General features: G+C 44.5%; 6 protein-coding genes across 18 annotated transcripts; 1 reads left to right on the top strand and 5 right to left on the bottom strand.

Annotated features, from left to right (window-relative positions):
• Window positions 1–34,058: 34,058 nt before the first annotated feature.
• On the bottom strand, window positions 34,059–57,116 carry TEF (TEF transcription factor, PAR bZIP family member). Of its 4 annotated transcripts, none has more exons than XM_069967216.1 (5): window positions 56,944–57,114; window positions 39,532–39,840; window positions 39,068–39,294; window positions 38,380–38,591; window positions 34,059–36,434 (listed from the first exon to the last, which is right to left on the bottom strand). In XM_069967216.1, exons 1-5 carry the CDS (start codon window positions 57,032–57,034, stop codon window positions 36,413–36,415), a joined length of 861 nt encoding a protein of 286 aa, XP_069823317.1. In that variant the 5' UTR covers window positions 57,035–57,114; the 3' UTR covers window positions 34,059–36,412. The 4 variants fall into 4 exon arrangements, with proteins under 4 accessions (XP_069823317.1, XP_069823314.1, XP_069823318.1 ...); XM_069967213.1 differs by lacking the exon at window positions 56,944–57,114 and adding an exon at window positions 43,045–43,251; XM_069967217.1 differs by lacking the exon at window positions 34,059–36,434 and having other exon boundaries at window positions 38,376–38,591; window positions 56,944–57,116.
• Window positions 57,117–76,993: 19,877 nt separating this feature from the next.
• ZC3H7B (zinc finger CCCH-type containing 7B) lies at window positions 76,994–123,333 on the bottom strand. Of its 5 annotated transcripts, none has more exons than XM_069967212.1 (23): window positions 123,189–123,333; window positions 114,683–114,743; window positions 114,425–114,464; window positions 113,134–113,331; window positions 112,664–112,822; window positions 111,827–111,907; window positions 111,049–111,108; window positions 108,833–108,872; window positions 107,701–107,873; window positions 107,392–107,620; window positions 106,282–106,331; window positions 104,299–104,446; window positions 97,499–97,660; window positions 96,970–97,169; window positions 95,316–95,416; window positions 93,059–93,240; window positions 90,281–90,348; window positions 87,066–87,184; window positions 86,481–86,586; window positions 82,924–83,032; window positions 81,617–81,759; window positions 78,915–79,078; window positions 76,994–77,617 (listed from the first exon to the last, which is right to left on the bottom strand). In XM_069967212.1, the coding sequence occupies exons 2-23, from the start codon at window positions 114,733–114,735 to the stop codon at window positions 77,383–77,385; spliced, it is 2,820 nt and encodes a 939-aa protein (XP_069823313.1). In that variant the 5' UTR covers window positions 114,736–114,743; window positions 123,189–123,333; the 3' UTR covers window positions 76,994–77,382. The 5 variants fall into 5 exon arrangements, with proteins under 5 accessions (XP_069823313.1, XP_069823312.1, XP_069823311.1 ...); XM_069967211.1 differs by lacking the exon at window positions 123,189–123,333 and adding an exon at window positions 120,620–120,769; XM_069967210.1 differs by lacking the exon at window positions 123,189–123,333 and adding an exon at window positions 120,273–120,607.
• A 14,629-nt stretch (window positions 123,334–137,962) lies between these two features.
• RANGAP1 (Ran GTPase activating protein 1) lies at window positions 137,963–156,800 on the top strand. Its single transcript, XM_069967207.1, has 16 exons — window positions 137,963–138,114; window positions 141,458–141,578; window positions 142,633–142,760; window positions 143,834–143,893; window positions 144,021–144,200; window positions 144,928–145,062; window positions 145,135–145,293; window positions 145,420–145,533; window positions 146,032–146,131; window positions 148,074–148,158; window positions 151,530–151,704; window positions 152,307–152,423; window positions 152,534–152,636; window positions 153,322–153,410; window positions 154,964–155,085; window positions 155,209–156,800. Exons 2-16 carry the CDS (start codon window positions 141,467–141,469, stop codon window positions 155,276–155,278), a joined length of 1,749 nt encoding a protein of 582 aa, XP_069823308.1. The 5' UTR covers window positions 137,963–138,114; window positions 141,458–141,466; the 3' UTR covers window positions 155,279–156,800.
• A 1,298-nt stretch (window positions 156,801–158,098) lies between these two features.
• Window positions 158,099–169,576, bottom strand: LOC138789993 (chondroadherin-like). Its single transcript, XM_069968887.1, has 4 exons — window positions 169,439–169,576; window positions 165,092–165,531; window positions 163,425–164,026; window positions 158,099–159,082 (listed from the first exon to the last, which is right to left on the bottom strand). The coding sequence occupies exons 2-4, from the start codon at window positions 165,519–165,521 to the stop codon at window positions 158,264–158,266; spliced, it is 1,851 nt and encodes a 616-aa protein (XP_069824988.1). The 5' UTR covers window positions 165,522–165,531; window positions 169,439–169,576; the 3' UTR covers window positions 158,099–158,263.
• A 3,728-nt stretch (window positions 169,577–173,304) lies between these two features.
• SGSM3 (small G protein signaling modulator 3) lies at window positions 173,305–218,068 on the bottom strand. Of its 6 annotated transcripts, XM_069967203.1 has the most exons (24): window positions 210,240–210,457; window positions 206,501–206,616; window positions 206,056–206,265; window positions 202,917–203,087; window positions 200,797–200,882; window positions 200,428–200,494; window positions 200,122–200,330; window positions 198,840–198,947; window positions 198,141–198,284; window positions 197,864–198,059; window positions 196,882–197,027; window positions 195,391–195,618; window positions 193,366–193,420; window positions 191,653–191,780; window positions 189,858–190,013; window positions 189,720–189,774; window positions 187,847–187,896; window positions 179,567–179,719; window positions 179,164–179,234; window positions 178,771–178,819; window positions 177,823–177,908; window positions 177,561–177,683; window positions 175,456–175,516; window positions 173,305–174,580 (listed from the first exon to the last, which is right to left on the bottom strand). In XM_069967203.1, exons 4-24 carry the CDS (start codon window positions 202,921–202,923, stop codon window positions 174,497–174,499), a joined length of 2,262 nt encoding a protein of 753 aa, XP_069823304.1. In that variant the 5' UTR covers window positions 202,924–203,087; window positions 206,056–206,265; window positions 206,501–206,616; window positions 210,240–210,457; the 3' UTR covers window positions 173,305–174,496. The 6 variants fall into 6 exon arrangements, with proteins under 6 accessions (XP_069823304.1, XP_069823306.1, XP_069823305.1 ...); XM_069967205.1 differs by lacking the exons at window positions 206,501–206,616; window positions 210,240–210,457 and adding an exon at window positions 217,922–218,068; XM_069967204.1 differs by lacking the exon at window positions 206,501–206,616.
• Window positions 218,069–222,666: 4,598 nt separating this feature from the next.
• Window positions 222,667–261,628, bottom strand: ADSL (adenylosuccinate lyase). The gene is made up of 13 exons (XM_069968886.1): window positions 261,352–261,628; window positions 257,602–257,805; window positions 250,182–250,226; window positions 249,650–249,729; window positions 240,844–241,015; window positions 238,663–238,709; window positions 238,267–238,357; window positions 234,975–235,044; window positions 230,612–230,759; window positions 228,969–229,059; window positions 227,259–227,348; window positions 225,157–225,333; window positions 222,667–222,803 (listed from the first exon to the last, which is right to left on the bottom strand). Exons 1-13 carry the CDS (start codon window positions 261,568–261,570, stop codon window positions 222,717–222,719), a joined length of 1,521 nt encoding a protein of 506 aa, XP_069824987.1. The 5' UTR covers window positions 261,571–261,628; the 3' UTR covers window positions 222,667–222,716.
• Between the last annotated feature and the right edge of the window lie 1,076 nt (window positions 261,629–262,704).

Below are 262,704 nucleotides of genomic sequence, written 5' to 3'. Positions count from 1 at the left end.
CGAGTCCTGTGCGGGCGCACACTAAGGCATCAGAACTCAGCGGCGCTAAAGATCAGTACGATGATCTTATCTGACACCGTCCATTCCATGACCTGGCAAGGTCATGGAACAGCCGGTGTTATACATTGTGTGAACATAGCCTAAGAGTGGTGGTAATGGTTAAAACCTGTAGTATATGAGTAGTTAACACTGGCTAACAATTACCACCTCACTTCTATGGAGGATGCACAGCATAACCGATACGCATCAGCCACAACAGGCACTTGTGTTAGATTACTGTATGCTATAACTGAAACTAATAAGTCATGGAAACTGTCATCTAACAAACCTTCTTAAATGGGCTTTAGGCCATTAAATTACAATAATCTTGATTGTCTTCTTCTGCCTTGTTACTCAATGGCTCCCCTTTGGTTCCATTACTCCTCTTTGCATGTCGTCCTGCATACAGATTATACAGCAATTGACAAAACTTGCAAATGACAATTCTGAGGACACAAGATCTTATAATGCTATAAATGTTCCTGCATGCATTGTTTGCCTTGCAAGCTTCTCCTTTCATAAAAAAAAAAAAGATTATTCGGGCAGAATTAATGCAGGACACACACTCGATATATGTCAGTAACAGCTTCCCTCTCATATCAGCTAGAAGCATTGAGCGCTCCTCATTAATCAGGCCTACCTGCATATCAAGTGCCGAGAAATAAGATAATTCATTCATTATGCCGCTTATTGGCGTATGATGTTATATTCTGTACGTAACATAAGTAGGCTGAAGTACAGGAGAAAATATCTGATATCCGACCTATGTGGTATTGATCACTGCAACATTAATATGCATCTACGTAAAAGGACGCAGTCACAAATACGTATTTACTGCGTAAGGGTATTGATATACTTGAAGTGAAATCTACCTTTTATCATCGTGTCCTATGATTACATTCTTTAATACATATTCATAGTAGATTCAAATGATATAGATCTTGTTACAGTCACCCCTAGGAAAGGTGTATTAAATTACTGCAGAAATGTATACATTACACTGCAGAAAGAATTCTATCATTTAAAGGGGTAGGGGTTCTGGGATTTATTTTGAAAAACCATACTTTGGGCATAAACGGCACAGGAAACAGCATAAAAGAGAAGATAAACCTTAAAGTGAAACTGTCACCCCCTTTCTGTATGACGACTTCTCTACACATCTGTAAAGCCTAAACTCTATATATATTACTTGGTTGGTGCATTGGTGGATTGTACCACCTGGGCGGGGCTTCTTGGCAGCTGTGCCACTTCACCCTGCTCACAATGCTGCTGTAGTCCCCGCCCCCTCCTTAACATCATCGGTGTCTAGGGACCACCCCCTCGACAGCCATTGGAATGGGCCAGCCTAGAGGTGTAAGCCCCACCCCCTCTAGGCCTCTAGGCCACCTACAGAGCAGGGCCTAGACGCCTATGACATCAAGGAGGGGTGGGGCCTACGGTACAGATGTGGGCGGGACAAAGTTGCACAGTGGTCGTGAATCCCCACCCAGGTGGGACAATCCACCAACAATAAAAAGCATTTTTCACTGGACCAAGCACCAAAAAAATCTATTATAAAGTAAGGTATAAAAAGTGCAGAATTTATGATTTACAGATGTAGAGAAGTCCACTGAAAGAGGTGTCCCTGGCTGGATGTATCTGTACTATTTTTGTGGGAGAAATCCCACCAAATTAAAAAATAAATGGAGAAAGGCAGGGGAGTGCGGAAATTTGTAAACAATGTAAATTTACCTATCCTCGTGCCCCATAGCACCGCTCCCGCAGCCGCAGGTGTCCTTCAGCTTTTTCAGCTGCAATGTCAAGTACCTGGCTGAGTGATTGCCCGCTCAGCCAATCAGTGACTGGGGTGGGCTCACCTGGGCTGTGACGCTGCGGCTGGAAAAGCCAAGTACGTGACATCCGGTGGCCGTCAGTGTGGCGCTATGGAGGCACGAGGACGGGTGAGTTTACATTGTTTATTATTTTCCGCACTCCCTTGCCTTTTTTTTTATTTGGTGGGACTAAGCGAAGAAACACATTGTTTTATACGGAAAAAAAATTACACACAATTAGTATTGTCACATCTGTAACCCCATGGACTATGAAATGACAGTGCCATACTATTTAACCAGTATGGTGAACATCATAAGATAAATAACAATGCTAGAATCGCTTGTGTTGTGTCGAATAAAAGGTGATCAACGTGTTGCAGGTGCCTCAGAATGAAACAAATGTCAACTACAGGTCCTGGCCCACAAAACCCTCACACAGCCGTTAAAATTAAAATTACAAAAATTTTTAGAATTGCAAAAAAATGTGTGATTGTTTTCTACCACCCCTTAAAAAAAATTCTGTATATTACACGAACCCTAAGATGGTGTCAATTTACCATTAACCCCTTAACGACATCGGGCGTACCCATACGCCCCCGCAGGGTGGGCTTTAACGCAAACGGGCGTATAGGTACGCCCGATGTTTCCCCGATCGCTGTGTGTTCACACACAGCGGTCGGGGAAGATGGCCTGCTATAAATCATAGCAGGCCATCTTAGCTTCACAGCACAGGGGGTGGTTAACACCCCCCGTGCTTACGATCGCCGCTATAGGCTGATCAATTCAGATCAGCCAATAGCGGCGATCGGAACCTTTCCGGGTCATCGGTGACCCGATGACCCGGAAAAAAATGGCGGTCGGTGCTGTCCGAGGACGGCTCACAGAGTTTGTAGAACAAGGGGTCCAGTGAGGATATGGACCCCTTGATGACGGGCACATTTGTGCCATGAAAGTGAAAAAATGAAATTTTTTACTTTTCCGTCACATTGTTCCACATTTGTGCCCGTCACCAGTAGGGTCCATATGCTCACTGCCCCCCTTGTTAGATTCCTTGAGGGGTGTAGTTTCCAGAATGGGGTCACTTGTGGGGGGTTTCCAGTGTCTTGGCAGCACGAGGGCTCTGTAAATGCGACATGGCGCTTGAAATCCTTTTCAGTGAAATTCAGCTTCCAAAAGCCAATTGGCGCTCCTTCCCTTTGGAGGCTCGTCCTGCGCCCGCTTGGCACTTTATCGCCACATGTGGGGTATTTCCGTACTCGGGAGAAACTGCGCTACACATTTTGTGTCTTTTTTTGCCTCTTATCCCTTTAAGAAAATGAAAAATTGAAGGCTAGAACAACGTTTTAGTGTAAAAAAATAAATTTTTCTTTTTTCACGCCATATTGTTCGGAAAATCTGTGAAGCACCTATGGGATCCAGATGCTCACCGCACCCCTTGTTACATTCCTTGAGGGGTGTAGTTTTCTAAATGGTGTCCCTTTAGGGGTGTTTTTTAGGTTTTGGCACCCCAGAGCCTCTGCCAACCTGAAGTGGTACAGTCAAAAATGACCAAATATAACGGAGGCGTTAAAAATCACTAGGCGCTCCCTTATATCTGAGGCTTGTGGTTGCGTCAAATAGCGCAATAGGGTCACATATGGGGTATTTCTATAAACTGCAGAAACGGGACAATAATTATTGGGGTGCATTTCTCTGGTAATAGGTTTATAATTATGAAAAATATTGGATTACAATAAAATCTCTGCACAGAAAATTAAAATTTTCAAATTCCTTACACACTTAGCTTTTATTTCTGTGACTCCCCTAAAGGGTTAAAACACTTTCTGGATATGCTTTTGCAGAGTTTGGGGGGTGCAGTTTCTGAAATGGGGTGCTTTGTGGGGCTTTCTAACATACAGGCCCCTCAAATACACTTTAAACCTGAACAGGTCCCTAAAAATATCTGATTTTGAAATTTTACTGAAAATTTGGAAATTTGCTGCTAATGTTTTAAGCTCCCTATTGTCTAAAAAAAATTAAAGATCGTTTAATAAATGCCGCCAACATAAAGTAGACATGTTGCTAATGCTATTTAATATATAATTTATGTGGTATAACCACTTTCTGTATACGCAAAAAAGTTTCAAAGTTGGAAAAATGCATTTTTTCAAATTTTTTCACATTATTTGGGTTTTTTTTCATAAAGATTTGTTATGAGTATCGACTCCAATTTACCAGAAATGTAAAGTACAATATGTCACGAGAAAACAATCTCAGAATCAGCCGGATAGGTAAAAGCATCCCGAAGTTATTAATGACTAAAGTGACACAGGTCATATTCATAAAATTTGTCTCTGTCATTAAGGCCATTTCAGGCTCTGTCCTTAAGGGGTTAAGATGCAATAATAAATAAACACATGAAAATAAATAAGATCACTGTGTCCTCAAGGGTGAAAATAGCTTCTTCCTTAAAGGGGTGAGGGTTACCTCTTATACATTTGTAGGTTTTTCTTTGAGACCTCGTCAATTTGTCCACCAATTTATGGTCGTCTTTGCCCGACTGGTGGCTGGTAGGCCACGATATTGTGAGTCCTTCAGGGAATTCTATAATTTGAGGTATTGATTTAGGATATGGCTGGTTTCTTGAGGGTCGCTTGGTTGACCAAAGCCAATGAAGTATTTTTAGCTAATGATCTCACCTCTGTAGACAAGACCTAGGAGAACAGAGAGCATATTGAAACACAATATATTCACCCAATTTGGAGGGAAACTGATCCTTTTTCTCCTTGTTACATCCCTCCAAAGAATCTTCACTTCCTTTTCTATCAACAGAGGGCATCTCACCAACCTGCATCCACCGACATGTAGGATCACAAGGTAATCAGAGATAATATTTGCTCCATCAACCAATATGCAGGATGTTCCCACCATCAATAATCTTTAGTTGAAACTTATATAAAGCAGACATTTTATTACCAAGGCCCTTACCTCTAGGTTTCAATGGTTTATATAAGTAAAGGCCTTTATCTCTTAACCATCAAGTTGAAGTCTTTAAACATATCAATAGGAATTAGATGGCCCAAGGTTGTTTGTAGACGAGCAGAGATCTCGGAGATTGATATTTATTTACAGATTTTTTTACAAGGCTCAACGTCTGCAATCAGGCACACATCAGCGGCCAAGCGACTTGGGTCCCGTACCTTTAAGAGCGACTTGGGTCCCGCCCCTTTAAGAGCAACTTTGGTCCCATCCCTTTAAGAGCGACATGGGTCCCGTCCCTTTAAGAGCGACTTGGGTACCATCCCTTTAAGAGCAACATGGGTCCCGTCCGTTTAAGAGCGACTTGGGTCCCTTTAAGAGCGACTTGGGTACCGTCCCTTCAAGAGCGGCTCTGCTACTTATGGTAAAAATCATTGCTCGGTTACCATGACAATCTTACTCATGTCAGTGAGCCAAAATCGTTAAGGACCTTCCATCTTCTACATCTTCTGTTGGCCAATAGTGGACATGTGACTGTGTGGATGTTGTGAGGCATTGACTGACAAGACCTTAGAATTCCTATTGGCTGCTATATTTCAGCTATTTGCATCCATTTGCTGTGATTGGCTGTTAGTGTTTAGAGTGTGGCTATTATTTTCAATGGGCCATTATTTTCTATGGGAAATTAGGGGTCTTTAAATGTAAATTTCTTAAAAACGACAAATACGATCAGAACCAAAAATAGATAGCACACCACACACCGCCGAGGGCTTTGAAATGCAGTTTGAATGGAGTCTGTGCGCAAAGCGGTTCAGGCTGTATTAATCGCAGAAAAATGGCTGGAAGAAGAAATGGAAGAAGAATACGGATTCAAATATAGTGCTTTTTCAAGCGCTATAATAATTCACACTTGAATGGCTGCAATTTACCTCCCGTTTCTCTCCCAGTACCTTATAGATTGTAAGCCCTCGCGGGCAGGGTCCTCTTCCTCTATGTACCAGTCTGCCATTTGCCTTCATGTAATGTGTTTTGATCTTGTAATGTTCCTGTTTGTTACCCCTATCGCTTGTATAGTGCTCTGGAATTAAGGGCGTTTTATAAATAAATAATAATAATAGAATTGACCCGCTGAGCACATTGCTCTTCTGTTCATCAGCTTGTTGACAGCCTTCCTCTTAGTACATCCTTTCTATATTATGTTTTTCTGCGATATAGTCAGGATACAAAGTTTTCTTTTACTTTGAATACTGTTCTCAAGGACACAAACTGACATTATAAGATCAGCCATATTATATTTACCACATAGCTGACAACTATAGAGTCATGTTCAAGGACACTTGGTTTGTCATGGTAAATAGTGCTTGGCGCATTTTAGATATAGATCCTCCACTTCCTGTATGCATCTTGCAATAAACTTGAAGTGTGACTATACATATAATAATGTCTGATATATTTCAAGTAATTTCATGTAAAGAATTTCTTATTCAAACAATAAAAGTAACTTGTTTACTTGTTGGATGTACTTGTTTGTAGGTGTATGTGTTTTTAACATTTTATAACCTTAATGGTGGCTTTAAAGGGGTATTCTAGAGACAAAATATATATTTATTACAATTAACTGGTGCTAAAAAGCTGTACAATTTCAGAAATTACCTCTATTTAAAAATCAAAGGCTTTCAATACTTATCAGCTGCTGGATGTCCTGCTGGAAGTGGTGTGTTCTTTTCAATCTAAAACAGTGATCTTTGGTGCCACCTCTGTCTGTGTCAAGAACTTCCACAGGAGGAGAACAAAGTGGTTTACTTTATGGGCTTGCTCCTTCTCTAAACAGTTCCTGACATGGACAGAGGTGGCAGCAGAGAGCACTGCGTCAGATAGAAAAAAATACACAACTTTCTGTAGGACATACAGCAGCTGTTAAGTACTGTACTGATACGAATATGTATAACTTTCTGGCAGGAGTTCATTGAAAATATTTTTTCTGCATAATATGGGGCATGTATGTAGAGGGTTGGATTGTTGTGTGGTTGAGGTTTGACAGAGTTTGTGGTGCATTAAACAGCTCTTGGTCTGTGTCTGCATCTGATGATCATTACTGAATGAAGAAGAATCAGACTGTATGACTGTTGTGGCCAATGAGCACCTCTAGTCACCATTACTCCACACTGTTCAGAAGCATATGGTGTGCACGGAGTGGAGCACCTGCATTCCACGAGTTAGTAGGGCCAGTGCCGACCTTGCTGATGTTGTCAACACTAAGGGTACTATTTATGGGCCAATAAAGGCCCGATAATAAATGTAAGCGATTACTGGGCCTATTACACGGCCCGATAATTGCTTAACAAGGGCTGCAGGGACATCGTTACCAATGTCCTAGCAGCCATTGTTTAAACTTTATACATTACCTAGCCATGCTCCAGGGCTCCTCTTGTTCTGTGCTTCTCCCTGGGTCCGCGCGCTCCAGCTTCAGATCGGCAGCCGCTCAGCCAATCATTGTCCGGGACTGCTGTGGCCAGTGATTGGCTGAGCGGCCTGTCAGCTGAGTTAGGCCGCTCTGAAGCTGCAGCGCATGGACCCGGGGAGAAGCACAGAACAAGAGGAGCCCTGCAGCCTGGATAGCTAATGTATTCTTCTTTGCTAATCATCAGTGCCGGCCGCGCACCGCTATTGCACGTAGCAATGTGCAGTCGGCGCCCGACAATTATAGGTCAGAAACTATATCAACGATCAGCCGATGAGAACGATCATCCGCTGATCATTTTCTTTATTACACGGAACGATAATCGTCCGGATAGGGCCGCTTCGGCCGATTATCATTCTGTGTAATAGTACCCTAAGGAAGGAGGTAGTTGGTGTTTTTTTTTACCCTGATCCTCAGTGCTATTTCCCTGCAATCCTCTGTTTTATTAATATGGTTATTGGGCAGTTCAATGCACTAGGGCAGTACTACAGTCCTCAGTGTACCAATCCGACTGCCATTCCTTATTATTTATCTGGCGCTCTGCAGTGATGAGTGTCTACAGTGAAATAACTACAGAGCGCTGCCTCAATATTCGTGAAGAAACAAATGGGCAAATCAGGGCACTAAAGACTAACCCCGCCCCCAGAGCACCGAACCGCCTAATTAACATAGCGATAAATCAGAGGATTGCACAAATAGGATGAAGCAAAAAAAACTACTTCTACCTCAGTGTCCCCTGCTCTACAGGAACATAACAGCAGGTTAGTCTCCCTTTAAAGAGAACCATCAGCATCTAAATTTAACTGTCCCTATTATAAAAGTTTACCTTTCCCTAAGTCTATTCATGAAGATACAGACTGCCTTTGCAGTCTGTATCTCAGTGGCGGAACTACCGCCATAGCAGCAGTAGCCGTTGCTATGGGGCCCGCCTCATCAAGGTATAGGGGTGTTATCCAGTCAGAGCTCCAGGCACCATTATAGAGGACTGACGGGGGGGTGTGGGGGGCCCCATTGGAAAATTTGCTATGGGGCCCAGCTATTTCTAGTTACGCCCCTGCTGTATCTTATACCTTCTTATGTCATCTTGATAACGTCAGCAGCTGGAACGCACTGCTAAAACGCAAATGACATCACCAAGATGGTGGCGCCCAGATTTACTGCCCCGGTACAGAGGATTAGGTAAAGTATAAGATATAGACTGCAAAGGCAGTCGGTATCTTCATGAATAGAAGGGAGAAGTACAGGGACAGTTAGAAATACACAGCAAACTTGCGCTATATATTGTGTATTGTGTATTGACATAGTGGCAGACAAAGGCTCATGGGAGCCCTTCCCACTGTCTGCATGCCGGGAGTTTCCTGTCTCTTTTGAAAGGAGGCGGCACGAGGCAAGAAAGAAAATGTAAATAAATAATAAACGTAGCAGTGAAATTAATTAACTGTATTTAGAAATATTAATAAAAAATACATTTTAATTGAATGGAAGAATAAAAAAAAAAATCAGCCATGATTTGTTCCCTTTAAGATTCATTTTCATAAGTTGATCGTTTCAAATTCCCACCATATTCTGCAGCTCGGAAACTCTATGCTCTGCCTCCATTAACCTGTGATGGAGGGTCAGGCAGCTCTTATTCCACCAATTTGGGATGAAATTACTCAGGGATATATTACATTTATTAAGTGCAGTTAGTTTTTCAGCCAGAGCAACCTCAGATGACTGGATAGAAGTCTGGCTTACAAGACCATAGATCCCCTACACACCTATACCCCATTATTGCCGAGTCTGAGTCATATCATGTGCAAAAGCTAATCTAGTTTCTGTGGTTTTCTTCTTCTTATCAATCCCCGTGGACAGCTCATCAGTAAATTTCGCTCGGAATACCCCTTTAATGGATTTAAGAAGGTGTTTGACTAGGTTATTACTGGCATGTATCTTCTCCTGCCATGTATGCTTGAGTTTCTGTTTTTCCTTTGACATTTTTTTCAATAAAAGCAGATTAGATATAAAAGCAAAAAGCAAAACATTTAATAACGGATAGAATATTTGTGGCTGAAAGGATGGCAGACTGACTCCTCGGTTTTGAGGGATTTTGCATTATTTAGATTTATTTCTTCAATTATAAATCAGAAGAGAAGAGATTGTGAATGGAATAAAGATGAATGTCTCCTAGGACTAGGATGAGTATACCTTTGTCTTGTAATGATGGATCATTAAATTAGGAAGTAAACTATTGTTTGTAATAAGTCACCACTGAAATCGATGTGATAATCACTGGGTTGAGCGGCTTTAAAGGAGAAGTCCGGCAGGAAAGTAAAAAATTATGGGAAGGGAGGTGACGGTGAAATAAAAAAAGAGCCTATTTCGTGGAGCGCAGCAGACCGCCGCTATCACTATCCCGCTATCGGGATTTTAGAACAGCTGAAGGGCAATGATAATTGCCTTTCAACATGAGTTATTACACAAAACGATTATCGTCTGGAACGGTCAATAATCGGCCACATACGTCTGATAATCGTTTTGTGTAATAGAATCCTAAGTATCAGAAGTCACGGCTCAATTCGTCTGTCATTGTGAGCGTGCAGATGGTGCCTGCTATCAGTCTCTTTTTTTCAACCAGTGCAAGACTAAAAAGCCGCCTTCAGGAGACTGAACCCAGATAAAGGTAAGTATAGCTTTGTTTTAAAGCATTAAAAAAAAAATTATTGCAAACTTGCTTTCTATCACCTTCCGCCCTGCTGAATAAGATTTTGAAGATTTTGATAACAGTGACATGAATGTGTGAACATACCATTAATACTGGGAAAGTGTGAAGATCATCCAGATTACATAGTTACATAGTTAATACATAGTTAATACGGTTGAAAAAAAGACACATGTCCATCAAGTTCAACCAAGGAGGGGATGGATACAGGGAAGAGGGAGGGGTGATAGGTTCTATACATATGCATTTATATTATTTTGGTCTAAGAACTTGTCTAGCCCTGTTTTGAAGCCCTCTACTGTTTTTGCTGTGACCAGATCCTGTGGTAGACTGTTCCACAGATTCACAGTTCTCATGGTAAAGAAGGCTTGTCGCCTCCGGAGATTGAACCTTTTTTTCTCCAGGCGGAGGCAGTGCCCTCTTGTCCTTTGAGGGGGTTTTACCTGGAACATCTTTTCCCCATATTTCTTGTAGGGGCCATTTATATATTTAAATAAGTTAATCATATCTCCCCTTAAACGTCTCTTCTCCAGACTCAACAAATTTAATTCTTTTAATCTCTCCTCATAACTAAGATGCTCCATTCCCCTTATTAGTTTAGTTGCCCGTCTTTGTACCCTCTCCAGCTCTAGAACATCCTTTTTATGAATCGGGTTCCAAAACTGGACGGCATACTCCAGATGAGGCCGCACCAAAGCTTTATAAAGCGGTAATATTATATCCCTGTCCCGAGAGTCCATGCCTGTTTTTAATGCATGACAATATCCTGCTGGCCTTAGAAGCAGCTGCCTGACATTGTGTGCTGTTCTGTAGTCTATTATCTACAAGTACACCCAGATCCTTCTCCATCAGCAACTCTCCCAGAGTAACTCCCCCCAGGACATATGATGCATGCGGGTTATTAGTACCCAGGTGCATAACTTTACATTTATCCACATTCAACCTCATTTGCCAAGTGGACGCCCAAACACTCAGTGTGTCTAAGTCATCCTGTAACATCTGCACATCCTCCATAGACTGTACTGTACTACAAAGCTTGGTGTCATCTGCAAAGATAGAAACATTGCTGGTAATTCCATTCTCAATATCATTAATAAACAAGTTAAACAGAAGAGGGCCCAGTACTGACCCTTGGGGTACACCATTACACCAGGCATTATAAAGCGATTACCATAAAATTAACCAAATTGGATTGTGAGGTTGCTTACAAAGCAAATAAACTAAATTATGATGTATACCCTTGCGAGCAGGGCCCTCATTTCTCATGTTTGACTTGATGGTTACATGTGTAACTCTGCAATGTCTGATTTTGTCAATGTACGTATTCCCAGAATTGTGCTGCAAGCTGCGAAATATGTCTGTGCTATATAAATAGAATTATTATTATTATTGTTATATTTTAACACATTTAGATAAAAATAAATATCTTAAATCCACCAGAAACTAACAAAGGAAAAAAAGAGAATAAAATATTGTATCGCTTTGAAGAACAAATAACAGGTAAAAGGGAAGAAAATCAAATGCAAACAATAACAAAGTCATAAAAATAATAATAAATTGTCATAAAAATCTAAATTCACCTCTGAACAAAGAAAATCAAATCAGTTTATTTTCTAAAGACTTCTCAATGCAAAAAAAGAAAAAAACAAAGGAAACTGGATTTGAGTTTGTTCTTGGCCCTAAAGGCTTGTATAAGAAGGTACAAGCTTCACAGGCATTTTCCACTAATGAAGTTAAGAGAATCACAAGCACAATTGATAACCCACCTCTTGACAACTATATCCATAAGGAAGAAAAGGCTAAATCCAGCTTTTATCCATTGCACCGCAGAGGCCATCACCTGGAGACATTTTCTTCTAGACTTTCAGTCAATAAACTTACAACATAAGGGTAAAATACATTTGTCTGTCCCTGGAAGAAAGACGATGGATAATCTAAAGAGCAGCCCCATAATGGTTATCGGATCAGCAGATAAAAGAGCAGGCATTGTGATATAGGATTGCGGCGCCTACCACTGAGAAGCTGAAAAAATCCCATCTGATCGAAACCCAACCAGATTATCAACAAAGAATTCAAAATTATGGACTTTATCTATAAAGAGGAAATAAGCTACTTTAAGATTTACTAAGAAAATTGGCAAAGAACAAACAAAATTTCAGTCCTTTTAACATCAATTTCACTTTTATTCTTTTTTAAATTACTATTATTACTATATAAACCTCTTTTATATTTGGAAAGTTTCAGTAAAAGAGTAATGTAGGTCACGGAGTCATCAAACAATAATGACTGGGGAATTAGGGCTACACCCAAAGTCACTTCGAACAATATTTTTCTGGACTTGGAAGTCATCCAAGAAAATAGCAGGTGAATCACAAATGAACATTACAAGGGACATGGCCCAACTCTTTATATGAAGTTGGACAGTGCTCATTGCGGTTAATGGACTTTCCATATAGCTTCACAGAATATAAAAAAAAAACTCTGAATTACATAACACAATCTAAAATACTCAAGAGAAGGTTTATATAAAAGGCTACCCCTGCTGATGTGACTCAATCTGCTTTAGAAAAAAGGACACCCACAGGAAGATTGTGTAAAGGAAAAACAACAAACTAAAGGTCCTATTACACAAAACGTTATGGCCGATAATCGTCTTGTGTAATGAAGGGCAACATGAACGATGTCGGCTGATCGCTGCTGTCGTTTGTCTTTCAACATGTTGAAAGACAATCGACTAATATAGCAGCGATCTGCTGCTGTCGCTCTGTGGAATAGGAGCGGCGGCAGCAGACCGCTGCTATCCGCTATGGGCAGCCTGGATGAATTAGCGATCACCGGGGCAGCCCCCCACACCTCTCCGCAGCCCCCCCTGTACTCACCCACTGACAGTGCTCGTTTGCTCCTCTCCGTCACTCCGTGTAATAGGGGCTTAACACAAGGGAGGATAAAATATCAAGTCTCCATAGATATAAAACTGGATTCTTGAAGGATTATTGTAAAACTTGACTATAAAACATGATAAAACTGTTATCCCCAAATACAACGACTCGGCGAGGTACTTTTACCCCTTCAGAACCAAATACATATATTTTTTTCCCTCCTCTAGGAGAACTGTTTCTCTTTTCCATCTACAGAGCAGAGGGTTTGCTTTTTACGGTACCAACTGTACTTTATAATGACATCCTTTTTACCATTAAAGGGGTATTCCGCTAAAAAATAACTTTTCAAATATACCTGCCTATGGTGAGAAAATAACAAAGCCTATTCTTACCTTTCCGCACTCCTTCAGTGTCCTCTTATGGCATGTTTGGGTAACAGGCAAGACGACTCGCCTAAGAGTGACAGCCTGATCAGCCAATTAGTGGCCCAGATGGGACAGGGCTGCAGCCAGTGATTGCCCCAGCAGGCTGTCATCCTGAGACGAGTCAGTTTCAGAATAGGAGGCGGGATCGTCTCGGTTGGGCCCAGAACATGCTGTAGGAGAACACTGGCGGAGCGTGGAAAGGTAAGAATAGGCTGTTATTAGAAAAGTTTGGTTTGAGAAAAGGTTGTTATTTAAAAAGTTACGTTTGAGCAGAATACCCCTTTACGTATACTGAAAAACAAAATGAGATTTGTCAAGTGAAATTGAAAAAAATATTTTATGTAGCGAGTGGTACTGGTTAAATAACTATTATTAGTGGGACAGCTGGTATCCGTCATTAGAAGTAAGTATGTATGCCCTTCCTAGCCCAATAAATAATGTAGGGTATTCGGGAAGGGGTATTTAAAGCAAACATACCATTTGGCACATTCCCTTTAAGTGTTGCATATGAATAGAATGGCGCCAGCGTGGGGAAGCCAGTGCCGTGGTCCTTCTTTTGAGAATCAATGGAACCAACCACGTCATAGAGGGGTGGGGGTTTCCTCCAACTGGGGGCGGGCTGGCCTGCCTTCAGTGCATACGAATATCCCGCGAATATTCGATAAATATTCGATAAGCGTTCAAATCCCCCAGCTTCCAGTTTTACCCTCCAAATGGTCAAATAGATGTTTTTCACTAATCAAATACTTGTTGCCATAGACTTTAATGGGATCGAATATTTGATCGAATATTCGAATATTCACGGGATATTCGTACGAATATCGAATATTCGAATATCTCACTATTCGCTCATCACTAATAGCAAACCCTTCACCCTGATAGTTTAATTGACAAAACTGAATCAGTATAAATCAACTGGGTTAATATTAAAGATATATAATAATAATAATAATTTTTTAAGTTTATCATGTAATCCCCCATGCAGAGCCCAGGCACATGTACCTACATAAATCCAGGCCCATCAGAGCGTCCATGCCCTCTTACTGAAAGCTGGCATTGATTTTAGCTACAAATCAGCATGAAGTTCCATCATGTGAACAAAGCCTTAGATTTAAAAAATAAATAAATAAATATATATATATATATATATATATATATATATATATATGTTCACAGAATTTTCAGCACATAACCCAGATAACAGGATTTTCTTCGGAGCGGTTTCAGGCATGGAATCATAAGAGAAGTCTGGCAGTGAAGGCGCCAGTCTTCATTCATATATAACAAAAGAAAGATACTCATTATGGAAAACATAACAGGAACATTTTATCGACACACAATCCAGACGACCTGTTAGTATCTGCTCAATTGTTGGTAAGAGACAAACACGAGATATTTCCAGAGCAGGGAGCAATTATTATACATAATGTTCTGCTAGACTAAACCTTAATTGGAAGCGGTGAGATCTGTTTGACAGCACAGGGTGAACTATTAGTATACAGGTAGCAGCATTCGTTCTATTACAATTATTATAAGACAAAGAACATGATTTAAGGGGCTTGTGGCCATTAAAAATTAACTGCTTAAAGGGGATGTATGCATTACACAGATGTTTTTTTTTATTAACAGGGTTTTGTTAACACATTGGTGGGCTCTTAATAAGTGCTCTTCCACCATGCTATGTTACACTATTTCAAGTTCAGATAATATATACATTAGAATGGAGTGCTAATACATGCTAAAATTGATGCCTTTCAAAGCACACTGCAACGCTAACAGGAATCCCACAGCTCCCTGTGTATTTCTAGTGCAAAAGCACATAACTAACGGCATCCCACAGCTCCCCATATACCTCCAGTGCACCCCATATTACTAACAAGAATCCCACAACCCCTAATGTTCCAGTGCACTCCATATCATTGACAAGTATCTCAAAGCTTAGCTTCTCACATATCTCCAGTGCACAAATACATATTAACAAGCATCCTACAGGTCTCTATATGCCTCCAGTGCAGCCTAACACTACTTACAAAAATCCTACAGTTCCCCCTGTGCCTCCTGTGCCTCCTCCTACCCACCCACACACCACTTACAAGCACTCCCCAGCTCCCCATGTACCTCCAGTGCACCCCACTGGGCCCCCCTCTCTCAGACTGCCCCCTCTTTTACAGTCTACTTTCCTAAGCTTTCCTCTTTTTCAGGCTGCCACTATGCCCCCTTCTTTTTCACACACAGCTCACTCTCCAATGCTCTCTTTCTCACAGACTGCCAACCTTTTTATTACATGCTATCTTTTTCTCACACACAGATCGCCCCCATGTCCCCCCATTCTCAAACACTGACTGTCCCCATGGTACTCATTTTTCTGAATACATACTGCCCTATATACCTCTCTTTCTTACATAGATGGCTTCCCATCTCTCCTTCTTTCTGTTACACAGACTACTCCACTTTCCGTTTTTCTTAGACAGAATGCTCCCTATGCCCCCCTCTTTTTATAAATAGACTGCTCCCTATGCCCCCTTTGTCTCACATATAAACTGCTCCCTATGCCCCCCTTTTTCTCACATACATACTGCTCCATATGGCCCCTTTTTCTCACACACAGACTGATCCCTATTACCCTTTTTCACATAGACTGCTCCCTATGCCCCCCTTTTTCTCACATAGACTGCTCCCTATGCCCCTCTTTTTCTCACATACAGACTGCTCCTTATACAACCTTTTTCTCACACATAGACTGTTCCCTATGTCTCCCTTTTTCTCACACACAGACTGCTCCCATTTTCTCCTTTCTATTTGTGAAATAAAACTCAACATTTCAATCTTTTAGAAGAATCCCATAAGACCTAGGCTTAAAACAAGTGAATTATCCTGTAAGATGCCTGTGTGGGAAGAGACGGTGTATAACTAAGAAGTGGATAGCCATGTCCTGAATGTTGTATTTGATTATACAGTTGTATTGCTCATCTGTTACTGCAGTCACAGTCATTACCTCTATAACTTACCAGTCATGATATTGTTATATTTAGTATAATTCTGCTGGTAATGACGATAAAGGTTTAGCTGAATTACGTACAGAAATGAATATATTAAACTGGTCCCTGTCTTTCCATTTAACCTCCTATTTAATAACCATTCGGCAGTGCCCGGTAGTGTCACAAGGGGTTTCCATTGTAAGAAGTGGCAATTTCTTGACTTGACCCCTTCCCCCTAGGAGATTGCTCGGCAGCTGAACATCTCATTTAATATAGCCCTGAGTGTAATGGACTAATTGATGAGAAGGCTGCTTTTCTTGGAAGCAATCTATGTATCTGTATTACTTCTTTGCTTAAGAGGGTTATCTCACTAACCTTTTCCAGCGTGACACAACAAAGACTGACAGTGCAATGTATGAGAGGCATGGTCAATAATAAATTGTTTCATTTCCTGACTTTTCCATAAGTGACAAGTGGACCGGCAGCGGCTCTGTCCCACAAGACCACCAGTTAGCATCTCTTCCCAGTAACCCTCTTTGCTCCTTTTCTGTCCCCAGTAGAAGCCACATCTTGGCACTTTTAAAGGAGAAGTCTGCCGAAATCAAAAAACTTTAGTGGTAGCAGGGGGTAGGGAAAACATAATAAACAAAGTATGCTTACCGGACCCAATGCCGTGCCTTGCCCCATGCGCACTGGATGATGGTGTTGCAGCAGCTGGTGGGCTCTGGTGTTTTGGGGGCAACTTGTCACGGTGGCCCGGACTGGTAGTACCCACTTCTGGACACAGGAAGTAGTTACTTGGAAGTAGTTACTTGCTGGGGGAGATGTAGCTTCAGTTTTACCCAGATTCACGTGGGGAAAGGAAACACAGTGCAAACGCTCCTGCTGTAGCAAAGCCAGGGCCTGGCTCTTGCCAGGACCCCTGGCAAGCCTGGCAAGTTGAGTCTAAGACACGTGTATACAGATGCAGCTAAAGACAACCAGTTCCTTATGTATTTCTACTTTATCTACTATGCAGTACTAGACACTACAAAGGGAGAAGAGTCTGGGAACTTCCTAGTCCACACTGTGGACCTGTCTAAAAAGTGCAGGGCAGTATCCTGAGAAACAAGAGAAACTAGCCTGGATAGGAAAAAGCTACCAAGGAAGGTCTATGTATCCTATCTCGCAGTGCAGGTAAAAGACAAAGAAAGAAAACCATGACTGGGGTTTGTATCACCCTATTAGGACGGGACACCCGACACTGTAGGGCACAAGGTGGCCAGACCAAAGTCTATACACAGGTACAAGTAACTTCTCACTCTACAGTATTCTCTCAAATTCCGGAAGAGTACAGTGCTACATTGGTTTAGGACTCCCTTGACAAACTCCTTCACTTAACTCTCAATTCTCCAAGCACTGCTACAGCTACCTCTCTTCTACTCTACTTCTCTAAGCACCTCCTCAAGTACAAACAAGTTCAAGCACTAAAGTTCATGCAAAGATTTATCTATTCTGCCAAAGTGTATTGTATTTCTAAGAGACTGCACAGTAAAGCTGTTATATTTTTACATCACTGGGACCCAGTTATACTTTGCTACGCACCAGTACCCTTACACACCAGCCGCACTCCTTGGGTTATTTTGCCCCTTTCTGTGGGTGGCAGTACCGATAGGCCGGGTGGGTTAATTGCCACTTAGGACTACCGTGACAAGAGCCCAAGGGACCCATCACAACCTGGCAGATCACAGACCAACATCACACCTGTGTGCTGGACTAGCACTGGCATCACGACTTTACCATCTCTGGCTGAGCTGTACAACAATAACAACAACATCCATCAATAAGCACAACACCTAGTACCACATTACCACACTAGCACAAAAATACTTGACAATACTTGACTAAGAACTTCAAGATAGACTTGTGTAGAAGAAGTAGACTTGTGTATAAGGGTAATATAGGGCCTGATAGGAGCCCTTGTCTAATTAAAAACAGTACTCTGCCAGGATGTGTGTATAAATATAGTTCTCATACTCTTGTTCAGATATAGCATTAATATCGGACCGCCTTCTGCCTAAACAGTATTGGAGACCACTCTGTGAGGTATTATAAGTCCTAAGCCTTTGCCCTAGGTTGAGCTCCCACTGAAAATTATCCCAGAGTGGACGAGCGTGTGTCAGTAAAGTACGTCAGCTTAATGCATCTTTGCTTTACTGGGGATCAGTCCCTCTTGTTTTCCTTTGGGGGCGACTGTCCTGACTGAAGAAATCCTCAGCGTAGACTAGGGTTGCCCTATTATCCAGTTACCCCACCTCTAGTGTTCAGTACTGCATACTAGCTGTCTGTCTCAGCAAACAGAAAGAAATCTGGTCCCTGTCAAGGGCTCTGGCCTAAGCCAGGCCGGCTTAGTCACTGCAGCAGGGACTCTGGTCTCTGGCCTGTCTCCCATACGCAGTAGAAAGCAACTAAGAACTAAACTAAACTGACTCCTGACCAGAAACCTATATAGGGTGGTGTGACAGGAAGTGAGAGTGAGAGGGAAAAAGGGTATAGAATGTAGGTACAGTTAAGTTAACAAATAGAACTACGTTACTACATAGACTGCAGCTGTGCACAAGGGGAGTGAGACACCTAGTGACTGCAGAGGAAATTGCAGCTAAAATCACTTGATGTGGCACCTGAGTTACTTTACCTAGTTGGTATAAGACTTTAGGGAACCACCGGTGTTGGGACACTACACTCACGTAGCACCATGGGTGGATGACTTGCAGCAGTGACCGACATGTGTCTTGTAGTGGTTATGGCTGTTCACAACCACATCAGGTGAGCCAAAACCTGGATGTGTGCTACACATATTTTTAAAGTGCTGTAAATATTCTTTCTTTACGACCATTAAATGGGAGTTATTCACCTTTCACCAGCAGATGTCAGACTGCATTACAAACAGTAATTCACTTGCACAAGACCAGCGTCAGTATTGTTAAAAAAAAAACCTGCTAGCTGTCCTGTGCCCCTGCTAGCTGTCCTGTCTTCCTGTGCCAATCCTGCCTATCCTAGAAAGCCACTTTTTTGTATGTGTCAATATGTGTGTTTGTGTACAACTGCATGTGCATGTGAAAGTTAATTAATGTTCATTGTTGCGAATTCTATTAACAGAATCTTTTTGTTCTTGTTTCCAAATGAATCATGAATATTCTTCAGTTATTTTAATGTGTGCAGAGCAGTAGCAAATCCCCAAAGAAAACCTCTCCTGCTGTGTACAGTTCCTGACATGGACAGAGGTGGCAGCAGAGAGCACTGTGTCAGACTGGATACAATACACCCCTTTCTGTAGGACATACAGCAGCTGATAAGTACAGGAAGACTTAAGATTTTTAAATAGAAGTAAATTACAAATCTATATAACTTTCTGTTACCAGTTTTTTTTTCTCACTGGAGTACCCCTTTATGTGCTCTATAGACAGTTTCCTAACAAACATGTATACTTCATTGGTTTCAGTATAAAGCCACACTATGCACAGAGTAATGTACTGCTAAAATGTACGAAATGTATGAGTGCTGCCTACATGTTTAACTCATGTATATGCCAAGATGAAACTATATTTTATTGCCATCAAACCATTATGCACTCCTTCCTCTCAAGCTGAGAGGATTACTAAACAGAGAGCTATATTAGTCATACACGGAAAAATATTCAGTGACTCACAGTCCTCGAAATACATAAACAATGATCAATTCCTTTCAGGGAATAAGGAAAGTTAGAATAGAAATATATGTATATATCCATAGGATTCTGCAAAAGAACTTCCCGTTGTGTATTATCCAATGCTGTTTCATTGTCCTCCTAACAAGGACTTCGTCTGTCAAACAGATAGACTCCCAAGGGTGAGCTATGTAGTATAGGACTATAGGACTCACAATAGTGTCACTCTGCTTGTAAAATCATATATACATATCAACAATGTGCATGGTTACTTCTAGACAATGCCATTATTCAAATGGGATTTATTAAGTGGAAAAGTGAAATAACCTTGAAGATGCTGGAAAGCTGGCTATCTAGAAGCACATTTTATAGAGAATTTGATCAGATGAAATTTGCAGGGTGTGCATTACCTTTAAAGTAAAAACCTCCAGTGAAAATATTTATTTTTCAAACATCTGGTGACAGAAAGTTATACCGATTTGTAGTATAGTTCCATTAAAAAATGTGAAGTGTTCCAGCTGTTGTATGTCCTGCAGGAAGTGGTGTATTCTTCCCAGCTTGACACAGTGCTCTTTGCTGCCACCTCTGTCCATGTCAGGAACTGTCCAGAGCAGTAGTAAATCCCAATAAAAAATCTTTTCTTCTATATACAATTCCTGTCATGGACAGAGGTGGCAGCAGAGAGCACTGTGTCAGGTTGGTAAGAAAACTCCACTTCCTGCAGGACATGTATAAGCTGATAAGTACTGGAAGACTGGAGATTTTTAAACAGAAGTAATTTTCAAATATGTATAACTTTATGACACCGGTTGATTTGGAAAAGAAAAAAATTCTCCGGAATACCTCTTTAAAAGGAACCAGTCACAATGAAAATGCAGTCCTATCTGCATCATCAGGTAAAGCTGAGAGCTGAGCAGACTCATATATATGTTTGTTTAAAAAGTATATCTTGCATTTTGATAATTTACATCACTGCTCTGTTTAAACTTAGGAGTCCAGTGGGAGGTGCTAATCAGTGACTTAAAGTGTCCTATATGTTCCTGTATACAGGGATGCATGGCTGTCAATCAGCAGTAGGAACACTCAGGTGATGTCCAAGCATAGAAAGAAGTCCAGTGGGCTGTCTAGTCCATGATTGGCAGCTATCCCTTTAAAGTTTACCTGTCATGATGACCCGCTACTGGATCGGCTGAAATTTCCTTCAAACCGTTGTGACCAATTGAAGTCATTTATTGCAGCTTGTTTGTAGCCATGGAGACCTGAACGTCCGAATTAACAGTTGAAATCTCTGCTGATCCAGTACCGGGCTGTCATAAAAGCTATATTCACAAAGAGAAATTCTGCCAATCACTGAGAAGGACCGCCTGTCAGACTCCTAAGCATAGAAAAAAAGAATGAAAGTAATAGTGAACATATTGCCACAAAACTATGTATCAATCTGCTCCACTCCTTGTACTTTATACCATGATACCTGCAGATCTAACACCATGTGTAATGTGACAGGTTCCCTTTAATTATATTATTAGAGTAATAAGGGGAAATTTATCAAACATGGTGTAAAGTGAAACTGGCTCAGTTGCCCCTAGCAACCAATCAGATTCCACCTTTCATTTTCCAAACAGTCTGTGAGGAATGAAAGGTAGAATCTGATTGGTTGCTAGGGGCAACTGAGCCAGCTTCACTTTACACCATGTTTGATAAATCTCCTCCTATTACTCTAATAATATAATTAAAGGGAACCTGTCACATTAGTGGTCCCCAACCTGTGGCTCCCCAGCTTCTGCAAAACTACAACTCCCATCATGCCCTGACAGCATATTCTTGACATTTATACACACTGCAGTATATAATTTTCTGCCATTTTCTGCAAGCAGCGTAAATGACGCAGTGTTTCCATTCTAGATACAGGCTGTAGATTGAGTAGCGGCAGATCTCTGAGCGCTGCCCTTACATCTGTAGGAGGTGTGATTGTAATACCAAACAGCCTAAAAGACCTATATAATCCATATGGAGCATGTCGTTTCAGGTTGTTACATTTTGTTTCTGTGTTTTTTTGGAAAAAATATAGTTTTCTATATGGGGGAAAAAGATAGGGGAGGTCTATATTATGTCTTTCCTGCACATTTGAGACCTTTTATATGTAAAACCCCCAATTAAGTCTCTAATGTTAGAGAGGTTTATGTATTTCTGACCTTCTAGTACATCGCTGTACCAACCCCCCCCCCCTAGTTTTGATCGGAGCTTGAGAGGTATGGAGGGGGGTTTGCCCACCCTGCCCACGCACCTGATACACTATAAGGTGACAATATGACAGAGAAAGGTAACAGGAAACCAAGTGACAAGAAAATTATACCACATCAATGCAAATGCAGTAATGCACAGCTCTTTCCTCCTGAAAGTGGGTCACCTCTGATTCTCTTCAGTATTGCCCAGAAAGTTCCTTACCCTCCTTGACACTCTTGTATCTATATTTTCTCCGTTAAAGGGGTTGTCCAGCGAAAAGCTTTTCCTTTCAAATCAACTGGTGTCAGAAAGTTATATAGATTTGTAATTTACTTCTATTAAAAATTCTCAAGTCTTCCCATACTTATTAGTTACTGTATGTCCTGCAGGAAATGTTTTATTTTCAGTCTAAGACAGTGCTCTCTGCTGACATCTCTGGCCAAGACAGGAACTGTGTCTCGGTTTTCTAGGAATCCCCATTGCATTGTATTGTATTGCCAGCACATTGAAGTGAATGAGGATTACGTGGTACTTAGTCCAGTCTGGCGTGTGTATCCTGAGTAGGACCAGTTCTGCTGAGCTAGACAGAGTTACCCCAGGCCCTGGCCTGTGAGTATGGGTATCTTCTTCTTAGTAAAGTCTCCACAGTCCCCCGACAGAGTTCTTTACTTCCCAGAGAGGTCCCCTAGTCCTCTGTATATTCAAGTCAATTCCAACTAACTAAAAGACCGTTCTATTCAAGTCATTTAAAGGGGTTGGACACTTTATAGTAAAATAGGACAGACAACCCAAAATGAAGTCCTGCCTAAATAAATCTACTGTGCAACCAAACCTATACACACAACCAAAGAAATTGCACAAATAATCTAGAAGTATAACAAATCCTTTATTTCTATATACATCATATACATAATATTAAAAACTCTAAATTTCCATGGGGAATGACACAGATAACACTAAGGCCAGAGGGGGAGAAAGATCTCAGTGCGGTAAACCGCATTTTATAGTGAAATAGTTCAGTGTACAGAATAAGTAAGTGTATTCACTGTATATACTGACAGCAGCTTCCTGTGTACCTCATAGAGCAAATATCAGACTCCCCTCCTCCAGGTTGGGCTGCCCTGCTCTGTTTTGTGCCTGTCCATAAAATGGCTGCCCTGCTCTGTGTTGTTCCTGTCCATAAAATGGCTGACATGGAGGAGCATGTGACTATACCCTGCCCCCCCAGTGTCCACCACTGAGCCTGTATATGTCTTTGGAGGACACAGGGGGTGGGGCATGGTCACATGCTCCTCCATGTCAGCCATTTTATGGACAGGAACAACACAGAGCAGGGCAGCCCAGTCTGGAGGAGGGGAGTCAGACTTTAGCTCTATGAGGTATACAGGGAGCTGCTGTCAGTATATATAGAGAATACACTTACTCAGGGGCGTAGCTAGGATTCACAGGGCCCCATAGCAAAAAATTTTAAGGGGCCCCCCTCCCCTACGCACAACACAAACACTGCACATTTTTTGTGTTGCAGCATGTAAGTAAACACTGGGTCACTTACACACTGCAGTACATAAAGGGTTAAGCAGAAGGACAAACGCTGTTACCTTCTCTCCCGGGCCCCATAGCAACTGCCTACCCTGCCTCTATGGTAGGTACGACACTGCACTTACTAATACTGTACACTGAGCAATTTTACTATAAAGTAGCCAACCCCTTTAACTAAAGTTACTACTGTATTCAGGTTTGTGCAAAGACTGTACTGTCACTTTAAGAAAGTATGTCAAATAAAGTTATCCTCTACTCTGTCTTTGCTAAATCGCACCACACCACAAGGGACTATAACTATAATAGGTGTGTGTCTGGGACCCAGGAAGGGCATGACTAGTGCCACAACCAGCCCTAACTTACAATATCTGGGTCATCACATTAAAGGGGTTATCCAGCGCTACAAAAACATGGTCACGTTTTCCCCTCTCTTGTCTCCAGATTGGGTGGGGTTTAGAACTCAGTTCCATTGAAGTAAGTGGTGCTTAATTGCAAACCACACCTGAACTGGAGACAAGAGAGGGGGGGAAGTGGCCATGTTTTTGTAGCACTGGATAAGCCCTTTAACCTTACACAGGCAGTGTTGTTTCAATAAACCTGACATAGATCAATAAGATATGTGAAAAGAAAAAAATCTTTATAATATACCTTACCAGACAAAACTTTCCTTTACCTGTTATCAAACATCTTTCCCTCTCCCTTGTAGCAGCTTAGTAATGACTTGTGTTTACTGGTTAAGAAGCAGCTTAGGGATTAGATTGCTATGAAGTTTATGAAGCAGAGAGATGGGAGTGGGGGTGCCTGGGAACACACACACACACTGCAAAGAGAAAAGGTTTGCCACAAATGCCAAAGATTAATAATGGCCAGATATGATCTCTAGATGGTGACACCACACACCTCCTTCCAGCCCTCTAGGAAATGCACATCCTAAATTTATAAAACAAACAATAACTACCAATGCACAAAACTAACAATACATTTACAGGGCTCGATCATTAGTGCCGACACTGGATCATTAGTGCATCCCTTTAAATTCATCATCGTTTTACGCACACAACACCCCTCTTCCCAAGGGCTGATAACAATAACTTAAAAGCTTCCCTTGTTTCCAGAAGGTTCCAACAGGTTTATGGTGTTAGTAACACTTTCTCAGCAGATATGCCGGGATACCCAATAGAAAAATAGGTTTTTAGTAACCCTTTAACATAATTGTGACCTTAGAATTAATAATTTATGAAACGGCAATGCCTGGATAATATAGCTTCAGTAGCCCATAGGACACACTATGTATTCACACGCTTAGATTAATATGTGTCAAAATACTTTTAACACCTATTCCAACTATTGCGCTTTAACCCTCAGGATTAATCAGAGTAAGTTTCCGAATGAAAGACTCTCTAGCAATCAGCTTATCTACAAAGTGTCACTGGAAATTCTGGATCAGGGCTGTATTTAAAGTGACTGCAGTGCAGCAATGCTGTAGCTATGTATGAGGAGCACAAGCCTTCTCATGCTTTGGCGCCATCTACTGGTTTCTAGGAAGCGCTACAGCACCCTTTCTGTTCAGAACAAGAAGCTGCTGCTGCTTTTAATAATATGTTGAGCTGTCAAGACGTCAGTGATATAGAGAACCAATGATACCATTTACATGTCTATAAATAATATCTGTAGAATCTGTACGTTATAACATCACAATGTGCCAGTTATACAGATCTGGAGCTGGACCTGAATATAAACGTGTATATTTCTCACATATCACTTCCGCATTGCTTCCACCCCCAAGCTAACACTTCTATATCAGGATTGGCTTCATGTAAGTGAAAAGATTCTTTACAATGCATAAAATGAAGCGTGTCCTTCAGTATATGGTGTGTACAATAATTCTAAAAGTTAAATTTAAAGGGGTAGTATAGGAATAGAAAAGGTTTGCTTTTGTTTATAAAAAAAACACCACCACCCTGGTCGATAGGTTGTAATATCAAGCAAAGCACATGTACAGAGGTGGCGCTGTTGCCCTGTTCACACTGCATCTTGCAGGGTCTGTTGAAGCTATATGTCTGTAATGATTCCCCAATGTATAAGGGATAGCACTAAGTAGCTATTGGCATTAAGGGGTTATCCAGGATTAGAAAAACCTTCTCCCTGAAACAGCACCACTTTTGTCCTCAGTTTCTGTGTGGTATTGCAACTGAGTCCCATTGAAGCAAATAGAATTACATTGTAATACCTCACACAACCTGTCGTATTGTCCGTATCTGTGTTTTTACTTTTTTTTTTTAATGTGTTTATTAGGGCTGTAAAGAGTGTCAAGGAGGCGGGCCCTATTGTTTGCTGGGTCTTGGCACTGCTATGCCTCACTGTGCCGGCCTTAAAAACTACTCGAGGATGTATCCCAGAGCAACCAGGTAGAAACAAACTACAATTAGAGAAGTGTGAACTGCATTATCCATTATTAGAAAAACAAAGACGTTTTTTTTCTCCAGAAACAGCACCCTCCTGTCTTCAGGTTGTGTGTGCTATTGCATTGTTCTCTATTGATGTAAATGGCGCTGACTTGTAATACCACATATAACCTGAGGACAGGTGTGGAGCTATTTTAAGGATAAAGCTCCTTCGTTTTTCTAGTGCTAGATAACCCCTTAAAGCACCTGTTATTTTTGTATATTACTTGTATTTGACAACCTTTAATTACTTTATCAGTGGAGACAATAGGATTGTGGGAATATCTCTTTAAAAACGTGTGGTTCATGCTGCCTGAATATCCCCTGTGGCTTTTTCCCACCATATATCTCTCCCTGTGTGGGTATAGGCAGAAGCCACCAGGGACCACCCCAATGCCTCACAGGTCAGGCAGATGAAAGCGATGACAGATTCCCTTTAAGGCTGGGGGGGGGGAATACACAGCTTATATTTTATTTAGGTTTTTTTTTGTTTGTTTGTTTTTCTTTTACAAAGAAGAAAAACACTGAGATAAAGAATGGATGGCGGTTATACAATGCCGACGCGTTTCATCATTACATTTGCATTGTAAACTATGGTTTTAATATATTACCGGTTCCAGGTGCCGTATAGTGAATGAGATTGGAATTGGATTCAGCTCTCGTCACACTTGGATTAACCTCAGTTACCTGGCAGGTACTACATTCATTTATCATTTCCATAGAGACTTCAGAAAGCTGTTGAAACATCTGCCGGTGGCCATCGCCATCTCCCGAGCTTATTGAGATTGTTAAATGCAACTGGAGTGGTGCTTCTGTCTGCTGCAGCTAGAGCCGGAGGATGAATGACCCAATGACAGATACAATTGTATCTGACACTAATAAAGAGAACATTGTATGCTATGGGCGACTGCACCCCCTCCCGCAGCCTAATAGACTGGTAGATGTCACACACAGCAAGCCAGCCGTGATGAGTGGTTTTATCTTCTCAACTACAATCCTCCACTACAGCTAATATGTTAGGATGGGAATATATACATTCTCTTAGAGGGTACGTTCACTTGTCATTCTGACTTTCTTCAAGTTCTGTCACCACTAGAGATGAGCAAAGAAAATTCCCACCATTTTTTTAAGGAAAAAAATAAAATGGCGGTCTGGAGCATTACTGGGCGGGAGAAGGTAGTTAACCATGATCCCTAGCACCCGTCCAATCAGCTGCAGGCCCCTCTGGGATGTCGTCACCTCCTCCTCTCCCTCTATATAAGAAGGTTCTGTAATGGCGGTGGCCAGTCGGCTGTGTGTGGAGGAGAGAGCAGGATGGCAGCATTCAGTTAGAGCAGAGCAGGGAGAGACTAACAGAGAGATATAGGGACAGAGAGGAGATGAATGGTGAAAACTGCATGATTGGGTGACTGGCTGATTGACATTGTTTTTAAATTGTGATTTTCTGATTTTTGAAACTTTCACAACAACATGCTTTAACAGATTCATCCTTCTGTAATAGTCCCAGTATTGTAGCCACGATCGTTTTGGCTGTTTTAATAAAATTCGTTAAGATTTGATTCGCAAATATTAAAGGGGAACTCCAGGTAAAAAAATGAAACTTCTGCAGAAGCATATAGCATTACTTACCTATCTATCCCAGTTTTGAAACTAGAAAAAATCCATTTGTTTTGGGGGGTTTAATCTGTATTGTGTTTCTGTACTTCCTGGTTGAGCAGTTCCCAGAATGCAGTACTGGTTCCAGAATGCATTGCTTTCCCTCAGCTGTTCATCACAGTCTGCAGTCCTTGCTGCAGCGCTTCAGAGATGGTGAATCACTCAGGGGATTGGGGGATCCAGCCAAGCCTCCTGTGACATAACGCCCTGCCCCTTGTCTGCATCATCAGCCTGTGCTCAGCAAACACACACGATGTGAGACAGAGGCATGGAAGATTGTCTCCTAAGGTGGGAGAGCAGAAGGAGCAGGAGACAATGTGAATTGGCACAGAGGCCATTTTTCTTCACTTCCTGGATTTCTATCAGCTACCAGTGTGGCAGAACTGCACAGATATGATAATACATTATATAGACACATCTATATAGCTTTTAATAGAAAATTTTTTCCCCTTTAATGAATTTGACCAAAAATTTGTGAAGTTCTGAAAACGAACTTCCGGCTGCTTCATTCATCTCTAGTCACCACTCTTGGTAGGTCTGTCTTTTCTTATATCTCAGTGATATGCTGTGGATGACTGATTAACCAGGGTGGGTGTTACCAGCCGGAGGAAGGGGGAATGTCCCTGCACTGCCTGGAACTATCCAATCAGAGCTGACAGCACAAGGCAGTGTAGGGATACACCCCAATTGGTAACACCCCCCTTGGTTATTTAGTCATAGATTTCTAGTGAGAATAACAGACGAACGGCGCATTACAGAGCTATAAGAAAAGCAGTTGCAACATTACCTACTCAGCTGAGCGATTGCTTTCTCAGCCAATCAGTGATCAGGGCGGGGCACCTCTCCCCAGTCAGTGACTGGCTGAGCAGGCAATTGCTTACACGGGCCGTGACATTGCAGCCAGAAGCACCAGGTATGTGACGTACCAGAATTCCAGCGGAAAATGACAGCCAGTGGTCATCAGCAGAACCCGGGAGCAGTGCTATGGTGGCACAAGGACTGGTAAGTATAAAAATATCCTGCACCCCCTTGTCTGGCATTTTTACTTTATATCACATCTACTGTTAATTTAGATTTGGATAGTTATAACGACAGCGACACTGGAGGGTCCCTTTTACATGGAGGAATGATCGGATGTCCGTGCAGCCCTTGATGGACTAAAATTGAGATGTGTATGGGCTCAGTAAAAAAGTGCCATCTTGCCGAGAGCCGGCTTACAGTGTAATGTGGCCCTAAGGCTGAGAGTGTTTTTTTTGTTTATTTTTCAATAAAAACGCAGCTCCATGGCTGGGCCATTACTAGACATTGAGGGTGGTATTACGATTTTTCAGCGATTAACGATAAACGATCTCAAACAACTGCTATGACAAACGATCCTAAACTGTTTACCCTATTACACAGGGCGATGAGCGTTCTTGTGCTCGTCCTTTCCTGGTTCACCAAACAATGTTTAAACGATTTGTGAACGATCAACGATGAAAATAGGTCCAGAGTCTATCAAACGTTCAATGATTTCTCGTTGGTCGTTTAATCGTTGCCTGCTATTACACAAAACGATTATCGTTTAAATCCAAACAATCTAATGATTTTTCAAAGGATAATCGTCCTGTGTAATACGGCCCTGAGATAACAGCCCATACTGTGAGATTACATGGCTCAATGCCGCCTTGACTCAGTATGTGATAACTGTGATAAAATTGACCACAATAGGAAAAATTCTACAAAACCAAAAGCGTAAAAAAAAAGAACCTAAACAATAACAGACCTGAAAGCAGTATGAGCGATAATAGCGCTGTGCACAGCATGACTATATCTCACCGCTATACTGTACGCCTACTATCGGAAAATGCTCCAGTCTATTTAAAACCATACAATGTGCCAGCGTCTCCTGCCTCATAGTGAGCTCCATGTATCCACTGCTACAGTATCCCATCTATGTAGATGGAATAGGGATTGGACGGTGGCCAGGAAAGAAAATCAGATGACATACATGAAATACATTCAAGGGATTTCATATTCTCTCTGCCACATCCGAGATCTGGATGTCACAACAGCGCCTGGTCTGATGGATCTGCAGGTAACATGGAGCCATAGTCAGACTATTATTAGAGACATTTCATGTTAGACATCAAGCCGTGTTGGCCATTATTTCCATCCTTCTGGAATAAGGTTATACCATATATATTGGTATTACATCCTTTTGTCCCTTTATATTATACAGTGCTTGGATCTGATGAAAGAAGCCCATGACCGGGGCACAGGGGGCACATAATCCTCTAATCCTCCTATGATCTCAGTAATGTTACACTATATGTCTGAGTAATAAGGAGAAAGAATACAAAAAGTAATATAAAAGACCTAATATAGAAAGGCACCAAGGGTAGAGAGGGCAGCTTGTACACAGTCCAACTATCGGCATTCACCTACAGAGCTTTTACAAGATTTAAAGGGGTTATCCAGCGCTACAAAAACATGGCCACTTTCTTCCAGAGACAGCGCCGCCCTTGTCTGCAGTTTGGGTGTGAGTCATTGGGGTTACTAGCTTCTGCACTGGGCTCCTTCGCTAACCGCTTATGACGGCACTTAGAGGGCCCGGGCCCTGGATGTTTTAGGACCCTAGCAACACCCCTGGCTGCTGTATGTCCTGCAGGTAGTATTCTTTCCAGTCTGACACAAAGTTCTCTGCTGCCATCTCTGTCCGTGACAGAAACTGATCAGAGCCTCAAATCATAGAAAACTTCTACTGCTCTGGACAGTTCCTGACATGGACAGAGGTGGCAGCAGAGAGCACTGTGTCAGACTGGAAAGAATACACCACATCCTGCAGGACATACAGCAGCTGCTAAGTATTGCAAGGCTGGAGATTTTATTAGAAGTAAATTACAAATCTATATAACTTTCCGACACCAGTTGATTTGAAAGAAAAAGATTTTCGCTGGACAACCCCTTTAAGTATCCCTGGGTTTGCAGAGGGTTGCGTTCTGATACAAACTATTGTATGTGAGCAGAGACTGTGTAAGATTCAATGTATTAACATTGTGATTGTTATTTGTCCTGTTTTTTACCGGATGATGTTTTAATGTTCGGATATTGAAATTAAATAATGAAAAAAATTAAATAAAAAATGTGACTAAGAGGTCAAGACGGTGACTCGGTCTCCATGTTCTTTAATTCTCCGACTGATCGATCATCTGTGGGATGTGCTGGAAAAACCAGTCTGATCCATGGAGGCTGCACCTCCAGCGTCACTGCGATAAATGTCACACGCGCAGACAGGATTCATAACAGAAGGAGCAGAAGATGAATAGGACTGAGAATAGGGCAGAGAAAATCAATACCCAACACTGCTTAAAGGATTACACCCAACTAAAAGGCTGAATCAATGAATGCCCTTAAGCTAAAGCTTTGGCTGTCCAGGCCTGATGGGAATTGTAGTTTTGCAACAGCTGGAGGGCCACAATTTTGACATTCCTTGTCTAGACGTCAGTAAAAGCTATTTATCAAATATGGTGTAAAGTGAAACTGGCCCAGTTGCCCCTAGCAACCAATCAGATTCCACCTTTCATTTTCCAAAGAGTCTGTGAGGGATAAAAGGTGGAATCTGATTGGTTGCTAGGGGCAACTGAGCCAGTTTCACTTTACACCATGTTTGATAAATCTCCCCCTAGAGGCTTAAAGGAGAACTATCAACTGGTTAGAAGAATCTAACTTGCTGATAGCCCTTAACTTCATCCTCGGTGCCTTAACTCTTAACTTCATCCTTGGCGCCATTCCCGTCCACTTAGTCATTAACCCTTTAAAGGGTATATAGATTTAGTAATTACCACTGGGTCATCTTTATCTAATGCTCACGGACCTATATATTTTTCCCTGTGATTTGGACTTTTTTTCCCCTTTAAGGGGGTAACATTTATTATGTATGTATTGAATATGAATATAAGTGTGAGGATGCCAATGAACAGCAGAATGAAGACTCAGGGTCCTTCATTACTCTTCCACAAAACACCCCCAGCATTAAATTAGAAGAGGTCTAAAGAGTCAGGATAGAACCACCGTCCTCCTCCAAGCAAGGAGCCTCTGAGTGATGGGATTAAAATATTTTTATATATTATTATGTTAATATATTATAAAAGTGAATATAACTTGTAACCTATATAAAATTCAAGTTTTTTTTTTCTAGATTTCGGAGTCCAGTGGGTGGTCACTGAGTGATTCATTTAATTCCTTTTAAAAGGCATGCATACCTCTGTAAGTAATCTCTGAGTGGGACCGCCCACTAGACTCCTAAACCTAAAATTAATAAAATTCAATTTATAGTAAATGTTTTTCAACAAATCATATCCACCTATCAGTCTGCTCAGCTCCTCTTGTTCTATAACCTGCTGCCCAGAGATCAGACACACGTTCAAGGATCTCCCATGGGAAGTAAAACTTTTTAATCGTTATGTAATAAAGGCTCCCTTTTACCATATATTCTACCAACCTATCTGGAATACCCCTTTAAGGCTAAATGGCTATTCCTGTATATGCGACCAGGAGCTACCACATTGACGTGCCTGTTGTGTGACTCACTCATATTCATCACTCATCCAAAATGGAGTCATGTTGTGCCCCACAGGCACAAAAAAAAAAAATATATCATCCTGGGCCAAGGTCACGGCCACTGGTAGATTTCAATGTGTTCTCTTAGGCCACGTGAGTTGTCTGCATCAAAACACTACAAAGGCTTGATGATACAGAGAATAAATAAGGTTATACACACTACACAATAGTACAGAGTGCTGGGAGGACAAGAAGGACTCAACCACATAAGCTTCTTAAACACTAGATTATAAAACACATACAGCCAGCAGGTGGCAGTGTTGACTGCAGTGAAAGTTTCCGCCTGTGATACTTCACCCTGCAGTAGCTGGACTACGGCTGAGGGATGTGGGTGATTTGGGAGGCGAAGTCCTCGTCTTTTGTTTTAGACTACATTCACAGGCGCAAAAAAAAAATAATTTAAAAAATAATTTTTTTTCCCACTGAATTGCATTGAATTCCATGGGAAGACACTTGACAGTTCACACATAGCTCCCCGTTACAGATGTAATTATATTAGGCTGGGTTCACACTATGTTTTTCCTAGCCGTTTAACGTATCCGTTTTTATTTGGTTACTTTTAACGGAGAGAAAAACTTAGTCAACCCTATTTTTGGGTACGTTAAGTAGTGAAAAATGTAGTGTGAACCCAGCCTTACAAGTATAAATGAGTGCATGGTACCTGTTTAAGGCTATGTTCCCGCAACTTCATTTGAGATAAAATGATGGCAGTTTCATGACCATTAACAGCCATCATTATGAAACAACGGCCAACAACCACTACATAGAAGATCTTGATCCGTGCTGCAAATCTGGGTCCACACTAGGACTTGTGCTTTTTTTTTTTTTTGCAGCACGGATTACGGACCCATAAATATAGTGATAGTTTGAATAGCCCAACTTAAATCAACAGGCCCTAAATTTGTACGTAATTGAATGTGTGAATGCAGCCGAAATGTGTGAAAATCCCAAGTGGTGTCCTGCTTGGCATTAAAGGAGAAGTCCAATGAAATGAAAAACTACAGTTCAGGCAGTGGGGGGACATAATAAATGATGTATACGTAACAGTCCCCGTGCCCCTGTAGCATGCATCCCCAGCTGGAACTCATGTATCAAAGATGTGATGCATTGGTCACTCGCTCAGCCAGTCAGTCAGTCACTGAGCGGGCAATGCATCAGCTGGGTTGTGACGCTACAGGAGAGGGAGCTGGAGAATGTAGACAGGGTCTGGGAAAGTTAATATGGCGCTGTGGGGAAACAGGATGGGTAAGTATAAATTCTTTATTATGTCCCATCCACACCCCCTTGCATGGTAATTTTTGAAAAAAAAAAACAAAAAAGTATGTAATATAAATAATAAATATAAAGTATGGATCGCCTCATTGCACTCTGACAACCAGTCAATGTAATCTGGTGGTGCCATTCACACCATCACAAATGAACATGGCACCCTCTTCTGCCTGGGATAGGTGGCCCATATTTTGGGAATGGTATTGTAATGTTATCACTGAAAAGATTTCTGATGGAAAGAAGGCCGGCTGGAAACATTATGGAACTGTACTGTATAGGAAAGGCCAATGTCATTGTGAGCGTCATAGGAAACAGCAGCGAAAGATGACAAAGATACAGCCGCAACTTACCTGACCGGTTTAATAAATCAAACACAAAGGAAGCCATATATGAAAACAGATTTACAAAGTTTATATACACATAGGTAGATGCCCAGGTAAGCATTTGTCCTCCATTAATAAATGTGGATATGCAGGACCAAGTCATTCTGTACATTATATCTCATACAGTACATTTTTTTCTTTTGTATAGAAGATATCTGAATATAAACCACATACATTTCAGCAATGCAGTAACAAAGCATTTACATAGGTTGTCATAAAAGGGATTGTCAGGTTGTTCTTACATAATTGGATAGTGAAGCAACAGAGTACATGAAGCGCTCATTCCTAACCTGTGGCAAAACTACAACTCCCATCATGCTCTGATGGACTGGCAGAGAGCCATAGGTCGGAATACACTGTATTAGAATTAGCACTTTGCAACAGCTGAAAAGCCTGATGTATGGGAACAGTGTTCTTATACTATATAGGACGTCATGTATCATGGTTATTAGCAATCTGGTTACAGTTTTCAGTTTCCTAGAGCATTTTAAAGGGGTTATCCAGGATCAGAAGAAAAAAAACAGCACCACCCTTGTCCTCTGCTTCAATGGAACTTTGCTGTAATACCACATCCAAACTGAGGACAGGAGAGGTGCCGTTTATGGAAGTAGCCATGTTTTTCTAAGCCTGGATAAATGCTGATCAGTTGCTTTGGACAAGTTTTAGTCCCACCTAGAACTCACTCCACACGCTTGGGCCATACTTTCTAGTCAAATGGCTGTGATGCACATACTGTTCTGTTTGACGTATCCAGCACACTGTTTGTTATGCATGCAGCGTCCCTGCGCCCATCCATGATCAGGGGCTATGGTTAAAGATGTTACATTACATGAGCTCTGCTATGTTACACCTACCTCATAAAGATCCCTTTAACACGGTGCATGGTCAAACAACAGGCAAACTAAACTAGTTCACTAGACTTTGCCTCTTACAAGGTTATAGGAAAATAATAATTTCCATTATACAGTACTAGAAAATGCCTTCACTTTGCTTTTATCATGTTATAGGCTCTCCGTTATTAAAGCCTATGGCTGCAGCTGGCATCAGGCCGCATTCAGATGGCCGTACTGCTACGTGCATTTTAGCATCCGTGGGTTTTATGACCCAAACTATCAGCACCATATAAAGGCCAGTAATGGAACCATACAATGGCTGTCTGAATATGCCCCCTACCCTGTACTGCTATTTCTTCATCCACACTGTTCTTTCTCCTCCAGTGGAAAAGGATTCATTATTAGTGGTGATCATGAATAAAACCTAGTGGTGTCACCCATGGCAGACAGATATCTGATCACCATCACCCCTATCAGTTACTAGGCCGTGTTCACACACACACACTGCAGTACTATAATAATAGTGCACTGTGTGAACACAGCCTTACGTATAGCACTCAACAAGTAGGTAGGAACATTATAGAAAAAAATAAAACCTGTTACCAATAAAAGCAAATCCATGTCAGTAAGGCGGCTTTAGCCCCCTATCAATCTCTAATATACAAATTTCCTCCTTACTACTGTACGGTAAAGGGGTTATCCTAGGTTATAAGACATTTCCTGTCCACAGGACAGGGGATAGCCGGCTGATCACTGGGATGGAGACCCCAAGTCATGAATGAATGTCATCTCCCCATGATCAAGTTATCTCCTATCCTATGTATAAAGGATAACTTGCAAACTTGGGGTAACTCCTTTAAAGCCGGCCATACACAGATATACGAGTGCTAATCTATAGTATAAAATTATAGAAGATAGTTCACAATGGCTGACAGTAGACTACTGCCTCCCAAAACAGTGATCTGCCATGTTGGAATTTTTCAGCCACCCTAGTCTGCAGTTATATGTGTACAACCGATTGCAGCTGATCATTCGCCACTTTGCTTGATCTAGATCAGCCAGTCACATAGCTGTGTGACCGCTCATACAATCAGCCCAACAGATCGGCCTCATTTTGGCCAATAATAATCTTAGGTGTATGGACAGCTTTAATGCATTACAAGTAGCATTGCATCTACTAAAACAAACCTGTCCAGCATAAAAATTAAAAAAAAAAAAACACAATAAAAATGGTGCAGTCCGCCGCTCAGAAATCTGTCAGTTCAACCCATCTTTTTTTCAACTGTATAAAAAAAAATAAAAACTTTCCCAGAAAGATCCAAAAATGAATATTTTTAACCCTTTGAAAAAAAAAGTAATCTTTTCATCAGGAGAACGCCTTTAGAGTCCTTAGAAGCAGTTTTAGGCTTGTAGAAATATTCACGTGCTCCAGTGTAAAAATCCACCGGGATCCAGTCTGGGAATCAATTTAAAAATAAAAAAGTTGTTTTTGAGGAAAAAAAAAATATATTGTATTGAAAGAAGAATCACTCTGAATCACTGAAGTCACTTTAAATAAAAAGGAGAAGAGCGTGAGAAACAGAGAAGTCACCGACAACATCAAGCAGTCAATAATCCTATAAGGGGATGAGAGGGGGAGGTCTGTGCAATGAACACTCATAGGAAAACATTGAAAAGTAGTCAGATTTATTTGCCCACAATGAAAACATAGAAAAATATAATAGAAATCCATTTTTTTTTTTTAAATTTTCTATTTACAGTTTAGTGAGGGTATAATGGAGGAGGTCTAGTGTTAATGGTCACACAAATCCCCACAACATAGCGTGGTTAGTCAAGGTTTACTTAGAAATGTTATATTGTGGAGCACTACCCTATACTGTACACAGCTCATAGGTTCTGTATACTGTACACAGCGCATAGGTTCTGTATACTGTACACAGCGCATAGGTTCTGTATACTGTACACAGCGCATAGGTTCTGTATACTGAACACAGCTCATAGGTTCTGTATACTGTACACAGCGCATAGGTTCTGTATACTGTACACAGCGCATAGGTTCTGTATACTGTACACAGCGCATAGGTTCTGTATACTGTACACAGCTCATAGGTTCTGTATACTGTACACAGCGCATAGGTTCTGTATACTGTACACAGCGCATAGGTTCTGTATACTGTACACAGCGCATAGGTTCTGTATACTGTACACAGCTCATAGGTTCTGTATACTGTACACAGCTCATAGGTTCTGTATACTGTACACGGCTCATTGGTAGATTTTAGAATTTGCTCCAAATATCTAGCAAAATAAAATGTAAAGGGGAAAAAAAAATCTATACATGCAGTCTCACACTTACTACAGTAACAGTTATATATAGATCATTCACACCAAACATACAGTAGGATCCAGTCTTCCAATGTGCTGAGCAGGTCTGTGCCCAGTTAAAAGGGGTAGTCACATCTTGTTCATCGCTTAGATGCCTTCAGGAGACACAGGGAGTGAATAGAGCAAGGTCACAGTAGGAACTCTATTTATTGAAGGTGATGGTTTCCCCCAGCGATCAGCTTATTATCACCTATACTATGGATAGGGGATAACAAGTCTCCTGAGTCTCCTTTCAGCTTTTGTGTTGTGCGTGGTTTAGCTGTCCAATGAAGAATCACTTATTTACAGTATATGGGAAAAAAAAAAAAAAAAAAAAAAAAATTTTAAAAATACCCGAGTAGCACTTAAAACGATTCTGGATATTTACTGTGCCCTACAGTATCAAACTTAAATGTATGTGCCTAAGGCCTCCTTTACATATCTCTGGCATATTTGCCATCCGGTATGCGGGAGCCAGATAAAAAAAAAATGCATTTTTTTTTTCACCCTGCAAATCCCTGCCAGACAGTCCAAAGGTCCAGCTTGTGGCATATGACATACACATTCATTCCCACCAGAGACGGGGCCTGGTATACGTAAACCCAGCAGTGTCATTTACCATGAAATTCAAGGATTTAGCTCTCCTGACTCTCTAACACCTAAAGATACCAGTGTGGAAAATATTATATATAATATATATATATATATATATATCACACACACACACATATAAACAGGAGGAGTTCTGCTCACTTTGGCCAACATCTGCAAACAAGTCTGATGTGATTTATTTTAGGTGCCAAAAGTTCATAAGGAACTATAAAAAAAAAATTCTTGCATTATGCAAAATATGGATACAGAACATCTAATGACGAGTTCCATACCTGAAATAGTTAACAGTCCCTAAGTCTCCCATCCACCATCACTACCAGGAAGATTGCTCTATATAATGTTTAGCATGTATTTAGTCACAAAAATAAAAATCTTCATCTTCTACAATGCTCTAGAAGCATCAGTCTCTGGGTGTTACCTGACACTCACTAGTTACATAGCGGTTAGTAGATGGGGAATGAGCGACCAGCTGGTCATATTACTATGTAGTGGTAACGTCTATGAGGAGGATGCTTACAACTGTCCATATTGGCTTTCATATTTGGATATTTTGTTCTTGCATTTGCCCAGTTCCTTCCGCAGCTCGGCCACTTCTGTGCGCAGGGCGGTGTTCTCTTTTTCTAGGAAAGCTGCTCGGACGGTGATCTGGTTCTCTTTGAGGCGTCGGGCATCTCGAGAGCGCTTAGCTGCCACGTTATTCTTCCGCCGTCTGTTCCAGTATTTTTCATCCTGTTGTGGAAAAATGATGAATGTTTATGTGGAGATGAAGCTGGAGAGTTATAGCTATACAATATGGCTGGAAGATTATGGAGGGACACGTTTTATACAACGTCCATACTGAGCTGTGGGAACAGACTACATGCTGCTAATATCTACTGAGGCTACTGGCTCATTTTTACCCCGAAAACTTTTTTTTTTAAAGCGGGCTATATAACCAACCAAATTCTTAAAGGAGAAAATGCAAGCGGCGGCGGGGCTGCAGACAGCGGGGGGGTTAAAGCACATATTCGCAGCGGGATGTTAATCCCGTTGCGAATATGTGCTATCATAAGGGTGAATGGTACCGGATCCGCAGCGGTTCTCGCTTCGAATCCGCAGAAGTAAGATCCGCTATGGATCCGGTAGGTGTGAAGGCCCCCTAAATCTATTATGTAATGTAATCACGACTAAACATTATATACATCCGTACAAGGAGTCTCACAAACCTTCAGATCCTCCGGGACGTAGATTTTCTTGGCTTTCTTAATCATAGGCTGCGGCTTTAACTCTTCATCTGCAAATTTGTGTTTCCTTGGATTGAAAAGTTCCCCGCCTGGCACGCTGGAGAGCACCAGATCTGTAGGGTCCGGATTGAAGTTCACTTCCACTTCTACTTTCTCTGGATCAATGGGACTTGGAGGCTCAGACTCTTCCTTTAAAGTTATAGAAGGTTCTACAGAGCAACAACATGAGGCAGATACGTCAGTACAGCATACACCGTATTCCCTTACTTATAGCTTACTGACAATATATCCCAAGGGTCTCTGGGAAATTCAATTGTTTTTTTTCCTGTTCAAATCAGTAACAAAGCTTTGAGCCCAGGGCTGAAGTCTAAGCTACCACCAGATAATCCCATGTACCTTACAGATCAATACAATCTATGTCATAGGAGATACTATAGGAGCCGCACCTTCAGTCTTCTGTAACAGCACAGATGGCGATACTGGAGATGCAGAGGAAGTAGAAGCAGTCTCCTCATCCTCATCCTCCAGCTCGGACACCGGCATTAGTGGATTCTGAATGGCCTGAGCGAGCTGTGCCGGGCTGGATGGGATCCCATTCTCCAGCAGAAACTCATCCAGGTCCATGTACTCCAGATGGAAAGATTCTCCGTCATATGGAATGGTCTTATCCCAGATAGGGGGCATGAGCGCAGCCGACACAGCCAGCAGGTTCCCATCGAGGCTGTCATCTTTGTCCAATTTTGTCTTGTCTTTTTCTGTAAAAAAATAAAAATAAAAAAAATTATTATTTATTCTTGCTGTTTATATAGCGGCAACAACATATTCATCGCTGTACAGAACCGATATCCCTGTCCCAGACAGGTTGTTGTTATATACACACATAGTGGACAGCGCCATACATGGTGTAGTGGCCGTTCTGGGTTACTGCAACTCAGCTCTTATTGACATGAATGGGAGAACTGGATTAAAAAAAAAAAAAAAAAAAAAAAAAACATTGGAAAAAAGTTTTTGAAATGCATCAAGACTAGGGAGACTGGCTGACTGTCGAATGTGCATGGGGGATCCCAATAGATTAAGTCAAGATAGATAAAGGTTGGGTTGTTCTTAGAAAGATAAGCTGCTGCCAGAGGAGTCTGACCACTAACCTCCCTAAACACATGCACGCTCAGCAGAGATCAGGAGAGACAGCTGCCAGCTATGGCCTGTGTATGGGCACCATATGGCATGTGCATGGCATCCAGCACCAGTGCTATCAGAACTCTCCACAGACCCCACAGCAAGTGGCCACGTGGATCTATCATCCCGCAGAGCGCCGCGGCCTCTGTCATGTACAATGTGATCAATCACCGCTCTATGGTGTCAGGCCTGCTGGAAACTTAAAGCGTAACTGTCATGTTTTTTTTTTATTGCAGAAATTAGTAGTATAAGCGATTTTAAGAAACTCTGTAATAGGTTTCATCAGCCAAAAAAGCCTCCTTCTGTACTCAAGAAGCAATCTCCCAGCCTCCCCCCCTGACTTCTTATCTGTGCATTATCAGGCAAACACGTCTTCATTACAGAGAAGTCAGTGAAGACGGGTTCTGCTCTCTCCATTGTAAGCCTATGAAGGGGGGAGGGGCCGAGGGAGATGAGGGAGCAGAAGAGGTGACATGAAGGTCAGCTGTTTGTAGACTCTCTGGGCCCCTAAAACGCTAAATTCAGGTGTCAGAAAGGTCAGTGCTTATCTATGAACTTACTGAGAAGATTGCAGGGTGTTGTGCTGTGCAGGACTGCTCCGTGCTCAGTCACTCCTAACAGCCCCTCCCCTCTCCATAGCCACATAATGGAGACAGAAATCCTGCTTCATTTGATGTGAGGGGGGAGGCTGGGAGATTGCTTTTACAGTACAGAAGGAAACTCTTTTAGTACATAAAACCTATTACAGAGTTTCCTAAAATCGCTTGTACTGTTGATATTTAATGTTTTCAGAAAAATGACCCTGAAATGACAGTTACGCTTTAAAAGGCCCACAAGTGTGAACAGGAAAGTGATCATTCACGGCCTATAGCCTGAGGTCACCAAACCAGTGACGGGGATGACTAGCACAGGATGAGGCCAGTTATAAGCCAGGATTACTGCAGTCATATCCCAGGTTAATAGTTACCTAGGACTCTCACACCACCGGGCCCGGCTCACCATTGTGTATAGATCACTAGTAGGTGACAGATCAGAGCTACATCACTATGGACTGTGTGTGAGCCAAAAAAGACAGGAGAATAAGCCGCTGCCAGCCTGTGGATTTTCCTACCTATTGACTTTAATGGCTCTGATGCAAATCCTCTCTAGTTAATGGGTAAGAATTCACTCCATGTACACCCACCCAGCAGAGCTGAATAGAGCATCCATGTATATGGGCCCCACACTAACATTACTGTCAGTGTATGGATACCTCACAGTATAGACAATAGAGGTGCAAGCTGAAGCCTAAAGGGAACATACCCTAAAGATGTGCTGCAGTGGTGTATATACCACATGGTATATCACACATACAGGAGATACAGATATATGTAGGGGGAGGTGCACTGTATACACACCTCCACATATGGGGCTGCAGTGGTGTATACATCTTACATACAGTATATATAGGGAGGTCCCCTGTATACATGCCTATACATATGGGGCTGCAGTGCTGTATACATCATATATACAGGAGGTACAGTATATATAGGGAGGAGCACTTTATACACACCTCCTCATATGGGGCTGCAGTGGTATATACGTATATACAGGAGGTACAGTATATATAGGGAGGTCCCCTGTATACACACCTCCACATTAGGGGCTGCAGTGGTATATACACATATACAGTACATACCAGTATATATAGGGAGGTCCCCTGTATACACAGCTCCACATATGGGGCTGCAGTGGTATATATCATATATAAAATATATACCAGTATATATAAAAGGAGGTTCCCTGTATACATGCCTATACATAAGGGGCTGAGATTATATATATATATATATATATATATATATATATATATATATATATATATATATATATATATATATATAGAGGTCCCCTGTATGCACACCTCTATATGGGGCTGCAGTGGTATATACATATATACAGGAGGTACAGTATATATAGGGCGGTTCCCTGTATACACCTCCATATAAGAGGCTGCAGTGGTATATATAAAGTATATACCAGTATATATAGGGAGGTTCCCTGTATACACCCCTCCACATAAGGGGCTGCAGTAGTATATATAATATATAAAGTATATACCAGTATATATAGGGAGGTTCCCTGTATACACCCCTCCACATAAGGGGCTGCAGTAGTATATATAATATATAAAGTATATACCAGTATATATAGGGAGGTTCCCTGTATACACCCCTCCACATAAGGGGCTGCAGTAGTATATATAATATATAAAGTATATACCAGTATATATAGGGAGGTTCCCTGTATACACCCCTCCACATAAGGGGCTGCAGTAGTATAAATATATAAAGTATATACCAGTATATATAGGGAGGTTCCCTGTATACACCCCTCCACATAAGAAGCTGCACAGTGAAACCACAGCAACAAGTCACGTGACATCTATAACACCGCCATTCACACAGTCCAGCCTGCGGTTCTCCGGGGGTTGTAGGACTATAACTCCCAGCATAGTCGGGGTTGTAGTTCTGCAGCCGCAGGACAGCCTCAGGGGGGGGGGGGGGATGTTGCATTATTTTGGTTTGTTTTATTTCCTCCTCCAGCTGCAGGAAGAAACGCATGACTAACGCATCTAACTAACGCATGTGCACGGCGGCGGGGGGACCGCAGCCTCTGCAGCGCTTCTTACAGGACAGGCCGAGAACGAGCGCTCGCGACCGGTGCTTATCCTGTAATCCCATCGCCTGGCGATCAGCTGGGGACACGGCTTATGGCTGCCGTGGCCGGGCACTGCACCTCACCGACGTCTCCGCCATCCAGAAAGTTCTTCGGAGGGTTCTCGATCAGCTTCTTCAGCACTAGCGGGAAGGAGTCACCGAGCAGCGTGACCGGGGGCACCGGGGAGGTGGAGGCCTCGCCTGACGGCTCTGGTGAAGACATCGCGGGCGGGTTACGAGCCAAGAACTACCGCAGAAAGTGCTGGACAGAAGCCGTCCCCACGTTTACTTCATTATTCATGACTCCCGCACGCTGATTGGTCAACGCGTGTGCCGTAGGCAAATTACCTGTGTCCCCTATAGGTGTCCTCCAATGGCCGCAGCGCCTGGACGCTGACGTAAACTATGGGCGTGGCTTGCGAGTTCTCCCTCATCGTATCCTCGACCAATCATCGTACGCAGCGCAGTGACGCAATAAGAGCACGATCCTTATACGTGCGGCTCATTGGCTCTGCGCCCGCGCTCAATCTGCATAATGTATACCCTGCTCGCCGATTGGCTCAGCTTCGCTCCTTTTACACAATCGGTCACGAGATGTCACAGGCAGAGTCACGTTTTTAGCAGAAATGGCTCTCACGTTCCAAGCCCCGCCCCAACCCTTTCCCCTCCTGCCAATCAAATGTCCGAGTCGTCGGGTTTCAAAGGGGGCGTATATACATTCCTTGCTTCTGATTGGCTGACGCGGCTGGATACGTCCTTTCCCCTTGTTTATCACCAGGAGCTGTCACAGGGCCTCAGCACGTGCGCCTCACTGGGAGGTCATGTGACCAGCAGGCCCATGTGGGGGGGGGGTTGCTGCAATTACTATTGGCATTCCTTATAGGCAGCTGAAGCCCATAGAGAATTATGCTATAAAAGCAGTGTGACCCACAACCTCCAGCTGTTGCAGAACTACAACTCCTCCCCCCATACTGTACAATGATCCACCTGCCCCCATGCTATAAAGCAGGGATGGGGAATCTTAGGCCCTCCAGCTGTTGCAAAACTACAATTCCCATCATGCCTGGAGAGCCAAAGCTTCTCTTCTATGTTTCTATGGGTTATTTTTGGAAGAAAGCAGCCATGTTTTTTTATAATCCTGTTAAGATCCTCATACACATTAGAAAAAAAAGTAAAGGAAGGTTGGACAGTGCTCCGTAGTAGAAATAGTGGTGAACAAGGAAAGGAACAAGATCCCAGTTACATAGTCCATAAGTAAATCTCGGCACTCACCAAAGTCATGCTTCCATTTTTATTCAGAGATAGGCAGGACGCAACTGGCTTTTTCTAGTTAAAAAAGGCAGTTGCCAAAACACGTCCTGCCTATCTCTATCTATATTGTCTATAAAGGATATGAAAAGCTGAATAAAAATTGAAGCATGACTTTGGTGAGTGCCGAGATTTACATATGGACTACTAGGAAACAAAACAAGACAGGGAAAGATGACCCGATTTATCTGCAATACACCTAACAAACAACGCATTTTGGCATCAGACTGACGCCTTCCTCAGATTCTAACTGTCCCCTTTAGGGTATGTGCACTCTTCGGAAAAGCGATGTAAAATCCGTTGCGGAATCTGCCGATCGCGGACTGCGTCGGGCGCGCGTCTCTGCCCATGTCATAGACTCCATTCTATGCACAGGGGGAATCCGTCGTCCGAACAACGAAATCCGCCCATGCATAGAGTGGAGTCTATGACAAGGGCGGAGCGGCGGATTCCGCAACCGATTTTACATTGCTTTTTTCCGAAGTGTGCACATACCCTAACAAATGGTCAAAGACGGAAGAAGGGGCACAAATCCCATCAGTATCACACTAAGAAAAGTAATAAAACCAGGTAGACAGTACTTATAAATGGTGTATGGGACAGTCCAGCACCGGCAAGTCAATGGGATATGATGTGACATACACTATATCCACTATTATACAGCTTCACCCACTGTCTGAATTATATATGTATATAAGGTTCATTACAAGACGTGCCAAGGTACACTCATCTGCCAGGCTGTTATTGCTCTGCTGGCAGCCGGGTCTACAGGCCTGGCACTGTTACATAGAAGACATGACAGCCGAACCATAAAGATTCTCAGAATTTTATTTCCCTCCATGGCTGACAGCAGAAGGGCTTGATGTTTGTCAGCCATCAATACACAAGTGATCAATCACACATCTCATACCCACAGGAAGACGCTCCATGTAGTGAGACTGGGGGTGCAGGGAGCGTGAGGCAAAGCGCAGAACTGGAGTTTGAGTAAATGTAGGTCGTATTGTAATCAGTCGTTATCTCCATATCTAGGAGTCTATTCTGTGATGCAATTCATGGTAATAATTACTTCAAGTCAATCAGGTCATCGGCATCAGCAGAGGATTGCGGCAGGCGGGGCTATATCCACCTCTGTGTACACATTGGGAGTTGGTCATATCACAGATTAGGTTCAGGCCATTAGGCCATTATGCTCACACAAAGTTTTTGGGCTGTTTTTCAACCTTCTTAAAACTCTTTTTATTTTGTTTTTAAAGTGTACCTCTTATCATAAAAAAACTTTGGACATGTCAGAATTTTTGATCAGTCCAGGTCTGAGTGTTCAGGCCCGTACCGATCGTGAGAACGAGCAGGAGAGGACATGCTGCAGCATGGTCCGCTCCTCACTTTGTGTCATTGAAAAGAGTCGGGGTCCATAGACTTACATTAAGGGCCCGACTCATCACGTGACCCGGGAAAGCTGTCTTTTCCAAGCTCTTTCTCGCAATCCGTACGGTCTGAACTCTTAAAGGGTTTGTTCAGCAAAAATCTTTTTCTTTCAAATCAACTAGTGTCAGAAAGTTATATAGATTTGTAATTTACTTCTATTAAAAAATCTCAAGTCTTCCCATACTTATCAGCTGCTGTATGTAATGCAGGAAATGTTTTATTTTCAGTCTGACACAGTGCTCTCTGCTGACATCTCTGGCCAAGATAGGAACTGTCCTGTGCAGGAGAGGTTTTCTATGGGGATTAAGAGAAAACAGAGACACAGTTCCTGTCTCGGCCAGAGATGTCAGCAGAGAGCACTGTGTCAGACTGAAAATAAACCAACATTTCCTACAGCAGCTAATAAGTATGGCATAAGTATGACAAACGACTAGGATAGCAACAACCTGCTGTTGGCGCTCCGTGTAATAGGAGCGGCAGCAGCACACTGCCACTATAACACCCCCCGGCACTTACCCACGTGTTATAGTGCCGGCAGCGGGTGAGGTACAATAGTCAGCACTCGCTTGCTCCTGCTGTTCGGCCCGTGTAATAGGGCTCTTAGACCCAAACTGATCAAAACTTTTTGACATGTTTCTATGACATATCAAAAGTTTTTTTATGACTTTCTTTGCCCACGGCAAAAGCTTGCAAAGCAGCTTTTTTGGGGCACAGTAATGTCCTGAAATATGTGCCTAGACGAGATGATCTGGGCGGGGTTCTCACACAGCTGCTTGAGTTTTCATTTTTCATTGTCTTTTTTTTTTCACCCAAAGCCACATGGGGGATGGGAAATATCAAAGAATAATTTATACTTCTCCTTCCTGCAGAATCCACTTCTGCTTTGGCTTATAAAACTGCACAAATAGCCGCATCACAAACCCACCCAGTCATATGATTTACCAAAACCAAAACTTTTTTCTCTTGGGTACCTCACGTGTCTGTATGCTGATTCATAACACAAATGCAGAAAATTCATAACAGTAGCATAAGCCAAAATTGTTCCCCCCAGTCTGTGGTCTGAGGACATCAATCTCCTTCTTTGACATTGTCCCATGACTGGAGGGAATGAAGTCGGCTTTTGTACAGACCTTTTCCCAGGCCAACATTCCAAGCAAAGAGTAGATGTGTAGGAGGATGTGTGATCAGTCCATGTGATCCTATTCAATGAAAGATTATTGTTGTTGTCTGGCTTGATTTATTATTCATGGAAAATCCTATTAGAAAGTGGCTTCTTATGTTATGCATCACAATTTTAAGGCTTTCGTAATTTTAAGGAAATCTAAGAAAAGAACTCAGAAGATCTAGGTCACACCTACACTACATCCATCCTTCCGTCACCGAAATGAATATGGGTCCTATTCTAAATGGGGGGTAGTACTCTAAAAGAGAATCTCATAGATCATAGATCACGATAAAACCTATTGGTGAGGGCCTGTAAGTAGGGATGAGCTAATTTAAAGTACTAGCGAAGTGCTTAGCTAGGCTCAGCAGTCGGCTTGTCAGCCAGCTGCCTTTTAAAGGGGTTATCCAGCGCTACAAAATCATGGCCACTTTCCCCCTACTGTTGTCTCCAGTTTGGGTGTGGTGTTGAAACTCAGTTCCATTGAAGTAAATGGATCTTAATTGCAAACTACACCTTAACTGGAGACAACAGTAGGGGGAAAAGTGGCCATGTTTTTGTAGCGCTGGATAACCCCTTTAAAGGGAATGTGTCACAAAGTTAAAAAAAAACATGAAAGTCTTAAAATTGAATGTGTTATTTTTTTGCTAATTTATATGTGCATTTTTTTTATTTTTTACATATAAGGAAATATGAAAAATTAAATATCTAATTTTCCATATTTCCCAGTGATGGCCACCAGGGGGAGCTCCAGGAGGAAAACTGCTGGTAAAAGTAACCTGATATACGGCTGTGCTGAAAAAAGAGTCAGTCTCTGCTCATTTGCTGTGACATCATCACCTCCCTCCTCTTTTCACAGGAGAACAAAGAGGGGGAAGGTGATATGTGTACTGCTGGGCAGCACCATTTTGTTGTTGTCTGCACAGAAGTACAAGTGTGTCCCTAGCTTTTCATAATACGCCTCAGCTGCTGCAGAACCTCATAATACACCTCTGCTCAACCTGCTGCAGAACCAAATACAGTTCGCCTGCCCACACTCACCTCCCGCACTTCTCACTGCTCATAATACAGGAGAGTACAGGGTATTGCTCTCTGGTGTCAGCAGTGTCACACATTACACAGGTAGGGAAGATATATATGTATATATACACAGTGGTGCCTTGGATTACGAGCATAATTCGTTCCGGGACGGCACTTGTAATCCAAATCCACTATTAAACCAAAGCAAATTTTCCCATAAGAAATCATAGAAATTCAGACAATTCAGACACCCCAAAAATAGTGATTTATTATTCTGAATAACATGTAAAACAGATGAAACAAACATTCAGAAACAGCAGCTGGATATGTGATATTATAAGTTACTGTACAGTAATGGAGAGGATGGAAAACACAAGGACTGACAGAGACTGCAGGGAGCATGAAGGAATGAGCAGGACAGATATGGGTACAGTATAGCAGCACTCTCTGTCCGGGGAGAGAGGGGTTACAGCTATGGAGAGATTACCCCCACAGTCCTGTCCCCTGATGTAGGCCCCAGCCTGAAGTGGATCTGCTATGATTTGGAAGATGAGGGAGACTTCCTGGGTCAGAGTACAGGGCTGTAGACCCCGCTATGCAGACCCTGCCCCTCCCCCATTCCCCCTCCCACCCAGCACAGGGAGCTCTTACACCAAAGCAATGCTCTTACACCAAGTCACTATTAGTCCACTACTAACTAATCTACTGCTAATTACTCTACTCTTAATCCAAGTTACTCTTATACCAAAGTATCACTATATATATATATATATATATATATATATATATATACATACATACATACATACATACATACATACATACACACATACACACATACACACATACACACATACACACACACAAGAGTATAGGCTATTGCTCTCTGGTGTCAGCAGTGTCACACATTACACAGGTAGTAGATATATATATATATATATATATATATATATATATATATATATATATATATATATATACACACACACATACAGGAGAGTACAGGCTATTGCTCTCTGGTGTCAGCCGTGTCACACATTACACAGGTCGGAGAGGTATACCGTATTTTCCGGCGTATAAGGGCATATAAAACGACCCCTGACTTTTAAGCAGATTGTCAGGGGTTCGCCTTATATGACGGAAAATGTTAACCCCTGCCTGACCGCAGCCCTGCAGGGGTTAACTGCAGCTAAATTGAAAAACAAAACATTTAACTCACCTAGGGCCCGTTCCCGGCACAGGCAGTGTGACGTACACTACCTGCACCGGAGACTGAGATAGTCGAACCTCTCCCCGGCAGCCGAGCGTCATCGAGACGCTCAGCCGCCGGGAGAGCTTTGGAAGAATGAGAGGCTTCGGGAACTTCCGGTGCCTCTCTAATTCTCCCGAAGCTCTTCCGGCAGCTGAGCGTCTCCGAGCCTCTAGTGTACGTCACACTGCCTGCGCCGGGAACAGTACCGGAGGCAAAGAACGGGCCCTAAGAGAGTCAATTTATTTATTTTTTTTTTTTTATAGTGGTCGCCCCATACAGTGGGGATGGGGCAATTTTTGAGCCCCACACCGTATGGGGCGACCATACGCCGGAAAATACTGTGTGTGTGTGTGTGTGTGTGTGTATATATGTACAGGCTATTATATACAGCCAGGACAGGGGGGGTTATATACAGCCAGGACAGGGGGTGTTATATACAACCAGGACAGGGGGTGGTAGTATATACAGCCAGGACAGGGGGGGGGTAGTATATACAGCCAGGACGGGGGGGGGGGGGGGGGTAGTATATACAGCCAGGACAGGGGGGGGGGTAGTATATACAGCCAGGACAGGGGGGAGGTAGTATATTCAGCCAGGACAGGGGGGAGGTAGTATATACAGCCAGGACAGGGGGGGGGGTATATACAGCCAGGACAGGGGGGGGGGGGGGTATATACAGCCAGGACAGGGGGGGGGGGTATATACAGCCAGGACAGGGGGTTATATACAACCAGGACAGGGGGGTATATACAACCAGGACAGGGGGGGGGTATATACAACCAGGACAGGGGGGGGGTATATACAACCAGGACAGGGGGGGGGGTATATACAACCAGGACAGGGGGGGGGGTATATACAGCCAGGACAAGGGGGGGTATATACAGCCAGGACAGGGGGGGGGGGGTACATACAGCCAGGACAGGGGGGGGGGGGGTACATACAGCCAGGACAGGGGGGGGGGGGGTACATACAGCCAGGACAGGGGGGGGGGGGGTACATACAGCCAGGACAGGGGGGGGGGGGGTATATACAGCCAGGACAGGGGGGGGGAGGGGTACATACAGCCAGGACAGGGGGGGGGGGGTATATACAGCCAGGACAGGGGGGGGGGTATATACAGCCAGGACAGGGGGGGTATATACAGCCAGGACAGGGGGTTATATACAGCCAGGACAGGGGGGGTATATACAGCCAGGACAGGGGGTTATATACAGTCAGGACAGGGGGTTATATACAACCAGGACCTGTGTGTGTGTTTATTTCACCTTCTGACCTGACAGACAACACTGCAGCTCTGGTCACAGATCTCAGGCAGGAGCTTTTGCTTACCAGGCTGCACAGAGCTCCATAGTAACACTCCCGTCCCTGCCGGTCTCTCCCATCCCCCAAGCTGATCCATGTGAGAAGAGGAGGCCGGCTCCAGAGAGGAAGGAGACTCTCTGCCCGGCTACTGACACACAGGTTAGGTTAGGCAGAGCAGCAGCAGGGACCCGGGGCAGGGGGCACCTATGATAAGAGGCTCCAGCACTCCTTACACTGTGAGGGGGAGCCCGTCCATCACTCTCCCCTTCTGCCTGCTCCCGCTGTCTGGCTGCACATAACGATCACCGGCACTGATGTCCCCCTCCCCTGCACTTCAGGACGGCCGGCCGCACACACAGGACTTTCTGTAAGTAGTGGACTTCTGTAACATGGCGCCCCCTCCCTCCCACAGCTGTGTACTGCGCATGTCAGTACACAGCTTCTGAAACACAATGTAAGTGAACGGGACGGACTCCGTCCGTTCACTTCAATGTTATGTGTGTGCCGTACAGCATCTGTGTAAGTGTCGTGAAATGACGTCATACACAGATGCTGTTCAATATGGCAGCCCCCTGTGCAAGCATCACAGTGTTTTAAAACACTGATGACAGATGTAAATAAAAAAACAAAAATAACTAAACCACTTATCTTTTATAATTACATTTTGTTAATAAATAAAAAAAAAAGTGACACTGTCCCTTTAACTCAGCCACTTTATGCCACTCCTCTCCAGGTGACTGTAAAAAGCTAAATCTAGTCCTGGGAAACTGTGAGAAGTTTCTCAGGACTGGATTCAGCTTTTCTCAGCAGCCGGATAGGAGAAGCATACAGCATCATGGAGTTTAAAGGAAGCTGGCTGACCGCTGAGCCTAGCAAAGCACTTCGCTAGTACTTTAATTTGTTTGTGAGATTGCCCTGCCTGAATAGATATGCAGATGACTATTCACCTTCTGTGCTGGATGCACGAGTATGGCATCTGTCTCCTTGGGATGCTACGTGTCTCATTACCTAATGTGAACAGTTCAGTTTAGCTTTCAGGTCTTATAATAAGTCATGGATCTGAGGGATGCAGCAGCAGTCACCATTCTACTAATGTAGGGCAAATAATTCTATGACGTAACAAGCACATTGCACAGTCTGTTAGTAATACTATTACTTTAGGCATTGTTCCTAGGTGCACTGATGTCACCAAAGCACTGATGATGTCACAATGATGTTCTTATGTATCAATAACACCACAGTACAGTGATGGCTAACCTTGACACTCCAGCTATTGCAAAACTACAATTCCCATCATGTCTGAACAACCAAAGATATGGCTTTGGCTGCCCAGGTATGATGGGAGTTGTAGTTTTGCAACAGCTGGAGTGTCAAGGTTAGCCATCACTGCCGTAGTAGAATAGGTAAACACTTCTAGCACAAGTCATAGAGACCTGTCTATAGTTTTTATCAGTCAGTGTCAAGCTGCTGAAAATATACAAATATAGAAAACTGTTGGCAGAAAAAGACCACTGGGTCCATCTAGTCTGCCTTTTTAGTATTTCCCTACTTATTACCTTTAGGATAGATATATGTAGATTGTAGATTTACCTACCACATCTACTGGAAGTTTGTTCCAAGCAAATACTACTCTTTCAGTAAAGTAATATTTTCTTACGTTGCTTCTGATCTTTCCCCCAGATAACCTCTCACTGTGTCCTCTTGTTCTTGTTCAGTTTTTTTCAAAAAACACTCCCCTCCTGATGTAAAGGCCTCAATCATGTCCGCCCTTTTCCCTTCTTTCCTCCAGACTATACAGATTCATATCCTTAAGTCTTTCCTGATATGGTTTATGCCTCACACCTTCTGCCATTTTTGTAGCCCTTTCTATTTATCATTATATTTCTGTATGTGAGGTCTCCAGAACTGGACACAGTATTCCAGATGTGATGTCACCAGAGCTCTATACAGCGGGATCACAATCTCCCTCTTCCTACTGCTTATACCTCTAGCTATACAGCCCAATCCTTCTCTTCTGAAGTCTTTGCTAACACAGAACTGCCGACATGATAATCCAATAGAGGATTCCTTCTCCCCAATTGCATTATTCTACATTTGGAAACATTGAACTGCAAAAAAGCTGAGAGAAGAGCTTAGCTAAGCGCTTCTCTCCCAGTCTTTTTCCTTGCTGTAGGAAACAGACTCAATCCTTCTCCTGCAGAAAGACGGGGGTAGAGCTACGAGAGTCTGAGTACCTAGGCCTGACATTACGAAATGATGGATAACAATCAAAAAAGACTAATACAATGGGTGATTGTAAGTGTAACCATAACCATCAAGCTTATTCTGGTTGTAACCAACAAGCTTGTAATTTACTGCCGTAAAAAAAAAAAAGAAAATAAAGTCATGTGGTCAACCATTAACCTGGTAACAATCACTTGTGTGTGCTACTGCCATGTAAAGCCAATAACATGCTGCAGGGGTGATCGGTGGAGGGGCCTATCCTGAGCTTCAACCCAGGGACCAGGACCAACAGGTTAACATCAGACCGGCATCAGGCAGGGGAGTTCTGGTTTGTAGAGGTTTTTTGCAGATATTTATATTTTAGCTCCAAATAGTTTTTTGCATTGTTAGAATTTTTACCATTGTTTAGACTCAGTACAAAGTTAGCAGTTCTCCATTTGTTCATCCGAGAAGAGAACAGAGCTGCTAAGAGTCCTGTTCAGATTTGTTCAGACACAGCCATGATTATTGCCACATCACTTGGCGCTGCGTTACCTGTCATTACCCGGCACACCTCGCCCTCTGCCTTTTACAATTTCATACCTGGCAGAGCTGCCAGTGTTCCTTAAAGTAGGTCAATCATATGGAAGTGGATCAGCCACAAGCTGAAACAATGGTCACGATGTGCCGGTGACCTGGATAAGCCGCTGGTTACACCCACTCCCTGTGTTTATCAACAGCATCAGAGAACCGGCTGGAACATTGAATATTGTTAGTACTTGGCACATGGAGAGGATTATAAGATGGCACCTATTAGTTACTGCAAACAGTGTCTGCCAGTGCCAGGTTCTCCTCATACAACCCTTTTTATGGTTTCAGGGCTCTAACTGATACCGGTTTATTGCTTTGTGCTGTTGAAACCCGACTAGTGTTCACCTTTCCCATAGAATCTGTGTATGCCAATACAGCAATGTCCACATCCAGGTCTACAAGGTGCCTACTGGCATCTTTATCATAAAATAGTCACGTTACTTTTCATTACATAAATACACCTATACCGATACACACTCAACTACAAATTGCCAGTTTTACTGCAAAAAAGCAGTAAAGCTGCAGGTAAGTTTCTGGCTGCTGCAAATAATGCCAGCAACATTGCATGGGACATGGTTTCCACCTCCTTCCTAATGTATATGGGGAAACCTTAAAGGGGTTATCCAGCATTAGAAAAACATGGCTGCTTTCTTCCAGAGACAACACAACTCTTGTTTCCAGGTCAGGTGTGGTTTGCAGTTAAGCTCCATTTACTTCAATGGCACTGAGTTGCAGAACCTGCACCCAAACTGGAGACAAGAGCCGTGTTGTCTCTGGAAGAAAGCAGCCATGTTTTTCTAACGCTGGATAACCCTTTAAATGGTTCAGGAGTGGGATGGTTTGAAAAGAGTAGAATGTCGACACATTTTTGTATCCATATTATCGCCCCAAGTCCCGACCACATTTATAAGGACCTAAACTGACAGCTGTCACTTGTCACACTGGTCTTAAAGTGCGTTCACACATGTAGATCAGCTGCAGGAAATCTGCAGTTTCTCCATGTGTACATACTCCACATGTGAACATGTTCTTAGGGTCCTTTTACGTAACCCAATATGCAGCTGAGCATGGCCGCAAACGATTGCCGATAGGTGAGACGGCATGACTAGTGATGAGCGAAACTCGAGCATGCTCAAGTCCGTCTGAACCCGAACGTTCGGCATTTGACTAGCTGGGGCTGCTGAACTTGGATAAAGCCCTAAGGCTATGTGGAAATCATGGATATAGTCATTGGCTGTATCCATGTTTTCCAGACAACCTTAGAGCTTTATCCAAGATCAGCAGCCACAGCTAATCAAATGCCGAACGTTTGGGTTCGGATGGACTCGAACCTGAACCCGGTACGACTAGGCACGACTAATCGAGCGGTCAGGCTGCACAAATGATCGCTGTCTCATGTCCTGTTTATAGATAGAGATGAGCGAACCAGGTTCAGGTTCGAGTCCATCCGAACCCGAACGTTCGGTATTTGATTAGCGGGGGCTGCTGATCTTGGATAAAGGTCTAAGGTTGTCTGGAAAACATGGATACAGCCAATAACTATATCCATGATTTCCACATAGCCTTAGGGCTTTATCCAACTTCAGCAGCCACCACTAATTAAATGCTGAAAGTTCGGGTTCGGATCGACTCGAGCATGCTCCAGGTTCGCTCATCTCTATTTATAGACAGAGATAAGTGGCCGATAGCGATGATTTTACCAGCTGCACAAAAAATCAAACCTGATCTCTGGCCTTTTTACACAGGCCAATTAATGGGTGATTGAGCGTTCCTATGAACACTTGTTAGTGATAAAAGGGCCTATAAAATGATTTGATCTTTTAAGAGGCCAGTAAAATTGTTATTGAAAAGAATGCAATTAATATGGCCGCAGGAACAATCCAGCGATTGTTTGTGCAGCCCGGGTATTCGATTAGTCGTGCTGTACAAAAGGCACTGCAAGCAAGTACCGATCTTGTTGATCGTCGCATATTTGTGGCCGTTCACATCCACATCTCAGGCCATGTATAATGGCCCTTAAAGGGGTTATCCAGCGCTACAAAAACATGGCCACTTTCCCCCTACTGTTGTCTCCAGTTTGGGTGGGGTTTTGAAACTCAGTTCCATTGAAGTAAATGGAGCTTAATTGCAAACCACACCTGAACTGGAGACAACAGTAGGGGGAAAAGTGGCCATGTTTTTGTAGCGCTGGATAACCCCTTTAAGGTACATTTACACATACAGGATCTGCAGCAGATTTAATGCTGTCATTTAGTTTGGTCTGCTACAGATCCTGTAGGTGTGAATGGACCCTTAAATTGAATACGTCACTCACCATATGCTGCCCTATATAAAGGGATTGTCTAGTATGAGAAATAGAAGTTATTGGATGTTGTAGCTGGCATATATAATGGTGTGTTTACACAGAGATTTATCTGACAGCTTTTTGAAGCCAAAGCCAGGAATGGATTTAAAAGAGGATAGATCCCAGTCTTTCCTTTGTGACCTGTTCTCTGTTTATAGCCTGTTCCTGGCTTTGGCTTCAAAGATCTGTCAGATAAATCTCTCTGTGTAAACTCACCATAAGGGTCCAGGGTATAAGGGAGGGTTCACATATGTCAGGTGATCCGGCATAGATTCTCTCCAGTGTGGCAGCGCCTGATCAAAGTTCCATGCAGCAACAGATTCTACGACACATCCAGTTTCATTCATCAAACCATTTATGGTCATTTTCTGCAGTATAACGCTTGCAAATTTTGAGTAAAAATTGAAAATATTTTGCCAATGTTTGCATACAGAGAGGAGGAAAGAGTGGAAGGACCAGGAAGCAGAAGACATGAACACCCCCTTTAAATATCTCCTGGCTGCACCGTGCTCCTCTACAACCCCTCTATTCAGTGTGTGACTGGATTTGGTCACCTCACCTGGTGAAAAAGAAAGCCACCCACCTCCTGAATATTGCTTTGCATCTCAAAGAGTTATAAGGACTTACTCAAAGATGCCCGGCAAGTAACAAGTCACCAGGGGTGCAGGCGGAAACCTAGGACTGCCTAACAATAAAACTCTGCGCATTTTCTGTATAAACCAAGTCTGACCAAAAAAATCTATTCGTACATGAGAAAGAGAAGTTTCGGGGTAGAAGTTTCAGCCGATTCATGGGAAGAGAAATCGGGGACAATCTAATGGAGAACTAGTAGTGATAATATCCCCAGTCAGGGGGTGAGACGACCACAGATGACTGACAATAAATACAAAATATCCAGAACCACTTGTTGGACCTCGGAGATAGCGATTGTATGTTGTACTATCTATGGCGGTCATATAGACTTTGTAAGGGTGCGTTCACACCTACAAGATCCGCAACAGATTTGATGGTGCAGATTTGATGCTGTGTTCAGTTATTTAAATGAAATCCGCTGCAGATGTGTGAACGCACCCTAAAGAAGTTACAGTGCACACGCTCCATTCAGGCAAAGAGACTACTCGTGGTCTGACCACTCAGACCTCACAGGTGTCACACCTGCTCCCCTTCAACTGTTGCAAAACTACAATTCCCATCATGCCCCGGCAGCCAAAGCTTTATTAAATTACCAGATCTAACACCGTTAATACATAACATAGCAGTACGTTTCTCTACGATATCCTTTATCCTTTGCAAACGTCTTGACATCACACTCAAAAACATCTAAACATACAGATAAAAGTATAAAAGTAAAAAATTAAAAAGTTAGCTATGCATTACCTGTGCCCTGATGGGGGAGCGGGTAGTCCATGAGGGACTTTAACATTTCTGGAATGTCCAACAATCCTTGGATGATCTCACTTTTGGACATAATTGCTGGTTAGTAGCAGAAGCGGCTCAGGAACACAGTGTGTCAGTGCTTGGGAGTAACAAGATAGAAATCTGAAGGGAGGAGGAGGAGAGAGCCCTTGGCTATGACAGTCAATGCCTTGCCAATAGCTGTGAATGGGCGGGTGAAGTGCCAGGCAGTGACTGAGGAGCCAATCAGGAGACAGACGAGGGGGGATCTGTTACCTAACAGGAGGGAGGAAGTTGTGTGTTCACAAGGGAGTTGGTTGTGTAAGCGCAGATGCACATGGATCCTAGTAGTCAGTGTTTTCTTAATGCTGTGGAAGGGATAGCACAGACAGCATGGGAAACATCAAAAAGTACAAAGTATCATCAAAACTAGTAACAATAATAATATCAAAACTTGTAATAATACTAATTCTACTAAAGAAGGAAAAAAGTTGCAACATTTTCACCAAAGCGTAGTCTCCTCTATAGGTGACAGCTATTCTGGGTCTGTCCTGACTAGGAGCACAGCTGTCTACAGATGGGCGCCTCTTCCTTTAGCATGACACTTTGGTTTGGCTAGGATAACATTTCTTTTAGTATAACTTTTTCTTTTTTGGAGAACTAATGTGAAGGTTTTTTCCTCCTATGAGGCATTGCACAAAAATAAGTCCATGCACTACTTCCCTGTAAAATACGAATCAGTACCCTAACCTGAATCTTTTAAAGGGGTTATCCAGGATTGGGGGGGGGGGGACAAAAAAACATGGCTGCTTTATTCAAAAAATAAAAACTGTGACATACCTGTTCTCAGGTTGTGTGTATTATTGCAGCTCAGTTCCAATATAGTGAAAGGAGCTGTAACACCACACAGGACCTGAGCACAGGCGTGTCGCTGTTTTTAGGAGAAAGCAACTATGTTTTCTTAAAATCGTGGACAATGCCTTTAAAGGGGGTTCTTATCTGGGCAACTTATGCCCTATCCATAGGATAGGGGATAACAAGCTGGTCGCTGGGGGTGCATCTGCCTGGACCCCCACCGATCCCAAGAATTGCCCCATAGTGAATAGAGTGCTCACGGCACTTGTCTCCAGTTTGGGTGGGGATTTGTAACACAGTTTCATTTAGGTCGAGCTTCATTGCAAACCACACCTGAACTGCAGACAAGACTGGTGCTGTCTCTGGAAGAAAGTGGCCATGTTTTTGTAACACTGGATAACCAGAGGACTTCTGTAATCCTTGGCCTATCTGTTTTTTTTTCCCAAATACTTGTATTCCCCATTAACTAACAATTCTGGAACGTCTTTTCCTATAGTTCTGTGTTGTGCTGTTCCTCTGTTATCCCTCCTGGAAAAAAAAACACTGTTGCTTTTTTTTTTTATTATTTCTGGCCTTTTTATCACCTTTTGTGGTCCAGCAGCTAGGTCATGTGATGACAGAAGGGGAAAAAAAGATTAGCGCACAAAAATGCCTCAGCCACAAAAAAATCATTCATGCATGAAGTAAAAAACACTCCGCCGCATTGGTATTTTTATTTATTTTATTTTTTTGGCCTGAAAAACGTCAGACAAATAGTGTGTGCACCCTGAGGCCCAGTTTAAAAGTGATTCTATAGCGCTGGGCCTCACACCAGATATGGTTGCTATGGTGCAGGAAGCCACGCCTCCTAATGCACCGTTATGGGGAGCGGGAACAACAGCGCCAAATTCAAAATGACCATTGTGCAGCACTGTATAAGACTTTTGCAGGTATATTTTACACTTTATCCCACACTGCGAACACCACATTAGTGCTATAGTTATAGACGGGGGAGGGGGGAGCTTTGTGAACAGCCCAGGCCTACAGTACACTTAATCCGCCACTGTGTGTGTTGTGGCTATATATCCAGGCATGTCCTAAAATGGCGGATATATAGGTCATGCCAAAGGATTGACCTACATCCCAGTTTTCCTTAGGGTGAAAACAAGATTATGCAGGTTAGTCTTATGTTACTCCGTGTTGTTCCCGGAATTCATTACATGTAATTCTTTGAATAAGCCTCATAATATACTGTACGCGCTGCGGCATAATGCAGACGTCTGAGTCATACAGCATCTGCTCCGTCGGGATGATGTAACATTAGCAGGACCCATAAGCTTTCAGGCATCTCTGTATTATGACATTGTGTGCCCGGGGAGAAAGCTTATCCGTGGCGCTGACGGCGGGGTCTGGCAGCGGCTTATTCTTCTTGTCCCATGGAAATAATGATGCGTCCATTGAGTGTGTATGTGAATTCTGGAGCCAGAGCACGTAGCTCACATATATGGCTGACCTATTTCTTCATAGGTGTGCTGTGGTCTGTTTTAAAGGGGTACTCCAGCCACTTCTGTCCAGAGCAGAGGAGGTTTTCTATGAAGATTTGTTAATGCTCTGGACAGTTCCTGGCATGGACTGAGGAGGCAGCACTGTGTCAGACTGGAAAGAATGCACCATTTCCTGCAGGGCATGCAGCAGCTGATACATACTGAAAGACTGGAGATTTTTTTAATAGAAGTAAATTACAAATCTCTGTCACTTTCTGGCACCAGTTGATTTGAATGAGTAAAGGGAGTAACCCTTTAAGTTGTATAAATTAAACTGACTGCAGTCACTAGTTGGCTACCTTCATATAACTAAACTCAATGGGCCCACTATCGGTAGACCGCCATATATGTCAGATTCCATTTTCGTCCGGTTGTCAATGTACAATGAAAATGTGATGTGAACTGATTCCAGGCCTTTAATTTTCTCACACATATAGCGTCTTCTCCAGCAGATTGTCAGGAGATTACACAGTCAGTAGTGACAAGGAACCTTTGCTCCCTTTACAGTAGACACATGTAGGCTACACGTGAGGGCGGCACCTAACCTGTCCTTCACTGCAGATCATATAGCTCATTGTATATGCCTCCGAGCTGTTTCCAGAACCTTCCATGCCTTAATGAATACATGCAGAAGGGCCAGTCAGTATATTTACTTAGTTACCTTTCCATTCATTTGAAGGTTGCCCATAACGTGACAGCTCTGTGCCATGTAAATATGCACAGATACATTTATATAAATAGATAGACTTATTGACCATTGAATATTCAGTGCATGGTGCAGACTCTGCTTTATCTGATGCCCAAAATCCACACAAAGATCTGTATATTTTACATGCAGATCTGATTTCAGCTGTAGATTTTACTTGTATTGGAATAAATAAAATGTGATAGGACATACTGTGGACTTACAGCCCATTCAGCAAATTCTGCATCCAAACCTCACTTAGGCTGCCTTCACACCTACCGGAGGGGGTTAACGCACAAACTCACGGCGGGATGTTAATCCCACTGCGAGTATTTGCTCTATAGGGATGAATGGGGCTGGATCCGCAGTGGATCTCGCTGCAAATCCGCTGCGGATCCGGTAGGTGTGAAGGCATCCATAAAAGGGAGTATTCACATGTTCCGTAATTACGATCTGTCCACGGACCACAATTTGAAACTTTAGGCATCATGGTTCAATATGATACTGGGAGGTCTCAAACTGTTTAAAAGGGGTACTCCGAGGCCTTGGGCACACACACAGTCTAGGCCACGCCAATTTTACACAGGGCGTTTGGGGGGTTTACACATAGAGATTTATCTGACAAATCTTTGAAGCCAAAGTCAGGAACAGACTATAAACAGGGAACAGGTCATAGAGGAAAGATTGCAATCTATTCTTTTCAAATCCATTCCTGGCTTTGGCTTTAAAAATCTGTCAGATAAATCTCTCTGTGTAAACGCACCATTACATGGACCAATCGGCTGAATTGGTCCTAGGGCCCTTTTACACAAAAAGATTATCTGACAGATTATCTGCCAAAGATTTGAAGCCAAAGCCAGGACTGGATTTGAAAAGAGGAGAAATCTCAGGCTTTCATGTATGACCTGATCTCTGTTTATAGTCTGTTCCTGGTTTTTGCTTCAAATCTTTGGCAGATAATCTGTCAGATAATCTTTCCGTGTAAAAGGGCCCCTAGGATCACTCATTATCATTAGCGATTATCAGTCCATGTAAAAGGGCCTTAAGGTTTCTTTTATAAAGGCTGCAGATTACAACCTATCCCTTTGATCTGCACTAAATTACAGAGCCTTTTGGTGGTTAATGGTGTCTTTACACAGAAATTTATCTGACAGATTTTTAAAGTCAAAGCCAGTAATGGATTCGAAAAGAGGAGAAATCTCAGTTTTTCCTTTATGACCTGTTCCCTGTTTATAGTCTGGCTTTGGCTTCAAAAATCTGTCAGATAAATCTGTCTGTGTAAACGCAGCCTAAATAAATCAAGTTAACATGATTTCATTGGCCGCATAAAAGATTCAATCAGTAGGCGAATGATAATTTTTTCGTTGCCCCTTTTCAACAGGCTTATAGGAACGTCCATTCACCGGCTAATCTGCCAATACAAAATAGCCTTTTTATATGGATAGTGTGGTGCTGGAGTTGTAGGATGGCTAATGCTGGTTTTAGACATTGCAGTTTTTGTGCCAAACCCAGAAGTGGATTCAAACGGGATGGAAAATATAAAGGGAGGACTCGTACTACAGTGGCCTTTAAAAAAAAAAAAAACGCACTGTGTGAGACCAGCATAAAAGTCTGAAATCTTTTCCATGTTCTGGGTAACACTGTTACAATAAGCCTTATCTGCAAGGATGGGGGCAGTGTCGGTCTGGGGCCAACCAGAGGAAATGGTCCTGGGGGCCCACCTATGAAGAACCAGTGAGAAACAACATGTCAGTCAGTGTTTGTGCAGGTTCTACAGCTGGGGGCCCCCCAGAGTATTCTCCGGTCCTCTGGTGGTCCAGTCCGGCACTGGATGGGGGTGCAGCAATCTAAAGTAAGGTGCCCATAAGCTAAGGGTGACCAAACCTGCCGCAGGTTCAGCCTACAGAATAAGGTGTATAGGGGCAACATTACATTGCCACAGATCGCGCCACATCCTGATGCTGATGTTCATTACTTTGGCTGATATTATAATTATCTACAATTCTAAATGCAATGGTAATAATCTGTGTACTGTATGTATGTGTGTACACCCTCTGATTACTCATCCCTATCCCTTACCCATAAAATAAAGTATTTATAATACTTTTTTTTGTAGTTCTGTCTACAGTAGCGACCACTATATCTCAGGTAGGGTCACCCTGTTAAAGCTGATGAAAGATGGGGGAGGGAGGTTTTATGTTGGCCGAATACTGTTTGTTATTCATCTCTTCCCGACACAGACAAAACATCTTCCAAACTTTTTATTTGCAGAACAATTTAACAAAAGGACACAGTCTTCTTCAACCCGAAAATCCAGTTTTACGCATAACATGTTCATCCAGTAATATTAAGCGCCTAAAGGAAGAGCTGGGAATGGAAATAACTGAGAGGTCTTATTAGGATACACTGTATGATGTGCAGGAGAAATTGGGTACTGGGTGTGATTTCTTAGTCCTGTTATTGGGAACTGGTTATCGGCCATCTCTACTGCTCATTCGATCTTATGATCAGATAACTGTATAGTACATACATGTATGGACCTGACTAGAGATGAGCGAACCTTGAGCATGCTCGAGTCGATCCGAAACCGAACTTTCGGCATTTGGTTAGCGGTGGCTGCTGAAGTTGGATAAAGCCCTAAGGCTATGTGGAAAACATGGATATAGTCATTGGCTGTATCCATGTTTTCCAGACAACCTTAGGGCTTTATCCAAGGTCAGCAGCCACCGCTAATCAAATACCGAACGTTCAGGTTCGGATGGACGCGACCTGACTAGACCTGACCTTCCAAATTACCAACAGATCCTCCCATGGGCTCAGTCTTTGTATGAAATTCAGCCGTAGCGTTAGAGATCCCAATATTAAACTTTTTTTTAACCATATTTTTTGGGGTGTGTTTGTCGGCTGGCCCCTTCCCTGCTTGGTGCAGTCTTTACTACACAGCGTTCTATAACCAGCCATATACTAGGCTGTGAAGTGCAGGAGAAGATAATACCGGCCCACCTAGCACACTGACCCTTCGGGCAGAATATTCCTTACACACTTTTGGGACATTTCCATCTTTTCACTAAACCCAATCCTCCAACTCCCATTTTTATACTATCCACCTTCTAACTAGCATGGATAGACTCTTCTTCCTCAGTATAACTAAGACAAACCAGCCCCAGCTTAGACACTTTATGTAATCCTTCAAGGTTCTCTAGGTCTCCTTTATGTCTCCCAGATCTATGATAGTCTACCCCCGAAAGGAAATGTTTCACCACTTCCCCACATCTCCCATGTCATGGACATACTAAAAGGGGCAGACTAGATGGACCAAGTGGTGTTTTTCTGTCGCCAATCTTTTATGTTTCTAATCCCTGTGGGCCATTGTGTACATTTTATTATATAGACCACATTAGGGGATGTACATGAAAAAGCATTGGTGATGATGTAGTCTGGCTGTGTATTGGGAATTGTGTTTGTTTGTAGCATGTGGGGACACATGCTGCATTTTCTTTTGTTTCAGGAGGAGGTGATAGTCTTTGTTGTTGGTCAGGGCACTCTTTACGAGAAGGTTTCCTAAATTTGGGGACTGTTTCTATGAAAGAAAAGGTTGGGGTGGGTTCAGAATCCGGGCGGATAACACGCCGCATATTGACATTCTTTAGGCAAATGTCGGAATCCGCTTGACCATAGAGTGGAGTCTATGGCATGGGCGGAGATAAGCGCCAGTGGGGAGTGAGCGACGGAATCCACGGCAGGTTATCTGCTCTGATTCCGTAGTCTGAACACACCCTCGCTCTTTTTTTAGAATGTTCATCTGCTATACCATTCCTCACACACTTTTGAGACATTTCCACGTCACCATCTTTTTCACAAAACCCAATCCTCCATCCGTTTCATATTATCCACCTTCTAACTAGCATAGATAGACGCTCCTTCCTCAGTATGCCCAATATAAACCAACCCCAGCCAAGACTTTATTTAATCTTTCAAGGTTCTCTAAGTCTCCTATATGTCTCCCAGACCTATGATGGTCTACTCCCGAAAGGGAATGTTTTACCACTTTACCCAAATCTCCTATGTCACGGCACAGCATCGATGAGAGATGGACCAAGTAGTCTTTTTCTGACGACAATCTTCTATGTTCATACTATTGCTTTGCTCCATGGACTTTAAAAAGATGAAGGTAAAGGTCTTCCCTATTTTACTACTCAGGTGAGAATTTCCTTTAGCCTGGAAACACCATCAAAGACGTCTGTAGCTATAAATATGAGCTGTTCATAGTCTGAAGAGGAATTATAAATTATTCCCTAAGTGACACTGATTTTTGGATTCCCTCCATTAAATATATCCCACGATTTTAAACCATGTTTTTCTGCAATAGAGGATCATACCTTCACATTTGGTGGAAATGGCCCAACATGGAGACCCTCTGGGAAGCTTCCGATACTTTTTGCAGTAAATGACCTCCCTCCACATATCTTTAACACCCATGTGTCTGCCGTTCTCTTACCTATACTTTTTTTCTTGAAGATATATTATTGTAGGTGCAAGAACCACGCCGCAACACACTACATAGACTGGGACCCTTTCCAGATATAGCCTAGGCTGTGCACTAACATAGGAATTTGGTCAGTCAATAGCTTTAGCCTAACAAGGGATAGATAGATAGATAGATAGATAGATAGATAGATAGATAGATAGATAGATAGATAGATAGATAGATAGATAGATAGATAGATAGATAGATATTCTATACAGACACAAAAGATTTCCAGTAACACAAGCCTTAGATTATCATTGCAAAGGTTAGAGGTCTCTCAATTTAGGAATTAATAAATCCAGGCTCATGGACCCCCAACTGATGGCACCTTCTGCTATGCATGGCCTTTGGCCCATATGCCATATACATCAGGCAAGACAGAACCTTAAAGGGGTTATCCAGCGCTACAAAAACATGGCCACTTTCCCCCTACTGTTGTCTCCAGTTTGGGTGGGGTTTTGAAACTCAGTTCCATTGAAGTAAATGGAGCTTAATTGCAAACCGCACTTGAACTGGAGCCAACAGTAGGGGGAAAAGTGGCCGTGTTTTTGTAGCGCTGGATAACCCCTTTAAAGATTACAGATATATCTAGACTGTCTTAACACTGTCTTAATAATAGTTGCTAGATGGCAACAAACTTTTCTTACTTTACACGTACAGTAATAAAAGAGGGAGTTGCATGAGAAGAATGAGAAGTAATGTATACTATGGTGCTTCAAACGATCCTGCTGAGAAAATGCTAAGTTTGTACCAATGTTTTCATGTATCTTACTTTCATGCAAAGAACCTAGAGAATGCTCATCTGCTGGAGGCCTAAACTTTTCATTAATGGTTACCTTACCTGGGGGATGCAATGGGATGGCCAGAGGCGTGCTGACTATGCAGCATTGTTACACCGCTATTACTTTACTCTTTAATTAAACTGCCAATAGTAGCTTATCTATGTCGCCCCTGGATACAACTCTGGACTTATCTTCCATGATCATTAATATACAGAACAACATGTCTTGTACCTAAAGACCTACAGTAGGACAACTTGCTATACTAATCATGGAGAACCTTGAGTGGGGCGCCTATTTGATCACGTTTAGATGTTCATTTAGTGTGTACGATGGGAAAGCTACAAACATGTGCTAAACCTCACTGTAGGGTTACATAACCCAATGGCTTTCCTGTATACTGTCAAGGGGGGGGGGGGGGGGGGGTAGATTAGACTGCACTATTCCAAGACCCTATGGGTGACACAAGGAGAATTTCAGCCTTATAGAAACAAATAGAACATATTCTACCTGACAAGATCAGGTAGAATAAGGCCCCTATTACACAGGGCGATCAGTGGGAGCAGGTGCTCCAACAATAGGCCGCCATCATGGCTAACACTACAAATGACTAGTGGAAATTCTCTATTGCATTCACCCTTCAGATTAGTGGAATTTTTTCACAATAATGCCCTTCAATGACCTTAACATCAGAGACTATCACAGGTTTACTACATATTGTCAAATATTTCAGAAATTCTCCAAAAATAGAGAGTTCTGTGCAAATGTGTCCCCTGCTAAAACATTACCCAGCTAGTCCATTGTTGTGGCCTTCAGTAGGCAGGATACTCAGTTCTCTAGGAACATCCTGTTCTGCAGGACACAGCCCCCTCCTCTTTGATCCAGGCTTTTCAAGGTATTCTAATCTTTCTTCTGATCTCTTAAGCTATAAACCATTAGTACTGTGTGGGTCAACTGGTGGCAGATTTAGAAGAAAAAGTGTGATCTTCCATCAACATGGAAAAGCGTTGAATGAAAAAAGCAAGCCACAATCGGCCATGTCCTCTTTTCTACTTGCATTGGGTTAATGATGGGTAAAGCTGTGGCCCTCCAGCCGTTGCAAAACTACAATTACATCATGTCTGGACAGCCAAAGCTTGGCTTGAGCTATTCAGAAATGATAGGAACTGTAGTTTTTACAACAGCTGGAGACCAAGAGGTTCCCCGTCCTTGCATTAGGTAATGGAGCTTGAAACAGTAGGCAGATTTACTGATTTTATAGAAGGCCGGGTTTACACTTAGTATTGTAGTTAGTATATATAGACAAAACCACAAGAGGAACTGACGCAGAGAAAAACTATAATGGAAAGAGCTGCACTTTTTTTTGCGTTTTAAACTCCAATTCTGTACTAGATTTAAAAAAAAAAAAAATTTTTTTATATATATATATATATATATATATATATATATTGATCAAAATAATGTGTGAACCCAGCCTTAGGGCTGTATTACACAGCCTGACCCCTGACAGAAAGCAAGTGCAGATCTAATATATCATGCTCCTGGGGGGACATTTATGAAGTCCAGCGTTTTTTACGCTTACAAATGTCCCCGCAGCTCCGGGGATTTATGTAGAGGCGCATTGCCTCTACATAAATCCTGATCGCACAGAGCCCGTCCGTGCGGAAAATTTTGAAACCTACACCAGCTCAGAGTTGGTGTAGGTTTCAGCATCATTTTTCTACCGGAAAAATGATAAATGCGGCGCACACAGAGGCCGCGCCCCCTCTCCGCCCTACTGGCGAAGGTGGCGCAGATGCGAAAACTTCGCAAAAATACCATTTGCGAATATTTTTACGCCACTTTGCCCCATCTGTGTCTAAAAAAGGCATTTACGCTTTTTCATACATGTCCCCCCTGGTGTTCTCCTCACTTCTGCCCGTAGCCACTGCTGGACCTTCAGAGCCGGTCTCTGAAGTGACAGGCCGCACAGCCAATCACTGCCCACGGCATCATCTCGTCTTGACCACTGATTGGCTAAGCGGCCTGTCATTTCAGAGATCGGCTCTGAAGTTCCAGCGGTGGCTGCGTGGACGTCGCCAAAGTCAGAACACTAGGCAGCGTGGACAGGTATGAATAACATTTATTATTTTTTTATCGGAGTTATCAGCCATTGGCCGTGCATCGCTACTATGTGTAGCAATGCACGCCTGGCGGACAATGGATTTTGGGCTGGAATAAATCATATCCAGCAGCTGATGATAGTTTCATAAGTTAAAGTGTAACTGTCATGTTTTTTTTTATTGCAGAAATCAGTAGTATAAGCGATTTTAAGAAACTCTGTAATAGGTTTCATCAGCCAAAAAAGCCTCCTTCTGTACTCAAGAAGCAATCTCCCAGCCTCCCCCCCGACTTCTTATCTGTGCATTATCAGGCAAACACGTCTTCATTACAGAGAAGCCAGTGAAGACGGGCTCTGCTCTCTCCATTGTAATGGTGCGTTTACACAGACAGATTTATCTGACAGATCTTTGAAGCCCAAACCAGGAACAGACTATGAAGCCCAAACCAGGAACAGACTATAAACAGGGATCAGATCATAAAGGAAAGACTGGGATCTATCTTCTTTTCAAATCCATTCCTGGCTTTGGCTTCCAAAATCTGTCAGATAAATCTGTCTGTGTAAACGCAGCATAAGCCTATGAAGGGGGGAGGGGCTGAGGGAGATGAGGGAGCAGGAAGAGGTGACATGAAGGTCAGCTCTTTGTAGACTGTCTGGGCCCCTAAAACGCTAAATTCAGGTGTCAGAAAGGTCAGTGCTTATCTATGAACTTACTGAGAGAAGATTGCAGGGTGTTGTGTTTTGCAGGACTGCTCCGTGCTCAGTCACTCCTAACAGCCCCTCTCCTCTCCATAGACACATAATGGAGACAGAAATCCTGCTTCTCTGCAGTGAGGGGGGGAGGCTGGGAGATTGCTTTTTCAGTACAGAAGGAAACTCTTTTGGTTTATAAAACCTATTACAGAGTTTCTTAAAATCGCTTGTACTATTGATATTTAATGTTTTCAGAAAAATGAGCCTGAAATGACAGTTAAGCTTTAATTGTTGTCTTTGTTACACAGAGCGATAATCTGCCGAATAGGCCTGATTTGGCAGAGTATCGCTCACCGTGTATTAGGGCCCTTACAGTGCAAACCATAGGCAGGGAGAGTCCTAGGACCTAAACAGCTCTGCTCATTGAGGGAAAAGGGGCTTTTCAGGGGGCACAATACCTATATGTGTATCAGAAGTATAGGACCACTATTACTGTGTGGACGACACTAATCGAGCACTATTGATGTGATACGGGTGCTAGGCACTTTGTGGGGCATTATTACTGTACAAAAGACAGTATGGGGCCACTAACTGTGAGAAGAGTACCATAACTGTGTGCAGAAACAAAGGGGGACACTGCGATTGTGTGGGGTATGGCTCTCTCTTTAGGGGGCAACTTAAGCTTTGAAGGCACCACAGACGGCAGGAAGCATAGTAAGAGTAGGTAGAAAAAGCAGGATAGTATTGTTAACGGTCTGCAGGATGGGCAATAGGTAGGGAAGGTGCTGAAAAGTTCAGAAGCCATCAATATATGATCAGTAAAGTCTTTACTGTCTTTTTTTATTGGTACAGAACATGGTAAAGTGGAGGGCTCCAATCAGAGAAGACATAATCTGTAGTCACTGTAAGTAACTGCACTGTATTCACTTAGAAGTTATAATAAATGTCTCTCTGGAGTTGAAAACATGTTACCTGAGTTCAGGGCCCACTAAACCCACTGCCACTCCATTCATTCTTTATGGAGCCAGCGGAGAGAGATAAATGCGGCCTTTGGTCTCTTCGTTGGCTCCATAGGGAATAAATGGAGTGGCAGCCCACAGATCCTTTTAGCCAGGACTTTGAAGACCCCATATTCAAGGTTGCAGGGGGCCTTAGCGGTTGGAGCTTATCCTGTTGTTAGTGCATAACTTGTCCCGATGGGAATACCCCTTTAAATTCAAACTGGTTTAAAACATGTCATGTGCACCTAGCCTTATAAAACAGCAAAGCGCCAGGTCGGACAAAATATTTTTTTTTATTGACGTACGCAGATAAAAAGACATTGTTTGGGATAAGATTTCCATTGTCCATCCAGTAAAGAGACAGAACTTTTTTCTATCATCAGCAAAATGGTCAATACTGTGCTGTTTAATGTCTCTGCATGACAAGTGATAGAAATACATTGTGTAAAGAAGATTTCAATATAAATCACACAGAACATGCAGAATCCTCAATACAAAACATAAAAGGTAAATCATACCCAAGTGCAACGTAAAGGTAGTCAGCAGGTAAAGGAGACATAGATTGGCACCAAGGCACTGATATCATGTATATGGTCCGAACCCTGGTACCTTCTCTCCCAGGCTTCATACCAAGCCTAACAGGATTGAAATGTCACAGGATGAGCGATATATAGGTAACTGCACTCCACAAACAGACGGCCATATTCGTGGTCTACGTGAAATCCCTATGAGCATCTAGTATTCTCTACCAGTGATAAAGAGGACATTTTTGCAACAACCATAATTCCATAGACAATCCATCATAGTACATGACTTTGGAGGGTGCTAAATTTCTAGATACAATATAGAATAAGGTGGGTTATATTATATAGTTTTCTGGTGTCAGCTATTTGAGGCCGAGAGGAGGCCTGCGGCCCGTCAGCTCATGCACAGATATAAAGCATGACGTGAATAGTATTAATGCTGAATACACACCGTTTGTTTTGTATCAATGATTCTTTAAATGGTTTTTACCATTCATCGCTATTAAAAGCATAATCCTGCATAATAAAATGTGCAACTATTAAAGTTGTCCGGGAAACATGACCTACTTTGTTTCCCAAGACAACCCCACTCCTGTCCAATGGTTGTGTCTGGTGTTGCAGAACAGACTTGACTGGGAATAAGCCGCAATACCAGATACATCCTGTAGACAATCCCTTTTAGCCAAATCGTAGCCTAAAATCCTAATACTTCATTGTTTTTAATAGGAAGTCTATTGAAATGAGCATGCCCATGAGAGGATGAGCATACGTAAAGTTCTATATAATGTATTCCACCTCTAAACAAACACCACTGTCTATACAGTTAATCTCCGGGACCCATGTTAGTGATAGTAGCGCGTTCAGTGCTCTTGCGAACAAGCTTTATTTATAAAATACATACAACCCCTTAGCAGAATGCATTTGCATAGTAAACACACTAATACTACTAATTGCATAAGAGGCAAATGTTTTATACAAACACTGATACTGGCTTCATGGGTTCTGCATTAGACATTACATCTCAAGCACACATGATGAGACTTTAGCCATAAAACGATATAAATCATGTCGAATACATCATATGACTCTCTCCTTATATGTAAATGGGAGCACCCTATACCATCATCAGGGTCTATATGTGAGCCCTTATATACACACACATCACTAACCACACCGAGGTCAGTACACTTCACCAAAAGCAGCAATACTATTCCCTATTACCCAGAAACGACTCAAGCAAGCTGCGATCAATGGAATGGCCATGCAAACAACGACTGTACTATGTAAATACTGTATATAGGACAGGAACGGTGTTTTCTGCACTCTGTGTCCTGGAAAATTCACAGGATACTAGTGAAAGCCGACTTCTTCATACCCACTTGCACCAAATGCCTAAAAGCGAGCACTAAGAGAACAATACAGTCTAATGTGAAAATAGAGAAGATCCTATAATAAAGTCTGTAAAATGTAAGCTCCCCCCTAGAGAAGAGGCGTCTACGGAGATGCAAGGATATTTATAGCCAGAGATATTGCCAGTCACATATGTGGTGAACATCAGAAAAGCAACGACCCACTATGGCGATACCATTTGTGAGTAACAACGTCCACCATGTGAATAGGCGCATATTATAGGAGGGTTACCCCACCACTGGTAAAGGCATTCATAACATGCCAGGATTATTTATACCATGGTATATACCACTTGTATCTAATCCCACCCAAACACATTGCAGTGCTTTACACAGAATAAGCTTGGGGTGGCTCACACTACTATATACGTCTCATAGGTATATACGCAGCTGTAGGCCTAGATCAGTGCATGCATCTTATTATTCATTCCCATAGAAAAAGTTTGCATTGTTTTTCATCTTATATTGAAAACATATTCCAATATGCTTTTTAAGTGAAGCTGAGGCAAAGTTATTTAGGCCTATAGGGGGAGATTTATCAAACATGGTGTAAAGTGAAACTGGCTCAGTTGCCCCTAGCAACCAATCAGATTCCACCTTTCATTTTCCAAAGTGTCTTGTCTTAAAGGGGTAGTCCACCCAAAAAAAATTTCTTTCAAATCAACTGGTGCCATAAAGTGCCAGAGATTTGTAATTCACTTCTATTAAAAAATCTTAAGTCTTCCAGTACTTATTAGCTGCTGTATGTCCAGCAGGAAGTGGTGTTTTCTTTCCTGTCTGACCCAGTGCTCTCTGTTGCCTCCTCTGTCCATGTCAGGAACTGTCCAAAGCAGGAGCAAATCCCCATAGAAAACCCCTCCTGCTCTCCAGACTGGAAATAATACAACTTCCTGTTGGGCATACAGCAGCTGATAAGTACTGGAAGGCTTGAGATTTTTTAATAGAAGTAAATTACAAATCTCTGTCACTTCATGGCAGCAGTTGATTTGAAAGAAAATTTTTTTGGGTGGACTACCCCTTTAAGTCTTGTCTTAAGGTTTATACTCAGCTACTGATCTGTGGCCTATAAACAGAATGTAGTGTACATATGCACACACAATGTCACAGCTCCATATCAACATCATAATATACAATCTGCATAATGTCCGCAATACTAGACCCACCGTATTGTATGGGCGTGAACTCCGAGCTCATATACTATTATGGCCTCCTGCACTGTATATAATCTGTGACTGCAGGAGGCTGGCGGAGAGCACTCTGTGGGCCATTCCTGCACAATATGACAATACAGTCTGGCTACTAAACTAACATGGCAATATGGTGAATTAACAGGACATCACACCATGCAGGAATCTCTGTTTTTGACTGCTGAGCCCCTATGTATAACATATAAAACATATAACCCCCAGATGACTGATTCCTCTCTTCTATCCTCCTTATTCTAACGGTAATACACTACGGAGCGCAGCTCTGCTTTATGCTGAGTCATAATGAGGCTGGCAAACACTGGAAGCAATCACAGTAATAATAAGCATTTCATATAAGCAGCTTTAATAAGCAATCAGCGTTGGAGCCCTCAGATCTATAGTACTGTCTGCCATAAACAGCAGAGCTTCATGAAATTACCATCTTTAAAGGGGTTATCCAGCGCTACAAAAACATGGCCACTTTTCCCCCTACTGTTGCCTCCAGTTCAGGTGCAGTTTGCAATTAAGCTCCATTTACTTCAATGTAACGGAGTTTCAAAACCCCACCCAAACTGGAGACAACAGTAGGGGAAAAAGTGGCCATGTTTTTGTAGCACTGGATAACCCCTTTAACCCAGGAACCATCAGACAGACCTTTTTTCACTTTGGCACTTTATAACTTACTGTACCATATACATACACTTTCATTTATCTCCCTCACCAACAACAGAAGAAAATCCACTCATTCTGAATTGTGGACCCCCACTTGGCAGCAATTTTAAGATACTCATAGGGCCAGTCCACACTGAGTAAATTCGTCCGAATTCCACCTGCCTCAGTGTCCGCCTATGGGAGGGCTCGCGGCCCTCCGGTCAAATAATCGACATGGCGCGCAAGCCTTCCCATAGACAGACTGTTTGGCACTGAGGCAGGTGGAATTCTGCCAAATTTACTCAGTGTGAACTGGCCTATACATTGTATTTCCTCTCCATTTCCCCCCCATCCACATGCAAGCTCAGCGCACCATGCATGGGGGAAAAGACCACTGCCAGACTCCACTGGCAGCAGCTTATATCTCCTGTGTGAACAAAGGATCAGGGCATGCCGGACCCAATATACCCAATTCTTTCCTTTTTTCCTCCTACCTCTAGAGAGGCAGGACACCATCTTACACAACAGACAAAAAAAAAAAAAAAAAAATCACACAATAGGAGAAAGAGGATCTATCAGCAAGTAAGGGCATGGTAATCAGCTGGTGGATCCTGCCAGGGGACATTACATTATTGCAATGAGAGTTCTATTGACATGCCAGTTAGACTTTTCAGTGCTTCGGCCGCCCCTTCTCCTAGCGATGTCCCCTAATGGATAATGAGCCGTCACAGCAGGGGGCCAGGTCAGTATGCAATAGGTGGCATTGCTAGATCAGCGGGCAGATGTTTCCAAAAGGTACATTAGCATGTCAATAAAAAGCTAATTACATAAAAATGGAGCACCATAGTAAAAAGGTACCATTTACCCCTTTGTAATGCCCTTTATTAGGATCAACAGGTTAGGAAGGCTACCGGGGCTGTAAAATAAAATAAAGAATACTCACCTTACCCAATCCAGCACAGATGCAGTTGCTCCAGTCTTCCCTGTTCCATCTGTTTACCTACCTGTTGATGTGCTGTACCTGCGTTTGCTGATGTTCTGAACCCATTGCAGTCAGTCACTTGCCATGTTTTCAGAACATACACAGCAGAACTAGGAAAGCGCATCACTAAGGGAGGCACCTAGGCAGACTGTAGGCTTGGCTATGGAAGAGGCGAGTATGCTTTATTTTGTTATTGTACAGCATTAGCAGCCTGTAGTTTGCTTTTTAATTAAATCAGAATACCCTTTTTAAGGGTTTAATCATACTATTAAGTCATATTGTGTTTTGTGTTTTAGAAAATCTGAGCAAAACACCGTAACAATCACAATATCACCACAACGTGCAAGCAAACCCTAACTCATGATGCAACTTAATGAAATCCATCAAAGTACAACTAAAACTTATACACAAAACTGTGCTTAAATAAGAGAGGGAAAACTAAGAATAAATCAGTATTTACGGACATGCAATTCAGATCTATACTTCAGATAGACTAAATGACCAACTCACCAGTCATTAAAGCCAACTAAAAGCTGGCCTGTGCACAAGATAGTGTGAATTTTACTATATTATTTATATGCACCTCTCTAGTAACAATGTTAATGGTGACCACAGGTATGCAGATAACACAATCTGCATAACTACAAAATTGCTCTGACTACTTGGAGACATGGCTTTTGGCCACTGTGTAGGACAGCAAGCCAATCTCCAGAAAATGAGGAGAGAAGGATGCAGCCACTGCTGCCTCTGCTAAGTGTTTCACAGTTAGAAGCAGCAGCATGGATTACGTTATACAACAGATCTGCGGCAAATCCAGTAAAACACTCACTAGAAGCAGCAGCAGCATGTATGACATTATACAACAGATCTGCTGTGAATCCTCTCAAACACTCACTAGAAGCAGCAGCAGCATGGATGACATTATACAACAGATCTCGTGTAAATTCAGCAAAACACTCACTAGAAGCAGCAGCAGCATGGATGACATTATACAACAGATCTGCTGCGAATCCTCTAAAACACTCACTAGAAGCAGCAGCAGCAACATGGATGACGTTATACAACAGATCTTCTGTAAATCCAGTAAAATACTCACTAGAAGCAGCAGCATGGATAACATTATACTGCAGTACTGAGCAGTGTTTTGGCGGATAGAGCACTATCCTGTCAAAGTTGGCAGTTAGCGATATAGCCGCATTTGCCTCTCTCTCTGCAGTGACTCCCTCCTCCTCTCCATAGATTTCTATTAGCACAAATGTAACCTGATCTCTCAGTGAAGCTAAAAACCCTCTCTGCTGTGAAAATGTTATTAGGACATTGGTGAATGCTGGAGGCAGTGAGGAGGAAGGTCTGTAATAAGATATTACACAGTCTCTTATATTTACTTTTACAACTGATCTATGGACCATGGTTTACAACAGAAAGTAACCTTTATATGTTGACCCTTAAGCACCACTTTTTTAAGCTGGTCCAAAAATGTGTGTGTGTCTCCTATCTAATTAATTTCTGGTCGCCCACAGCAATCGCTGGTGGGGGGGGGGTTGGGGATGGAGCGTAAGACCATACCGCATACTGTTTATACACTTAACTAAACAATAATACAGGCAATGAGAATTTTATCATTTTGTGAATCTGTCAGCTACAATTCATGTTTTAAACTGCTGACACTATTAGATAGCTGTTCCCAAGCCCCTGAACTGCTGTAGCTGGAAGGCATCTTCACACCTCCCCTGACCCTGCAGGGGCTCAGCTTCCAGCTGACTGTCAAGCAAACAAGAGGAGGTATGGGAGGGGGAGTGAAGGAAAAGCCTCTTGGAACTCCTTTCTAACATTATAGAAGCACAGACAAATATATATGAAAGGTACCATGTGTCTCCTTGCCCTAACAGCTACTAACAGTGTCTGGTTTGCAAGATCCCATGCATGCTCAATTACTTCTCCCGCTCAGCGGCCCTGTAAAGTTTGTGTGCACATATCTGCACTAAGTCAGGGTGAATGTTTTGTCACCCTTTACATGCCAGGCAGTAAGCTGGTCCTGCCAAACTTGGTGTCATTTGGCAGACATTCAATTCATTTGTATAGTCACCTTAGGATTTGTATTCACCCCTTTCTCACCAATGTTCATTTTGTTGATCTTTTTAGCGCTCACTTTTTAATGAAAAAAGCTACTTCCTTATAACCTTGTAAAATGGTATTTCTGCGTTTACCCCAGATTCTTTCATTTGAAGATGGTCAGAGGTGAGGGGTCCTTTTAATTTGGCCGTAATGGACAGTAAAGTCCGTTGATCAGCACTTGTCTGCAGCACACTTCAGGCCATGTCAAAAGACTTTACAGAATCATTAGCAAAACTGCACACTGCATTCATTTAGCCTACGGACCTTCATATTTTTTTCTTTTAGACTAAAAGAATCAAGATTTCTAATCGGTCTACATATAAGATATGAGATCAGGTAGGTACCTCTTCCAAAAACCAATGCATTCCCCCATGTAAAAAAGATCATCGCCAGGGGATGGGCCACACACTGAAGACTTATGTCCAAGGGCCACCTTCACTTTTACAGAATTTAAGTAGGCTATCTAGCCTTACAAAGATTGCTGGCCTATTCAAAGCATAGGCCATCAATATCAGCATGATGGTGTTTGGAGGTGCCAGGGTGCCTATGGAGCACTGCAGCTTCTTCAGTTCTTCCTTGTGTTCATACCAGCTATTACTTTAGAGGCAGGAGTACTCTCCTAACCACTTGAATGGGAGAGTACTGCAGTACCTTGCACCACAGCTACTAATAGTATAAGGATTGCAAGGAGCAGAGGAAAACATTGCAGAGGCAGCAGCACTCGCACGTGCACCAAAGCCACTTCAATGAGCGGGAGTGCGGAGAGTTGTCTAATACTGGTGGCTCAGTATCTATCCAGCCCTGAGATAACCTAATGGAAAAAAAAAACGTATTGGAGAAGTGACACCACCACCTGATCCATAAGAGGACGAAGAAACAGGCTAGAGAAAAAAAAATAGTGGAGCCTTCCAATGCAAGCAGAGGCCTACAGTATATCCAATCTGGACTTATAACTAAATTAGACGCTTTGATACCTATTTAATCACAGAAACATTAGAATCGGATTAAGGCATTTCATTTTGGCAGTCATACAGTTAACATTTGGTACTGGAACCTTCTTTCCGCTGTTAACAATACATAATTGTTAAAGGAATTGTAAAGGAAGCTAAAAATTATTTTCATTCATTCACGGGGCTGAAATCTGAGCTATCTGGAGATGCGACACCCAAGACAATGCTGACAGTTTCAGGACTATTAATACATAGAGAGGTTCCCATCCTGGAGACTCTCTGAGCGTAATAATTATGTTGGGCACACTAATACTTGTATAACGTGGGATGAAGTGATGACCTAACGATACGGACATATGGTTCGATGGTAGCAATCCAGCTTTAAAAATCGAATCCACATCCCATGTCTTGTATGGGTGATGTGAATACTTCTCAGATTCACTGTGATTCCGCTGTCTCTGTCTCTTTCTCTTCAGTTCCTTCTGCCAGATCTTGCATAATGAACGAGTATTTGCCAAAGTCAGAGTCGCTGGGCTCCAGTAACATGTCTTTACGGGCTTTGGAAACTTTGTACTGCAAGACTTTTCTGCGTTCGTGCCACTCTGCCAATTCTTCTCTTCCGTGGGCAAAGGGGCAGTTGTTCTCGTGTGGGCAACTCTTTGTGTCCTCATACCTATGGTGGGATAAGACACAACACTTATTTATCAAGACCATCCAAAACTTCAGGCTTCTAAGTCTAATAAAACGCTGACATTGCAGGTTCGATACACAAATGTTTTAGTGGTGTCCTCCTTGTCATCTCAGTAAAAGGTGACACCAGTATATAAATAAGATAGAATCAGGCCATTCACTATAGGTTATGGCCACAGCTCACCTCTCTGCTACCTGCCTTTGTACAGGTCACAGAGCATGCCTAGAAAACTCTCCCATAGAGTCCCTTCCAATATATTGTTCCTCAAGGCTGCTGTAATGGTCCGTTTACATAAAGCGATAATTCGCCAAATCGATCGTTTAACAATTTTTAAGCAACGATCAGCGTTTAGACGAAAAATCGGTAAAACAAATTGTTATTGCGATCGTTTAAGCCCATCTTTCACATAGGGTGAATCTTGTTTACACGTTTAGTGTTTACACAAAGCGATCTGCGAGTTTTTAGCAAGCGACGATTTGAGAACATGTTGAAACAATTTCTCGATGGTCACTTGATCATTTGCTGTGTTTACACGGAACGATTGTCGCTCAAATGCGATCGCTATTGTGAAAATTTTAACGATAATCGTTCCATGTAAACGCAGCATAAGGCTCGTCTCTAAATGCGTTTATCGAAGAAAAGCAGTGGCTCAGGCTACATGCCTGCTCCCATAATAATGTACACAGATGAAGGAAGAAAATTAGAAAAAAAGATGTTTAATGATCTGGCTCTAACAGCAAAAATAATCTAGGAGACGGATTCACTGTAGCATAATCTGTCTGAAAGGTTATGTTGGACAGGGGTCAGCATGGGCGCTCTGACTGACCTTTGGCCCCATACACAGCCAGCTTCTGTGCACAGAGTGTTCTGACACCTTCCTATAAAAGCAAACTATAACAGGGTTATTCAGGCACCTTTGCCAATTAAATGGGAATTGCTGCCACGACTGTAATGTTCAGATGTGTGTTGTACCTGCAGAGGACTAATAGTAGCTAAGGTACAGTAACGTTGTTCCAATTCACGTGTACAAGACAATGCACCACCACTACAAACCAACACCAAGTATCTTGCACCCCCACAACAAACAGTATGGTATTGGCAGATATGAGCACACGTAAGAGGCTGCAGCGCTCACACAAGCACTGTAACTTCTTCAATCATCCTCTCAGGAGCACCTTTGGTTGGTTCTAGGAACGCTGCACAAGTCCTATGTACTGACTGTACACGTCCTTTATGCACACCAATCATTGTCCCATGTAAACACAGTGAACACACTCACCTTTCACAGAGCTTGAACTCCCCGGCTGGAAAGCGATATTTCCAGGGACTATCTTCACTTTCCAGGGTGAACACACGATCCTTATGTTTCTCAGACTGGATGTGTTTCTGCCATTGCCGCTCGCTGTTGCTGTTCTTGCCACAGAGATAGCAGTGGAAACCAGCCTTGTAGGAGAGAGCATGCACATGAAGAGATCCCACTCCAATAAAGCTATACATCTTACATGACATTATAAATTAATAAGTGTTTACTTAAATGGCCACTGTCATCATAAAAATCTTTGATAGGTCATAGAGACATAACACATGTTTTTATTGGTTGAGGTCTGACTGGTTCAGCGTAAGCCGAGAGAAGTGTTGGTATAAATAAATGCTAAAAGGTGCTATACTCATCCCCCAGTCACCCACAGCAGCTGCACTGATAGTCCTCGCCCTCTCTGCTGATCTCTACTCCTTTTGTTCCTGTGACTTCCTGACCTGCCTGCTCAGCCAATCCCCAAGAGGGGCGGGACATCAGGGTGGACACTGATTGGTGTCACAGGAATCTGGAAGAAGCAGAGACCAGCAGAGAACAAGGCATGTTGATGGATCCATCTGTATTGGAGGATTCAGTAGAAATCCTGGACAATGCAGCACAGCATGCAGTGCAGTGACTGTCCTCGAGCCTGGTGAGTATTTCTAGCAGCACAAGCTCTGGGCTGCAAAACTGCAAAGTACAAGAGGAGTACTGCAAAGAAGCTGCAGAAATTATTCAACGTTTTGTCTGTATAAAAAGAGTATAATGGTGTTCCGAGGTAAACTTTAACTTTATTTACATACACATGCGATAGTTGTCTGAAGGCCATCTCGCCATACACATTACTGCTCAGTGATTGTAAGTTAAAAAAAGAAGAAAAAATCCTTGAGCATGTAAGGCTGTATTCACACACTGCAACATCTTCCCTACTGGTTAAAGTCTCTCTTCTGGATTCCATTTATTCCCTTGCCCTCTGTCTTCCCCTTATTCTTCCTTCCTTAAAGCGACTCTGTACCCACAATCTGTCCCCCCCAAACCACTTGTACCTTCGGATAGCTGCTTTTAAATCCAAGATCTGTCCTGGGGTCCGTTCGGCAGGGGATGCAGTTATTGTCATAAAAATAACTTTTAATCCAGCAGCGCTGTGTCTAACGGCCTGGGCTTGCATTTGTATATGCATTAGGCTTGCACACCCTCTCTGTCCTTTCTTTCCACCCTCCTCAACATTTACTGCTGTTTGAGCTTTGCACAGGTGTATTAACGATCCAGCCCATGTTCATTATACAAACAGGTGGGGGATAGGAAGCAATCTGCCTGGAGCATTCCTAATGATGAGGAGGGTGGGGAGGAGGGACGGAGAGGGTGTGCCAGCCTAATGCATATACAAAGGCCCCGCGCATTAGACACAGCGCTGCCGGATTAAAAGTTATTTTTATTACAATAACTGCATCCCCTGCTGAATGGACCCCAGGACAGATCTTGGATTAAAAGCAGCTATCTGAAGGTACAAGGGGTTTGGAGGGGTCAGATTGTGGGTACAGAGTCGCTTTAACTTCCCTGTGTCTAGTCTGAATGTTTTTCCATTGTCTCTATGTCTCATGTTTGGTATGTCTATGTTATCTGTTTAGTTTTCATTTTTATACGGGCATCCTGGTTGACAAAGCATGGTGCAGATGACAAGAATGTGTTTTCTGCTATGCTTGTATGCCTATTGTGTCATTAGCTTGACTGCTACTGTGTAAGGACTTTCCTCGTATCTCGGCTATAAAATCAGGCCCTTGGTTATGTCTTCATGAAAATTTTCAAAAAAATAGGAGTTAAAATAAAAGGTATTTACAGTGCTTTGGATAAATTCATATGCTACTGGGGCAATGAAAAATAGGGGGGTGGGGAGGACTACTTAGCTAGCCCTAGTCCCCCCACAGCTCCTCTTTGACTCTGTCTTGTCCCTGATCTTTTGCTTTCTTCCTGTCCAAGAAAAATATTCAGAGCAGGACGTGCCCACAGTGGTGTCCCATCTTGGTCAGTGATTGGCTGAGCAGGAAGGTCTTGCTTTGAGTACTCATCACAAAAGCAGGAAAAAGACAAGAGATCAGGGGTCCAGACTGAGCCGAAGAGGAGCTGCTACGGGACCACGACCGGTTAAGAACAGTTGTTTTCTTAAATATTTTTTCATTGTTTCAGCAAAATACTATATAATTTTTTAAAGGGCCAACATACCCCTTGTATAGTCTTTATTGCACAAACTTTTAATTACTTCATCTAATGTGCTTGGCTATCTTATGTAGTTTATGACTACTTAAAAAAAAACTTCTACTTAACATGGTTATCCAGAATTACAAAAAGCACATCTACTTTCTTGCAAAAACAGCACCACCCCTGTCCTCAGGTTGTTTGTAGTATTACAATTCAGATTCAGTCAATTTAATAGAACTGAGCTGGAAAACCCACCCCCAAACTAAGGACAGGAGAGGTGCTGTTTCTGTTCTGTTTCTTTTCTAAGCCTGGACAACCCCTTTAATGTGGTTAACTGTATTATACCTTATGCTAAAGTGAGATAACATATATAATTCCTTGTTCAGCTATCCCTCTTATATGCTCTCTCTGCAGCAAAAAAAGAAAAAGTGAAACAATATTTATTGTGATATTCTCTATAGGGAATAAGCCAGGAGGAAATATCAAATTACCATAAGATCTGCATAATCTGTTGGCATGACAATCTGCTTCTCGGCTTCTTTCTGTAGTCCAGCTGCTGTTGCTGCCTTTCCAGGTTTGTCTGCCAGGGCGTTGTTCTTATTACACAAATCAAACACCAGCTGTAGATCTAAAACTACAGAGGAAAAAACACAAAGTCATATGAGTTGTTAAACTGTGTATATAAGGCTAAAGGAAACTTTTTTTTTTTTTTTAATTTTTAGCGCTTGCAATCGATGAGCTTTAGAGGTCTCCCTTACACTTTATACTTTTGTCACTCGCGGATCCAGTATAAGGGTCTCTCCTATCCGATCACTGACAGATGATGTCAGTGGAGATAGGGGATGAGCATGATGGTAGAGATAAGGCTGGGTTCACGCTACATATTTGCAATCAGTTTTTTGCAAAAAAAAAAAAAAAAGAAAAGAAAATCTGATGACAAAAACGAATGCAACTGTGTGTATCCGTTCTGATCCGATTTTCCATTGACTTCCATTTTTTAAAAAAACAGATCAAAACGGATGGTTTTTTTTTAGCGTACACAAAAATCAAACCTCATCTTTGTGTCAGGTAAAAAGGTTTTTTTTTTATAATGGAAGTCAATGGAAACACGGATCAAAACAGATGCACACGCATGCATCCGTTTCTTCTATCAGTTTTTTGCAAAAAAAAAGATTAAAAAAAACGTAGTGTGAACCCAGCCTAAGCTGCAGTCACACTACGTATATTTCAGTCAGTATTGCAACCAAAACCAGGAGTGGATTAAAAACACAGAAAGGATCTGTTCATACAATGGTGAAATTGAGTGGATGGCCGCCATATAACAGTAAATAACTTCCATTATTTCAATATAACAGCCGTTGTTCTAAAATAACAGCAAATATTTGCCATTAAATGGCGGCCATCCACTCAATTTCAACATTGTGTGAACAGATCCTTTCTGGGTTTTTAATCCACTCCTGGTTTTGGTTGCAATATGAGGACCACAATACTGACTGAAATATACTGACTGAAATATACATATACTGACTGAAATATATGTAGTGTGAACCCAGCCTAAAGGGGTATTCCGGGAAAAATTCACTTTTCCCGAATACCCCGTGCTGAACATTCACGTGTATGGGGAGGACTGGCGCCGTGTGGAAGAGATATCTGACAGCTAATTGATCATTCGATCGTCAGTTACTGAAGGTGTATGGCCACCTTTACACACACTCAAACACACTAAATGGAACGTAAAAGTGAAGTGTGAACAGTGCCCAATCTATATGGTAATAATCAGATATGATCACTCACTAACCTTTGTTCTCCTTCATAAACGTCCAAATGTCTTTTTCCTCAGTGTTGTGGGCAAAAGTGCAGTTTCCAATATACTGACATTTCTTGCCATTTTGCACATGGACGCAAATCTGTGTTAGAAACGAGAGGCCTTTTACTTTCTAGAAGCGAACATCTGCCATGTATTTTATAAGCAGTATACACTTTCCCAAAGGGAGGCCAAAACCACCCCCCCATGGGGGCACCAATAGCCACAAGATGATGCCACGATTAATCGGCCACAGCGTGACTATTGGTGACCACACAGCGGTGTGGCTTTGACCGCATGCTGTGACTGCAACGTGGGGATGCAGCTTTAGGAAAATTGGCCACAGAGGGCAACAAGTATTTCTATTCCCAAAATGTATCCCCTATCCTGATAAAAAGTGGTTCAGTGGGGGTCAAACTACTTTATAAGTTTGGAAGGTTGGAATATCCCTTTAAAAGGAGTAAAAAATAACTTTTTTTCCCATATACTGCATGATTTTACATATAGTGCAGAGTGGTCTGTATCATTATAAATTAAATACACTGGACTGTCTGTCAGTTCAGTCTTCATTTTTTCTCACACCCTAAATTCTAATCTATGAACAGATCAAGTCACTTTTACAATATAGAAAAAGGTACGTTCACATGTACCGTATCCACTGCAGATTTCACACAGCCGATTCTGCTAGAAATCCACAAGGGATTTGCTCCCCACTGACTTTAATGCAACATCAATGCAATGGGTAGTAAAAGCTGCAGAAACTATGCAGGCTTTGCACTCCACGGGTCGGGTGCAGAGTGTCCAGCCCATGGAGTGTAAGGGCCCTACTACACGGGACGATTATTGTGTAAAAAATCGTTATATTGTTCGAACTTAAACAATAATCGTTCTGTGCAATTGCAGGCAATAGTCGAAAAATCGTTCGTATGTCATTGATTGTTGATTTAGATCTGAACCTTAAATCATTCTTTGCTGTAATTCTAAATTCGTTTGCTCACGTTCCGCGTTTTTTCACTAATCGTTCAGTGTAATTGCACATTGTTTATGGTTTTGCTTGGATCAGAAGGAATAAACAATCATAGTAGCGATCGCAATAACGATCATAGTAACGATCGTAACTAACGACCATCGTTCTGTGGAATATGGTAAACGATTTCAGGCTAACGATAAACAATCTCGTTTGCGATCGTTTATCGTTAAAAAGCGCTCCATGTAATAGGACCCTAAGGAGTTAAGGGTGAACAAAACACAACAAAAACTGAGCTCAGGGTGATCAGCAAAAAAAAAAAAAATCCAATGTAGTACTTATTCAAGAGTTTCCATTGATACATTGCCTCCCAAAAAATTTGAAAATGCAAAGCACAGGGCTTAGTGGAGCCTCAGTTGAGAGTCTCAAAACATGTGAGTAGCCAGATATCCCTCCAGGGAAGAAAACCCTGTTGCCAAGGGCGTGACTCCAGATGGGGAGATCACCAAGCCACCCTGATACGTAGCCCCTTAAGTCCCACTCGGTTGTGAGTATTGGAACATAAATAGGGAAATACCAGGACGGCCCTTTTTGCGTCAAAGTCTAACTCAGTTGCGAGTATTGCAACATGAGAAGGCAAATACCAGCCAGACATCGATCCACAGACCTCTGTTTCGGACCCCACAGGCCCCTGGTTTTTGCATATTCAAATTTTTTAGGGGGCAATGTATCAATGGAGACTCTTAAATGAGAACTCCATTTGACTTTTTTTGCTGATCTCCCTGAGCTCAGTGGTTGATGCGTTTTGTTGGTCAATTTTTCATTGCTCCTGTTAGCCAGAATCCTGCTCCACACTGATGAGGGGCAAATACCCCGAAACAGCTGTGTAGGGATGGATTCCTAGCTGGTATTTCCCTTGTCATGTCACAATACTCGCCACAAAGTTAGACTTTGATACAAAAGGGGCCACCCTGGTATTTCCCTATTTATGTTCCAATACTCACAGCTGAGTGGGTTTTAAGGGGCTACTTATCAGGGTGGTTTGGTAATCTTCTCACTGGGAGGCACCCCTTGGCAACAGGTTTTGCTTCCCTGGAGGGATATCTGGCTATTCCCAGGTTTTGAAACTCACAACTGAGGCTCCACAGACCCTGTTTTTTGTAGGTTAAGGGTGAAGCAAGCAGCGTCCCTACTTACCTCCTTGGGTTAGCAGTAAGCTGCAGTGCATGAACTGGTTATGATGGAAACAACTGCATCTTTTTCTTTGTTTTGGACAGACTCCAATAATAAATACAAAGCACTAATAAAGGAGGAATCATACTGAATAGGCATCCACCGTCTATACAAATAATGATGAGATTATAATCTGCTATTTGGAGAAAGCCCTAATGCAGTCCTGTAATCCTGAGTGCACAAATCTCTGCCTCCATAATAATTCTCATCTCTGATACATTTAAAACCTAGGAGGAGCGGACTGACCACAGGTTTTTTATCATAGCTTGAATACACTGAAAACGTTAGTGTATATGGCACACTTTAAAAGTTTGGGGTCTTTGTGCTGACACACCTCCCACCAACACCACAGATTTCTAGATATAGTCAGGATGAAGCCCATCTCCTGCAATGACTTGGATCGAGCATGTTCACAGTAACGCTCTAAGGAATGATTTTCCAAGATAATGCAGACAAAGAAATGGAGTTATTACAAGCCTAGAACCCTGTCTGAACGAGTTTAATATGATTCCACCTACTATTACCAACATAACATCTTAAGTGACTCAGGCAAGACATAGGTCAGATCATATTAGGTAACAGCAAGTATAAAGAGTGAAGGCAACACCTCCATTATGAATATATCTGGGTCAGGTTATTGCTTCCTGACATAACACATACTTTTATATTTAGCTGCACCCTGCTCAACTGGATGCCAGCCGAGTCAGTGAAAACCTATGGCCTGTCTGATAAGCAAATAATACAGCACACTGGGCAAAGACGACTCTACCTGTAACACCCATTTCCATATGTCCTATTACAGAACTGTAAGTAAACAGAGAGGGGTCCTCCATTTAAAGTGGTAACTAGAGTTGAGCGAACCTGGAGCATGCTCGAGTCGATCCGAACCCGAACTTTCGGCATTTGATTAGCGGTGGCTGCTGAAGTTGGATAAAGCCCTAAGGCTATGTGGAAATCATGGATATTGTCATTGGCTGTATCCATGTTTTCCAGACAACCTTAGAGCTTTATCCAAGTTCTGCAGCCCCAGCTAATCAAATACCAAACGTTCGGGTTTGGATCGACTCGAACCCGGTTCGCTCATCTCTAGTGGTAACATCACCTGTTAAAATACACAGCAGTAGCCACTGGCCCTTTTGCATGACTGGGGGCAACAAGCGTTCCTAGGAATGCCCATTAGCCTGATGTTTGGCCCATGTAAAGAAGCCAGTGACTAGCTGACGAGTGTTCAAAGCATAAAAACAGCAATTTTTTCCCCCCAATATTTACAGACATAAGAATCTGACAGGTGGGGGTGGTCCGTTTTCTCTGACAGAAATGCAGAAATGAGTTCAATGCTTTACCAAATTACCTCATACTGCTGAGGAAATGAGCGAATGGATGGAAGGGGTCTGATGGGAACCCATTTTTTTTTGGCCTTTGACATCACCAACAATACTCGCTTGTCTTTTGTCCAGCTGTGAAAATGAGAGAAAAAGGCGGTCGGTTAGTTTCCTAGTTGAAAAAAAAAAAAATTAAAGGGTACATCTCAAGTTAAACACTCACTCATTCAAGGTTCATTCAAAGTTCCCTGTGGTTGTAGAGACAACATACAACGCCTATTGAATTCTCTGCATGGAACTTATTAGGTGTCGTGCAGTTGGCTCAGCAATCCACCTGGCTTTACGCACCAAATTTAAAAGCATGGGCAGCAGTTTAATTGTATGGGTCCGTTTAAAGGGGTTGTCCGGATTGTGTTTTTAGGCTCTTAATGTCTTACGATCACTTAAAAAAACATGACATAAAAACATGTATATGGTAAAAAATATATATGGTAATGATGGCACTATAAATGCTATGGCTGTACCACAAAACAGGAGCATCTTATAGATGTATGGTGTCAGTGATGTGATTGGATGACTACGGGATGCATTATCAGTGACTATCCAGGCAGTACCTATGTCTTGCTTTGGCAGCGCAGTACTTTCCATCCCGATCTGCCTCAATCTCCCGCCCATTGCGCAAGCACTGCCCACAGACAAACTTCATCTTCATATCCAGTGGTTTGGGAGAAGGCTGTGAAAAAAGAAGCTAATTACAGAGCAGGAACACAGAGGGATGTGATCAGTGGGGTTCCCTACAGTCAGCGTCCCGCTGCAATCAGCTCGGATTTGGTTTTCTGGTGGAGCGGCCAGAAAACACTGGTTACCACCCCGATGACTAACAGTTCAGGCAGCGTGAAAGCAATAAAAGTCTGTTGGAACCTGTATAGCAGTGCACAAACTAGGCGGCTATATGGCCTCAGTGCTCAATGGAATTGTAAGTATCAATTCTAGAGATGACAGTAGCACATCAGTGAGGGGGTTAATGCAGCGCCAGAGGGAAGCAGCACTGACACAGACGGGCACAGGAGGAGAGCCCGGAAGGCATTCGATCACCGACAGAGTTTGTCAGGTAGCAGTGGGTTAAAATGAGAGTGCTTTCTACCAATACAGTGCCAGGATGGGGGCATGGGAGGCTTGCTCCTTTATCAGGTTAGGCTAGGTTCACACTGCGTTTTTTTCATCCGCTTTTTGCAAAAAACGGCTGAAAAAAACTGATGCATTTGTGTGCATCTGTTTTGATCCGTTTTTCCATTGACTTCCATTGTAAAAAAAAAATGGATCAGTTTTTTTTAATGGACACAAAAAGTAGTGTCAGCTAAGTTTTTGTGTCCGTTAAAAAAACGGATCCGTTTTGATCTTTTTTTTTTTTTTTTTTACAACGGAAGACAATGGAAAAACGGATCAAAACGGATGCACACAAATGCATCAGTTTTTTTCAGCCATTTTGCAAAAAACGGATTGCAAAAACGCACTGTGAACCTAGCCTTACTTGTTTTTTTTATTATTAGCTTGTCTTGGAAAGCGCTCTTAGACCAAGTTACTTGTAGGTTTCACTGTACTATATATATATATATATATATATATATATATATATATATATATATATATATATATTATATATATATTTTTTTAGCACTACTGGGGTACTTTTTTTCATTCTGTTGTTTTAAGCATTTAGGTCAAGGGCATATCTGCAACCAAGCTGAAAAGAAGGGTAAATGGTGCTAGGTTAACAAGAAAGTATAGTTTTATTACCAGTGTGGGAAATATTGGCTGCAACTAGTGTACAGAGCCGAGATTCTCAGATTCTCACATCTATATCATGGGGGAAATGTCTGAACACAAAGAATCTGATTTATTAAAATGGACTCCTCTTTGTTCTGGGAGCTATTTGTCTGTAGTCTATGCCAGGTGAGCCAATCTGGGTGTGAAGGAAATGCTGTAACAGCCCGGAGGGCAGAAGTCTGAGAGTCAGGCATGTAACTTCACACCTCACATTGTGTAATAGGCATCTTGGTTAATAAGTATAACGCTTGATCCAAAAGGTGCGGTGTGCATGTCACATAGGGCTACAATAAATCAAGTTGATCGGCAGGGTGCCAACATCTGACAGCCCCTTCAATTAGATGTTTGGGGTCTTCACTACACAGAATGAGGTCCATAGCAGCCGGCTCCTCATTCCGTGTTGCAGCAGTGCCAGGGTACTCCAGCCTCAGCTCCTATTCACTTCAATGGCTGCAATACTTCAGAGCTACCACTACAGACAGTATGGAGCCAACTGCTTCAGGGCCCATTTTCTGTGTAGTGCAGACAATAACTCTGCATAGGCTATCAATAGTTTTTTTTGTGCTTCAAAACCCATATAAATACTTAATATAGCAGTTAATGGTATATATAAATGAGCTCACAGTGAGATTGTGAAGCAAGAAGAATACACACTGACCTTCTGCCGATACCCCACCCATGCTGGCCTCCAAATGTTGCCAAACACTTCCTGCTCTCCTCTTACACAAAGGAAATCCCTGCTCAGCCAATCAGTGGCTGTAGTGGTGACCTGGGATAGCCGGTAATTGGCTGAGAGGACATTTTCAATGTGTTGGAGAGGAGAACAGGAAGGGCGTGGCAGCAAAGCCCAGGGCCAGTGGGGTATCGGCAGCAGGTGAGTATGTGCTTATTGTTTATTATTCCAACCCAAGCCCTTTAATACATAAAATAAGCTACTGTTCAGAATTTAGCTTTAACCTATAAGGAAAGAAATTACATGTATGTGATTCCTGCCTAATGTTTTCTGTGTAACGTGATCACAGCATAACACACTACATAAGCTACGGAGCCTAGCACAGCTATAGTAACTGCTGTATATCTGAAGTGGAGGTTTATAGCCTTGAAAGAAACAGCTCCAATCTCTTACTTGGCCCCTAACCTGTGGTTAAGGGAGAAGTAAGTTTTAATCAAAAAACCCCTTTAATACAGGGATTCATTTGGATTCCTGGATTCATATGGTTGTTACTGTGACACCTATAGCCTATCTAAACATTGTAGAGACCGAGGCCTTCCCTTGGCATTAGGATCCGCTAGTGGCACTGACCTATTTCAGCAGTATAATGTGTTTTGCCATACTTCACAGATGGTTTAAGGCACATGACAAAGAGTCCAAGGTGTTGACTTGGCTCTCGTATTCCTTTGCTATCTATCCGATCTTTGGGATGGGCTGGAAAAACAATTGCAATACAGTTGCTGATAATATCTGGAGTGGACTTTTGTGGCTATCTGTTAGGCACAATGCGGGCATCATTTGGAGGAGCTTTTACTTCTGTAAAGTTCATACACACAGAGTTAGCCTTAAAAGAAAAGAGACACTGAATGTTCTGTTTAGCAGCTGTACATGTAATAATGTTCTGCCTTATAGTTGATAGAAAGATCACTCTGAGTTCATCGATCTGTATTAAAGTAGATATCCAATGACCGTGTGCTTACTGGTGGCTTATACTATCGATTGTCAGGATTTCGGGGGATCTAACCTGCACTACTCGACTCTCTCCAGTGACTCCACAGAGAATTAATAAAGCCACGTGTCACGTGCCAATCCGTGGCTGTATTTAAAACAAAGTAATGGGGGGCCAAGATTGCCGAGAAATGGGAGTACAGACGTCGGACCCCCTGCAATCTCTTACTTGTCAGCTATTCTGTGGATAGGGGACAAGTTCATTTTAATCAGAGAAACCCTTTAAAACAGAATAATAGAACTGTGCAAGACTTGTGCTAGATTTCAGTTATTTGAACCTACCTTGGATTTTGGTTCTGAAATTTTCCACATGCGCTCAGATTCCAGAACAATTTCTTCCTGGGTTACACCTGAAGAGGAGAAAAACAAAAATTCTTGTATGAAAGAAGTTTGTATGAAACTACAAAATAATATTCATGCTCCACAAAATACAGTTGAACCTCGGTTCTCAACCAATATTTCCAAGCTAACTTTTCCACAGTTCTCAACCATTTGTTTGGAACCCAGTCCTACAGTCTTGTGTAAAGCCGTGCTGCAACATGCCACGGATCATACACAGTGAACACTGACAGTAAAGGTGCTGTTGGCGTCACTGTGTGGCTGCAGTGCTTAGTGTAGCCACCTGCATAAGCTTTCTTCACTCCAAGCCCCTACTATAAAGTCTATACAGGCTGACTCCACCTGCTGGTGCCAAGTGCCATGAGGTGTGAGGGTCTCTGGACACTACTTTGTTTTAAAATGTTTGGTAAGGTACTGTACATTTTATGGTGAAACAAATGTGCAGTTATTGCTAGAACACCATTACATTTCTCCTCGTAGGAAAAAAACTGCTCGGTACTCAGCCAGCCATCCAGAATGGGTTGTGGTTGAGTACAGAGGTATCATTGTAATCCAAAACACAAGAGTGGAAAATCTGAGACAGTGTCAATAAATGGTTGGATGAAACTCAGGGGATGATAACATGTGAAATGCTCATTTTACCACTCCTTTAGTGGAGAGGTGAATTTGTTTTTTTTAAATGCCCTATTTAGGTGAATGCCGCATCCCAAATATCGTACCTAAAGATTCTGGGAAAATTTGAAAGCAAAGATTCTTGGCTTTAAAATGATGCAGAATTTTTAAAAGCAATCCCTTGCATGTTAGCCACAGGCAATTATTGAAAGCCATGACATGATACATACTAAATATTTTGAACATTTAGTTTTAGTTAGTTAGGGCTCTAACAGTTTTCCTAATACATCTAGCTGAATGTGCATTACTTGTCCCTTCCTGCTGGCCACGCCCCCCTGGAGATCCGTACTCTATGTACGGGTTCTCAGCCAGCAAGGACATGACAGGCAGCTCACACTGTAATCCCACATGTAGTGTAGGGCATGGCTGTTATCTGCTATCACTGCCGTACAGTACATATAACAGTGTGCACATGGATTATACATGTTATCCCCATAAGTCTCTGGTGGTCTCTGCTATGTTAGGGAGGCAGCAGGTGCACTGTCCCCACAGACCCCCAGCTTCCCACTCCCCAGCTGGAGCCGGCAGCACTGTATCCCCACTGAGCAAGTAGTGGAGGCTGAGGGGTTTGCTGTGCAGGACAGGCTGAGGCTCTGGGGCAGGCTGTCAGCAGAGATGGGTGATGGCCCCAATATTACTGATTGATGTACAGCCCAGAGTACACCACCCGCGGGCTGAGAAGGGGGCGGGGCTTGCCATGCGGGGGCGGGGCTTATCGGGACATTAATTTATTTGTGTGGGGCAAATTAATGTCCCGATAAGCCCCGCCCCCAGGTGTCAAGCCCCGCCCCTGCTCTGGCCACGGGTGGTGTACTCTGTGCTGTACATCAATCAGTAATATTGGGGCCATCACCCATCTCTGCTGACAGCCTGCCCCAAAGCCTCAGCCTGTCCTGCACAGCAAACCCCTCAGCCTCCACTACTTCCTGCTCAGTGGGGATGCAGTGCTGCCGGCTCCACACTGAGGTAGGAGTGGGAAGCTGGGGGTCTGTGGGTACAGTGCACCTGCTGCCTCCCTAACATAGCAGATACCACCAGAGACTTATGGGGATAACATGTATAATCCATGTGCACACTGTTATCTATCACTGCCGTACAGTACATATACCAGCCCTGCCCTACACTACATATACCAGCCCTGCCCTACACTACATATACCAGCCCTGCCCTACACTACATATACCAGCCCTGCCCTACACTACATATACCAGCCCTGCCCTACACTACATATACCAGCCCTGCCCTACACTACATATACCAGCCCTGCCCTACACTACATATACCAGCCCTGCCCTACACTACATATAACAGTGGGTTAGGGGGATGAATTACATGGGTGGGTACTCTGGCAGAATGCAAATGGTCTGTACATCATGTGTAGTATTAACTCTTTCTGTCAGTTAGAGGTCACCCAGCTTTCCCAGATCACCCATCTTCCATCACCTGATACTCCACCAGCAACCTGCTGATTCATAGTACAGCTAGCTGTGGTGTGAGGAAGATGAGGGATAGGCCACGCCCACTTTGTTTCAGCCAGAAGAAAAATTCATTTTTTTTTTTAGCCGAACAACTGGGGATATCTCAGCAACCGCACAAGATATACACACAAGTTAGGGCTGTTTTTAAAGGGTATCACGTGAGCTTTTTATTTGAGGAATTTCATTTTTTGGTCACTTAAATTATACTTGCGCTTTCAGTGGAAATAATAGAGCTAACAAACCAATCATATTATTCCTTATGGCCTTCTGCATTAGAAAGTGTTTCTCTCAGTGAAACCAAGCATGATTACCATAGGGTCCCTCCAATGACAGGTGTCCTGCATAACTAGCTCATATGAAGCAGTGGTCTATCATGTGCACTGCCACTCCCTTCAATCTCTATGGGAATGACGGCAACACAAGAGGACTGCACCCTGCTACCTCTGGCTATCAGCCACAGATTACAGTCCCAGAAGTAGGACATCTATCGTCCGCTTATGTAAAAAAAAAAATTAAAAATTTAAAAAAAACGGACAGATTAAAAGTGGTGCTCCCTTATCTCTGTATGTACCCGATTGTCTTTGCAGCATCCAAACACACAGCTCGACATGACTGTGTGCAAAATTACAGGCATCTTCCTGATGACAACCATAACGGACCTCATGTCGGCACACATCCATCTGGAAGCGAGAATGATTTGGCCGAATTTTGCTATATCTGACTGTGCTGGAGTTAAGCACATGGACAAGACACCTGTAAGGGAGAAAAAGGTGAAAAAAGTTATCATAGTATTATAATTATAATTTGTGTATGGAGCAGTGGTTCTCATTGAGATGCTGGGAGAACCCACCAGGGGTGCTTAGCATTGCCGCAGGAATCCTGCTGCGTCCTCAGCTTTGACCTCTTCTAGGCAGGAGGCAGTGTTATGCCTGTGGCCATTAGAGTCTTTCTCTGCAATATGCACGCGCTACTGCCTTCTAGTGGCTGAAGAAAAAAAGCTGCCTATGACCTAAATGTGGGAACATAAAACCAAGGTAATACCCAGAGGTGGCACACTATCTTCAGGGGGCAAACCAACTCCTGGAGGATGCTACCTACAGGACACATCAGCATATTGGGGGAAACTACTCACTAGGGGTGCCAGCTTTCTGCGGCAAACTACATACGGGGGCACCTGACTAAGGGGACCTGGAGCAATCTACCTGTTCTGCAACCAACCTAATATTCTCACCAACTCCTGAGTGCTGAAATGGACATACAGACTCCGCACCCTCACCAGTCCATGACATGGTCATGTATACATACTTTTAGTATTAGGGTCAAAAGTTAGATCTACATATGTCCGACATGTTCTCTAACATATATAATAGATTATAGTAACGACCAATGTCTCCACTCCAAGAAACAACACAGGAAATGGGCGCAGGACTTCAGAACCACAAAATATTTAATAAAATTCTAAACACTACACTACGCATTTCAAGGCCAGACCGGCCTCTTCCTCAGGTGTACATTATTGTGACTGGTTATCGAATACCAAAACTTTGTGGCATCTATTTAACACACCATGGAACAGAATTGGTAATTGGTTCTCCAATAACCTCAAATCTCTGGCTCGACAGATTGGATTTTTGTCAGATCCTTTGTTTCTCCCAATGGTTGAAACAATCACGATAATAGGAAAGTAGGAAAACGGTGATTGGCTGCTTTGTATTATGATGATGGACACGATGCTGCTTCGGCATGTTGTAGCCTTGTAATTTTATCTGTAGCTGTCACTTTGAAGTGTTCATTTGTTCTAAATTCTTAAGTTTCTAACTAAGTTTATTTTTCTATTTTCTCTATCTTTTAGGATTGTACTATCTAAAAAAAAAAAAAAAGTTTTACGGAACTGTTGTACCCGTTGCAGACTAGCCCTCAGATTTTGAAGCAAGGTAGATGCACCCTTATATTTCCTTATCTCTGCTTAGTTTATCCACCGAACATGGAGGGATTTATTTCCCAAATAGTGGGGAATACAATACAGCCTGCCTCTGGCGCCATGTCTATGTCATCATCAGTAGATTTTATATAAAATAGGGCATTGTCCACCTGCGGCTTTATTCAGACTGCTGATAGCCAGAAGGGCCTTACCGCAGAAATTGGTGACCACCACAGATCATCTTACTTACAGGCAGAAATATTACAATTGACGATAGCCTTGCAAGGCACCACATGGTATATGAAAGCAGATATAGGCATGAGACCCCATCGAGAGATTGGTGAATAAACACAATACTCACTGAGTCATAGCATACATTACAACCTAAGAATAAAAATCATGTCCTTGGTAATCTGCAATGACCAAAACACACTACTGTAAATCCACAGCACTAATCTCGGTGGCTCACAAAGATCGATCAATCATAGGGCCCTTTAAATTCATCACTATGGGCAGCACATCCCTTGTTTGCTTGGGGTGATTTGATTGGCCACACAAGAAATGTGTACAGCTGACTAATAAGCGTATACTTATTCATCCGCTGATCGCTTATTCACCTGATAATCAGTGAATTAACTCCCTCCACACTGAGAACACCTGTGTAAGGGGGGGGGGGCTGGGAGCCGAACACTGTCTGATCCCAAACCACGTTCCATTACTTTGGCTGGAATCAACAGATTTTCCTGCCATGAGTTTACAAACCCATATCAGGTAGCCAGGATACAGATAATTTTCTTGTATTTCTGATATGGATAAGTGATGGATTCTTCACATACTAAAAGCAGCTTTTTCTGTCACTGAATACACCGGGTAGTAATTCTTTAAGCCAAATGGATGTAAAACTTACTTGTGGTCAGAGAAGCTGTGCTGGTTATTGGGATTAGTGCAGACATCTAGGTTCTCCGGATTTCTTTTGCTGATAATCTGGGGTTTGCTGTCGAAACAAGCCTGAGAAAGCAGAGAGCGATAAGACATTAATAAACCATATATGTTTTAATACCCTAAAAGCCTGTAGGAAGTCTCTTCATGATAACTCTCATCATCCCTTAAAATAAATTCTTCTGTGTTAAAAAGAAAAGATCCATCAGAAGAATTTCTTTACTGAGAGCACGTTGTCCAAGTCGAAGTAGTAGACCTGAAGCACCAACGAGATCTCAGGAGGGTATGGTTTTGGTAAAGATACTCTTTAAAGGGGGTTTTGTCAACAGATAATTTACTTCCATTAAAAAATCTCAAGTCTTCCAGTACTTATCAGCGACTGTATGTCCTGCAGGAAGTGGTGTATTCTTTCCAGTCTGACACAGTGCTCTCTGCTGCCACCTCTGTCCCTGACAGGGACTGTCCAGAGCAGAAGCAAATCCCCATAGAAAACCTGTACAGCTCTCCAGACTGAAAAGATTACCACTTCCTGCAGGACATACAGAAGCTGACAAGGACTGGAAGACTGGAGATTTTTTTAATAGATGTAAATTACAAATCTCTGGCAGTTTCTGGCACCAGTTGATTTGAAAGAAAAAGAAACTTTGGTGAACAGCCCCTTCAACGCGTACTTGTCACCAAGAGAGAAAGATGGTAGAACATGAAGGAAGAGACGTGCTGCCCTCACACCTCCCACACAGTTCCCACTCTGTTTCTATGCAAACAAGAATGCTCCATAGACTCCGTCAGTGTGTGGCACAAAGCCGGGAGAGAAGGTACTAAGTACACACTTCTCTCAGCTTCTGATCAGTTGCAGTCTGAACACTCAGACCACAAGTGATAAATTTTTGATGTCTCTAGGACATATCAAATGATTTTTTTTTTTTGTGACAGTGCCCACTTTGGGTACATGCACACTAAGGAATGGCGACGGAAAACCCGACGCGTATTCCACAGCTCGCGGACTGTGGCGGGCGGGCGCGTCTTTGCCCGTGCACGGGTTTTCCGTCGCCATTACGTAGTGCGCACCTGCCCTTAAAGTAAAACTCCCCGGTCTTCTAGGCTCCCCATCTCAATTTATTTAGAATTAAAAAAAGAAATTAAGAAAACAATCCTAAAAACCTATAGATGTTCATTGAGATATACTGCAAGTAAGAGATTGCAGGGGGTCCGAGCTCCGTATTTCCCAGCAGTCTCCAGATTGCCCCCAGGTTCCTCTGTTTTGAATACTGCCACGTGAGAGACGAGTACAGCACTCTCCTCTCTCCAGCGGCTCCATAGAGAATGAATATAGCTGTGTGTCACATGCTGTACCCACGGATCTATTTAAAACAAAGGATCCGGGGGGGGGGGCAATCTGAGGGATCACTGGGGGGTCGGATTGTGGATAGGGGACTCTATCCTGAGCCAGTAAAAACTTTTGACAAGGGTTTTTTTTTTGTTTTTGTTTTTAAACGACAGGGACACTTAAACAGTACTGTGCTGTCATATAACAAAACTACAATGCTTCAAAGCTGCAAAAATATATTTATGATTAGCAATACAAACATACAAGACTTGCAGACATTGGTTTAATACTCCACCTGGCATAAAAACGTAAAGATCCCCTTCTGTTCATGCAATAACCGGGAAACACTTCCAGGCTTTACTAATCCTGGCAGCTGGAAAAGCTGATCTCGGTGCAGGGCTCCCTTTCTTTCCTCATTCCACACATCAATCTCCTCCTGATAATACGCAAATGTGCAGTTATCGCCATACTTACAGTCCTGTCGACTCTGGATGTCTGTAGCAAAAGAAGAAGCGACTTGTGTTAATGTATATAAGGTTTATATCTGACATACGACAGTGTGCATTTCTGTCTATATACTACTTGTACGTAAAAGGCCATTACTGTACTAGGAGGAAAGACTTCTAATCAGAAAAGTGCTCAGAATTTAATACATTATAGCAAATAATAATTCAGCATTGTATAACATTTTAGGGGATTTGTCCGATTGTCAGATAGGAATAGCCCTTTAAATCTGCATGACATATTAACCTATTTTCTGAGACTATAACGACCCTCTAGATGCCGTGCTGCAAGTAGTCGAAAAGGAAAAACTCTTTTCTAACCTTTGCACAACATGTAAGGACCGGTAAAATTGACTTTCATTGGCCGTTGCCGAATCTTTAACCACGCTTTGTTTTCAGAGTTCTTCATTCGTGCTAGTAAGATGTCTTTTTTACACTTGTGCTCTAGTTTTTCTTTGTGGGTGAAGTCAAGAGCCTTGGGCCCTGCAAAAGAAAAAGAAGAAGAAAAGATCTTTATTTGTATATAATGTAGATGTACTAGTATTTTGTACAGCAATGTTCCCCAACCCGTGGATCTCTGACTGATGAAAAACTTAATTAACCCAATCATACCCCTGAAAGCCCATTTAGGATGAACATAAAGTTTTGGAACCTGAAAACTGTACTGTGCTGCTATAAAGTGAAAATCTTCGGGAAGACAAGGATCGCCGCCCCCCCCCCACACACACGCGATCGCAGAGGGGCGGATCCCCGTGTCCTTACCCGGCCGGGGTCTGCGCCGCAATGGCAATCGAGTGCCGATCTCATTGATCTATGCAGTACAACTATACTGCATAGATCTCAATGAGAGATCAGTGTGCATATACTAGAAGTCTCCAAGGGGGAATAACCCAAACCCCAGGGGGGCTTCTAGTATAAGTGTAAAAAAAAAAAAAAAAGTGTTATTAATAAAAATCCCCCCCCCCAATAAAAGTTTGAATCACCCCCTTTTTTCCTATGTTATAAATAAAAATAAACATGTCAAAAGTGCAAAATTGCGCATTTTTAGTTGCATCAAATCCAGAAAAATTGTAATAAAAAGCGATGAAAAAGTCGCATATGCGCAATCAAGGTGCCGATAGAAAGTACACAACATGGCGCAAAAAAATGACACCTCACACAGCCCCATTCTGATTCACAGCTGTCTGTCTATAAACAGTATATAGGCAACTGTTAGGGATGTGCAAATTTACAGTAGGAATGAAGTGAAGCGCTTTGTTCCTATCTGTAATCTGCTTATCAGTCTTCAGGGGTCTGAAGTGTGCTCCACTCCATGCCTCTCCTCCCCAGGCACTGGGAAAAGATGGATCCAGTCCTGGGAAACTGGGAGAACTGGATTCATCATTTCCCAGCACCTAAGGAGAAGTGGCATGGAGCGGACTTCAAAGCTCCACAACATGATGAACAGATTACAGATAGGAATGAAGTGCCTCACTTTGTTCCGACTGTAAATTCGCTCATCCCTAATTTAATGTCTTTTCTGTGCACGTATCTTTGCTGGCTTACAGCATGGACTGTACAATAGGAGGAGTTTTTACTCACCGTAAACTCTCTTTCTCGTAGTCTTCATTGGGGGACAGACACCATGGGTATAGGCTGCTGCCACAAGGAGGCTGACACTAAGAAAAAACAAAGCAAGTCGGCCCCTCCCAGCAGGCTATACCCGCCCACTGGCACTGAGCTAATTCAGTAGTGAAAAAGCAGTAGGAGGAGCCGAAAAGAAAAAGGAAAAAACAAAAAACAGTCCACACTCAAAGTCTGAAAACAAAGGCCAATCGGCAACAACAACACAGAAAAAGCACAGGATGGGTGCTGTGTCCCCCAATGAAGACTACGAGAAAGAGTTTACGGTGAGTAAAAACTCCTCCTTTCTCGGGAGTCTTATTGGGGGACACAGACACCATGGGACGTCCAAAAGCAGTCCCTTGGGTGGGAAAGAGAAATGAAAAGAACTTAAGGAGAAGGAGCCACCGCTGCCTGCAAGACCTTGCGGCCCAAACTCGCATCAGCCGATGCAAAGGTGTCCACGCGGTAAAACCTCGAGAAGGTATGCAGAGATGACCACGTGGCGGCCTTACAAATCTGAAGGGCCGAAGCCCCATGCCCGATAGCCCAGGAAGCCGCCACCGAACGGGTAGAGTGAGCCGAGACTCCGAACGGAGGCGCCCTACCCTTACCGCGGTAAGCCTGAGAGATGACAGAACGAATCCAGCGGGCAAGAGTCGCCTTGGAAGCCGCCGATCCCTTGCGAGGACCCTCTGGGATGATGAAGAGGGAGTCAGAGTTCCGAAACGACCTCGTCCGTGCAAGGTAGACGCGCAGGGCGCGAACTACGTCCAGGTGGTGAAGAGCCCGCTCCCTCGGATGAGAGGGGGCAGGACAGAAAGAGGGGAGGACAATATCCTCATTGAGGTGAAAAGGCGACACGACCTTGGGCTGGAAGGAGGCCACAGGCCGAAGCACCACCTTGTCCTGATGAAAGACCAGAAAGGGGGGACGGCAAGAAAGAGCGGCCAGCTCAGATACCCGTCAAATAGACGTGACTGCTACCAAGAAGACCACTTTGAAGGACAGAATAGTCCCGAAGGGGTTCAAACGGAGAAGACTGCAAAGCATCCAAAACCAGGTTCAGATCCCAGGAGGGAACCGAGATGCGCCACCCCCTGGAGGAAAGTCTTGACCTGAGGAACCGAAGCCAAAGGTCTCTGGAAAAAAACAGAAAGCGCGGAAACTTGACCCTTAAGGGAACTAAGGGATAAACCGGACTCCAGCCCTGCCTGGAGGAAAGCGAGGAGCCGAGCCAACAAAAAGGAAAGCGGGGGCGCAGAGCAGGCTTCACAATGTCGAAGGTAGGACTTCCAGCAGCGATAGTAAATCCTGGCGGATGACTGCTTTCGCGCTCTGATCATCGTCCTAACGACCGCGTCCGAGAAACCACGGGATTTCAGAATCCAGGCTTCAACAGCCACGCCATCAAACGAAGCGAGGCGAAATGCGGGTGGCAGATCGGGCCTTGACTGAGAAGATCCGGACGGTCGGGAAGACGCCAGGGGGCGTCGGCGCCAAGGTTCACGAGATCCGCGTACCAGATCGGGGGCCAGTCCGGGGCCACCAGGATGATTGGAACCCCTTCCACCTTGATTTTTCTCACGACCCGCGGAAGGAGCGGGAGGGGAGGGAAAATGTAGGGCAGGCTGAACTGCCGCCAGGGGATCACCAAGGCGTCCGACGCCAGAGCCTGAGGGTCCCGCGTCCGACAGACAAATTTCGGCAGACGTCGGTTGATCCGAGATGCCATTAGATCCACGTCGGGCGTCCCCCATCTGAGACAGAAACTGGGCGCTGACTGCAAAGAGCCCGTACCCCGGACCGAAGGGACAGCAGTTTGTCCTCCGGGAGGAAGACCCGAGCCTGGAGCGAGTCCAACCTCATCCCCAGGAAAACGATGGACTGAGAGGGGATCAAGGAGGACTTGGGGTGGTTGAGGAGCCACCCGAAACGAGAAAGCGTGTCCAGCGTTATACTTAGGCTCTCTGAATTCTGGTCCTTGGACGGGGCTTTGACAAGAATGTCGTCCAAGTAAGGCGTTACAGAAATCCCTCGAGTCCGTAAGAGAGCCCTTACGGCCGCCATGGTCTTTGTAAAGACTCGAGGGGCCGTGGCCAGGCCGAACGGGAGAGCCACGAATTGAAAGTGGTCCGACCCGATTGCAAAGCGAAGAAAACGCTGGTGGGGGGAAAAACGGGAATGTGGAGATACGCGTCCTGGATGTCCACTGAGGAGAGGAACTCGCCCGGGTCCAGGGACGCGATGACGGAACGTAAAGATTCCATCCGAAAACGAGAAAGCCGAACGTGACTGTTTAGGCGCTTGAGATCCAATATTGGATGCACCGAGCCATCCTTCTTTGTCACAACAAATAGGTTTGAATAGAAACCGCGGAACCGTTGGAGGGGAGGAACGGGAACAATGACTCCCTTGGCGAGGAGACAATGAAGGGCCTGGAAGAAACTGGCCGCTAGGGAGGACCGAGGCGGACGAGAAGGAAAGAAACGGTTGCGAGGAATGGAAGAAAACTCTTATCTTGCAGCCACGAGACACCACGTCCCGCACCAAAGCGTCCTGGACATGGGAGAGCCAGACCTCCCACAAAAGCAGGAGACGGCCGCCCACCTGCGGTGAGTCGTACGGGTGGAAACCTTCAGGAGGAGGCGGGTTTGGGAACACCTGACTTGAAGGGGCCCCCGGAGGAGTTTGTCCGGGCTTGCCAGGAAGAACGGTTTCTGGAGAAACCAGGCCTCTTGTTCTGAGTGACCGCCGCTTTCCCGGAGCGAGCCGGCGGGAGTGACCGAAAGGAGCGAAAGGAACCAGGCTTGCGGCGGGAATCCTGACGTTTCGGACGCTGCTGGGGAAGATTGGTACCCCCCGTGGCATCAGAAATAATTTCATCCAAGCGTTTCCCAAAAAGACGGGAACCCGCAAAGGGGAGGCTGGTAAGTGACCTCTTCGAGGCCGGGTCAGCACGCCACTCGCGCAGCCATAAAGATCGGCGTATGGCCACGATATTAGCTGATGCAAAGGCCGAGCTGGCTGCGGTGTCTAAGGAAGCTGAACAGATATACTGGCCCGCATCTTGTATCTGCTGAGCGAGGTCAGCCAGGTCGTCGGGAGGCGCCCCGGAAAGAAGACCGTCCCTCAGTTGTTTAGCCCACACTGAGACCGCCTTGGAGACCCATGTGGAGGCGAGAGTGGGCAAGAGGGAGGAGCCGGAGGCTTCGAATGCCGATTTTGCCAAGGCTTCCACCCGTCTGTTGGTGGAATCCTTGAAGGAAGCCACGTTGTCCAGAGGGAGCGTAGTGGCCTTGGTCAAACGGGATACTGGAGGATCCACAGAAGGTGGGGAGGACCAGAGAGACACAAGGTCCTGTGGAAAGGGATACAATGTTTCCAAGCGTTTGGGCTTGGTAAACCTCTTATCCGGGGTCTTCCAGTTCTTGGTGAATAGAGTGTCAAATTCCTTGTGACTGGGAAAGGTGCTACGGACACGGTGAGCACTTTTGCTGAAAAAGACCTCCCCAGAGGGGGGTGGGTCCTGCGAATCCTTCAGCTGGAATGTATCACGGACGGCGGCCACAAGGCTATCGACCGTGGCCGACATGTGAGAAGAATCCTCTGAGTCAGAGATGGAAGCTAACTCAGAATCCGACTGATCTCTAGGAGAACGAGACCGCCTAGCTGGGGAGATGTGGGCAGGAGCCAAACTCGACCTAGGAGAGTCTGAAGACGAACGAGAAGAGGACGTCCGAGGACGTTTACGGGAACGACTCTGGCCGGAGCGACTGTTGGAAGGAAGGGGGCGAGCCTGAGCTGCCACAGAAGAAGTGGATAGGCGGTCGAGGGCAGCCGCGACCGACTGGGACAGTTCAGCCATCTGGGAGACAGAACGACAGAGGGAGCGTGCCCAAGCTGGAGCTGGCTCATCCGACTTCTAAGAAGGAGGGGGATCCTGTGCAAGAGACTGAGAAGAATTGGACTGCATGGAACAAGCAGCGCAGAGTGGCTGAGAATGGCCAGAAGAAGATTTAGTGTTACAAGACGAGCAGAAATAGTAAGTAACAGAGGAAGGTGGAGGCTGCTGACGGCTTGAGGAGTCAGACCTTGAGTCAGACATAATGCAATATAAAGGAAAAAACACAAAAGTATGTCCTCTTAGAGGCAGACAGCATAAAAGGATAAGGTGTCGTGCAGTAAGATTTCAGCAGTGTACCAGGTAGGCTGGGGAGGCTGACAGCCTGCAGAAGAAGAAAACATACACTCAGTGAGGTAGAGAAGAAGGTAGCAAGGAACAGTGAATTAAGGGTCCCACAGGGGGCTTACCCGGGAGAACCAGATCCTTTCCTGTGGCAAACGGAGAATGATGCTGCAGGAGCAGACACTCGGCAGGGAGACCGGGCAGATCGCTGCTGAGCAGGGCACTGCAATGGCGTCCAGACCAGGCCACAGACCGCAATGGTGTCCGGAAAACCCTCGCGTGGGAATGCACCGGAGCGGCGTCCTCTGCGCAGTGACGTCACCGCGCGGGAGATTTAAACAGGAGCCTGAGCGGAAGTCCGGAGAGTAGCGCCGCGCTGCCGGGTGTGAAGCGGTATCCTCCGACACCAGGCCCGGTGCGGTGGAGCAGCCGGAGGAACCAGGCCCTGCGCGCTGAAGCAGCCAGAGGTGTTGGGGCGCGCGCCGGGGCCGAGGGAGAGTGGCCGCGCGCGCGAATGGAGGAGCAGGCTGCAGAGGAAAAACTGTGAAGCGGCAGTCCGGAGGTTACGGCGCCCGGGCCAGAGGGGGGCGCGTAGTGGCCTTGGGCTAGTCGGGAACCCCAGGGAAGTACCCCGACAGGGACAGAAAACTAGGAAGAGGCCGGGTAGAGGGGAAGTGGATGGTAAATATATACTCACCGTCCGACGTCTTCTTTCTAATCTTCTGCCGGCACTGTGCCACGCTGATGCGCTCAACTCTGGGAGGCTGAGTGGGCAGGGGCTGTCGGAACAAAGTCCGCAATAAGGAGACAGACAGCAGGGCTGGTCTGTGTCCTGGGCGCTGGGTCCGGCCATAGGTGACCTAGGGTAGACAGCCCCTCTATATTTAGGGTCTGTTCCCTGGTCACATGAAAAGTGGGATCAGGGCGAGTCTATATTACTCACCGTGCCCAACCTGTAAGGGAGAAAAAAAGGGTTAACACAGAGAAAAAAGCAGAAATGATCTGGAGCAACCAGACCTGCATCTGCCTCCTACTGACACTAAGCTAAACTGAATTAGCTCAGTGCCAGTGGGCAGGTATAGCCTGCTGGGAGGGGCCGACTTGCTTTGTTTTTTCTTAGTGTCAGCCTCCTAGTGGCAGCAGCCTATACCCATGGTGTCTGTGTCCCCCAATAAGACGCCCGAGAAATATGCTTTCCTGTCCTCCAGGTGGCAGAGGGCTGCTGGTTCTTTTCCTCCATGAGGAAAGCTACTTTGCAAACAACAATGATCTGGATGCAAAGAATAAAGCAAACAGCATCTTCAGTTCTGCAATCTAAATGACATCTCACCTGTCCTCACGTAGCATTGTTGGCAGCCTTGTTTGAAATCATAGGTTTGTGCGAGGGGATTTGGCAAGAGGGGTGGCAATGCTGCGATGTGGGTCAGGACAGGATCCGTCTTGTGTGTAAACAAGTGGTTTACAGTGTTCACTGTAGGCTGTAAGGGAAATATAGAGAGCATTAGACATTTAAGATCACACAGCAACACGCACTGTATTTGCATTTCCTGTTTAAGGCCCCGTTCCCACTGAGCAAAGCTAGCGGAATTCCGCGACGGAATTGTCCGCCGCGGAATGCCGTTAGCCTCCCGCTCATAATGGGACTCTATGGGAGGCGCGCGCTCCTGCCCTGTCCGCGCTGAAGAATGAACATGTTCATTCTTCAGCGCGGACAGAGCAGCAGCGCGCGCCTCCCATAGAGTCCCATTATGAGCGGGAGGCTAACGGCATTCCGCGGCGGACAATTCCGTCGCGGAATTCCGCTAGCTTTGCTCAGTGGGAACGGGGCCTAAAGGGAAATCGGGCTGATATGGTTCCCAGGAGCCCTGTATAAAGCTCCTGTAGCCGGTATGTGCCGCGGCTGCAGCAGGAGCTTTATACCGGAGAAACAAAAGAGTTTTATTCTCTGGGCAGCGTCGAGGAAGTAGTCCTCTGAGCGGCTCCCCGCCTGTATCTAGTCACCGCACTCTGCCTGTCAGCGCGCTCGGAGGGGATGATTAACAGGCAGAGAGGTCCATTACTGGCCTTTCTGCCTGTCAATCATCCTGCGGAGCACGCTTTTTTTTTTCCCGGTATAAAGCTCCTGCTGCAGCCACGACCAGTACGTGACTGCAGGAGCTTTATACAGCGCTCCTGGGAACCATATCAGCCCAATTGAGCTGATTGGTTCCCTTTAAACTTTTATTTTACTTCCTAAAGTTCTCCATAAATTTTTATTGGGGCTTGGCTATAAGTTTCTGTCTGTCTTGACAGGCTTCCATCAGCATCCATTTTTTTCCCGATAGAAGAGACAAATGCATATTTGGGCGGCATTCACACGTCCGGTGTTCGCTCCATGCCGCACGGACGTACTGGAGTGTTTTATCTGCACGGCATGATGTATCGTTTGAATTTTCACGCTGCTGTAATGACAGAGCCAGACAATCATTCAAACTGTTCCCCTACTCCATGCTTCATGAAGCGAACACTCCTTACTTTTCTGTAATGATCAGTTTTTGTACAATGCAAGTCTATTGCAACAGGATTGACATCTGTTAATCTCTTGAAGTGATACTGTCACCCCCTTATGCTATGTGTGGTCCTCCGCACCATCCACAAGCTTAGGTGCTGCACATTCTATTTATTCCAGCACAAACAATTCTGTCTTTCTGCTCTAAAATTGCTTCATTTCATCGGTGCCCAGTGTCACCTAGGCAGAGCTTCACACCACTTGGGCCCTCTCTCCCCCTGCATTTGTCAGTGCTGTAGTATCCACCCCCACCCCCCTTCCCCCAGTGGGGACCTAGGGCAGGGACAGGGGGCACAAATGCTGCAAAGCCCCGCCTAGTTGACACTGTCTAGTGATGAAATGAAGCATGAAAGTCAGAAAGAAGACACAGACAAGTGTTATACAGGTATATATCACATGTGCAACATCTAAGCTTGTGGATGGTGCGGAGAATCGCTCATGGGGGGTGATAGTATCACTTTAAGACTTTGTGCACACAACATCTTTTTATGCAAAATAATGCGTGTAGGTGTGTACAAAGCCTAAAAAAAATTCAGGCAGGTTTTGACATGTTATAGGGAAATTTAAAAGTTCTGCTCCTATCAACAATGGAAAATGTGTTGCAGACATTCACAGGGTAACTTTTCTTTTCAGCTGCTTTGCTCAAGGGTCTCTACTTTTTCATCTACATTCTACAAGCATTGTATCATATGCTTTTAATGTCCAATGAAAGGGATTTTACTGTATTTTATTAAGTGGTTACTACCCCCTGTGGTTACTACCCACCTTTTGCTTCTGGTTTGCTTTCACTAATACAGGCTCCACATGCTTCGTATCTACAAATGGAAGCAGAAATATTGCATAAAAACCATGTAAAAAATGTAAGCGTAGATAGTGAGTATAGCCATTTTCCTAATGCATGAATGCAGCCTTGATAAAATAGGTATATTCTAGAGACCTAGTCTTTAAAAAAAAAAATATAAATATATATATATATATATATATATATACACACACATACCACTGTGTGAGTATACATATATATAGCACCCAAATAAAAATGTCAGATTGCTGCAAAACATTATCTGTTCTGTCAATGAGTGTATATAGGACGACAAAGCAAATGGTAAGGCCCCATTCACACGTCCGTGTCAGTTTTTACTGTCAGGAAATCCTGATCAGGAGGCCTTAAATGTCATCAGGAAATTATCAGGATTTCCTGACAGTAATCCGTTTTTACCTTCAGGAAACAATCAGGCGCGGCGGGGCAGGCCGCGGCGGGGTGGGGTTCTGCGGGGGTGCCACGAGGGGATGCGGGGGTGCCGCGAGTGGCCGCGGGGGGGGGATGGGGGGGCGGATGGGGCGATTTGGTGCGGGGGTGCCGCGAGCGGCCGCGTGGGGGGGCGGGAAGGGGGGGGTGCCGCGAGTGGCCGCCGGGGGTACCTGCGGATGAAGAGGCAGCGAAGAGGCAGCAGGAGGCCGGGGCAGATGCGGAAGGTGAGTGTAACTCCGGACGCTTTCCTGATATGCATCAGGAAAGCGTCCGGGGCCCGGGCGCTCCCATAGACTCCTATGGGGGCGTCCGGGCCGGATTTCCGGACGAAAATAGGACCGGTTCTAAAAAATCTGGTCCTATTTTCCGGAACGGACAGCCTTCCGGAAAATTCCGGAAGGGTGTCCGTGTCCAATGAAAGTCTATGCGTCCGGAAATCCGTCCGGATTTCCTGATAGGAAATCCGGGTGGTTTTTCCGGACGTGTGAAGGGGGCCTAAGAGATCAGTAAACGGCTTGTAGAAAACACCATATACAAAAACACTAGGCTTCTGCATCTGACTGATGCTAAGGCTGCTGTACTACCAGAATGTAGCCTCTTCAATCACTACTATGAAGCCTTACCACTAACAAAGGTGTCCAGACTGTCCAGTGTCTCAAAGCTGTCCAGGGAATCCAAACAAGGAGCGAACGCAGGCTTTAAAGGTACTACTGGAGGCTTTCGAGGATCCATCAAACCAAAAGAAGCTGGAGGTAGAGGGGACGGTGCAGGTAGGCCTGTTGTACCCAAGCCAGAAAGCAGTGGGTTTCCAGTGGGAAATACTGGTATTAGCTGGGGGACCTGTTTGGAAGCCTGAAACAAGGCAAATCATTACATTGCTAATAAAATAAGATTATAGGAATCTAGAAAACACCAACATGTTCATTTCATACCATCTCCAACTCCAGGAAAGAGTCCAGCTCATCCCCAATTAATTCACAGTCATTAAAGTCATTCACATTGTTGGCTGCAGGAGCCACTGAAGGAGGACATGCGGCAGATACCAGGCCATCGTTCTGATAGCTGATGCCCAGACTAGACGGGAATACTTTAGCATTAGGTATATCTGGAAGAGGGAAAAGGAAACACAATTAAAATGGTGAACATGAATAAAAATTGTGGGTAGTACAGGAAAAACTATTAAACTGTGGGGTTCCCGACCACTTTCCCTCACAGGCGGTAGTACAATACATACCCGCCTTCTAGTCGAATCAGTGATCTTCTCATAGAGTCTGCCTCAGGCAGGTTCTACAGGAATATCACTGATAATACTGCTCAACGTTATGCAATGGCAAAGCATTGATCAGTATAAGCAATCTAATGATTGCATGGAATTGTCCAAACTACTAAAATACACTGCTTTATTGTAACCTGGACTTCCGTGCATCAATGACCTTAACAGTTGGCTTCCTTTGAACTCCATACTGCTGCAGGTGCCAGGAAAAACTGTATCCAGTCCTGGGAAACTGGCAAAAGTTCCCAGGACTGGATCGAGCCTTTCCAGGCACCCAGGGAGGAGTGGCATGGAGTCCAAAGGCAGACAGCTGACGAGCGTACCACCGAGCCTAGCGAAGCTCTTCTCTAGTACTGTAAATTCGCTCATCCCTACTTTTGATATGTGACAGGGACATTATTGCCTTTAGTGTAATAGGATGTCTCATCTTCAGATAATCCTATTAGTATAAAAAAAAATGCATAAGAACTGGACTGCAGCCCACAACAAGCAGCTAATTTTTCCAGGGAATGAGCAAATTAACAGTAAGACTTGCCCAATCCAAATCCAATGAAGCGGCTGCCGTGTCCAATCCTTCTGAGAAGTCATAAGAGACCTCACAACACTTGAAATGCAGCATGACTAAACAACTCAATGGCCGATTCATTGGATTTGGATCTGGTGAATTTGCCCATCAATGCTGCTAACATTAGCCCCTATTTAGATTACTCTTAGGTAAGAATTTGTTTTTAAGAAGGTTGCTCTCATTGCCATTGGGAAGGTGTGACAAAGAACAAGGACTCAAAACTCACCTGTATAAATGTCATCCACCGATCCCGTACCATTGGAAGCCTAATGTATAACATAAGCAAAATCAACAAACATAAAATTGTACAATGTCAAGCTTTTATTTTTAGACTTCCTGCTACAGATTTTTACAGCCAGAAGATCAGCACATAATAAAAAGCATTTTATGGACCAGTGATTGCCGTAAAACCCCTCAAAACCTCCATGAACTAATAAAACCAGGGTCTGACTTTCCTATCAGATCACATTCCATATGAATGGGCCAATGTGGAAGTACATTGCACTGCTGCTACTAATAGTATAGGGGGCGCAGGGATAAGCGATGGTAAACATAGATGAGGTTGCGGCACTCAGGTGAGTATCACTGATCTTTCTAATAGCTGACTAGTGGGGGTGTCAAACCTGTTAATCTAATATTCATGGTCTTTTCTAAGGGGGGGGCCATAATTTCATAAGGCTTTAAAGGGGCAGTCTGTCTGATTTCACCAGCTATGGCATCCCCTTTTCTTAAAGGGGTACTCCAGTGAAAACCTTTTTCTTTCAAATAAACAGGTTTCAGAAAGTTATATAGATTTGTAATTTACTTCTATTTAAAAATCTTGTCTTCCCATACTTATCAGCTGCTGTATATTCTGACGGAAGTGGCGTCTTCTTTCCAGTCTGACACAGTACTCTCTGCTGCCACCTCTGTCCATGTCAGGAACTGTCCATATCGGGAGAGGGGGATTTGCTGCTACTCTGGACAGTTCCTGTCTCGGACAGAGATGGCAGCAGAGAGCACTGTGTCAGACTGAAAAGAATACACCACTTCCTGCAGGACCAACAGCAGCTGATAAGTACTGGAAGACTTGAGATTTCTAGATAGATGTAAATTACAAATCAATGTAACTTTCTGAAACCAGTTGATTTGAAAGAAAAAGATTTTCGCTGTAGTACTTCTTTAATTGCAGCTATCACAGACACAGCCAGCCCACAATACACATCACTGACACAGGTACTATTCAGAATGTATGCGAAAGTGTTAGAGGTGACAGGACTGAAAGACAAGACTCTGGAATTGTTGCAGTGTCCTAAGAAGTAACTTTTACATCCTCATAAAACCCTTAGGAAGTTGTGTTTAAAGGGATTGGCCACTTTATAGTAAAATTGTTCAGTCTACAGTATTAGTAACTGTGCTCACTGTATATACTGACAGCAGCTCCCTGTGTACCTCATAGAGCAAATATCAGACTCCCCTCCTCCAGGCTGGACTGCCCTGCTCTGTTTTGTTTATGTCCATAAGCTGACCAACATGGAGGAGCATGTGACCATGCCCCACCCCTGTGTCTTTCATAGACATATACAGGCTCAGTGGTGGACACTTGGGGGCGGGGGCCACGGTCACATGCTCCTCCATGTCGGCCATTTTATGGACAGAAACAAGACAGAGCAGGACAGCACAGCCTGGAGGAGGTGAGTCTGATATTAGCTCTATCAGATACACTGGAGCTGCTGTCAGCGTATACTGTATACTAAACTATTTTACTACAAAGTGGCCAACCCCTTTAAGCATTAGATCTTTCCATTTTCTTTTAGTAATAAGGCATTATTGCACTGAACAAAAGACGGGTGAAGCCTTCTGCTTCACACCACTCACTTCCTGTGTATCCATGTCTTGGAAGGCTTACTTGCGAGACATGGATTTACAATAAGGGTGGGTTCACACTGAGGAATTCTCGCGGATAAATTCCACGGAATTCCGTCGCCTCTCTGCCCGTGCCATAGACACCATTCTATGCACCTGCGGATTCCGCATTCCACCGAAAGTATTGACACGTCAATTCTTTCGGCAGAATGCGGAATCAGCCGGCCCATAGAATGGTGTCTATGGAGACGGCGGAAAGGCGCGCGGCCGTGCGCGCGTACAGCCGACGGAATTCCGCGGAATTTATCCGTGAGAATTCCTCAGTTCGAACCCACCCTAAGTGAGTGTTGTGGAGCAGAAATCTTCAGCTTCCCGCTGATGTATATTGCGATCAGTGTGCAGGTAAACCCAGCGTGCAGCTACTGAACATTATGAGCAGGTGTGGTTTCATCTGCACACTATGAAAGGGATATAGGCCCACCTCCTCCACATCTTGGTAGGCTTACTTCCAAGACACAGATTCCCAGGAAGGGAGCGTCATGGGGCTGAAGGCTTTCGCCATCTTCAGCCCCCCAGACAACCCCTTTAAGGAATTACCTTGCAGCCTCCAGATGCAGAAACTCCATTTGTCATCAAGCCAAACTTCTCAAGTTCCTGCTGCAAACATCATAAAAAAGTAAAAAAAAACATCACAAATACAGTAGAGAAAAAAGTAGATATTTAAAACTCATCAATATTACTCACTATTAAAAAAATAGGCACATTTCACATCTTTTTACTGAGTGCCATTTTGGGCTATCAAGTCCTTATAGCTGATGGTGCAGGAAGCTAAGTGTTGAACACGTACTAGTAAATGAGCGAAGTACTAGCAAAGCACTTCGCTAGGCTCAGACGCCGGCTTGTTGGCCTGCTGTCTTTGCACTTTGTTCCGCTTCACTCCAGCTGCCTGGAAAAGTTGGATCCAGTCCTGGAAACTTCTCCCCGTTTCCCAGTACTGTATACATCTTTTCCAGGCAGCCGGAGCGGCACGGTGTTAAAAAAAAATAAAAAAAACAGGCTGACAAGCTAATGGTCGACCCTAGCTAAGAGCTTCGGTAGTACTGTAAATTTGCTGATCCCTATTCACAATAATTAAATTTGTCAGGCAAAGAACCGCTCACTCCCTGCATCTTCCCAATGCCCAATGTAAAACTGAGCACAAGAACAGGATTACAAAAACACTTTAAAAGCAAAGCATTCAGATGATAAATGTAATTGCTATAAATGTATAAACCACACGTTTACATAAGAAAAAAAAAATCACCTATACACCACACATGTATTCAGAGATGCAACAAACATTGCCCTCTAAATATAGGACAGCTCCACAATGTACCTGTGGTCTTTTATACGCTCTCCGCTGCTTCAGGCCCAGTTTTTGTACAAGTTCCTGGGCGAGCTCTGTTACACTCTCATCCTAAGGATCAAAGCAAAGCATCATGTCAGCTCCGTAAGAGACAAAAACTACAGCCAATATCCTGTGTTCAGCCTACCTGTACTAGTGCCAATATCCTGTGTTCAGCCTACCTGTACTAGTGCCAATATCCTGTGTTCAGCCTACCTGTACTAGTGCCAATATCCTGTGCTATGCCTACCTGTACTAATGCCAATATCATGTGTTCAGCCTACCTGTACTAGTGCCAATATCCTGTGTTCAGCCTACCTGTACTAATGCCAATATCCTGTGTTCAGCCTACCTGTACTAGTGCCAATATCCTGTGTTCAGCCTACCTGTACTAGTGCCAATATCCTGTGTTCAACCTACCTGTACTAGTGCCAATATCCTGTGTTCAGCCTACCTGTACTAATGCCAATATCCTGTGTTCAGCCTACCTGTACTAATGCCAATATCATGTGTTCAGCCTACCTGTACTAGAGCCAATATCCTGTGTTCAGCCTACCTGTACTAGTGCCAATATCCTGTGTTCAGCCTACCTGTACTAGTGCCAATATCCTGTGCTCAGCCTACCTGTACTAATGCCAATATCCTGTGCTCAGCCTACCTGTACTAATGCCAATATCATGTGTTCAGCCTACCTGTACTAATGCCAACATCCAGTGTTCAGCCTACCTGTACTAGTGCCAACATCCAGTGTTTAGCCTACCTGTACTAGTGCCAACATCCAGTGTTTAGCCTACCTGTATTAGTGCCAATATCCAGTGTTCAGCCTACCTGTACTAGCGTCAATATCCTGTGGCTGATACAACCATAGGCTTCTTGGTGCTTCCCAAGCTTGTCCAACGCTTTGGCTTTACGGTACAAAGCTCTTGTGTTTTCCTTGTCTATACTCAAAGCTTTCTCACTGTCTTCCAGTGACTTTTCAAAGAGACCCTGAAAAGAGATGTCACAAAGCAATGATTTACATCAAGACAGGTGCTAATCTATAGGGGGTGCAGAGGGCATTGTTGCATCTGGGCCTAGGAGCCTGGAGGAGCTCCAAAAAGTCTCTCTTTGCTATAGGATGAGACCAATACTGTAAACAAAGCATTATAAATGAGGGGTCCTCTTACAAATTTTGCATTACGTTATGTCTCTGCATAGGGAATTGCCTAGGATTTACAATAAGGTCAGATTTACTGGGACTGCCTGTGCAACCCCAGAAATCTCCCCCCATTAAATTCCCCTATTAATCTTGCACTTACCATTGAAAAATAGCAACAGGATCGGTTCACAAGTAGCCTGCACAGCAGCTCTTGAGACAGGACAAGTTCTTCAGAAGCTGCATAGTCAGCCACAGTCAGTCCTTCAGTATACTGCCCCAGAGACAGCTTTACTTCCCCTTCACGGTACAGGTCATTGCCCTCTGTAAACAGGTCCTCAACCAACTTTTGTAGGAAACGCTGAGGACAGATCACATGTTGAGTTTTCCTGTTAGTTTTTACATTTACAAATAAGCAAATCTAGATCACCACTGTCAATCTCAAGTGTCTTTATGAAACATTTCTAGGAAGACTATTTAATATGTGAGCACAGGTAACATTATGTTATACTAAAATAAACATAACCTCTGACAGAAATTATCTGGAACCCTATATATCATCATCAATATCAGAGTGGTGGGGCATCCAATCTGTGGCAATCCCACCAATCAGCTGTCAAAAAACATTGCTTTATGACTTTCTGGGCAAAAACATTGCAGCCACATGTAAGCTGGGAGACCCACAGAGAAAAGCATGAACTGCCATACCTTCTTGGTATTTTTCTAACATTTCTTTACCCTACGTGAGGTTTTTTGGTTTAGCTTTTCAAAACTACGGCTATGGGTTGTTGTTTTTTTAGATTTTGGGGCTTTTGCAACCACAGACCTTTTATAAGTGGGAGAAAAACAGCAGGAAAAAAAAAAAACACAAAAAAGGCCACATTAAAAAAGAAACCTATATGAATACACAATGGGGGAAGCTATAATGACCGATGTACCTGTACACTAATCTTAAAACCCATGCACCCAACTGCTACGGTTGAATCTGTGACTGCTACGGAGCAGGTGTAGATTTTTGCCGTGATTTAAGTCTGGTAGCAGGTGTCTATCATTGTAAAGTAGGCACCAGAGGAGGCCATGCCTCCTCTCCACCTTGCCACAACCCCGTGCCCACCCATCAGTTTTGTGCAAACTGAGTGGTTTGCACCTTTTTCATGAAGTATTACTAGACGCACATCGAAAAATGGCATCAAGGAGAATGGGCAGTTTTTTTAGCAGCTTTTTCTAGCCAAAAAGCAAGATCTGTGTCTGTGCTGGCATTGATGGTTTATGATTAAATTCTTTCTTTACAAACTGGCAGCAACAAAATGGCAATGTTTCGGCCCTGGTCGACTTGTTCCAGAGGTGCATGACTGTCCAACAACTGTAATCAATGGATCACCACAAAGCCTCTTGAGGTGGAAAAAAAAAAAAAAAAGTTATGTTTTTCATATTGCAGAAAGCAATGTATTCACCTTGTAATCATCTTCACTTCCATGAAATGGTATTGTCGATCTGTGAAAAAGAGAAGACAGAGTTATAAGTGAATCTGAGGCGTAGCCATGATCAGGTAATGCTAGGACGGAGAACCTTTGGCCCTCCAGCTGTGGCGAAACTACATTTTCCGCCATGTCTGAACTGCTGTCCAGGCATGGTGGAAATCGTAGTTTCGCCACAGCTAAAGGGCCAAAGGTTCCCCATCCCTGAGGTAAAACATCAAACATGGCACTTACTGAATAAACTGCAAGCCCTTCTCAATATCTTCTTTCCGTATTTGTCTCTCCATAGAAAATCCTGTGGGCACAAGTCCAGATTAGTGAAAATAGTCAAAGCTTAAACTACATGTTTACTATGTGCAAGGGAACAAAGGGGTTAAGCGCGAGCTACATAGTATATAGTGCAGCTAAGTAAACCTGGCACAGACCCTGGAATGTGTGGTGGAAAGAATATTCCTGCTGCCGCTACAGTGGAATCTCAAGGTCTCAGGAACTATGTAATATTATATCATAATTCACAGATAACACTCAACCAGACAACATGGCTGCCGAGTACGGCTCTGTGTAAAGCACCTTCTAACCGAGACTTCATGTTTCAACCATGAAGTCACAGATTTATTTTTGACTTTTTTTTTATAGCTCCTTATGTTCACTAAATATGTCTTCTTCATAGTTACCTCAGAAAATGAAGATGACTTGCAGCCATGTGATATAGAAATTTCTATATCCTTCTGCGACATCACAACTAATGACACTAAATGTGGTCCCATTGCAACATGGCCGGTTACCATCACAAGCCATGTGACAGGCATCCAACCGTGTGCGACCACACTCTATATCCATTAGTATAAAAGTGACCAGTATAACACTGAAAATTGGGCGGCCATAGTTCGCTGTCCAGTCTTTGCCTTATTCATGAGCAGAACATGTTAAAGGAGAAGTTCGGCCTCAGCTAACTTCTCACAGGTGGCAAAGTAGAGAGTAACAACGAAGCACTGGTTACCTCTACCCGTGCCCACAATGCGCCATCTGACCAGCCCTGGGACCCCCACCAGAAGGTATTTCTCCCCACCCAGAGTTGTGATGACATAAGGACTCGGAGGAAAACGCCTGTACCCGCTGATGAACAGCCTGCTCAGCCAATCAGTGACTGGAGTGGTGTCCCGCCCCAGTGACTGACTGACTAAGCAGCCAGTCCATCAGCTGGGTCGTGAAGTCTGCAGCACCGGAGATCATGGAGCCTGGAGGGGGTCCTGGAGCGGTGATTCGGCACGGGGAAATTAGTTAGTACTCTTTGTTATTTTCCCTCATGCCCCTGCCTTTAAAAAAAAAAAAAAAAGACCAGGAGGCCGGACTACTCCTTTAATGTACTGTATTACTGCACTGTGCCCGCTGGTTGTGGAACATGGGGCAGCTACTGCACTACATCAGGTAGCACCCAGCTTAGCTAAACAATGTACACATATACATGTTCCTGGGCATAGCCATGGCAACCATAATGTAAACCGGAACCGAAATGACTGGAAACCAATGCTGTACAATAGAAATATACTATGGGGGAGATTTATCAAACATGGTGTAAAGTGAAACTGGCTCAGTTGCCCCTAGCAACCAGATTCCACCTTTCATTTTCCAAAGCGTCTGTGAGGAATGAAAGGTGGAATCTGATTGGTTGCTAGGGGCAACTGAGCCAGTTTCACTTTACACCATGTTTGATAAATCTCCCCCATAGAGAGTGTGTTCTTTGTTGCCCAAAGCAACCAATCACAGCTTAGCTTTCATTTTACCAGGGCCCATGAATATTTGCAAGCTTAGCTGTGATTGGTTGCACTGGACAACAAAGAACATTCCTACTGCAAGACTGCTTGATGAATCTCCCCCAAGGATTATTTGTTATTAAAGTTTTATCTTTGTCAATTCATTATCAAGCTTTATTGACAAACCCCAGAAAGGGAATTTTTTTATATTAAGCAGTCTTTTTTTTGTTGCTGATAGCAACCAATCACAGCTCAGCATTCAAACATTCATAAGCCCTGGTAAAATGTAAGCTGGGCTGTGATTGGTTGCTATGGGCAACAAAGGACATTCCTACTGTAAGACTGCTTGATAAATCTCCCCCAAAAGCCTCTTAAGGAGTGCTGTCCCTAGCAACCAATCAAATCCAAGCAACTGCTTCACATGAGATGCTGTCTAAAAAAAGGCCTGCCTCAGTTGCCCATAGCAACCAGTCACTATTTAAGCTGTGCTTGGTTGCTATAATACAAAAACTGATTGTTTTAAGCAGCTTTCTAAAAGTCTAGACTATTTCTTGGCCATTGTAAATGTTTTTTAGAAGCAGTTTTATGACATCAGCCTAAAAGGGGTACTAGGGTATTCAGGATAATAATAATAATAATAATAATAAACAATAAATAATAATAATAAATAATAATAATTATTATAATTATTATTATTATTTCAAATCAATTGGTTTCAGAAAAGTTATATATATATATATGTAATTTAGTTCTATTTAAAAAATCTCCAGTCGTCCAGTACCCCTTAAAATGTTCCTGAAATAGTGGTTCCTGAAAAGACGGCACCTCCTGCTTTCTTTATAGAATAAAACATTCTGTTTACTTTGCAACTGAGATTATCACTTTACAGTTTGCATACAGAATAAAAACCACATACAAAACAGCATTCAGGCGGCCATACTACTGGCTGCAGCAACCAGGTCAGACAGCGGCAGCGGCATACCAGGGATGACACCTACATGTGTAAGATACATTATAAATAAATATTTGTGAAGGTAATACCTTGGTAAAGTGTACCTGTCAATCCAACAAACTTCTGACATGTTAGAAGTTTTTACTGGTAGGGACCCAGGTGCCAAGACCCCCACCAATCACTAAAATAAAGGGCTCCACTTCATGCAGTGTGCCCCACTGTATAGCTAGTGAGTGGTATACAGAATTATACCACAAGTCTATGGGGATTCCTGCAATTCTGTATACTGCTCACTGGAGATTAGGAGGTACTGCAGTACCGTGTAATTCTGCCCCTTCATTCTAGTAACTGGTGAAGCTTGTTGAAATAATAGGCTTTAAAGGGGCACTCCAGGTAAAAAGTTTTTCTTTAAAATCAGCTGGTGTCAAAGTTTTATCGATTTGTAAACTGTAATGTATGGAAAATCTCATGTCTTACAGTACTTATCAGCTGCTGCAGGAAGTGATCTATTCTTTCCAGTCTGACACAGTGCTCTCTGCTGCCACCTCTGTCCATGTCAGGAACTGTCCAGAGCAGGAGAGGTTTTCTATGGGGATTTGCTACTGCTCTGCACTGCACTGGAAAGAAAACACCACTTCCTGCAGGGCATACAGCAGCTGTTAAGTACTGGAAGACCTGAGATTTTTAAATACATAAAAATTTACAAACCTATATAACTTTCTGACACCAGCTGCTTCGAAAGACTTTTTTTTTCTGCTAGAGTACCCCTTATGCAAACTCTTTCAGCCAGCCATCTCCTCTGTCCTCTCCATAAACACACATGCCCAGCTCACCCAAGCTTTCATCTTTTTTTCAATATGGAAAGAGGAAACAGTCCTTGTTAGAAACCTCTGGCACCAGCTAATCTCTCAGAAGAACAATGGATCCTTGCTAAATGTAACTGGGAGTCCCCCTATACCATTAGTATTTCTTTCAGGTATACTTTGTAAGTATATAATGCCAATGTATACATCTATCACAAACATACGGGGAACCTTAATGATCCAACACTTATACCCTATCCCATAGATAGGGTAGAAATGCTCATGGTAACAGTATATGCTGGACATGGTAGCATGAATCTCACTGTCCATACGCCAGACGGCGAGCTGGAGATACCACCTCAATCTCCAAATTACACTATCTTGTGGATAGGGTATAAATGTCCATGGTAGCATAGTATATGCTACCCAGCTTCATAAATTTCCCTTTAAATATAAAGTTTTTATTCTAAAATGTCATCCTCCATCATTTCCCATCTCACCTCCCCAAATATCACGTCTCGCTTTTATCGCCGTCTCAGGTAAGTTCACAGCAGGGACCTTAGGCCTACCAGGATATGCCGCATTAAGAACTGGATTTGTCTTTATTAACACTCTTCCAGAACTTTCCCCCTTCTCCCACCGCGTCTTCGGCCTCTCCCCATTTATTGACCTATGAGGCGAGTTTACAGCTGGAATTTTTATCCTCACTGCCAGGTCTTTCCCAGGAGAAGGCGCAGTCACAGATGGGAGCCCCTTGGCTGGTAAGCCTGGAGAGTGCATCTTAGCCAGAAGAGAGTTCTCCGCAGAAAAAATCACTCTCACGGGACCACCTTTAGCAGTCCAAAGCCCCTCTTTAACAGCAATGTCCATAGTGGCTGGAGGTGGTTTATAATATGGATCATGACTCGAAGCATAGGTAGAGTCCTTGGCAGCAGGGGTGCTCCTGGCAGAGGAAGAGTTCCTGGCTGCAGAGGTTTCCTTCGCAGGGGGGGTGACCTTAACAGTAGGGGTACCTTTTGCAGTGGAAGCAGTCTTTGCAGCAGGGGTATGCTTTATGGCAGAGTTGCCCTTCGTAGGGGGAGCGTGCTTTACAGGATATGTTCCCTTTGCGGGTGGAGCATTCTTTGTGGGGGAAGCATCCTTAGCAGCATGGGTGCCCTTTGCAGGGGGAGCATTCTTTGTAGCAGGGGTGCCCTTTGCAGCAGGGGGAGAATCATTTTCAGTAGGGGTACCAATGGTAGGGGGCACATCCTTAGTAGCAGGGATGCCCTTTGCAATGGGAGCATCCTTAGTGGCAGGGGGTGCATCTTTTGAAGTAGGGGTGCCCTTTGTCAGGGGACCTTTGGCAGGGGATGCATCCTTTAAAACAGGGGTGTCCTTCGTAAGGGGGGCAGTGGCAGGGGATGCATCCTTAGTAAGAGTGGTGTCCTTTGTAAGGGGGGCAGTGGCAGAGGATGCATCCTTAGTAACAAGGGTGTCCTTTGTAAGGGGGGCAGTGGCAGGGGATGCATCCTTAGTAAGAGGGGTGTCCTTTGTAAGGGGGGCAGTGGCAGGGGATGCATCTTTAGTAACAGGGGTGTCCTTTGTAAGGGGGGCAGTGGCAGGGGATGCATCCTTAGTAAGAGGGATGTCCTTTGTAAGGGGGGCAGTGGCAGGGGATGCATCCTTAGTAAGAGGGATGTCCTTTGTAAGGGGGGCAGGGGATGCATCCTTAGTAACAGGGGTGTCCTTTGTAAGGGGGGCAGGGGATGCATCTTTAGTAACAGGGGTGTCCTTTGCAAAAGAGGTGTTCTTCATAGAAGGACCAGTGGCATGGGATGCATCTGTAGTGGCAGGGGATGCATCCGTAGTGGCAGGGGTGCCCTTTGCAGTACGGGTGTCCTTTATAGGTGAGCCAGTGGCAGGGGGGGCATCCTTTATAGCAGGGGTGACTTTTGCTGGGGGCACATCCCTAATGGTAGGGTAACTATTTGCCTGGAGGTGATATTTTCCTTGACGCTCTTCTATGGTAATTGTACGCTCATCGTCCTCATCTTCTATGGCAGCCACCATGATCCAGTACCCCAGGGGGCAATCGTCGCACCTAATAAGGGTGGGGTAAGAATTCTCCCCGATTACCCCTTCCGCCTCAATAAGAGCGCACTGATAAAACGAATTATCTGATTTGGTGGAGTCCATGATCCTTACCAGCCCCCGATTCAAGGCTCTGGACACGACGGATAATATCAGCCCATCGGGCATGTCTGCTGGGATGAAGTTGACCAGGACGGTCCTGGCGGGATCAGCGTTCTTGCGCAGGGACCATCGGTACGCACCATGTTCGATGCCTCTGCCCAGCAGCTCGTTCATCAGCCCGAATGCGGTGTAATCCCTATTCTCCGGCTCTGCCGCTGCCGCCTGGGTCCGCTTCTTCTTTCCTCCCTTCTTAGAAGACATCACTGCTGAAGAAGAACTAGAAGCCAGGAAAGTCCAATACCCCGGCACACCTGGCCTGTGTTCACACTGTGCACCTATACAAGTCCCTGCGTTACAGAATCCCACAGGTTAACCCCAAAAACGACAAGCACCGAGCACCAGCCCCGGACACTGTCTGCACACACAGCATCAGCTCTGCTGGTTCCTTTCACTTCATGCCATTCATCATCAGCGGCGTCTCCATTACCTGCGCCCTTATACGGCGGTCAACTAAGCCTCCGGCCTGTGCACCTAGTGCAGATGCTGCTCATCCACCATGACTCATAACCAAGAGACACTTCACAAACTACACGGACCACACGGAACAAACTCCAAGCGGAAAGTCCGCTGTGCTACAGGAGCGGCTCGTCCGCTGGAGAAGCAGCAGCCTTTACAAAACTTGTCCCAATAACAGGCGCCATTTTGGCGTCGCCTCCCCTATACATCTTAATGGGCACCGGTCTTCAAGAAAATGTCTGTCAACGCGCGATTTGAAAGAACGCCGCAAATGAGAGGAAATAAATCCCGAAATGCTCTTCTCTGAGCAGATCGACATCTACCTAGCAACAACGCTTTAACCCTTAACGAACCAGAGACAAGATACAAGTTACCATGCTTTATGATAACATTCTGATATGGTGTCACATAGAAACCAAGCATGACTGCTGTTCACTAGTATATTGTCTTATGTGCTTATGGTTTTATTACCTCCTTAATGGACAATTTCAGGGTTCTGTTCACATTACGCTATACATACGTCACAGATAAACGTTAGTGGGCGCGCAAAGCATAATGGACGTTTGTGCCATTATGATTATTGTGCGTAATGCGAATGATCGTGCTTGCTTTGACTGAACTAGTAATAGGTCAGGGGGGGGGGTACTATATACATGATACTCAGCGAGCCATGATAAAAGTCAGTTTTATGTACACAAATATATTATCCCCATGATAATCGTTTTACGTCCGATTTTACATAATTTCAAATGCTCGCAACCTTCTAAGGTCCAGCGATGATGACTACATGTAAATAGGTAGGAGTACAGACTCACCCCATGATAATAGATGGACAATACAGGTATGAGTACAGATAGTACACGTAAATAGGTACAAGGAAGGGGGCGATTCACCCCATTATCACAGATAGTCACTAGAAATGAACAACTCCAAGTACGTTCAGGTTCGTCCAACCCCGAATGCTCGGTATTTCAGTACCAGTGGCTGAAGAAGTTGGATGAAGCCCTGGAAAACATGGCTACAGCCATAGGCTGCATTCAACTTCTTCAGCCACTAGTATTCAAATGCTGAGAGTTCAGGTTTGGATTATCTCGAACGTACTTGAAGTTCGCTCATCTCTAATAGTCACTATGGGTAATGGAGTACGAGAGAAGGTGGAGATTAACGGAGTACTCCAGGCGGGGGTTATTTTTATTGTATGGCCGGGGAAGGGGTGGAAATAGAAGCCGCCGGTTACTTACCTCCCTTGTACCAACGCCGGCTCCCGGATCGCGCCGCCCCGCTCTCCCGTCCGGCAGCCGCTTCCTGGTCTGAGCTGCGGCTTGAGACGTGACGTCTCAAGCTGCAGCTCAGCCATTCAGCAGTCAGAGTGGAGTCCCGCCTCGGCTGCTGAATAGCTGAGCTGCCTTAAGACGTCACGTCTCTAGCCGCAGCTCAGACCAGGAAGCGGCAGCTGGACGGGAGAACGGGGCGGCGCGATCCGGGACCCGGCGCTGGAACCAGGGGGATAAGTAACCGGCAGCCTCTATTTCCACCCCTTCCCCGGCCATACAATAAAAATAACCCCTGCTCGGAGTACCCCCTTAACTTTGTCATTACAGAGAGTTACTATGTGTAAATGTGTACAAAAATAGGGGGCGATTCAAATGTACATGAGTGTAGGGGGAGATTCATCCTGTGATTGTTGCCACATGTAATGGGTACAAGGAAGGGGGGAGGGGGCTGATTCATCCTGTGATCACAGATAGTACACGTAAATGTTAGAGATGAGCGAACCTGGAGCATGCTCGAGTCCATCCGAACCCGAACTTTCGGCATTTGATTAGTGGTGCCTGCTGAAGTTGGATAAAGGCCTAAGGCTATGTGGTAAACATGGATATAGTCATTGGCTGTATCCATGTTTTCCAGACAACCTTAGAGCTTTATCCAAGTTCAGCAGCCGCCGATAATCAAATACCGAACGTTCGGGTTCGGATGGACTCAAACCCGAACCCGGTTCGCTCATCTCTAGTAAATGTATATGAGTGCAGGGCGATTCACCCTATGATCCCAAATAGTACACGTAAATGTATGATAGTTACTATGTGTAAACAGGTTAAAGGATTGGGAACAATTAACCCTGTGATCATAGATGGTTACCCCATGTGCATACGTTCGTGTACAGGGGGCAATTCACCCCGTGATCACAGATAATGGTCACGTATAAATGGATCCAAGTACAGGGGACGATTCACCCCGTGATCACAGGTTTATCAATAAACATTTTATTTTGTGGTAATGAACATTTGTCACTGTTCACATTGGACCGATAATCGCCCGTATACATAGGCCAATGTAGAAAATGTTGGCGCTTTTTCCACCACCCAGCGGAAGAGTGGTTAGACGTGAGCCTGTCATCTGCAGCATGCAGGAAGAGGAGAGCTGCTACATGACACAGGACAGGATGTAGTATTCAGCTCTCCTGTCTAACAAACTTCCTGCTCCACTGTGTAGTTGGCTGCAAAGCCCACAAACAGCCCCCTGCCCCCCACCTCTCCTACCTTAGCAGCTGGCTAGAGATAGACATGGGTTCCTTCCCAGCTTCTGTGAGGATCTTGTAGGAAACAACGTGTTCTATATCGTGGCATACGTTGCTATAGAAGCCGGTTTTCTACCCAGTGGATTTTGCTACTTTCATTTCCAGGCTTGAAGTGGAGGCTCCACCTACATGAGGAGCTCCAGGGTCCTAGAGGAGTAGGCTATCAGTAGCACACAAGAGTCATTCCTACGCTGCCTCATGTCACGCCACGCTACAGAACTTACAAATATATACTACCTTTAAGAATACGTTCACGCGGGACGGAAAGGTTGCAGATTTTTTTAATGCAGATTAGCACATGTAATATTAGTGGCATAATACAGTAGCCAGCAAGTTAGTAATGTTATAAATAGAGATGAGCGAACCGGGTTCGGGTTCGAATCGATCCGAACCCGAACGTTCGGTATTTGATTAGCTGGGGCTGCTGAACTTGGATAAAGCTCTAAGGTTGTCTGGAAAACATGGATACAGCCAATGACTATATCCATGTTTTCCACATAGCCTTAGGGCTTTATCCAACTTCAGCAGCCACCGCTAATCAAAGGCCGAAAGTTCGGGTTCGGATCGACTCGAGCATGCTCCAGGTTCGCTCATCTCTAGTTATAAACCATTGCCAGGGCCATACTGCAAAGATAAACTCCTCAGACATGCTGGGTGCAGTTGTTCTCCAGTCCACCGTTGCAGTGCGACAGTCTCCGACACTATGGGCCCTATTGTGGGAAAAAAAAAACGTTACATCGTTCGAATTTAAACGATAATCGTTCTGTGTAATTGCAGGCAATGATCGAGAAATCGTTTGTATGTCGTTGATCGTTGATTTAGATCTGAACCTAAAATTATCGTTAATCGTTCGCTGTAATTCCACATTCGTTCGCTTAAGTTCTGCATTTTTGTTCTGCATTTTTCCACTAATCCTTTATTGTTCATTGTTTTGCTGGGATCAAAAGGAATATAGATCGTAGTAATAACGCAATAACGATCGTAGTAATGCTGCGTTTACACGGAACGATTATCATGCAAATTTTCGCGATAAGGATTGCATTTGAGCGATAATCATTCCGAGAAAACACAGCAAATGATCAAGCGACGAGCGAGAAATCGTTCATTTTGTTCTCAAATAGTCATTGGTCGTTTGCTAAAAATTCGCAGATCGCTTTGTGTAAACAGTCTTTCAAAGAGTCACCCTATGTGTGAGATGGGCTTACGCGATCTTAAAAACCAACGCAATAACGATTTTTCTCAGTCTAAACGCTGATTGTTATAAAAACCGAATTGTTGTTTCAAAATCGTTAAACAATCGATAGGGCGAATTATTGCTCCATCTAAACGCAGCATAACACGGAACGATTATCATTTGAAATTTCGCTATAACGATTGCATTTGAGCAATAATCAGCTCGTGTAAACGCAGCGAACGATCAAGCAACGTGCGAAAAATCATTCATTGTGATCTTTCAACATGTTCTCAAATCGTCGTTGGCTAAAAATTCGCAGATCGCTTCGTGTAAACAGTCTTTCAAAGATTCACCCTATATGTGAGATGGGCTTAAGCGATCTTAAAAACGATCGCAATAACGATTATTTTAACAATTTTTCTAATGATTTACTCGCCTAAACACTGATCGTTATAAAAAAAATGATGCTCCAAAATCGTTAAATGATCGATATTCTTCTGACCCCTTTATTGGATCACATACAACGCGTTTCAAGGGCACTCCTTGCCTTAATAAAATTAAAATGGTACTTAGTAAGTCCAATGTAATCAGGCACTCCTATAAGTCGCTCAGCACTTTCCGCCACCTCTGAATAGTGAGGCTGTACTTTCCTTTGTTGTTTTCCAAGTCAATATTAGTACATAGGCTCAAGGCTGGAATTCACTGTCCAAACACCCAGATACGCTGCTCTAATAGATTATACAGTACACAGGGTGGCCTTACAGTTCCCAGTGCAGCCATAGTGTATCCTAATGTGTGTTCTTTGTGTTTACATTTTTTTATTGGTATTTTGTACTTATAAATCATTCAACATTATAACAATAACATAATGCTATCTACATTTGGCATACATAGGCTTTATATGACAAGAAATATAAATATTACATTCAAACAGAAGGCTGTGAACAGGTTGCGGCAATGACATAGACATGAGAAGTAGCGTTTAAAGGCTTACAGCGTTTTAGTTTTTTTTTTCTTTTAAATCAACTGGTGTCAGAAAGTTATACAGATTTGTAATTTGCTTCTATTTAAAAATCTCAAGTTTTCCAGTACTTATCATCTGCTGTATGTTCTGCAGGAAGTGGTGTATTCTTTCCAGTATAACACAGTGCTCTCTGCTGCCACCTCTGTCCATGTCCGGAATTGTCCAGAGCAGTAGCTAATCTCCATAGAAAACCTCTCCTGCTCTGAACAGTTCCTGACATGGACATAGGTGGCCGCAGAGAGCACTGTGTCAGGCTGGATAATAATAAACATAATATTTATTTGTAAAGCGTCAACATATTCTGCAGTGCTTTTTAAAAAATATATATATGTACAATACAGGTTATATTTATATTACATTATACAATAAATAAATTAAAATAATAATGATACAAACAGTAAGAGACCTGCTCACGAGAGCTTACAGACTAGGATGACTGGGGGTGACACAAGAGGCAGCAAGTGCTTTATTTACCAATGTTCCAGTCATTGTACATAGTAGCAAGGTGCTATAGGTGTTTGGGCGAGCCAGTCACACGCCGTTGTCTCGTTTCAGGTAGAAAGTACATGGCACCAAGGAGATTATAGAGTGGATGGAGAAGGGATAGCAGAGACGAAGACGAGATTAGGGAATGTTATGAGCGCACCTGAAGAGAAGAGTCTGCAGGGCACGCTTGAAACTGTGGGTGTAAAGGCCCTATTCCACGGAACGATTATTGTCTATATTCGGTCCGACATGGACCGATACGGACGATAATCGTCCCGTGGAATAGAGTGCAACGATCAGCCGACATCGTTCATATCGGCTGATCGTTGCAGTCGCTTGTTTTTAAACATGTTGAAAAACAAGCGACTGATACAGCAACGATCTGCTGCCGGCATCGGCAGCAGACGCTGCTGTATCCTATGGGCTGCCTGGACGACCAGCGATCACCCGGGCAGCCCCCCCGCAGCTCCACGCTGCCCCTCCCGCACTCACCCGCTCTCTGCAGCCGCGTTGAATAGCGGCGCCAGGGAGCGGGGAATGAGGAGCAAACGAGCGCTGACAGCGCTCGTTTGCTCCTCTAGACAGCCCGTGGAATAGGGCCATTAGAGATAAGTCTGAGGTCTTTGGGGAAACCATTCCAGAGAACTGGTGCAGCACGAGAGAAGTCTTGGAGGCGGGAGTGAGAGGTTCTGATTATAGAAGAGGTTAGTGTAAGGTTATTAGCAGAAAGCAGAGCACGAGAAGGGTGGTAGGTGGAGATGAGGGAAGAGATGTATGGAGGGGCAGAGTGGTGGAGCGCTTTATGGGTGAGGAGTTTGAACTGTTACTGTATTTAATGGGCAACCAGTGCAGTGACTGGCACAAGGGGGAGACGTCAACAGCTGGAGAAAATACATAGCTTTCTGCAGGACATGCAGCACCTGACAGGGCCGTATTTACCACTAGGCACCCGTGGTCCGGTGCCTAGGGCAGCACCTTGCAGGGGGGCAGCACCAGTAAGCAGGAGGAAGGTAACAACTTCTTTTTTGTTTTTATTTTTTTAGTCTCTCACCTCCCCATCAGACTTGCCAGTAAATCTGGTGTCTTTTTGAGGGGGGTTGGGGGGTAGGTATGATCAGGTCTGGTGTGGTGGTGTTGTTCCGGTCTGATATGGCTGTGACGCCGGGAGCTATTACTTACCAATCTACCAATCCTGTGGTGAGAATTCCCTCAGACAATGTGCAGGCTGCTGTTATCATTGATTCAATGTGGAAATTTATGTGTTATGCCGTTAAAAACCATGAAAACACAATTCAGACAATGTTTATACATGTAGAGAAATGCATGTGGCCGAAAGCAGGCTCCCCCACGCTCCTCAAGATGGGGCGTCATCAGGTTTAGTGCCTAGGGCAGCAGCATCTGTTAATACGGCCCTGGCACCTGATAAGTAAAATAGAATTAGAATAAAGTAGAATGAATAGAATTAAATTTCAAATCTATATACATTTCTAAATCCAGTTGATTTGAAAGAAAAAATTTTTCAAGTAATTCCTTTGTAGAAAGACAATTATTTAATGAGCTGTTGTTTGCTGTCATTTACAGTTAAAAGTATTGGATATACAATCATCAGACATAAGGGGGGTGGTAGTGAGCGCTTTTATGGATTGGCTGCCGCACAATACTCCGGGCAAAATGTATTTTTTAAATTATATTACATAAAGAAAGTTAGACAGATCCCTAATATCCACTTATTATGGGAAATGCAGATATAGTGCTATTTCCCTCAATTTAGTAGATCAGGCAGGCTTCAATTCCTCTAAAAAAAAGTGACGTCACATGTCAAGTGTATGTTCTGGTAGTGTCCAGCAGGGGGCACATGAAGAATAGACTTCTAGAATAGGGGTGTATAGAATTAGAATAGACTTCTATGTAGATGAATCAGTGCCTTCTCCCTCCCTGTGCTGCAATTTCCTCCCACCGTCCTATCCCGCTGTCTGTCTCCCTCCCCACCTGCCTGGTCCTATTACACCTGCTGCCCGGTTCCAGGCAGAGGGTTGAGCGCTTCTTATCTGACACTCACCCTGCTGCGGAGGTTCCTTCTGCAACTCCCCCTAACTAGCCGGCCGTCCTCTGAGCTCACCCCGCCACCCAGTTCTCTAAGCTCCCTCCACCGCCGGGTCCTGTGCAGGAGCTCTCACCCGCCGCCCGGCCTGGAGGGGTGAGTGCTCCTGCACCTCCCCCAACTAGCCGCCCATCCTCTGAGCTCACCTCACCGCCCCAGTCTCGTCCTCCCTCAGCTACCCTGCAGGCGGGAAGGGCAGGGGGCATTACAAGCACTGGGCAGCTCAAGGAGGGAGGGAGAAGGCACTAATTCATGTACATAGACGTCTATTCTGATTCTATACTTCTACATGCGCCCCCTGGTGGACCCTGCCGGAACATACACTTGAGACGTGACGTCACATTTTTTTTAAGAGGGAAATAGCACTATAGCACTATATCTGCATTTCCCATAATTAGTGTATATTAGGTATTTGTCTAACTTTCCTTATGTAATAACATATTTAAAAATACATTTTGCCCAGGAAACCCCTTAAAGACCCATGTGACCCCAATTAGCAGTAAGCACCTGTGCACACATGGTAAGTACCTCCCATTCCTCCCATTCTACCACCCATGCAGTGGCGAGTGGTAACCACAGAAACTAAGCATCACTGGTATCCAGGCAACCACAAGGACATGGCTTTATTGGTATCAAGGCAACCACAGGTACTAGGCATCGCTGGTATCCAAGCAACCATAGGTACTAGGCAATTCCGGTATCCAGAGAACCATAGGTACTAAGCATCACCGATATACAGGCAACTACAGGTACGAAGCATCAATTGTATTCAGGCAACCACAGGTACTAGGTATATCTGGTATCCAGGCAACCAAGGGTACTAGGCCTTACTGGTACCCAGTCAACCACAGAAACTAAGCATCACTAGGCGTTACTGGTATCCAGGCAACCACAGAAACTAAGCATCACTGGTATCCAGGCAACCATGGGTACTAACCATCACTGGTATCCAGGCAACAGCAGGTGCTAGGCATCACTGGTATACAGGCAACCACAAGTACATGGCTTTATTGGTATCCAGACAACCACAGGTACTAGTCATCACTGGTATCCAAGCAACCATATTTACTAGGCATTTCTGGTATCCAGGCAACCACAGGTACTAGGCATCACTAGTATCCAGGCAATCACAGGTACTAGGCATCACTGGTACCTAGGCAACCACGGGTACTAACCATCACTGGTATCCAGGCAACAGCAGGTGCTAGGCATCACTGGTATACAGGCAACCACAAGTACATGGCTTTATTGGTATCCAGACAACCACAGGTACTAGGCACCTCTGGTACCAAGGAAACCACAGGTACTAGTGATAACTGGTATCCAAGCAACCATATTTACTAGGCATCACTGGTATCCAGGCAACCAAAGGTAATAAGCATCACTGGTATCCAGGCAACCCCAGATACTAGTCAACTCTGACATCCAGGTACCCAAAGGTACTAGGCATCACTGGTATTCAGGCAACCACAGGTACTAAGCATCACTTGTATCCAGGCAACCGCAGGTACTAAGCATCACTAGTATCCAGGCAACCACAGGTACAAGGCATCACTTGTATCCAGGCAACCACAGGTTATAGGCCTCACTTGTATCCAGGCAACCACAGATACTAGGCATCACTGGTATCCAGGCAACCACAGGTACTAAGCATCACTAGCATCCAGGCAACTGCAGGTACTAGGCATTTCGGGTATCCAGGCAACCACGGGTATTAGGCCTCACTCCTATCCAGGCAACCATAGGTACTAAGCATCACTGGTATCTAGGCAACCACACGTACTAAGTATCACTGGTATCCAGGCAACCGCAGGTACTAGGCAACTCTGGCATCCAGGTAACAAAAGGTACTAGCCATTACTGGTATCCAGGCAACCACATGTACTAGTTATCACTAGTATCCAGGTAACCAAAGGTACTAACCATCACTGGTATCCAGGTAACCACAGGTACTAAACATAACTAGTATCCAGGCAACCAGAGGTACTAGGCATCACTGGTATCCAGGCAACCATAGCTACTAGCCATCACTGGTATCCAGGCAACCACAGGTACTAGGCATCACTGGTATCCAGGCAACCACAGGTACTAAGTATCACTGGTATCCAGGCAACCACAGGTACTAAGCATCACTGGAATCCAGGCAACCACAGGTGCTAAGTATCACTGGTATCCAGGCAACCACAGGTACTAAGCATCACTGGTATCCAGGCAACCACAGGTAGTAAGCATCACTGGTACCCAAGCAACCACAGGTACTTGGCAACTCTGGAATCCAGGCAACCACAGGTACTAGTCATCACTTGTATCCAGGCAACCACAGGTACTAGTCATCACTGGTATCCAGGCAACTACAGGTACTAACCATCACTGGTATCCAGGCAACCACAAGTACTAAGCATCACTTGTATCCAGGCAACCAAAGGTACTAGGCATCACTTAAATCCAGGCAACTACAGGTACTAGGCATCACTGATATCCAGGAAACCACAGGTACTAGTCATCACTGGTGTCAAGGCAACCACAGGTACTAGGCATCACTGGTATCTTGGCAACCACAGGTACTAGCCGTCACTAGTATCCAGGCAACTACAGGTACTAGGCATAAATGGTATCCAGGCAACCACAGGTACTAGCCATCACTGGTATCCAAGCAACTACAGGTACTAGCCATTACTGGTATCCAGGCAACCACAGGTACTAGGCATCTCTGGTATCCAGGCAACCACAGGTACCTGGCAACTCTGGCATCCAGGCAACCAAAGGTACTAGGCATCATTGGTATCCAGGAAACCACAGGTACTAGCCATCACTGGTATCCAGGCAACCACAGGTACTAGGCATCACTGGTATCCAGGCAACAACAGGTACTAGGCATCACTGGTATCCCGGCAACCACAGGTACTAGGCATCACTGGTATCCAGGCAACTACAGGTACTAGGCATCATTGGTATGCAGGCAACTACAGGTACTAGGGATCACTCTTATCCAGGCAACCACAGGTACTAGGCATCACTGGTATCCAGGCAACCACAGGTACTAAGCATCACTGGTATCCAGGCAACCAAAGGTACTAGGCATCACTGGTATCCAGGCAACCACAGGTACTAAGCATCACTGGTATCCAGGCAACCACAGGTACTAGCCATCACTGGTATCCAGGCAACCACAGGTACTAGGCATCACTGGTATCCAGGCAACTACAGGTACTAGGCATCAATGGTATCCAGGCAACCAAAGGTACTAGCCATCACTGGTATCCAGGCAACTACAGGTACTAGCCATCACTGGTATCCAGGCAAGCACAGGTCTACGCATCACTTGTTTCCAGGCAACCAAAGGTACTAGGCATCATTGGTATCCAGGCAACCACAGGTACTAAGCATCACTGGTATCCAGGCAACCACAAGTACTAAGAATCACTTGTATCCAGGCAACCAAAGGTACTAGGCATCACTTATATCCAGGCAACTGCAGGTACTAAGCATCACTGCTATCCAGGAAACCACAGGTACTAGGCATCACTGGTCTCCCGGAAACTACAGGTACTAGGCATCACTGGTATCCAGGCAACCACAGGTACTAGGCATCACTGGTATCCAGGCAACCACAGGTACTAGGCATCACTGGTGTCCAGGCAACCACAGGTACTAGCTATCACTGGTGTCCAGGCAACCACAGGTACTAGGCATCTCTGGTATCCAGGCAACCACAGGTACCTGGCAACTCTGGCATCCAGGCAACCAAAGGTACTAGGCATCATTGGTATCCAGGAAACCACAGGTACTAGCCATCACTGGTATCCAGGCAACCACAGGTACTAGGCATCACTGGTATCCAGGCAACAACAGGTACTAGGCATCACTGGTATCCCGGCAACCACAGGTACTAGGCATCACTGGTATCCAGGCAACTACAGGTACTAGGGATCACTCTTATCCAGGCAACCACAGGTACTAGGCATCACTGGTATCCAGGCAACCACAGGTACTAAGCATCACTGGTATCCAGGCAACCAAAGGTACTAGGCATCACTGGTATCCAGGCAACCACAGGTACTAAGCATCACTGGTATCCAGGCAACCACAGGTACTAGCCATCACTGGTATCCAGGCAACCACAGGTACTAGGCATCACTGGTATCCAGGCAACTACAGGTACTAGGCATCAATGGTATCCAGGTAACCAAAGGTACTAGCCATCACTGGTATCCAGGCAACTACAGGTACTAGCCATCACTGGTATCCAGGCAAGCACAGGTTTACGCATCACTTGTATCCAGGCAACCAAAGGTACTAGGCATCATTGGTATCCAGGCAACCACAGGTACTAAGCATCACTGGTATCCAGGCAACCACAAGTACTAAGAATCACTTGTATCCAGGCAACCAAAGGTACTAGGCATCACTTATATCCAGGCAACCGCAGGTACTAAGCATCACTGCTATCCAGGAAACCACAGGTACTAGGCATCACTGGTCTCCCGGAAACTACAGGTACTAGGCATCACTGGTATCCAGGCAACCACAGGTACTAGGCATCACTGGTATCCAAGCAACCACAGGTACTAGGCATCACTGGTGTCCAGGCAACCACAGGTACTAGGCCTCACTGGTATCCAAGCAACCACAGGTACTAAGCATCATTGGTATTCGGGCAACCACAGGTACTAAGCATCACTGGTATCCAGGCAACTACAGGTACTAGCCATCACTGGTATCCAGGCAACCACAGGTACTAGGCATCACTGGTATCCCGGCAACCACAGGTACTAGGCATTACTGGTATCTCGGCAACCACAGGTACTAAGCATCACTCGTATCCAGGCAACCACAGGTACTAGGCATCACTGGTATCCAGACAACTACAGGTACTAGGGATCACTGGTATCCAGGCAACCACAGGTACTAGGTATCACGGGTATCCAGGCAACCACAGGTACTAGGCATTACTGGTATCCAGGCAACCACAGGTACTAGCCATCACCGGTATCCAGGCAACCACAGGTACTAGCCATCACCGGTATCCAGGCAACCACAGGTACTAGGCATCATTGGTATCCAGGCAACCACAGGTACTAGAAATCACTCATATCCAGGCAACCACAGGTACTAGGCATCACTGGTATCCAGGCAACCAAAGGGACTAAGTATCACTGGTATCCAGGCAACCACAGGTACTAAGCATCACTGGTATCCAGGCAACTACAGGTACTAGGCATTAATGGTATCCAGGCAACCACAGGTACTAAGTATCACTGGTATCCAGGCAACCACAGGTACTAAGCATCACTGGTATCCAGGCAACCAAAGGTACTAGGCATCACTGGTATCCAGGCAACTACAGGTACTAGCCATCACTGGTATCCAGGCAACTACAGGTACTAGCCATCACTGGTATCCAGGCAACTACAGGTACTAGCCATCACTGGTATCCAGGCAAGAACAGGTACTAGGCATCACTGGTATCCAGGCAACCACAGGTACCAAGCATCACTTGTATTCAGGCAACCAAAGGTACTAGGCATCACTTATATCCAGGCAACCGTAGGTACTAGTCATCACTGGTATCCAGGCAACCACAGGTACTAGGCATCACTCGTATCCAGGCAACCACAGGTACTAGTCATCACTGGTATCCAGGCAACCAAAGGTACTAGGCATCACTGGTATCCAGGCAACTACAGGTACTAGCCATCACTGGTATCCAGGCAACTACAGGTACTAGCCATCACTGGTATCCAGGCAACTACAGGTACTAGCCATCACTGGTATCCAGGCAAGAACAGGTACTAGGCATCACTGGTATCCAGGCAACCACAGGTACTAAGCATCACTGGTATCCAGGCAACCAAAGGTACTAGGCACCACTGGTATCCAGGCAACCACAGGTACTAAGCATCACTGGTATCCAGGCAACCACAGGTACTAGCCATCACTGGTATCCAGGCAACCACAGGTACTAGGCATCACTGGTATCCAGGCAACTACAGGTACTAGGCATCAATGGTATCCAGGCAACCAAAGGTACTAGCCATCACTGGTATCCAGGCAACTACAGGTACTAGCCATCACTGGTATCCAGGCAAGCACAGGTCAACGCATCACTTGTATCCAGGCAACCAAAAGAACTAGGCATCATTGGTATCCAGGCAACCACAGGTACTAAGCATCACTGGTATCCAGGCAACCACAAGTACTAAGAATCACTTGTATCCAGGCAACCAAAGGTACTAGGCATCACTTATATCCAGGCAACTGCAGGTACTAAGCATCACTGCTATCCAGGAAACCACAGGTACTAGGCATCACTGGTCTCCCGGAAACTACAGGTACTAGGCATCACTGGTATCCAGGCAACCACAGGTACTAGGCATCACTGGTATCCAGGCAACCACAGGTACTAGGCATCACTGGTGTCCAGGCAACAACAGGTACTAGCTATCACTGGTATGCAGGCAACCACAGGTACTAGGCATCTCTGGTATCCAGGCAACCACAGGTACCTGGCAACTCTGGCATCCAGGCAACCAAAGGTACTAGGCATCATTGGTATCCAGGAAACCACAGGTACTAGCCATCACTGGTATCCAGGCAACCACAGGTACTAGGCATCACTGGTATCCAGGCAACAACAGGTACTAGGCATCACTGGTATCCCGGCAACCACAGGTACTAGGCATCACTGGTATCCAGGCAACTACAGGTACTAGGCATCATTGGTATCCAGGCAACTACAGGTACTAGGGATCACTCTTATCCAGGCAGCCACAGGTACTAGGCATCACTGGTATCCAGGCAACCACAGGTACTAAGCATCACTGGTATCCAGGCAACCAAAGGTACTAGGCATCACTGGTATCCAGGCAACCACAGGTACTAAGCATCACTGGTATCCAGGCAACCACAGGTACTAGCCATCACTGGTATCCAGGCAACCACAGGTACTAGGCATCACTGGTATCCAGGCAACTACAGGTACTAGGCATCAATGGTATCCAGGCAACCAAAGGTACTAGCCATCACTGGTATCCAGGCAACTACAGGTACTAGCCATCACTGGTATCCAGGCAAGCACAGGTCTACGCATCACTTGTATCCAGGCAACCAAAGGTACTAGGCATCACTTATATCCAGGCAACCGCAGGTACTAAGCATCACTGCTATCCAGGAAACCACAGGTACTAGGCATCACTGGTCTCCCGGAAACTACAGGTACTAGGCATCACTGGTATCCAGGCAACCACAGGTACTAGGCATCACTGGTATCCAGGCAACCACAGGTACTAGGCATCACTGGTGTCCAGGAAACCACAGGTACTAGCTATCACTGGTGTCCAGGCAACCACAGGTACTAGCCATCACTGGTATCCAAGCAACCACAGGTACTAAGCATCATTGGTATTCGGGCAACCACAGGTACTAAGCATCACTGGTATCCAGGCAACTACAGGTACTAGACATCACTGGTATCCAGGCAACCACAGGTACTAGGCATCACTGGTATCCCGGCAACCACAGGTACTAGGCATTACTGGTATCTCGGCAACCACAGGTACTAAGCATCACTCGTATCCAGGCAACCACAGGTACTAGGCATCACTGGTATCCAGACAACTACAGGTACTAGGGATCACTGGTATCCAGGCAACCACAGGTACTAGGTATCACTGGTATCCAGGCAACCACAGGTACTAGGCATTACTGGTATCCAGGCAACCACAGGTACTAGCCATCACTGGTATCCAGGCAACCACAGGTACTAGCCATCACCGGTATCCAGGCAACCACAGGTACTAGGCATCATTGGTATCCAGGCAACCACAGGTACTAGAAATCACTCATATCCAGGCAACCACAGGTACTAGGCATCACTGGTATCCAGGCAACCAAAGGGACTAAGTATCACTGGTATCCAGGCAACCACAGGTACTAAGCATCACTGGTATCCAGGCAACTACAGGTACTAGGCATTAATGGTATCCAGGCAACCACAGGTACTAAGTATCACTGGTATCCAGGCAACCACAGGTACTAAGCATCACTGGTATCCAGGCAACCAAAGGTACTAGGCATCACTGGTATCCAGGCAACTACAGGTACTAGCCATCACTGGTATCCAGGCAACTACAGGTACTATCCATCACTGGTATCCAGGCAACTACAGGTACTAGGCATCACTGGTATCCCGGCAACCACAGGTACTAGGCATTACTGGTATCCAGGCAAGAACAGGTACTAGGCATCACTGGTATCCAGGCAACTACAGGTACTAGGCATCACTGGTATCCAGGCAAGAACAGGTACTAGGCATCACTGGTATCCAGGCAACCACAGGTACTAAGCATCACTTGTATCCAGGCAACCAAAGGTACTAGGCATCACATATCCAGGCAACCGTAGGTACTAGTCATCACTGGTATCCAGGCAACCACAGGTACTAGGCATCACTCGTATCCAGGCAACCACAGGTACTAGTCATCACTGGTATCCAGGCAACCACAGGTACTAGTCATCACTGGTATCCAGGCAACCACAGGTACTAGCCCTCACTGGTATCCAGGCGACCACATGTACTAGTCATCACTGGTATCCAGGCAACCACAGGTACTAGTCATCACTGGTATCCAGGCAACCACAGGTACTAGAAATCACTTGTATCCAGGCAACCAGTTTTTGAAGCAAAAATGTAATCTACATGACTTTTCAATCCATACAGGTCTTTATCTCTATCGGTCAAATTGTCGCTGTTATACCACGGATATGCAAAACAAGAGTCAGTGGAGTCTCGGTTGCGAGTCTCAAAACACAGGATAGCCACCCTGGTATTTCCCTGTTTGTGTTCCAATATTCGCAACAGAGTGGGACTTAAGGGGTTATTTATCAGGGTGGTGTGGTGCTCTCCCCATCATGGAGGCACCCCGTGGCAACAGGCTAGAGATATCTGGCTATCCTGTGTTTTGAGACTCGCAACCGAAACTCCACGGACTCTTGTTTTGCATATTTAAATTTTTGGGGGCATCAGTGGAGACTCTTGATTGAGTACTTCATTGGAGTTTTTTTCACTGTTCTCCTTGAGTTCAGTGATTACTGTTTTTTGTTGGTCGATTTATACCACGGATATGCAATAAAATATGCAATAAAATATTTGGATTTTTGCTGTTGAATTTCATCATTTCCTCATGCCAGTGACAGGTACTCTTCGAGGCCTTTTCAGACCTAGATATTAAGGGGTTATAAAGTTATAGTACAAAGTTTTATAACTTTATTAAAGAAAGGTAAAAAAATATACATATCATTTGGAATACCCCTTTAAGGAACTAAATCTGTATAGTCTGGAGAAAAGAAGGGTACGGGGCATGATGGGAACACCGAAATATGTCAAAGTACCAAATAAGGTGAGGGCATTGTTTCTGACACAACAACAAAGAGACACATTCTGGGATTGTAGGGAAAGCTCAGAAGCTACATGAGAAAATATTACTTTACCAAAAGAGTAGTTGATGCTTGGAACAAACTTCCAGCAGATGTGGTAGGTAAATGTACAGTAAGTGAATGTAAACCTGCCTGGTGTATACATATATCTATCCCAAGATAATAAGAAGGGAAATAGTAAAAGATGGTTAAATTAATAAGCAAAATATGTAACTTCTCTAGATGAGGAAGGGGTTAAATGGAACAACAAAGCAATTGGCGTCACTTATTTATTCTCATTAACCCTTTATTTGCTTACTCACACCATAATATTTTTACACATTCTTCTTTCCGGGCGCCGTGAGTCATAATAAGCCGCAATCACAAACGCATCACAGACCGCACGTAACATGGCGAGCGATTGTGCAACAGAAACTTCGCCACTGGACCGCGCCTCCCGCTTCTCGTAGTCTGCGCCCGATGCCTCACGGGAATTGTAGTCTCTCACCCCGAGCCGCAGTAGGAGCTGAGCGCGAGACGGAACTACAATTCCCAACAGCCAATGGGGCCGCAGCCGTTGAAGGCCAATTGCTGTTTCAGATAGAGCGTGAAGGGAGAAACCGGTTCGCCATAAGCAGCGTGTAAGGTGACGGCTTGAAGACCGGCAAACGGTGACCTGTTATATTCCGGTAGGTCCTGTAGCGTCACTTACCGGCTGATAGAGATAAGCGGGGCGGTGTGTAACAGGGGGATTTTGAACCTATAGCGTTTTTTTTGGCGGGACACTGCCCGGCTCGCTGTCACTGGCCTGTCCTCATCAATGGGACATTGCGTTTTGCCGGCAACTAAACGCGCCATGTGTTGTGGGACAATGCGGTATCTGTGACACGGACGGCAGGGCGGCTTCCTTACCACTTTATGATTTACCTTGAATAAAACTTTTTGTTGCCCATAGTAACCAGTCATGACACTAAGAAATCAAATCTGAGCTGTGATTGGTTGATATGGGCAACAACATTTCTTTATAAAATTGTCCCTTGTCACGGATACTGCCTGTTGTCCATAGCAACCAATCACAGCACAGCTTTTATTCTATCAGAGCAGTTAAAAAAATAAAAGCTGAGCTGTGATTGGTCGCTTTCTCTTAGCTTACGTAGCTACATTCTAAGCTCATATTGGTCCCATCAAATGGCCGATCGGGGAGAGAAGTGCCCAGTCAGGTGCTTCACCTACCGATATCTAGAGATTAGTTGGAGAAGTTTTTGTCATCAAAAGTTTCTATAAATGACAGTAACACTTTATAAACTGGAGTCGTGTTAGGCAGATCTGTCAGAGTGTTCAGGTTCAGCAACACTTTGATTTCCAGCTGCTGCAGAAGGTGGATGCCGCCCTAGGGAGTCCTGGAAAACATGGATACAGCCAGTGCGCCAACAGTGTGTCCGGTCTGCACTATACCTGAGGATACACATGTATTCCGTCATATCCTCGCTCCTTTCTGAGCTGATCCGTGAACTTTCGGGAAGAATAATGGGAATGGGCCCATAAATTTTATATTCAACACACATGGATGCAACACCCATTAACCCCATCTATGATCATGATGATTTATTATTTATTTATAAAGTGTCCTTAAACGGGTACTCCGGGTGGAGGTTATTTTTAGTGTATAGCCAGGGAAGGGGTGAAAATAGAGGCCGCTGGTCACTTACCTCCCTGGTTCCAGCGTTGGGTCCCAGATCGTGCTGCCCCATTCTCTCGTCTGGCAGCTCAGCCATTTAGCAGTCGAAGCGGAGTCCTGCCTCGACTGCTGAATAGCTGAGCTGCATTGATAACCATCTTAAAGTGACTGTACCACCAGGCCCAGGCTGAAGCACTGGAGGCGGGCCGACCCACCCCCAGTGGGAAGAAATCCCAGCCCCTCCATGATGTGACTCCATTAGAATCAATGGAACCCTATTATGGAGGGGCTGGGGTTTCCTCCCACTAAGGGGGGGTCGGCCCGCCTCCAGTGCTTCAGCCTGGGCCTGGTGGTACAGTCCCTTTAAAGGGGTTATCCAGCGCTACAAAAACATGGCCACCTTATTTCAGAGACAACACGACTCTTGTCTCCAGTTCAGGTGCAGTTTGCAATTAAGCTCCATTCACTTCAATGGAACTGAGCAGCAAAACCCCGCCCATGTTGGAGCCAAGAATGGAGCTGTCTCTGGAAGAAAGTGGCCATGTTTTTGTAGCGCTGGATAACCCCTTTAAGCCACAGCTCAGACCAGGAAGCGGTGGCCGGACGGGAGAACGGGGCGGTGCGATCTGGGACCCGGTGCCGGAAACGGGGAGGTAAGTGACTGGCGGCTTCTATTTCCACCCCTTCCCCAGCCATACAATAAAAATAACCCCCGCCCGGAGTACCCCTTTAATTCCAGAGCGCTATACAAGTGGGTAAAACACAGGAACATTACAAGATCAAAAACACATTACATGTAAGCAAATGGCAGACTGATACATGGGGAATAGGACCCTGCCCGCGAGGGCTTACAATCTATAAGGTAATGGGAGAGAAACAGGAGGTAACGTGCAGCCAGTCAAGTGTGATGCAGAGTTATTGTATGTTGTAGCCTAGTTTGAAATGATGGGTTTTCAGGTTACTGAAGGACTTGGTGATGACTATAACCCAGATACATACATAATACCTTTTGATTCGACTATAATTGTCCCTAAGTATAGATATGCAGCGAGGACGTATATGGACGTGCGGTGACAATATCAATTATACCATCAATACCTGAAACAATGTAATTGTCCTAATGACTGTAACCCAGATGTATCACATAATACCAGTAATGATGCAGCGACTACATACATAATAATGACCTCTGTATGCGGCATCATCTACCGCAGTGATTCAGGTGGCAAGATGTGAGATATTAAGGGACATTTTACACACACAGATTATTTGTCAGATTTGTAAAGCCAAAGCCAGGAATGGATTTGAAAAGAGGAGAAATCTCAGTCTTCCCTTTATGACCTGTTCTCGGTTTATAGTCTCTTCCTGGCTTTGGCTTCACAAATCTGTCAGATATCTGTGTGTGTGAAAGGACCCGAAAGGGAACCAATCAGCACAACTCTGGCGATATGACTCCCAGCTGCACCCTATAGATCTACGGTGCAGCTCCCCTAGCATACCAGCCGCGGCTGCTGGATTGTTTTTACATGGGGGGAAAACGTGTTTTATTGTGAGGTCGGGAGATCTGCGGCAACTAATCATTTGGGCGGAGAGCTGCCAGTGACTAGTCACAGCGCTCTTCCTTCCAGCATGCTTTGCTGATTATTGACAGTCGGAGAGTCCTGTAGACTAGTCACTGATGGCTCTCCACCCAGATGACTAGTTGCCGCTCCTCTTCCGGCCTCACACCCCGCAATAAAACATGTTTTCCCCAATGTAAAGATAATCCAGCAGACGCGGCTGGTATGCAAGGGGAGATGCGCTGTAGGTTTATAGGGTTCTGCTGGGAGCTATATCCGCACAATCATGCGGTTTGATTCCCTTTAAGGGCCCTTTCACAGTATGGGGCATGTCAATTCTTTGGGGAGCTGGCGGAATGGGCGTGAGACGTCTTATTGTATCAGTGGGACAGGTGGAACCTGTGATAAGTCATAGGTGATAATCTGTCTATATAGGGAAGATGTAGAATACAGAGCGCTGTTTAGGACGGCTCACTGAGTTTTTTCCTTGGTGACCTCCCTGCTGTGGTCTGATAACGGGTGTATATGTATCAATATGATGCTGGGAGCAGGGAAAGTGTCCACTACAGGGTTTCCCTGTCCTTAGGATCCGTGGAATATGGGACATGGGACTAAGCCCTTACAAATCCCTGAACCAAAGTGGTGAAAAAAACAAAGGTCTGGGGTCCTTCTGTGGGAAAACAAAGCAAAGGGTGTAGCACCCATACATTAGTGATGTGTAATAAGGTAGGGTGTGCTGGGTTATCAGATTTCTTTTCTTCTGGATTCTTATATCATTTGTTTTCCGTTTCTCAGCAATAGAAGATGGCATCTGAAGACATTTCACAGTTGGCTGATTCCCTGGCGAAGACCAAGGTGGGCGGAGGAGAACTGAGCTTTAAAGGCAGATCTCTGAAGCTGAACACAGCACAGGATGGTAAGCATTGACGTATCAGCAGAGCTGGTTGGGTTCGTAATGTGTTTTGTGCCTCCAAGGCACAGATGTGTGCAAAAACTGAAAATCTGCTACTGGTGTGTCTGTTCCATGATCAGCATGAACCCCATTCCCTTGCCTGGACTCTTTGTGGTCACCCAGTGACTACATTGAAGTTATTATCCTTATCAGAAAGCTAGACTGCTGACGATGCGTCAGCACCTCTTTATGTCTTGACCTAGCATTTCCTCCATTATATCTGGTATTTCTGACTTTTGGCTTTCTGGACTTTGACTACTCTCTCGGATCTCGTTTTTGTACTGCACCGACCTCCTGTTATTGACTTGGATTTATTGTGTTTTGTTTGTAGGCAGGGACAGCGGGATGGGTGCCAATGTTAGGGCTGCACTTGTCCTTTTGTCTTGCTGGTCCCATATATCCTGACAGTATGTGCATCCATAGCTGTCTGCAGTTGCACGGACCCATTCATAGCGGAATGGTAATCCCCAGTATGAATGGGAAATAAATGGGTCTGTAAAGTACAGATGTCTGAATGTACCTTGAAGTTTTTTAATGAACATGTACAGGTTTTCCATTTCCCCTTCATGAGACTATTCCTCGTTTTGGTAAATGGTATGTTAGGTAAATTTGTTCACAAGAAACTATCAGGATCAGCGTGTGTAGTAGCTACGATACATAAACTCAGCAAAAACATCACCATGGTCACCTCGAGATTAAGCCCTCACGTTTTTTGGACTATTTTGGTACCCTTACTTATGACCTATGACTCTTGGCAGTCATGTGTAAAGGTACAACTAACACCAGAAATGCGTTAGCTTAATCCCCAGGTAACACTGGTGATGTGTTTGCTGATTTTATACGTTGTGGAATAAAGAAGAATTTTGGCTACTGCATATACACGGATGTGTATGTGTGATTGGAGTGCAGGATCATCTGCCTAGGAGCGGCGAGCACACTTTCTGAGCTTCCTGTTTTCCTTCTTCTTCATCTCTTCAGTTTCTGTTATATTTAGCGTCTTTTATTTTTCCATTTGCAGCGGAGGAAGTCGTGCAAGAAATTGATGGGTTCGAAGGACTTCAAGCTTTGCGTCTTGAAGGCAACACTGTGGGAGTTGAAGCAGCTAAAGCCATAGCCAAGTCATTGGAGACAAAGTCTGACCTCAAGGTGAGATTGTGCTTCCACCAACTTTCCTGGCAGAATAAGGTCGTGGTACTAGATGCGGAGAACCCCTTTAAATGTAATGCTGTATGTGATGGCAGGATAGAATAGAAAGAGAGATTTAGGTTAGGGTTTATTTCAGCTATTTAGTTATAGATGTAGGAAAGCAAAACATTGAGTTGTGTACAATCTTGTGGACTGCAGCTGTCACTCATAAGCAGTCTTTAATGCTAAAAAAAATTGCACTGTAGCCCAATCCTTAGGGCCCTATTCCACCAGACGATAATCGTTAACGATCTCAAACGACCGCTATTGCGAAAGACCTGAAAAGTTCACTCATTTCCATGGAACGATAATCGTTACTTATGATCGCATTTGCAATCGTTTTTTCTTCGCTATCTCGTTTGTATCTACTGCGAACGACCGAACGATGTCTTATTCAATGCAAACGATTTGCGAACAAGCAACGATAAAAATAGGTCCAGGTCTTAAAAAGCGATCAACGATTTCTTGTTTGGTCGTTAATCGTTAACTGCATTTCAACCGAACGATTAGTGTTTAGATTCGAACGATTTAACGATAATCAGAACGATAATCGTCCGGTGGAATAGGGCCCTTAGGCCGCATGCACATAATGGCGGGTAATTCTGGTGCTCAGCTTCACAGTCCCTACCTTCTGGGATTTACAGAACTTGCATGTAGCCTAAAAGTGTTCTTTTGGCCTCCATTGGGTCAATAAAAGAGATGAGCGAACCGGGTTCGGGTTCGAGTCCATCCGAACCCGATCGTTCGCCATTTGATTAGCGGTGGCTGCTGAACTTTGATAAAGCTCTAAGGTTGTCTGGAAAACGTGGATACAGCCAATGACTATATCCATGATTTCCACATAGCCTTAGGGCTTTATCCAACTTCAGCAGCCACCGCTAATCAAATGCCGAAAGTTCGGGTTCGGGTGGACTCGAGCATGCTCCAGGTTCGCTCATCTCTAGTCAATATATGTTGGTATGAAAGTGTTTGCTTTGTAAGAAAGTAAAGTATAAAGTTTTTATTTGGTATCTGATGGCTTATTTTTCTTCCAGAGATGTCATTGGAGTGATATGTTCACTGGGAGATTGAGATCTGAAATCCCTTCAGCACTGGTAAGTATAATCTATGGCCACCAAGATTATCACAGTGGAAAGTGTTTGGGAGTTTAGAATATCATGATTCTAACATTTTATGGAATGTGTATGTGAGTGTGTGTATTTATAGCTTATTTTCTTACAGATTTCTTTAGGTGAAGCGTTGATAACGGCTGGGGCACAGCTGACAGAACTTGACTTGAGTGACAATGCCTTTGGACCGGATGGAGTGCGGGGATTTGAGGCCCTGCTGAAAAGTCCCTCTTGCTACACACTTCAAGAACTGAGACTGAACAACTGTGGCATGGGAATTGGTGGAGGAAAGGTACTTTAAGCCCAGTTTTATAGTGGAACATGATCGTAAACAGTTAGGGTATATCAAATACCCAGCACATATATCAATATTCATTATTGGTGTAATATAGTTAATGAAGCAGTTCACAAAAAATTATTATTGCCCCCCCCCCCCCTCCCGATAGGCACTGGCACATATACTCAACGCAGCTGATCGGTGTCCTGCGGCGCCGTTCAAATCCGGCACAGCAGTGACTCCTCTTCTTCTCTGTCTTGTAATTGAACAGCGGAAGTCACGCGCTTCATAGAGAATGCATTGAAGCGAGTGACTTTCGGCGTAAAATCACAAGAGACAGAAGAGGAGTCACAGCAGAGGCGGGTGTCAGCACGCGCCGGATTTGAACGCCTCTGCGGGACACCAATCAGCAGCAGTGAGTATACATGCCATCGCCTACCGGAGGGGCCAATAATTTTTCGTGAATTGCTTCTTTAATATAATGGTCACAGTTATCAAAAACAAGGAAAAACAACAAAACTTTCAACTATGTTCACATTTCAGTATTAGCCCAAGGCAGGAACCTACTGGGTTGCAGAAATAGCAGCTGATGGCTGGTGTCTTGTAATACAATGTGTTTCCCAGCAGAGGTTTTATTGTTTGTAATGTAATAAACATAATAGTGGGCAGATCCCTTGTAAGGTTTTGTGTAAAATGAATATATGATGTACTTATATATCTATCTTGCCGTTGCTTTCCGCAGATTCTGGCTGCGGCACTTATCGAGTGCCACAAAAAATCCAGTTCTCTTGGCAAACCCCTGTCTCTCAAAATATTTGTTGCTGGAAGAAACCGCTTGGAAAATGATGGCGCCACTGCTTTGGCAGAGGCATTTCGGGTATGTGGCCTTTGCATCATTTGTAATGGTTTCGGGCTACTTCTTCATTAAATGTGTTGTTTTTGTCCCTAGTTAATCGGCACCTTGGAGGAAGTCCACATGCCCCAGAATGGAATAAACCATGCTGGCATCACCGCATTGGCTGAAGCCTTTAAAGTGAATCCACTCCTGAAAGTTCTTAATCTGAACGACAATACATTCACTGATAAAGGCGGCATTGCAATGGCAGAGGTAATATTTCATTGCACTTAGGTATCACCGCTTTTATAAAATTAGTAATTTATACATGTTAAATTGATTTTGTTTTTCATTTACTATTAAATTTGAGTTGTGTTGGAAATGTATCTTTCCTTGTAGGCGCTAAAAACTTTAAGGCAAGTGGAGCAGATCAATTTCGGAGATTGCTTGGTGCGTTCAAAAGGAGCACTGGCCATTGCTTCTGCCCTGAAAGAGGGGCTACATAAAATAAAGGTATGTACTGTGTCTGTTGTATTTGGTAGAAGCCCAGTAGAAATAATCTAGTAATTAGTTTTAAGGAAATAATCTTAATTTCAGCAAGTTTTCATGACCGTTTATTATGTCTCCTGTCCTCCCAAGACACATGAACATTTATATGTTCTCTGTGAGGGAGGGGTAAGCCACAGTGAGTGCTGGCTTATTTCTCAGAGATCGAAAGGGGTTAGGCAGTGAAGATCAATCATGCCTGCCCCTATCTTCACGGTATCATTGGTCACTGGAGTATTGGAAGACCCCCCCCCCCATCCCCTTTTATAATGATGGCTGAACCTGACCAACATCAGTCTAAAGTGTATAGTTTTTGTAGAAAATGTTTAGCAAAAAGATGTTAGAAAAATAACAAGTAGTAAGAATGCTGATAGGCTGTCCATGAATTTATGATTTTGGTTTACTTAGTTTTGCCTTTCTGCTAAATAACTTTCTTTTTTTTTTTTTTTTTTGTTTCCTTGATAGGAAATTAACCTTTCCTTTTGTGAAATAAAGAGAGATGCAGCTATTAGTTTGGCCGAAGCTGTAGAGGATAAATCTGAGCTTGAGAAATTAGATTTAAATGGTAAGTCTCCATTAGTTTATATTAAATATATATATATATATTCAAAGGACAACTGAACTGAAGCTCCGGTTTGTGTCTTCATTTTTTTTCTTCACTTCCTGGTATGGGCTTTCCCATGATGCACTTTGTCTCAGTGATGTCTGACTTTGAAGAACTGTTAGATGGCTTACAGCTTGCTGAGCAACCTGAGTCATCTGATAGAGAGAGGATGGCCTTACAGGGCTTAGACCCGCCTCCCTCTTGATGATGTCATTGTCACATAATGGCTGCCACAAAACAGCCTGGGGTCAACAGTCATTAGGTAACAATAAGTTTACTTCACTTCCTGGTGGGAGGTTGAGGGGGGGGGGGGGGAGACAAGGAAGAGGGGCAGATAGGTCATTGAAGCATTTCACAAAGTTATATAACTTTTGTAATGTGTTTCAATTACTGGGAAAAAGATTTTCACCAGAATATGCCTTGGCTTTGGTTATCTCACACACATTCTTGTTGTTGGCTGCACATCATCTCGAGAGATTCACCACTGACAATAAGGAAAAGGTACAGACAATTACTGTTCTTACTGAAATACACACTTCATACACTGAGTGCCTTGCCTTGTAGTGACTGCTGCACTGTTGGTCAGTAGGTTGTACACATAGGTTTAGGCTAATTATAAATTCTTCCCTTTTTCTGCAAACCTTTTTCATGAAGGCATAGGTGTTATCCATTTGATATCCAGTGACCAGTAAACTCTAGTGGGGGTTATTACCATTTGAAAAAAAGGATTCTGCAGGTTGAAACCCAACCAATCTGATTTTTCTGACCAGCTTAACATATTACATAGAAGGTGAAGATACTGTCTTTCTCAAGGCAACTAATATGACTAATTTCAAAAGTTAAAAAAAGCCTTCATCTTAAATAGAAAACAAAACTAGATAAGGGAAGTATGCACACTTGCTTAACTTTTAATTCTGATTGAAAGAGACTGTCAGTAGGTTTATGCTAAGGGCCCTATTCCACAGTAACGATAATCGTCCGGATCGGCCCCATTTGGCCCGATTCGGCCGATTATCGTTCGGTGAAATAGAGACAACGATCAGCCAATGATGGTGTCATCGGCTGATCGTTCATTAAGGGCCAGACCTAAAATCATCGTCCCCCCACCGTGCATCGCTACGGTTGAATAGTGGTGCGTGGTACGACGGAGTGCTCAGCCAATCACAGGCCGGGACCACCGCGGCCTGTGATTGGCTGAGTGTGGCCTGTCAGCTGACCGGCCATTCTGAAGATAGAGCGCGGGGGACCCGGGGATGAAGACAGCGCGGAGAAGAAGCCTGGACAGGTAATGTATGCTGCAAGGACATCGGTAACGATGTCCCTGCAGCCCTCGCTCAACGATCATCGGGCCGTGGAATAGGCCCAGTAAACGAGCGGTGATCTACCAGATCTCCGCTCGTTTACATCGTTGATCGGGCCCTGCTCGACCCGTGGAATAGGACCCTTAAGGTAGTATAAACTTGTGACAGAGAAGCTGAACAGAATGATGTAGCACATTTTTTTTGTGCAGCTGATCCATCCAGCTGATATCCTCCTCAATAACAAGGACTCTGAGCCCCACACACTAGACCTCTTCATTATGTGTGTGTGCTTAGTAGTCCTCTATATTCATGAGTACCAGCTCCCTCTGCCCACTGACTTCTGTAGTTGCCTATATACTGTGTATAGACAGACAACTGCCAATCAGAAGCAGGGGGTGGATGGATATGCATTATCCCTCATTATCTGGAGGGTGGCTGAAGAGAATGATGTAAGTATTAATACACCGATTTGTATACACATATTTTCTTTTAAGCTAAGTATTTAAATGGAAAGAAATAAAATCAGAATTGTACTACGATAATTTTATTTGTGCATGGTTTCACTATGTGAGTGCTTTCAACGTGGTGTGCTTGTTTTGCAGGGAATAACCTGGGTGAAGAGGGTTGTGACCATGTTCAGGAAATTTTGGATGGCTATAACATGAGTTCAGTGCTGGCAACCCTGAGGTATGGTATATCCTGTACTTTCCTGTACTGATACTGGAGGTTTAGGTGGGATCAACATAGTGTGAAGAAACATTATAGAAGGTCCATAGACACTGAGTGGTTATTCCGATTTTTCACCCTTGTGTTATCTGAAAGTGGTTTTCTAGGCAATATACAGGATTTACTCTTATTTACTACGATGGAAACATAGTTCCAGTAACCATGAACCACCACTACAGTGAGTGGCTTCTGGCCTGTTTATTGTGTATGTATCAGGCCACAGCTCTCCTGAGTAGCGAGTGTGTGTGTCTGGGTGCTGGACGCCTGTTGATCAAAAAAAGATGAAGCTCATCTACAGCAACATTGCAGGTGTGTACAGGTGTTTAATAATAGTTAAGTCAACAGGAACAATCCTCAATAAATCCTCAGTGGGTCTGACACCAAACTGATTTGCTGTGGATTTATAATTTGCACCGCAGTTCAATTTCTACGCAGATTTCCAATGATTTTTGGGTTTGGGCCTTAAAAATTCAACATGCCTGATCCCCTTGACCTCAGTGGACACACAGGATAGTGGTCGGGTCCCCTCCATCTTTACACGTTTGTGTATATCCACTGTCGGTGAAAGATTTTTTCTCGTGCGTCTTATTGGGGGACACAGCACATGGTATCTGTGTCCCCCAATGAAGACTACGAGAAAGAGATTTTACGGTGAGTAAAAAATCCTCTTTTCTCGTGCGTCTTATTGGGGGACACAGATACCATGTGCTGTGTCCCCCAATGAAGACTACGAGAAAGAGATTTTACGGTGAGTAAAAAATCCTCTTGTTCAGCTTTATCTGTTTTTCATAAGTGAATGTCAGGCAATTGTTAATACTAGTTGTAAAGCAAGATTTACCTGTTTTATGGCCTCATAATAACACCATGTTAGATGAGATTGACAAGGGCTCCTATGTGCTGTTTTATTTGTTCCTGCCTAAACAAAAGCTGTGGTTTCATAATAGGCTTACTAGATTATTTGTTACCACATGTCTGTTTTACTAAAGCCTTACCCTTACAATAACAATTCTAAAGCGCATTTCATAGCGCACTGCCTTATTCCATTCCTCCTGGAAATGTATGAGCACATTGACCTTGTCAGCTGAGGCGGCACATGGGACTCATCTCAGTGACAGGAGCAATGCTAACACCTATTTATACATACAAGAGAAATATATAACCCTGCTCTGTTGTAGTGCTGTTGTGCAGGGCTTTACAGAGCCGGGGGTTGAGTTGCAACTGTAATATGAATGTCTATATGTATTTCGAGCAGAAAACAAAAGTACTTGTGACCAGAGCCTTATGTTCAATGGTAGCCTCTTAAAGTGCTTCTCAAGCTATGAGACCCTTCCAGGTTTTTGGCGAGCTGCATCCAGAAGGGAAGTTTTCACTTCCAAGTTATTTTGCTACGCTGATGTCTGGTTTACCAGTATTCCCAGTTGGTCTTTAAACTGTTCTCTCTGATGCTCTGCAGTGTCCCCTGTTTCATACTGTCTGTGGATCAGACACTAATGACGCCTAGATGAGGCCCTAAGGCAGGGTTGGGGAACCTCCGGCTGCGGCCCGAGGCACCCCTGTGACATGCGCTGCTCTGGAGGAGAAGGAGCCGGCATTCACAGCTTCCTCCTGTGTCTGTGACAGTTACCAGACACAGGAGGACGTTGTGTATGCCGGCTCCTTCTTCTCCAGAGCGACACACGTCTTTTGCGGTTTGCGGCTCTCCTGTCATGTGCGCCGCGGTGGTGAGGCAGGAGCCGGAATACACAGCATCTTCCTGTGTCTGTGCCGGCTCCTTCCCCAGCAGAGCGGCGCACGTCTTGTGACTCCTGCGGGCCGCGCGCGATGACGTCATTTCACCGCGCGCCGCCTGCAGGAGAAGACTGGCACAGAAGAGAGGAGGGAGAAGAGGACCTGGATAGCGTGGGAGCGGAGGAAAGGTGAGTGGGATCTTTATTTTTTTTTTATTTGGGGCAGGCACTGGGGATTAACTAGGCCACCAGGGACATGACTGGGGGGGATGGGGGGGGTTAAGAAGGCCACCAGGGACCTGACTGGGGGGTTAAGAAGGCCACCAGGGACCTGACTGGGGGGTTAAGAAGGCCACCGGGAACCTGACTGGGGGGTTAAGAAGGCCACCAGGGACCTGACTGGGAGGTTAAGAAGTCCACCAGGGACCTGACTGGGAGGTTAAGAAGGCCACCAGGGACCTGACTGGGGGGTTAACTAGGCCACCAGGGACATGACTGAGGGGGTTAAGAAGGCCACCAGGGACATGACTGGGGGGTTAACTAGGCCACCAGGGACATGACTGGGGGGTTAACTAGGCCACCAGGGACATGACTGGGGGGTTAACTAGGCCACCAGGGACATGACTGGGGGGTTAACTAGGCCACCAGGGACATGACTGAGGGGGTTAAGAAGGCCACCAGGGACATGACTGAGGGGCTTAACTAGGCTACCAGGGACATGACTGGGGGGTTAACTAGGCTACCGGGGACATGACTGGGGGGTTAACTAGGCTACCAGGGACATGACTGGGGGGTTAACTAGGCTACCAGGGACATGACGGGGGGCTGACTAGGCTACCAGGGACATGACTGGGGGGTTAACTATGCTACCAGGAACATGACTGGGGGGTTAACTAGGCTACCAGGGACATGACGGGGGGCTGACTAGGCTACCAGGGACATGACTGGGGGGTTATCTAGGCTACCAGGGACATGACTGAGGGGCTAAACTAGGCTACCACGGACATCACAGAGGGGCTTAACTAGGCTACCAGGGACATGACTGGGGGGATTAACTAGGCCTACCAGAGGCATCATTGGGTGTGTGTGTGTGTGGGGGGGTAATTAGGCTACCAGGGACATGACTGGGGGGTTAACTCAGGCTACAGGGTATCACTAAGGATTCACATCAGGTACAAGGGGCATCACAGAGGGTTAACTACAATAGCAGGGGCATTAGGGGAACAATAACTTTGCCTTGCCCCGGGTGCTGCAAACCCACGCTACCCTGCTGTGCACGGTATGCGGCCCTCGAATGATTTTATAAATGCCCGACCGGCCCTCGACATGGAAAAGGTTCCCCACCCCTGCCCTAAGGCCTTGGTATACTAGCTATGGCACGCGTTTTAAGCTTTAGTAAATTACCTACATCCCTGCCAGTGAGAGGGCTTTTAAATCCCCCAACCTATACACAGATACTGAAGTTTTATAATTTTCACTTTTAAAAATATAAATGGATAAAGTTGACTTTCTGCTTACTGAATTCATGTGCATAACAAACTCTCCGCATACTTTTTGTGCCTGTTCACAGTTTAATGTTCTGTGGGTTTTCTTTTTTTTCTTTAGTGATGATGAAGGGGATGAAGATGATGAGGAGGACGATGATGATGACGACGACGAAGATGATGATGAGGAGGAGGAAGATGGCGAGGATGATGAAGATGAGGAGGAGGAAGATGAAGAGGAAGGAGATGAAGAGGAGGAAAATGAGCAAGAAAAGACTAAGAAACTTACTCCTCAGGTAATAATAAAACTTTAGGTTAACTGGGTTAAATTGTGTGTTGCCTAAATGAAATGTGTGACTGAAGTCCAGTAAAGATTGGGAAATACATGAATTATTGTTAGCAGAATTGCTGCAAAACAATATTTTAGTTTGGTGTTTGGACCAGGAACGAAGAATCCCTGTTGGCTGCTTCACTCTGTCTGTGAGGGAATCGCAGCTTCTGAAGCTTCCTGATATTGTATATATTATATACATTATATCATTATAGTATATGGTAAGCACATAAACATCTGGGTAAGCACTCAAAAAAATTCCTGGATAGAAGTTGTAAGTTATGTCTGAACAGAGACAAGGGATTATCTGGCTTACCTGCCTTGCTCCCTGCACTCACTTCCTCTCTGTCATGGCAACATTGGGCAGCTATTGGACATCGTGCCCGATGCTCATGATGTGCACCTGCTTCCTTCTTGCTCCTGTGCCACTGTCACTATTGCAGTGCTCCAGTCCCAGTCGATGGGTTTGGCTAACAATCATTTAATGGTCAACTTTACTGCCAGGTTTTTTAGCTTTTCTTTTCTCTTGGAATCAACATAGATGTATTGTCCTTGTTTCCCTAAAAGGAATCTACGCCCGCCGCCGCTCCTCGACCTCCAGTTGATGCCTCCACTTTCCTCAGTTTTCCTTCTCCTGAAAAGCTCTTAAGGATGGGTCCTCGGCGTTCAGCGATTATAGCTCAGGTATTCTATGCAACGGGATTTATCAGGAATCTGAATATTTAGGCTCCTAACTAAGTGACTTTTGAAATCATTTATTTTAACGCTAAAGTTCTACATCTGTTTTATTTTAGACCGATGTTTCAGACACTGAGAAGGTCGTACAGGCTTTCATCCAAATATCCTCAGTGTATAGAGATGATCAAGAGGTCAAGACAGCAGTGGAAGAAACAGTTGGTAAGACATGATTTTCGTCAGACTAAGCTCTTAAAGTGATACTGTCGTTCTACCATGTCCAGTTCTCAGGACCATTTAGAAGTTTCCATGCTGTACGGTTCATATATTTCTTTCTGGCAAAAAATGCTTTTTATCGTTGGTGGACAGTGTCATCTGGGATGGGCTTCATGGCCGTTGTGCCACTGTCTTTCCGCCTATTTTGGCTCTGTAGTCCCCACCCCCTCCATGACAATATCTGAATAGGCCCCTCCTACTGCAGTGGAGACCATGAATCATCTTCTGTGTTGTAGGTTTGGTCAGCAGTGAGGTTGCCGCATCTTTATCTGCTCTTACCACCCTGGTGCCACAGAAGGTGAATCCCGGCCTTCATTACAATAGGAGTGTCCCATTCCAGTGACATCATGGAGGGGGTGGGGACTATGGCGCCAACATGGGCGTGAAGATGGGGGCACTAAGGCCATGAAGCACTGTCCAGATGACACTGTCCACCAATGATATAAATCATTTTTGGCCAAAAAGAAAACGCACATACAGGTTACATATAAATATGAACTGTGCAGCATGTAAACTTCTACATGGTGCTGAGAACTGTACTTATTAGGATGACGATGAGGGTGACGATATCACTAACTTATTCTTTGCTTTTTTTTTTTTTTTCTTTTAACTTATATCTTTTTCTTTTCAGATGAGTTGATGAAGACGGCTTTTAGCACCACTGCTTTCCAACCAAACATGTTTGTTACTAGTTTGCTAGTTCGGATGGGACTGCTTAAGGTATGACCACCTTCACAATTGGCTCTTGTGGTGTCACATTTCAAGTCATGGGCCGGCTATCCTCTGTTTAATATATGTTAAGTATCTTACACGTAGCTGATGAGCTACGAGTGTTTGCCCTCTGGTTAACTTGTCACTGGCCTTATTAGGGTCCCTTTACACAAAGCGATCTTCGGAAGTCCTCCAATTAGGGAGTATTGCGCTTCTAAGTGATATGTAAATTAGCCTTGAATTTGTCAAAAAGCTTCTCTCCCTAGATCAACTTGCAGTCGCAGCTGATGGCGCAATGTCCGTTTTGCATGGATATGTTCCACGGCTGGCGAGTTCTGTGGACGATACCTATTAAGTCATGAATGGACTTCAACAGTGTGGGAACATATCCACCGCAAACTGATCTTCCACCATCAACAGATAGAAGCTTTGTAATAGGTACCCAAAATAAACCCATAAAGCATTCTCCTGGTCTGCAAAATCCCAATGCCGCTCAGGAAGCCTATCCAGTCTTTACATACAAGCCAGTTATCAGCTGGTGGGAACACTCACTGCCAATAATTGGCCTGTGTTAGGGTCCATTTACACAGATTATCTGCCAAAGATTTAAAGCCAAAGCCAGAAACAGACTATAAACAGAGATCAGGTCATAAAGGAAAGCCTGAGATTTCTCCTCTTTTGAAATCCATTCCTGGTTTTGGCTTCAAATCTTTGGCAGATAATCTGTCAGATAATCTTTCTGTGTAAATGGACTCTAAAGGGACTAGCCATTGGCCGATTGCTTCTTTTGTGCAGCTATAAAAATCTTTGCTATGACTTGCAGTGTGGCCTGCCTTAAACCATTAAGCTGCATTCACACATAGGGTTTTTGAGGCATTTTTCACACTATGTAGCTGTGAATTGTGGTAAACTCTAAACAGGAGATGTGCGGTTATTAACAATGTATTTTAATGGCCACACAAACAATTAAACGTTCGCTCATGCCTTGTAAAGACACTGAGAGTGACCGCCAACCTCTCTCATTGGGGTCATTTATGGCCGTACACGGCAGCATATCGGCTCATGTAAAAGGACCCTTAGTCGGGCTGTGTAAAAGGAACCATAGTATATTCACCAAAAACTTTCTGACCTGTCTGCTTCCAATATATCCATATGTCTACATATGCCAGAAGCCAGTCCTTTTACCGATTTACTCCTCTGTGGGAGCATAGGTTGTGCAAAAATTACTTTTTCCTAATTTAATTTTCTTTTTGGAAGTGTTTTGTGTGTCTTCAGAGAGTTATGATTTCAACAGTCTGTTCACTGAGTCATTCAAGACGCCTTTGCACTGTATAATGGGTGTGATCCTTTATGTGTGGAGAAAGTGGCAGGTATAATGAGATGTCAGGCCTAGCTGCATCCTCCCTGTATCAGTAACATGAACATATTTGTAAAAAAGAAAGGTGAGGGCTCAGTCTATGTTCATCTCATGTTTGAGCACTAGTTTTGGCACATATGCAGAATATATTGCTATTAGTTGGGGTTTTAGCTGCTTACATTCATGTGTTGCTTATCTTCTGCAGAGCGAGGAGAAGATTAAAGCCATCCCACACTTGTATGGACCATTAATGTCTTTAAATCACATTGTGGAGCAGGATTATTTTCAGAAGTCTCTCATTCCTGTTCTGTTGGCTTTTATTTCTAAGTAAGTATGGAAGGCTTAATGGTAGCTCACATTGCTTTTCTATTAAGCTGCCGTGTCTCCTGAGTTTATTATCCGAAAATGTAATTTATTTATTTTTTTCCCCCCTTTTCTCTCCATTTGTAGGCCAAACCGTGTACTAGAATCACAGCCTCAAGCCCGACACATTCTCATGCAAACTCTTCACAAGTTGTAACCTTTCCAGCACGATTGGACTGTGACGGTTCAAGTCTCAAATGTCTGACCGTCAGGAGGGAAATAATAACACAAACTTCACTAAGAGACTTCAGACCATGCTGAGGGTCAAATGCCTTTTTTTGTTCCTTGCCCACGGCCCCTTTTCCAGTCTCTTTGTTTACACACAATGAGGGTCTCTGCTCTGACTCTCCTTACTGAATGACCCAGTTACCTTGGTCTGAATCTCAGGAAACAATGTCTAAAACTGGACAGTTATTAAATGTCTTTGATGCCGCATATAACCCCCCCCCCCAAACATTGTATGGTTTGTCCACTCCATTGCAGTGATTACTATGAAGCTCTTATCCGAATGTTGCTATTTGGCTATCGATCGGTTTTCATTTGGAATTTTGATCCATAACTAATTGTCTTAAAGATGCAAGTGGCAAGTCCATTGAGTTGCTGGTGTGTTTTAAGAAAGCGGATGTGCTGCCTCAACAGAGTAAAGGGGGAAACTATAACTATGTTGTACAGCAGGGGTGTAAAACACACGGCTTTGCAGCTAATGCAAAACTACAATTCCCATCATGCTTGGACAGCCATAGCTTTGGTTGTCCCAGCATGATGCATATGACACTAGTGTTGTATTGGGATTTCATTTGTGTATCTAAAACCAATGCCTGCATATATAGACAGCGGCGGAGCCCTTGATCTCAGTGATGGATGCAGGTTTATGTAAATACATTGTTTTTGTTCATGTTACAGTCTTCTTACTCTTGTGAAGCAAAAACCTTTTTAACATTTATCTGCTTTTGACCATGTGATGTGTAGCAATGATCCTACAATGTCTTTTTGGTAGTGTGTTACTGAGTATGATGTGGATCAATGTATTTTTTTTTATTTTTTTAACTTAAGCCACATCATGAGGTTTCGTACTAACACATAATGTAATATAGGAGGTATATTCTTCAGAAGTCAGGGTTGATGTTAAAAGATGGCGGCAAAATAAGCTCTAGAAAGAAAAAACTAAAAAAAAAAAAAACGTTGCTACTCATGACTTGGCCCATTACCTTCCCAGGCGTTCCTTTTAGAGGTAAGTGAACTACATTAAGTTGGGGTTTGCATCCATCTTCTCCAGCTGCAGGAATCACATGCTGATGCCCATTGGGCTGATGCAAACCTGAACTTACTGTAAGTTTACTCATCATTTTTTTTTCTTTTTTGGCTAATCCTAGCGATCTGGCTGATTGTAGACAGGGACAGGATCCCAGAGTGTTCTAGCTTACATATTATGTGACTTATTTATATGTAGTAGACAAGTCACCAAGTGATCGCATTGTTAGAAAAGTGAAGCTTGAGATGTCCGATCATAAGTGAGGTTGGACCCCAGCAGTCACATAGGACAGGGCCTCTGACTCCAAAATTGTGTAGGTTGTTTCTACAAGACAAACTTATGGAAATGACTGGTACCTATATAATTTGACTCGCACTTAACAGTAAAGTATTAATCTGGTCTGTTTAAATAAACTGATTGCAGAGCATTTTGTTTTCATTGACGTGAACAAAAAAATGTTTCTCATATGTGTCATTGGGAATATGATCCAGGATATGTCACACTAGACGCAAAAAGCAGCAGGAGAAATATCCGAGAACTGAGCTAACCGGCTTTTTTAGCTTAGTGTTAGTAGTTGATTCTGCAAGATAAAGTTAAAGGACAGGGCGTTTTTTTTTGTTTTTTTTAAGTGCTGGGGAGGCTGAAAGAATTGAAGAGGAACTCCACATAAGGAAAATTTGTTTTCTATTAAAAGTACATTAAAAGTTATATAGATCTGTCTATACAATGTTACCATATCTGTGCGGTTCTGCCACACTGGTAGCTGATAGAAATCCAGGAAGTGAAGAAAAATGGCCCCTGTGCCAATTCACATTGTCTCCTGCTCCCACTGCTCTCTCCCCTTAGGAGACAAATCTTCCATGCCTCTGTCTCACATTGTGTGTGTTTGCTGAGGACAGGCTGATGATGCAGACAGGGGGCAGGGCGTAATGTTACAGGAGGCTTGGCTGGATCCCTCAATCCGCTGAGTGATTCAACATCTTTGACCAGCCAGAAGCAGGTGCTGCAAGCACTGTAGACTGTGATGAACAGCTGAGGGAAAGCATTGCATTCTGGGAACTGTTCAACCAGGAAGTACAGAAACACAATACAGAACAAAACCCCCCAAAACAAATAGATTTTTGGTAGTTTCAAAACTTTTTTCAGCCAAAGCCAGGAACAGAGAACGGGTCATAAAGGAAAAAGGCTTTGGCTGAAAAAAAAATCTGTTGGTGTAATAGAGCCCTAAGCTGATTATTGATCATAGCCAAGTTGACCTTTTGACCTGGTAAATCAGTGTAGAAGTTGGCTTGGGCAAGAAGGGAAAAGCTGCTGACCCGCTAGACAATAGCTTCTCTGGCAGACATCACTGGGTCTGCAGGTTTTTATGCATTTACTATTGGCAGCAGCCTAGGCCCAGGATCAACTGCGTTTGCAATAACCAGAAAAGGATTTTACATTATAAAAGTTAAATTTTTTTGTCATTTCCCTTTTCAATGTTTAAAGTAACAAAAAAAAAAATTGCCCTTCTCTCAAATATGATGTATTGCATGTAAGCCCAGATGGATTTATATGGCCGGAGACAACCTAAAGAGTCCTATCACTAGACAACAGGTCCCGCTACATCTACTAAGGAAATAGGAAGCAGCTGTTAGTATTGGAGGAAATAAATACTGAAGGCGATGAGACCTCTGTGACCGCAGGGCATATTGAGGGGGTTGGGTTTTTGCTGTGATCACAGTGGGGGGGGGGGTCTGTGATAGATAATACTGGGATCTCTGCAACCCCATTCACATGCCACGACAAATGCGAAAACTGGCTCCATGTAGATTACCCCCAATGTAGTTTTGCAACTGCTGGAGGGCCAAAGATTTCCCATCCCTGGTTTACAAAATGCAGAATACATAAAAATCAAAGGCTAACATACTGTGGAACCGAAGGTAAGGGGATGGGCTCAGCCAAGCTACAGTCCAGTTTGTCATTATCCATGCCCCATAGGCTGGAGGAAGTAACATACACATGTCTATCATCATCTACATTTTCATAGGTGTTATCCCACTTGTATGGATCTGCCCCCTCTTCATTGTCCTCCATTTCATCCTCGTTGTGATATCGTTGGAACCGAAAGTTTCTTGAACGCATGATATACACGCTGATGACAACCGCCGCTAAAATCACAACACCGGCCACGGCGGATCCGACAATCACAAATGGAGTGGTGGTGGCCTTAGGTGGAGAGTGGATATGATACGCGGTCTCTGGCAGTCCATTGGTTTGACCACTCGCACACTGCTTGGGGTTTGGGCTTGTACACGTCGTAATGTCCTTATTTTGAGGGATAATGCAAATGGAGTAGATTGTACCAGGGAATAGGTACAAAAGTTGGACGTGTGTTTCTACCCCCAAGATGCGCAATGTTTCCTTATGATCACCAGAAGAGTAGTCTACCTGGAAATATCTGTAATCTCTGGAGCTAGACCATGAAACGATAAGAGAATCCTCCCCCGCTGGAGTCACTAAGATATTAGATATGTCATCTGCAAAACAGGGATCCTCTTCTATCGTGTTCATCCATGTGGTAGACATCTGTGTGGTTGTCTTGTATGTGATAGCTGCCTTACTGGTAGTTACCATTGGTGGGGAGGTTTTTATCATTTTCTCTTTAGTTTGTTTTGTTGGGGAAATGGTGGTAGCGTCAACAGCAAAGGATTTGCAGCTGAGGTTTAATATCTGTTAGAGAGGAGACAAAAAAATAAAGTATAAGCAACCGATATAACAAACTAAAAAGGTAAAATTTACTGTAATAATGAAGCAACCATATCATCCTGCTGCCTTTTAGCTCCATGCTGCTCCTCCCCAGCATGGGGAAAAGCTGGATCCCGACCTAGGAAACTTCTCCCAGGACTGGATCCAGCTTTTCCCTGCACCCAGAGCGGCACAGAGAGGCAGCAGGCTGATAAGCCGACTGCCGAACTAACAAAGTGATTTGCTTCAACATGACAAAAAGGTACATAGGAAACCAAACTGACACACCAAAAAATGTTATTAAAATAATCAAGAAAATTTATTAAATAATCAAGGAAATAACACACCTAGATACTTAAAGTGACACTGTCACCTTCTTTTTGCATTCTGACTTCTCTACACAGGTGTAAAAGGGTAAATTTAGCGGTTTTCATACTTTATTTTATATCATACGTCATGGTGCTTGTTCAAGTAAAAAGTGATCTTTTATCAACTGCAGATTGTGTTAAGTGGGCGGGGCCTCACTGCGGTACCACTTAGCCCCGCCCACAACACCACAGTTGGCCCCGCCCCCTCGCCGACCATTGGAACAGGCTGGCCGAAAGGTCTAGACCTTTGGGGCCGTTGTGGGTGGGGCTAAGTGGCACTAATGCAGTGAGGCCACGCCCACTTAATACAATCTGCAGTTGATAAAAGGACACTTTTTACTTGAACAAGCACCATGACGTTTGATATGAAATAAGGTATGAAAATCGCTAAATTTACCCTTTACACCTGTGTAGAGATGTCAGAATGCACAAAGGGGGTGACAGTGTCACTTTAAGGCCCTATTCCATGGAACGATTATCGGCGCTTGTTTGCTCCTCACAGTCGGCCGGTGGAATAGGGCCTATAATTCCACTTCTCATAAAAACAATTAAAAAACTTCCCATATACATGGGTAGCTCTTGTAAGAGCAAACACCAACCCTGGCCGCATGAATCAATATGCAAACACCATATAGAACAATTGTAGCAAAAAATGAAATACAGATAGTACCAAAACCTCCTCCTGGATAGAGATGATCGAACATCGGGAAATCTTAGGTTCGATCGAACTCGAACCTTCCGCATTTGACTCCCGTGCCTTCCCGTTCCGTGGGGAAGGTGGAGACTGCCCAAGTACCGCCTGGAAAACAGGGATACAGCCTAGGTAATAGGCTGCATCCCGGACTGTCTCTATCTTTCCCATGGAACGGGAAGGCATCGGGAATCAAATGCGGTAGGCTCGAGAAGGTTCAATTCGATCGAACCTAAGATTTCTTGATTTTTTAACATCTCCTGGTATAAGATGAAAAAGTGCTCAACGCCATTAGTAAGCCAATGGTCAAAAATGCATAAAATAAATGCTGCATAGAAGTCACAGGGAAAAAAATCAAGCTGCATGATAAAGAACAAAAATAATAAACATATGGGAGGGATGTAAGATCACCAATAGTGAAGTAAGTGGTAACCACAGGCAACGTGCACAGAATCCCACGCCTTCCGTCCACCTTCTGGGCTTCCTCAAGGGTCAAGTGATTTGCTTTGTTATAACTATAAATTTTCTCATCTCTACTAAAAAGTATTGTTTTTTTATGTGAATTGGTTGAATATGTTTTGGTCAAAGGGTATTCTAAATTCTGTATTAATACTATAGGGATCAATGCTCTGATCTATATTCTGAGAATAAGCACAACATTCTGGATCTACCCTAGAGCACCAAAGAGGAAATAGTTTTTCCCTTAGAGGGTTAAAAATACTTAAAAATAAATAAAAATAAAATATATAGTTTTCCCCTTTGCAGAAGCCAATTTTCTGTTATTACCGCATTTTAATTGAAGTCAATAAAATGCATTCAAGTCAGTTGAATGACATAGGGGGAGATTCATTAGGTCCGACAATTTTAGCACCGCGCTTAAAATGTCCCCGCATCCCCGATGCTTGCCGGATTTCTGTAGAGGAGCAATGCCTCTACATAAATCCTGTGCGCACGTGTAGAACACTGCCTACATTTCTATGGGATCCCGGCCGGAGAGTTTACACATCGTATACGCTCCGGCCGGGATCCTGTGCGGACCCGCAAATAACTGACATGTCAGTTTTCTGCGGCCGCAATTCAATGAATTGGAAAACCATGTCGGTTCACACAATGAAGCGAGCGGCTCCGGACGCTAGCTTCATTGTGTGCTGTGGGAGGTTCTGATGCGGGCGTGCACTGATGTGCCTGCATCAGAACTCTGCGGCCGGAAAGATCATCTGGCCGGTACTTAATATGATCCGGGTAGAGTCATCAGGTCACGGAACGGCCGGTCTCATACGTAGTGTGAACATAGCCTAAGATTTCTTTAACATTTTTCTGCAGAAAAAATGCAAAATGCAGCACAGGCAGAGGCTGCACCCCTGTTCTGCCCCCTCCCGCCCTCCTGGCCCAAGGACTACAGAGTGATCATTTGCAATTAATGGGCCCTCTACGCCACAAAATGCCCGCTGTGCCACATAATAAATGTCCCCTACAGTGTATTAAATAACAAACGTTGACAATAATTCACAGACTTTTTTTTGCAAACAATTATTATTTTTAGTAGTTCACACACATTTTGTTTTCACCATCTTTACTATTAAATTCAACGGACCTTCAATCAAAGAAGTATTATGCACCAACAGCCATCATTGTACTCATAATGTAAAAAAAAAAAAGTTATGTAAACATAGCCATACACTGCACACATTAGATCAAGGATCTTGCACTACTATATTTTAGATTATTTGAAAGAGCAGCATAGAGGACATTATAAAGCAGTACTGGGCAGTCTAAGGTGTGAATCCAGCCCTGGGGTGAGATTGAAGACTTATAAGAACAAGTACAGCAGTACTTGTATCTCTCTTTAATCTGTCTCACTCCCTACTTTCCAGACTTCACACAGGAGGGTGCCACTAGGTGCTGAAATCCTTATTTGAACTTGGGCCAAAACAATTAGAACAATGTATTAATTAGGAAAACTCTGAAACATGCCACTGAAAAACCTTGGGGATAGGGCTGAAGAGTAAACTTAATTTAAACTGTTGCCAAGGCAAAGAATCAGATGCAACACAATCTATATGTAAATCTATTGTATTGGTCTTTGATTTGACCATTGAGCAGAGTGTCGGACTGACACATTGGAGGACCGGAGAATCCTCAGGTGGGCCTCCAGCTCAGAACCTGCAGTAACACTGAATGACAAGTTGGTTCTCACTGATCCTTCATTGGTGGGTCCCCAGGATCATTTCCTCTGGTTGGGCCCAAGATACCCCAGTCCAACACTGATTGAGCAGGTAGACATGGAAGACTCGCATGGCTCCTACACAGCATTTCTAAGGGTATGTTAATAGTATCTTAAAATGAATATGTTAATAGAGGCAAGATTTCTCTTACCCCAAATAGTACGTATGGTGGATACAGATTCACTTTTAGGGTCTTTTCACATAGAGCAATCTCTGGCCGTCTGCATCCCCAGGGATATTGGTGCTCGACTGCACAAGAAATTGCACATCCAGGCCTCACGAATGATCACTGCATCGTTCGTGCGGCTATCTAAATATGTTGCTATCAGCCGAACGTCTCCTGTTTACAGCAATAAATTATTTGCATCTCACAAAAGAGCAGAAAAATGCCTTCTCATTGGCTGTTCACATCATCAGCTGATCAATGAACAGGCAGAGGAGAGCGGAGGTGCGCAACACATTACATAAGACACTGAGGCAGGCAGGATTCCGAGCGGAGTCCACCATGAATTTCTGTTAAACTTGCAGCCCTGTGCCCAATGGGCATGGCCTAGATTGTGTATGCATTAGGCTGGCACACCCTCTCTGTCCCTCCTCCTCGCCCTCCTCATCATTAGGAATGCTCCAGGCAGATTGCCTCCTATTGCCCACCTGTGTCAGCCCGGCACATGGGCTGGATCGTTAGGCCACCCGTGCAATGTTCAGCATGGAGAAAATGTTCCAGTGGCATTCCTAATGATGAAGAGGGTGGGGAGGAGGGATGGAGGGGTGGTGCAAAGTTAGGGCATAGATTCTCCCGTTTGGCATGGGCTGCAAGTTAAAAAGTTGTTTTATTACGACAATAACTGCATCACCTGCCGAACGGACCTCAGGACAGATCTTGGATTAAAAGCAGCTACCTGAAGGTACAAGAGGTTTGGGGGGGGGGGGGCAGATTGTGGGTACAGAGTCGCTTTAAGGCTACGTCTTATGGTTCTTGAGTGCACCAAGGCCTCAGACCCAACAATTTGTACCTTAGACCCTATATACACTAAGATACTTACATTAATTGTAGTCAGACTTCTCCCCTCAAAATCCTTGGGGCTCTTGCACTGCACTTCCTGCTCGGGGTCCCTCTTGTTGGCCATCAGTATCCGAACATAGACCTCAGCGATGGAGCAGTCACATTTCCATGGGTTGCCACTAAGGTAGACTTTTGTGGACATCTTAATCCGAGACATGGAGAGAGAAGTCAAGCTGTTGTTCCGCAAGTCGAGCACCTCAAGCCTGCGTAGTCTGCTGAAAGCCAAGCTTGTCGCTTTTTTAAGTCCCACATTGTCAAGGTATAGTTCGCTGAGACTTTTATAGTTTCTACCGAAGGAAATAGTGGACAGTTTTGTGATCGTGTTCCCGCTGAGACGCAGAGTCTGAAGATTGACTTTAGACTTTAAGGAAGGAACCCTGGTAAGGAAGTTGTATTCCAGTTCAAGTTTTCGAAGAGAAGTGGAGTCATCAAAAGGCTGCTTAGATATATTAGAGATCATGTTATACCCTAAGTCAAGCCACCGTAACTGGGTCAGACCCTTCAAGGACCCGTCCGATATCTCAGTCAGTTGATTGTATCTCAAGTAGAGAGCAATAAGATTTTTCAGTGGTGAAAATATACCTGGAAGAAAGAATTGCAGATGGATATTATATGGACTAAAATTAGGAAACATTTATCAGAGACGCCATATGGCCAACTGACCCTAACAGCTATGTGAGTTTGTTGGGCATCTCATATAGCGCTCATATTAGACACCCCTCCTTTAGGCTGGCCACTGGTAATGTAAATGGAAAATCACTTTAAAGAGACTCTGTCAGTAGGTTTATGGTGTCCTAGCTCAGGGTAGCATAAACTAGTGACAGAAGCTGAACAGAATGATGTATCACATACATTGTTCTGTGCAGCTGATCCAGAGATATCCTCCTGAATAACATGGACAATAAGTAGTCCTCTCCATTATGTGCATGGGCCCAGTAGTCCTGGATATTCATGAGAAGCAGAAAACTCCACCCAATAGCTGCTGATTGGCAGTTATCTATCCACGCTGTGTATAGGCAGCCAACTGTCAACCAGCAGCTGGAGGGCGGGGGAAGGGTGTGGCAAGAATCCTATTCTCCTGCATATTAGGAGAACGGCTGAACAGAATGATGTAAGTAATACACCGATCTGTTCAGCAGTTCTGTCACTAGTTTATGCTGCCCTCATTTAAGGTGAAATAAACCTAGTGACAGATTCCGTTTAACTATGTTTACACACCGTGAAAATGACCGTTTTAATTGGATGTCTGTAATTTAATGGTAAACAATGGCCGTTATTTTAGAACAATGGACATTAATCTTATAATAACGTCCATTACATGACGCCCGCCAAATTAAAATGGCTGTCATTTTAATGGTGTGAACATAGCCCAGGGATGGGGAACCTTCGTCCCTCCAGCTGTTGCAAAACTATTATTCCTATCATGTCATGAGGGCCAAAGCTAAAGCTTTGACTGTCCAGGTATGATGGGAATTGTAGTTTTGCAACAGCTGGAGGGACGAAGGTTCCCCATCCCTGACATAGACAAAAGGTGACTTCTGTAGCGTATGTGCCTCAGACCGGTGCTGCTCTCTATTTACATAGTGTTAGTTGTTCATATATATTATCTCTATGATATTTACCACTCTCTTTGTGTTTGCACTGTACCTGGTTGCAGGGAGCTGATTTTATTCTTCGATAGATACAGATAAAGTAAATTGCTCAGAGGATCAAATGTGCCGTTCTCAATCTCCTGTATCTCATTGCCGTCCAGAAACAGATGCTGTATGCCGGTGACTTTCTGGAACGCATCCGACTCGATGCTCTGGATGTTACAGCTTCTCAGGTAGAAGGATCTCATCTCTGGCAAATCCTGATGGAAACTCTGTCGAAGAACGGTTAAGTTGTTGCGGTCCATATGAAGCTCCACCGTGCTGTTGGCCATTATAGGAGGTATAGACGTGAGGTTGGCATTGGTGCATATAACGTGACGATCTGCAGGAAGACAGGAACATTCTGCAGGGCAGGGAGCAAAGAGTTCTGCTGACACCCAGGTGTTTACTGACAGTCCCAGAAGTATCAGAACCCACCAAGCCATTGTGGGTTACCTGTATAAGGAAGACTGTACATAAGAATCCTGACCAAATATGACAATGTATCATTTAGTAAAGTTTTATACTTTTCTACCAGCATAAGGAAGAATTAAGAGAGAGTGTCTTTAAAACTTATTTAAACTCTGTAATAAATGAACATATCATAGCAAATAAATTATTCAAAATAGGCTATTTTACTAGCTTTCCGCTGCCTTATATGATTTCATTCTGTTTGTAAAGCAAAATGTCTGCTCTGTTATCTTTTATTGCTACACCTCCTGTCTGTTGTACATCCTGTGACAGATTTCCTATTCCTGCTGTACACTGTGGCTGGGAATTTAGCCAACTGTATTACCTGAACCCCCCTCCCCCCAAACTATGCCTTGACTATAACCCCTACTTACTACACCTATAGGAGTCTTTTACATTATGAGAGGGACAGTAAGCTGAAGTCCCAGCTAGAGTGTACAGGAGAAAAATGAAGTCTGTTACAGGGTGTATGTTAGACAGGAAGTGGGGCAATGAGGACAAAAGAGCAGACTATTGCTAAGCAGAATATGCTGCTAGAGCAGAGGGAAAATAGACAAAAAAAACATACTTACCTAACATAATTGCACATAGTTAAGTCCAGCACCTCGGACAGTGTAAAATACGATGAATCCAAGACAGTACAAAGTACAGGAACACTTGAAGTGTTTCGGCTCTATGCCTTGCTCTCAACCAAAGATGGGTGAATTGAAAATAATAACGAGGCTCCTCCCAGTTTCCCAGGACTGGATCCAGCTTTTCCCAGCACCCAAGGAGGAGCAGCACGGAGCGGCTGTGATTTAAAAGGCAGCTGGGGCTGATGAGCGGATTTCCGAGATAACGAAGAGCTTCCTATTATTACTGTAAATTTGCTCATCTCTACTCACTACCTCTATTGTTAAACAAAGAAACCCCCCTATTTATGGGGCAAGAGTTTTCATAGAATAGTCATAGTCATATCTAATATGTCAAAATAAGATCGTATCTGGAGTCCAAACCAGACGGGTACCGCGTCCCCAGTCTGAATATCCAAAAAGATTCAAAATTCAAAAGTTTGCATTTGTAGAAACCTCATTTCATGGGCAAAAATAGGAAGTTTTCTTTAATAAACACTAGGGGTTGTGAGCGAGGCATGAAACCGAAAAGCATCAACCAATTGTTCCTGTCCTTTGTACGGTCTGGAATTTGTAAAAAAAAAAAAAAAAAAAAAAAAGCGTAATTTACAGTGTCTGAGGTGCTGGACTACGGGCATCTGGTAAACTCTTATCCGGGTTTCCCATGCACAAGACTGGTGTTGGATGAGCTGGTGGACTGTCTGTGAGTTGCTTTATACTTTACATACTTACCTTCTCTCTCCTCTTCCTTAGGAGATGAACACTCAGGAACAGGACCTGCTGCCTCAGCCATTTAATGGTTGCATTGGTGTCCTGGATCGGCCAGTGATTGGCCGAGGAGGTAGGTCTTGCTCTTGAGTGCTTGTCCAGGAAGCAGAAAGAAAAAAAGATCAGGAGATGCAATGCAGATGAATAGAAGCTATGGGGGACCAGGGCTAGGTAAGTATGGTCTTGTTAATTTTCTCAAAATAAAAGATATAATGAAGGCAGCACTCACCACTGTCGGTTAAAAAATGCTTTATTTGGACTGTAAGGGCATTGGCAATAGGTGCTTTCCGCAAAATTACAGAGCTTTGTAATTTTGTGAAAAGCACCTATTGCCAGTGCCCTTACAGTCCAAATAAAGCATTTTTTAACCGACACTGGTGAGTGCTGCCTTCATTATATCTTCTATTGTGAGACATTACTGGACTTTTATAGCTGAGCACCACGAGTGGGTGAGTGTAACTGTACATGGGAGTGTTACACTGAAGGCTTAAAGGGGTTATCCAGCGCTACAAAAACATGGCCACTTTTCCCCCTCTCTTGTCTCCAGATTGGGTGCGGTTTTGAAACTCAGTTCCATTAAAGTAAATGGAGCTTAATTGCAAACCACAGCTAAACTGGAGACAAAAGTAGGGGGAAAAGTGGCCATGTTCTTGTAGCACTGGATAACCACTTTAAAGGTTATTCCTGAATATCGGGATAGTGGCAATATCGTCTCTTCTGTTGTGGCATTTGTTAATTTTATATTCGCCCCTATTTTACTTTAGGGCCAGAATACCATTTAATTCAGTCTGTTCAAATGAGAATTTCTGCATTTGGCAACCATATTACCCCAGAGATGGTGGATCCTGAAAGCTAATTTATCATCAAGTTATTCCGCTATCTGTCTGTCTACGTCCAATCTGTTATCACATCTCTCTTTCCTACCACTCAGCTAATATAGGCAGTGATGAATGGCGGGGATCATCTTCAGTCATTGTTCTCATATGTATCCACATTGTCATTTTGTACTGTCATCTTTTTGGGGAAATCCTGTTTCCTTGTTGACAGATTCTGGTCAGCGTGTCCGCTCAGCACTTTTGGCTGGAAACAATAACTGTTCTCACCACGACTTTACTCTTCCCATTCCATGAATCTCTAAAAGCGCTTACATATATATATATATCTTAACTAATTAATCAGCAAGGACTCCAACACAGATTGACGACAATTCACATTTCAAGGCATAATGCACTTTTTTCCCCATACAGGGACACAGAATATGACATAATACTATAATATAGACATAAAATGTAAAAGATTCTCAGAGGTATGGAAAACTGATACAGAAATGAAATAAAGCCATGTGCATTAAGCTGGCTGGGGAGTATCTTGGGATCACAACGGACCTCAGGAGTGAGACCTTGTGTGATCAGTACCTGTTGGCATGTCTGAGAACATGTTAAATGTTACTGCAAATGATAGTAACACTTTAAACTCAATTCACTGTCACTAACAAAACTTTTGATATGTCACACAGATATGTCTCAAGTTTTGATCAAATATGCAAAAGAACACTCCAGAGACACCATCACAGGTCTCAACGTAGTGAGCTAGCCAGAACTTCCTCCGGGAAGGAACAACCAAGCCAAGGAATGTCTCCAGTCAAGCAAACCACCCAAGCAAGGTATCAATCCACAGACAGCTGTTTCGGGGTATTTGCCCTTCATCAGTGTGGAGTAGGATCCTGGACTGATCAGTTATAGTCTCTGGACTGAGCCCCCTGCTGATCGCCAAATATAGTCAGGGGAAGCACGCAGCTGTGCGCTTCACACCCTGGCTCACTGCTTAATCCAATTTATTGCAGAAATTGGGGTGCACAGCTCTGCTCTACTCCCAGCTCTTTCTACATCAGCACTGAGACCCCAACTGACGGGTCACATTTAATACACACATTCTAATATTTTAGATATAAACAAAATATATTGTGGAGTTGCGTTATAAATGCGTTACAATGAAATTGTTCTCTTTACTAAGAGAAATAATAGAATAAGTCTGTGGTTGCATTGTGGGTGTCCTGTATTGCAGCCTGTATTCTGCATGCATTCCCTATAAGTGCAATAACCGGGTCCATTCACACAGCAGAGGCTTCTGTACAGTGTACATGTATTCCAGCGACGGTCAATACCAAGCAGTTCAGTTTCCCTAAGGTATACTACTAGCCTTCCATTTAGGACAGATACTGATACAAATAATAGCAATATACTAAGGAGTCCAATTCAGTTTAAATGGAATCATCTATTATTCTGGGTCAATACCCAACCATTCATGTCTATAGTATTATATTCTGATACAGCCTCCATGCATTATCTATGTATTCTATTCTTTATGCCACTGACCGCATTAGTTGTCAGTTTACCATTGACACTATTAGATTTTTGCATAGTATTTGCATATAGTGCTGTCTCATATACATATAGACCCATTATAATACATCCTATAATACTATCATATGGTTATATTTTGAGGTTCCTTACCAGGGCTGTGAAGAATGTCTCCCCTAGTGAGTCCAGCAGATTGTCAGAGGTGGACTGTCTTCTCTCTTACAGGAACAGGACTATTGAACAGCCTTGTTTTTGTACATTTACAGGAGGAAGAGCGAGCAGTATGGTGGGTTCACATTCTTTCCTGCCATTGTCAGGACTTCTGTTCAGAGAGGGAAAGTGACAGGAAGCTTTTAGGAAACCTATTTTCCTGATCTTCTGCTGATTGTGAGAATGTGTTCAATTATTTCACAATCAGCGATAATCCCAAAGAAACAGCTAGGGGGTGCTGTTGGGGCATGTGGCCCTGGTGATGGGTGGCAGGTGGTGCCAACAAGCTTATTTGTGTTTGCTACATTTGGGGTGGAGGGCTTTAGGCGTCAGAAGTATTATATGCAAAGCTATGGACGCAGCCTGAACCTAGCAATGGCTACACTAAAGCCCTAGTGTAAATGGTGCGAAATACTGCATATATCACTATATCCTGTATACCAGGGCTTCTCAAATATTTGGGCATCACCAGCTAAACCAGTGATTTCTTTCAGCTACAATTCAAGTTTGTAGAACCGGCCAAACATATTAGGCTTCGCACTTTTTTTTTTTTTTTAGCAACTTTTCCCATCTATAGGGTCCCAAATTCAGCTTTTTGGTCTTATGCACTGTACAGTGAGCAAAACTTGGCGGGGGAGCACAATTTTGGGTGTTTTTACAGGGACAAAAGTTGTCAGGATGACCCAGCAATTTAATATATATAGGGTCCGACATTTACCTTATGTACTTAGTACCTCAGGTAATTGGTTTCTACACAGGGTTTTCCTTCTTTGGCCTCTGGGGTGGGGATACATATATCTATATAATCCTAGAACTTGTATTTTTTAGAGCAGTATAGCAGGTGTTGAATGACAATATATGGGCGTCATTGCCATCACATTGGATTAGTACCATCCTTTTCAGCTGACATCTGGCCCATTGCCTATTATCTTCTGCAATATTGTAGCCTGAATGTCTCTCTTCAGATCCCTGCCAAATTCTATTGTTTTTCTGGACAGGAAGGAGGATAAAATTTCTGCATTTACATGAATGTGAACAGGTCACAGGGCAAGAAAACACAAGCCTGATTCTCTTCAGAAGTTTGTGCAGGATCCTCCTCTTATATCCTGCCCAACCTGGTTGGCTTTAATGTACAACATACAGTAAAAGGGAGGCAGCAAATGTCAGCAGTTCCTCGGCCTAAAACAGGATATATGTAAGGCTAGATTCATACTGCGTTTTTGAATGTTTCATTTTAACATAGAGAAAAACATGGTCAGTGACCTTTTTGTGTTTTTGTAAAAAAAAAAAGGTTCGGTTTTGATCCATTTTTTTGTTTTACAACGTAAGTCAATGGAAAAACAGATCCTGATGGATGGCATAAAGCTGCATCCCCCCTCCCCCTAAAAATAAACAGATATTTTAAACAGACAGCAAAAACGCAGTGTGAACCTAGTCTAATTTATTAATAATAAGGCAATGTTGTACGGATATTGGAGGAGAAATGGGAACATCGTTTTGACCATGTTCAAAATGCTAATGAAAAAAAAGCTTTAGAGTCCTCACATTTCCAGGCCCTCCCCAACTATATGCAAACTCCCCATCTACAGTGCCTCAAATGCTTCAGTGCCTCAGATACTTGGCATCTCATACAGTATTTGTGCCCTCTTCAGTCACAGTAGGGTGCCATACACATTAATAATGCCTTCCTTTTTGCCCCCACATAGTTAGACATCCTTTCGAAACCTACAAGTTTGTTGGCAGAAAAATATATCATATCTATTATCATCATCACCTTAGGTTAAACCACAGAGCGAAGCCTATGCAAGCAGCGGAGATGCGTGCGGCCACCAGAGTCCGCAATTTGTGACGGGGTTCTGTCGGCAGTCTGTAGTGTGCATATACTCTTACGGTGTACTGATGCATTTAGATGCGGCTAATGTCCAAGGAATCAGTTATAAAAGACCAACGGGAACGGGGGCTCGGAGTATCTGACGTGGCCCCTGTGGCTTCTTCCCACCCAGCTGAGTTCCATTCCCAGCAGGATTCCTCTGAAACACTGGTCATACAGTACATCACAAAAAATGTTTATGACTATACAGTATATGGTTCCCTGTGAGATGAAGTGCCTTTTGGACCTTTGCAGTGAATGTTTTTTTTTTTTTTGTGCCATGTCCTTCAGCTGCATGTTTGCCTTTATGCACCTGTTTGCAATGGGTGCGGCTGAAATACAAGAACTCAGTAATTATTGGTGTGTACATACTATATAATGATACACCATAAGGCCAAAACTAAGAGACTGCAATTTGTAAAGGCTGGGATCTGGGGTTCTTATTACACAATATTACATTTTACTTGATGAATAAGTGAGGTGTGGCTGCATAGTATGTATATATCCCTCATTTGTGACAGAGTAACCAATATACTCCAACTAGAATTCTGTAATGCACCTTGATGGGCTTTGTTTTATCTTGGCACTAACCGTAATGTTCTTAGGGCCCTATTCCACCGGACGGTTATCGTTCGCATAATCGTTAACAATTAACTATCTCAAACGACCGCTATTGCGAAAGACCTGAAAACGTTCACTCATTTCCATGGAACGATAATCGTTACTTATGATCGTATTTGCGATAGTTTTTTCTTCGCCATTGTGTTCGTACTGTGAACGTCTTATTCAATGCGAACGATTTGAGAACTTTTTGCGAACGAGCAAAAATAGGTCCAGGTCTTAGAAAGCGATCAACGATTTCTCGTTCAGTCGTTAATCGTTAACTGCATTTCAACCGCAGGATTATCGTTTAGATTCGAACGATTTAACGATAATCTGAACGATAATCGTCCGGTGATATAGGGCCCTTAGACTATGCACAAACCAATATCACATTTACATATTATCTTATGGAGACTGGACCATCCATTTCCATATATACTTTTGGGACAAATTGAGATTTTACAAAAGGAAAATGCTGGCTCAGCAATGCTTATGGGACCTAGTTACTCTACTGTTCTCCTCTTATCGGCCATTCCCACTTACCCAATTATTTATAACTATATCAGATCCACAATGCCCACAAGGATAAGGGTGTCTCTGCACAGAAATTGAGGTCCACATATCACTTTCTTAAAGGGGTTATGCAACCTTAGAAAAACATGGCCACTTTCTTGCAGAGACAACCCTTGTCTCCAGGTCAGGTGTGGTTTGCAATTAAGCACCATTCACTCTAACTTTAGAAACAGAGTTTCAAAACCATTACCCAAACTACAGACAAGAGCCGTGTTGTCTTTAAAAGGAAGTGGCCATGTTTTTCTAATGCTGGATAACCCCTTTAATCCCTAGGAGTTTTGATATGTGATGCCCCTATTTCAACATGTATCCACACCAAATTCAGAAACATACCCAGTCGCTAATATGAAGAATCCTAAATGTGGTAACTTGATATGGACAGCGTACGATGCAATGTATCTGGATAAGGGATGAGCGAATTTACAGTACTAGAGGTCGGTGGAAGGTTCGGCGGTCGGCTTGTCAGCCTGCTGCCTTCGAACTCTGTGCTGCTTTGTCTGCCGGGATAAGCTGGATCCAGCCCTGGAAAACTGGGAGAAGTTTCCTAGGACTGGATCCAGCTTTTCCAGGCACCCGGAGTGGCACGGAGTTCAAAGGCAGCAGGCTGACAAGCCGACCGCCGAACCTTCCACCGACCTCTAGTACTGTAAGTTCGCTCATGCCTAATCAGGATTATCTCGACACTCTGTGCTATTGGCCATATTGATAGATGGTTCGGTGTTAAAAAAAGGAATGTAGATTGGATTAAAAAATAAATCATAGCTTGTATAGACACTGTATGGCAGTTTTATTTAGGCACTGTATGTCATTATAAAACAGGTGCTGTTTTGGTGGTATGGTGAAGGTCAAACACAAAAAGTGAAAAAATTGCCACACATGCTTCATTTTCACGTACACTTTTTCCCCTTACATTTGGGACACTATGATATGGGTAACACTTCTATTTCTTCCCGTATTCCATTCTGTCTTTGCAAATAAATTGTCTTCACAGAGCTAACATTCACAGATTTACATTCACATCCTTCAAGAATATTGCAGGGATAGGGAGACAAGTAACAGGATACCATTTAAGTACTTTCATCTAGAATCAGCACCCCTCCTGTCCTCAGTTTGGATGTGGACTTGCAGCGGTTCCATTAAAATGAATAGAGCAGAATTGTAATACCACACACAACCTGAGGACAGGGGTGGCGCTGTTTTATCAAGAGAGTAGCTGTATTTTTTCTAATCCTGGTTAACCCTTTTAAGTGAACCATTTTAGAGAACTCTGCTTGGATTCAATCACAAAATGGTCACTTTAGATTTTAGAATTTGGGTCGACCTGTTTACTGAACTTATTTAAAACATGTTTAAAAAACAGAAGTGACAAAATACTGCAACATTCAAAGCTTTGAGCAAATATCATACAAAGGGAGGTTCTGTCACAGCCAACTGGTCCTTTAATACGTCATGTGCCTTCATCATCTTGATATAATACAATTCATGGAGAGTCTCGGCTTCACGTCCCTTTCTCATGAAACAAGAGACCAGAACTTATCTTTTCTGAAACGCGTCGTGGTTCAGTAGTGGAAGGAAGATGAGAGGAGGTAGGAAATGTGTTGACAAAAGAAAAATCTACATTTCTGTTTGAAAATATACACTTATATATATATATATTTCTCTATATTTTTTATATACACAGCTATAGACTTTCGCTTCATCAGACCGGACACAATCTGAGATGAGACGACTGGATCGGTCTGAAGCGTGGCACAATCTCATCCCCGGTTTTCTGGCTGATGTAGAGTTCCTCCAGTGCCACATGGGTACATTCGAGCTGGAGGACTCAGCCAGAGAGCTATTTAATAACAAGAGATTTCTGAAGAGTTCTTGGCAGTAGAGCGGTAATAGAAAAAGTGCATTGCTGGAGTGAAGTTCTGTAAGACTCCATAGGGTCAGAAACTTGCTGAGCAGCGTCAGCCATCAATATCCCAGCTGAAAAGGTGATGCTTAACTAACATGTCTTGTACCCCTTCCTTCAATGGCTTCTTCTCCTTGTCCTGTAAGATTGTAAAGAAACTTACATCTTAGATGACCTATGTATACATGAAATCCATTACCCATAAACAGAGCTGAATATGCATTTTTTTCTAAGTAGTAGCAAGAGGAAGAAGAGAGGCAGATGCTTACTGTATCTGGAAGGAAGAGAGGCACAATGCCAGAAAGCTTAACCGAGGGCAGCCAGGATGACGGAGATCAATGCAGGGGAAGAAAAGGCCTCTGGCTGCTGACATGTAACGGTGACTACTGAGGCACAGATCCTGTGTCCACACCTTCCTCTGCTTCCTTGATTGGTTGGGGTTTCACTTCTAAGACCTCTATCGAACAGGGGAATGAATGGGAAGCAGTGCCTGCTAGTGTGCTTTACTTCCCTGTCCTCAATCATCTCTGTCCCCCCAGACTTATAATGGGGCTGCCTGGACAGAGATCGCTGTGAGCTGGGAATGTAACAAACTACCGCGTGCGTCTCCAGATCGGTGGGCGTCTCAGCAGTGAGATTCCAACCAATCAAAACATATTTTAATGACAGTGCCCATTTAAGTAAATGAGAAATCCCAGAACACTGGGCCGCTATGATCCAACATTTCTCTGCTTCCTTATATCGGCCATAGGGGTCTCTGAAAGCCCCACTCATGGGAGGTGTGCACATATGTTCACTTCATAAGAAACAGCTGGTCGACAGCAGAATGTAGGGTAATTCTCTTATGTGGTCATAGTGGACACAGAGGACGACATGATACAGGATGTAGTTTACATGATCAGATTTAAAAGTTTTACAAATTAACATTATTTAAAATCTATTCAATATCTGTAATTTTACAATCTATTCAATATCTGTAATTTTACAGTGTAAAGGCATAGAAGTTATACTTACCTCTCTTTTCACAGGCAATTCCCAGTCTGGTGACAAACTAAAGGCAAACTTTGAAAGGACCCTGGAGAAGCAGAAATGTAAAAACTTTATTTCCCATTTCAAAAATATCATCATGATGAGATCATATGCTTGTGGAGGGAATGGAGAGTATTTCCTGACGGGTTGGTGGAGTAGAGGCCAATTTTTTTTTTATTTTTTTTTTTACATTTATGTCAAAACTGCAGTTTAGTCAACATTAAAGAAGCATTCCAATTTTTTTTTTTTATTATTTATTTGTTCCCTGCTGCACACTGGCGCATATACTTACCAGCGATGATTGTTGTCCCATGGCGCGGCGCCGTTACCACTCTTCTGACTCCTCTTCTGTCTCCATGTCTATTGAGGACTGAAAGTCAGGCATCTCTATGACAGTGCTCTCATAGAGATGTATATGAGAGCTTGACTTCCGGCCTTCACTAGACATGGAGACAGACGAGGGATCAGAAGTGTGGTGACATCACCAAGCGCAGGATTTGAATGGCGCTGCAAGACCGGAACAAAGTCGCGCCGTGGATCACCGATCATCGCTGGTAAGTATATAGTGGAGGGACAAATAAAGAAATTTTGTGGAATGCTTCTTTAAGCAAACTGCTTTTACAGCAGAATTCATGTTGATAGATGCCTGCAGAGCTTCACATGCCACTAGGTGGCGCTGCAGTGGAATTGAACACTTGCTGCTGGATGGACAGCAGTAGTACAATTTTATCATGATCATTTTAAGTGGCCATCTATGTTACAAGATAAAAAAAATGTTCAGATTAAAGGAACAGGAGTTGGTTTTGCAGGTGAAGAGGGCAGAAGTAGTTTTTTGCAATTGCCCCTCCTCAGAGAACCGGGAAAAACTTGATAGGGTTCAGAAATCATACTCTGATTTTTTGGTGGAAAAAGCGCAACAAAAACTTTTTTTTGCGGCCAAAAATATTTTATTGAATTCGGTAAACCGGGAAAATTTGTTGCAAACATTGTTAAGGCCCAAGGGGATAAAAATTATATCGCAGCCCTGTATGATAAGGATGGTAGAATTACAAGGGACCCCCAAAAAATTTGAAAAATAATTCATGAGAATTTTGCTGACCTTTATAAATCTGAGGGAGGGGGGGGGGGGGGGGGAGAGGAGGATTTTAAGCAATTCCTTGTGTCCTGCTCTCTTCCCGGTCTATCACGGAAAGATATGGACATCTTGAATGCTCCAATTGGTTTAGCAGATCTTAAAAAAGCCCTAGCTAGTTTTGCCGGCTCAAGTGCGCCAGGGTCTGATGGCCTCCCTTTTGAGGTCTATAAAGACTTTGAGGAAGTACATGTTGTTGGACACGCTTAATGAATCCTGTATTGAGAATTGCCTGCCCATGTCTATGCGCGAGGCGAATATCGTGCTTCTTTTAAAGAAAGACAAGGACCCCCTGAGAGTGGAATCTTATCCTCCGATCTCCCTTCTTAATACGGATTGTAAAATTATAGCTAAAGTGTTGGCACAGAGACTATCAAGGCTTGTAGAACGGGTAGTGGGGGGAGAGCAGACCGGCTTCATCCTGGGTAGACTGATATATGATAATCTTGGTAGAGTTTTTGGGAACCTACAGGTGAACAGTGAATTTACCCGCTCCATCCTGTCATTGGATGCCTCAAAAGCCTTTGACAGGGTGGAGTGGGGCTTCCTATGGAAGGTAATGGAGGTATTAAACTTCAGTCAATATTTTATTGGATGGGTGAGGCTGCTTTACTCTTCCCCCACTGCCAGGGTAGTGATCAATGATGCACTGTCTCCTAGTTTTCAGTTGAGTAGGGGCACCCGACAGGGGTGTCCCTTATCCCCATTATTATTTGCAATTTATCTGGAGCCTTTGGCACAGAAGATCAGAAGGGAGGAGAAGATAATCGGTTTTGGTATGGGTGGTAGAAAGGACAAAATTCTCCTTTATGCGGATGACATGATTATGTTTGTTGCGGATCCCAGTAATACTCTCCCGATAATTATGAATACCATCTATGTTACAAGATGGCCACCATCCCCGATTTGTTCCCGAAGAAGGAACACAGCCATTTGCAGTAAAAAGCTAGGCTCTTACCTTAGCTCACACTTTATTTGCACCCAACCAGGGCTCCTCAGGAAGGACCACGGCTGGTACCACTTTTCAACCGTCTGTAAGCTGGAGCAAAGAACTTCAAGCCACAAATGGATAACCTGCTCACTGTACATACAGCAAGAAACAAGGAAAATCATCAATATAATAATCTCTCCTGTTATTTAAATGGGACAATGTCTTTTACATTCAATGCAGTTCTTGAAGAATAAACTGATGCATAAATGTGGGCGACCAGCTGACTTACTTGAGGCCAATACAAATAAGGGAACGGAGCTTGACGTCCATCTGTGCATGAGCAGCATCGTGGCTTACATTCACAGATTGTACTCCCTAGGGGAAAAAAGCAATTAGATAATTCCGCTTTATAGAGATCATCCACATCCATTGGCCTTTATATCCCCGACGCCGTGTACAGAACTAGTTGTGTCAGTACATTAACCATTTCAACACCAGACCATTTTCCCCAGCTCATAAACAGGCACATTTTTCTGTTTTTCATTTACTCAAATAATTGTGTGTCTTTTTTTTCCCAATGTTACACTGGACTTGATTTAACATGATTTTTATACATTATAATTTTAGTTTGAGCATTTTTACAATCCTTTTCTTATATTGCTCATTACCTCTAAAGGGATACAGCCCACTAATGCTCACTGCAGAGTTGATCTGGGACTTCTAAGACCCAGCAGCCACTCCAGCTACCTGGCGATCATGTGATTGCTGGGAGGGAAGCAGGATGCACACCTGAGCACTTTGAGCTGTTATTATACATCTCATGTGTGATTTTTGGGAAAAAAAGCTATGAAAAAATATTAGTATAGAATTGGCCTATATGCATGGTTCTATTTATGCATGGACTGGGATAAGGTGGGCAGACTTTTTACTGCTTGACGCTTGTTTCCCCAATGTAAACCTTAATAAATCAGGCGCCGGAGGAGGCCACACCTCCTCCTCACCTTGCCGCACATGCCCCGCCCATCAGGCGAGCAGGGGTCATGCTAGGCATAAGGGTACCCAAAGGGGCGCAACCTTAATAAATATCCCCCTTAGTGCCTTGTATACAGCTATCAAAAAGGAAGGAATAGCGGCTGCACACTCCTATGTTCATATACGTAAACTGTTTGGATGGTGCTCAGCTGTCAGCAAGGGGTTACGCCGGTATTTCAGTCTATTACCAAAAACATACACTCACCCTGTACAATAGTTCCTCTGGAGTTAACACTTTGCCATCCTCATCTAACCTGTAATACAAACAATACACACTTTAGTATGGAAACAGTCAGCAATCCACAGTGCAGTAGAAGATGCAGATCTATACTACATGTTGCGGCATCTATAAAAGTATATTAATTTAAGTGGTCACCAGTGGGTCTGTATATAAGATGCAATGGAAAGATTACAGAACTTTTTTTATTACAAAGAAAAACATTTTTTTTTTTTTTAAGACCTCCCTGTTCAGTCTTCTGCTTCTAGTCTTGTGAAATCTTTTAATATATATTGAGTCACATTATCAGACGAGTTGGCGATGAAATACCAAATGAAGGGACTCTCATGGTAATAGATGTTGCTCTCTTGGGCACATTACCTGTAGGTCTTGCAAAGAACAAGACGTGAATATACAGAGTCAAAGTCTCTCTCTACTTCCCGACTGGCAGCCTACAGGTGAGGAATTGTAAAAGAATTACTACACACACTTGTAATCTGTGTATTTATATGTGAAAACATTCATCATCAAAAGCATGCACATTCCCCCACCAATCACTAGAACAGGGATCAGGAGCCTCCTCCTCCTCCTCTTTTTATTACTATATGTGATAACACACACATTATAATAATATATATATATATATATATATATATATATATATATATATATATATATATATATATATATATATATACACACACACACACACACACACACATACACATACATACACACATATACATACATATACACACACACACACATATACACATAGTCTTACCTCCTCAATGAAAAGCCAAGGATGACAGGGGCCTCCTAACAGAGATGGTTTCTTCAGTCCATGCTCAAATATTGCCTTAATACTAGGGCATAATGTCCCTCGAACCAAGTCTGTAATCCCCTCTGTGACAGAGTCATCCCCAGCAATGGAGTACTGTGTTACAAGAAAGCAATAAAAGACTTAGTAGTGTCCCTGGGTTAGGGTTATGTATATGCAGCACATTCATGCATATACAGTATGTCAAAGGTAAATGACCAAAGGCAATTCTTTTACTGGGGCTGTAGAGTGACTGCCGAGGGATTTATCATTGGAGAATATTTAGCATTTCCTTAAAGGAGAAGTCCGGTGAAAATTTTTATTAAAGTATGGTATTGCCCCATCACCATGATATCCAGGAAGTGAAGCCTTGATGCAGTAGTAAGTGCAGGGAAAAAGAGGATTTTTTTGTACTCACCGTAAAATCCCTTTCTTGTGGCTTCATTGGGGGACACAGCACCAGTGGGTATAGGCTACTGCCACTAGGAGGCGACACTAGACAGAAGAAGAAGTGACTCCGCCTGGCAGCCTATACCCCTCCTACAGACACCAGGCTAACTCAGTTTAGTCACAAGCAGTAGAAAGTAGTAACAAAAACAGGCAAAAAAACCAGGCTGGTCCCGGGAACGAAAAAACCCGAAGAACAGAACAAGCCCCGGGAGCACAACCTCAAACAGGGTGGGAGCTGTGTCCCCCAATGAAGCCACAAGAAAGGGATTTTACGGTGAGTACAAAAAAATCCTCTTTTCTTGTGCCTGTCATTGGGGGACACAGCACCAGTGGGACGTACAAAAGCAGTCCCAGAGGGTGGGGAAAGAAGATTACAATCCCCATGCGGCCTGCCTAACGCACGGCGGCCTGCAGAACCTTGCGGCCCAGACTGGCGTCAGAGGAAGCCAGGATATGGACCTGATAAAACTTTGAAAAAGTGTGAACTGAAGACCAGGTGGCGGCCTTGCAGACCTGGGACACTGAGGCCTGATGGCGAACCGCCCAAGAGGCCCCCACAGCTCGAGTAGAATGAGCGGTGACCCGAAAAGGAGGAGCCCTGCCACGAACGCGGTAGGCCTCTGCGATGGCTGCCCTGATCCAACGCCCAATGGTGGTCTTGGAAGCCGCCAGCCCCTTGCGCGGACCCGACGGGACCACGAACAAGGAATCCGAGCGGCGGAAGGAAGCAGTGACTGACAAGTAGATCCGTATGGCCCGGACAAGGTCCAAACAATGCAGGGACCGTTCCCTAGGATGGGAGGGCGCAGGGCAAAAAGAGGGGAGAATGATGTCCTCATTAAGGTGGAATGCAGACACGACCTTCGGCAGGAAGGAAGGAAGAGGACGAAGCACCACCTTGTCCTTGTGAAGGACCAGATAAGGGGAGCGACAAGAGAGCGCTGCCAGTTCAGACACCCTACGGATGGAGGTAACCGCCACCAGGAAGGCGACTTTCCAAGAAAGGAAACAAAGAGACACCTCCCGAAGAGGCTCAAAGGGAGGACCTTGCAGAACCTCGAGGACTAAATTAAGGTCCCAGGGCTCTAAAGGCTGACGAAAAGGAGGGGCCAAATGGACCACCCCCTGAAGAAAGGTCTTCACCTGGGGGCGGAAAGCTAGAGCCCGCTGAAAAAGAACAGACAGGGCGGAAATCTGCGAACGCAAAGTGGAATGACTGAGGCCTTTATCCAGCCCGGACTGTAAAAAGGAAAGAATCTTGGGCGTGGAACACACCAAGGGGTGAAAATTATTCTGTTCGCACCAAGAAAAGAAGGCCTTCCACACGCGATGGTAGACCCGAGCTGACTGAGGCTTACGGGCCTTAAGCATGGTTTGGATGACTGGTTCCGAGAACCCACGAAACCTCAACACCGCGGCCTCAACAGCCACGCCGTCAAACTCAGCTGAGGTAAATTGGGGTGGAATATTGGCCCTTGTGAAAGGAGGTCGGCCCGCAGGGGAAGGCGCCAGGGGGCGTCGGCCAGGAGGTGCACTACGTCGGCGTACCAGGACCGGCGCGGCCAGTCTGGAGCGACAAGAATGGCGGGAACGCCGAGTGCCTTGATGCGCTTCAGGACTCGTGGGAGAATGGGCAGAGGAGGAAAGGCGTAAACCAGGGAGAACTGCTCCCATGGGGTCACCAAGGCGTCGACCGCGAACGCGCAAGGATCCCGGGCCCGAGTCACATAGATGGGGAGTTTGTGGTTCAGCCTGGAGGCGAAGAGATCCACATCTGGGGATCCCCACCGCCGGCAGATTTGAAGAAACACCTCGGGATGTAGAGCCCATTCGCCCTGATCCAGTCTTTCGCGGCTGAGGTAGTCCGCCGCCCAATTGTCCACCCCGGGAATGTGGACTGCCGAGAGAGCTGGAACAACCCGCTCCGCCCAACGGAGAATGCGAGCGGCCTCGGTCATGACAGAGCGGCTCCTGGTGCCGCCTTGACGGTTCAGATAGGCAACGGCGGTGACGTTGTCGGTCTGAACACGGACCGGATAACCCCTCAGGCGATCGGTCCACTGAGACAGGGCGAGAAAGATGGCCCGGAGCTCCAGGATATTGATGTGAAGCCGAGCCTCTGTCGGCGACCAAGAGCCCTGAGCTGTGTGGCTCCCGAAGACAGCCCCCCACCCGGACAGGCTGGCATCCGTAGAGACGACCAGCCAATTGAGGGGGAGGAACGAGCGGCCGAGGAGGACCACCGGAGACGTCAACCACCAAAGAAGCTCCCTGCGAACAGCAGGGGACAGGAGGATCTTCTTGTGGAGAGACAGAGGGGACCTGTCCCACTGCGACAGAATCGCTTGCTGCAGAGGGCGCGAATGAAACTGAGCAAAGGGGATCGCCTCGAAAGAGGAGACCATCTTGCCCAGGACTCGCATGCAAAGGCGAATCGAACAGGGGGCGCCCGAGCGGAGCAGAGAGACTGCCGAGCGCAGGGAGGCAACTTTGTTTGGAGGAAGGAGGACGCGGGCCATCTCGGTGTTGAATAGCATCCCGAGAAACTCCATAGAGCGGGAGGGAAGTAGGGAAGATTTTTGATAATTGATCACCCAACCGAAATTGGTCAAGAGATCGAGTGTGATCTGGAGGCTGGACAAAGTGTCCTGCTTGGAGCGGCCCTTTACCAAAAGGTCGTCCAGGTATGGCAGGACAGCCACCCCCTTTGACCGAAGCAGAGCCATCAAAGGTGCAAGGATCTTGGTAAAGACCCGAGGCGCCGTGGCGAGCCCGAAGGGCAGGGCAACGAACTGGAAATGTCCAGAACCGACGGCGAAACGTAGGAAACGTTGATGACTGGCTGCGATGGGAACATGCAGATAGGCGTCGCGGATGTCTATAGAAGCAAGAAATTCGTCCTGCTCTAGAGACGCGACCACCGACCGCAAGGATTCCATGCGGAACCGCCGAAGGCGAACAAACCTGTTCAGCCGTTTCAAATCCAGGATAGGACGGACCGAGCCGTCCTTTTTGGGGACTGTGAACAGATTGGAATAGAATCCCTGGAAGTGCTCGGAGGGAGGAACTGGGACCACAACTCCTTGAGCTAGGAGATTCTGAACCGCCCGAAAAAGCTCGGAAAGCCGTGCCGAAGAGCGTGGGAGATTTGATGGAAAAAAGCGAGGAGGTGGAATGCACACAAACTCGATTTTGTACCCTGAGGACACCACCTCCCGAGCCCACACATCGGACACATGGGCGAGCCAAATCTCCTTGAAGGAGAGCAGACGACCCCCTACTTGAGGGAGAGACCCGAGTGGTGAAGGACCCTCAGGAAGAAGACTTGGGTGCAGGACCCTTAGAAGGGCGAGAACGGGGCTGCCAGGTGGGGCGGGGTTTGAAGGAGGGCTTCCTAGAAGGAGCTGGAGGCGTATCCTTAGCCGGGCGACGACGTGCCGGAGGCTCAAAAGAGCGGAAACGGCTGGAACGCCTGGGAGGCTGAGGGCGCCGGGATCGGTTTTGAGGAAGCAAGGAGCTCTTCCCCCCCGTAGCGTCCGAGATTATCTTATCCAGCCGCTCCCCAAAAAGTCTGTTTCCTGCAAAGGGAAGAGAAGTCAGAGCCTTCTTGGAGGCGGCGTCAGCTGACCAGCATTTTAACCAGACAGAGCGTCGGATGGCTACAGAGTTTGCCAGGGCCCGCGCAGACAAACGAGCAGCTTCCTGAGAAGCGTCGCACAAGTATTTGGACGCATGTAGAATTTGTGAGGCCAGAGACAGGAGATCCTCACGCGGGGTGTCCAGGGAGAGGTCATGGACTAACTGCCTGGCCCAAGAGGAACAAGCCTTGCTGACCCAGGATGCAGCAAAGGTAGGACGTAGGGCCGAACCAGCTGCAACAAAGACAGACTTCGAAAAAGCGTCGATTTTCTTGTCCACCGGGTCAGTGAGTGAAGCACCATCTGCCAGAGGCAGAGTAGTTGACTTGGAGAGTCGAGAAACTGGAGGATCCACAGATGGGGGCACTGTCCATGTAGTGACCAGGTCAGGGGAGAAGGGAAACAAAGCCTCGGCACGCTTAGAGGATGGAATCCGCCGGTCAGGGTGATTCCACTCCTTGGCTAGGAGGTCCTCAAAATCCTTATGGCTGGGAAAAACCAATGGCTGTCGCTTCTGGCGACGGAAGGAAACCTCACTCTTGGAGGTAGAAGAGGACTCCTCCTCAATATGTAAGGTGTCTCGCACTGCACGGATCAAGGCTTGCACTGCAGAGGCCAGCTGATCCTCCCTGTCAGACTCTGAAGCAGAGTCAGAGGGGTCCCCCGAGGTGGCGGAGAGGGGTCGCTGGGAAGCGGAACCGCCTGCAGTGGATCTGGGAGGAGAAAGGTCTGAGGAACACCTAGAGGGCGACCGTGAGACAGAGAGTCTAGGTCTCTTATGAGACCGTCCTCTGGAAGGGGAGTCAGGAGATACCCTGGAGGGTCCTGCTGCTGGAGGCGCCTGAGAGGGCAACCGCTCAATGGCATGGATCATGACCTGCGACAGCTTAGAGAGGTCACCGATCGCCTGGGACAGGGATCTAGCCCACTCAGGAGAAGCTACATCAGGACCTGGAGGGGGGGCCTCCTGGGAAGTGGCACCAGGGTTAAGGCATAGCAGGCAGAGGGAACCAGGCTGACCACAGGGGAATTTCTTATTGCAACGAGCACACGCAAAGTGTGTCGCCACAGCCGCGGGAGCGAGCTGCCTAGGGGGGTCATCCCGGGGACCAGACATGGTAGCTAGGGCTGTTAGCCTGGGGAGTGGAGGAGGGGAATATCACCCACTGGGTGAGCCTACCAGACCCTGGAGTTGCTGCTGCACTGGATGCTGGAGCTGCTGCCGCACTGGATGCTGGAGCTGCACTGGAACGACTGCACTGGATGCTGGAGCTGCACTGGAACGACTGCACTGGAAGCTGGAGCTGGTGCACGCTGGAATAGCTGCACTGGATGCTAGACTGCTGCTGTGCACAGGGAGCTGAGGCTGCTGTACTGGCAGAGATAACAGCAGGAGGCCACGAGCTGAAGCTGCTGCCGGCAAGAGGAGGAAGGGAGGGGGCAAGGAGGAAAAAGGTGGGGGCTACAGAGTAGCCAATAGGAGAAAGGGCTGTGGCGGGAGGAGCCGAAAAACGGGCGGGCGCCCCGCCCCCAGTGACGTCACTAGCGTGCGCCGACGCGGCCTAGCTCCGGCAGAAGCCGGGGCCTAAATTTGTGGGGCAGGCCGGCGGCAGTGAGACGGCGGCGCGGAGCGCCAGAAAACGCGACCGGAAAGGGAGAGAGGAGCCCAGCAATCCCCCAGCTGTCCCTTATGAAGCCGCTGCGGGCTGCAGTGGCTCCTGGATGAAAGGGGGTGGGCATCAGCCCAGGCTAGGAGGGAGATGAGAAGGGGGATCAGGAGACAACCTGTCCAGTAGGACAGGGGATAGAGGAGAGAGGGCTGCGCTGCAGGGAAGTGTGCACTGTGGCAATGGGGACTAGGGAGAGCAGGCAAGAGGCTACTGGTTGCCCTAGCCAGGATGACCCCCCCCCCCAAGGACAGGACTACTCACCTGTCCGGCGTCTTCGGGTGCTCGCAGGGTCACCCCCTCGGTAACCTCGCACCTGGGTGGGGTACCGGCATCCTGCGCAGGGAGCTGGCAATGGGGGACGGGTGACCGGCGCATGGGAAGTGAAAACTTCCAGTGCACCCTCAGGGGGAGGCTACGTCTGGTGTGGCAGCCCACGCCGACGGTCCCCCTGATAACCTAGAAAGAAAGAAAAAGAAATAAAACTAAAATAATAAAGAGGTGCGTGGCACCTGTGTCTACCTCATACGGACACTAGACTAAAACTGAGTTAGCCTGGTGTCTGTAGGAGGGGTATAGGCTGCCAGGCGGAGTCACTTCTTCTTCTGTCTAGTGTCGCCTCCTAGTGGCAGTAGCCTATACCCACTGGTGCTGTGTCCCCCAATGACAGGCACAAGAAAAAGCACTTTAAAAGCATTCCCTGTAATAAGTGTATATTGGGGATTTGTATAACTTTTCGGGGACAATACAATACTTTAATAAAACTTTTTGCCACACTTCTCCAAAAACTACAGTAAAAAAAGACCCTTTAACACAGGATGATTGTCAGGCAAATGAACATCCCTGGGAATACTCGTTCCTGATAATAGGCCATGTAAACGGGCCATCAAATCAGCCAATAAACAAGCAAATGCTGTTTTGTCAGCTGGGTGGATGTTTTTCCGAGTCCAATAAAACCATTGTTATTGGCCCCACACTGCCTTGTGGAAATAGGGGATGTGCGGCCAGTGATGGAAGCAGGAATAATTGAGCCGTGCAAAGGCTTTGTGCTCTGTAAACCAGTACTGATCACTGAATGACCCTTCAAATGTAAGGGCCCTAATACACAAAGATTATTGTGCGAAAAATTGTTAAAAGGCTACGTTCACACACACAGTATTTTTTTGGTCAGTATTTTGCAACCAAAACCAGGAGTGGATTGAAAATACAGAAAGGCTATGTTCACACTTTATTGCATTTCTTTTTAAATGCTATTTTTTTTATTCCATGGAGCTGTGGAAATCCTTCTTTCGTACTCTATGTCTGCGGCTGATCCACCTGCTCTGGACATTCAGGGAACCACCCTTGCAATTTATCAAGCACATGGTGAGCTGTACACATTTTTCTTTTTGTTATACTATGTTCACACACTGTTGAAATTGAGTGGACGGCAGCCATTTAATACAACAGGTATTGTTTTAAAATAATGGCCGTTGTTTGCCATTAAATGACGGCCATTCACTAATTTTTGACAGTGTGGGAACATAGCCTTTCTGTGTTTTCAATCCACTCCTGGTTTTGGTTGACAAATACTGAGCAAAAATACGGAGTGTGAACATAGCCTGACACTGTTTTTGGTGTTTTGCTGTCTCTGCTTGTGTCTTTTTCTGTTGCTGGGTTTCCTCACTGCAGCAAATCCATTTGTACTGAACCTCTGACTAGGATCAATATATGACAACATATATATAGTCAATATATGACTGTGTTGTGCAACCTTGGTAGTGATAGGGACCAGTTTCCATCCTGTTGTTGTATTACTTAGCCTTAAAGTGACACTGTCACCTCCTTTTTGCATTCTGACATCTCTACACAGGTGTAAAGGGTAAATAGTGGTTTTCATACCTTATTTTATATCATACGTCATGGTGCTTGTTCAAGTAAAAAGTCATCTTATCAACTGCAGATTGTGTTAAGTAGGCGGGGCCTCGCGGCAGTAGCGCCACTTAGTCCCGCCCACAATGCCACCGTTGGCCCCGTTGTGGGCGGGGCTAAGTGGCACTAATGTCGTGAAGCCATGCCCACTTAATACAATCTGCAGTTGATAAAAGGACACTTTTTACTTGAACAAGCACCATGATATGAAATGATATGATATGAAATAAGGTATGAAAAACGCTAAATTTACCCTTTACACCTGTGTAGAGATGTCAGAATGCACAAAGGGGGTGACAGTGTCACTTTAAATGTCCAAATAAGCCCAGTATATACATACATATTTTCTCTTTATTTCAGCATACACTAAAGTAGACATTGTCATTTTATGGTTTTTAATAGGATTCATTAAAAGATTGCTATTTTTTATATTTTGGCCCATAATTCTGTTTGCTTGTTGGTTCTATATAACAAAAGGGTGAATGAAAAAAAAATTGAAAGGATCTAAAGACTTTCTTGCATTGTATATGAATGCATTGTATAAACCTAAAATGAATTGGGATATTGGGAACACTCACCTCTTTACTCCTTTCATCGAGAATCTCCACAAACTTTGCAGGAAACCAGCCTAAGAGATATAACGTGATAAATGTAAAACTATATAAAAGAATAGTAATGAAAATATAAAAAAAAGAAAAAAAAAAAAAAAGTACAAATTAAAGAAGAAAAAAACAAACAACAAAAAAGACCCCACAATCTGCTTGTGAAATATTTGCCTTATGCCTTATGGTGGGAATAGGAGCATATTCTGATCAGCTTTTGAAATGCTTCTATATCTAAAGTATCAAGGGATGAGACATAGCAGCTCTTATTTGTAATGGAGCCCACACACATTAGATAACATTAAAACAAGATGATCAGCTTGGAATCAACGTATGTGTGTGGGGGCTTCTTGTCTCTCCTTGATGTTGGCAAATGTTGAGGGGAAAAGGATGATGGGGAAGGTGGATTTTCATTTTAAAGGGGTTATACAGCAAGCTATATAGATTTGTGATGTACTTCTATTTAAAAATCTTAAGTCTTCCCATACTATCAGCTGCTGTATGTCTTGCAGGAAATATTTATTTTCTTTTCTGTCTGACATAGTGCTCTCTGCTGAAACCCCTGTCTGAGAAAGGAACTGTCCAGAGCAGCAGTAAATTCCCATAGAAAACCCTTCCTGCTCTGGGCAGTTCCTGTCTTGGCCAGAGATGGCAGCAGAGAGCACTGTGTCAGACAGGAAAAGAAAACACAATTTCCTGCAGGATGTACAGCAGCTGATAAGTATGGGAAGACTTAAAGGACAACTCCCATGAAAAACTTTTTACCAGTAATTGAAGTACATTACAAAGTTATATAACTCTGTAATGTGCTTTAATCACCTATCTGCCTCCCTTCCCTGTCTTTTCCCCCCCTCCACCAAGAAGTGTAAGAAACTCACACATACCTAATTACTGTTGTCACCAGTTTCTTCTCTCAGCTCCTTCTTGTGACGATGAGTCATCAGCAGGAGGGCTGCTCTAGCTCCTGTTACACCAGCCTCCCCCTTCCCTGCCTTGTCAGGTGACTCAGCTTGCTCAGCCCCCATTGGCTGAGCAACTGCAAGCCATCTGAGTCCATGTCACTTGCTTATCTTCCCTAGTGACATGACTCATTCACTCACCGAGTCCACTCGGCAGCAGGAGAGAGTATGAGGGGAGGGGGGGGGGTGAGGCTGCCTATGTGCTGGGAGTCAGTAAGGGAGAGAAGATAAGCAAGTGACATGACTCAGATGGCTTGCAGTTGCTCAGCCAATGGGAGCTGAGCAAGCTGAGTCACCTGACAAGGCAGGGGAGGGGGAGGCTGGGGTAACAGGAGCTAGAGCAGCCCTCCTGCTGATGACTTATCGTCACAAGGAGGAGCTGAGAGAAGAAACTGGTGACGACAGTAATTAGGTATGTGTGAGTTTAGTGCACTTCCTGGTGGGGGGGGGGGAAGATAGGGAAGGGAGGCACATAGGTGATTGAAGCATATTACACAGTTCTATAACTTTGTAATGTGATTCAATTACTGGGAAAAAGGTTTTCATGGGAGTTGTCCTTTAAGATTTGTAAATAGAAGCAAATTACAAATCTATATAACTTTCTGCAACCATTTGATTTGAAGGAGAAAAAAAAAGCCTTTTGCTGGACAACCCCCTGTAAGATAAGTCAATGACAGCAGTGTCTGGAGAGGACAGGGGTATCTGGAGGGCACACAGTGTACATGTGTATGCAGTGGGGAAGCATAAGTAAAAGTTTGGTTGACAGCTATCCAATGTATGGCCAGCTCTTCATGAGCAGATTATGCAAATGGAACCACAAGTTTAAGGATTTCTAAGCAAACGGTAAGAAGATATAATATGCATATAGATACTTATATAAAAATACTTACCTCGGAGACCATTTAATTCTCCGACCCAACAGTGTTCATCCTTCTGGGATATGATCTGGCATAAGAAAATAAATGTAGTTACTGACCTTATCCTAAAAGTCTCACAACTCCCTACACATGGTCCCTCATTTGTTATACCGTTATGATGTCATTCTTTCGAAAGCCAAGCTCATCATCATCATGGCGCTCAAAGTCTAGAAGAGCCTTTGCCCTCCGGCGTCTGCTTCGTGAACACGACACATAGTTCTCATGGTCTCTCTGGTGGCTCTCCATACTGTAGTCAGGTGTCAGATCCTGAGAGGACAGAAATTCATTATAACATGCAGATCTGACATCCATGCTTCACTGCACAAAGTTGTATAATATTCTTCAGCCTGACAGTACAGTGGTCCCTTAGTTACAATGGCCTCGGGTTGTAATACTTCCAACATAAAATGGCCTTAACTGGACCATTATACCCTGTACTACAGGAACTGTGTCATTGAAGAGATCCATCCGTGTCATACAGCAATGCTTTATGGGGAAATTGCTTCCAAATTCACAAATTCTACAAAAAGGAGAGAACGGTCAGTAAGTTCTCCTTATGTCGTCCAGCCAACTAGTATCCTGCACTGTACTGGCACGGGGCAGGAGAATCCCTGTGCGTTTTGCAATGACAGGTACGCTTTACATGAACCAAAGGGGAAACTCTTAGGGCCCTATTACACAGGACGATTATTGTGCGAAAAATCGTTAAAATTTAAACGATAAACGTTCTGTGTAATTGCAGGCAACAATCTAAAAATCGTTAATATGTCGCTAATCGTTGATTTAGATCTGGACCTAAAATTATCGTTAATCGTTTGCTAATCTTTCGCTGTAATTCCACTTTCTTTCGCTCAAGTTCCGCGTTTTTTTCACTAATCGTTCAGTGTAATTGCTCATTGTTCATTGTTTCACTGGGATCAGAAGGAATAAACGATCGTAGTAACGATCGCAGTAACGATCGTAACTAAAGATTATCGTTCTGTGTAATATGGTGACAATTTCAGGTTAACGATAAACTTGTTTGCGTTCGTTTATCGTTAAAAATCGCTCAGTGTAATAGGACCCTAAGCCTGTATATTACTATTCCAAGTGAAAGTAAAGAGAAAAACTGGCAAATCAATTCTCTCTTTGTGTTCTATGACGAATCTGCAAATCAGGCTGAACAATCTGGTTTTTCTCCTAGGTGTCCTGTCTCCTTGTCCTTTGACCATTAAAGGATTTAAGGCGGAAAAAAAAGGCTTCTTTCTTCTAGAAATAGAGACACACTTGTCCAGGAGTCGAGTATCATATTACAGCTAATACACAGCTCCAACACAGCACAACATGCAGACAGATGTAGCACTCTTTTGAATAAAAGGCAGACATGTTTTTCTTATACTGGACAACATCTACAAAACTTACATTAATCATTTAGCTTTTTTTTAAATGTAAAATAAAAAATAAAAAAAATACAAAGTTGTCTATCCCTGTAAATACATTACCGCTTATATTCCTTGATGGTGTGATGCCTGCTCAAATCTATGTAGCGATGATACCTGTAGTGGAAACTGTTTTCTGCTGCAGAAGATTGAATGAAGAGGCCATAGCCCTCTGGAGAGCACTGTGGCCTTGTCATTGTTTATCAGGCGCAGTGCCATACATTTTGTAGTGGTTGTTCCTGGTATTACAGCTTTAAAGGAAGATGAACTAGAGGCAGCTGCAGTACCAGGTACAGCCACTACAGGATTACAGCATTGTGCCTAGTAAGCAATGAAGAGACTGCAGTGATAGCGATAGGAGTGCCACGAGTGAGATCCCCACTTATCTCATATGGATCAATGTTAAAATAAGAAAAAAGTTTTATATATAGAATTAAAGGACAATTGTATCAATCTCATCAGCATGAAGACGTGATCACTACACTCACAATGTTACAGTTTTTAGGGTCAGAGCACTGGAAGTGACGAGCAACTTGCAGGATGGCCTCCCTCAGATCGGCCACCAGAGCTGTCTGCTTAATATTCTTGGCTTTTAGGGCTTCAAAGTCATCATCACCTGCGGAAAAAGTACATGATATTTATATCGAGGATCAGATTTCCTTTCCCTCAGTAATGAAAAAGTGGGTGGCAGTCAATACCAGCATACATTCTGTACATGAATGGCTGTGATGGTGGATTGCGATAGGTTTGTGTGTCATGTATAAGCCTGTAGATTGCTTTCACAGCATGCAACTCATTACTATAGGATCAGAACAAGGAAACGTCTTGGACGTAAACACGTTGATGGGGTTCTAGCCGTTCTAGTCTTGTAGGTCGCCTTCCTGGCAGCACTTATAACAGAATCCGGGATTGGCGAAACCCAGGCCTTTTCTAAGAAGCCATTTCTAGAAATTGTGGAGGACAGGACTACCTCTGAATACTTCAACATGGTCACTGGACTATAGAAAATGACAAGCCTTTATTGTTAAATAATCCCAGAAATTAGAAAAAGAAAAAAAAAAAAAAGAAGATCACTTCCTGGAAGAAAAACAAGCTATTCTATATGTGAGTAAGTCATGGTGGCTGAACAACAATCTATTATTACAAGTTCAAAGGAAGAAGAGAAGGAAAAAAAAAGACTCAAATAACACACTAACACCGCTAACCCACCCTATCAAGAATTTAAGCTCATTCCCCCAGAGCGGCTTTCTCCTCCAGGGCTGAAGGAGCAGAAGTGTTGGCAGTAAAGCAGATCTGCCACTTGGTCAAGTCTGCACATTATACTATTCTTCCAAATAGAAGTTTATCAGAGTCACTCAACCGGTTGTCCTGCCCTCCAGCTACATTATCTGTAACTATTCATAGAGGTCATGATGGTGGAAGCAAAAAAAAAGGGTCCTAGACTGCAAACAAGAGCCATCCTCTGTGATCGGTGTTTATTTGCTGGCCCTTCTACAGGGATCAGTCAACTGTGTGGTCAGGCCATAAATATAATCGCTGGATTGTTTGTGCAGCCCTTCACTTCATCATTGTTGGCTGCACAGACGTTTACACAGGGCGACGTGCGGCCGATAATAATGATCTTATTGTCTGCACAAAAGATACGATCAGCCAAAGAACTATCTTTTACTTGTTCGCCAGCTAATATCGGGCCCTTTTACATAGGTCGTTAATCAGAGAAATAAGTGGTCATAGAAATGCTTATTCCTGTTAATTGACCCCTATAAAAGGGCCTTTAGCTCCAACTAGTAAATTATTTTTTAATCCTTTTTAACATGTCTTCCAAGGACCATATTTCTTGCTGAAATAACTAAATTTCTTGGTACAACTTTCAGGGGATAAAAGGTCCTCGAAGATTATTTAAAGGGATGGGAAGTAGCATGGAGGAGACCACTGTAAAGACTAGAGATCATGTACCGGACGTTTTTCCCAATACAAGCACAGCCCTGGTGAGATTTTAGTAGCCATCTACTGATGTACAAGCTTCTCTTTAGGAATGGTTTTACATGCTGTAGTTTTTGTTGCATATACTGTAGTTTTTAATGCAGATCTGGCAGTCTTTCCTTTATACTTTGCATTCCATGTGAACCATCTCTCATCAATGTGTATGTAATACTTCCAATGCATGAATATAGTCAATCACATGTAAAATGGCTACCTACCGAATAAAAGCGTGGTGATCCCAGACTTCCTGCGCTGACTCGGTCTTCTCATAATCTGGAGACATACAGAGGAAGGATTGTTATCCAACAGGCCAAAGTGGCTAAGTGCCAAAATTCTGCCACTGGTCATATGTAACCCAGGTAGACAACAATACTCACTCCTCAACTCAACATATCACAAGGAGAGAGAAAAACACATTACATCATTTTAACATTGAAAATCCTTATATATTGTTATAGACAGCCTTTATGTAGCCAGGAACAAGCAGACTTAAGGAAACAATGAATAGGAAAGCACAAAGAACTCTTCATTATTACAAGGAAATAGATAAAGCAATCTGTAAAGAACAGAAGCCGTGGTTATAAATCACATAGGAGCAATGTAAATGTCGTATTGCATGCCCTTGGGATAGACTACAAGTATCCGAACATGACACCCTACAAATATCCGAACATGACACCCACATAACGTTCATCTCACTCAGATGTTATCGGCATAAAAGGACAAACACTTTATAAAGGTGCCTTCACACACACCGGCGAAATCTGCTGTGGATCCAGTGTCGGTGCATCCCTATGAGAATACATAGTCGCTGCGGGATTGACATCCTGCTGCGAGAATGTAAGTTAACCCCCCGGCGCCTGGAGCATACATCACCTCCTCCCCGCTCTGGCTTGCTTTGGCGGTTCTCAGCAGGACATCCCGCTTAGAAGCGGGGAGGAGGTGATGTATGCTCCAGCCGCCAGGGGTTTAACATACATACTATTGACATCCCGCTGCGAGTATGTATTATTATAGGGATGTAATGACACTGGATCCGCAGCGGATTTCGCTGCGAATCCGCAGCATGAAATCCACTGCGGATCCGGTGTGTGTGAAGGCACCCTAAATCCAAAACCTTCCCTGCCATGTGTCCAGATGCTCGGCCAATATTGTATTAAATGGGGCCTGGTCAATGATGAGGGATGTGTATGGGTTTAGAATAATATTACTCTTATTATGAACTGGTCACATACAATAGAGATTTGTCGGCTGGACACAACTTCAGTGAGATCAGCCAACCATGTAATGTGGCTGAAAGATGACGGGGGAAGAGCCGTTGGCTAGATGGGCAGTTGGCCAACAGCTATCATACGTGAAATTAGTCATCACAGGAACACTGGCCCAGTGCAACAGATGAACATTTTGCCCATGGCAACTAGAGATTAATGGCGGACCGATAAACTGGTTGGGGGGAGGGGGGGGGAGTTTACAATGTGTTTTTAAGCGTCCCTCCTAGGCAGTGTGTGCAGACAAAATGCCAATATAGTGTGTATACCTAGGAAATCTTTCTGTAGCAGGCTGAAGTGTGGTAGAGGTAGAGCTTAGTAGAGGAGCAGTATTAGGAACAATATTAAATGGGTTTTCTGTGCAAAAGACTGATTGGCTATCGACGATCCACACAGTCCAAGTCACAGCATTTTATGTCTATTGGACTGACTGTCTACAATAATCTTTACACATTTATAATTCACCATTTTACTTTATTTTTTCCAATTTTTTTTAATCAAAAGGTATAAAAATAAAATTGAAGTCTTGCCAGATAACCAGTAATTAGGCCTCTAGTTGCCATTGGCAAAATTCTCTTCCAACATTTAGTACACTATTTCCATTCAACAAATCCAGCTCTTAAAGTGGCCATACGCCTTCAATAACTTATGGCCAAACGTTCGTTCAGCCATCAGTTATCTCTCCTGTCCTCCCCATACACAGGAAAGTTCAGCAGCTCCTGTGGTATTTATGGAAAGTGGAGGGTTAAGGTACAGTTCTGGCTGCCGCTTATTGCTTCCAGAATAAAGGGGCCCTCTAGATCAATCAACACCATCTGTCATTAGTCGGTCGGTCGAGGCCTATACACCTCTGATGGCTGAACCAGATAAGAGTAGTGGGTATGGGCAACAAAAGTATAAGGTACATGGGGACGTTTACAGCTTACATGGCAATGTTACCAGGCCACAAGACTCCTAATATAACCTGTCCCTCACCTTGGAAAGGTTGGTAACAGCGGCGGTTGTATTAAGCAGCTGGCCCTGCTCTGCTATGAGGTAAGCAAGGTGCTTGCGTCTCTGTGCTTCAATCATAACTTCTGTGAGGGTTCCTGCGATCATCATAGCTTCCCGCAGCAGGATATCTGCATCCTCAATATGGGTAGGGATATCAGACAGAGTATTAAAGATGGCGGCAGAGTTTTCAGACTGGATGAGTTCTTCCTCCTGGAAGACATTAAGGAAAACTTATAAGATAGCTACATGTTAAACCCTTCAAGAAACCAACACCAGCTAATGTTTAATAGAAATGTTATACAGCTGGGAAGTCAAACTGATCGTCGTGTCACCTCATTGCCAAGCTGAGGCAACAGTCACCGCCAACACTAGGTCCTATTACACAGGACGATTATCGAGCAAAAAAAAAAAATCGCTATATTGTTCTAATTTAAACGATAATCGTTCTGTGTAATTGCTGGCAACGATCGAAAAATCGTTCATATGTCGTTGATTTAGGGCCCTAATACATGGACAATTATCGTGCAAAAAATCGTTATATCATTCCAATTTAAACAATAATCGTTCTGTGTAATTGCAGGCAACGATCGAAAAATCGTTGGTATGTCGTTGATCGTTGGTTTAGATCTAAACCTAAAATTATTGTTAATCGTTCGCTGTAATTCCACATTTGTTCGCTCAAGTTCCGCATTTTTTCACTAATCGTTCAGTGTTCATTGTTTTGCTGGGATGAGAAGGAATAAATGATCAAAGTAACAATCACAGTAATGATCGTAACTAACGACTATCGTTCCGTGTAATATGGTGAATGACTTCAGGTTAACGATAAACAATCTTGTTTGCGTTAGTCCTTAATCCTTAAAAATAGCTCCGTGTAATAGGACCCTTAGATCTGAAACTAAAATTATCGTTAATTGTTTGTTAATCGTTCGCTGTAATTCCGCTTTCGTTCGCTCAAGTTCCGCATTTGATCACTAATCATTCAGTGTAATTGCACATTGTTCATTGTTTTGCTGGGATCAGAAGTAATAAACTATCATAGTAACGATCGCAATAATGATCGTAGTAACGATCGTATCTAACGATTATCGTTCTGTGTAATGCGGTGAACGATTTCAGGTTAACGACAAACAATCTCGTTTGCGATTGTTTATCTTTAATCATTAAAAATCGCTCTGTGTAAAAGAACCCTAAGCCTGACTGCCCATGGTCATGGTCTATTCTCTGGAGCTGGAAGCCTCTTCACTCTCTTCGTGTTTACCACCTAAAAAGCTGAGTCCCAAGCAGGGTCAGGTATGGAGCTGGGGCAGGCACCTGTCTTATGCATCCATTACCACGGCATTCCATCAGTATTAGGAATATGGATATAAGGCTACACGCAGATTCTCTACCAGCCATACTCTCCCACTACACTGGGGCAGAAGGTGCAAATGTTGAACAGTTATTAGAATATCTTTCACAAACTGGCTTTACCTTAAGTTTTAGCATACCCAAGGTGGTTTGGAACAGGACAAGAGAACCTTGGTAGAAAAACACATCCCAGATCCGTAAGAGCAGTTTGATGTGCACTACGCTGGCAAATGCAGTGAGGAACCAGTGCAAAGTGATGAGGGACAGCTCTGCAGACAGTGAAAGAGAAAAGGCAACAATGGAAGAGGTAAGTCATGCACAAGAGTAACTATATCAGAACAGAGCAACAATCAGATGAGTATGCAGCCATACATGTTGTCTACAAAGGACAAGGGCCAGAAAAAAAAGGTTAAAGTTAGTAAAGTAGTTCCCTCCCTGTATGCTGTGGGGATCAGTCTCAAAAGCAGTCTTTTGATAGGAGACCAGCAGCAGGTTTAAAGAAAAATAATTGGTTTTTAGTCCACACCAGAAAACAAAACATACAGCTTTCTTCAGCCCACACCCAGGTATGGAACAGAGTCCGTGAAAACAGTCATTGACAGTTATGCAAAACAGTCAATTAGTTCACATAGGGCTCTCACCCGGACAGGCGCTGTCAGACACCAAACTACTCCTGGAAGTCTCCTTTGGCCTCAGAGAAGCCACACACAGCTCCTTCTCCACAGCCGCACACACTGAGACTGGAGGCATACACACCCACTCTCAGCTGATTCTCCCAGGCGTACAAAGGCCACACCAAAACCTGGACCTGGAGTGTGGGAGCAGCCACCCACCCTCTCTTTGGCATGCTCCCATTAAAGACCGTCCCCGACTAAACTGCATTGCAGCCATACTAAATTTTAAACATGTGCCAGTGGCCTATTGCCGCTGACACCATCAATCATAGTCTTTCACCTCACCAAGGCCAGGATCCTTGGTGAGACATATCTCCCGTCTATGACGGTGCCTTGCGCCTTCTTATAATGCATATCAGAACAGTGTACAAGAACTGACAATTATGCAAAGGAATAAGAGGATCCAAGTTATATCCTATACAGGGCCTCACCGATATCATGTTCCTGTAGCAGCTTATCCAGTAGTGGGAGGTACTGAACAATGAGGTGTCTTAATACCCGTTGATCTGTCTGAACCCCAATCAGGGTGGTGCTGAAATAAGAAGCTGGCACTAAGTCTTCTACAATGGCACTCATCATCCAGAAAGCATCTTCTTCCTCTAGGAAGAGCAACAGGCATGCAGCCACCTGAAACCACAGAGAAAGTCACAGGGAGCAAATCTTAAAAAAAGCACCTGCTATAAAGATGACACGACACATTACACTCACCATGCCAGTGCCTTGGCAATACCCAATATCTGGGTATAACCATGCCAGGCCACGTAGCACTCTTCTGAGGCGAGGCACACCCACACTTTGCAGATTAGAGAAGCAAGCGTTGCTGGGCATAGTGCGGAGCAAATCCTTCTCAATCTGCAGACAGAGCAAGAACATCTATTAGTGTCTATATCAAAGCTGGGTCACAAATGCTTGTGAGATTTCATAAAGAAAATCTGTCACCCCATGAGCTACTGAACTAGCAGTACTGCTAGATAGATAGCAGTAAAAACATTTTGGACATGCCTTTGTTGCCTGACAGATTCCCTTTAAGAATGGCAGTGCAGCCTCATCACAAACAAAAATCATCAAAACAGTTCTAAGAAATATTCTTATAACCATCTCTATGGGGAACTGGATTAGATGACTTAGCTAAATGCTGGCCTAACCTGTTGATCTCTGCGGGACTGGCTGACCGTGTATGGAAGCCTCCTAGCTTCCCGGGATGGCAGATGTTGGCAAACAAACAAGTCTAGAGCATGCATGCACATGGGTGTTTGGGAAGAACAGCTGTCAGCTGAATTAGCATTTGGACCACATCTATCTAACATGTATGACCAGCCTAAGTGAAATGTGAAGAAGGCCAAATTCAAAGCAAAATTGTGTTATTTAATGGTCCAGCTATGTAAACCACGAATACGTTTCTAGTACCTGTTTAGCAGCTAATGTCTCATCATTCGAACTGTTGCGTACAATATCTCTGTACGTCATCTCTGAATTTCTCTTCTTCTGTAAGGCACCTGAAAGTCGCATCCAGAGCTGGGAAACAATAAAATAACCTCAATGTTTGCAGAGCTTTATATGACATATGGAAATTTGTCTGCCCCCCCCCCCCAAGCCACTTGTACCTTCGGATAGCTGCTTTTAATCCAAGATCTGTCCTGGGGTCCGTTCGGCAGATGATGCAGTTATTGTCCTAAAAAAAAACCTTTTAAACTGGCAGTCCTGTGTCAAACTGCTGTGGCCTAGAGTGACTATGCATTAGGCTGTCACACCCTCTCTGTCCCTCCTCCCCACCCTCCTCATCATTAGGAATGCTCCAGGCAGATTTTCTACTATTCATTACATGTGTCAGCCCGGCACATGGGCTGGATCGTTAAGGCACCTGTGCAATGTTCAGACGGGAGAAAATGTTCTAGGGGCATTCCTAATGATGAAGAGGGTGGGGAGAAGCGACGGAGGGGTGGTGCAAAATTAGGGCACAGATATTCTAGGCCATGGCCATTTGACACAGGGCTGCCAGTTTAAAAGTAATTTTTTTAGGACAATAACTGCATCACCTGCCGAAGAGACCCCAGGACAGATCTTGGATTAAAAGCAGCTATCTGAAGGTACAAGTGGTTTGGGGGGGGGGGGGGGGGGGGGGCGGGGGGTTTAGGGAGGACACATTGTGGTCACAGAGTCGCTTTAAGAGATGAGTGTGTGGTGTGGCTAACAGCGACTCTATATTGTACCTAATACAACCACGTTGTGCTGTGGCTTCAGTGCTCTCAAGATGCTCAGCCACTGGATTCCTGCAGGAGGTGGCACTCTGTCAGGCATCTACTGGGCCACTTGTGGCAGAAATGTTCCACCCAAAATCCTGCCAGATATATGGAATGAGTCCTAACACAATTCTCAAGGGATTATGTGTCACCTTGCTCAGGCAAAATCCGCAGCAATCACATTTGTCCATTGCATGTAAACGTGATCTGTAACATCTTATTCACTTGCCTTCTACTGAATTCTGCTGCAGACTTTACCTGGGCAAATTGTAAAGAACCAGGTGGATTCACCAATATAGAGGACTCAATGGCAACGAATGTGCATACAGAACTGTGCTTGAGGCACTCTATGTATGGAGGCCATATCTGCTGAAGAAGACCATCACATGATCTGTGATATACATCAGAAGAGATGTACTGTTACATCTCTCTACTGTTCTATAGATTACCTGTGGTCTCATGCTGTGGGGGATTCCAGCTAGCACAAGGGAACGCAATTTGTCAGAATGGGGGAGGGTGACATCGATCTTATCCCAGGTTAGGTCTCCTACGTCATGGTTGTGGGTGAACTCTAGATGGGCCTGCCACTTTAGCCTCTGCTGGGGATCTTCTGTAAGTGGAATTCCCAACAACTTACTTGAATTTGGTTCTGCGCCATCTGTAACACATGAAAAACACAAGTAACAAAAAAGTGGAAACATGAAATTCCCATAGAACCTTTTACCATGTTGCGTCATAACCACAGACATTCTCACCTTCTTTATCTACTCTGAAGCCAAACTCGTCATAGCGAAACTCCGGCTGATCTACAGTCTGCTCCTTCTGAAAGGGAAACATAGAAAATACATCCATAAGCTAAGTATTGTATAAAGACGTTTAAGAATAACAACTATACAAAACCAATAAGAACACCTCTAGTAGTAGCTGCCAGAGGTGGTTGGGGAGCCAGAAACAGCTGAGCCGGCTATTTTATAGTTTGTGTAACTCCTATTGACATTAATTAGAGCTGTATAAACAGAATAACACTGCAGGCTATGCTGTTTCTGAATCTCAGAAGTATATATTGTGTAACGGTCTCATAATGCACAACGTAACTAAAAGGAGTAGTTTCCATTTGTTTTTACCTGAGTATATTTTGCAAGTATGTCCTGTGGCCACATACTGGGGGTGAGGGCCGAGAACGGGCCGCCTGGAGTTGGGGTGTAACTCCCTATAAAAGTGGTTTGAATTAAAGACATTACCAGAAATTAGAAGTTTTATTACCGATACCAACGTCAAAAGAAATAAGGTCACACACTTTTCACATCTCTACATTTCCTTCATTGTGCTCACGACGTCTAATCCACTTAGAACTTGTCATCTTGCATTGTTTCATATCCACCATAACTTTCTGAATCGGTCTGAGTAGGACACTGACTACATTGACTTGTCTTAAAAGGGGTATTTCTTTCAAAAATAGCTTTTCATATGTTGCTGCCCAGGGTGAGACTAACAATTACTACCAAACTTAAAATTATCTATTCAGTCCCCTTCCCCCCAGTTCTGAGCTGCTGCTTTCTGCTGAAAACACAAAGATCTGTGTGTGAGCTTTTCTCTCTGTTTCCCCCTCCCTTCTGAGACAGTTGATGTAAAGTCCCTGATGAAGGCCATTAGGATTAGGCTCCGTTCACACGGAGTAAAACTGGCCGAGTTCCGCGGTGGAGAATTTCACCAGCCTCCAAGACATACTGGTAGGCTATAGACTTCCAGTATGACACGGAGGTTGGCGGGATTCCACAGCGGAGAATTCTGGTACGAAATTCCGCCAGTTTTACTCCATGTGAATGGAGCCTTAATCACAGTGAGTTTATAAGCAACTTGTCCTCAGAATAACCCTCCCAGCATTCCAAAAAAGCTACAAAGTTGCAGATAAAGCCTGTCCGGCCAACTGCTGTTGCTCCTGTCTTCCTCCATACACATGTATGTTCGTTTTAGCCGAGTGTAAATGCGTTCTCAATGGGAAAAGGGAAATAAGCCAATTTTTACAGACCTCTAGCAACAAAAGGAGTGGGTGTTAAAATTCAACATAGCCATTTGGACAGGTCTACAAAACCTTATGTACATAAAACAGATGCCCACCCTTGCTGAAATTGACAGGTTTAGCTGATTCTGATGTGTCTGGAAAGCCGAAAGCCAACTATGTGGATGTGACACAGCTCAATGTATTTCTTATCTGGATCATTTGTCTTCTCTGACTGATAAGAAGGCCGACATATCTTGACCCCGAGATAAGCAATAAAGGGTATCTAGATGCAGAACACCTTTAGTAGAAAGTGAATTGACTGCTTAAAGCCAACTAAGTATATGTATATGTTTATGATACCAATAGACTCAAGCCCCTATTATGCCCCTATTACACGGGTCGCAGCGCTCGTTTGCTCCTCGTTCCCCGCTCGCTGCCGCCGCTATTCATCGCGGCGGCAGCGAGCGGGTGAGTGCGGGAGGGGCGGCTGGGAGCTGCGGGGGGGGCTGCCCGGGGGATCGCTGATCGTCCGGGCAGCCCATAGGATATAGCAGCGTCTGCTGCCGATGCTCCTATTCAACGGAGCGACGGCAGCAGATCGCTGCTATATCAGTCGCTTGTTTTTCAACATGTTGAAAAACAAGCGACTGCAACGATCAGCCGACATGAACGATGTCGGCTGATCGTTGCACTCTATTCCACCGGACGATTATCGTCCGTAGCGGCCGATATCGGCCGAATACGAACGATAATCGGTCCGTGGAATAGGGCCTTTAGACCCGGCGATGTGGAGTGCAAGCAAGCGCCGACCTTTTAGGTCAGTGCTCGCTTGCTCCTTGTTCCCCCACCCGCTGGCGGCGCTATTACACGTGCCGACAGTGAGCAAGGAGGAGCGAGTAAGAGCCGCAGGGGCGCTGCCCGGGCGATCGGCGGTCTGCTGCCACCGCTCCTATTACGCAGAGCCACGCCAGCAGATCGTTGTTAGGCTAATCGTTGCAGTTTTAGCCTGTTAAAAGACAACGATCAGCTGACATAGTGCATGTCGGCTGATCATTTTCTTCTATTACACAAAACAATTATGAGGCGAATACGATCGATAATCGCTTTATCTAATAGGGCCTTAAGCCATCTCCTATTACTGTCTGTATGTTCAGGGCACAGATGTCAATCTGATTCCAATACAGAGAAACTAACAATCAGTGTTCTTCAATAGGAGGAAGATTATACCTGGGCCGCCCTTACCTGACATGGTGCCAGAGTAAATTCTGCGGGCACAGTGTGTATTGTTGCCTCAGGAAATGTAGAAAGATGAAGTCCTTAGAAGACGGGCATAGGAAAGGAACTGGTGGTGATCACAAGGTGCGGATGTGGCATGGGTACTTCATAGGAGGTGGGGTTGGCAGCAGACGCTCTCTGGAAGAAACCAAATACAATAGCATTGTGAGTGAGGGCTTTCACGGTTCCTTGCTCCTGCCAAGCCTGAGGGTTGTGGTTCTGTTCTCATTCCCTGCGCCCTAAGGGCTAGCCTAGTGCACACAGACATGGCGATGATTCAGCCTGAGTCACTGCACATCATACAAATGGCCTCATACATAATACATACACTGTCCTCAATGTGAGAGTGCCTCCACCATGACACCAAACATGATTTATATAATGGGGATTAAAAACACAGAAGAAATCCTGTGAGGACAACCCTTCCTGTCATCTGTGATTAAGGCGTCCATACATCTTAGTCAGTCATCTGTCCCGATTCTCCCATACAAATGCATTCTCAGCCAGGCCGGGTGTGCATGTGATTCTGAGGGGGTGAGGAGAGAAAGCAGCTGCTGGATTATTTCTGGGGTATACAAAAGGGTCACTGAAATCCAACATGTCTGATCCTTGTCTTCCCACATGTCATCTGTCCGATGACACTGGGGAGGCCTCCATACATGTTACACCATCAGCTGGTCCTGGGTTAGGCTGACTTTTCCCTAATGTGTATGGGAGGCCATAAAGTGAACCTGTCAGCTGTATATGATGCTCAGAGCTCTTAGCTGATGAAGGTTTACAAAGTTATAAAATTAGGTTTTAGGTTAGAGCTGCCCCACGTTGAGCTTGTTGTCAGAAATCTGTCAAAAAGGGATGCTGATGCCAGGTTCGACCTGTTGCTGATGTGCCCACTGACTTGAATGGGCAAAATGTAGCCATATTGTGATTGTTCCATTTCCTGCACCTATACTGTACCTGAGTGGGACTGAGAAGTGTGATAGACCATGCTTTTGGGTCCCTCACATCCAGAAAATGGACTGAACATGACTACTACTCTGTGACCTGTTGGCAACACATCAGGTTGACTTCTTGACAGGTTTTGGAAGTATAGCGTGAAGTCAAACAGATGGGAACCTAGGCTTACCTCTAAGCTCAAGTTGTAGAGGCCAGACCAAGATAAAGCATGTGCTTTTCGGCTCTTCTTCACAGGACTGATGTACATGGCTCAGTGCTGTAAGTCAAGCAGGGTGGGGTGGGGAAAGAGGAGGTGTGCATGCTGCAGCTCAGCCTGGCCCCTATGACTCTCGAACTTGGAAGGAAAAATGATTTTATAACTTTGCAAACAGAGACAGGTAGCATTTGTTTTATTACCCTAGCAGACTAGGTCTGCATCTCAGAGCGTGAAATAAAGCTGACCCATTTAAAGGGTACCTATCAGGTTTGTATTGGTCAGCATCCAGGTGCAGAGACCCCACTGATTGTTAGAATGAAGGGGCAGATGCACGCTCTGCCTCTTCATCTCTGTCTCACTGCTAAAGTAACAGTCAACAGAATTATAATAGAGCACTATGAAACTTCTGGTACAGCAATTACAGGAAGTTCCATAGGCCTCTATTATAATTCCTTCAACTGCTTCTTTAGCAGTGAGACGGAGATGAAGAGGGAGAGTGCGCATCTGCCCCTTCATTCTAATGATGAGTGGGGATCTCGGCACCTGGACCCTGACCGACACAAACCTCTGAAATGTCGCTATGACGTGTCAGAAGTTTGTTTTAATGACAGGTACCCTTTAAAGGTGTTATTCAGATTTAGAGAAAGGACAGCTACTTTCTTGTAAAAAACAGCACCCAGCCCTGTCCTCAGGTTGTGTTGTGGTATTACAATTCAGCTCCATTCATTTCAACGGACCTGAGCTACAAAACCCACACCCAAACTGAGGACAAGAGTGGTGCTGTCCTGCCCCTTTAAGGCTACTGATAATGCCAAGAACATTTCCAATGATGCCGATAAACCTCAGATCACAAAGCTCCTCTAATCACACTACATTTAATGGCATCTGTTTTATGTACACAGCAGGAACAGCTCCTCATGTATACCCCCGACAGATGCCTGCAATGCAGCTCACTAGATGGGCAATGTGTGCCTGCAAATACGTTTGACAGGTGCCATCCTAGCGTAGATGCCATGTGTCATGTAAACATAACCTACGCATGAGTCAGAAAATATTCTTACAAGGCAACTACCAGTATGCAACTTCTTCACACAGAAAATACAATACACACAGTAAGAAGGTTTTATAGTAATCCATTAAAAATCTATTGAGTCAAATGAACATTCAATGGCACTTCTAATAAGCCATAGAGAGCAAGGCTAAATAAATAGTGTGGAGGAGCACTGACTTGAAGAGGCTGAAGTAGTATCCAGCAGAACACATTTATCATCCCCCCAATTACACCCCGCCCTCGATCCCATACCACTCGACTGATCATCTTATCTCAGATCTGATCAAATCAAATCAACTGAGATCTGATCTGAGTGCTGGGATGATGGGAGGGGCTGTTGACTGAGCTCGTAAAGCATTGTAATACAGGCCAGCATAACTTATTTTGGAATATACATATACTAAATACAATGACCGAAACAAGTTAGAGTAACATCGAGCAGACCGTTTCCAATTGCCACAATATGGTAATTTTTGTGCGTCTATAATACGTATAAAACAACGCATCCATACTGCGCTCACCTGAAACTGGCCCAATGCTACACGCTCTATATAAGGGTCTACATTACATTCAATTATAGTTACATAGCGCCATAACAGTAAGGAGTGGTGAGCAGGTAGATCTCAGGAGCTGTGCTTGAGCCATTGGCAGCCAAGTGACAGCTGTAACATACAGCTCATATCCTGCTGCCAAAGCTGGAATCAGAATTAACTCTGATCCTAACCATTTAACCCCGCAGATGCCACAGTCTATATTGACCACATCACCTAATGGGATTTTAAAAGGGAAGGGACGCCCTCTGTAATGCCATGCAATGCAATCATGGATTCTCAAGTTTCTCAAAAACTACTAAAGTAAATCTACCACTTCTTTCCAAATGAAACATTTTTTTTTTTTATCATCACCTTTTTTCAAACCGCCACCCGGTTCCCGCTATCTGCAATACGGCCAGCGGGTATAATCGAAGATAGAAAAACCAGCGCCGACCAGTTTTTGGTTCCTTTGGAGATGTGGTACATTAGCTTCAAAAGGGGTTCTCTCACCAATGAGACATTCCCTCTCCACTCTTTATCCCCAACGGTTGGAGGTTGGACTGAGAATGGAGGTCCTGAGGTCTATTGAAATGGAAACATTTTTTAAGATTGGAGAGTCTGATCACCGACATCCCCACAAACCATACATAAGAAAGGTTATTGGTATGACTATCCCTTAAAGGGGTTGTCTAGGGAGCAGAAGGCTTCAGCTGTCTTCTGCTTCCCAGTTAGCCACTTCAAAGGTATTCTCATTTAGGCAAGTTATTCTCTATGCACAGGGGATAACCTTTTGGTGGGGGTTTCAATCCTTACTAACCTTTTTTGGCTTTGAAACTTGTTAGCATTGGTGGTTTTTACTATTTGGGTGAAGATTCTGGTTCCATTCCCTTTTCAGGTGATATACTTTATGTTGAAGACATCATGGCCATACACCTAGTTGGTTACCAATGTAAATATATAGTACAAAGTGTGGTCTCATGCAACATTATTTGTCCTCTTGACTATTTAAAGGAAAAGTCTCGCCCTGGGAAGGATTTGACAGGAGGCAGGGGACAGCATAACAATGAAGCATTGCTTACCTTTCCCCGTGCTCACAATGCGCCATCTGACGGGCCCCGGGCCCCCGCCGATGGACATTCCCCACCCGAGTTGTGATGACATCAAGACTCGGGGGAAAATGCCCGTCCCAGCTGATTGACAGTGCACTCAGCCAATCAGTGACTTAAGTGGAGTCCTGCCCAAGTCACTGACTGGCTGAGTGACCAGTCTATTAGCCGGGGTTGTGACATTGGTAGCACTGGAGATTCCGGATTGGTGATCTGACGCTGATGAGGCACGGGGAAAGGTGCATTATTTTCTCCTGTGTCAAAAAAACACTCAAAGACTTTTCCTTTACAACAAGGCCAAAAGGTAGCAATACTGGTTTTATGCGTTTTATTCAATAAATTAAAAAACATCCACTTTTTTTATTAACTTATATTTACATTTTTTTTCCCCGTTTTTGTCAGATATCACATAGCGTTTTTGAAGGCATTCAGGGGGATGGCTGGAATGTATATCTTATATATCAATGGCTAAAGACCTTGAAGAAAGGAGACGTCACTGAAACACACAGAGCAAAATAAGCGAGAGTGGTGATTCATCGGGTGGCAATGTACCGAAAAGCCACCTACACAACAATGACCAGACGGCAGAGACAGGAGGGAGCCCTACAATGATACGTCCCTGCTCTCCTGCATTAACCCTACATACACGCACTACTGTATATACAGTAATATGCACTAGTATACAGGTATATGCACTACAGCAGTGATCTGTAACGTGTGGCTCTTCAGCTGTTGAAAAACTACAACTCCCAGCATGCCCATACAGCTGCAGTTCTGGGGATTAAACATTGGCTACTTCTGCTGTTCTAGCACCTAAAGAAAGGTAAGGAGTTAAGGATTATTCAGCTATAAACGACAAAAAGGCATCAGGGAAGGGGTCAGACTGGTTTTTCTAGCCGGCCCGCCATCTCCTTGGAAACCTAGGAGTAAACGTACAGGGAGGGAGGTGTGGGAGATATACAGCCGGAGATAATCAGTCCTCATTTATCTCCCATTGCTGCAAATCCCCTGGCGGCCATGGAGTGAGCACCCGCTTAGAGGACAGGCGGGGCGGCCAGCGCTGGCATTTACTGACATCGCTATCCTTCATGGAGATCAGCCAGGGCCGCCATTGTGAGCAAACTATAGAAAGGTTATTACAGCAAAACAAAAGAAACCCATGAAGCAAGGAGACAGCTTAGATGTTAGGAGCCAGTCAGGGGCCGAACCAGTCATCGGTCTAATAGAAATATGGGGGGAGATTGATCAATCATTGTGTAAAGTGAAACTGGCTCAGTTGCCCCTAGCAACCAATCAGATTCCACCTTTCATTTTCCAAAGAGTCTGTGGGGAATGAAAAGAGGAATCTGATTGGTTGCTAGGGGCAACTGATCCAGTTTCACTTTACACCATGATTGATAAATCTCCCCTATAGTCTGTTGCCCATAGCAACCAGTCACTGAGCAGTGTAAGGAATAACGATTGAGTTTTGGTCGGTTTCTATGGGTAACAAAACCAATTTTTTCTCTTAAAGCGGGTATTCTCATTTCAGAAATGTATCTCCTATCCACAGGATGGCGACCAACTAGTGGAATGGTGGGGTCAGACTGCTGGGACCCCCGCTGATCCTGAGAACGAAGGACAGAACTAATGGAGTAGCAGTGTGGACGGTCACCATAAGTACACTTTCGGTCATGGAGACACAAAAAAAAGTTTATTATTGGTCGGGGCCTGAGTGTTCAGTCCGTAATGGATTAGAGGGAAGGGGCAAAATGTGGGTCTAAAGAGGGGGACTATGCACATTCCATAGGTTAATAAATGAACAACCTGTAGTTGCTTGATGAACTAGTGTTTTGCCATACACATGATAGTCCATAATAGCCATACATGATTACTGATCTATCTGGACCTAGACTAGTGGGGGCAGTCAATAGTACACATGGCCTAGGATGGTGATCCATTGATTCTAATGGAGCCACGTCAGAGGGGAGGGGTGACAGTCACAGTCCTCTAGTGCTTAATGCCGGGCCGGAGCCCAGGAATAGACCGGCACTGTACACGGGGAGCGGGCTGCAGTATAAAATTATTTTTATTTTTTTTTAAAAAGGGCCTTGGCACCAGCATTCCCATGCCAGCGCCACTCTATTCATATAAAAAAAACTTAAGGCGATATACCTGTACTGCTTTAATACAGCGGTAAACAAAAAATACAAAAGTCAAGCTGAACAACAATTATGGGTATCTGGATGATGGGACACAACATTACTATATAAACTAGGCTTAAAGGGGGTTGTACATTTTACATTTAAGAAGGTGCCCAGGGTGGCAGTAGAGCATTAAACAAAAACACCTGTCCGCTGCTGCCGATTCCTCCCCAATGCTTTAGGTCCCTGTTCTCTAACACCAGTGGTATCCAACCTGCAGCCCTTCAGCTGTTGCACAACAAAGCCAAAGCTTTAGCTCTCCAGCCATCATGGAAGTATAGTTTTGCAATAGCTGAAAGGCACAAGTTAGACACCCATGTCTTACACAAAGGAAATGCCCGAGCAGGTATGCCCTATGTGCCAGGATGGACAACAAGAAGCAATATGCAATGGGGACTGGCACACTTATCAAATGTGCCATTTTAAGGTACAAAAATTTGCAACTTATTACTGGTCTGTGCAAGATGCAGACCTGGATAAGTGGATGTGGACGAAAGACACGCTATGACGGGATTGAACAAAGATTCAATAATTGAATGAACAAGACAATCTGGGGAGAAAACAACAAGAATGAGAAAGATTAATCCAAGACCTCCGGCTGTCAGGGCATGCTGGGGGTGGTAGTTTTGCAATAGCCGAAAAGCTACAAGTTGGAGAACATTACTTTTGGGGATTAGCAAAATGATGCAAAAGATGAAGACCACAAGTAAAACGAGTACATGGTCCTCTTGTGGTCCAGTTGTCTGTCCTACTTAAATGCACAGTAAGAGACTAGAACATTTTATATGCAGTATTCCTATGTATCACGCAGAAGGACACACCTATCTCCACCCTTATAAAAAAACATTTACCATCTCCGGGATGGCTTCACGTGAAAGCAGCAAGCCGGGTATAAGATTCCTGTAAGGCAAGGGAGTTCCCAGACCAGTAAAGCTGGAGTGACACGTAGTATAGTAGATAACCAGTCACATACTAATAACTAGTAGTCTGGACTACAATACCGGCCACTGTGGGCCCTACACGCAGTCCAGAATCTCCGGCTGTGTCTGACGTGTCACTAAAGCTGCAGCGTGTATACAGGGCAGGTGCGGCTTTGGAGGACAGGAGCCGGATGACATGTGCTGCCGACTATGCACATCATATAACCTGCAAAGATCTCATTAAATGTCACTAAGCAAATAAGCCTAAAAGGGTTATAATGCAAACCCATATAGGCAGAGACAATGAGAGGTAACAGGTGCATGGAAGGAACAGCTGGAAGTCGTACCTGCTTGTAGGATGAAGGAAGAGGCAGAGCTAAGCCTGGAGGCCCCTTAGAGCTTCAGACCCCCACTCTTCTCTGTTTGTGGGGGGCTCACTTCTAGCATAGATGCTTCTTGCTTCCCTCCCCTTCCTTCTCGGTGGTTCATGCATTAACACAGGAAAGAATTCCCTGAGCTGCACATCCTGCTTCAGCGCTCCTAATATTTACTCTCCTTGATCTCCACCCTCCCCCTCGCTGCTCAGCACAAACCTCCAGCTATTTCACTAAGCCTGTTTGGCAGAAGCAGGTTATTATCGATGCTGCGTGCCACGCTCATTGCTGTATTACACTCTCCTCTCTGCTTCCCATGGAGGCTGCAATTACTGCATCGAATAATCCAGGTTAACAAGTAGCCGTCCTATTAAAAAGGGATGGACAGTCTGGCTGCAGATTTTTTTATTTTTTTTAATACTCTCCCTTTTTAATTTATCTTTTTTTTTTTTTTTATTATTACAGAGTAAAATAACATGGTACAGAGTGTGGGTGTAGAATTGGACGCTAAGGTGGCACCTCCTGTCTGCCAACAGGTCCCTAATGGCCAGCATTATCCCAACCGAAATGGGCATCATGCAGACGTTTAGATCTCTGGACCTGGTGCTGAAGCAAAAAACAACAACAAAACTTGTGCATTGTTTTAATGTTGAAATATTACATCTGTATAGATTAAAAGTCATGCCTTGTGTATACTTCATCTATGTAGGATCTTATGCCGGGCAATCTAATGCAAACATTCCAGCCGTATGTAGATGACCCCTCTAGTAGTAGTCTCATACTAATAGATTTTAATTTGATTACTTAATTAATAATATGTAGCCACTTTTAGGGGGTTATTCACATGGTAAAATAAAGGGGTATCTGTCAAATCTGTAAGAAACCGGTTATAGAGTTGGAGGAGCTGAGCGGACTGATATATATTAGTTATGTGGGAACAATTCAGAATATCAAGTGGGCAGTCTCACAACAGAACTCCCAAACGCGTACCCTACTGCAATTTCACAAAACAGGGATATCTGGCTATTCCCGTGTTTTGAGACTCATAACTGAGGCTCCACTGACCCCTTCTTTGCATATTCAAATTTTGTAGGGGGCAATGTATCAGTGGAGACTCTTCAATGAGTACTCCATTGGGTTTTTTTTTTTCCCCACTGATCTCCCTGAGTTCAGTGATAGTTGTGTTTTGTTGGTCTATTTTTATTGCCCCCACTAGCCAGAATCCTGCTCCACACTGACGAGGGGCAAATACCCCGAAACAGCTGTCTGTGGATGGATAGCCTTGGTAACCCTGGTCTTATGTCGTTACACTCACAACAGAGTTAGACTTTGACTTATAGGGGCTACCCTGGTGTTTCCCTATTTAGGTCCCAGTGCTCGTAACAGAGTGGGGACCTGAGGGTATCAAGGTGGTTTGATGATCTCCCCACTTATGTGGGAAAAATTCCAGAATATCTTGTCATGTACTTTTGTGACTCTTTGGACTAAGTAGTCAAGTGGGCGGTCTCACAACAAAACGCCCAAACACGTAGCCTACTGCAATTTCACAAAAAAGTAACTGACCTAAAAAACTGTAAAAAAAAAAATCTGCATGGACTCTAAGCTAACATCTGGCCGCAGATTTCTATGCTCCAATTTTGGCATTTTCATTGGTTTTGTTTTTGGAAAAATGCCTAATCCACCTTCCCCCCAGTGAAACCTACAAGAACATTATCACGCCTGATAACATGGTGCACACGCTGAGTGCCAAGTATTCATAGAGGAGTGAAACATGAGCCCCAGGATATATTTAGCGCACAGTCCATCATTTAACCCTCTCTTTGTATAACAAACCCCTAGGGGATGATAACAGAGACTCTATAAGCCAATATACACATACATCATGGCACCCTATAGCTATCATACCACAGCAGAGCTTATTATTAGCTCAGTATTATGTCTCCTTGCGATCATATATACAGTGGGGAAAATAAGTAATTGATACACTGCCGATTTTGCAGGTTTTCCCTCCTACAAAGAATGGAGAAGTGAGTAATGATTATCGTAGGTCCACTTCACCTGTGAGACAGAATCTAAAAAAAAAACAAAAACAAAAGTTGAATCAGAAAACCACATTGTATGATTTTTAAAATTAATTGGCATTCTATTGTATGAAATAAGTATTGAATACAATTAAAAAACAGAAGTTAATATTTGGTCCAGAAACCTTTGTTTGCAGTTACAGAGGTTGGACGTTTCCTGTAGTTCTTGACTAGGTTTGTAGACACTACCGGGATTTTGTCCTCCTCTTCCAAACACATCTTCTCCAGATCTTTCAGGTTTTGGGGCTCTCGCTGGGCAACATTAAGGGCCCTATTCCACTGGACGATTATCGTTCAATCGTTCGAATCTAAACGATAATCGTTCGGTTGAAATGCAGTTAACGATTAACGAACGAACGAGAAATCGTTGATCGCTTTATAAGCCCTGGACCTATTTTTATCGTTGCTCGTTCGCAAAACGTTCGCATTGAATAAGACATTGTTCGGTCGTTCGCAGTAGATACGAACGCAATAGCGAAGAAATAGCGAAGAAAAAATGATCGCAAATACGATCATGAGTAACGATTATCGTTCCATGGAAATGAGTGAACGTTTTCAGGTCTTTCGCAATAGCGATCAATTGAGATGGTTAATCGTTAATTATGCGAACGATAATCGTCCGGTGGAATAGGGCCCTAACAAGGCCACTCCCGGACCCTGAAATGCTTCTTATAAAGCCGCTCCTTAGATGTCCTGGCTGGGTGTTTCAGGTCATTGTCATGTTGGAATACCCAGCCACGACCCATCTTCAATGTTCTCACTGAGGGAAGGAGGTTGTTGGCCAAAATCTTCCAATGCATGGCCCAATCCATCCTTCCTTCAATGTCCTGCAGTCGTCCTGTCCCCTGTGCAGAAAAGCACCTCCAAATTAAAAGTATAATGTTTTCAACTCCCCATGCCTCATAGTTGGGACTGCTTTCTTGCGGTTGTACTCATCCTTCTTCTTCCTCCAAACGTGGTGGGAGGAGTTCATACGAAAAAGTTCTAACCACATGACCTTCTCCCATGCATTCTCTGAATCATCCAGACGGTCAATGGCAACGTTTATGTGGACCTGGATATGTGCTGGTGTAAGCAGGGGGACCTTGCATGCCGTCCAGGATTTTAAAGAAGCAGTCCACATTTTTTTATCCCTCCCGTCGCTGCAGGCTGGCACATATACTTACCAATGGTGATTGGTGTCCTGCGCCATGGCTTAAGTCCGGTCCTATGGTCCTGCAGCTAGAGAGGCCGGAACTCAGAGTCTGCAATGCATCTCTATGAGAGCGTATATATATATATATATATATATATATATATATATTGGAGACACAAACAACCAGCTTTCAATAGACCTGGAGAAAAAAAAGAGGGGTCAGTAAAAAACCTCAAGTCACCACATATGGGATTTGAACGACACCATGGGACTGGGGATAAAGCAGCGTCACGGGACACCGATCATCATTGGTAAGTATATGCTCCAGCCTGCAGTAAGGGAAGGGATAAAGAAAATGGACTTCTTCTTTTACCCATGGCGGGGTAGTGTGTTACAAATGATAAACTTCAAAACTGTGGTCCCAGCTCTCTTCAGGTCCTCACGTGTAATTCTGGGCTGATTCCTGACCTTCTTTCAGAATCATCCTTACCCACCAAGGTGGGATCTTGCATTCAGCCCCACACCGAGGAAGAATGACCATCATCTTGTGTTTTTCCCATTGTCTAATAATTGCACCAACTGTGGTTACCTTTTCACCAGGCTGCTTGCCTATTGTCCTGTAGCCCATCACAGCCTTGTGCAGGTGTATAATTTTGTCCCTGGTGTCCTTAGACAGCTCTTTCGTCTAATAAGTGCAGAGTAGGAGGAGCTTCTTAAAGGAAAACTAACAGGTCTCCGAGAGCCATAATTCTTGCTTCGTAGGAGATTAAATATTTATTTTATGCAATAAATGTAAATTAATTAATGTAAAATGTAAATTAATTATTTAAAAATAATACAATGTGATTTTTAATTTATTTTTTTTTATAAATTCTCTTTCACAGGTGAAAGAACTAACAATCACAATTACAGACCTCTCCATTCTTTGTAGGCAGTAAAACATGTCGGCTGTGCATCAAATACTTATTTTACCCACTATGTATACATCCCATACAGTGTTAACAGCTTGACAGGTATTTGGAATCAGATCAAACACAAAAAAGGAAATTTTATAGTGACTTGTTATACAAGACACGTCAGATGGGGCCGATATCTACTCCGAGCTGCGTCTCCTGTCAGACCTGCTGGGAATGTCAGCCGTGCAGTATATATACATATTTACAGCCAACAGGGCCTGAAATAGCACAAAGCCTCGCAGCTATAATACAGATGAGTGGTGTACAGCCTGCAGGCCTACAGGCTCTAGGGCTCTCTACACACTCACATTGTAGCTTTTTGGGCCTATAGAATTTGCAGTGTATTTGTTTTCGTGTTTTATTTTTTTTCAGAACAGTAGGGAAATGATTCCTTCTGTTTTAAAGCAAGATTCTCCATGTTGCCCACAGCAGCCAATCACAGCTCAGCTTTCACTTTACCCAAGCAATGTGAGAAAGGAGCTGTGATTGGTTGCTATGGGCAACAAAGAGAATCTGACTAGAAGACAATGCACTAATATAGGGAACAGTTAATCCCTGGAATACCCCTTTAGGCTATGTTCCCACACAGTATCTTTGCAACCAAAACCAGGAGTGGATTGAAAACACAGAAAGGCTATGTTCACACAATGTATAAGTTTAGTGGATGGCCGCCATTTAACCCCTTAACGACAATGGGCGTACATTTACGCCCTCACTGCCTGGGACTTAACGCAGGAGGACGTAAATGTACACCCTGGCGCGGTCACGGGCCATTGGGCGAGCTCACGAGCTGAGCCCACCCCATAGCGGGTGAGGACTGGCTGCTATCTGCAGCCAGGCCCTCACCCTCAATGGCGGGCTGCCGCGATTGCGCGGCCACCCGCCATTAACTGCCATTAACTGCGACCGCGGCGTTTAAGTATAAGTGACCGGAGCATCTCCGGTCACTTAGCTATCGGGACCCCTGCAGCATGTCTGCGGGGGTCCCGATCGCTTTTCCTGACTGCCGGAGGTCTCTTACCTTCCTGCGTGCAGTCCTCGGATCGGTCACTGATCAGGGATCAGTGTTACTGATCCAATGTATGTCAGTGATAGTTCCCAAGGGAACTATAAAAGTGTAAAAAAAATAAAAGTTTTACAAAGTCCTTTAGGGGTTAATGGCAAATAATTGCCATTATTTTAAAACAACGTCCATTGTTTTGAAATAACAGCCGTTATTTGCCATTAAATGGCGGACATCCACTACATTTCAGTAGAGTAGCCTGTGTTTTCAATCCACTCCTGGTTTTGGTTGCAAAATACTGACCAAACATACTGTGTGGGAACATACCCTAAGGGTAGCTTCCCATGTACCGCATACGCAGCGGATTTCCCAGCGAAATCCGCTGCGAATCAATGTATTGTGAAGGTCTATGGGGTTACATATCCGCAGCAGGATTTTCATTCCACTGCGGATATGTAAGCCGACCCCTTTAACCCCCAGCAGCCCCGGGCCCGGAGTATACATTACCTGCTCAGCACCGCGGCCGTGTGTGAGGCTCCCGGCTCCCCTCGCTCACCATCAGCCAATCAGTGCACAGCAGCACTGATTGGCTGATGGGGACCAACGGGAGGCAGGTTGAAATCCGCTGCGAATCTGGTGCGTCTGAAGCTACCCTTGGTCATTCTTATTTATATCTGTTCCTGGGAAAGTTGGATGACAGTTACTTACAGTATGTGTATCAGCATTCTACCTACTGATGCTGTGATACATGGGAACGAGGCAGGTAGCACTACAGAACTGTTTATCACCCAGATTTTCCAGTCAAAATTAACAGTTGACATGATTTTGTCTGTAGTGTCGCATATAGTATCACAAATAATTCCTATAACCCAGCTTTCTTTTCACTTGGAGTGCCAGATTATTGGAAATCTCAAAAACATTTAGTATTACTAATGTATTTTTTCTAATCTTGGGAGTCCAGTGGGCGGTCTTAGGGAGTAAATGAAAGTGATGTCTGCATACATGCCCTGGACTCCTAACCCCTGATAGGATGTAAGTGTATGGTCACAGGGGGCCTGACTGCTGGGACCCTCCACAATCATCACAACAGGGTCCTGAGTCTTCTACTGCAATGAAGCACTGGTCAGGTGTGCTATCTCCTCCAGCTCCTACAGGGGGTATATGGGGCAGCAGTGCACACACAAGACCACCCCTACACTCCAACAGGAGACTCAGGACCCTATTCTCAATAGGGGGGGGGGGCCTAAAGATCAGACCCCCGGTGACAATACACTGTGGCTAAGGGACAACAACTTTCAAGGGGTTATCCAGAATTAGAAAAATATGTCCGCTTTCTACAAAAAAAGTCCTCAGGTCGTATGTGGTATCAATCCTCGGCTCCATTCTCTATGATAGAACTGAGCTGCAGTACCACACAAACACTGAAGACCATAGTGGAGCTGTTACTGGGAGAAAGCAGCTATGCTTTTCTAATCCTGGATACTAAAATTCCTAGTTATACTAAATTTCTTTATCCATATATCAATCAGCTTCCCGTGTCCACAAACTGGACTGATTTTTCCATGTGACAGACTCATTTATCTCCAGTAAGTTTTATTATATCGGCAAGCCGGATTACCGGGGTTACCGGTCCAGTAGGTGCCAAAATAAACCTATACGAGTCACCCAAATCTATCCAGGATGATGCAGTGTATTCTGCAGCTGAAGTGAATGGCATGGAGCAGATGGCCGCTCAGCCCCCCATCATACACATCATTGTGGCTGGGAGTGGAGATCGGGGACAATGTGATTAGGCTGTGAGTCACCGTCGCACGTCAGGGACAGAAGATCCACCATCACTGCCGGCCATGTAACCCTCTGTGTGCCAAGATGGGGAGCCTGTAGCACTCCGGCTGCTGCAAAACTACAACTCCCATCATGCCTGCACAGCCAAAGCTAAAGCCGTAGGCTCCCCATCCCTGCTATATGGGGTCAGGTATAATATATATATATATATATATATATATATATATATATACATACATACACACACACACAGTATATATATATATATATATATATATATATATATATATATATATATATATGTATATATATATATATATATATATATATATATATATATATATATATATATAGAGTCACTACCACCTGCCCTTATGACATATAGCAGGTGCAATGATAACCTCCATTACAATAGCAGGAGATCCCCATGTATTACACATCCCCAGATCTGCAGGTTTCCTGACCAAGACTGAATACAACGTCATCTGCTGCTATAGAGACAGCCAGAACCATCACCCCCATCATCAGCAGCAGCATTGCCCCCATGCCGGGGCTGGCTCTCCTCTGCACACAGGGCTGCCATATCTGGAGGATGCTCGGCTCACCTGCAGCCCTCCTGCGCCATGTATAGGACATAACACACATGCGGTTCTCTCCCTTGTCCCTCGTACACACGCAGCGCTGCCGCCTCTCACCTGTGTGTGGGGTCTCGGCCGGGCTCATACACGGAGCTCCGCTCTCCACAGGCTCCGGGGTGGGATGGAGCGGCTCCGGGGAGCTATGACGTCCCGATAAGGGGGCGGAGTCTCTTTAGGAAGGGGCGGGGCGCCCCGGCCTGACTCGCTGTATATCAGTACACAGCACAGGAAGCAGGGGCAGCGCTCTGTGTGTGCGCCGGGGAGGGGTGTGCTACCTACACGGACTATGTGGGGAAAATATGGAATCAGTTTCGACCAATCACAGCTCGACTTTTATTTCTCATCTTACTGTGGTGAAATGAAAGCTGAGCTGTGATTGGTTGGTAAGGGCAACAGAGACTTTAGACCAGTGGTAGGGAACCTTAGCTCTCCAGCTGTTGCAAAACTACAACTCCCATCATGCCTAAAGCTAAAGCTTTGGCTGTCCAGGCATGATGGGAGTTGTAGTTTTGCAACAGCTGGAGAGCCAAGGTTCCCTACCCCTGGTCTAGACTCCCGTGGGTGTTAAACTCAGGCCCTCCAGCTGTTACAAAACTACAACTCCCATCATGCAAAGCTTTAGCTGTAGGGACTTGAGATTTGTAAACTTATATGGTATAAATTGCATATAAATAATACCAATCAGAAAGCAGCAGTGTCCAAATGAAACTTCCAGAAGGTAATACCTACCTGACTGTGATGTCATAGTGACTGGAATTTTCCACCAATCAGAGAGCAGCTCTGAGTATAAATATCCACGCACTGCGGCTCCCGCTCCTTCTTAAAGCAAATGCACCATTTCACCTAGTGTAAAAGGCTTTTTATACTAGCAGGTTGGTGCCGGCACGTAGATCCCTGTGGCACGATCCATTCAAGCCGCCGCCCAGTTCCTGCCATTTACGATGGTTTTTCAATCTACAGTTTGGCTCTTTTGGTGCACTGGAGGCGGCCCAGTGCCCCCAGTTCACCGTTCTCCCCTCAGTGATGCGGCCAGACTTGAAGGTGTGTCACCCGGGGGCGGAGATATTGGTGCACTAGTGGTGCTCGGCCTGCACCGAGTGGGCCGAATAACAGATTGAGAAACAGGTGCAGGTGGCGGAAACCGGATGGCAGTTTAAAAAAATAGACCGCAACATTGGAATCTAAGTGCCGACAAAATAGTGTAATTTTTTTTTTTTTTTACAGTAAATGAAGGAGTAAATCAACAAAGCCACAAGGGGAAGGTGCAGGAGTCAGCCATCTTCTTGACCATCAATTGCTTAAAGTGACTGTACCACCAGGCCCAGGCTGAAGCACTGGAGACGGGCTGACCCACCCTTAGTGCGAGGATACCCTAGCTCCTCTACGATAGGGTTCCATTGATTCTAATGGAGTCACGTCATGGAGGGGCTGGGGTTTCCTCCCACTAAGGGTTGGTCGGCCCGCCTCCAGTGCTTCAGCCTGGGCCTGGTAGTACAGTCACTTTAAAAGTGGAGGAGACTCACTTTACCCGCCAGGTAAGTGAAAGAGTGGAGGAGGCATTCTTTTACCATCTGGAGGGGACATTTGCCACACAAGAGGGGGGTGCAGGAGTCAGCCATACCCTTGCCAATCAATCGCATAAAAGTGGTGGAGGCTCCTTATAAAAGGAACCCGTCACCCGGTCAGAGCCCGCCCAATGCTCAGTTGAGCCCCAATACGTACCTACTCCTGCCGGTTCCACTGCTGAGAAATTGCCACCTGTCAGTCTGCATGCTTAAAGTGACTGTACCACCAGGCCCAGGCTGAAGCACTGGAGGCGGCCCGACACACCCCCAGTGGGAAGGAACCCCAGCCCCTCCATGATGTGACTCCATTAAAATCAATGGAACCCTATCATGGGCTAGGGTTCCCGCACATCCTATCCCACGGGCTAGGGTTTCCTCCCACTAAGGGTGGGTCAGCCCGCCTCCAGTGCTTTATCCTGGGCCTGGTGGTACAGTCACTTTAATATGTAAATGAGTAGAAATGAGTCCAACGTCCATAGGAAATCACTGAAGCAAATATTATCACGATACAGTAATAAAATAGTATCTTAATAATGTTACTTGACAAAACATTATATACCCAGAAATATATTGTCAATAATACCACTAAGTAATATCGCTACATCTTAAAGCAAATGTACCATCAAGTTTTTTGGCTGGCACAGGGATGCTGGTGCTGTGGTCCTTTTTCTTTTTTTTTTTGAACCACAGCACGGTTCCCACACACAGGGCCAGTATATTCCCGGTCACCGGCCCGACCTGAAGCACTGGAGGTGGGCCCGCAGCCCCCAGTGTGATAAAACCCTTCCTCTCTGTGATAAGGCTCCATGGATTCTAATGGATCACAGAGGGGGGACAGAACGTCACACCGAAGCAGCGAGCAGCCCGCATCAGCTAATGGCAGCGGTTCAGGGCTGCTGATAGCAGCCGGGAACAGCGCCGCTCAGTGTGTGGTCATGGCGCAACCCCTTCTGGATCCCCCTAGAGGGTAGGTCATGGGACGCTAAGGGGTTAAAGAGTCTAAACACTGGGACACAGTCAAAAAAGACAATGACATTCAGTGACTTGTAGGCGACGTCTCCTGTTCTTTTTCTTCTCCACCAGAATGATACTTTAACCTGACTTAGCATTTAGTAGATTTTATTAGATATAATTTTAAGCATGCTAAGGCACAGGCACCAAGTAGGTAAGATGTTGACAGATCTGTGTGTAAGTCTCCCCCTGTTGGTGGAACTCTCTCTGTATTGTTCACTATAAGACTGGTTCTTCTCATGCAGGAAGTGCAGCACCAAGCAGTTCAGTTCACTTTAGTAGGTTTTGTTTAGCGACCCCTAATATTACCATATGGACACATAAATAGATGGACAGGAAATAAACAAAGAGGTGAGTAAGTTATAAAAGTAAATGGAGGTATACTAAATGTTACTCTTAAAGCGAATTTACCATCAGGTACATTCGCTCTAAGGTGCGGGGAAGCAGATGCCGCGGTCTGGTTCCCACACACGGCTCCACGGGGGGTTTCCTCCCACTGGGGGCAGGCTCGCCCACCTCTAGTACTTCAGCCCGGGCCGGTGCTCAGTTATGGGTCGTGGTTCAAAAAAAGGAACTGTGGCACCAGCTTCCCCGCACCAGTCTATTTATGTGGAAAACTTAAAGCGAATGGCATGCCTCAATTTTTGTTAAAATGACAAATAGAACTACATTAAATATATTAAAAAGATTACTCCAGAGAAAAAAAAAATTCTTTCAAATCAACTGGTGTCAAAAAGTTATACAGATTTGTAATTTACTTCTATTAATTGTAAAGTGCTGCGGAATCTGTTGGCGCTATATAAATAAAAATTATTATATTATTATTATTATTATTATTATTATTATTAAAAAAGCTCAAGTTTTCCAGTACTTATTGTCTGCTGTATGTTCTGCAGGAGGTGGTGCAATCTTTCTAGTATGACACAGTGCTCTCGGATGTCACCTCTGCCCATGTCAGGAACTGTCCAGAGCAGTAGCAAATCCCCAAAGAAAACCTCTCCTGCTCTCCAGACTGGAGAGAATACACCACACCTTTAAATTATTCAAACAATGTGTAACTGTTTTATCTAAAACATCTACACGGCCCTTAAAGTGACACTGTCACCCCCTTTCTGTATGAGGACTTCTCTACACAGCTGTTAAACCTAAATGCTGCAGTTTTCATACCTTATTTTATAATAGATTTCTTAGTGCTTGGTCCAGTGAAAAATGCTTTTTATTGTTGGTGAATTGTGCCACCCAGTGGCCACTGAAATGGGCCGGCCTATAGTTCTAGACCCCCACTCTCTCTAGGATGGGCTGTTCTAATGGCCGCCAAAGGTGTAGGGCCCAGACGTCATAGAGGGGCGGGGCCTATGGTGCCGATGTGGGCGGAGCAAAGTGGTGCAGCAGTCGTGAAGTCCTGCCCAGATAGCACAATGCACCGATGGAAAGCATTTTTCACTGGACCAGGCACCAAGAAATCGATTAAAAAGTAAGGTATGAAGACTGCAGAATTTAAGCTTTACAGCTGTGTAGAGAAGTCCTCTTACGGAATGGGGGTGACAGTATCACTTTAAGTCCAATCACATCACGTTTTAAGGTTTATTAAATCCATAAACTGCAGTGCAGCCATAAGCTATAATAGACCACATTTAGTCTAACTGTGACTATGTTTGGCCGGTTGTATGTAAGTATACATGTTATACTGTGCTTTTCTGTCATGACATTCACTGGACAAATGCAGTCACTATTAGACTACAGTGCTTGATTCATTAAATGTGAGACCCGAAACACTCTTCACATCCGTGCTACACTTTTGTCTGTTCCATTGTTCATGAACATGTCAAAAATTAAAAACCATAACACTAATGTGAACAGCATCTAAGTGCTCTATTACATGCAGCAATTATCGGCTGAACATGGCAATATTGCCATGTAACAGCTTTGTAAACAGGTGTCATCCACAGAGATCATTGCTTACTTACAGACAGGCTCTGGCTGGCCAACTATTACAGCCCTCACTTCTTACTGAGCTCAGTACAGAGGCCCTGGATATTTTAGGACCCTAACCCCTGTCCTTTTTTAAGTGATGTAACTTAGTAGGATAAGAAAATTCTCAAGATCAGTCTTAGGTTTTCAAGTATAATATCAAGCAACACAGTAAATACAAGAGAAGAGAAGAACAGTAGCAGGCAGTGCAGTTAAACAACCGGGTTTCCCATAAAGGATCACTCTGTGTATAGGATTCATCTGTATATTTTATTTCCAAAATAAATATTTCATCTTGGCACATATCAAAGGTCCAGCTCAATCTTCACATCCATTTTATTCTGGTAGGGGGCCAGTAATGGAGTCACCTCTTCCTTCAAAAACTTCACCACCTAGAAAGAGAATGGATAAAGAATACATTATCTAATGATGTCTAATGTTGACTGGCAACCCTGAGAATAGATAATCAATTTTAGAAGACTGGATAACTCCCTTTTCACGCAAAAGCAGGTTTGAGCTTGAATTAAAGGGGTACTCTGGGTTGTGGTTATTATTAGTGTATGGCAGGGGAGGGGGTAGATATAGAGGCTGCCGGTCACTTACCTCCCCAGTTCCAGTGCCGTATCCCGGAACGCGCCGCCTGTTCTTCAGTCCGGCTGCCGCTTCCTGGTCTGAGCTGTGGCTTGAGATGTGATGTCTCAAGGCAGCTTAGCCATTCAGCGTCCGAGGCGGGACCCCACTAAGACCGCTGAATTGCTGAGCTGCATTGAGACGTCACGTCTCAAGCCGCAGCTCAGACCAGGAAGCGGCAGCGGGACGGAAGAACGGGGCGGCGCGATTGGGGACCCGGCGCTGGAACCGGGGAGGTAAGTGACCGGCGGCCTCTAATTCCACCCCTTCCCCAGCCATACACTAAAAATAACCTCAGCCCGGAGTACCCCTTTAAGCATTGACTGGTGATTTTATACACTGTAATGAGAGGTTAGCCAAGTACACACTAAGCGGTTCAGGGAAGAAACAGAGTGCTGCACCTCACACCTATGGCTGATACTAGTGCCGCTAGGCTAAATAAAAAACACATCAGAATTTTGTGTATGAATTGATCAAGCCATACTGCCCCATGTACCTCGTGCCGGTATCTGATACACATGGGTCCCTACACTAAGCCCACACCGTGCCAGTCAGTGGCCACCAACCCCGCAGGCACGCACAGCCAGGGAACGGGGGCCATGGGACGGCCCTGCGACCCCCATGCCACAGGACCAGACCCAAAAACACCACACCAGAACCCGGCCAGCACCGCCGGCGGAGAAGGTCGCCCCCAAGCAGCACAAGTCTGGATAAGGAATTACACTCACTATAGCTGCAGCAAACAGAATGGGAAAAAACAGGAGGGATTAAAACCATGTGCACTCAGGTGTCTCCTGCTAATTGCGGTCATGTGGGTCTCACCAGGAGGAGTGCAATACACGGAGAAAAGAGAGAAACAAAATGCGGTTCAGGGAAGAAACAGAGCGCTGCACCTCACACCTATGGCTGATACTAGTCACCTATGGGTCTGGTCCTGTGGCATGGGGGTCGCAGGGCCGTCACATGGCCCCCGTTCCCTGGCTGTGCACGCCTGCGGGGTTGGTGGCCACTGACTGGCACGGTGTGGACTTAGTGTAGGGACCCATGTGTATCAGATACCGGCACGAGGTACATGGGGCAGTATGGCTTGATCAATTCATACACAAGATTCTGATGTGTTTTTTATTTAGCCTAGCGGCACTAGTATCAGCCATAGGTGTGAGGTGCAGCACTCTGTTTCTTCCCTGAACCGCAAGTACACACTAATATGGTGTTAATTTAAGGGGTTTTCCAATTTAAATTTACTTGCTCCATATCCACAGGATAGGGGACAAGTATGAGATTGTGAGGGCTCCGACCTCAGTGTCCCCTGGGGATTCTCTCTATCAGCGTCTCGGCTCCTTTATTATGAATGGAGCCAAGGGTCATCGTGTAAGTGTGCTGTACTTAGCTCTCTCCAGCGGCTCCAGAGAATAAATTGAGCCACAAGTCACATGACGATCATTGTTACGAATGGAGCTGGGCCAACGATCAAGAAATCCCCGGGGGCACGCAGGTCGGACACCAGTGAGGGCAGCACACTGATTGGCTGAGTGGGACAGTGCAACGAATGTCTAAGTGCCGGGAGCCCACGAAGCGCGGTCCTGGTACAGTATGTACCGGGCCGCAGTGGGTTAAGGGGGCCGACTTTGACATACTCGCAGCACGGTACAAGTATGGAATCTCATTGAAGCCACAATGAAGGGATCCGCAGTGGATTTTGCAGCATGAAATCCGCTGCGGATACTGTATGTGTAAACCCACCCTTAAAGCAATTATGCTTTAAAGTGATGATGCACTGTAGCTTGCTGTAATAATGTCTTTGGGACAATTATGCTATACATGGTAAGCATAACATAAAATGACTAAATGCTAAGGGGCCATTCACACGTACACAAAATATTGTCCGTGCATGGACAGTATTTTGCGGACCGGACCTCCGACCTTCCAGCATCATCATTTGTTATGATGCCAGGAGCTCAAAAACCGTTTAAAATGTCATGCTATATCACTGACACAGCCACTCGGCAATATCAATCCTGTAAAGCTTAGGAGCTTCCGGCATCATAATGAATCATGATGCAAGGAGCCCGTTACCGTAGGAAAGGTGCCATATGGAAGTGCTCTTATTTTCACCTGTTGGGGAGCCCTGCCAATAAAAGATTTTGGGTCCAGCAATTGTTCCAGTTGTCCGTGAATAGCAGCAAAGTAGGGGTCAGAACGGATTCTGTTGATCAGGTCGTTGTCTCCACCTTCTTGCTTTACTACGGCAGCAGCTTGTTGAGAGAGCACCCGGATGCGCTCATGGCAGTCCTAATGCAGAGAGTAACACAGAAGTTTTATAAATACCTGTCTTGTATGTGCAGGCCATATTGTATTGTTCCTCTGTTAGATGCAGAAAAGTCGCAACTTATTGTGTAAACCATCGGCAGATTTTCTACAGTTGACACGGGTAAATGCCATAAATTCAGCAGAAGGCTATGCTAGCCGAGCACTGACTGCAGCTGAATTGGCAGATTCATCTAACAAATCCAACAGCAGCAGGAATTTACTGAAGACTGACTGATGTGTAGGATGATAGTCTTAGTACATTCCAGCCTATAGTGTTTTGCTCATTATTTGTATCCAAAACCAGGAGTGGAAAAAAACAAAGCAAAATATGCACGGAATTCCGCCTGTTTAAATGCAACATTACTAATTTCTATAGAGCAAAATGGGAATTCAGTCTGTCTGTGCACATTTGGAAAATTTGTGCATAGTGGAAATTTCCATCCGGAATTCTGTCCGGATTTCGCGTTCTGACCGAAGATTAAACGGGTTTCATTCTTTAGGTGGATTCTGCTAGAGGATTCCTATAAAAGTCAATGGGGCTTAAATTCTGCTTGAATTCCGCTAGCATTTCTTTCGAATTCTGCTCCTATTCTGCCTGAGCTGAATAGGCGAGGAAATTCAAGCAGAAAACTTTCCTCTACAATTCCTCGAGAATTCTTCAGTGTGCACATACACTAAGCGCTCATGCACACTGAGCAAAAGGTGAGGAATTAGGTGAGGAATTGAAGAGGAATTTCAGCTTGAAATTCCTCCCATAAAATATGTACAGAGCAAAGTCCCATTGCGTTCAATGGGTTTTCTGCTCTGTTGTTCATACTGCAGAATTTCCGAGCAGAATTTTCTGCTGTAGATCTGCTAGAGGAATCCTATAGAAGTCAATGGGGGGTTTAAATTCTGCTTGAATTCTGCCTGAAAACTTTTTGCTTCAATTCCTCGAGAATTCCTCAGTGTGCACATAGCCTTGGGCGGAAAGCAGATCTGCGGCAGAAAATTCTGCTTGGAAATTCTGCAGTGTGAACAACAGAGCGGAAATCCCATTAAACACAATGAGACATTGCCCTGTTCATTCTTTTACTAGAGGAATTTCAAGCAGAATTTAAGAGTAGATTCCTCTTTAATTCCTCATCTTTTGCTCAGTGTGCATGAGCCCTAAGGGTATGTGCACACTGAGAAATTCTAGCGGAATCCGCGTGGAATTCCGCCCGTGTAAATGCAACATTGCTCCTTCCATAGAGAACAATGGGATTTCCGACTGCCCGTGCACACAGAGTAAATTTCCGTCCGGAATTCCGCGCAGAATCCGCATTCCGCCCAAAGAATGTACATGTCAATTCTTTGGGAGGATTCCACTAGAGGAATCCTATAGAAGTCAATGGGGTTTGAATTCTGCTGGTAATTCCGCTTGCATTCCGCGCGGATTCCACTCAAATTCTGCCAGAGCAGAATAGGCGAGGAATTTCAAGCAGAAATCTTTCAGCTACAACTCCGCTAGAATTGCTCAGTGTGCACATACCCTAAGGGTAGAATTCCGCCTGTCTCAGTGTGTCATTGCCAGTCTATGGGAGAGAGCACGCTCCTTTGCTGCCGCGGCCCTCAGCTCAGAGAAATGTAAATTCTTTGAGTGGAGAGGGCGAAATTGCGCCAAATTTGCTCAGTGTGAACACATCCTTTATGAGCAAGAAGAGACAGCACCCAGCTGAGAACTCCTCCAGGTTTTCAGGGGTCTCAGTTCCCAGGTTATTTGAAATATCAGACTGGTTGCAGTTTCTGCATAGAAGTGGTTCCATGTAGAGAATACAACCAAAATGGGTGTGCTTTTTCTTTACTATCACTTTACCCCCTTTGTGTTCTGTGTGGAAGTTCCAGAAATAGCTTTTATTTCAGTATATAATAGTGTTGTAACCAACCTGCCTATTCCCTCCACTTTTCACCATCGCCATAATCACGTTCTCTGTGGCCATGAATGGAAGCTCCTGGCGGATGCGCCTCTCAATCACCTGAAGTAACGAAATGAAGGATTAGAAAACCAGACTGAGAAAAGTCAGATCACAGTCTATTACGCAGCAATGATCAGATCTTATATGAGCGGCACAATTTATTCAGTTAGAAGCTACGCAATTATTAATAATTCATATTACTGCATTATTATGCAAATGATGCACCAGCTCGGAATAATAAAATATGTCAATGAGCGTTCACATTATTATTTCATCAATTTTATTTTAGGAGAATTCCAGGCAGCATCTTATCATTTAAAGGGGTTGTCCAGGATTAGAAAATCATGGCTGCTTTATTCTAGAAAAAGCACCCCTCTTGTTCTCAGTTTGGGATTTGCAGCTCAGTTCCATTGAACTGAATGAAGCTGAACTGTAATAACACACACAAGCTGAAGACAGGGGTGGCTCTGTGTTTGGAAGAATGTAGCTGCACCTTTTTCAAGCCTGGACAACCCCTTTAAAAGGAGACCTGTCACCCCCCCATGCCGGGGTGACAGGCTCCCGACCCCCGGCTAGATCCCCTTATACTTACCTCATGTCGCAGAGTCCCGCTCCGGGAGCCGATCCCGGGACGGAGATTTCCTGGTCAGAAGCCGGTGCGCGTGCTGTGGAGATAGGTCCAGCAATCATAGAGAATGAATGGAGCTGTGCAGAGATGAGCCCGGCTCCATTCATTCTCTATGGACGCCGGACCTCTCCCACAACGCGCGCCGGCTTCTGACCGGGATATCTCTGTCCCGGGAGCGGGACTCGGACAGATGAGGTGTAAGTTTTTTGTTTTTCTTTTAAAGTATACAAAATGAATGTGTGTTAAAGGGAATCAAAACTATATTATTGGTTGCTCTGTGTTCTTGCTTTGATGAATTATGGAACTTCTAGGTTTTTTTGTGGGGGTTCATAATTTTTGCTGGGAAAGAGGGCTCTCTTTCTACATAATGAAGAGACCTTCAAGCTACCAGGAAGAAAGAGGTGTATGTGGTGTAGGGACCTGTCACCCATATTTGATAAGGGTTGGCAGCATTGGTGTTCCTGGGTGTGTGGACTGTTTGCATTACACATTATGCTTAGGTTGTAACCCGTGTGAGAGGTAAATATGAGAATAGAGCTACTGAGTTGTGTTTATGGTGTGATAATAGGGGGGAAGTGAGCACTGACCTGACAGCTCAGTGGTCGCTTCTCCCTCATTACCAGCTCGCTGCCTGTGCTATTACACGCACAGACATCGAGCAGGGAGCAGCGGAAGGGGCGTGGGGAGCAGTGGGAGGGCGTGCCAGTATAACCATAGATTCTTTGCCCTCCCCATTGAAGTCAGCGGTGGTCTGCTGCTGTCACTCCTATTACACAGAGCGACGCATAACAGACCATCACTGCACAAATCGTGCACTTTCAACATGTTGAAAGACCACAATCAGCCGACACTGTTTATGTCAGCTGATCGTGGCCTTCTAACATGTCCTATTACACAAAACGATTATCGTCCTTAGCGTCCGATAACTGCCCAAGTAAGGCGGATAATCTTTTTGTGTAACAGGGTCTTTAGTTGCACCCAACTCTCAGTAGCAGACAACCTTTTACCAAGATACTGATGTTAGATCAGGGTTTTATTCGTGTCAGTGTTACCTTAGGATAAACCACAAGTCCTTCCGAGACATTCTGCAGAGTGCTGAGTACAATATCTGCAGTCAGAAAAGCTTCCGCCAAGCAAACACGTCTAGAGAAGAAACACAAATATAGAGAAATGTTAATTTGTCTTTTATCCCATGGGGCTCAGATCTCTAGATTAGGACACATTCACTGCCTACAAGATGCATTATTAATGTTATACTGCCCCCTGTTGTCTAAACATTTCATTTGCTTTACTAGCTAAAGGACAAGGCACCTTATAACAACACTGTATGTAATAGTAATGTCTTGTCGGGCACGCCCAACAACGATGGATTGTCACCCACCCCAGGAACACACAGGTCCAAAAATCATCACAGCACCTTGACATAAAGGGGTGCAAAAAAGCATCAAAATATTATTCCTGCCCATTAAGGATGAGTGAATCTACAGTAGGAACAAAGCAAAGAGACTGCTCATCAGGCTATGGTGCTTTGAAGTGATCTCTGTTGCGCTCTTCCCAAGATGCTGGAAAAAAAAAAGGATCCATCTTTTCCCAGCACCTGGGGAGAAGCGGCACGGAGCGGAGCAGACATCAAAGCCCTGAAGACTGATGAGCAGAATACAGAAAGGAACAAAGCTCTTTGCTTCGTTCCTACTGCAAATTCGCTCATCTCTACTGCCCACCTTTCAACCCATACAACGGTCTTAAATTGAGCTTAACCCCTAAATGACAATGGACGTAAATGCCGGGGTGACAGGCTCCCGACCCCCCGTTAGAGCCCCCTATACTCACCTCATCCCGCCGGGTCCCGCTTCTGGAGGTGGTCGGGTGTTGGAGATCTCAGCCGCTGCAGCCCGGCGCGCGCGCTGAGAGATGAGTCCAATGCTCATAGAGAATGACGGAGCGCTGGACTCTCCTGTCATTCTCTATGGGTGTTGGACTCATCTCTCAGCGCGCGTGTCAGGCTGCAGCGGCTGAGATCTTCATCACCCGACCGGATCCAGAAGCGGGACCCGGGGGGATTAGGTAAGTATATGGGGCTCTAATGGGGGGTCGGGAGCCTGTCACCCCGGCACGGGGGGTGACAGGTTCCCTTTAAACACCTCTGTGTGGAGTGAAACCCATCTTTAATATGAACTAATAACATTTTGATACTTTTCTACACCAATGTGGATGCGGTGACCTTTATGTCAAGAAACGAATGATTGAACATTTTGTGCGGCCAATAACAATGCATTCAAATGGGAGCATGAACGATCTTGCATTAGTTTGCATGGCCTGGCTGTATGATTAATGGAGTCGTGTATAGGGATTGCAAATGAGTGCCAAGCCAATCCATCTGATCGGAATCAAAGAGCCTAGACAGCGAGAGAATCAACTTAACCCAGAGAAAATTAATATTTTCAGCTTTGGTTTAGGTCTCGCTATAGTAAGCTGATAATATGCCGCCATGTATTTGACAATGCCTGTGCATTTAACACAAGATTTGGGGCACAATACATATAGCACAGTGACAGATGTAGTCCTTTCTGATGTAATCTATAATACCAGTGTGCGGATGCAGCTTTCAGCACTTTATAGTCTTCTTTTCGTAGAGGGGGGATGTGTGCATCATTGTAAATGCCAATACAAAGCAGATCACACAGGATACATTTACCTGTTGGCGCTGTCATCCAGTGTGCGCTCAAACCATTGCACAGAAGCCGTCTGCAGCGGGTTCATAATGAGCGTCATCAGGTGACGGGCCAGGCTGCAGCAACGCTCAGAACGCATGGGATTTCTCTTATAGGGCATCGCACTAGATCCTGGGAAAAAATAAAAAAAAAAGGATGAAAGTAAATATATTAAAGCAAGTGTCACGCAAAATAAAAAAACAAATCACTGTCAGGGAGGCGGGTGTGCGGTAATATAAAAAAGAATGTATACTTAACCATCCCTGTGCCCCTGTACCGCCACTCCCACAGCTGTCGGATGTCATTTTCTCCTGATTTCCTGGTAAGTCACAGCCTGCTGCGGCAATGCTCCGCCGATTGTAAGTAATTGCAGTGGTGTCCTCGCCCCAGTTACGGATTGGCTGAGCAGGCAATCCATCAGCAGAGTGTGTGACATTGCAGCAGCAGGAGGCCAGTGGCAGGTCAGAGATAGGTAAGGCAGTGCTGAGTGGGGCAAGGGATGAGTAAGTATACTTTATTATGTTGTCACACCTCCCTGCTGCCCTGTTTGTTTTCATGGGACTTCTCCTTTTTTAAGTACATGTCCTAAGCACAACAGCAATAAAAATTATCCCATGACACCCTTACTGCACAAAAAGTTAAAAAGCAACATAACACCCACTGACACACAACTACACTTACAAATAAGTCATAGATTTTTGGGACTAATAAGCGAGGAGGATGAACCCTCAGGCATAGAATTGGCGATTTGTAGAATTCTTTACCAAGTTCGCAAATTAATAGCGAACACTGGATACAACCTACCGCACCTATGATTGCGGAACTAATTGCTAAACTTAACAACATTATTCGCTTGGAAAAGGGAGTCTCAAATTTTTTCATAGCTTTTCTTTTTTTGTAGTCTATATGGGGCCCCTGGATAGACGCCCCTGGTATTCCATCTAGACTCCTCCGGAGAAATCTGATGGAGGCCTCTCTTTTACTGGCTGACTACCATGCTAGCTCCGCTAGAAGAACTGGCGACGCTGTCTAACATAGCTTATAATTTTCTTACATATCTGTAGGAGAGTGTTTGAGATTGGATATACGTGCGCGCTCTGTTATTGTGTTGGTTTTTTCTTTTATTTTCCTGTCTGCTGTATGATGAACACGGCTGGGGGATGCCCTTTGCATTAATGTACAGATTTCTATTCTGATCTGCATTACGAGACTGGCTTCACTTAATTGTCATGGCTACCTACATACTTTCTTAATGAATATGTTACTTTTTATATCTGGTTTGGGAGGGTAAGGTGTTTGGGTTAGGGTGGGGATAGGTGAAAACCAGACACTTTCTATGTTTGTAAAAAAACAAACAAAAAAAAAAACACAATTTTTTTTTTTAATAAAAAAGATCTGATAAAAAAAAAAAGTCAGATTAAAAAACAAACAAAAAAAAAATTCAACTGGCTGATGTGTGATATAGTAAGTGAAATAACCATTGGTATCCAGAGGGTTCACATCTGGAGGAGGCTCAGCATTCGCTCCCCAGAGTTTGTTCTCTACATTCTGGTTAGCTTACTTTCCACACTGATCTTTCCAAGTAGGACTAGAAGTGATACATCTTTATTTTGTTGCTTTCATGTTGACTCCATCAAGGCTGAAAACGTGCATTACCCACCTCATTGGGCATGACAGCGTACCTAAAATGTTTGTTCTTACTCAACCTGCAGAAGCAGATGCTACCATACAGCCATATACATGTGATTTACTGCCGAGGGAGAAGATTCCTGGTATATGCAATACAGCCTCCATTGTGCTGTTTTTACGCTTCATGTATCAGTGTGGGTACAAACATTTAACTAGTGGGTCTAACAATACTTTCAGCTGTGATCTTGGGTTCTGTTCACACTACCACTGTGCTTTCCATTTATAACAGACACCACAATGCTCATGGATCTGTCTTATGACAGACACCCCCCACACTGACGGACTTTATTGGAAAAAAATTTAGCCATTTAATCCCAGTTAATTTGCATTTCAGTTCAAAGACGATGAGTTGTAATACCACATTTCACAAGGTTGGTACTGATTTTGCAAGAAAACTTTTACTAATCCCACATTACCCCTTTCATGCCGAACATTTTTTGTTGAGCCTTAATTTTACACAGGCCAAATATTAGCCATGAGTGTTTCCGAAAAACAATCAGGCAGGCACTAATCTGAGTCCGCGATCAATTGACGAGAGGGTGTTTTGTGTGGCGGTAAAGCAATATCGGCAACACATCATTCTGTGTAAATATTAGATGTGCGGCTAATAACAATGAATGTTACTGGCTGTACAAATGATACAATAATGATTCATGCAGCCCGGGCATATGATTAATTGTTCCATGTAAAGTCACTGCAAAGGAAGGCTCATCTGGCGGATCAGCACTTGTTTGCATCCGTACACGGCCCAATATTGAGCCATGTAAAAGCAACTTTAGTCAGATAAATGTGTTTCCCGGATGGCCTTCCTTGGAGCACTTGGGAAACGTACCAACCACTTAATTCTAGGAGCAACACCTGCTGCTTTGCAAATATTCTGACCTCACCTAGCCATTGCAATTTCCCCTTTGGAAAAGAAAACTCAGATCCTTACAGCTGCCCATCTGTTTTGCATCCAATAGATATTTATTACTGACTGTATTTACCTACTGCCTACCAACCCTAATGCCAGTGTAACCAAATAAGCAAGGTTATTCACTTCACCTGTGTGTGGTGTTAGGCCGCTGTAATATGCAGTGATCGTACCCTGCGGCCGCCACGTGCATTTTGCCTTTGAGGATGCATTCACATGTACAGAATCTGCAGCAGATCCTGCGGCCTAGATTTGATTTGCTTTGAATCTGCTGCAGATCCTGTATGTGTGAACGCACCCTAAGGCTGGAGCTGGAGTTTTAAGCAGTGGAATGGTGGACGGAAACTGGACTTTATGCTGCTTAAGGGGAATGGAACACTACGGAATGCTGACGGAAAATACATTGTGGATTCCACAGCTTGCACCTGCTCGTGGACTCTGGCAGCCTCGCGCGTCTCCGCCAGTGCCCCAGACTTCATTCTATAGTCAGGCGGATTCCGCCATCCATTGAAAGAATTAACTTCTATGGCACTGGCGGAGACGCGCGGCCGCCAGAGTCCACGAGCAGTCCACGTCGTTATTCCGTAGTGTGCACGTACCCTTGTCATGTGGATTTTAAATCCAACAGCATAACAATTACTGTTGAAGATTTTAACCATGGATTTCACCCACTTGCAATGTAGAGGAGGGAAACCATGTTACACTGACAGATTTTTCAGTGCAATTTGCAGCCAGATATTTATGCTGTGTTCTGTCAGTTTAGTTACATTGATACTTGGAGCTTCAAATCTGCGACAAAGCTGTCGCAGATTTGTCAGTAGATCCAGGACATGGGAATAGACCCTTAGGCCTCAATCACGAATTCAGCGATTTCCGGACCATAAATTATGTCCGCAATCCACAAAAAATCTGGATCTGCAAAAAATGGGAAGGTGAGTTTTTAAACTAAGGTGACATTTGTAACGTCTGCAAAAAATGCGGCTCCTATAGACTTCTATTGGCTAATTGTTGCGCAATTACAGCCTGCACTGGGAGATGTCCTATTTTTTTTGCTGGATGGATTGCGGATCAGTAAAACTATGAATAGTGTGAATAGCCGGATAGAAATCAACGGGCCTAAATTTGTCCATAATTGCAGATCTGCAATTATGGAAAAATTTTGTGCCTTCACACGTACCGGATCTGCAGCAGATTTCACTCTGCGAAATCCGCTGCGGATCCATTGCCTGTTCATCCCTATGAGAATACTTGCAGTGGGATTGACATGTAAATTAACCCCCCACCGGCTGGAGCATCACCTGTTCCCCGCTCCGGCTTACTTCGGGGGTTCCCGGCCTCTGCTTGTCCCACTCATCCAATCAGCGTGCTGCCCCGCCGCAGGCACTGATTGGCCAAGCGGGACGTCCAGCCGAAAACCCCCGAAGCAAGTCGGAGTATGGAGCAGGTAATGTGTGTGTGTGTGTGGGGGGGGGGGGGGGGGTCAATTCCACTGTGATTATGTATTCTCATAGGGATGAACAGGCACTGGATCCGCAACAGATTTCACTGAAAATTCGCAGCGTGAAATCAGTTACGTGTGAAGGCACCCTAAGTTTAATTTATATGTAGAATGGATGACTGTAATGTGTAAATGCTCATCCATTCAGTAGTTGTGGTCGCTGCTTTTTTCTTACCTTGTTTAAGACCTCAAACATTATATGCTTAACTAGTACAACATTTAGTGGAAATACTTGCTGCACACTCACCAATTTGCTCCTTCTCAAAGGGCTCCTCAAGTTCCTTCAAGTTGGCTAGCAAACGAATATCCGTGCATATCTACATTCGGAAAAGATAAAAACGTCTTTTATACGGAATGACACAACAATATAAACAGTCAGTTCTAGTTACATATATTTCTACAGTATATTTTACATTCTGCAGAGAGATCTTCTAGATATGCTGACAGAATATGAGGATAAGCAAATGTCAATCACATGGGCCACACGATTGAACATGGCGTCTTCAAGGCAGAGCAAAAAAAAATCACCAATCACAAAGATTGGCGTTTGCTTGCTGCAGACCATCGACCAGTATAACAGGGTCTAAAACGGGGGTGGCCCTTCTCCCTACATTCTGCTCGGCCCACCGTGTCCCGTCCTCACTGCCAGGTTTGGCGCAAAGGGGCCACGGGAGGGGTGAGGTTGAGACACAGCGGTGACAAGCTCTGTTGTCTTCCTCTGGCATTACACAATCAAAGCCCTGGAGACACGTGGGATGCCGGAAGGTGACATAAAAGAAGAGAAAACATACACCAGTCCAGTGACTGCCCAGTCACTGGTATCATAGCAGATAGCGGTGGTCGGGATCCAACGCAACCTCTGTCAACTTGACAGCGAGAGAAGGTGGACATTCAAAAGAAAGACATTTTGCTAATGCAATGTGTTTGCAAAATTGCTTTCTTCAGCTTTTCCAGTCATTGAAAAAAAGTTTAGGACATGGGAATACAGATTTTAGTGTACAATGTAATAAATATTATGGATTATTGTATATCATATAAGTGTAATATGAAGAGTCTGTTTGGGTAGTTCGTAGTATCATTTCTGTACATCTTTCATGCTCCAGTTCGGAAGGATGAGTACCTATTGGATTACTGCTATTAAAGAAAAAAAAATCTCCAGGAGTGAACAGGAATGCTTATATTGGAGTTTAATGTTCTATGAACAGCTGCCAAACAAGGAAAATAGAGGAAATTACATCTTAATAAAACCACATCTTAACAGGACTCTGCGGGAGAAGACCTATACACCTCAATGAACAGAGCACAAGATGCGCCCTAGTATTCTAATGCGCCCTAGTATTCTAATAGGCCCAGTGTTACAAGTCAATACCATCTTCTGGGTCTTGACTACATGAAGGTAGAAAGTAAAGATATTGGTGGAGACTCATCATCAACATTTCACAAAGGACAATTTCATTTTAAGCTTTACATTACACTGGATGAGTGTCGTGTATTGTGCTTACATGCAGGCAGCCATGCAGAATACTAACACAGAAATGTAGATTACTATCCATCCCCCGAGATTTGAGTTTGTGGATTGTACCCAGGAGGCGACATTAGGGAACTAGAGCACGTTTTATGTTCTGTAAATGGGGATGAACTAGAAATTCTTAGATAATGTAAGATAGACACTGTGTAATGGTCAGCTGCGATGAGGTAATCCAGCAGCTTTAGGGAATGTGTAAAGGGAAACTAGCAGCAGGTTTTGGCGCACTGGCTCGTACGGCCTCCTACTTACGCATATTCATATAAACATAAGCAGTGGCGTCTCTCTGTTCTGGAGAGGAACAAGGACACCCCCAGTGCAACAAACAGGTTCATTTTCATATTTTCATTTTATTAAAAAACAAACAAACTGGAAAACTGTGTGGCGGACACATATGAGAGCAGCATCACCAACTATTCAGCTACAGGTACCTATCAGCAGGTTTTCATGTACAGAATGTGTCATACGAAGCACAACGTACAAGTCTTCCCTTCCAAATGATGGACACCAGATGGATGACATAAGTCAAAGAGGTTTCTGGGGCTCAGCTGGTGTCCATCATGTGACAGATCCTGTACTCCATCATTGGAGAAACAGAACTGACAACACAAATGTAAACTTAGCCTGAGAATGCTGCTATGGTTTACACTGCATTTCACTAGCCAATAGAGATGAGCAGGACTCGTGCATGCTCGAGTTAGGTCGCTTGCTATTTCAATACCGATGGACGAAGTTGGATGCAGCCCTAGGTAGTCTGGGAAAACATGGATATGGCCTATGACTGCATCATGTTTTTCCAGACACCCTAAGGCTGCATCTAACTTCTTTGGCCGACTGTATTCAAATGCTGTGGGATCGAACTTGAGCATGCTTGAGTCTTGTTCATCTCTACTAGCCAAGTGTTATAAAAACATAGGGGGGCTTTATCACTGCCTTATACCTCAACATTTTTGGGCAACACTGGATATGATCTGTATAACTGCTTTGAGACCATCTTAGACAGCCCGACCTACTGCGTAAGCCAGCACCAACCTGCTAGATCAGCATTTGCGCACAAAGCCTATTTCACAGCTTGATAACTATACGGCCTCACATCTGTTACTACACAGAAAGTCATGCAACCAATGGTGGATTATCTTTTGTCAGTCAACAAGTGAGCGTCATTCCAAGCCTCACAACATCACTACTGGGTTTAGTGCAGAATGTTTTTGAGTTGTCTAGGACCCTCTGTTATTTCCTATGGGTAATCTTCTGCAATATTCACAAGGTCATTTGTGACGCTAGAACTGAGCTGAAGAGTCACAGCTGTGATTTTACTGCAGTTTTTGTCATTATGTCACCGCTATGTACAATTCCTCTTCTGACTCAACAGATAAGCTAAGTGCTTTTTGTTCGCTGTGGCGCTTGCTACATCGCCATGAATCCCAGTCTTACCTAATGTGATATTAAAGTCCTGACCTTATCTGCGGCTACAGAGCACTGCAGATATTAGGATGCAATGCCTATATACAAGGCTGGGACACAGAATACAAATAATGTTCCCAAGTATCTCAATGGGGATATACTGTACATAAAAGCATAATTTGTGTTATGAAGTCTGTGAACCACACTGCTTACCATCAAAAAGCAGTAACTAGGACCATTGAATACTGGGGAGGGTGAAAATGAGGTCTAAAAGGCTATCATAAGGTGGATTGTACAGAATCTATTTTTTCTATCACAATTGTTACTGTCACCCTCCCCTATGGTTTACACTGCAATTTTGTTTGTTCACTGGCTACTTTGTACAAGGAAAAGCCCAACAGCCTATGGCTGTATCCACGTTTCTCCAGACTCCCTAGAGCTGCATCCAACTTCTTCAGCCACCGGTAATCAAATGCTGATCGATTGGACTTGAGCATGTTCAAGTTGCGCTCATCTCTAGTACTAACTGCACACCAAGAACGTGATTACAGCCTGTCAAGTTGTTGTTATAAACTAATGGAATGTATATCACAATATGGATTTCACCCACCTTGTGGACTGTGGCTCCTAAGCTGGCCAGGACAGACAAGACTTCAACATCCACCTTGCGACTATAGGTTTGTCCAGTAACTATATATGCCCTTTAAGACAAAGAGAAAAAAAAAAAAAAGTGAGTCCATTTTTATAATCCTTTTTCTCCCCTCCAAGGCATATTCTTTAGTTGTTATTCTTTATTCTACCCACACATCATATTTTACTTGGTGCATTATATAATATTATATAGATTGCTTATTAAGCCAGAGGATGAAGCCCATTTTTATATTTATATTTATTTTCACTTCCAGCTAGGGCTCAAAATACAGAATGTAAAACTACGAAATGTAAAACTGGATCATTATCACGGACATAAACTAAACTTTAAACATGTCTGTGGGGCCCAGCTTACCTTTTAAACCCTGCCATATTGGTCACCAGTCTGTCCAACTCCTCCACCTAAACAGTAAAACACTAAGTTAATTCCAACACCAATGCTGACCTAAACCAGTCCTATTCATCATTAACCATTTATTAAAGGATCCAGTGTGAACAGTCTAAAAACCAAGACCCAACTTTGATAAAGCTTTGCTTTCACAGAGAATTCTAAAAGTAAAGTGTTACTGTTTATTTAAAATGTCAAACGTTTTGATCAGTTGGGATCTGAAGGTGCAGGCTTCAACTTATTGCTACATGGTTCAGGAAGAGGACAACAAAACCTACAAAAAAAAATAGCTGAAAACCCAAATAGTATTAATAAAATAACTTTTTATTGGTTCTTAATTAAAATACAAATTAATAACAGAAAAAAGAAGAATCAGAACTGGATTGGCAGAGCACATGGGCAATATGATAGGTAATGAAGATGAAATCTGCTAGAGGTTACACAGAAATATATACACTGGGAGCATCATAGTACAGCTTCCCCTTAGTATAATCAAACAGGCGAGACTAGTAGGATCAAGAAACACCCAAGGATACAATATTCAATACCTCATAGGTGTTAGTACACAGAAGCCCAGTGCCGTGCGCCCCGACATACGTTTCGGCTTAAACGCCTTTATTGAGGGGTGGCGCTGTATCGTGGGATCCGATTTTATATAGGCCGCTTTAATTAACCCCAGCCAATCAGATGTAAAATGCCTCATAGTCACGATGTTAAGAAATATAAAAATCACCTGCATGAATCTCTGCGCATGGCGTCAGGAACATGATCACACCAAGCGCTTCCGGGTCAGAGACACGCGCGACTGCACGTCAGAGGTCAATGCGGTCACATGATACGCTCAAACCCGGAAGAGCCGGGGGAAAGAACCCGACGCATGCGCACTCATGCGGAGTGTAGTTGCCAAGGAGACCCACATTAAACGGCTCCTTAAACTGTCTCCTTGGCAACTACGCTCCGCATGAGTGCGCATGCGTCGGGTTCTTTCCCCCGGTTTTGAGCGTATCATGTGACCGCATTGACCTCTGACGTGCGGTCGCGTGTGTCTCTGACCCGGAAGCACTTGGTGTGATCATGTTCCTGACACCATGCTAAACGTTAGCGCTGAGTTATACCCCTACTTCTCCCCTATTACGATTATGGCACTACTCAATTATTTGAAGCAGGGAAGTTAGTCTCACTGTGGCATATAAGTGATGTAATGGATCAGGAGGAGCGTATATCTGACCACTTGACTTGCTTGATTCAAATCATTGCAGAAGGCCTCCATAGACTTACAATGATGTCTATCTTATGCAACAAGTTAGGAAGAGTAGCAAGCCAGAGAGCGAAGCACTCAGTCACTGGCTTCTCCTGCTCTATCTGAACACCCAGATCCCAACCAAGCAAAATTTTCTGTTATCTCTTTTTTCTAAAAGGGACTCTTGTACCTTCGGACAACTGCTTTTAATCCAAGATCTGTCCTGGGATTCGTTCGGCAGGTGATGCAGTTATTGTCCTAAAAAACTACTTTTAAACTGGCAGCCCGGTGCCCAACGGCCGTGGCCTAGATTGTGTATGCATTAGGCTAGCACACCCTCCCTGTCCCTCATCATCATTAGGAATGCTCCAGGCAGATTGTCTCCAATTCCACAGCTGTGTAAGCACGGCACATGGGCACATGTCCAATGTTCAGACAGGAGAAAATGTTCCAGTGGCAATCCTAAAGATGAGTAGGGTGGGGAGGAGGGACAGAGGGGTGGTGCAAAGTTAGGGCACAGATACTCCCGTTGGGCATGGGGCTGCCAGTTTAAAAGTTGTTTTTTAGGACAATAACTGCATTACCTGCCGATTGGACCCAGGGCAGATCTTGGATGAAAAGCAGCTATCCGAAGGTACAAGTGGTTTGGGGGAGTCAGATTGTGGGTATAGAGTCGCTTTAAATGGCAGAATGATAGTAACATTGGCAGCAGGATATACGTTTAAACCCCAAACTTTTTAACCAAGCACTAAAGCAAAATCTATGGGACATCCTTATACAGCTTCAGCAACTACACAGTTGCTACACATGGCAGAATGATAGTTACACTTTAAGTCCTTCTCGTGTTCAGCTCATCAGTGTTTTAATAAAAGTGAAATTCTCAGAGGGTAAACCAAAGATTCCAGTACCTTGTCATGATCTCCATCAAACAGTTGCAGAAAGCTGGCCTGGGTTCCCGTTGTGCCCTTTACCCCTCGGAATCGGAGTTCATTTCTAGCACGCTCCAGATTGCGCAAGTCCATACACAGGTCTTGGAGCCAGAGGCACGCACGTTTTCCTACAGTGGTCAGCTGAGCCGGTCTACAGAAGAACAATTGTAATCATACTAAGTATACATAATGGAATCCTCAGGCTTACCCGTATTAGGGCAGGTTCACAAATTGCAGTTTTATTAAACAAAAACAGAGAGTGGATTGTAAAGATAAGACTGACATAAAGGAAAAAATATATACTTTTTTTTTTTTTTTTTTTAAATCCACCACTGGATCCAACAAAAGTATAAACTGGGAAAAGGAAAGATAGAATGGCATCCTTATAAAAGATAAATATATATTTTACTGGATGTCTCTGTATGGCTAAGCTATGCCACAAAAAAGAGGATTTTTTACTCACCGTAAAATCTCTTTCTCGTAGTCTTCATTGGGGGACACAGATACCATGGGTATAGGCTGCTGCCACTAGGAGGCGCTGACACTAAGAGAAACAAAGGAAGTGACTCCTCCTGAGCAGGATATACCCGCCCACAGGCACTGAGCTAAACCAGTTTGTACAAGAGCAGTAGGAGAAGTCAAGAACAGGTAAAGTAGGAATAACACCAAAAACGGAGAAAACTACCATACCGAGGAAAAACCCCAAAAGAAAATGGGTGGGTGCTGTGTCCCCCAATGAAGACTACGAGAAAGAGATTTTACGGTGAGTAAAAAATCCTCTTTTCTCGTGCGTCTTATTGGGGGACACAGATACCATGGGACGTCCAAAAGCAGTCCATGGGGTGGGAAAGATAACCGCTAGACAAGAGCGCTTGGTGAGAAGGCACAGAATAGCACCAACACAACCATCAACTAGGAATAGAGCAAGGGATGATGCTGAATGCATCAGAGAAAACCCCTACAGGTCCGCAGCAAAGGAAAAAGTGTCTAGTCCCTGGAGCAACGTGCTGCACGGCAGACAGAGTGGGTTGTGTCCGTCCTGGAAGCCAGCAACATGATGTAACATCGAGTCCAACAGAACTAGTAGGCTAGATGTGGGGAAAAAAAGCAGACGCCCAGCCAAGTGGGTGACCACAGGCGGCAGGGACTTACTCTGAGGTAGAACAGAATAAAAGGCAAATACAACCATGACGGGAGAGACTGGAAAATGTTTCATGGCACATAGAGGTCTAAGGCGTCAAATAAAGGAGAGAGAGGACTGAGAGTCTCTCATAGAAGGTGCCACATGAGATGCAGGAGAAGCTGCGTCCTTGACTATGGAGCTGGGAAGAATGGCCAGGCTGAAAGCTCCATAGGCCTAGGAGTACAGTCTTCACTGAGAAGACAAAACTTGAGCACAAGAGAAGCCATGGCCTATGATATGAGTTATCCCATCTGAGAAACACATGTTAATAAGAAGAATAAAGCTGTCCAAGCATAATGCAGTCCAGGGAAGGAAGGAGCTGGAGGAAGGAAAAACAAGATCAGAATCTTGAGTAAGTTGTCCTGGAAGGAGTACAGTAGTACCTGGTACCCCGCAGTGCCCGGCAGAAAAGAGGAGCAGAGGAAAGCCGGTAAGCCGGGGAAAAAACAACTCCATGGGCTGTTAGAGCCTTAGAAAGGAGGTTAATCATATAAAACACTCCGCTCCAAGGAAGCCTAGAGGTACTCGAGAGCCTGGAGTCCCAGAAGAAAACTGTCAAGGGAGGTCAAGGTAAGGCTGATGGGCATGGGAGTTGTCACAGGACAATGGGCACAACAGGTAATACATAGACTAGAGTCCATATGTAAACTAGATCCAGAAACCAACGCCTCAAAGGGTGAGCAGAGACGTTGCTTGGTAAGAGCAGAACAGCAAATGTAAGTCCTGCCAGAATGGGCCAGTGAACAACCCTGTTTCCAAGGAGAGGAAACCCTTAAGGGATTAAGTTCTCAAGGAATCCACATGGGAGACAACATAAGGGAGGGGGATGGCCAGTCAACAACAAGACCAAGGACAAGGAATTCAAGCAGGAGTGCTCATAGAGGCCAGTGAGGGTCAGAAACCCACACCTGCCTGTCGGAAGAAGCTATTACGGAATAGCAGTCCTCAGGAGGATACTTATACTAAATATTCCATCCTCCTGGAGGAGGGAAGGGCTGCTTGAAGATTTTCTTACTGAGTGGTAAAAAACCAAAACCAGGATGGGGGGGTCATGCACAACAGTGCATTAAGCCAGGGAGAAGGAGTAATGGTGTAAGCGGGAGCACTGCAAAACCCTGAACTGAGAACAATGCTTCATAGTCCATATGACCAAGCAAGGACACCTGGAGAAGCTAGACCACGAAGAGACCATACACCTATGCTTAGGACGGTAGAGAAACAGTGCAGGCAGTAAACAGGAAATCCTCACCCTGTGAGACTGCAGCTGCCTAAGAGAGAAGACTAAATACTTGCCATGTTGGCCATAGGCAGATGCAGAAGGAGAAGTCCTAAAGTAGCACTGTGATGGTCATGTAGGCAATTGATGTCCTACATACACCAGGGGTAGAAGAAACCCTTTACTGTTTTACCTGAGGAGCCGAGAGGCCTCACTTCATCCAGATCAAAGAGGGGACGGCCTAAGCAATTCAAGCCATACTACTGGGGAACAGCCAGCGAGACAAATGCCAGAACATGGTAGTTATGCCCAGACAAAGGACAGAAGAACTACCCTGACAGTACCAGGATGAAATAGTGACCGGATCTGTATGCTGCCGGCCACTCAGAGGACCAGAGTATGAGAGTCCAACAGTCCGGGGGCAGGTAAAATGAGGGGTCCTGTACCTCGTGTAGTGGGACACGTAGCAGGATGCTTGGGCTTTAGAAAGGATACAGCCCAAGAGGAATACAACAAGGTTACGCTGCCTGAGAGCAGGTAATGAGACTTGTTAGTGGAAACATATAGAAGACAACATGGTGTAGTAACAAGTTACCCCATGATGATCCCCTGAAGTGACAGGCACAGATCATGGAAGTCCTACGAGGATGAAAGGTAATATACAGGGTAACACGAGCAGACTAGCTGCAAGCAGTAAGTAACAGAAGACCAGCATTCAAGAGATACAAATACCTGGACTGGAAACAGGTAACGTGCCTGGTCAGACCTGTAAACAGAAGCCTACAGTGTGTGCCCTGGGAGCAGGGAAGAGATTAGGACTGTGTCCCTATGTAAATGAGGACTGGATACGAGAACTGCCCAGCATCACCAGGATAGTGAGCAAACCTGAAGGTTGTGTATTACATCGTGTAACAGAATACCACAATCTCTGCACACCGAACTACAGGTAATGTAGTTGGAGCCATATCATGCAGCAGAGGGCAGAGGTCTGAATAACCTTGTACCACCTGGGAGGGGGTAACATGTCCAGTTCTATGTCTGTGACATCATGTAGTAAAGGAATCTATGTCATGAAGATGAGAGGCAGGTCTGAAGCACCGCCCGCTAATGGGTGAAGTGAGTGACAGGACTGGAAGCTCTGAGTAACACCGGAACAACGACTGGCAATGGGTGATGAGTCTGGTCCCATAACCTGTCTAACAAACCATGTAGCAGACGGTTCTGTTGTGAGAGCACAGGAACACAGCATAGTAATAGGTAATGTGTCTGGTTCCATGTCCTGCTTGCGACATCATTTAGCAAAGGATTCTGCCTCAAGAACACAGTAGTCCCCTTAGGAACGGTAATGTGTCTGGTCTCATGTCCTGCTTGTGAAACCATGTAGCAGAGGGTTCTGCTCAGAGATAGTTTGTCAACGAGTAACGTGTCTGGTTCCATGTACATACCGTGACACTGTGTAGCAGAGGGTTCTGCTCAGAGCACAGATACACTGTCTGGAAACAGGTAACGTGTCTGGTTCCGTGTACTTACCGTGACACTGTGTAGCAGAGGGTTCTGCTCAGAGCACAGATACACTGTCTGGAAACAGGTAACGTGTCTGGTTCTGTGTACTTACCATGACACTGTGTAGCAGAGGGTTCTGCTCAGAGCACAGATACACTGTCTGGAAACAGGTAACGTGTCTGGTTCTGTGTACTTACCATGACACTGTGTAGCAGAGGGTTCTGCTCAGAGCACAGATACACTGTCTGGAAACAGGTAACGTGTCTGGTTCCGTGTACTTACCGTGACACTGTGTAGCAGAGGGTTCTGCTCAGAACACAGATACACTGTTTGGAAACAGGTAACATGTCTGGTTCCGTGTCCTGCTCGTGACACCGTGTAGCAGAGGGTTCTGCTCAGAGCACAGATACACCACCTGGATAGCGGGTAACGTGTCTGATTCCATGTACTTCTCGTGACACCATGTAGCAGAGGGTTCTCAGAGCACAGATACACCACCTGGATAGCGGGTAACGTGTCTGGTCCCGTGTCCTGCTCCTGACACCATGTAGCAGAGGGTTCTCAGAGCACAGATACGCCACCTGATAGCGGGTAATGTGTCTGGTTCCATGAACACCTCGTGACACCATGTAGCAGAGGGTTCTCAGAGTACAGATACACCGCCTGGATAGCGGGTAACGTGTCTGGTTCCATGTACTTCTCGTGACACCATGTAGCAGAGGGTTCTGCTCAGAGCACAGATACACCGCCTGGATAGCGGGTAACGTGTCTGGTTCCATGAACTTCTCGTGACACCATGTAGCAGAGGATCTCACTGAGGGCACAGAAACACTGTATGGTGATGGGGAATGTGTCTGTGCGTATGTGGTTGGAGGGGAACCAGAGTGTCTGTATATAAGTATTAATGTAATCTTATATATATAAAATCTGACACAGAGGTGTCAACCAGCACCAAAAATGCTGGATCTGCAGACCAAGGGTTGCTGGAACATTATATGGAACATTGGCCATAATAAAACATGATGCAAGCCATTCTCATATATGTAATGGTGTAATAACACACTTCCACCAGTAGGTGGCAGGAGAGGTGCATCAAGTGTCCCAAGCTGCTGGAATAGAAGGGCAGTGTGTGTGGTAGCTCCATCAGGAGACCGCACACACACACACACACACATGGCAGGGGGAGGGGGAAGCAGCATCCCTCAGTGCAGGCTCTGGAGAGAGCCAAAAGGGGGAATGCCACGGTCCGCGCTGCACCCGAAAAGGGGCGGGGCCTACCGGGAGGGGGCGGAGCATCTTACTGTGAAGGCTCCACCGAGAGCCACAGGTAAGATTAAGGTGGGATGCTGAGGCCCACCCGACTCCCGAAGGGGGCGGGGCCTGCCGGGAGGGGGCGGAGCATTCCAGTGCAGGCTCCACAGTTAAGAAAAAAGGCGCAATTCACCGGGCCGCGCGGCACCCCGGAAGGGGCGGGGCTTACCTGAGAAGGCGGGGCATCCCCAGAGCAGGCTCCAGTGAGAGCGAAACATAATGAGAAGTAATGAAGAGGGCCGCGCAGCGCCCGAAAAGGGGCGGGGCATATCAGGAGGGGGCGGAGGTAGCCCTGTGTGTACTCTGTAGAGCCACAATATAGGGAAAAAAAGGGCAGGATGCCGCGGCACCCGGTAAGGGGCGGGGCTTAGGGAAAAGGGGCGGAGCATCCTTTAGTATGGTCTCTAGAGCCACATGAAAAGGAAAAGTGCGGGAAGCTGCGGCCTGCGCAGCACCCAGTCAGGGGAGGAACATCCCTCACAGTGGCACCCAGAGAGAGAGACACTAATAAAAATAAAATGGTGGAGAGGGCTGGCCTGCTACCGACTGAGGGGAGAGGAGCATCTGCCTGGGGAGGGCTGCAAGTGACTGGAGAGGGAGAGCTGCCTATGTGGAGTAAAATGGCGGCCTGGGAGGGAGGGCAGGGGGAATATACTCACCAGGTAGGAGCACATACTCACCCAGTCGTCTTCAGCCGGTGGGTGCCTCACCTTAACGCGCCAAGCTTTGGGGGGCGAGGCGGGAAGGGGCTGTGCGGATACAGAGTCCGCAGAAAAGCGACCAGATAGTCAGACTGATCTGGGGCCCTGGTGTCACGTTGCCGGCCGGTGGCGACCGAGGGGTCACAGCCCATTTACATTTATGGTCTGTTCCCTGGTCGCATAGTGGGGGGATCAGGGTGAGTTTTAGATAACCCACCGTGCCCAAGAATCCATAGGACCTAGAAGGAAAAAGAAATCTAACTAACTAAACATAAAGGAAGAAACTGGTCTGGAGAACCCAGACCTGTGTCTGCCTCCTACTGACACTAAGCTAAACTGGTTTAGCTCAGTGCCTGTGGGCGGGTATATCCTGCTCAGGAGGAGTCACTTCCTTTGTTTCTCTTAGTGTCAGCGCCTCCTAGTGGCAGCAGCCTATACCCATGGTATCTGTGTCCCCCAATAAGACGCACGAGAAATGAAAACTAGAGATGAGCGAATACGATTCAATCGAGTAGGTATTCAATCGAATATTGCGGTATTCGAAAGATTCGAATTCAATCGAGTAGTGAGGCGAATATGGAAGGCGGTGAGGGACTCCGAGAGTACTCACGCAGCGTGAAAACGGCGTCTACCCTCATTGGATAGCTGAACCACATGACCTCGAATCTTAAAGAGAACCAATCACGGGCAAAAATGAATTTTTTTTTTTATTCCCTAATTAGATGTAAATCTTAATTTTAACAATATTTGTAAATATAATTAATTAATTTTAAAGCTGCGTTTTTAAAATATTTCTGTTTTACTTTCCTGCCTCGCGCCGACTCTTTTCAAAAGAGCCGGCGCGAGACAGGAAACTCCCGTCATGCAGAGCGGCAGCAAGGCCGGTGGGGGCCCGCCGTCTTGATGACGTCACTTGCGTTCCACCGCTGGAACGCAAGTCACGTCTTCAAGATGGCGCCCCCCCCCCCCCGGCCTAGCTACACCAAACAAGCGGATTAGGTAAAGTATAAGACTGTAAAGGCAGTCTGTATCTTCATGAAGTCTATTTATGAAGATACAGACTGCCTTTGCAGTCTGTATCTTATGCCTTACCTACTACTCTGTGCCGATGCAGCAGGGCCGGCGCCGCCATCTTGATTACGCCTTTGCGTTCCACCGCTGGAACGCAAGTTACGTCATCAAGATGGCGGCGCCGGCCTTGCTGCACAGAACAGAGGATTAGGTAAAGTAGAAGATACAGACTGTAAAGACAGTCTGTATCTTCATAAATAGACTTCATGAAGATACAGACTGCCTTTACAGTCTGTATCTTCTACTTTACTTACTCTTTTTCTGTGCAGCAAGGCCGGCGCCGCCATCTTGATGACGTAACTTGCGTTCCAGCGGTGGAACGCAAAGACGTAATCAAGATGGCGGCGCCGGCCCTGCTGCACCGGCACGAAGTAGTAGGTAAGGCATAAGATACAGACTGCAAAGGCAGTCTGTATCTTCATAAGTAGACTTCATGAAGATACAGACTGCCTTTACAGTCTGTATCTTCTACTTAACCTAATCCTCTGTTTCTGTGCAAGCAAGGCCAGGCGCCGCCATCTTGATGACGCAACTTGCGTTCCAACGGTGGAACGCAAATGCCGTCATCAAGATGGCGGCGCCCGGCCTTGCTTACACAGATACGAAAGAGTAGGTAAGGCATAAGATACAGACTGCAAAGGCAGTCTGTATCTTCATAGATAGACTTAGGGAAAGATATACTTTAATATTAGGGACAGTGAAATTTAGATGATAGGTTCTCTTTAAATACTTGGCTCCTGCCTCTCGACCGCAGATGAGCCTTCAACCTAGCCAGGAAAAGATCTTGGAGCGCGGAGAGATAGGTTTTAGTAGCGTTTTGGTTAGGCAGGCTTACTACAGAACCCAAAAGTCCTTTTTAGGGCTAATATCCAGCGAAAAAGTCATCTCTGAATCTCTGAATAAATAGATTATATAACAGCAGCATCAGCATTAGCAGCTGTATTCACTCCAGTACCCTGTGTGTACAAGTGACTTATAGTGTCCCTGTTTAACACCACTAAGGGCACGTTATACATATTGTTCCAGTAGCCCACTAAGGGCACCTGATATATACTGTTTCAGTAGCCCAGTAAAAGGCACGTCATACATACTGGTCCAGTAACGTTCGTACAGTATTACGTGTGATACGCACATTGGAATGATGTATGTAACACTGTGCAACGAAATGTGTGAACATTGCCATAAATATTCATAAAGCGTTCGCAATTGTTTTTCCTTCGCAACTGCAGAGAGTGTCATTATACAGCGATTTTGGTGTGTTGTGTGCACCCAGGCATGCTCCCCCTAATGTCCCAGTGTCATTCCGGAGGTGTTTGCATCGTTTAGGGAGGTTTCATGGGGGACTTGGTGACCTCCAAGTGGTCGAATTTTGATTTCCAAGTGCCGCAAATTTTTTTCCCATAGACTATAATGGGATCGAATACTCGATCGAATAGTCGAATATCGGTGCCTATTCGATTCAAATTCTTGAAAGTCGAATATTTCACTACTCGCTCATCTCTAGTGTATACATATGAATGCAAGCATGCACTGCAAAAGCTAACAAAAAAAAACACATGAGATTTCTAAGCAACTTTAATGCAGCAAAAAAAAAAAAAAAAAAAATGCATGCAGGTGCAGCATCGGATACAACTGAAACTGTACAAGATGTCAGTGTGTTATCCTAGCATGATTTTTTTTTTTTTTAGGCAGCAGGGTATGTCACTGGAAAGTTTATAGGCGTAATCTTAATGTAACATGAGTGGGAATGAGGCTCAAATACCACAAGGTCACAAACAAAGCAGCTGTGCCATTGCTTACTGATAGTGGGTGAATCCTAATGTTGGAAGATCAGCGTATTTTTCTGAAAAGTCTGCCAAGCGGCTTATGACCCGAGCAAGCTATGGTTTAGAGATGGAAAAAAAGGACATTATAATTTAGACAGAATAATTATAGCTTTTTTTTTTTTAAATCAATTAAAGTACTCCTGGCGGGAGACTTTAATATATGCCCTGGGGTAGGTTGTTTGAAAATAAAGTGCATTTACCTCCCTGGCAACTGCCAGTATCCTGCAGATCCTTCCTGCGCCTGGGGCGTTGACATTACAGGCCGGTCCAGCCAATCAGTGAGTGAGGCGGGACACCGCTGCTGCAGCTGTTGATGTGCTGGACAGGGATGCAACATCACAGTACCAGGAAGCAGCACGAACAGTGGGACAGAGCGCTAAATACCAGCACCACCGCGGGAGCCAGTGCACTTTATTTTCAAATGACCTGACCCGGGGCATGTATAAAAAAAAAAAAAAAAGTCTCCTGCCTTGAGCGCCCCTTTAAATTAGCTCTTTTGTTCTCACCTTTGGAAGCAGAAGATCAAAACCATCCCGCAGAACAATAAGGTCCTAGAAGAGAAGTAAAGTAAAAAGAGGATTTTTTACTCACCGTAAAATCTCTTTCTCGTAGTCTTCATTGGGGGACACAGATACCACGGGTATAGGCTGCTGCCACTAGGAGGCGCTGACACTAAGAGAAACAAAGAAAGTGACTCCTCCTGAGCAGGATATACCCGCCCACAGGCACTGAGCTAAACCAGTTTGTACAAGAGCAGTAGGAGAAGTCAAGAACAGGTAAAGTAGAAATAACACCAAAAAGGGAGAAAACTACCATACCGAGGAAAAACCCCAAAAGAAAATGGGTGGGTGCTGTGTCCCCCAATGAAGACTACGAGAAAGAGATTTTACGGTGAGTAAAAAATCCTCTTTTCTCGTGCGTCTTATTGGGGGACACAGATACCATGGGACGTCCAAAAGCAGTCCATGGGGTGGGAAAGATAACCGCTAGACAAGAGCGCTTGGCGAGAAGGCACAGAATAGCACCAACACAACCATCAACTAGGAATAGAGCAAGGGATGATGCTGAATGCGTCAGAGAAAACCCCGACAGGTCCGCGGCAAAGGAAAGCAGGTCTAGTCCCTGGAGCAACGTGCTGCACTGCAGAGTGGGTTGTGGCCTTCCTGGAAGCCAGCAACATGATGTAACATTGAGTCCAACAGAACTAGTAGGCTAGATGTGGGGAAAAAAGCAGACGCCCAGCCAAGTAGGCGACCACAGGCGGCAGGGACTTACTCTGAGGTAGAACAGAAAAAAGGCAAATACAACCATGACGGGAGAGACTGGAAAATGTTTCGTGGCACCTAGAGGCCTAAGGCGTCAAATAAAGGAGAAAGGACTGAGAGTCTCTCATAGAAGGTGCCACATGAGATGCAGGAGAAGCTGCGTCCCTGACTATGGAGCAGGGAAGAATGGCCAGGCTGGAAGCTCCATAGGCCTAGGAGTACAGTCTTCACTGAGAAGAGAAAGCCATGGCCTATGACATGAGTTACCCCATCTGAGAAACACATACATGTTAATAAGAATAAAGCTTTCCAAGCGTAATGCAGTCCAGGGAAAGAAGGAGAGGGAGAAAAGAAAACCATGATCTGAATCTTGAGCAAGTTGTCCTGAAAAGAGTACAGTAGTACCAGGTACCCCGCAGTGTCCGACAGAAAAGATGAGCAGAGGAAGCCGGTAGGCCGGGAAAAAAACAACTCCATGGGCTGTTAAAGCCTTAGAAAGGAGGTCGATTATATAAAACACTCCGCTCCAAGGAAGCCTAGAGGTACTCGAGAGCATGGAGTCAAAGAAGAAAACCGTTGAGGGAGGTCGAGGTAAGGCTGATGGGCACGGGAGTTGTCACAGGACAATGGGAACAACAGTTAATACATAGACTAGAGTCCATATGTAGACTAGATCTAGAAACCAACGCCTCAAAGGGTGAGCAGAGACATTGCTTGAGAAAGGAACCTTATACGGGATCCAATGGCCACATTGAAGATATTAGCGGATCAACCAGCTCAACCGGATCCCTAGGCAATTGGAAAGGCGAGAGCCAGATGCATTCTGGTGGACAGAGCAACAGGAAAACAGGGGGACTTTAATGGTGAATGAGAAAAGATGATCGAGAATTGGCAACTTGCCGAACAAATGAAGCCTGGCCAGAATGCAATAGGTTCGGAGACGATAGAGCCTTAGGTAGGGCCAGACATAGGCCAGTGAACAACCCTGTTTGCAAGTAGAGGAAATCTTTAAGGGAGAAGTTCGAGGACTCCACATGGGAGACAAGATTAGGGAGGGGGACCGGGAGTCCCATCTGGAGAGCATGGCAGGTCAACAAGAAGACCAAGGACAAGCAAGTCAAGCAGGAGTGCTCATAGAGGCCAATGAGGGCCGAAAACCCACACCTGCCTGTCGGAAGAAGCAATCTCGGAATAACAGTCCTCTGGAGGACTGTAGGATACCTATTATACTAAATATTCCATCCTCACGGAGGAGAGAAGGACTGCTTGAAGATTTCCTGACTGAGTAGTAAAAAACCAAACCTAGGATAGGGGGGTCATGCACAACAGTGTGCTACTCCAGAGCGTAGGAATAACTGTGTATGCGGGAGCACTGCAAAACCCTGAACTGAGAACAACAATGCTTCATAGTCCATATGGCCAAAAAAGGACACTTGGAGAAGCTAGACCACAAAGGGACCATACACCTAGGCTTAGGACGGTAGAGAAACAGTACAGGCAGTAAACAGGAATCCTTACCCTGTGAGACTGCAGCTGCCTAAGAGAGAGAAGACTAAATACTTGCCATGTTGGCCATAGGCAGATGCAGAAGGAGAAGTCCTAAAGCAGCACTGTGAGTCATGTAGGCAGTCGATGTCCTACATACACCAGGGGTAGAAGAAACCCTTACTGTTTTACCTGAGGAACCGAGAGGCCTCACTTCACCCAGATCAAAGAGAAGAGGCAATGTGGCTGGTGCTGACCAAGGACAGCTTCCTGAAGTAGAGCACCATGAGACAATAAGAACAAACCTCGCTGAGGGCCATCCGCAGTATAGCAGAGGGGACGGTCTAAGCAATACAATACTACTACTGTTACTAAGCCATACTACTGGGTAACAGCCAGTGAAACAAATGCCAAAACATGGTAGTTATGCCCAGATGAAGGACAGAAGAACCACCCTGACAGTACCAGGATGAAATAGTAACTGTACCTATATGCTGCCGGCCACTCAGAGGACCAGAGTATGACAGTACAACAGTCCGGAGGCAGGTAAAGCAGGGGGTTCTGTACCTTGTGTAGTGGGACACGTAGCAGGATGCTCGGGCTTTAGAAAGGATACGGCCCGAGAGGAATAAACCAAGGTTACACTGCCCGAGAGCAGGTAATGAGACTTGCTAGTGGAAACATACAGAAGACGAAATGGTGTGGTAACAAGTTACCCTATGATGATCCCCTGAAGTGACAGGCACCGATCATGGGAGTCCTACGAGGATGAAAGGTAATATAGGGTAACACGAGCAGACTAGCTGCAAGCAGTAAGTAACCAAGGACCAGCATTCAAGAGATACAAATCCCTGGACTGGAAGCAGGTAATGTGCCTGGTCAGACCTGTAAACTAGACAAGCAAACAGAAGCCTACAGGGTGTGCTCTGGGAGCAGGGAAGAGAAGAGGACTGAGTCCCAATGTAAACGAGAACTGGACACGAGAAATGCCAAGCATCACCACTATAATGCACTATAATGAGTGGACCTGAAGAAGGTGTATTACATCGTGTAACAGAATACCACAATCTGTGCACACCGAACTACAGGTAATGTAGTTGGAGCCATATCATGCAACAGAGGGCAGAGCTCTGAATCACCTTGTACCACCACCTGGGAGGTGATAACATGTCCAGTTCTATGTCCGTGACATCATGTAGTAAAGGAATCTATGTCATGAAGATGAGAGGCAGGTCTGAAGCACCGCCCGCTAAGGGGTGATGTGAATGACAGGACATGTGTTGTGCTTGTGACATCCTGTAGCAGAGGGGGTAGCTCTGAGTAACACAGGAACAATGATTGGCAATGGGTGATGTGTCTGGTCCCATAACCTGTATGACCAACCATGTAGCAGACGGTTCTCCTGGTTGGGAAACAGTGTAGCAGAGGGTTCTGCTCAAAGCCCAGATACACCGCCTGGAAACAGATAACGTGTCTGGATCCGTGTCCTGCTCGTGGCACCATGTAGCAGAGGGTTCTGCTCAGAGCACAGATACACCACCTGGATAGCGGGTAACGTGTCTGGTTCCATGAACTTCTCGTGACACCATGTAGCAGAGGGTTCTGCTCAGAGCACATACACCGCCTGGATAGCGGGTAACGTGTCTGGTTCCATGAACTTCTTGTGACACCATGTAGCAGAGGGTTCTGCTCAGAGCCCAGATACACTGCCTGGATAGCGGGTAACGTGTCTGGTTCCATGAACTTCTTGTGACACCATGTAGCAGAGGGTTCTGCTCAGAGCACAGATACACCACCTGGATAGCGGGTAACGTGTCTGGTCCCATGTACTTCTCGTGACACCATGTAGCAGAGGGTTCTCAGAGCACAGATACACCACCTGGATAGCGGGTAACGTGTCTGGTCCCATGTACTTCTCGTGACACCATGTAGCAGAGGGTTCTGCTCAGAGCACAGATACACCACCTGGATAGCGGGTAACGTGTCTGGTTCCATGTACTTCTCGTGACACCATGTAGCAGAGGGTTCTGCTCAGAGCACAGTAAACTGTCTAGTAGCGAGTAACGTGTCTGGTGCAGTGTCCTACTTGTGACACCATGTAGCAGAAGGATCTCACTGAGGGCACAGAAACACCGTATGGTGATGGGGAATGTGTCTGTGCGTATGTGGTTGGAGGGGAACCAGAATGTGTATATAAGTATTAATGTAATCTTAAATATATAAAATCTGACACAGAGGGGTCAACCAGCACCAAAAATGCTTGATCTGCAGACCAAGGGTTGCTGGAACATTATATGGAACATTGGCCATAAGAAAACTTGATGCAAGCCATTCTTATATATGTAATGGTGTAATAACCACTTCCACCAGTAGGTGGCAGGAGAAGCTGCTGGGAATAGAACAGTGTGTGTGGTAGCTCTCCGGGGAGACCACACACACGTGGCAGGGGGGAGCAACATCCCTCAGTGTAGGCTCAGTGTAGCCACAATCCTAATAAAAAGGCAGGATGCTGCAGTCCGCAGCACCCGAAAAGGGGCGGGGCAACCCGGGAGGGGGCGGGGCATCACAGTGAAGGCTCCACAGAGTTAAAAAGATAACAAAAATGGTGATGCTGCGGCCCTTACAGCATCCGAAAGGGGCGGGGCCTAACAGGAGGGGGCGGGGCATCACACAGTAAGTCCCAGCAACTTAAGAAAAATGTTGGGATGCTGCGGGCTGCGCGGCTCCCGAAGGGGGCGGGGCCTAACGGGAGGGGGCGGAGCATCCCGGGGTGCAGAATCAGCCACATAGGATACAGGGCTGGATGCTGTGGCCCACGCGGCACCCGAAAGGGGGCGGAGCCTAACGGGAGGGGCGGGGCATCCACAGTGCAGTAGTGCAGGCTCAGCAACCTAAGAAAAATGGCGGGATGCTGCGGCCGACAGGGGGCGGGGCCTAACGGAGGAGGCGGAGCATCCTCCAGAGCAGGTACTCCAGACATAGCCACAATAGGGAAAAAAGGCGGGAAACTGCAGCCTGCACAGCACTGACAGGAGTGGGCGATCCCTCACTGTACACCCCATCGCACCCAGAGAGAGAGGCACCAGTACAAAATAAAATGGAGGAGGGGGCTGGCCTGTTACTGACTGAGGGGAGAGCCACAGAGGTACAGTGACCCTGAGGGAGTGGAGCATGGGGAGATGGAGAAATCCCTGTGTGAGGAAAGCATGGCCCGGGGGTTGTCTATAAGAATACAATGGTGGCCTGGGAGGGTGGGCAGGGGGAATATACTCACCATATAGGAGCCCATACTCACCATTGTCGTCTTCAGCCGGTGGGTGCCTCACCTTACGCGCCAAGCTCTGGGGGGCGAGGCGGGAAGGGGCTGTGCGGATACAGAGTCCGCAGAAAAGGCGACCAGACAGTCAGACTGATTTGGTGCCATGGTGTCACGTTGCCGGCCGGTGGCAACCGAGGGTAGACAGTCCATCTATATTTATGGTCTGTTCCCTGGTCGCATAGTGAGGGGATCAGGGTGGGTCTAGATTACCCACCGTGCCCAAGAATCCATAAGACCTAGAAGGAAAAAGAAAATCTAACTAACTAAACATAAAGGAAGAAACTGGTCTGGAGAACCCAGACCTGTGTCTGCCTCCTACTGACACTAAGCTAAACTGGTTTAGCTCAGTGCCTGTGGGCGGGTATATCCTGCTCAGGAGGAGTCACTTTCTTTGTTTCTCTTAGTGTCAGCGCCTCCTAGTGGCAGCAGCCTATACCCGTGGTATCTGTGTCCCCCAATAAGACGCACGAGAAAGAAGCCATATTATGAGGCAAATAAATACTCAGTAAAAAATGAGTGCCTTGAAAACTAAGGGACAGGTATAGGATTGCCCCACCCCGATCAGTTTTTTCCTGGATAGTGGGCTCCAGTCACCCATGCTGTGTAAAGAACTACAGTGCAGACCTATCCAAGTAAATGGTGTGGGTAGCAGTTTCCTGCACAGCTAAATGGATAGGAGCGCAGTGGAGGTGTGTTCATTCTCATAGTCCGTCAAAGTCCCAGAGGTCAGAAGTCAAAATTCCACTCACCATACAGTGATACGTGGGCTATGTGCACACTGAGCAATTCTCGAGGAATTGAAGCAGAAAGTTTTCAGGCAGAATTCAAGCAGAATTTAAGCCCCCCATTGACTTCTATAGGATTCCTCTAGCAGATCTACAGCAGAAAATTCTGCAGTGTGAACAACAGAGCAGAAAACCCATTGAACACAATGGGACTTTGCTCTGTACATATTTTACGGGAGGAATTTCAAGCTGAATTTCAAGCTGAATTCCTCACCTTTTCCTCAGTGTGCACATACCCTTGGGCTATGTGCACACTGAGGAATTGTCGAGGAATTGAAGCAGAAAGTTTTCAGGCAGAATTCAAGCAGAATTTAAGCCCCCCATTGACTTCTATAGGATTCCTCTAGCAGATCTACAGCAGAAAATTCTGCTCGGAAATTCTGCAGTGTGAACAACAGAGCAGAAAACCTATTGAACACAATGGGACTTTGCTCTGTACATATTTTACAGGAGGAATTTCAAGCTGAATTTCAAGCTGAATTCCTCGCCTTTTCCTCAGTGTGCACATAGCCTTGGGCAGAAAGCAGATCTGCGGCAGAAAATTCTGCAGTGTGAACAGAGCGGAAACCCCATTGAACACAATAAGACATTTCTCTGTTTATTCTTTTACGGGAGGAATTTCAAGCAGAATTTAAGAGCGGATTCCTCTTCAATTCCTCGTCTTTTGCTCAGTGTGCATGAGCCCCTAGGGTGCATTTACACAGAAAGATTATCTGACAGATTATCTGCCAAAGATTTGAAGCCAAAGCCAGAAACAGACTATAAACAGAGATCAGGTCATAAAGGAAAGCCTGAGATTTCTCCACTATTCAAATCCATTCCTGGCTTTGGCTTCAAATCTTTGGCAGATAATCTTTCTGTGTAAATGGACCCTAAGAAAAACATGGCCAATTTCCACCAGAAACAGCACCTCTCCTGCCTTCAGTTTGGGTGTGGTTTTGCAACTCAGTTCCATAGAAATGAATGGAGTGGAATTGCAATACCGCACATAACCTGAGGACAGGGGTGGTGCTGTTTTTGAATTATTATTTTTTTTTTTTTATGACTTCAAGAGGACACATGAAGCACTCACTGTATTGTCACCCACGTAACAGGAAGTGGCTCCCAGGTGAATTATAGGTGCTGCCCTAGGACAACAGTGTGCAAAAGTATGCACATGCGCCATGACGTCGTGCCGAAGACGCTTTTCCTCTTCAGCTGCCATTCTGAAGTCGATGTTCTCTACGTTGGCCTCCATCTCCTGGATTTGCTCTTCGGATATTGGTAGCCCCAAGCTCTATATAGGAAAAAAAAAAATGTATTCAATACAGTCCGTAAAAAATGTTGCCAGTGCCACATACTCTGGTCTAAATCACTGCAGCGGGATGTTTCTCCTGTATCACGTCTTATTATTCTAAAGGCAGGGTAGCAACACGGCTGCAATACAGAATGGCACAAAGCTGCAACGTTGAGAGGGTCGCGTACTGTCGTCACGCAGTAAATGCTATCGTGTAGCTGTCATAAATAAGTCTGAGTAAACCATTTCAGGGATGTCAGGGATGGCACTTGCATTACACGCTCAGTGAAGGGTTTGATGATATTGAATCTAAGCCCGCCCAACTTCCTTTCAGCACAGTTTCAAACCAGTTTTCTGCTGATTTCCATATGGCCCATTCACGCCTTTATCGAGGTTCCATTAGAAGTCTCTCAGTTTCAATAAATAATCCAGGATGAAACAGCACAGTAAACTCTGCTATTTCTCCGGGAAAAATAATGCCCATCAGGCTGAAAAACCAAATTTTTTATTTAAAGTTTATAGGGTCTATTGCACATGAAGTGGATGAGGGACTGCTGTTTATTTTGTCCTCCTACGATGATGATGCAGGACAATGGAAATCATCTAAGCGCACGTTTCCCCCTCATTCTCCGCTTGCTACCTGTTCGTTCTAGCGGCCCTGTTGAAGTCTGCCGCTATTCCCATTACATGGTGTGAACAGCAGCAGACCGTCGCTGACATAATCCTGATCTTTGAGCATGTTGAAAGACCACGATTAGCCGAAATTGTGCATATCGGCTGCTCATTGCCTTTCAACATGTGATATTACACTAAACGATTATTGGCGTGAACGGTGGCAAATCAGCCAAGAAAGGCCAATAATCGTTTAGGTAATAGGCCTTAAGGCCTCATTCACACAGAAGCAAAATCTGTCAGTAACTGCAGATCCGCAATTATGGACTATTGTATATCTCATTGGTTTGTATGTGCCTATGCACACATCTGGAAATTTGCCACAAAAAAAACCCCAAAAAGCATAAACATGTCCTAGTGCGGACTGTAATTGCGGCACTGACACCAATAGATATCTATGAGATCTGTATTTCGTGTAGACGTTACTTCCGTAATGTCCGCAAGACATACAGATCTGCATTTCTATCATTTTAACAGTAACTTCTTTTAAAGTGAAACTATCAGCAGGTAAGATGTATCTAACCAGCTGATATATTCCTTTTGTGCAAAGGGCACTGAGGATGAAGGAAACTTTCTTACCAATTTACTTTTACTTACTAATTGAGTGCTTTGGAGCACAGGAGGCAGGACTACCAACCTGCTCCGGATCAGTGCTCTAGGGGCGGTAGCCCATTCCCAGTGCTCCAAAGTACCCAATTACCCTAGGGATATAACTACAAACTACATGGATATATATTGATGTGTGAATGAAAGCTAGATTTGAGTATCAAACTCAAAGCCCTCCAACTAGAATTCCCATTATGCCTGGACAGCCAAAGGTACTGTTTTCAACGGGAAAAGAACCTAAGCATTGTTCCCATTTAAAATAGTGTTGTTCACTGCCCAGTTGACAGTCTAGGCCTCCACCAGCATATTGGGGCCAAGCTCAATAATCTGTTGGATGACTATGCTGCTGGGTGTTTTAGCGAGGCCATCTATCCTCTTTAACATTAGCTTGAAACTTCTCCATATGACTGAAAATGAATAGCAGCTACATTTGGAAAGTATAATAGGGAGAGATGTCAAGACAAAACACGGGAAACAAGCAATTACATGTACTGGGAGATGAGGAAATCAGCCTTTTATCCTCGTGATACGGCAGACTTATAAATAGTCCCATTCATTGAACACCCACATGGCTTCATGAAAATCTCAAGGACTTTTATTTTACCTCAAATGTCAACTGGGAAGCAAATGACTACGTACGCCGCAACATGTCCGACCCGCATCTACATGAACTCCATCACAGACATGGAGAACATTGGAGTAAAGAGGGGGAAAAAAAGAGACGCAGCGGGCTCTTGTTCTTTAGAAAGGTTAAGAATCCTTGAGACTAAAGATAGGCTCCAGCTAATACCAGCTCGGGCACGGCTAAAAATAAGATGTTCGGGCAGCACACACTACAAAGGAGGAGCCGGGACATCAGATGTCATACTGCATGGTGTTTATGGTGACAACAGAAATACTGCAACAAGGAGGATGAGCCAGGTCCTCACATATACACCAGAAGAAGAGCCTGACATTGGGAAAAGACACCGCACCCTGGGGGCAGCCATCACCCCAGATACCAACGCACTCACCAAGTCCAGAATATATTGGTTCCTAGGCAGGTATCTTCAGGACTACTAGTGCCAGGTCATAGGGCAGCTTACTAATGTCCGGTCAGCACTGAGGTCAGGGAAACAACAACACTTCAGCTGGTGCAAAAGTATAATCCCCATCATGCTAAAGCTTTGGCTGTCCAGGCATGATGGGAATTGTAGTTTTGTAACAGCTGGCGTGCCAAAGGTTCCCCATCCCTGCTTTAGGTATTAGGCAATAAATAGATTTTTAGTGTTAGCCAGATCTATCCATGATAAAGGGTTGTCCCACCACTAATACTAGTAATGGAACTGAGTTTCAAAACCCCACCCAAACTGGAGACAACAGTAGGGGGAAAGTAGCAATGTTTTTGTAGCGCTGGATAATCCCTTTCCAGCGCTACAAAAACATGGCCACTTTCCCCCTACTGTTGTCTCCAGTTTGGTTGGGGTTTGGAACTCAGTTCCATTGAAGTAAATGGAGCTTAATTGCAAACCACACCTGAACTGGAGACAAGAGAGGGGAAAAGTGGCCATGTTTTTGTAGCACTGGATAACCCCTTTAAGAAAATGAACAGAAAACGTCTGCTGCCCATAGCAGCCAATCACAGCTCAGCTTTCACTTTTCAAGAGCACAATAGTAAATGAAAGCTGAGCTCTGATTGGTTACAATGGACAATAGAATACTAATAGAAAAGGTATGTTGCCCATAGCAACCAATCACAGCTCGGCTGTCATTATGGTGCTCTTTAAAAGTGAAAGCTGAGCTGTGATTGGTTACAATGGACATCAGAATACTAATAGGAAATGTATGTCGCCCATAGCAACCAATCACAGCTCAGCTTTCACTTTTCAAGAGCGGCGATAATAAATGAAAGCTGAGCTGTGATTGGCTGCTTCTTTGAGACAGTTTCTCCTCATCTTCTCCACACTAGAGATCAGAGAAGTCGCAGCTGTCACATTATCGTACACAGCAGAGACATTTACAGAATCAGGTTCTCACTTCCGAAAGAGGGAGCAATGCGACATTCCCACGGAGCACATGTAGGATCGCAGATCAGGGGCGTCATCTCCACTAGAAACATCTTCCACGAGTTGTGCGACATTTCAGTCCAAGTCCTCCCTCCAATAAGTTTGCAGCTGCTGCGACATACACATGCACACGTGTTGCACAACCATTCACACGCTGATACCCCGCACCGGTACCGCACGCTGTGGGGATCAATGACCTCCCGTGCGCACTGTTATACTTTACCCGCTGGGCCTGCGCCAAGTACAACCAGAGCCGCCGCCAGGTCTGGAATTTCTTGCTGTCGCTGAAGTTGAAGGCCATTTCCCGGCTGGCATAACGGGACACCAGAGGGGAGCGGTACCGCAGCACCTCTTCTGGCCCGTGGGCAAGAGGCGACACGCTCCCCGTCACTCTCGGCGCGGACTCTCCGCTCAAACCACTGCTTGCGTCCATCTCCTGCATGAAGTGCTCTGCAGACTACGGAGAACGAGCCTGCCACCTCCAATATGGCGGCGTCTATCTGCCACCGCCTGTCATGTGTGGCCACGTGACTCCGCCATCTTAGATGCGGCGAATTTGTCAGATCACTATGGAGACGCCGTCAATTAGATTATTTGCGGCTTCTGTGCGACCGAGAACCGCTTTGAACCGTTCAGGTTGTGTTCACTTCGCACAGGCCATAAAATTGCCGCAATTGCAACGTGTGAACGCAGCCATAGTTTGATGAGTGTTCCAAACTCTAAATATTATCCCATTTAATGCTACGTTTACACGGAATGATAATTCGCCCAATCGTACGATTAACGATGTCGGAGTAAAGTTTTTTTTCCCCATAACGATCAGTGTTTAGACGGTACGATATATCGTACGGAAATTCGTTTTGCGATCGCTTAAGCCTATCTCACACATTGGTTAAATCGGCGAACGACTGTTCACACGGAACGATCTGCTAATTTTTTGCGAATGATCAACGACGATTTGAGAACCTGTTGAAAGATCAATCGTTGATCGTTCGCTGTGTTTACACGTACGATTATTGTTTGAATTCGACCGTTATTGTGCGAATTCGCACGATAATTGTTGCGTGTAAAAGTAGCATTAGTCATAGCCAGTTTAACCAGTTTAATTAGCAGTGTCAATGGTTCTTTTCGCTGTTGACAAGGCTGTTTGGATACATTTTTTATGCCAGTTTGATGCAATTTAGTCTAAATTCCACTATTTATCATGATCTGCGATATCATGGCAAAGTCGAACCATCTGTGCCGTCATTTTACCGAATCGAGACAAAAATGCCACATGAGAACCCAGCCTAAAGGGGATCTCCGGATTAAATCTATTCATGGTCTATTCACAGCATTAGGCCCTGTTTACCCAACGTATCACAGAACAGCCTGTCTCTAAAAAGATCATTCTGGCCGGTACTGCAGTACCAGCCGGATGATCTTTAGCGCAGCAGGGTTCTGATGCGGGTGTTTTCCTGCGCGCCCGCATCAGGACTCCCCACTGCACACTATGGGGCGTGCGGCCGGAGTCACTTGCTCTATAGTGTGCACTGACAGGGATTCTTGCGGCCGCTATTCACTGAATAGCTGCAGA

This window comes from Dendropsophus ebraccatus, chromosome 4, assembly GCF_027789765.1.
Source record: "Dendropsophus ebraccatus isolate aDenEbr1 chromosome 4, aDenEbr1.pat, whole genome shotgun sequence".
Classification (NCBI taxonomy): domain Eukaryota; kingdom Metazoa; phylum Chordata; class Amphibia; order Anura; family Hylidae; genus Dendropsophus; species Dendropsophus ebraccatus.
The sequence above is the reverse complement of the archived record's forward strand: the minus strand, read 5'-3'. Positions and strand labels throughout refer to the sequence as shown.

Bases quoted from the DNA above. Each gene is read 5' to 3' on its own strand.
- TEF (XM_069967213.1), bottom strand. From the start codon at position 43,183: ATGTCTTCACCAGAGCCGTCAGGCGAGGCCTCCACCTCCCCGGTGCCC. The intron at 39,295-39,531 runs GTGCGGCTCCTA...GTTGCTCTGTAG, and splicing joins GCTGTTACAGAAGACTGAAG to AACCTTCTATAACTTTAAAG. The intron at 38,592-39,067 runs GTTTGTGAGACT...TTTCCACAACAG, and splicing joins ACGTCCCGGAGGATCTGAAG to GATGAAAAATACTGGAACAG.
- ZC3H7B (XM_069967208.1), bottom strand. From the start codon at position 120,198: ATGCCCGATGGGCTGATATTATCCGTCGTGTCCAGAGCCTTGAATCGG. The intron at 107,874-108,832 runs GTGAGTTTTGAG...TCCCTCTTCCAG, and splicing joins GGTGGATGACATTTATACAG to ATATACCTAATGCTAAAGTA. The intron at 104,447-106,281 runs GTGGGTAGTAAC...TTTCCCTTACAG, and splicing joins AAGCAAACCAGAAGCAAAAG to CCTACAGTGAACACTGTAAA.
- RANGAP1 (XM_069967207.1), top strand. From the start codon at position 141,467: ATGGCATCTGAAGACATTTCACAGTTGGCTGATTCCCTGGCGAAGACC. The intron at 143,894-144,020 runs GTAAGTATAATC...ATTTTCTTACAG, and splicing joins CTGAAATCCCTTCAGCACTG to ATTTCTTTAGGTGAAGCGTT. The intron at 151,705-152,306 runs GTAATAATAAAA...TTTCCCTAAAAG, and splicing joins CTAAGAAACTTACTCCTCAG to GAATCTACGCCCGCCGCCGC.
- LOC138789993 (XM_069968887.1), bottom strand. From the start codon at position 165,521: ATGGCTTGGTGGGTTCTGATACTTCTGGGACTGTCAGTAAACACCTGG. The intron at 164,027-165,091 runs GTACAGTGCAAA...TCTTTCTTCCAG, and splicing joins AATCAGCTCCCTGCAACCAG to GTATATTTTCACCACTGAAA. The intron at 159,083-163,424 runs GTAAGTATCTTA...CCTCTCTAACAG, and splicing joins GAAGTCTGACTACAATTAAT to ATATTAAACCTCAGCTGCAA.
- SGSM3 (XM_069967205.1), bottom strand. The intron at 198,948-200,121 runs GTAATCTATAGA...ATTGTTTCCCAG, and splicing joins CCCACAGCATGAGACCACAG to CTCTGGATGCGACTTTCAGG. The intron at 187,897-189,719 runs GTAAGTATTTTT...TATATCTCTTAG, and splicing joins AGAATTAAATGGTCTCCGAG to GCTGGTTTCCTGCAAAGTTT.
- ADSL (XM_069968886.1), bottom strand. From the start codon at position 261,570: ATGCAGGAGATGGACGCAAGCAGTGGTTTGAGCGGAGAGTCCGCGCCG. The intron at 238,710-240,843 runs GTACTGGAATCT...TTTACTGTTTAG, and splicing joins TTGATGGAGATCATGACAAG to GTGGAGGAGTTGGACAGACT. The intron at 225,334-227,258 runs GTTGGTTACAAC...TCTCTGCATTAG, and splicing joins AAAGTGGAGGGAATAGGCAG to GACTGCCATGAGCGCATCCG.